The sequence below is a fragment of the Hemitrygon akajei genome, chromosome 3 (assembly GCF_048418815.1).
Source record: "Hemitrygon akajei chromosome 3, sHemAka1.3, whole genome shotgun sequence".
Lineage (NCBI taxonomy): Eukaryota > Metazoa > Chordata > Chondrichthyes > Myliobatiformes > Dasyatidae > Hemitrygon > Hemitrygon akajei.
Window position 1 is genome coordinate 93,020,913 of NC_133126.1, and position 288,358 is coordinate 93,309,270.

General features: G+C 42.1%; 5 protein-coding genes across 8 annotated transcripts; 3 read left to right on the top strand and 2 right to left on the bottom strand.

Moving 5' to 3' along the window:
• Positions 1 to 1,363: 1,363 nt before the first annotated feature.
• gchfr (GTP cyclohydrolase I feedback regulator) lies at positions 1,364 to 20,325 on the top strand. Its single transcript, XM_073040350.1, has 3 exons — positions 1,364 to 1,727; positions 9,117 to 9,211; positions 19,170 to 20,325. Exons 1-3 carry the CDS (start codon positions 1,692 to 1,694, stop codon positions 19,303 to 19,305), a joined length of 267 nt encoding a protein of 88 aa, XP_072896451.1. The 5' UTR covers positions 1,364 to 1,691; the 3' UTR covers positions 19,306 to 20,325.
• A 1,786-nt stretch (positions 20,326 to 22,111) lies between these two features.
• dnajc17 (DnaJ (Hsp40) homolog, subfamily C, member 17) lies at positions 22,112 to 179,803 on the bottom strand. Its single transcript, XM_073040346.1, has 11 exons — positions 179,630 to 179,803; positions 137,222 to 137,291; positions 111,556 to 111,614; positions 106,912 to 106,999; positions 104,674 to 104,750; positions 91,984 to 92,080; positions 89,040 to 89,089; positions 88,136 to 88,213; positions 86,080 to 86,160; positions 83,339 to 83,485; positions 22,112 to 22,290 (listed from the first exon to the last, which is right to left on the bottom strand). The coding sequence occupies exons 1-11, from the start codon at positions 179,702 to 179,704 to the stop codon at positions 22,183 to 22,185; spliced, it is 930 nt and encodes a 309-aa protein (XP_072896447.1). The 5' UTR covers positions 179,705 to 179,803; the 3' UTR covers positions 22,112 to 22,182.
• LOC140725207 (cdc42 effector protein 2-like) lies at positions 36,910 to 67,182 on the top strand. 3 transcript variants are annotated; one of them, XM_073040347.1, is made up of 2 exons: positions 36,910 to 37,142; positions 64,738 to 67,182. In XM_073040347.1, exon 2 carries the CDS (start codon positions 64,837 to 64,839, stop codon positions 65,434 to 65,436), a length of 600 nt encoding a protein of 199 aa, XP_072896448.1. In that variant the 5' UTR covers positions 36,910 to 37,142; positions 64,738 to 64,836; the 3' UTR covers positions 65,437 to 67,182. The 3 variants fall into 3 exon arrangements, with proteins under 3 accessions (XP_072896448.1, XP_072896450.1, XP_072896449.1); XM_073040349.1 differs by lacking the exon at positions 36,910 to 37,142 and adding an exon at positions 51,251 to 51,348; XM_073040348.1 differs by lacking the exon at positions 36,910 to 37,142 and adding an exon at positions 54,900 to 55,017.
• Positions 179,804 to 180,065: 262 nt separating the features above from the next.
• On the top strand, positions 180,066 to 219,020 carry zfyve19 (zinc finger, FYVE domain containing 19). Of its 2 annotated transcripts, XM_073040351.1 has the most exons (11): positions 180,066 to 180,256; positions 189,020 to 189,141; positions 191,159 to 191,212; positions 193,931 to 194,094; positions 197,395 to 197,540; positions 198,405 to 198,513; positions 203,470 to 203,673; positions 211,776 to 211,858; positions 212,901 to 212,993; positions 213,471 to 213,613; positions 218,035 to 219,020. In XM_073040351.1, the coding sequence occupies exons 1-11, from the start codon at positions 180,203 to 180,205 to the stop codon at positions 218,105 to 218,107; spliced, it is 1,245 nt and encodes a 414-aa protein (XP_072896452.1). In that variant the 5' UTR covers positions 180,066 to 180,202; the 3' UTR covers positions 218,108 to 219,020. The 2 variants fall into 2 exon arrangements, with proteins under 2 accessions (XP_072896452.1, XP_072896454.1); XM_073040353.1 differs by lacking the exon at positions 191,159 to 191,212.
• A 42,396-nt stretch (positions 219,021 to 261,416) lies between these two features.
• Positions 261,417 to 275,269, bottom strand: LOC140723515 (uncharacterized). Its single transcript, XM_073038084.1, has 5 exons — positions 275,243 to 275,269; positions 268,169 to 268,279; positions 266,937 to 267,041; positions 265,141 to 265,260; positions 261,417 to 261,681 (listed from the first exon to the last, which is right to left on the bottom strand). The coding sequence occupies exons 1-5, from the start codon at positions 275,266 to 275,268 to the stop codon at positions 261,417 to 261,419; spliced, it is 627 nt and encodes a 208-aa protein (XP_072894185.1). The 5' UTR covers position 275,269.
• Between the last annotated feature and the right edge of the window lie 13,089 nt (positions 275,270 to 288,358).

Here is a 288,358-nt window from a genome sequence, read left to right on the forward strand (position 1 = left end):
TGTGCATAAATCCTCAATGTTGCTGTGCAAGTTGATAGGCTGTCTAAGAAGGTGTAAGGTGTGTTGGCCTTCACTAAACAGGAGATTGAGTTTGAGAACCACGAGGTAATGTTGCTGCTCTTAGAGCACAGCATGCTGTGTTCAATTCTCATTGCCTCCATTAAAGAAAGCATGTGGAAACTTTAGAGAGAATGCAGTTTATCTACCAGAATGCTGTCTGGATTGAAGAATGTGTCTTATAGGAGAGATTAAATGAGCTAAGGAGGATGAGAGGTGACTTGATAGATTTGTATAAGATTGTAAAAGGCATAGAGTGCCAGGGTGGCAATGGCTACGGCCAGAGGATGTTATTTTAAGCTCAGTGGAAGAAAATTTAGGACAGATGTCAGAGGTACGTTTTTTACACAGAGAGTGGTGAGTGTCTGGAATGCACTGTCATGGGTCATGGTTGAGGTAGATATATTAGGGACATTTAAGAGACTTCTAGACAGACATATGAAAAATGAAGGGTTATGGGCTGTGTCAGAGGGAGGGGTGAGATTGATTGTGGAGTAGGTTGGTGCAACATTATGAGTCTGTACTGCTGCATATTCTATGTAATTCCCTTAAATTCATGTCTTTGCTGCTGGGTTTTGGTCTAAACGTTCACAATTCACTTCACTCTTTCCCCTCCTCCCTCCCCAGATGAGGCTTGACCCATTGGGCTCCTCCAGCAGGAGGTTCTAGCATCTATAGTCTCATACACAGTGTCTTCTTCCTCCCCTCTGAAAATGGATGTGGAATAATTTTCAAGAGACAAGAAATGAAGCTTCCTTATTCTGTTTTGTAATCTTTACAATTATCTGCCAGAAGAGAGTTGTGGAAGCAATATTATTGGAAATAGGTAAAGACGAAGTGAAAGATAGGGGAATTGAGTGCTATGTGGTACTGGCACAGAAGAAACATTGAGGTCTGCGGCAGATCATCTGTGACCATACCGAATAATAGGGCAGACTTGATGGGCCAGCTAACTTGCTCCTTCTCCAATATCTGGTGTTTATCCCGGGTTTAGTTAGAGGAAACATCCTCACAGCATTTGTCTGTCATGCATTCTCATAATATTCTGCTTCAATACCATCAATTGCTGTTCTTTTAAACTCCAGAGAACATTGGCCCTACCTAGTCAAACTCTCCTCACAACACATCATCTTTAATCCCATGAATCAATCTTGTGAAATTTCTTTGAATTATTCTCGAGGCAAGCATTTACACCCCCTGTACGTAGTCCTCGGAGTGTTACAGTCCGGCATTCGGTTTTGCCAACCTCGCTTCCGTTTGGATAGATCGTTTATAGGCAGGTGCCGAGCGCCTACACCTGAATGACGCCAGAGATTAAGGAATGAAGCACAAACTTGTCGATCCTTTGGTGCAAGACAAACTCTTTCACCACAAGATTAAATATTAAGTTCTTTTTAAAGAAAACGCACGATGCTCTGACACAAAGTTACTGTAAGGTGGACAAATTCCCGCAGAGAACCACTGCGCGAATATTCCCGAGGAGGCAGCTGGCTCTTTAAGAGCCATTACGTGAGCTCCGGCAGGGAATGATTGGCTGCAAAGAGGTTTAGGGAGGAAATTACACCGTCAGTCCTGAGCTGTTGCGATAGTGGCTGGTCGAAACAGGGTGAAATACTGGAGGAAGAGCTGTGAAAATGCCTTACGTTCTCATTAGTACCCAGATCCGGCTGGTGAGTAAACATCCACCAAAGCGTTTGTGCCTAGAAGCAGGGTCATGCACGAATCCCACTCGTGCCTCTTTAACAACCTACAGAATATAATCTGTTCGCCGCCTCCATCGCCATTTAACTACTGAGATTACCGTGACTCCTTGTCCAAAGTAAACGTCCTTTATTCACTGAACAGCGGGGGAATCCGATGTAAGCGTCTCCTTGAGTTGCAGCAGTTCAGTTATATCGAAAGAGAAAGTATCTTCTTGACCACTGGTTGGATACGCGAAGTTGACCTGATCGGAGAAATTTTGTTATGGTTCATTCACGTTGTGATGACTTGTCGGGAGGAGTGATTACTACCACCTGCTAATGACTCCACAAGGTGGATGGATACCAGGAGACAGGCTGCACCTCCGTCCCTCCTACTACCGTTTTTTGTCTTAACCAGCATTCCTTGCTGTGAAATTGTAAGTGAAAAGCCGGGTACCAATAGGGCTCAGTATAGGGAAGCACATGGCCAAGGGTGAACGAGGAGATGGTTTATACACTGAAACCTTCCCGTACGTCACCATGCTCCATAAAGGGTTTCAATTGTCTTTTGGAAAAGACCTGGTGTGAGGGGCACCATTATACAAATGGCAGGTAACATCTGGTGGTGACTATGACAATAGTCATAACTTCAGGGTGAAGGTGGGAGGGTGGATAGAAGCTTGCTCAATATTTAAAATGATGTACTCTGAATGAACTAATCCCTGAGGCTTAAGAAGGCATCGTTTGGACCATGCTTGGAGTATTGTGAGCAGTATTGGGCCCCATATCTAAGAAAAGACTTTCTGGCTTTGGAGAGGGTTCATAAAGTTGTTCACGGGAATGAAATGGTTAAGGTGCGAGAAGCGTTTGATGGCTCTGGGGCTGCACTCACTGGAGTTTAGAAGAATGGGGGTGTTTCTTAATGAAATCTATCCAATATTGGAAGGCATCAGAATAGAGGGATGTCTATTTAGAACAGAGATGAAAAGGAAATTCTTTAGCCAGAGGGTGGTGAATCTGTAGAAGAATTTGCCACAGACCGTTGTAGAGGCCAAGTCATTGGATACATTTAAAGTTGAGGTCGATTAGCAAGCGTATCAAAAGTTATGGGGAGAAGACAGGAGAGTGGAGTGTCTAGTAGCTATGCATGTGCGCATGACTGACCCTAGTTAGAAACTGTTCAGCAACGGTCTCTTGTCCCAATTAAGTGGAATAGGGTCCCGAATAAACTAAGGGCATCACAGCTATTTTCTCAACTGTTTTTTTTGTTCTTTAAGAGTTGTCCCTAATAAGCAGCTGTCCCGATTAACTGATGGCCCAATTAACTGGAATCCGCTGTATAAAAGCTGGACTTACCTTCGATTGCATAAAATACAGATCCTTCCTCCTCTTCTTTTTTTGGGTCCTCCACATTTTGATATACTGACACATCAAGTGCTATCCAGCAGTTGTTGGTGTATTAATATATCAAAATGTGGAGGACCCACCTATGTCTGGATGCATTCACAGTCTGCGGTCTAGAGCTGTTCTAGCAGAATTTGACTTTCACAGTTTGGCTTGAATTCCATGTACTTAGTGGATCCCAATCAAGTTCTTCAGACCCACTTCACATGCAACCACTTCAAACATATTACTTACCTGGCTTTTCCCTCTGCCCTTCCCCTGCCAACTGCCTTTCTGGTAATGACCATCCCCAAGCCCTACATTGCAGAAAAATTATCCTTCAGCTGATGATTTCTCTGCCATTTACTTTTGTATCCTTCATCCCTGATATATTTGCCCTGTGTGATCGTCCCTCAAAAAACTAACACATTTGTAGGCCTGTTAGGGCAACATGAAAATTTGTGGTAAGTGTGGTGTGGTATAAAAGGCAATCTGAAAATTTTCAGTTTGCGAAGATTCAGCATGTCATCTAAAACCCGGACAAATTTCTGTATGTCTATGGTGGAGGGTATATTGACTGGTTGTATCATGGCCTACTTCGGAAACTCCAATGTCCTTGTATGGAATATCCTACAAAAAGAAGTGGTTACAGCCCAGTCCATCATGGGTAAAACCTTCCCCATATCACTGAGTACATCTACATAGAGTGCTGTTGCAGGAAAGCAGCATCCATCATCAAGGACTCCCACCATCCAAGCCATGCTCTCTGTTCATTGCTGCCTTCAGAAAGAAGGTACAGGAGCTGCACCACCAGGTTCAGGAACAGTTATTACCCCTCGACCATTAGGCTCCAGAATCAGAGGAGATAACTTCACTTGCCTGTCACTGAATTGTCCCCACTGAATTGGACTCACTTCCAAGGATTCATCATCTCTTTGTCTCTATTTATCGCTTTTCTATTTATTATTATTATTTTATCATTATTTTTGTATTTGCACAGTTTATTGTTTTCATTTGCACATTGGTTATTGTCCACCCTTTTGGGTGCAGTGTTTTCATTGAATCTATTGTGTTTTTGTTTGTATTTACTGTGAATGCCCACAAGAAAATGGATCTCAGGGTTGTACATGGTGACATATATGTACTTCGATAATAAATTTACTTTAAACTTTGAAAATTAGTTGAACGGGGGCAACAGTATCTAAAAAAAAAAGACTGAAATTAGAAGATAATTTAAACAAAAATGGAGCAGAAATGCAAATGCTGTAATTCTAAAACATCAATAGGTTTCAATAGATACATATGTCAGAGAAATGTATACAATATACATCCTGAAATTTTTTTCACAAACATCCATGAAAACTGAGAAGTGCCCCAAAGAATGAATGACAGTTAAAACATTAGAACCCCAAAGCCACCCCCCCATGCACAAGCGGCAGCAAGGCAATGACCCCCGTCCCACCCCCACCAGCAAAAAAGCTTTGGCACCCTCCACCGGCACACAAGCGTGCAGCAAAACATCAATAAAGACACAAACTTACAGTACCCCATTCACCCGGTATTCAAAATACCACAGGTTCTCTCTCTCTCTCTCTCTAATAAGGGAAAAAGAGGTGACCCCATTTCACAGTGAGAGGGGAGACATAACTAACAACTCGCTGATTTACGATGTTAAAAGTTTGTTGTGTTGCTTTTTCCGAGATCTGCGCCCAAAGAGTCGCACCAGAAAGGTGCACATCTCCAGGCACAGAACCCCCAGCAGCTAACCCACTGCTCCTGATGTTCCATGTTCTCCTGCGACACTTCAGTCAGGGACACTGGCCTAGAATCAGCACGTCCCCAGAGCTACGAAATCCCAGAACCCTGAAGGCACGCTCATCTTCCGGGCTGTGTCCTTGGGATACCCAAGAGCGGGTCCCATTCCCGCAAAGACCCAAAGTCAGAGTGTAACTCCAGATCAGGGTCTTCAAAAGAAACCCCACACCCTGAAAAGGAAAAAAGAAATAGCAAAGATAGAAATAAAGATGTTTCCAAAGATGCAAGCAAAGTAGTTGCCGTTTAGCTCCATCTAGACTTTGCTCCGTCCCTCTATGACAAAAGTATTGAAAGTATTCCAGACAAGTCTCTGGAAAAAGATCACAGCATCGGCAGTGAAAGAAACTGAGTTGCTGTTCCTTCATTATAACACATGCTTGCTGAGAGAGTGGAATGACAGTGGAATGGCAGCAATTGGATAACAAAATTGTCTTGGCATCACTGGAGGATTAGGGGTGGGCAGAGGCAGCTGGCAACAAACAATGAAGTTGAATGGGAAAGAAGTAGCCAGATCCCAGGGGTGGGATGTGGGGGGCAGCAGTGTAGGGTTTACCTGAAACATCAAGTTTAACCAAATAAGCCACAATAGCTGTACTATACCCAAAAAGAGGAAGGGCTGTTATTCCTTTAGTTCAGGGGTGTCAAACTCATTTTAGGTCACGGGCCGGATTGAGCAAAATGCAGCTTCATGCGGGCCGGATCAGTCGGACGCGTGTGAACGCAGCTTTCGTTGCCTCCGTTTTTTCAGCCTGCTCTCATGTGTCTCAGTCTCTGCTATAACTACAAAGTGTTTCACTTTACAAATTCCGTTTCTTATGAAGAAGACTGCCGAGCAAGACTGCTGACTAAACACTAAAAACCCTGAAAACCTGGTACCTGATTAAACTCAGCATTAGCCATATCATACGCCATAGGCGCTTCGATTACTGGGGCCAGCTTTAATAGTAATTAGATATTATCTCGCGGGCCAAAGATAATTCCACCACGGGCCGGGTTTGGCCCGCGGGCCTTGAGTTTGACATATATGCAAAGTTTAGCTAATACCGGGTATCACTGGAAGACTGTAGGAGGCTGAAGAGAGGTCAAAGTGAGAAGGAGGTGGAAATTTGAGGCGACAGGACTGTAGAAATTCAGGGTATCCCTTGCAAACTGTATGGAGCTGTTTGATAAAACAGCTGTATCATTTATATTTGGTTTGTCCAACGTAGAAAGCAAATGTAAAATACAAACACCATTATTGACTGATGCAAAGCACTAAAGTGGAAGCACACAAGTCGTTGCTATAACTGGAAGAACTATTTGGATCCTGGGATGCTGTGTGGGAAGAGATGATAGTGCAGGTGTTGTATCTATGGATGCACGGGAAGATGTGTGAGAAGGGGACTGGTTGGTTGAGGAAGAAGTTTGCTTTGAGCACATTTTCCACTCAATCAGCTTCCACGTCCAATAGAATCATCCCTTTAGAATGCTGGAAGGAGTGTGAGAAGCTGAAGAATTATCTGCTGATGGAATCCCATAAGGCAGGTAGCAATTATGGAGGATAATCCACTGAACATGGAGGCTGGTGGAGTGGAAACTGAGGTCAAGGCAAATGCTTTCCTAGTACTGACTGGCAAGAGAGGTGATGAGAACAGAAGTATGAGAAATAAAGGAGACATAGCTGAAAGCCCTGTTACCTATAGTAGAGGAGAAGTTTCAATGAAGGGAAAAAGAAGATATTTTAAAGGCACTCGTATATGAAGTCATATCAACACGATAGATATAGTGGAGAAATTGGGAGTATGGTATGGAATGAAATTCTTGCTGGATGGGAGGACATGTTGCTGAGATGGTTGTGGGAGTTGGTAGATACTGGCAAACAGAGGTGAAGAAAGTCAGATATGGACTCTGTGAATGTGAGAGCAGGATGGAAACTGGCAGCAAAGGTAAAGAAATTTGAGTCCACTATGAGTATTGGAAGTAGCTGCATCACTGTAGTGAAGAAAGGGCTGTGTGTGGGTGTGTTACAGCCATTGGAAATTAATATTTAATTTAACATGTTTCTCTCTGTACAGATGTGGCTGTGTCTTTGGTTTTACCTCCATTTCAATTTTTTTTGTCTCAAGAACTGCTTTTTAATTAACTGTTACATGGATAACTTTTGCCTGCATCATGTCACAGATATCCCCTCTAATCTTTCCATGCTGCCACATCTCTTCAACTTAAAACATGCTTGTCTTCTCTCCTTTTTTGTTCTGAATGGTCCAAAGCAAGCATCTTCATTTATCTTCTCCACTGATACTTTGAGTGCTTCTAGCATGCTTTGAATTTCAGAAATCTAATTTTTTAGAGTATAAAAGCATGTAGATCATAGTGGAACTTTAAAATTTAATTTAGTTCTCAGATGAAGTGTTACAGTCCTGGAAAACATATTTCAAGAAAAAGTACACACGAATTTAGCAGGGAATTAGCAGTTCAATGGATAATTATTGCCTTTCTCCTTGTAACAAACAATATCAAGGTATTACCTACCAAGCTTTCAAAATAATTCTACGTTAGGAGATATGGATGCTTGAATCTAGAGCAAAAAGACTACTGCTTGCATGTTCAACCATCAAAGAAATGGTTGATGTTTCAGATCAAGTCCCTGCTTCAGAATTTGAGAGTAAAGAGATAGACATAAAGCTCATCATCCCACCTTTATCCAGTTTTCCAGCCTCTATCTGTACCTTAACTTTCCCCCATTTGGCTCCATCAGCCCATCATCCCCCACCTCACATATTTCCACCTACCAGCCTCCAACTCACCTCATTATACTGACCACTTTCCCAGTACATTCTTAGTCCTGATGCAGGGTCTTGGTCCAAAATGTCAGCTGTATCTTTGTCTCCATAGATGTTTATTGATGTGCTGATTTCCTCCTGCAGCTTGTTTCTTCTGGAAATTATAGGCATGACAGTGCAGGAAGAGAAAACTGTGTTAGTGAGTAGACAACTAGTGCTCATATGTTCAAAATGATTAACTAAAGACCTATAGAGGAGATGAGAAGAGATGTTTTTACTTTGGGAGTTGTCAATGGAAGAAATGATTGTGATTCTGAAGTTGCATGCTTTTGTAGAAAAGGAACTTCAGGATTATTGAACTGTTGAGGAATAGACAAAGCCAGACTGCTCCCTGAAGGAGGCAGCACACCCTCAATACTGACTAACGTGTCACCCTGCTATCTGGTGGGTGAAAGTTTATTTTGTTGTAAGTCAAAATGAAACAGCACATTTACAGCCAGATCATGCCAGACCTGCTGGCACTTGTGATCTAGGGTGATACATAAATAATGTGGATTTGAATTAAAGTGGCAGAACGATTTGTATCCATAAATATTGGGTAATGAATGAATGATTTTTGGTCATATCTTAAGGGGCCTTTGTAAAACTCTGAAGTCTATACAAGATCCCAGTTTACCATTCTAGTTGTGATGTATTGAAGTCCAATTCTAAGCTAAAATAACATGATATGTGTCAGCCTTTGCTTGTTGGTTGCCTACCATCTCTTTTAAGTTCAGAGATTGGTAACAAGTGTGCAGCTTGCTAAAAATAAAACCCAAGTTGGTACCAAAAATCCAATGGAATACAGGTCCAGCAAGAGTTACACATGCTCAACATATAGACAGCCATATGGATCATGAGTCTGGGAGTGTGGCAGGATGGATGTGGGGGTAGTGGTGGATTTGTGGAAATGGGGCATTTCTGCATGCCTTCCCTTCCCCCACCCATGTGCTGGAACAGTTATGGGCTGGGTTGAGCTGAGCAGACTCTCTCACTTAACTCTGAGAAGCCGGCTGACGACCACTCTCCCTTTGCCAGCTTGTTCTCCCTTCACAGCTGTTTTTGTGATCCTCTTGCATCATTTCAAAACAACTTGCCTTCCGTCTGGGCAGGTTACTGCGTGTGGACTCTGTATCAAATTCTCCAACTTCAGATAACTTACGTTATCTCTGAGTTATTGGAACTGGACACCTCTGCTTTAAGTCATCCATCCAAGATATTGGTTCAGTTTTCCCTCACTCCATTAGTTTTGCCTGACCATCTGGACATGTGCAACAGGCCTGCTATTAGCAACACACCAGGGGTTTTGGGCAGGACAGGAGAATGAATAAAGCATAAGACATATCAATTGTCATAACGGGAAATTTTACTTTTTCAGGAAACTGGACCCACGATTGTTGGCGATGAGAACTCAGATGTGAATCTTATGAACTACCTTGGAGCTGAGAAAACCACTGTATTAGGAAATAATTTGTGAGTAATACACGTCAAAATACTTCAAAGTACGGCATCTGACGTCTTGAGATTTTTAACAATTCATTGTCTATCTACTTGACTCTATTCTGTAGCCTGGAATTGGCTCTTACCAGATTTATACCAGCTGCTCAGCTTAGTGCTGAATGGGTCAGAGAGAGATTTTAGCAGGAATGACTGAACTTGACAATTAGTACCTTTCCTATTTAAATCTGGATGAGTTTCTGATTTTCAAAGTGTAAAGGACCAGGGTAAGTATAAACTGGGAGAGCAGGTAAAAGTGAAAAAAATAGGGGTTTTATTTACCCAAAATGTTTACAAACTCAACAGAACTGTTCTAGAGTCCAAACTTGAATCAGCTAAACAGAACTTGGTTACAACAACATAGTAAATACTCCCCCACTCATCTCCTGACTGCGGGTTTATATTCAATGCTGGCCAGTCCATAGTAAACTGCAGGGGAGAGAAAACATTCCTCTCCTTAAAAAGATATGACATAAATGAAGCAGCTCCAGAGAACACACCTTTGGCTGTAGCAGAATGGCACAGTCCAATTATCCAGCCCCATCTACTTAGGCTGGTGTAATTCAACAGCTCAGTCGTTTGCCAGATTATCAGGAGAATGGTTGGCTACAGGACACTTTAATATGCCCGGTTGATGGCGTGGCTGGTAATTGCAGCCATCACACAAAGTAAATTACATTATCTCTGATACAGATTGCTTCAGAATTTAGTCCATTAGCAATCCCCTGCCACCCTCTGCAGTTCCTGAGGCGCTGCTTTCCATTCTTTTTATATTTCAGAGATGTGCCTTTGTCCCTTGCAAATGGCCAGCAGCATAGTGGTATTTGGAGTTAGAGATTAATTTCTTATTATCTGGTATCAATTGTAGATTAATTCCTTATTATCTGGCTCTCAGGTTATTCCCCCAATCTAATTTCCTGCACTTATTTCCATGTAACCCATTTTCTCAAATGCTAATCAGTCCATCCTGATTCTCTTACTATCTACCTGCACTGAGAGACTCTTGACACACAGTTCTCTCTGTGCGGCAGGAGAGCACACATCATGGTACAATAACTTATGCTTTATTATTTCATACATTGTTATTGTGTATATTATTATTCTGTGTTTTATTGTTAGTTAAGTCTGCACACTGCTGAGTGTGTTTTTAAACATTGCTGCTGTAATGAAAGAATTTTCCATTTGGGATCAATGAAGTGCTTATTATTATTATTAAAGAAAATCCCAATGAAAATCCTAATGCTATGATCTATTCGTTCCTGCTGAGAAATTGAACATAAGTGGTGAGGAGCCCTGGCTGAGCTAAACCATTAAGCTGTCTTTTCTGCACAAATGGCTCCTTCCACTCCCAATGTAATTCGGCTCACTTACGCATAAATTACACCTGCTGAATCTGAGAGACTACACAGTACTGTTCAGAAGTTTTAGGCACATGTATATAGCCAGAGCATTCTAGACTTTGGCGCAGTACTCTATTCGTCAACACGGAGTGGAGATCAAGTTTGTAAATCTGCCTGGAGCAAAGGGTGTTGGAAATGGTGAGGGTGGAGTGCCATGGGAGGGGTGGGGGCTAGTACAAGTGCAGATACACCCAGCCCTGAGACACCAGTCAAGGTGATTTGATTCCAATCAATTGGTTTATTGATCATTACAGAATGTATCTCTGGTGCTTCCCATCCCCTCCCTTCTCCCTTCCCCCTTTCCCAACCATGATTCCCCTCTCCCAGTCCTGGTCCCACTCTCACTCCACAATAGAGACCCATATCAGAATCAGGTTTATCATCACTCATATGTAATTTGTTTTTTTTTAATGGCAGCAGTATAGTGCAATACATAAAATTACTACAGTACCATGCAAAAGTACTACATATATGTGGCTAAGACTTTTGCACAGTACTGTATAACAGAAGGTTCTGGCATCAAAACAGATATAATGGCAAAAATAATTAAAGAAAATATTTAGTTAAGAGAAATATTCACAACTGAAGAGCAAATGAAAGATACTTAGGACATGACTAGGCCACTTAATTTCTTCATTACTGTTGGTTGATCTGTAACCTAACCCTGTTTGCCCACTTTTACCCCACATCATTCAACAGCTTTGGCTGACAAAAATCCATCTTTCTCATGCATAAAATAAATATTATAGGCAATCAATTCCATTTCAATTAAATCATCCCTTCATCTTCCATCTTCCAGAAACTATAACTATAGTTTGCATTACCTCTCCTCAAACTTTATATCTGAGGGTTATCATACTGATAAATCTGCACTAGAATCCCTTCAAGCCTATTGTGTTCGTTAAGGTGCAGTAAATAACAAAGGGGAAGGCTGAGTTAGAAATAAATACATTGGAAGAGCATTAGGCCATTCAGCCCATCGAGTCTGCTCCGCCGTTCACTCATGGCTGATTTACCGTATTTCCCCTCTTAACCTCATTCTCTGGTTTGTCTCCATAACCGTTGACACCTTTATTACTCAAGAACCCACCAACCTTAACCTTAAATGTACCCAATGACTTGGTCTCACAGTTGCCTGTGGCAATGAATTCCACCCTCTGACGAAAGAGATTCCCCTCATCTGTTTTAAAGGGACATCATTTAATTCTGTGGCTGTGCCCTTTGGTCCTAGACTCTCCAACTGTACGACACATTCTCTCCATGTCCACTCTAGCCAAGATCTTCAGTATTTGGTAGGTTTAAATGAGATAGCCCCTCATTATTCTAAATTCCAGTGGGCACAGGCCCAGAGCCTTCCTGAGACACTTTTTGGTTTCAGAGATGCTTTTACCTGACTCTCCCTGGAACTTAACAGGCTTCTTTTATCTCTGTGCAATTCTGATAAAGGGTTTTTGATTTGGAATGTTAAGTTTCTCTTCTCACAAATGTAGCCTGACCTGTTCAGTATATCCAACACCATGCATGATGTATTGCTATAGGTCTGTTGTTTGTTATTTTTTTCACACTAATTATTTTTGGAACATAATTTTGTCACATTGTACTGCTGTATTAAAACAACAAATTTCACGACATAAGTCAATGATAATAAATCTGATTCTGATTAATTATGTCTTTTTCAAAACAATCTTTTGCATTCCTTTAGTAACTTATTAACAGAGCACTTTTCATACAAACAATGTAGTTCAAAGTGCTTTACAATGGGATGAAGTGAAAACTGAAAATAAAAGACAAAAATGTTAATTACAAGCAAAGTTAAATAAATAGGTTTTGAGTTGGCTTTTAAAAGTCTCAAGTGAGTCTGCATCCCCTTATAGTTTTAGGTTTTTAATTCCATAGTTCAGGAGTGCAGTTCAGAAAAGCTGATCTGCCAACTATCTTTTGAGGGAAATTTGTTGAATTGGTGGGAGAAGATCTGAGAACTTGAGCAGGATTACAACATGAAATTAATTCTCTGATACTCTGGTCCCAGACCTTTGAGAGCTTTAAACACAAGTAAGAGAACTTTAAAATGAATTCTAAAAGATACAGCAAGCTAATGCACAGTAGTAATAGAGAGAGTAATGGGAGTGATATGTTTCCTCATCCAGGTTTCAGTTTAAAGATTAGCAGTGGTGTTCTGAATGAGTTAAAGCTTGCCAATAGAAGGTCAGTAAAAAGTGCTCTGGTAATCTGATCTATTCCACATAAAGGTGTGAATTCGTTTTACATCCTCATTACGTGACAGAAACTGACATAGCTTTGCGATATTTCTTAAGTGTAGAAATGCTTCTCTGGTCACTTTCTTTATGTGGGATTTAGAATTCACATCTGGATCAGGGATAACACCCAGGCTTGTTACTTCTGATTTTACAAGGGGAGCCAGGTTTATCCAGAAGTTTAAGAATGTTACTTATCCTTGCATTTCTCTGTTAGCTGATCAATTATAATTTACAAAAATCAGGCTATCATGCACTCTTGTATGTTCTAATAGTTTACCAAGGATGGGTGTTAGGCCCACTGGTTCTTGGTTTCCCCTCTTACCTTACTTCAGACCATAAGATACAGGAGCAGAATTAGGCCATTTGGAGGCACATGACAAGATAAGCTGAAGCCAGCATGGTTTTTTGAAAGGAAAATCCTTCTTGACAAACCTACTGCAATTCTTTGAGGAAATTACAAGCAGGGTAGACAAAGGAGATGCAGTGGATGTGGTTCACTTAGATTTTCAGAAGGACTTCGACAAGGTGCCGTTGCTTAGCAAGATAAGAGCCCATGGAATTACAGGGAAGTTACTAGTATGGGTGGAGCATTGGCTGGTGGGCAGAAAACAGAGATAAAGGGATCCTATTTTGTCTGGCTGCTGGTTACCAGTGGAGTTCCACAGGGGTTGGTGTTGGGACTGCTGCTTTTTACGATGTATGTCAATGATTTGGACTAAGGTATTAATGGATTTGTGGCTAAATTTGTCAATTATATAAAGATAGGTGGAGGAGAGGGTAGTGTTGAGGAAACAGAGAGCCTGCAGAGAGACTTAGATAGTTTAGGGGAATGGGCAAAGAAGTAGCAAATGAAATATAATGTTGGAAAGTGTACAGTCATGCACTTTGGTGGAAGAAATAAACGGGCAGACTATTATTTATCTGGGGAGAGAATTCAAAATGCAGAGATGCAAAGGGACTTGGGAGTCCTTTTGCAGGTTGAGTTGGTGGTGCCGAAGGTGAATGCAATGTTGGCATTCATTTCTAGAAGTATAGAATATATGAGCAGAGATGTGATGTTGAGGCTTTATAAGGTACTTGTGAGACCACACTTGGAGTATTGTGTGCAGGTTTGGGCTCCTTATTTTAGGATAAACTGACATTGGAGAGGGTTCAGAGAAGATTCACAAGAATGATTCCAAGAATGAAAGGGTTACTGTTTGAGGAACAACTGGCAGCTCTTGGGCTGTATTCCCTGGAGTTCAGGAGAATGAGGGGGGATCTCACAGAGACGTTCTGAATGTTAAAAGGCCTGAACAGATTAGATATGGCAAAGTTATTTCCCACGGTAGGGGATTCTAGGACAAGACGGCATGACTTCAGGATTGAAGAACGTCCTTTTTGAACTGAGATGCAGAGAAATTACTTTAGTCAGAAGGTGGTAAATCTGTGGAATTTGTTGCCATGAGCAGCTATGGAAGCCAAGTCATTGGGTGTATTTAAGGCAGAGATAGAGAGGTTCTTGATTAGCCAGGGCTTCAAAGGGTATGGGGTTAAAACAGAATAGTGGGGATGACTGGAAGAATTAGATCAGCCCATGATTGAATGGCGGAGCAGGCTCAATGGGCTGAATGGCCTACTTCTGCTCCTATATCTTATGGTCTTAACCAGAAGGATTTTGAGCATATAGTGCTAGAATAAATATAAATCTGAGAGGATATGTTTTACCCCATGTCTCTGAAAGGTTTGTTTAGAAACATGTTTAAACTAAGTAGTGGGGGGGGGGGGGGGGAGAGGGGATGAACTGGAAATATAAGGATGGAGTTAAAGGGAAAGCGAGAATAAGAAAAGTTAAGAAGGACAACAGAATTAACAGGGCAGAAAGCTTAGGAAGGGATCGGAGAGTATGGCCAAGTGCAATAGGAATCGATGTGAAAGGTGAGGGATTAAAAGTATTATATATGAATGCATGATGTATAAGAAATGAAGTGGATGAGCTTGAGGCTCAGTTGGAAATTGGCAAATGTGATGTCATAGGAATAACAGAGACATGGCTGCAAGAGGACCAGGGCTGGGAAATGAATATTCAAGGGTATACATCCTATCAAAAGGACAGACAGGTAGGCAGAGAGGGTGGGGTGGCTCTGTTGGTGAGGAATGAAATTCAGTCCCTTGCAAGGGACATAGAATCAGGAGATGTAGAGTCAGTATGGATAGAACTGAAATTGTAAGGGCAAAAAGACCCTATGGGAGTTATCTACAGGCCCCCAAACAGAAGCCTGGATATAGGGTGCAAGTTGAATCAAGAGTTAAAATTGGCATGTTGCAAAGGTAATGCTACGGTTGTTATGGGGGATTTCAACATGCAGGTGGACTGGGAAAATCAGGTTGGTACTGGACCCCAAGAAAGGGAGTTTGTGGAGTGCCTCCGAGATGGATTCTTAGAGCAGCTTGTACTGGAACCTACCAGGGAGAAGGCAATGCTGGATTTAGTGTTGTGTAATGAACCAGATTTGATAAGGGAACTTGAGGTAAAGGAGCCATTAGGAGGTAGTGACCATAATATGAGAAGTTTTAATCTACAAATTGAGAGGGAGAAGGGACAATCGGAAGTGTCAGTATTACAAATGAACAAAGGGGACTATGGAGCCATGAGGGAGGAGCTGGCCAAAGTTAACTGGAAAGATACCCTAGCAGGGATGACAGTGGAACAACAATGGCAGGTATTTCTAGGAATAATACAGAAGGTGCAGGATCAGTTCATTCTAAAGAGGAAAAAAGATTCTAAGGGGAGTAAGGGGCGACCATGACTGACAAGGGAAGTCAAGAACAGTATAAAAATAAAAGAGAAGTATAACATAGCAAAAATGAGCAGAAAGCCAGAGGATTGGGAAACTTTTAAAGAGCAATAGAAGATAACTAAAAAGGCAGTACAGGGAGAAAAGATGAGGTACGAAGGTAAGCGAGCCAAGAATATAAAGGAGGGTAGTAAAAGCTTCTTTAGGTATATGAAGAGGAAAAAATTAGTTAAGACCAAAGTTGGGCCCTTGAAGACAGAAACAGGTGAATTTATTATGGGGAACAAGGAAATGGCAGATGAGTTGAACAGGTATTTTGGATCTGTCTTCACTAGGGAAGACACAAACAATCTCCCAGATGTAATAGTGGCCAGAGGACCTAGGGTAACGGAAGAACCGAAGGAAATTCACATTAGGCAGAAAATGGTGTCGGGTAGACTGATGGGACTGAAGGTTGATAAATCCCCAGGGCCTGATGGTCCGCATCCCAGGGTACTTAAGGAGGTGGCTCTAGAAATCGTGGACACATTGATAATCATTTTCCAATGTTTTATAGATTCAGGATCAGTTCCTGTGGGTTGGAGGGTAGGTAATGTTATTCCACTTTTTAAAAAAGGAGGGAGAGAGAAAACAGGGAATTATAGACCAGTTAGCCTTACATCAGTGGTAGGGAAGATGCTGGAGTCAATTATAAAAGATGAAATAGTGGCACATTTGGATAGCAGTAACAAGAGTCAGCATGGATTTATGAAGGGGAAATCATGCTTGACTAATCTTCTGGAATTTTTTGAGGATGTAACTATGAAAATGGACAAGGGAGAGCCAGTGGATGTAGTGTACCTGGACTTTCAGAAAGCCTTTGATAAGGTCCCACATAGGAGGTTAGTTGGCAAAATTAGAGCACATGGTATTGGGGGTAGGGTACTGACATGAATAAAAAATTGGTAGGCAGACAGGAAACAAAGAATAGGGATTAACGGGTCCCTTTCAGAATGGCAGGCAGTGACTAGTGGGGTACTGCAAGGCTCGGTGCTGGGACCGCAGCTATTTACAATATACATTAATGATTTAGATGAAAGGATTAAAAGTAACATCAGCAAATTTGCAGATGACACAAAGCTGGGTAGCAGTGTGAAATGTGAGGAGGATGTTATAAGAATGCAGGGTGACTTGGACAGATTGGGTGAGTGGGCAGATGCAGTTTAATGTGGATAAATGTGAGGTTATCCACTTCGGAGCAAGAACAGGAAGGCAGATTGCTATCTGAATGGTGTCAAGTTAGGAAAAGGGGAAGTACAATGAGATCTAGGTGTCCTTGTTCATCAGTCACTGAAAGTAAGCATGCAGGTACAGCAGGCAGTGAAAAAAGCTAATGGCATGTTGGCCTTCATAACAAGGGGAGTTGAGTATAGGAGCAAAGAGGTCCTTCTGCAGTTGTACAGGGCCCTGGTGAGACCACACCTGGAGTATTGTGTGCAGCTTTGGTCTCCAAATTTGAGGAAGAACATTCTTGCTATTGAGGGAGTGCAGTGTAGGTTCATGAGGTTAATTCCCGGGATGGCAGGATTGTCATATGTTGAAAGATTGGAGCAACTGGGCTTGTATACACTGGAATTTAGAAGGATGAGAGGGGATCTGATTGAAACATGTAAGATTATTAAGGGATTGGACACGCTAGAGGCAGGAAACATGTTCCTGATGTTGGGGGAGTCCAGAACCAGAGGCCACAGTTTAAGAATAAGGGGTAGGCCATTTAGAACGGAGTTGAGGGAAAAATTTTTCACCCAGAGAGTTGTGGATCTGTGGAATGCTCTGCCTCAGAAGGCAGTGGAGGCCAATTCTCTGGATGCTTTCAAGAAAGAGTTAGATAGAGCTGTTTCATTTATGTTCCTACAGAATGCTTCGTCAACCATATCATGTCATCCATGTTTGAAATAATCCCAGAATTGGGTCCTCTCATTTGCATTGTTTGGAAGCATTTTTAGATATTCAGTTCCAGCTTCTTACACTGTTCTACTTGAATCTGAGGGAAATAAGCCAATTCTAAATACGTAACCTGACATTGGAATGGCAGGAGGATACTGTAGCATAGAATGGGAAAGAGCTGAATTCCATGTCTTTCCCTAGACAGAAGACGTTGCAGAATTCCTTCATGTTAAAAACTATCACATAGTCATAAACTGGTCAAATGCCAAAATGAGCTGTTTTTAACCTGAAGCATCAATCCTATTTCATTCCCCAAGTGCTACCTGCCTTGCTGAATGTTTCCAGTATTTACACAGTTCAAGGTGTAGTTTTAAGAAAAATTTCAAGCACACACTTTCCCTGGCTGAAGACTCCTCACCAAGGATAGAGTGAAAGTAGAAGAGATGCACAGAAGGCCAAAAGTTGGGAGGTGGACACCTCAAGTTTGCAGGTTACAGCATTGCAGGTTTAGAGATGAGATTGGCTGAGGGAAGGCGTGTGATATTTAAGAGGTATCCATGGGGACTAGTGCCAATGTCGGCCAGCAGGGACAAATAATTTGTGAATGGGATGAGATACAAGAAGAAGTAAACTTGTGCTTTCTGTGTTCGCTGAGGTTTCTGAAGATTGAAGCTGGGAGGCTTGCAGGAGAGTACTGTAATAGTTGATGCTAGAAATGACTAAAGAATTATGAAATTAAATCAAAACATAAAGAAACTGACCAGAGAAGCATTTCTACACCTAAGAAATATTGCAAAGGTATGTCAGTTTCTGTCATGTAATGATGCTGTAAACTAATTCACACCTTTATGTAGAATAGACCAGATTACCAGTGCACTTTTAACTGGCCTTCCAAAGCAATCTAGACGAAGTGCAGCTCATTCAGAATGCTGCCACTAAACTTTTAACTAAAACCAGGACAAGGGAGCATATCACTCTTGTCCTAGCAACTCTGCTTTGACTTTCTGTATCTTTTAGATTTGATTTTAAAATTCTCCTACTTGTTTTTTAAGCTCTCAAAGGTCTGGGACCAGGATAAATCACAGCATTGTTTTGTTCTATAATCCTCAAGCTCTCAGGTCTTCTTGCGTTGGCTGCTTAAATCTAAACAATCTTCCACAAAAGATGATTGGCAGATCAGCCTTTTTGAACTACACTCCTAAACTGGAATTCAATACCTTAAACTGTGAGGGATGCACTCAGTTGACACCTTTAAACGCCAGCCCAAAACCTATTTATTTAACCTCGCTTTTAACTAAAACCTTCTCATTTATGTTCATGTTTGCACTTTATCCCCTTGAAAAGCACTCATGTAAGCACTCTATAAATAAGTTGTATTATTATTATTAGCTTGGGCTTCCAGGGACAAATTTGCTGTTGGAGCAGTCTGCCACTTTTCAATGGGCCTTTAAGGAATTAAATAAGATGCTGAGCAGTCAGCCAAGAAAAGACTATTCACATATCAGCCAAAGTATATTTCATATTTTGATAAGGTTGATTAATTTGAGAGATTAATTTGTGTTTGTATCCACAGCTCAGAATACCGGGTTAAATACCCCGCACGAGTGGTGCTGGATAAACTGGAAGTTCTTGGCTACCATGTAATCAGCATGACAGGCGTGGGACAGACCCTAGTCTGGTGTCTACACAAAGCTCAACATGACCCTTAAACAAATAGAACTGAATCCTTTGCCTATTATCAGAGATGGTTTGTCTGCCTATAAAGGAGAGAAGCTGAACTCTCACTTTTGCTGTTCAGCGCATTCAGAAACATTTGTTAGAAATATTCAGACTCTAGATCAGGGTTCCCAACCTTTTTTATGCCTCTAGTGTTAACCGAGGTTGGAAACCCCTGCTCTAAATCCATTGGTTTTTATTTCTCACCCCCCCCCTTACTGTTAGTTGTTCTCTCCTATTGGGTGGGGGAGCAATCTTACCCTTCACCCAAACCTCAGCAGTGACTCGATGACGTATTGATCACCATTGCCCCCTCATCCTCCAACACACCTGCATAAGGAACACTGGTTTGTGAGTGGGAGCAGAGTTTGGGATTGATTCCCTTCCCTGCACCCTCACCCTTCTGAACACTATCAATGGTAAATCAGCTAGCTCAGGACAGTCATGAATCACAAGGCATCTAATTAGTTCTTAATGCACTGAAAGGCGCAATTAACATACCTACACCACACCATTGTGCAGGGGACTATTTATTTTGAAAATTGTGGTACATTAATAATTGCAGCCTAACATTCAACCGTACTATTGGAATGTGATGTTTAGTTTATTAACAAAGCCTAGTCTCTGACCAGTCTTACATTGATTTCATTTGCCAGTGGTTCACTAGAGAGGAGGACAATTGGTACTGTAATTCAGTACCTTGCTCTCTGACTTTGTGACCTATGTCACGGACAGCAAAAAAAATACAAAAGTTTCCACACCTACTCACAAGCCACAGTGGGAATGCCGTAAATGATGGAGTGCGGGTGCGGGAGAGGAACAGATTACGCTGATGCCTTTAACTCCTTAAATACAATGTAAATAATAACCAATGCATTTCAAAATAATTACTTGTGAGACACTTTTCAAACGTTATGAGTTGTGTTTTCGCTTTTCTACTGACCTTCACTGTCCAATTTCACATTGGCATAATGGCACTTAAGTGATTGTCTAATAAATGATTTGATCACTTACCTACCTGTGTCATCCATCACTTTGTCATTTGATCTAAACATCTGCAAATCAGATTTACAAGTCCAATTCAAGTTTCATATAAAAGAGAGCTAATTAATGACATGCTTAAATAAAGCTCATACTAATTTCTGTAGAGGTGCAAAGATTAAATCAATAGTGATATGAAAACTTTGCCAAGGTCAGGTTTGTGTCATGTTTGATCTTAACTGGTACACCAGTTGGGAGTTACTGTAGAGGAGTGTCAGTAACAGTAGTTTCTCTTCATCACTCATGTTGGAAAATATGGATAGCTTTAAGTAGAGAAGAGTTTAGACAATGCTTGCTCCACCGATAACCAAGTCAATAACATCATGATTTGTCTACTTTCCTATCTGATCCCCATATCCAGCTATTTCCTTTGTGTCTTGATCCAGCCCTTGGAAATAGAATTCCTAGGTTTTACATTACAACTCATGTTTAAAGAACTTTCACCTCATCTCAGTCCTGTGGGGATTATACATATAGCTAGCAGCTTTTCTTCATTAGGAGATGGAGGAGATTTGGGACATTACCAAAGACTCTTGCACATTTCTACAGATATATGGTGGAAAGCATTCTGACTGGTTGCATCACAGCCTGGTATGGAGCCTCTGATGAACAGGATTGCAAGAGGCTGCAGAGGGTTGAAGACTCAGCCAGTTCCATCATGGGTACAATTCACCCTGGCATTGAAGACATTCAGGAGACCCTCACCATTTGAGACATGTCCCCTTCATATTACTCAATCAGGGAGGAGGTACGGGAGTCTGAAGACCAATGTTCAATGTTCTAAGAACAGCTTCTTCCTCGCTGTGATCAGATTCTTGAATGGGCCTCACACACCATCTCATTATTCATCTTTTGCACTATTTATTTTTACAAAATGTAGTAATTTTTGTACTGCTGCCACAAATCAACAATCTCACGACATGACAGTGATAATGAACCAGATTCTGATTCTGAAATAGTGAAAGCTTTATCCTGTCACCAGTTCTGGATACAATGACTTCTTGGTGTCTATTTTGTCAATTCCTCACAGAATTTTTTACATCCCAATGAGATCACTTCCCCTTCTTTCGTACTCCAGTCAATAACGGCCATCTTACTCAGTCTCTCCTTTGGCATCAGCCTCCTTATCTCTAGAATCAGCCCACACTGCACAGATTTCAAGTACATCTTCAGAAACAGAGACACAACTAATACTGCTCCATACAAGATCTCACTAAAACCCTGAAATCTCTCAAAACTTGTGCTCCAATCCCAAACCATAACCCTTCTTCACATTTCTTCAGAATGTGAAGAAATTAATATTGAAAATGTCATTTGAAATATATGATAATCTATAGCTGGTAGCCATAATACCATTCTGATGGTCAATATGTCCATACAAATCAATCTGTGGTGTCAGTGAATGTATTGAGCACATTGCTACTGAGATGAACATGACTTCCATAACACTAAATGTGCTTTTGTGGGAGTTGCTTTGGATTTCCAGCATCTGCAGACTTTCTCGTGTTTGTGCTTTTTCACTTATTGCCTTTTGAATATCATTTTGATACCTGATTTAACTGTTAAAATTTATTGGTTGGCTTGAAACCACATGGGTAGCAACCAGGGAGGTTAGACAAGGGCAATTTGCTGCAGAGGGCTTAGATCTGAGCACAATATTTGTTCATGGGAAATTAGAGGCCTACAATTTCCTTGGAACACTGTCTAGCTGCCCACATGATCTTTTCCCCCTGACATTAACACATGCTAAGTCAAGACCAAAGAAAAAAAAGAGCAGTTTATTCCAGCATGGCGAAAATAAAAAGTGCAAGTACAGTCCCACGACATGTTCAATCATCATCTTTCTGAAGCTCTTCAATGAGACGCTGCCTTTCTGCTGCCTGTCGCATCCGCATCATCACAAGACTCTCGTAATCCCGTTCTGTCCGTGCAGTGTTCTGGGTAAAAGAAAAATATTGTCAGTACCAAAAGTATAATCACTATTAGTATGGTGCTATACCACCAATTTACCGTAGATGTCGGATTATAAGCCGCTACTTTTTTCCCACATTTTGAACAGCTTTGAACACTGCGGCCTTTACTACGGTGCGGCTAATGCATGATTTTTTTTCATGCCGCCAAAAACATTTTGCCTCGTAACAGTAGACCAATAAAATTGATGAGTAGTTCACAGAGGTCCAATGAAATTGTACGATAAATCAAGCGCACTTTCACAATTAAATTATTGTAAATCAGTCATTTGTACTCACCCTCATCAACATGGAAAACACTCGAAGAAAAGCATTGTGCTGCCTTTATGGCAGTTATTTAGTTTATAATATTTTCGCTTAGTAATTGATTTGTAAGTATTTTCTAGTTAAAGTTAGAAGTGTTTTAACTATATTTGTTTTCTGTACTACATCCCGGGATGCTATGACGTCACACCCGGTTTCGCCGCGTCTTGTGGGAAAAATACCGGTTTGCGATAAACGGGAAGGCGGGGGGCGAGCGGCGGAGCCAAAACGCTGCTTTTAAGTTAAAGGCGATCAATAACTTTTCCTGGTAGGCTGCAGTATATATATTTTTTACCAGTCGTTAGGAGATATTGGAATGTTGTTCAGTAAAAAAGTATACGCAACGTATATTTAAAAGTAGCCGCGTTACAGGCACGGTTCGAAAAAAAGCATTTGCAATATGTATTTGTTTATGTTACCATATGGATTTAATTAAAAGTTAAAAAATCCTCACGTGTAATATCTTTCTGTGTAAATATCTCATATTACAACGTGGGACACCTGCGGCCGAAAATCTGGTGCGGCCTAAAATCCGGTGCGGCTTGTACAAGTACAAAATTGATTTTATTTCTAAAATTAGAGCCAGCGGCTTTTAATCAGGTGCGCTCTGTAGTGCGAAATCTACGGTAGTTTATTGCATTCAGTGCTAACAATATGGAGCTCTCTATTTTGGAGAAACCAAGAGATTAGGTGATTGCAGAGTGCCACTTTTAACTTGTAAGGATGAGTTTAAACTTCCAGTTGCTTCTCACATTAATACTCTGTTTTCGTCTTTTAAACAGTTTCAACAAACCTGTCATAAGGCTAAGGAACAATATTTTGTCTTCCAGCAAAGCATTTGCTTGCCTTCAAGACATAATACTGAATGCAACAATTTCAGATCAGACCTGGCCAGTTTAACACAAGGTTATCAACCTGTAACATTAACTCTATTTTTTTCTCTCTGCCCACTTTTGCCACATGACCTGCTGAGCAAGAAGTCCTACCTCAACACACACAAAATACAGGAGGAACTCAGCAGGTCAGGCAGCATCCATAGAGATAAATAAACAGTTGACATATCAGGCCGAGGCACTTCTTCGGGACTCCTGGCCCGAAATGTCGACTGTTCATTTGCTTGAATGGGCCTGACCTGCTGAATTCCTCCAGCATTTTGTGTGTGTTGCTTTGGTTTTCCAGTATCTGCATAATTTCTTGTATTTATAAAGTCCTACTTCAGTAAGTTAATCTTATATTTTTTTAGTTGCCAATTTAATCTTGTTATTGATCCTTAGTTGTAAACAGAGGATCAAAAAATAGAATTCTTTCTCACTTGATTCATTTCCTTTCATTTCTCTTTTCACTTTTCTCTTTTGTCCCTCCACTATCACCCCCGATCTCTCCCTCTACATTCAGTCCCCAGCTTCATTCCTCCGTGCCCTCATTTCAGTGAATTCCAAGCCCAACATGACAATGAACTCTTCTTCTGCCATCTTTGAGCTCCCACCCCATTCACTGCATGGGTTGCGGTCTCTGGCAAAACATTTTCCTCATCTCTGGAATTCCCAACTGGACCCCTCCTTCTGGTTGCCTACCCCCTCTGTACTTACATATGGCATCAAGAGTTATCTACACTAACCCACTTCCCGGTGAACTAACAGCGCTTTACTCAGTTAATCAATACGGTGATCAAAGCTGCTGATGGAGGTGACACCGTTGTTTAGTGAGGTGACTTCTATCTCAGCTCAGACACCTCCACTATCCCCTTCTGGACCATGATCACAACACAGAACATCAGTCTACCACATTCACTGATTTCATTTGGTGATGAGATCTGGCCTCCATAGTCCCCAACAACATACCACCCAATTCTACCTCTCTTCTGGTAAATACATTTTTTCACCTGTTGTTGTCCTATACAGCTTGATTATTCCCATCTTGACACTACCCATAGCCTCTTCCTCCATCACTGTGGCAGGTCTCTCAACAACTGCACCCCCTACCAACAACATTCCATAGTTCCAGCTTTTCATCATGGAGGTGTGAGCCTTCTGCAGAACAATCCCACACCAGGATGGCCTTAGAGTCATTTGCTTCTTCCTTGAGTAGAGGACCAAGAGCTGCCCATCACCACAACCCTCCTTTACCTGACTGAACCTGTTCCTACATTAAGTGGCAACTTCAACTACCAAAAAAAAAGCAACAAACTGCTGGAGGAAATCAGTGGGTCAGGAAGCATTTGTAGAGAGAAATGCACAGTTGATGTTTCTGGTTGAGACCCTTCAGCAGGACTGGATTCTGTGCTCTCTTGCCCTGTTGAATATCTACGTTCTTTGTAAAAGGTTAAAATATAGAAATCTGAAAAAAGCTCCATGCAGTAAATTGGGGATCAGTACAATTGCAATTTAGATCCTTCCTTTGGGCCAATTACAAAATAAACAACTATACTTAGATCCAAGCATGGCAGCTAAATGGACCGACTAGCGTTACACAGTGATGTATTTTCCAACTGGTATAAAACAAATTTCTAGATCCTTGCATATTTTCTAAACAGTGTTATTTCTAAGTTGCTCTAGTCAAACAGATGATAATAATCTTCACATTAAGCTGATTCATGAAGTGTCTTCATTAACAGCATTTTAATTAGGCAATACTGTTTATTTACAACCACACAAGTGTATTACATTTAACACCAGATGTGCTTGATATCTGTCCTGTCAGATACCTTTACCACTCTGAATAATGTTTTCTCTGATATACAACCATTAAAATAATAATAAACACCACTCTATCAAACCATACATGAGCTGAAGCTAATTTAAAAACCGGTTGTTAATTAGTAAAGTTATCATATTGTTTAGGAGCATTATTGTTCTTTCTAAGCTGTGCGGTTTCGCGGCCACATAGTAACTGAAAAGCTCCGCTGCAGGTGGCTTTTGTTGCTGTGCAGCTGGAATTTTCCTTTATATAATGTTAATATACTTCTCAAATTATGCCACTCTAAATTTGAAATCTACATTAATATAATTGTGAAGTAACCTGTAATTAAATAGGTGTTAGTGAATATAACTCATATTTTCCAAATGATAAATGTACCACAAACTTTTCTTTGAAAAATTTTAGAGCTTCATTGCATTAACATTGTTAATGTTTCAAGTTACAACATTGTTACAAAATTGCAACAATAAACACAGAATACACATCAGTGGCTCATTGTTAATAAATGCCAGCCCACTGAACGGATATCTAAGTTTAAAATTTGACCATTTTCCTTGTTGCACTGTATTTCATTATACACTTCATTAATAAATAAAATCAAAAGTATGTGTTTTAGCAATTTCCATTCTATATTCGTATTATATCTATCACAAAAGAGAACTTTTAAAATGCTGCGCAGTTTTTAGCCCGTGTAAAAATGTCCTGCTAAGAGCAATGGTTGGTCCGTGCAGTTGTAAAAAAAAATTAGAGGGAATGTTGAAGAGTATACAGCATCAAAAACATAGGCACTAAATTTCTTATGCAACTTTATATGCTTAGGCTAAACCATAGCTCCAGTCAGTGCTCAGAATGACTTGACAATGCAGTAAAACTATGCTAATAATATGTATTGATTTTAATCCATGCCTCCAACTGTCATGGTTCAGCTAATCGATTGTACCTTTAGAAATGAAAGCAAAGGGGAAGGCTTCAGTTGAAGAGACATGTTAAATACTGATAGTGGATTTTTTTTGAAGATGTAACTGGTAGACAAAATTAGAGAGAACCTGTTGGTGTGGAACTTGGATTTCAAATCTCCTTTCATAAAGTTTCACACAAGAAATCAGTATGCAAAATTAACGCACACAGCGGGGGTGGGGGTGTGGGGAAAGTTGATTAATAGCTAGGGAAAACAAAACAGAAATAAATGAGAAGATCTTAAGGCAACGTCCACACTAGACCGGATAATTATGAAAACGCTGGTTTCGCGTAAAAACAATAGGCGTCCACACTATGCATTTTAAAAAAATCTCTGTCCACATTAAAACGGATATTTCGGCGAATCTCCTTCTACTGCACATGCGCAGGACACATCTACCAAAAACAAGTGACATGTTTGGTGTCGAATCTCGCCGTGAAAGACTTGGTGCACGTTTGTCCAGTTACAACTAGAAAAACTTAAATGACAGACAGCTGTTGGCTCTCTGCGCAGGAGGACTTAAAAGTAAAAAAAAACAAATACTGAAGCGTATAGAGGCAACCGACAGGGAGTTCACGGACTGTATGACCCGGCTGATGACGATCATTGAAAAACTGATGAACTCTGTTGCATTAATAAACCACCTTGTTAATTGTATAAAACATGTCTGCATCAATATTATCCTGTATTTCCATACAATGTTACATTAGGCTGTTACACATCTATTGTCAGAGAAGTACTTGCATAAATAGGTTAACCACCGTCATACGAGCAAGGACAGAAAACAGGGCAAAGTGAGTGTACTTATTTATTCAGTAAGCTATGGGTCAAAGTATTTGGTGAGTACATTTCTAACTCTTCTGGCTTCAGTCTCGTTGCTGTCTGTTCTGAAATTGTTAGGTTGTGTTCAAGAAAACAATGAAATGCCGCGCTGCCGTCACCATCTATTCCGGCACGTCGTGACAGTGTTTTTAGATTTCTCCGGTTACCACGTCCACACTGATCTGCCCAAGCGGTGTTTTCAAAATTACACACCCGGGAGAGCGTTTCTGAAAAGCTCCAGTTATGGGGGAAGAAAATGCCATTTTAGTGTCTTACCAGTGTAGTGTGGACATAGCCTTAAGATGATCAGTGGGATATTAAAGAGATGAATGCTCACACCTAGCTATTTGAAAAATATGTATCAGGAATTTACTTCAGGAAACCAAATGTAATACTTCTAAGCTGCCAATGACTTGAAATTAGGTAAGATTGTGTGGAGAATGCAATGATATTTAGGTAATATGAATAACTGTGCATGTACATGGCAGATGCAGAATAACGGGTATAGATGTGAAGTTTTCCACTTTGCTATGAAAACAGATGTTTACTAAGGGTCTGGGTGTCACAGCACTCACCAAGTAGTTAAGGTAGTAAATGGGTATGTCGATCTTCACTGCAAGAGGTTTTGAGTACAGGAGCAAGGATGTCTTGCTTCAGTTGTATAGGACCTTGGGTACTGTGTGCCGTTTTGGCCTATCTACCCTACTATAGAGGGAGGGCAGCAAAGGTTCAATATACTGATTACTAGGATGCCAGAGCAGTTGTATGAGGAACAATTGGGTTCACTTGCATGCACTTAATAGAATTTAGAATACAGAGGAATCTTATTATGATGTACAAATTTCCACAAACAAGTTTGTGGATGGGGGAAGTACAGGATCACAATCTCAGGATATGGGGGTGAGAAACTGAGTGCTCAAATGAGATAAAATTTCTTCAGTCAGAGGGTAGTAGAAGTCTGTGGAGACCAAGATGATGAATATGTTTAACGTGGTAAGCAGATTTTTTTTGACACAAAAGACTTCAGGAAGCACGAGGAAACACTGGCAGCATAGATCTAAACAGAGGATCATCCATGATTGAATTGAAAGACAGACCAGCCTCAAAGGGCTGAATAGCCTGCTCTTGCTCCTATTTTCTATGTTTCTATGTAAACGTGAAAGTAGACTGAGATTTCCTGTGTCAGTGCATATGAATAAACATGCAGGAAAGAATGAGAGAGAATTTACAGTTGCAAGAAAATGTTTGGTGAACCAGAAAAAATCAAGGTGAAACTGTGATATTCGCAGTTCATATGTGGCTTGGTTAAGAGTTAAAAATCCTTTATTTCTACCAATCTTTCAACAGCCACCTGCCAATAGAAATGTCTGAAACCATGAAACATGAAATGCATTATTTCAAGGAACCTTACAGAGACTTTGTGTTGAATCTACTCTGGAATGTGCAAATATGAAACTGGCAAAGCTCTGCTGTACACAAATAGTTACCCACAAAGAAAAATCTATCATATCTCTCGAATCATAAGGTTATTTTATGAGGGAGATGAACTGCAGTATGCTTTGTTGTTTTAGGCACTCCCTTAATCCCTTCATTTCCTGATGTGCACCCAGAGTTTTAATTCCTGACAAAAAGTAATGCTTCTAATCTATAAATTTCAGCACCAAGTTTAAAAGTAACAAACTAACTTAGTCAGTGTCACTGTAGAAATTCCACTGGGTTATGGAGTTCTAGAAGAGCATGTGTATGTGCAAGAGAGAGCGAAAATGAATGAGGAAAGTGTGGGAAGTAAACGAGGAGGGAGGAGACAAAGCACGGTAGACAAATATTTAGTGTATGGTGCAAACACGAGGAATTCTGCAGATGCTGGAAATTCAAACAACAGGAGGCCCATGATCCTTTCCCTTCTCCAGCTCTGTATCACTTTTGCCAATCACCTTTCCAGCTCTTAGCTTCATCCCACCCCCTCCGGTCTTCTCCTATCATATCGCGTTTCCCCCTCCCCTCACTACTTTCAAATCTCTTACTATCTTTCCTTTCAGTTAGTCCTGACGAAGGGTCTCGGCCCGAAACGTCGACAGTGCTTCTCCCTATAGATGCTGCCTGGCCTGCTGTGTTCCACCAGCATTTTGTGTGTGTTATTTAGTGTATGGTGATGGAGCAAAGGAAAGGGTAGCTTATTCCACTGTCAAAGAAACTCTGCATAATTCAATAAAGTTGATATGAAACAGCTTCATTAACTATTCTCCAGCTAGACAGAACTGAGTCAAGAGTTTTAGTTGCTTTTAGAGAGCAGTAGCATTCTCGTTTGTGATATCATTGCCCCTCCCAAACACTGCCTTCAATGTTTCTCCCAGCCATGTTTATGGCTGAATTATGCCTGGGTGGCAATGTAATGGTAACCTTGGTCAGCAGAGCAGAGTGAGCTTGTCCATTCCCAACATGACCACTGTGCTCCAGCACTCAGCAGATGAAGACAGCGTGGCCACTATTAGGAAAGCACAAGTGGGTACAAATTCATGACCCATGGCTGTGGCTTGGCTACACTTTACAGTTCTCTTCTGATGACTGCAAGAGAAGCCTGAGAGAGTTTCAAACATCTAAGTGATTAAACCCTCTGCTGCACTGTTGCAAATGGACTATCACATTTGCTGGATGAGGAAATGAGACTCTATGTAGATTATATCTAGTAGTGACAGTGGAAAGAAAGCCAATATATTCATTACGCTTTTGAGTTAAAGTGACTGAAGAAGTTACCCATGTATAGAGTTCTTTCCCTTATCAGCATACCCTGTTATTAGTCATGAAGTAGAATGTATAGATTCATGTTAGTTAGAATTAAACAGAGACCATGATGAAAAACAGGCCATTCTGCGCACCTTGACCATGCAGTATTTATGCTGCATATGCTCTTCCCATCCTGCTACATAAGACTACAAGACCATAAGACATAGGAGCATAATTAGGCCATTCAGCCCATCAAGTCTGCTCTGCCATTTCATTATAGCTGATCCCAGATCCTATTCAACCCTGTACATCTACCCTCTCACCACATCCCTTGATGCCCTGATCGATCAGGAATCTATCAACTTCTGCTTCATATATACTCATGGACTTGGCCTCCACCGCAGTCTGTGGCACAGCATTCCACAGATTCACCACTCTGGCTGAAACAAAAATATTCCTCCTTACTTCTGTTCTAAAAGTCACCTCTCAGTTTCGAGGCTGCGCCCTCTTGTTCTGGATACCCCCACCAGAGGGGACATCCTCTCCACATCCACCCTATCTAGTCCTTTCATCATTCAGTAGATTTCAATGAGATCCCCACGCATTCTTCTAAATTCCAGTGTGTACAGGCCCAAAGCTGCCAAACGCTCCTCGTATGTTAACCCCTTAATTCCCAGAATCATCCTCATTTTAGAAATGTAGAAACATAGAAAAACTACAGCATAGTACAGGCCCTTCAGCCCACAATGCTGTGCCGAACGTGTACTTACTTTAGAAATTACCTAGGGTTACCCAAAGCCCTCTAGTTTTCTGAGCATAAGTTTTGTAGCATAAGTACATAACATACTATAAATTACAGAATAAATAGTGCAAAAGAAAATGGTTCATGAGATGGATGGGAAGAAGCAGTTTTTGAACCATCAATTGCTGATTTTGAGGCTCCTGTACATCCTCTCTGATGGTAGTAATGAGAAGAGAGGCATGTCTTGATGGTGAGGGTCATTAATGATGGAAGCCATTTTCTCGAGGCACCATCTCTTGAAGATGTCCTTGATGGTGGGAAGTTTGTACCAGTGATGTAGCAGGCCAAACCTACAACCCTCTGCAGCCAGTCAATGCAATCCTGTACATTGGAGCCTCCACAATGCAAACAATCAGAATGCTCTCCACTGTATATCTACAGTAATTTGCAAGAGTCTTGGTGACACAGCAAATCTCCGCAAACTCTTAATGAAGATAAGCTGCTGGTGTGCCTTCTTCACGATTGCATCAATGTGTTGGGCTCAGGATAGATCCTCTGAGATATTGACAGCTAAGAATGTGAAGCCACTCACCATTTCCATCACTGACCCTTAATGAGGACTGGTGCATATCCCCTGAGTTCCCCTTTCTCGAGCCCACAATTAATTCCTTGGGCTTGCTGATGTTGAGTGCGAGGTTGTTGATGTTGTTGACCCTACTCAACCAACCACTTTAACTCATTGCTGTACGCCTCCTCATTACGATCTGAAATTTGTCATTTGCAAATTTATAGATGGTGCTTGAGCTGTGCTGCTATCAGCGAGGAGGAAATATTCCTACTAGCTGTGGTCTCCTGATGAGGAAGCTGAGGACCTGGTTTCAGGAGGTGGTACAGTTGCCCAGGGTTGAAAGCTTAGTGACGATGGGACTGAAGACCAATCTATAAGCAATAAACAGTATCCTGACATATATCATGGTTCTTTGACTTATTGGGACGAAAATTTCACAATTATAGCAAGTAGTTGCAGGTTCAATCTGTGAGTATTTCCTCAGTCAGTTCAGCTTCATGCCTGGAACAAGTATTCTGCAACTCTAACAATGTATGAGATTCAGAATCAGGTTTATTATCACTGACATATGCATAACAAAAATATTTTAAGTTACAATAAAAAATATTAAATAGTGCAAAAAGAGAGCAAAAAGTGAGGTAGTTTTCATTGTCCATTCAGAGGAGGGGACGAAGCTGTTCCTAAAAAGTAGAGTGTGTCTTCAGGCTCCTATAACTCCGCCCCAAAACGTAACAATGAGAAAAGAGCATGTCCTGGAAGCAGAAGGTCCTCAATGGTGGACTCTACCTTCTTGAGGCACCACCTTTTCAAGATATCCTTGGTGATGGGGAGGCTTGTGCCCATGATGGAGCTGGCTAAGTTTACAATCCTCTACAAATGTTTCTGATCCTATACATTGCCATCTCCATGCCAGAAGATGATGCAACCATTCAAAGTGGTCTCCACGGAACATCAAAAGAAATTTGCTAGAGTCTTTGGTGACATATCAAATCTCCTCAAACTCCTAATGAAATATAGCCACTGGCATGCTTTCTTTATACTGCAGCAATATGATGAGCCCATAATAGATCTTCAGAAACTTAAAGTGGCTCGCTCTTTCCACTGCTGACCTCACAAGACTGGTCAGTGTTCTTCCAACTTCCCCTTCCTGATGTCCACAATCAGTTCCTTGGTACTAATAACATTGAGTCAAGGTTGTTGTGACACCATTGAACCAGCCTATCTATTTCACTCCTCTATGCCTCCTCATCACCATCTGAGATTTTGTCAATCGTTGTGTTACTGTCGAATTCATAGATGGTGTTTGCGCTGTGCCTAGCCACACAGTCATGAGTGCAGAGACCCAGCAGGCTAAGCATGCATCCTTGAGGTCCTCCTATATTGATCGTCAGTGAGGAGGGGATGTTATTTCTGATCCACACTTACTATGGTCTCCTGATGAGGAAAGTCAAAGATCCAGTTGCAGGGGGGAGGTACAGAGGCTCAGGTTTTGAAGCTTGTTGATTAACACTGATGGTGGATGATGATGGTGAAATCTGAGCTCTAATTAATAAACAGCCTGACATCAGTACTGCTAATGTCTAATTGGTCCAAGATCAAATGGAGAGCCAGTGAAAGCGCATCTCATATTTACCTATTGTGGTGGTAGGAAAATTGGAGCGGGTCCAGGTCCTTGATTATGCAGAAATGATGCCAGCCACAACTAATCTCTCAGAGAATTTCAGCACAGTAGATGTGAGTGCTACTAGGCTCCAGTCACTGAGGCAGTCCACTCTGTTCTTTTCGGGCTCTGATATCATTGATGCCCTTTTGAAGCAGGTGGGCACTTTGACTGCAGCACTGAGACTTTGAAGATGTCCCTGAATACTCCATCTAGTTGTTTGGCACAGATCTGCAGTATTCTGCCAGATATACCACTGGAACCTGATGCCTTGCGAGGATTCACCCTCTTGAAAGATGTTCTGGGGGCAGCCTCTGAGACTTGTGAACCTCCTCTGGACTGTCTCCTGTAACAATACATCCTTTCTGAGATAAGGGCCCCAAAACTATTGACAATACTCCAAGTGCAGCTTGACTAGTGTCTTATAAAGGCTCAGCATTATCTCCTTGTTTTTATATTCTATTCCCCTTGAAATAAATGGCAACATTACATTACATCGGTCCTGACGAAGGGTCTCGGCCTGAAACGTCGACAGTGCTTCTCCTTATAGATGCTGCCTGGCCTGCTGTGTTCCACCAGCATTTTGTGTGTGTTAAAAACATACAATGCTGGCAGAACTCAGCAGGCCAGACAGCATCTATGGGAGGAGGTAGTTCTGTGTGTGTTGTTTGAATTTCCAGCATCTGCAGATTTCCTTGTGTTTGCAACATTACATTTGCCTTCTTTACCACAGACTCAACCTGTAAATTAACCTTCTGGAAGTCTTGCATGTGGACTCCTAAGTCCCTTTGCAGTCTGATGTTTTGGATTTTCTCCCCATTTAGGTAATAGTCCTTTCACCAAAATGCATTATCATACATTTCCCAACACTGTATTCCATCTGCCACTCTTTTGCCCATTCTTCCAATTTGTCTAAGTCCTGTTGCAATTGCATTGCTTCCTCAGCACTACCTACCCCTCCATCTATCTTCATATCATCTGCAAACTTTGCCACAAAGCCATCAATTCCATTATCCAAATCATTGACAAACAATGTGAAAAGTAGTGGTCCCAATACTGACCTCCAAGGAACACCACTATTCACTGGCAGGCAACCAGAAAAGGCCTCTTTTATTGCCACTCACTACCTCTATCAGCCATTCCTCTATCCATGCCACTGTGTTTCCTTCATGTGAGGCACTTTATCAAATGTCTTCTGAAAATCCAAATAAATGACATCCACTACCTCTCCTTTGTCCACCTTGCTTGTTACTTCCTCGAAGAATTATAACAGATTTGTAAGGCAAGATTTCCCTTTACAGAAACCATGCTGACTTTGACTTATTTTAACACTGGTCTCCAAGTACCCTGAAACCTCGTCCTTAATAATGGACTCCAACACTTCCCCAACTACTGAGGTTAGGTTAATTGGCCTATAATTTCCTCTCTTTTGTCTTCCTCCCTTGTTAAAGAGTGGAGTGGCATTTTCAATCTTCCAGTCCTCCAGGACCATACCATAATGTACTGATCCTTGAAAGATCATGACCAGTGCATCTGTTATCTCTTCAGCAGCTTTTTCAGGACCCTGGGATGTAGTCCATCTGGTCCAGGTAACTTATCCACCTTTAGACCTTTGAGTTTTCTTACCACTTTTTCAGTTGTAATAGCAATGGCACTCACTCCTGCTCCCTGACACTCATGGACCTCTGGCACACTACCAGTGTCTTCCACAGTAAAGACTGAATCAAAGTACTTATTAAGTTCATCTGCCATTTCTTTGACCCCCACTACTATCTCACCAGCATCATTTTCCAGTGGTCCAATATCAACTCTCACCTCCCTTTTATTCTTTATATAACTGGAAAAAAAACATTTATATTATCAGCTGGCTTGCCTTCATATTTCATCTTTTCTCTTCTTATACCTTTTTTAGTTGTCTTTTGTTGGATTTTGAAAGCTTTCTAATCATCCAACTTCCCACCCACTTTTGTTACCTTATATGCCCTTTCCTTGGCTTTTATGCAGTCCTTAACTTCCTTTGTCAGCCACAGTTGCCTACCCCTGCCAATTGAGAATTTCTTCTGTAGTATCCTGCGTCTTGTGAATTAAACCCAGAAACTTTAGCCATCTCTGCCCTGCTGTCATCCCCATCAGTATCCCCCTCCAATTCACATGGGAAGCTCCTCTCTCATGTCTCTGTAATTCCCTTTATTCCACTGTGATACCGATACACATGACTTATGCTTCTCCCTCTCAAATTGTAGTATGAATTCAATCATATTATGATCACTATCCCCTAAGGATTCCTTTATGTCAAGCTGACTAATAAGATCTGGATTATTACTGAAAATCTAAGATGGCCTTTCCCTGAATAGGCTCAAGCACAAGCTGCTCTGAATAGCCATCTCATAGGCATTCAACAAATTCCCTCACTTGCAATCTGACGCCAACCTAATATGCCCAATCTCCTTTCATATTAAAGTCCCCAATTACAATTGTGACATTACCCCTATTACACGCCCTTCGCAGCTCCCTTTGCAATCTCAACCCCACATCTTGGCTACTATTTGGAGGCCTATATATGATTCCCATAACTTTTTAAAAAAATCCTTGCACTCCACCCGCAAAGATTCGACAATCTCTGACCCTATGTCACCTCTTTCTAAAGATATAATTCCATCTCTTACCACACCACTGCCTATGCCTGTCCTTTTGATTAAAAGTGCACCCTTTAACGTTAAACTCCCAACTATGCCCTTCTTTCAGCCACAGCTCAGTAATGCCCACAAAATCATACGGAACAATCTGTAATTATGCCATGAGTTTGTCCACCTTATTCCGAATGCTACACACATTTAAATACAGCACCTTCAGTCCTACATTGTTTGCCCATATGAATTTTGCCTTTGTGGTACGTCTTAACTCTTTGCTCTGTCTGCAGTTGTACCCAATCATTGTCCTTCCATACATTCATATTATATATGACATAATCTACCTGTAAACCTGTTGGCTCATCCTCAGCTCTACAATACTGGTTCCCATCCCCCTGCCATATTAGTTACAACCACTCCTAACCTCATCAGTCATTGCTTCTGTTGCTTTCTCTCACATACTTAATAGGATTCCTTTTAAATACTGGTGTGAGTTCAAGTGATTGCCTTTGTTTGTATTTGTGCCACTACGAGTGGTTCCCAACGTTTGCACTTATAGCAAGACCTATACTGGGATTTCAATATAACTGACTTTAGTGCATTAAACAATCATAATGTATATATTCTTAATGATTATTGGGAAGGGACCCAGACATCATACCCCTGCTGGTGCCATCTCATTCTTGCAGCCCCTTGAATACATCCTGATTATCTAGGGCTTGTGTCTAAAGCTCTCTGAAGACTGTCTGAGTTTGTACCTATACTGCTGCAAGCACTATTGTAGAAAGACATCCCCAAATTGCTTTGCCTTACTATAAAAACACAAAGGTCTGTAGGTGCTGGAGATCTTCTATAAAAGCAGAAAGCTTAATTTTACAGAGAACTATTTTTAGTAATTAGCAGGCCATGTTTTAGTAATTTATCTCACATCTTCTTTACGGAGTTGCACGTAGGCCAATCCATCATGAGTGGTGCAACACTGCTTTATTCAACTCTGGAGCTGAACATGCAGTCACCAAAATAGAAGAGTTGGTAAAAAATTTCCACTTGCTAATGCAAAACCATTAAAAATAAACACCATTTCTTGCAAACACGAGGAAATCTGCAGATGCTGGAAATTCAAACAACACACACAAAATGCTGGTGGAACACAGCAGGCCAGGCAGCATCTATAAGGAGAAGCTCTGTCGACATTTCGGGCCGGGACCCTTCGTCAGTTCCACCAGCATTTTGTGTGTGTTACCATTTCTTGCACTGACACTATTCTGGACAATTGTGGAAGAATGGGCCTCTTACCATACCATAGTTTCTTGACGATGTGTTCTCAGAGGATGCGTCTGGACTTTTGACATTATTGTCTGCATAATTCCAGTCAACTCTGGGTGGGTCACATATGATATTCACATGTCTGAGAAACTTCCTAATTTAGACACAGATTGGAGTACAAAACCTGTTCTCATCACGCTGGTTTACCTGCTTTGTGTTGCTTCAGACACGAAACAGCGATTGCCACAGATTTTGCGCAAGAGAAACACCTCCTTCAAAGCAAAACAACACCGCAGAGGGTTGGAGCTGAATATTTAGTCAGAGAGAAGCACAGGCAAGAAATGACAGAGGAACAGTGAGCAATTCACCAAAGCAGTGCGACGTGGAAACCCTGAAACACGAGTTTATTAAAGGCAAGATTCTGAACACCGTAACAACGCCAAAAACAGGTTTGTGATTTTGGAGCGTTCAATTCTTTTATATTAGCTTGGTATTGTTTTGCCATGTTGCTCAGTGAATATGTATTAACTTGAAGCAAAATGCTTCCAAGACGACAGACTTGCTCAACAACTTTCAGACCAGTTCAGGTCTTTGTTTGTACTGAATAGAATCGATTAGTTGCTCTTAAACATGTAGCTCCAAGTACCACTTAGGTAGAGAAGGACAAAAAAAAAGTCAAAAGCTCAATAATGAAACGACGATTTCAGTAAACACCAGATGAGTGAATTGCTCACCAAGCAGCAAGCAGTACAAATCTGTTCTTCGAAACTTGTGCCTGCATAAAATGAAGATGCAGTTGCTGTGGAGGTGCAAGTAGTTATAGTTTTAAGGGAATTTGAAGCAGCACACATTATTGTCTTTTCTTCATTATGCTGGAATAACTTCAACACTCCAGGTCAGATCTTCCTCACAAATGCACCATTTAATGATCCAAGAGAAACACAGGAAGAATAATCTGTAAGGCAAGTAACTGCTTGTACAGAAGGTAAATACAGCAGATGTTGGATGATGCCAATACAGCAAAAAAATCATTTCTGGTAGTACAATATATTTAATTTATGAAAACAACCCAAGGCACTTCTTTGGGGTGGAAATAGATAGTTTCCGACATTACAAGAGATTCTGCAACACTCTAAAATTCTGAAATCTTGAGCAAAGCTCACAAACCGCTGGAGAAACTCAGCAAGTACAGGCGGCATCTATGGATGGGAGTAAACAGCCGACAGTTCAGGGCGAGATCCTTCCTCAGGACTGGAAAGGAAGGAGTCAGAAGTCAGAATAAGGTGGGGGAGGGGAAGGAGTACAGTCTGACAGATAGTAGGTGAAACAGGTGAGGGGGAGCTGGGGGACTGGGGAGGAGACTGAAGTAAGTAATATAGGGAAGAGGTAAAGGGCTGAAGAAAAAATGAATTTCATAGGAGAAGACAGTAGGAAGAAAGGAAAGGAGGAGGGTCAACCAGAGAGAGCAGATGGACAGGTCATGAGAAAAGAAGGGAACCAGAATGGGGAATGGAAAATGACAGAAGGGGAAGGGAGGAGAAATTACTGTAAGTTAGAAGAAATCGACTCATGCTATCAGATGGAATGCTCCTCCAACCTGAGTATGTCCTTATTGTGGCAGTAGCGAAGGCCATGGACAGACTTGTTGGAATAACAAAGTGAAATTGAAATGGGTGGCCACTGGGACTTTCTGCCTTTTGTAGTAGACACAGAGAAGGTGCTCGAAGAAGCTATCCCCTAATCTATGTTGGGTCTTTGATGTAAAAGCAGCAGCAGCACCAGATACAGTAGATAGTCCTGACAGATTTGCAGGTGAAGCATTACCTCATCTGGCGGGACTGTTTGGGGCCCTGAATGATGGCGGGAGGTGTTGGGCCAGGTATTACACCTGTCCCTTTTGCAGGGATAGGTGCTACGAGGGAGATCAGTGGAGGGAGGGAGGGAGGGGAAGAACAAGTAGACACGGGACTTATGTAGAGAGCAATACCAATGGAAAGCGGAGAGTTAGAGGAGAGAAAGGTGTGTTTAGTATAGGATCCCATTGTAGATGGTGGAAGTTACGGAGAATGATATGCTAGATTTGGAAGCTTGTGGGTAGTAGGTATGGAAGAGGGGAACCCCATCTCTGTTATGGTGGTGGAGGATGGGTGAGGACAGACGTGCGGAAATGGAGATGTGGGTGAGGGCAGCATTGATGGTGTTGGAAGGGAAACCCCAGTCTTTGAAGGAGGAGGAGGTCCTCAGATATTCTAGAATGGAAACCCTCATCCTGGGAACAGATTCAGTAGAGATGGAAGAACTGAAAAAATGAGAATAGCATTTTTACGAGTGACGGAGTGCGAGGAGGCATAGTCAAGATAGCTGTGCGTGTCAGTAGGTTTATAAAATAACTTTGAGGGCAGGGTGGACGTTGAAGGCAAAGCTGTTGATTCGATGGTATCAGCATGTATGCAGGATGCAGAAAAGTTGGGGGGTGTTACCAGTGTAGGCTTTGAATGTAGTCAGCTATGAGGAACAGACAAAAAGGCAGGTATAGCTTGTGCCCAAGCTGGTGCTCATGACTACAGGTTGGGTTCGGAGAAAGTGGGAGGAGCCAAAAGAAGAATTGTTTTGAACGAGAACCAGTTCCACCATAAGGAGGGTGGTGGTGGTTAGGAACTGGTTAGGTCTCTTGTCCAGAAAGAAACAGAGCTTTAAGCCTTCCTGATAGGGGGACAGAAGTGTATAGGGACTGTATGTCCATAGTGAAAATGAGGTGATCAGAGCCAGGGAACTTAAACTGATGTGAAGTGTCATGGATGTCATGAATGTAGGTGGACAGGGACAGAATTAAGGGGGACAAAATGGAGTTGAGTATGCTGACACAAGTTTAATGGGGCAGGTGCAGGCAGAAACAATGGGCCTACTGGAAAAACACATACAAAATGCTGGCGGAACTCAGCTGGCCAGGCAACATCTATGGAAAAAAGTAGTCGATCCCTGCGGAGAGCAGAAAGTGGGGGGAGGGAAAGATGTGCTTGGTGGTGGGTTCCCTTTGGAGGTGGTGGAAGTTTTGGAGAATTATGTGCTGGACATGGAGACTGGAGAGGTGGTAGGTGAGGACGAGGAACCCTATCCCTGGTAGGGTGGTGGGAGGATGGGGTAAGAGCAGATGTGCATGAAATGGAAGAGAATCAGTGGGAGGGATGAATGGACAAGGGAGTCGTGTAGGGAGCGATCCCTGCGGAAAGCAGAAAGTGGAGGGGGGAAGGAAGATGATCAGTGGGGAGGGATGATTGGACAAGGGGTCGCTCCCTATGCGACTCCCTTGTCCATTCGTCCCTCCCCACTGATCTCCCTCCTGGCACTTATCCATCCTTGCAAGTAGAACTACCCCAACACCACCTCCCCCACTACCATCCAGGGCCCTAAACAATCCTTCCAGGTGAGACAACACTTCACCTGTAAGCCTGCTGAGGGTCATTTACTGTGTTTGTTGCTCCTGGTTTGGCCTCCTGTGCATCGGCGAGACCCGACGTATACTGGGAGATTTCTTTACCGAGCATCTATGCTCTGTCCGCCAGAACAAGCAGGATCTCCCAGTAGCCACCCATTTTAATTCCACTTCCCATTCCCATTCCAGTATGTCCATCCATGGCCTCCTCTACTTCGTGATGATGCCACACTGAGGTTGGAGAAACAACACCTTGTATTCCGTTTGGGTAGCCTCCAACCTGATGGCATGAATACCAATCTCTCAAACTTACGGTAATGCCCTCCAACCTGCACCCACCCCCACTTTTCATCCCTTTTTATCTCTCTCACCTCATTTCACCAATCGACTTCCCAGCTCTTTATTTTGTCCCTCCTTCTCCAGGTTTCACATATATCCAATTGGTTTTCTCTCCCCTCCCCCACCTTTTAAATCTACTCCTGAACTTCTTTTCTCCAGTCCTGCTGAAGGGTTGCAGCCCAAAACGTCGACTGTACTCTTTTCCTAGATGCTGCCTGGCCTGTTGAGATCCCCCAGCATTTTGTGTGTGTTGCTTGGACTTCCAGCATCTGCAGATTTTCTCTCGTTTGTGGCTTACCGGGTCAGATTTGTGAACATTGGGAAGGAGGTAGAAATCAGCTGTCAGGTACAGGATCTATGAGGTTAGTGGCAGTGAATGGGAGGTCTTTAGTTGGTGGTGCAGGAAACAATGGTTTGATGCTCCTTAGTGGAGACCTTTACAAGGGGTAAGTAAAAAGAGGTTGTCTGGCCTCAGCACAAGATTATTACAACACCCTTCTTGTCTGCAGGTTTGATGGTGAAGTTGGGATTGATGCAGAGAGTGTGGAAGGCAATGTGTTCTAAGAGGGTGTTCAAATTGGAGAGAGGAGTGCTGAACTGAGATGATAGATGTCTCATTGGCAGTGAGAGATAAAATGACCCAGAGCCGGCAGGAGACCAGATCAGGATGTCCAAGGGGAAGGTTGAAGCTGCAAGAAGAGATTATTGGTGGTGGGTGGGGAATCCTTGCCAAAAAATAGGTGCAGGGATCGAGGCATCAGAAGAGTTCAGTGTCATGATGGTCATCGAATTCACTGAGTGGGGGTGCAGGGGGGCAAAAGTAAGGCTGAGGAGAGAATATTTTGCCTTGGAGAGGGGTAGGTCAGAGGAGATGGGAGGGTTGGGCTATTCAGGTAAAATAGGGAAGATGGGGGCTCAGAGGAAGGGTGGATGAGGGGTAGATGGGAACCTGAGACACCTGAGGCTGGTGGGGAATAATGGTGGAAGGGGAGCCATAGGACCCAGCAATAAAGGTGTTAGCCTGGAGGTGGCCGGGGCTGAAGCTGGAGCCAGAGCTGGAGATGGCAGGTTTCGCAGCCGACTGGAAGCCAGAGCCGAAATGGTAGGGCGTATTACCAGTTATCAACATAAACATGGGATATGCCATCATGCCTCTGAATAAAGCTGTAGAGGAATGAGAGGACAAAGGTGAGATCCCTATGCCTTCAGGAAATGTTGGAATTCAGGGAATTTTCTGTGGCTCAAGCCTACAAAAGAATCACTCCTTTCAGATACAACGTTGTCCAGAGCCTTCACATTGACTGGATTATTATAACCCACTAACTGACCTGCAAAGGAAACTTAGGTGAGACATCAAGCTGAGGTATCTCACGTATGCCAACCAAAGTGAGCATTCTTGAGACAAGTACTTAATTCAGTCTCATTTTCAAGTCAAATATTCTGTCTTCATATTTAAAGTCTAAATCCAATGTAGATGCAAGCAACCTGGGTCAGGCTGAGAGAGTGAAGAGGAAGAGTAATAAAATTAGTGGTTATGAAATTAATTTCAGTGAAGATTCAGCACGTTACATTCAGTAAATAGACAGTATGTGGATCTATAAATAGACTGTGAATGGCACTCTAAAATACTCACAACATTTCATAAACCCAGTCAGTCCACTGAATGCATTATTGAGGAAACTGGGTTATGGAGTGAGTTACCCAGTGCCTTTCATCAGTGGGCTCAAGTAATTCCATCCCCGACTGTTGGGGTGCAAGTTTCACCAAGTCCCTGTGAGAATATTGCGTGATACCCAACCTGGGGTAGGTTGGTGGGTGGGGGTGGGTTACGTGTCCTAAGAGAACTTCGATAGAAGTCGTCGGGAGCTGTTCAAGACTCTTGGAGGGTGGGTGGTAAGTGGTAAGAGGCTCGATGTGTCAGCTCACTGCTGTCATCAACAGGCATTCCAAGTTTGAGTTTTTTTAAAATTTTAATTTAGCCCCATTAGCGATGGATAAATGTATGGTGCAATCTTTATGAATCTGAAGGTAGTGAAGCCTTGAATTCTAATCCTGCTAAGTAACAGAAACTGGGAGTTCTCCCAGCCTCCCGGACAGCCATATCTGCAACTGATGTGTCGAGCTGCATCTCCTAAGGGATCGCATTAGGGAACTGGAGATGAAGCTCGATGACCTTCGCCTGGTCAGGGAGAGTGAGGAGGTGATAGAGAGGAGTTATAGGCAGGTGGTGGTCTCACCAGGGCCACGGGAGACAGACAAGTGGGTAACAGTCAGCAGAGGGAAGGGGAAGAGTCAGGTACTAGAGAGTACCCCTGTGGCTGTACCGCTTGACGATAAGTACTCCTGTTTGAGTACTGTTGGGGGCGGGGGGGGAACAGCCTACCTGGGGGAAGCAACAGTGGCCATGCCTCTGGCACCGAGTCTGGCTCTGTGGCTCAGAAGGGTAGGGAAAGGAAGAGGAAGGCAGTAGTGATAGGGGACTCTATAGTTAGGGGGTCAGACAGGCGATTCTGTGGACGCAGGAAAGAAACTTGGATGTTAGTTTGCCTCGCAGGTGCCAGGGTCTGGGCTGTTTCAGATCGCGTCCAAGGTATCCTGCAGTGGGAGGGAGAACAGCCAGAGGTCGTGGTACATATTGGTACCAATGACATACGTAAGAAAAGGGAAGAGGTCTTGAGAAAAGACCACAGGGAGTTAGGAAGAAAGTTGAGAAGCAGGACCGCAAAGGTAGTCATCTCGGGATTACTGCCTGTGTCACGCAACAGTGAGTATAGGAAACAATGAGGTGGAGGATAATTGCTTGGCTGAGGGATTGGAGCAGGGGGCAGGGATTCTGATTTCTGGGTCATTGGGACCTCTTTCGGGGCGGGTGTGACCTGTATAAAAATGATGGGTTGCACTTGAATCCCAGGGGGACCAATATCCTGGCGGGGAGGTTTGCTATAATGCTACTGGGGAGAGTTTAAACTAGAATTATTGGGGGATGGGAACCGAACTGAAGAGACTGGGGAGAAGGTGGTTGGCTCACAAATAGAGAAAGCTTGGAGACAATGTGTGAAGGAGGATAGGCAGGTGATAGAGAAGGGATGCGCTCAGATGGATGGTTTGAGATGTGTCTATTTTAACACAAGGAGTGTTTTGAACAAAGTGGATAAGCTTAGAGTGTGGATCAATACTTGGAGCTATGAAGTGGTGGTCATTGACTTGGATGGCTCAGGGACAGGAATGGTTACTTCAAGTGCCGGGTTTTAGATGTTTCAGAAAGGACAGGGAGGGAGGCAAAAGAGGTGGGGGTGTGGCACTGTTGATCAGAGATAGTGTCACAGCTGCAGAAAAGGTGGATGTAATGGAGGGATTGTCTACAGAGTCTCTGTGGGTGGAGGTTAGGAACAGGGGTCAATAACTTTACTGGGTGTTTTTTATGGGCTGCCCAATAGTAACAGGGATATTGAGGAGCAGACAGGGAAACAGATCCTGGAAAGGTGTAATAATAACAGAGTTGTTGTGATGGGAGATTTTAATTTCCCAAATATCGATTGGCATCTCCCTAGAGCAAGGGGTTTAGATGGGGTGAAGTTTGTTAGGTGTGTTCAGGAAGGTTTCTTGCCACAATATGTAGATAAGCTTACAAGAGGAGAGACCGTACTTGATTTGGTATTGGGAAATGAACCTGGTCAGGTGTCAGATCTCTCAGTGGGAGAGCAGTTTTGAGATAGTGATCATAATTCTATCTCCTTTACAATAGCATTGGAGAGAGATAGGAACAGACAAGTTAGAAAAGTGTTTAATTGGAGTAAGAGGAATTATGAGGCTTTCAGGCAGGAAATTGGAAGCATAAATTGGGAATAGATGTTCTCAGGGAAGAGTACCGAAGAAATGTGGCTAATATTCAGGGGATATTTGTGTGGAGTTCTGCATAGGCATGTTCCAATGAGACAGGGAAGTTATGGTAGTGTTCAGGAATTGTGGTGTGCAAAGGCTGTAATAAATCTAGTCAAGAAGAAAAGAAAACCGTACAAAAGGTTCAGAGAGTTAGGTAATGTTAGGGATCTAGAGATAATAAGGCTAACAGGAAGGAGCTTGAAAAGGAAATTAGGAGAACCAGAAGGGGCCATGAGAAGGCCTTGGCAGGCAGGATTAAGGAAAACCCCAAGGCATTCTACAAGTATGTGAAGAGCAAGAGGATGAGACGTGAAAGAATAGGACCTATCAAGTGTGACAGTGGGAAAGTGTGTATGGAACAGGAGGAAATAGCACGGCTATTTAATGAATACTTTACTTCAGTATTCACTACGGGAAAGGATCTTGGTGATTGTAGTGCTGACTTGCAGCAGACTGAAAAACTTGAGCATGTAGATATTAAGAAAGAGGATGTGCTGGAACTTTTGGAAAGCATCAAGTTGGATAAGTTGCTGGGACAGTTTGAGATGTACCCCAGGCTACTGTGGGAGACGAGGGAGGAGATTGCTGAGCCTCTGGCAATGATCTTTGAATCGTCAATGGGGATGGGAGAGTTTCCGGAAGATTGGAGGGTTGCGGATGCTGTTCCTTTATTCAAGAAAGGGAGTAAAGATAGCTCAGGAAATTATAGACCAGTGAGTCTTACTTCAGTGGTTGGTAAGTTGATGGAGAAGATCCTGAGAGACAGGATTTATCAACATTTGGAGAGGTATAATATGATTAGGAATAGTCAGCATGGCTTTGTCAAGGCAGGTTGTTCCTTACGAGCCTGATTGAATGTTTTGAGGATGTCATTAAACATATTGATGAAGGAAGAGCAGTAGATGTAGTGTATATGGATTTCAGCAAGGCATTTGATAAGGCACCCCATACAAGGCTTATTGAGAAAGTAAGGAGGGATGGGATCCAAGGGGACATTGCTTTGTGGATCCAGAACGGGCTTCCCCACAGAAGGCGAAGAGTGGTTGTAGACGGGTCATATTCTGCATGGAGGTCAGTGACCAGTGGTGTGCCTCAGGGATATGTTCTGGGACCCTTACTCTTGGTGATTTTTATAAATGACCTGGATGAGGAAGTGGAGGGATGGTTTAGTAAGTTTGCTGATGACACAAAGGTTGGTGGTGTTGTGGACAGTGTGGAGGGCTGTCAGAGGTTACAGCGGGACATTGATAGGATGCAAAACTGGGCTGAGAAGTGGCAGATGGAGTTCAACCCAGATAAATGTGAAGTGGTTCAATTTGGTAGGTCAAATATGATGGCAGAATATAGAATTAATGGTAAGACTCTTGGCAGTGTGGAGGATCAGAGGGATCTTGGGGTCTGAGTCCATAGGACACTCAAAGCAGCTGTGCAGGCTGACGCTGTGGTTAGGAAGGCATATGGTGCATTGGCCTTCATTAATTGTGGAATTGAATTTAGGAGCTGAGAGGTAATGTTGCAGCTATATAGGACCCTGGTCAGACCCCACTTGGAGTACTGTGCTCAGTTCTGGTCATTTCACTACAGGAAGGATGTGGAACCATAGAAAGGGTGCAGAGGAGATTTACAAGGATGTTGCCTGGATTGGGGAGTATGCCTTATGAAAACAGGTTGAGTGAACTCGGCCTTTTCTCCTTCGAGCGACGGAGGATGAGAGGTGACCTGATACAGGTGTACAAGATGATGAGAGACATTGATCGTGCAGATAGTCAGAGGTTTTTTCCCAGGGCTGAAATGGTTGCCACAAGAGGACACAGGTTTAATGAGCTGGGGAATAGGTACAGAAGTGATGTCAGGGTTAAGTTTTTTTACTCAGAGAGTGGTGAGTGCGTGGAATGGGTTGCCGGCCAAGGTGGTGGAGGCGGATATGATAGGGTCTTTTAAGAGACTTTTGGATAGGTACATGGAGCTTAGAAAAATAGACGGCTATGGGGAAGTCTAGTAATTTCTAAGGTAGGGACATGTTCGGCACAACTTAGTGGGCCGAAGGTCCTGTATTGTGCTGTAGGTTTTCTATGTTTCTATAGAAAGTGCATTAACACAATGCAACATAATTTGAGTATAGCTGTATTCTGCCCCGTCAGATCAGCAATGCCCCAGGTATCTTAAGATGAAAGAAGCAGTTGAAAAGTGTTGCACACTCGAGTCATTTGCTAAGAAAGCTTAAAAATCACCTTGATGGTGGTCTCATTGCTTCTGATAACATTCCTAAAATGATAGCAAAGTGTGGAAAATCTCTTACAATTGGTGAAATAATAATAATGCCTGCTGTATCACCATTGTTCTCGAAATGGATACCAGTACTTTATAATCAATTCCTCCAAATAACTACTTAGCTTATCGTACTGACGAAATGAGTGAAGACACTGAGTATCAACTCTGCAAAGTTAGATAAAATAGATCTTGGGATACAACTGGATGAATCAACCGTGTGAGACAATGAGGCATTGCTAATGTAAGGTTTATCAAAAATGGAAAAGTTCATGAAGAGATCCTCTTTGTAAAAAGTTGAAAACAAATATCAATGAAATATCAATCTGCAAACTCAAAATGTATATTAAGAATGGAGCACCGTTTGATTGGTTGCCATGTTAGTTTAGCGGCACTTATGAAAAAAGAAATTCCAAATCTGTTTACAATCCATTGTGTAGTGTAATTAACCATCAACGCCTCACAGCCAAAAACCTCAGGCAGCTGTAATATCTGCTATTACCAAAATTAAAGCTCATCCATTAAATAGCAGGATATTTCGCCAGTTATGCTAAGATAATGATGGAGAACCTGGCTGTCAAAAGGCTGCTGCTTAAAATGTTTCTCTGATCTTTTTGACATTGCGGTTGAATTTTTGCTGAAAGTCGACAACAGCTTGGGAAACAAGATTGAACTTCTCTGTGGAGATGTGGCATACCCAGCCAATCTGTATGACAAAATGAACACACTAAATATGAAACTGCAGGGTGAAAATTGCAACTTACTCCAGGCAAAAAGTGCAGCGTCCACTTTAATAGAAAACTGGAAATATATAAGCAAAACATTGGGAGAAGAATGTTCTCACAGTTTCCCTGCATGGAAAGTATGACACTCTCTTTCACAGACGGTGGTTTCCAAGAATACTGCTTATACCTGCAGTCACTGAAGAAGGATTTTCAAATCGATTCAAGGGTTTGAACAATCTGGAAATTCCGGACTGGGTAATTAACCTACATCTCTGTAAGGTGAAAGAACAGGAAGAGGGCTTGCAAGAAGAAATTATTGAAATTCAGAATGATGAAGAAGCAAAAATGCTTTTCAAAAATGTTTGCTTCTATGGCATGTGGCTACACTGTTATACAAAGTTTCTTGGACTTGGGAGAAGAGCTGAACTGCTCCTCGTTGCTCTTACCTTGTTGAAAGAGGCTTCAGTGCAGTGAACCACATACGCAAAAAACTAAAACTGCTTGTACATTGTTATGTCCTGAAATTCAGCTACAGTTTGGCAAATAAGAAGTTGTGGCCAACTCTGAAACTTGGCTAAAGGATGGGTGCTATTGGGAGCTGAATGTGCAAGGATATACGGTATATCGGAAAGATAGGTTAGTAGGCAGAGGAGGTGGAGTGGCTCTGTGTATAAAAAAAAGTATTAAATCATTGTAAAGAGATGACATAGGAATGGAAGGTGTAGAGTTTCTATGGGTTGAGTTAAGAAATAGCAAGAGTAAAAGGACCATATTGGTAGTTGTATACAGGCCTCCAAACAGCAGCCGGGATGTGGATTACAAATTACAGCAGGAGATAGAAAAGGTGTGTCAGAAAGGAAATGTCATGATAATCGTTGGGAATTTTAACATGAAAGTGGATTGGGAAAACCAGGTCGGTACTGGACCTCAAGAGAGAGAATACATAGAATGTCTAAGGGATGGCTTTTTAGAACAGCTTATTGTTGAGCCCACCAGGGGATCAGCTGTGCTGGATTGGGTGTTGGGCAATGATCCGGAGGTGATAACAGAGCTTAACGTCAAGGATCCTTAGGGAACAGTGATCACAATATGATTGAGTTCACATTGAAATTTCAGAGGGAAAAAATTAAATCCAATGTGTCAGTATTTCAATAGAATAAAGGAAATTACAGTGGCATGAGAGGGGAACTGGCCGAAGTTGACTGGAAAGGGACATTTGCAGGAAAGACGGCAGAGCAGCAATGTCTGGAATTTCTGTGAAAAATGAGGGAAGTGCAAGACAGATATATTCCAAGAAAGAAGAAATTTTCGAAGAGAAGAAAGACACTACCGTGGCTGACAAGTGTAGTCAGAGCCAAAGTAAAAGCAAAAGAGAGGGCATACAAGGAAGCCGGAGCTAGTGGGAAGATAGAGGATTGGGGAGCTTTAAAAAATTTGCAGAAGGAATCTAAGAAGGTTATTTGGAAGGAAAAGATGAATTATGAGAGGCAGCTGGCGACTAACATCAAAGAAGATACCAAAAGCTTTTTTAAGTATATTAAGGGTAAATGAGAGTTGAGGGTAGATACAAGACCAATACAACATGAAGCCAGAGATATCGTAATGAGAGATACAGAGATGGCAGAGGAACTGATTGCATATTTTGCATCAGTCTTCACAGTAGAAAACGTCTGCAGTATACCGGACATTCAAGAGTGTCAGGGAAGTGAAGTTTGTGCAGGTATAACTACGACTGAGAAGGTGCTCAGGAAGCTTAATGGTCTGAGGGTGGATAAATCTCCTGGACCTGATGGAATGCACCCTTGGGTTCTGAAGGAAGTAGCTGGAGAGATTGCAGAGGCATTAACGATGATCTTTCAAGAATTGATAGATTCTGGCATTGTGATTGGAAAATTGCAAATGTTACTCTGCTATTTAAGAAGGGTGGGAGGCAGCAGAAAGGAAACTATAGACCTGTTAGCCTGACACCCGTGGTTGGGAAGTTGTTGGAATCCATCGTTAGGGATGAGATTACGGAGTACCTGGATGCACATGACAAGATAAGGCCAAAGCCAGCATGGTTTCCTGAAAGGAAAATCCTGCCTGAAAAACCTACTGCAATTCTTTGAGGAAATTACAAGCAGGGTAGACATGGTGTACTTGGATTTTCAGAAGGCCTTTGGCAAGTTACCGCTCATGAGGCTGCTTAACAAGATAAGAGCCCATGGATTTACAGAGAAGTTACTAGCGTGGGTGAAGCATTGGCTGGTTGGCAGAAAACAGAGAGTGGGAATAAAGGGATCCTATTTTGGCTGGTTACTAGTTACCAATGGAGTTCCACAGGGGTTGGTGTTGGAACTGCTGCTTTTTACAATGTATGTCAATGATTTGGACTATGGGATTAATGGATTTGTGGCCAAATTTGCTGATGATACAAAGGTAGGTGGAGGAACGGGTAGTGTTGAGGAAACAGAGAGCCTGCAGAGAGACTTAGGACAGTTTAGGGGAATGGGCAAAGAAGTGGCAAATGAAATACAATGTTGGAAAGTGTATCCTCGTGCACTTTGGTGGAATAAACGGGCAGACTATTATTTAGATGGGGAGAGAATTCAAAATGCAGAGATGCAAAGGGACTTGGGAGTCCTTGTGCAAGATATCCTAAAGGTTAACTCCAGATTGAGTCGGTTGTGAAGAAGGCGAATGCTATGTTTGATTCATTTCTAGAGGTATAGAATATAAGAGCAGGGATGTGATGTGGAAGCTCTATAGGCACTTGTGAGACCAAACTTGGAGTATTGTGTGCAGTTTTGGGCTCCTTATTTTAGAAAGGATATACTGACATTGGAGAGGGTTCAGAGAAGATTCACGAGAATGATTTGAGGAATGAAAGGGTTACCATATGAGGAACGTCTGGCAGCCTTTGGGCTGTATTCCCTGGAGTTCAGGAGAATGAGAGGGATCTCATAGAAACATTCCGAATGTTAAAAGGCCTGAACAGATTAGATATGGCAAAGTTATTTCCCATGTAAGGGGATTCTAGGACAAGAGGACCCAACTTCAAGATTGAAGGATGTCCCTTTAGAACTGAGATGCGAAGAAATTACTTTAGTCACAGGGTGGTAACTTTGTGGAATTTGTTGCCACGAGCAGCTGAAAAGGCCAAATCATTGGGTGTATTTAAGGCAGAGATAGATAGGTTCTTGATTAGCCAGGGCATCAGAGTGTATGGGGTGAAAGTGGGGAAGTGGGGATGACTGGAAGAATTGGATCAGCCCATGATCAAATGGTGGAGCAGACTCGATAGGCCGAATAGTCTACTTCTGCTCCTATATCTTATGGTCTTATGTATGGGGATTCAAGACCATAAGATTTAGGAGCAGAATGAGGCCATTTGGCCCATCACATCTGCTCCACTATTTCATCATAGCTGATCCAATCTTCCTCCCAGCCCCAATCTCCTGCTTTCTCCCCTTAACCCTTCATAACCTAACCAATCAAGAATCTATAAACCTCTGCATTAAATATACATAAAGACTTGGCCTCCACGGCTCCCTGTGACAAAAAATTCCAAAGATTCACTACTCTCTGGTGAAAGGAACTGCTCCTCATCTCCATTCTAAAAGGACGCCCCTCTATTCTGAGGCTGTGTCCACTGGTCTTAGATTCTCCCACCATACGAAACATCTTCTCCACATACACTCTATCAAGGCCTTTCAACATTCAATCAATCAACTTCCCAGCTCTTTGCTTCACCTCCTCCCCTCCCGGTTTCACCTATCATTTTGTGTTTCTCCCTCCAGTTTATTTGACAATAAACTGGACTGGTCAAAGAACACTGAGGCTGTCTACAAGAAGGGTCAGAACCGTCTTTACTTCTTGAGGAGACCGAGGTCCTTTAACATCTGCCGGACGATGCTGAAGATGTCCTACGAGTCTGTGGTGGCCAGTGCTATCATGTTTGCTGTTGTGTGCTGGGGCAGCAGGCTGAGGGTAGCAGACACCAGCAGAATCAACAAACTCATTCGTAAGGTCAGTGATGTTGTGGGGGTGGAACTGGACTCTCTGACGGTGGTGTCTGAAAAGAGGATGCTGTCCAAGTTGCATGCCAACTTGGACAATGTCTCCCACCCACTCCATAATGTACTGGTTAGGCACAGGAGTACGTTCAGCCAGAGACTCATTCATTGGCTCATTCACCGAGATGTAACACTGAGCGGCATAGGAAGTCATTCCTACCTGTGGCCATCAAACTTTACAACTCCTCCCTCGGAGTGTCAGACACCCTGAGCCAATAGGCTGGTCCTGGACTTATTTCCACTTGGCATGATTAACATTATTATTTAATCATTTATGGTTTTATATTGCTATATTTCTACATATTCTTGCTATTCTTGGTTGGTGCGACTGTAACAAAACCCAATTTCCCTCAGGATCAATAAAGTATGTCTGTCTGTCTGTCCCTCCCCCTAACTTTTAACTCTGCTCCTCATCCTTTCTTCTCCAGTCCTGCTGAAATGTCTCGGCCCGAAACATTGACTATACTCTTTTCCATAGACGCTGCCTGGCCTGCTGAGTTCCTCCAGCATTTTGTGTGTTTTCCTTTCAACACTTGATAGGTTTCAATGAGGTCACCCCTCCTTCTTCTGAATTCTAGTGAATACAGGCCCACAGCCATCAAACACTCTTCATATGACAAGCCATTCAGTCCTGCAATAATTTTCTTGAACCTCCTTTGAACCCTCTCTAGTTTCAGCACATCCTTTCCAAGCTAAGGGGCCCAAAACTGCTGACGGTACTCTAAGTGAAGCCTCAGCAGTGCTTTATAAAGTCTCAACATTACATCCTTGCTTTTATATTCTAGACCTCTTGAAATGAATGCTAACATTACATTTGCCTTCCTCGCCACTGACTCAATCTGCAAATCAACATTTAGGGAATCCTGCTCAAAGACTCCCAAGCCCTTTTGCACCTCAGTTGTTTGTATTTTCTCTCCATTTAGAAGACAGTCAACCCTTTCATTCCTTCTACCAAAGTGCATGACCGTACACTTCCTGACACTGTCTTCCATCTGCTTTTGCTGTCATAACTTGAATCAGATATTTCAGCTTTTGCTGTAGACCATCAAGCTGAAGGATCACATTGATATTGAATCTGCTGTACAGTACACAGGCACTGTGTGAACTAGGATTAAAGACAAATAAAAATTTAAAGCAGAATCATTTTTCTTATGTTAGCATTTGGTAGACATGTTTTAATGCTGTGGGGGTTTTGGAAAGTATATTGTGCCTAAGAGGGGTGTTGACATGTATGAAGGTGCTTTGGGGATATGTGGGCAAGTATGAAATTGCTTTAGGGGGGCACTGGGCTATAAAAGGTTGGGAAACACTGAGGTAGAACATACAGTATAACCCAGCAACTGGCCCATGCTGTAGCTCCCCAGTCATTTCCATTAATAATGTTAAGAAGCTTTCACTTTGGCTTGGCATTTCCTCTAAATGCAGCCTGGTTATTAAATCCAAAATTGTGTCCAAAGTTGCCCCCGCTTTAATGATACTTCATGATTAATCCCTGCAGGTACCTTAATCCCAAAGTACCCGAAGACTTGAGGAACTTCTAGGCCTATGGATAAGTAGCTCTCATGGTATTCTCATTTCATACTTGTACCCCAACAGCCTGGGTTGGAATAACCTAGTGAAAAGCTCATAGTTAATTCTCTTCAAACACACACAGCTTCCTCAATAACACATCTTGTCAAAATACACTGGCACAGATTGAACATGAGCTAAAGGTAAGGTTAAAAAAAAGGTCTTGTTAAAGATGTGTATTTACTCTTCCAGTATTAATTTTCCAATGAACATTTAACCACCATTAAAGCACAACAGACACAAAAGCAAGGGCAACTTCCCAAAATTTAAATGTCATTCAAATGAATCAAAACAAAAGACAATCAAAGCATAACTCTAAGAATGAATATAAAAATATAGCATTCAAAGTAATTCAGTGAGTACAGCGGTGCAGCTGTCAGATCCGTTACTGCACAGCTCCAGCGACTGTTTTGATCCTAACCTTGAATGCCCTCTGTGTAGAGTTTGCATGATGCCATTGAAAGAATGTGAGTTTCTTCCATGTCCCAAATATATGCGGGTCAATAGTAGATGAATTGTCCAGTGCAAATGTTCTTAGTGTGTGGATGAGTGGAAGAAATTGTGGGGTGGAAATAAGAGGTTGACTATGGGTAAAATCAAAGGGGAGTGGAATTGCCTGTGATCTGGCATTGACTCCTTCTGTGTCTAAGGATACATAGAAAACTAGAAAGACAACTTTGATTTCTGCTGTATTTGAAAATCTAGTCCAAGTCTCAAGACCACGAACAAGTGCAATTGGAGAATATTCACATTTGCAAGCTGGGATATGACCAACTCTACAGAAGGAGCGATTTTTGGTTAGCTGGAAAATATAGGTTTGAAATGTTATAATTAGCCATGTAACCATTCCCAAAATTCATAATTCTTTTGAGCTATGAGATTGTTCAGCATCATTTTATGGATATTTCTAACTAGAAATGTGGAGCAAACATAGATTTCCATCTAACCTGCAATATACCTGCTATGATAGTGTTTTTAGATCAGCTCTATCATTCCACTATTGTAGAGCTAGTCCTGCACTGGAGAATGATAAGACAGGGTCTGATATTTCATTCCTGGAGCGGTAATAACCTGCTCTTTCATGGTAAATGGGAACAGCTAAAGCACATTTTGCCCACATCACAATAGATACCTTCTATATTAACACAAGCAGCCAACTTATGCTGTTTAAAAGCAGAAAATCTCAAATCGGTTAAGGTAGAAAGGGAGGGAATGAGAAACAAAGCAAACCAAAGAATGAAAAACATAGCTCCTTCACTCGTATATTGGGCCTCAAGTGATGGGGACAGAAGCCCAGCACTGAGTTTGTGTAGAGAGTGAAGGGACAACCTGCAGGGCAACAGTGAAAAGACAAGGGTAAGTATCATATAACCATATAACAATTACAGCATGGAAACAGGTCATCTCGGCCCTTCTAGTCCGTGCCGAACACTTACTCTCACCTAGTCCCACTGACCCGCATTCAACCCATAACCCTCCATACCTTTCCTGTCCATATACCTATCCAATTTTACTTTAAATGACAATACTGAACCTGCCTCTACCACTTCTACTGGAAGCTCGTTCCACATAGCTACCACTCTCTGAGTAAAGAAATTCCCCCTCGTGTTACCCTTAAACTTTTGCCCCTTAACTCTCAACTCATGTCCTCGTTTGAATCTCCCCTACTCTCAATGGAAAAAGCCTATCCACGTCAACTCTATCTATAATTTTAAATACCTCTATCAAGTCCCCCCTCAAATCCTATCCTATTAAATACTCAGCTATCGGAATATTCACCAACTCGCGGCTCTCCTCTGACATCACATTCTAGAAAGGGACGCTGAGAGAGTCTGGGTTTTGTGTGGCAGCTCGCCTCTGACCTCATGACTGTTCTGATGACAATGCTCAATAAATTTGAGTGGTGATAACATGCACTCGACATCACCAGCGCTACAGAGCTTTAGTTTGAGGAGTCAGCACCAGTTCCAGGGTACACACTGCATCTGTTCCTGTGCAAGTTGGCTGCGTTTCCGTGGTGTGCGGCTCTGGATCTTCTGAGTTTTGTGCCGTGGTTAGTGTGGCTATTTTCTTTTTAGAATTGTTAGAACATTCTGCACTACCTAGAAAAATGCTGGCGCAGCTTGCTCTGTGTGATCTGGATGTTTGTATTTTTTAAAATCACATTTGATTTGTGTGAGTTGACATATTGTAGTGCTTGTGATTGCAATGGGGGAGGGAGGTAGCACTTTGTTCTTTATGCGAACCACATCACTTTAGTTTTGGTGTGTTGGGTTTTGCAAGGAAAGAGGCTAATTAAAGGAGCTCATGTTGTTCAATCCATTTTTATCATTCTTGTGGGAAAGCCAAAGAAATGTTTAATGACATAGCAATGAGACACCTGGGTATAAGATTGAACAATAATCAACAGGATAAATATTAATATTTAAAATACACAGCCTATCCCCAAGTGATTTCCACTGAGTAACAGCTCTGGATGGAAATTCTGGATGGGAGACGCCTGTGAAGAGGGACAGAGCCTGAATATCCTGTCAGTGCACACTACACTACTCTGGAATGTTTGCCCAGTAAACACAAAAAACATGCAATTGCAGTCTGTGTTCTACTCATATCTGTTATAAAATATAGGAGCTTCAGACAAAGAGTGTTTATTTAATTCCACATCGATAGCCAAGAACTTGCGTCAAATGCTGTCTATAAAATATACATACACACCTGATGATGTCTTATGACGGGCACATTCAGATATCAGAATCAAGTTTATTACCATTGTCTTATATAAGACAAAATTTGTTTGTGAAACATAGAAAAACTGCAGCACAATACAGGCCCTTCGGCCTACAACGCTATGTCGAACATGTACTTACTTTAGAAATTACCTAGGGTTAACCCATAGCCCTCTAGTTTTCTAAGCATATGCTTTGTAGCATAAGTACATAATATTACTATAAATTACAGAATAAATAGTGCAAAAGAAAAGGGTTCATGAGATGGACGTGAAGAAGCAGTTTTTGAATCATTGATTGCTGGTCTTGAGGCTCCTGTACATCCTCTCTGATGGTAGTAATGAGAAGAGAGGCATGTCTTGATGGTGAGGGTCATTAATGATAGAAGCCATTTTCTCGAGGCACCATCTCTTGAAGATGTCCTTGATGGTGGGGAAGTTTGTACCAGTGATGTAGCAGGCCAAACCTACAACCCTCTGCAGCCAGTCAATGCAATCCTGTACATTGGTGCCTCCACAACGCAAACAATCAGAATGCTCTCCACTGTATATCTACAGTAATTTGCAAGAGTCTTTGGTGACACAGCAAATCTCCGCAAACTCTTAATGAAGATAAGCTGCTAGCGTGCCTTCTTCACGATTGCATCAATATGTTGGGCTCAGGATAGATCCTCTGAGATATTGACAGCTAAGAACGTGAAGCCACTCACCATTTCCATCACTGACCCTTAATGAGGACTGGTGCATATCCCCTGAGTTCCCCTTTCTCGAGCCCACAATTAATTCCTTGGGCTTGCTGATGTTGAGTGCGAGGTTGTTGATGTTGTTGACCCTACTCAACCAACCACTTTAACTCATTGCTGTACGCCTCCTCATTATGATCTGAAATTTTACAGATACCAGTAGTGTCATTTGCAAATTTATAGATGGTGCTTGAGCTGTGCTTAACCATAAAGTCATGAGTGTAGAGTGTAGAGCTGTGGCTTAAGCACACGTCCTTGAGTTGCATCTGTGTTGCTATCAGCGAGGAGGAAATATTCCTACTAGCTGTGGTCTCCTGATGAGGAAGCTGAGGACCTGGTTTCAGGAGGTGGTACAGTTGCCCAGGGTTGAAAGCTTAGTGACGATGGGACTGAAGACCAATCTATAAGCAATAAACAGTATCCTGACATATATCATACTACTTACTTCATGGGAAGAAAATCTGTAAACATTTCACAATTATAGTAAGTAGTTGCAGGTTCAGTCTGTGAGTATTTCCTCAGTCAGTTCAGCTTCCTTAACCATGGTTCCCATGCCTGGAACAAATATTCTACAACTCTAACAATGGATAACTCTGTATGAGATTCAGAATCAGGTTTATTATCACTGACATATGCATAACAAAAATATTCTAAGTTACAGTAAAATATATTAAATAGTGCAAAACGAGAGCATTAAGTGAGGTAGTTTTCATTGTCTATTCAGAAATCTGATGGCAGAGGGGATGAAGCTGTTCCTCAAAAGTAGAGTGTGTCTTCGGGCTCCTATAACTCTGCCCTGAAGGTAACAGTGAGAAAAGAGCATGTCCTGGATGCAGAAGGTCCTTAATAATGGACCTTCTTCAGGCACCCTCTTTTGAAGATGTCCTCGATGATGAGGAAGCTTGTGCCCATGATGGAGATGGCTAAGTTTATAATCCTCTACAAATTTTTCTGATCCTATACATTGCCATCTCCATGCCAGAAGATGATGCAACCATTCAAAATGGTCTCTATGGCTCATCTATAGAAATTTGTTAGTCTTTGGTGACATATCAAATCTCCTCAAACTCCTAATGAAATATAGCCACTGGCATGCTTTCTTTATACTGCAGCAATATGATGAGCCCATAATAGATCTTCAGAAACTTAAAGTGGCTCGCTCTTTCCACTGCTGACCTCACAATGAAGACTGGTCAGTGTTCTTCCAACTTCCCCTTCCTGATGTCCACAATCAGTTCCTTGGTACTAATAACATTGAGTCAAGGTTGTTGTTGTGACACCACTGAACCAGCCTATCTATTTCACTCCTCTATGCCTCCTCATCACCATCAGAGATTTTGTCAATAGTTGTGTTACTGCCGAATTCATAGATAGTGTTTGTGCTGTGCCTAGCCACACAGTCATGAGTGCAAAGAGAGCAGAACAGTAGGCTAAGTATACATCCTTGAGGTCCTCCTACATTGATCATCAGTGAGGAGGGGATGTTATTTCTGATCCACACTTACTATGGTCTCCTGATGAGGAAAGTCAAGGATCCAGTTGCAGGGGGAGCTACAGAGGCCCAGGTTTTGAAGCTTGTTGATTAACACTGATGGTGGATGATGGTGGTGAAATCTGAGCTCTAATTAATAAACAGCCTGACATTGGTAGCAAGGATCCACCTCCACATTTCATTCTGATTCCTATGTATGTCTTCATTCAGTCCATTCCTAGCAGGCAGCAAGCACAAGGAGACAATCAAAAGCTGACAGGGATTCATTTGAATGGCTCAATTGGCTCAGGCTTGGTACTTGGAATCGATTCCAAAAGAGCGCGGTATCTACTATTTATAGATCAGAGTCCAAATTGTTTTATTATTTTAGGAAAATTCAGTTTAGACTGTTATTTGTGGCTGTGAATCACTGGAAATCATTTCTCAGTCCACTGAAGGGTCTCAAACCAAAATGTCAACTGTCCATTTCACTCTACAGGTGCTGCTCGACCCACTGAATTTCCTTAAACATTATTGCCCCAATTCAAAAACCTTTATGAAATTATCTCAGTCATTTCATCAGTCCACTTATTATTTTGGAATACTAATTCTTTCAAGAGAATCCAACATAATCCTTTTAATTTCTAGACAATTCCATCTAACATATATCAATCTCTACATCAAAAGAAATGAAGTGGTTAATTTTTGACAGTGTTTGTATACCACTTTGACCTGCTCAGTGTGAACTGTGGAGTTACAGCACATTTAACAAATACTTTTTACAATCACATGGTCATGGGTTGTTTCTGCTCCCTCCCCCAGTACCTTCTCGGCAACCCTGACTCATTTTAAAGAAATTAAAACTGAAGGTAGAAGCAGTGAGAAGCTGATGCCTAGATAGTAATTACTTAATACAGGATATAGTGTGAAGCCAAGTAATGAGAATTCAGTACTAAGGAAGGCAAACGCAATGTTAGCACTCATTTCAAAAGGACAAGAACATGAAGCATGAATGTACTGTGAGGCTTTATAAGTTGTTGTTCAGACCACATCTGGAAACATACTGAGTAATTTTGGGCTTAAACTATGAGCAGTGGTTGAGGTCTGTGGACCTATACTTCAATGTAGGTCAGAGGATGAGAGGAAATCTCTTTGATACCTGCACGCTGGGATAGAATTGACATGGACAAGATGTTCCTATTAATAGGAGAGTCCTGGATTTGAGAGCATAGCCTTACAATAAAGAGACATCCATTTTAAGCACAGAAGAGGAATTTCTTCAGCCAAAGGGTGGTGAATCTGTGGACTTTATTTCCATACAGGCTGTGAAGGTCAAGTCATTGGGTGTATTTAAGGCAGAGGTTGATTGGTAAGTGAGATAAGGGTTAGAGATGGGAGAATGGAGTTGATTTTAAAAAAAAATCAGCAACGGCCATGATTGAATAGCAGAGAACAACCAATGGGCTAAGTGACTTAAATCTGCTCCAATATTTTATGGTCTTTAGTAGGAACCACCTCTTATGTTACCTGCACTCTCCCAGCAAATTGTGGACAGTCAGGCCTGATCAGGTTCTAGAGTACCGAGCTATGTGCATTTATTTGTAAAGTACCCACCTGGCTTAATCCAATCCAAGTCCATGGACAAACAAGAGTAAAAGGGTAAAACATTAAGTAAAATCTGCAGATGCTGGAAATCCAAGCAAAACACACAAAATGCTATAAGAACTCAGCAGGTCAGGCAGCATCTATAGAAATGAATGAACAATCGACATTTCCGGCCAAGAGCCTTCTTCAGGACCCACAACACTGAGTTCAAGAACAGTCATAAGGCAATACATTTTGACAAGTCAAACAGGGGTAGAGTATAGACAATAAATAGTAGGATGGTAAGGAATAGAAGGTCCTTTGGATTCCAGTTCATTGTCACTTCAAGTGTCAATGCAAGTCAATAGGGTAGTGAAGGAGGCATAGGCATGCTCTCCTTCATAGGCTGGAGCACAGAATATACTGAGATGTTTTGTTGCAACTTGTCAAAACACCAGTTAGACTCACTTGTAGTGTTGTGCATAGTTCTGCTCACCACACTACAGGAAAATGTGATTATGCTGAAGAAAGTGCAGAGGAAATTCACCACAATATTGCCTGAATTGAAGGACTTTAGTTCTGAGGAGAAATGGATATGTCTGAAGCAAAGGAAGACTTCTATATAAAATTATCAGAGGAGGATAGGGTGGATGGTTAGACATGTTTTTCTCCCTCCCATGGCTGGAGTATTAAAGACAAGTGGGCAGAGGCTTAAAGTAAGGGGAAAGTATTTGAAAGAGGATTAGAGGAAAAGGTTTTTGTATTTAAAGAAACAAATCAGAGTGATTGCTATCCAGAAGTCACTGCCAGCGGAGGCTGCTATAATCACCATGTACCTACAGATAAGCTGAGTTGGTACTTAATTACTCAAGGCATAGAAGGTTATGGATACTAGAGATGTGCAAAAAGGTCACTTTGGATAAGGTCCTGTTTGTTCACTGTACAGCACTGTGATTCAGTTTCAGAAGTAGCTGCCTGTAGTTCTCCCCATTTCCATCCACAAAAATTGACTTACTGAGCCTGCACTTGGGAGATTCAATGTTGGGTCTTTCCTCCAACACATGTTGCAGTTACAGATCTTTCAAAATCCTTGAGGTAAAAACACCCCAGGCTGATATTTTTAACCCATTTTTGCCATGCCAATTCCACTTTGATAAGAGGTGAGGTGGTCAATTGCAATGTACTCAAAGATGATGTTGGGTTACTGCTGTAGGTAACTCACAATATTAAAGGGCACAAGAGTTTCAAACAAGGCTCTTGCTACATTATCAAACTTATATGCCTTTCATATAGAGAACAAAAGGTGTATAGAATCATAGAGAGATACAGAAAAACAGAACAGAAATAAATCTCTCAGCCCACCATCCCCCCCCACACAATTTATACTTTTGTTGGCAGGGCAGGTTAAGAAAACAGTTCAAGATTCTGGGCTTTATCAATAAGAGTATAGAACATAATAGCAAGCAATTTTGATAAGATCAAGGGCCTTTGATAAAATACCGGCTCAATCACCATGAGAGTAGTGAGCCTGATCATCTGACTGAACAATTGCCCCCCACTTATTACTTTGTTGTGGCTACAACAGGCATTCTGCTGAGCTTGCAGCTATTTCTACAGTGCTAAGCCATTATCAGGCTGTGTACAGGTTACATCACCAACTGCTGACTGCCCAAGCTAAGAATGTGAATTGCTTTTGGAGCCCGGTGTTTAGCCGAAATTCAGTGTGCAAAGCAGGCCTTGGTTACCAGTTCCTGCATCCACCTCAAGTCTCATTTCTTGCCAAAATACCCAACAACCTAGCTGGGGAAAAGGATGTTAGCTGATTGTTACCCCTTCTTAGTATCACAAGCCTTTAGAGTTTTTGAAGGTGATTTTATTAATTATATAGTCCACTCTGAATGGATTAACCAGATTCCCACTTCCAACTAACTGGCACTTCATCTACCATTCTAAATACAAATGCTTTCCATTGCCCATTTGATATGGCTGCCATAGGTATTATCATGAAACTGAACGTCACCAAGGTTGTTAAGAGAGCACTGCCCAAAAGCTGAAATCTCTACCATGGGCAAAGGATGCAAAGACATCACCATCTGCAAATATGCTAGAAACTGTACACTATCCTGATGGAAATTAATTGCTAATGCTTCACCATCATTTTCTCCATATCCTGGCTTGAAATTAGGTCTCAAGTGACTGAAATTCAAGGATAGTGGTTTGGGCAGTAGATGCTGGACTTGTCAACAATGCCCACATTCCATTCATAAAGAAAAATACTATAGGTCAGAAAGATATTAGGGTTTTACAGTGAGTGGAGAAAAGAATTAATGAATGAGGAATTGCGAGAAACAGGATTTAGGATTGTGAACAAAAAGTTGGGGTTTTTCTTCTTAAAGCAGTAATGGAACACAAAAGAAATATTTAAAATCATAACACATTTAAGAATAAGGAACAAAGTCAATATCTAGTGGTCATAGATTGAAGGAAATTGGCAAAATACAAAAGCAAGATGAGATTATTTTTAAGTAATGAGCTGTTGTATCTGAAAGGCCTGGCCGGATAGGTGGTGGAAGCATTTTAAAAATAATTTACAAAGAGAATTTGGATAAACACACCTGAAGGATTTGGAGTTTGATAGGGTGAGATAAACGGAATAATTCTCTGGAAGAACTAGAAATGAGACAGACTGCCTGAAGCAATCATTTAATACTTAGAAGCCACTGGCTGATAAGGTTCAGTGTACTGACCTCCAGAAGTCAGCTACCATGGGGATAAGATACTGTTCAAACATGATGAAAGCAGTACACATAATGACATACAGACACTAGGGAGCGATTACAACACTAAACTATTAAGTAATCAGCAAACAATTCAAGACAGCTTCTTCCACTCTGCCATCTGATTTCTGAATGAACATTGAATCCATGAATATTACCTCACTACTTTTTTAATTTCTATTTTTGGCACTAATTATTTAACTATTTGAGATGTACATATACTGTAATCCAGTTTTTTGCTCTATTATTATGTATTGCATTGTACTGCTGCCACAAAGTTAACGAAGTTAATAAAGTTAACAATGTATGCCAGTGATATTAAACTTGATTTTGAAAGGAAACCCACCCTGATGAATTGCAGAGTACAAATCTAGTGCCCCTTGTTACAAACTATGAATGGATTGTGATTGTTCTCCTAAAAGCAAAGGAATTAAATTTAATTGAGATGTTCAAAAATCAGCAAAAGATTTGATAAGAGAGCACATAGGGTGAAACTATGCATTGTCAGAAGAAAAGTTAGTTTATTGTAGGAAGACTTTGAAAAAAATTTGGGATTTAGTGCTTGGAAAGGATGGTGGAAGTAGATTCAATAAATGAGAGATTTGGGTGATACATGGAAGCAAAAATATACAGGATTATGGAAAAAGATGTGGCTAGTAGGATTTATTTGATAATGCTAATAAAACTGCAGTGATATATCATTAATTGGATTGGGGATTGCAAAACGTTATGTGGATTTTCTGGTGTAGTCTATTTTGTCATATGCTTTTGTGATATCTTTCTGGAGGAACGTTATCTCATTTTTTAACTGCATTGCATTTGTGGTTTCTAAGTGACAATAAACTGAATCTGAATTAATGTGAACCACAGGCAGGAAAATATTAACTTTCAATTGAATCACTTGGGCCTGGGCTTCTACTTTTTTGATCAGTCTGTTATGTTAAATTTTGTGAAATGCTTAGCTAATTTTTCATCCATCTATCTCATCACTTGCTTGAAAATTTCAGTCATGCAGTCTTCAAATTAAATTGGCAAGCTGGATTGAAAATTCAGTCTGTGGGTAGGGATTTTAGTTTGTGGTGGGCTTTAGTGGAGTTTTGTATCAGTAACCCTCTTTTATGGTATGCATCTAGTTGTGATATGGGGAGGAAATCTTGTTGCTGATTAGTTGCATGACAAACTTTGTGCACTGTCATCTGGAATTATGCCTGCATTGGCTCATAAATAGAAGCCAAATCGACATGTTTGCTTACAGAATTGTTTGTGGAAAACCAGGCTTCTAGGAATTCTCTTGCAATCTGCACATTTACTTGCGCCATGACTTTAACTGATACCTGGTTGAATTTGTACCCCTCTCATCTTCACATCACAACTGAGTTTCCGAAAAGACGACCAATCAGCCAAACGACAAGTATATTATGGCCAAGCATGTGGAGGACACACAATTAACAGCACACTGATGATGTCTCCCTTCCTTTCCAGTTCTGAAGAAGACTCTTGGCCCAAAACATCGAATGTTTATTCAGTTCCATAGATGCTACCTGACCTGCTGAATTCCTCTGGGACCTATTTCTTCAGCATGGTGTCAAGTGGGCAGATATTTAAAGTGATTCCAGCACTTTCTTTCCTACCCACCTGGTTTTATCTATCATCTACCTATCCTCCTTCACTTCCCCCCCACTTTTTTATTCTGGCATTTTTCCCCCTTCCTTTCCAGTTCTGAAGAACAGTCTTGGCCCAAAACTTCGACTTTTTATTCAGTTCCATAGATGCTATCTGACCTGCTGAATTTCTCTGGGATTTTCTGTGTTGCTTTGGGTTTCTAGCATCTGCAGAATTTTTCATGTTCATGCTTTCAAGTGATGATAGAGTAATATCTCAATGCCTCTCCTGAAAGCTGAATTGACAAACTCGTAGCTTGATATGTGACTGATACATTCAGATCGTAAAAGCCTTGGGTGGTGACCTTTGTGTTTTTGGCACAGGGCTCTTCATTCTAACCCTGAAGCAGCACTATACTTGGCTATAACTTCTTAACAGTTTAAGAAACTGTTGATACTCACGGTTCATGCCAACACATCGGGGCGGCTGCTTGGAGTAGAAGGTGAACCAGAACCCAATGAACTGAACATTGTTCAGAGGGAGGACAGATAGGATAGATGTCTGCCAACCGATCGAGATAGAAGGGATTTTGGATACAAGAATTTGAAGCAACTAACTCCAAAATGCTGGAAGAACTCATCAGGCCAGGCAGACTCCATAGAGGTAAAGGGATAGTCAGTGTTTCTGGTCAAGGTTCTGATTCAGAACTGGTGGAAGACATCAACTATCATCCCTTTAGCTGCATGACCTACTAAGGTCTTCCAGCAGCTTGGTTTATTTGCCCCCACCTGATACTGAATATACTTTTACTTATTAATCAGCAAGCTTTATCACCACCAATTCACTTACTGTAAAATTTCTACTTCCATAGGATTGGGCTACCAGAAGACGACTTCTCCAGGATATTCATTACCTTTTTCAAGACCCTTCATAATAATTAAACTTTTGAGACCTACTGGTTGGTTATAAAATGTCTGTCAAATCACCCATCTATCTGAAAACTGGGTTGACTAAAAAGGGCAAGAAGCCAAAATTGCGTGAAGTCCTATCAGCCGACATGATCAGCCCACCTCTGGGAGATTTTCACCACAAGTCACACATTGGCAGGAGAGGAGAGGGTGACACCTTTGGGGATATGTCCTTCCTACAAGGCCAGGGTGACCTTCTGTCCTCCTTGAGTACATCGAAAGATCCAAGGGATGGGGCACCCCCTAAACCCCCTCGACTACACCTAGGAGAGCCCAATGACACAGCCGATGTCAATTCTACACAGGCAACCCCCGAGTCTCCAGATAACCAACCACCAGCTCCTTACTCACCCTCTGTACTATACCACCTGCAGGAGGCCTCTGAGGAAGCCCTACCAGATGACAAGCAGATAAGTGACAAAGACCAGCAACAAACTGAAGATGAAGAAGGATGGGAGTGCTCAGCTCAGAGAGAAGTGGATGACTCTCATTCAAGCCCTTCTGAATATATGTTTCAATTTGAACTGGATTTGGGGCCTTCGATACTGGAAGATGTTCTCAAAATAATGGATAATCACAAATCCATAACATCGCAGCAGTAATGCTACACTGACTGCTTGACTTTAAGGCGGTGAATTAAAAGTCTTCTGATATTGAACACAATAGTAACAACTTGCCCTAGGCAACCAAACTATCCAAGGAGAACAAAGTAATAAATAGTGCTTGAAATTCTGATTAAATATATAGATATGATAGACTCCTTAGATTCATCTGCAATGAGATTTGCAAAGTGGGATTACAGCATTGTATACTGAGTACACTTTGATTCTTCCTCCAGTTATTGTCTTCATTAAAGTAGCTGGAAGTATGGTAGCAACAGAGACACAGAAGTAAAACACTTCAATAGAATATTTTTTCATCTTCTAAATAAAGTCTAACCAACAGAAAGACTTAAATCCCCAGTTTCATTCAAAGATAAAATAGAGTACGGAAAAAGACATGCCAAATTGGAATTGCATACAAAGCACTTCAAAAAATTAGGTTCAGCCATGGAGTTAGCAGTGCAGAGAAAATTTTACCTTCTACGTTTGAAATGTATTGCTTACTGATGTCATCACACCGGGCATAATTAAATAGTGATCAAATTCCTCCTTTCTCCTTCATATTACTTAATATTATTCACATAACATTATTTCAGTCCTGTTCTAACAGAAATGATTTGAAAGGCCTCCAGTTCCTATATTCCCTGGCCTGAGAACCCACAGCCAATTATAGCCCCCCTCAAAGTTGTGTAAATAACAACTTGGCTTATACCATACTTCCCTTTAAAAAAATTACTATTCCATTGCTCCAATGGCAAAAGGGAAAACAACAGGAACGCCAGGATTCAGAAAATAATGATACTCAATTCAGAAAAGGCACACAAAAAGATGTACTTAAGTACTAATGATAAGAGTTGCATCAATAACAAAAGGGTGCCAATGAGTTGATGGGCTGCTGTAAATTACCTATTAACACAGGCAGTAGCAGAATAAAAACACTTAATGAGCAGGTGAGAGGGATAAATTGCAGTGTTACAAGGAAATGAGGCAATGGGAATGAGATTGATAGAATTGTTCTATTGGTAGCTGGCATGGATCTGTGACATAATAAATAAATAATTACTCAAATATTGCAATGTTTACTGCTGAAATATTGCAGAACTGATGGTGAAATTAAAACCAGTCCACACCTTGTTCCACATGTCCAGTCATAGATTTAGACACACTGCCTACCAAAGCACCTGCCTAGTACCCTGGGGACCCTGATCCTTTCTATAGCGCACAGAGGACCTCTAGTGGTAGAAGAGCTGTCAAGGTAACAGATAGCTCAATCCTGCATTGTTTCTCATTCCAACTCTGTCCTCAAAACATGCACAAACTGTCTTCTCTTCCCACATTATTTATTATTACATTTTTCAGAGGTTAACTTAAAGATTTGACTCTGTATTAAATATCACTATAATACTATGTAAAAATGATGATTCAAATAAATGTATAAATTTCAAGCTTTTATTGTGCAAAGTCAATTATTTTTCCACACTGAAGTCGACAGTGGCAAGGGAGATGCAGGTGATGATATGGTGGTGACAAAGTTGAGGTTAATAGTCCAGAAATACAGGATACCATCTGTTCTTTGAATTAACAATGCTTAATCAAAATGTTGGATCCAAAGCTCCCCTAACAATGCTACACCTTCCTAGCCCTGTTCAATTGCAGAAGTCCTGAAACTTTGAGTCCACAACCTTCAGACCTGTCAACATTGAATCTGTGGTCCCCTTGACCTGAAGCATAAATCTTCCTTCTTCACAAAGCTCAGGTATACTGTATACAGTACATCCAATTTCAATGTGACTCATGCATATAGTATGAACCAACAATACTACCAGAGATGCAACCTTTATCATATTGATAAGGAATTCTACTAATTGTGAAATTTTCTGATCCTCTTAATCCACTGAGCTTGCTGTGATACCAGGCACCAAGTCTATGTTACTAAAGCACTTCTCAAATATTCAGGTGCATGTAGATCCTTACAATGTTTTCCTCCTTTTTATAGGCCAGAAGTAAATGAGAAGCATTCTGAGAGTTTCCAACTCAGAATCTAATTGTACAACAGCCCGAAATATCCATCAGTTATTTTATTCACAACTTTGTGGCTCAGGATGTTTGCTCTGGTGTTGGTGAATTGGTGTATTCCAGACCTTAAATGCTCACTAAACTCCACATACCAACACCACACGTTCTGCCGAAGGGTCTTGGCCCGAAACGTTGACTGTACTCTTTTTTATCGATGCCGCCTGGCCTGCTGAGTTCTTACAGTGTTTTGTGTGTGTTGACCACATACCAAAAATCAGTGCTTCAGCTAACAACTTACAGCTCCCGTAGCAATAACAAGAGTACAAGCTCACTAGGTGAACAACCTTGGCTCAACTGTAAAGACATCAAAATGCATACATCAGAATGCTCTTATCCACTACAGCTCAGCATTCAGTAACATCATTCCCTCAACACTAATCAACAAGCTTGAAGACCTTGGTCTCAATACCCAATTGTGCAATTGGATCCTCTCTTTCCTCACTTGCAGATCCCAGTCAGTTTGGACTGGCAATAACAGCTCCTCCATGACCTCCATCAGCACAGGTGTACCACAAACCTATGAGCTTAATCCCTGCTCTATGCACTTTACACTCAAGACTGTGTGGCTAAATGCAACTCCAATGCCATATTCAAGTTTGCTGATGACATCACTTTTGTGGGCCAAATCAAAGGTGGCGATGAATCAGCACATAGGAGAGAGAATGATATTATAACAACAACCTCTCACTCAATGTCAGCAAGACAAAGGAACTGATTATAAACTTCAGGAGAGGGAAACCAGAGTTCCATGAATCAGTTCTTATCTGAGGATCAGAGGTGGAGAGGATTAGCAACTTTAAATTCCTAGATGTTATTATTTTGGAGGATCTGTCCTGGACCAAGCACGCAAGTTCAATTATGAAGAAAGCACAGCAGCTTTCTTTGGAGTTTGCAGAGATTCAGCATGTTATCTAAAACTTTGACAAACTTCTATAGATGTATAGTGGAGAAAATATTGACTGGTTACATCACAGCCTGCTTTGGAAACACTGGGGCACTTGAATGGAAAATCCTACAAAATGCAGTGGATTTGGCTCAGTTCATCATGGGTAAAACCCTCCCAACCATCGAGCACATCTACATGAATTGCTGTTGCACCAAAGCAGCATCCATCATCAGGGACCCTCACCACTATAGACATGCTCTCTTCTAGCTGTTGCCGTCAGGAAGAAGGTATACGAGCCTCTGGACTCACAACACTAGGCCCTTGAACCAAAGGTGATAACTTCATTCAACTTCCCTTGCCCCATCATTGAAATGTTCCCACAACTAATGGACTCACTTTCAAGGACTCTTGGTTTCATGTTTGCGATTTTTATTGCTTATTTATTTATATTATTGCTTCTTCATTTGCATTTGAACAGTTTGTCGTCTTCAGCACTTTGGTTGAATGTCCTAGCTGGGTGGTCTTTCATTGTTTCTTTTATAATTATTATTCTATAGATTTGTTGAGAATGCCCACAAGAAAATGATATATAGTGACACATGTACTTCGATAATAAAGTTTACTAAGAACTTTTCATTTCAGAATATTGCAACATCTTATGGTGATCAAGCACTAGATTCTACCAGAGCAGATTGCATGCTCCTCCATACATTCCGTCACTGGTTCTGGAGTAATGCACCTAAGGTGAATAGGCAAGGTAAGAGAAGGGCAATAACATTTCAGGAAGCATCATCCCATGCTGGCCTCAGTGAAGATGGATGATGCAAGCTAAAGTCTGGGTTCTGGAGATTCACAATAGTTGCAGTCAAAGCTCCAAGTGATATTGATTCAAGTATGTGCTTCACTGTAATGTTGGCACACTGATTAACTGCTGAATGCTTCACAGATGAATCTCACGCTACTTCCTATCTGCAGAATTCTAATAGATGTCAGCAGAGAAGCATCAGCAGTACGAATATTTACTGATTTTTTTTCATTCCCAAACTCAGGACATTGTGAAATATTGTTGTAGGTTGGAACTCTAACCTGGAATCACCTTCTTTACGTCCCATGCGAACCCACTGGAAAAACTCAGCTGCCATCAGGAAGTATGAGAGATGCAAAGTATATAACTCAAAGTTCAGTAGTTGCATAGTTGGTAGGACATGAGTCTGGGTCAAAGGCTGTCCTAGTTCCAGTCTTACTCCAAAACACATCATTTAGGCGACATTGCAGTTCAGTATTGAGAAATTACCATATCTTGTCTGGTTTACTTCAGTGTTACTTTTCCAGATCTCCCAATATCTAAAAATAAGTTGATCTGTGTTTTGGATATACAGAGAACTGAGCCTCCAGGGTAGAGAATTGCAAGGATTTGGTCCTCTCCAAGTCCTACCACTTACTCTGAATCTGAGATCCTTATTTATAGACATTCCAGTCAGGGGAAACATCAACTCCACATCTACTTTATCAAGCTCTAAGAACTTAGTCTGTTTTAATGAGATCCCCTCTCATTTTGCTAATATAAATTCTGACGAGTTAATCTCTCCTCATATGAAAAACCTGTCTGCCCAGGAATCAATCTGGTGAAACTTTGCAACAATCCTATTTCAAACACGTATAAGTAGAACAGACTAGTGTACAGTTTGAGATGTACTCTCACCTTTGCCTTGTATACTCAAATCCTGTCAGAGCAAAAGCCATATCCCATTTTCCAAACTGTCAAGCACTCCTGAAGTAATCCTACCTGGTACCCTGAACAACTGTTATTCCTCAACTATTGAATCATATGGTCACTTTTTGTAAGGCCCTGCTGGAAGCAAATGGATACTCAAGTTCCATGTACAGTAACACTGACTAATCTTCAGAATGATTTAGCACAGACATTCTGAGATCACGAAAGACACTGTCAAGCTTTTGTTTTGAGAAGCAATTTTATAACAATACAGGTAAACGGGCCTCTGCTGAAATTGTTTGAAAGAATAAATGGCAAGATATTTTGACCAGCAGGATGTTATTTAAGGAGATATTTGGAAAGATGTAGCCAATGAAATGATGAACTGAAGTGAATAGGAAGTGATCTGGTTCACTGGTTATATGAGCTGATCATTATAGGTGCACACTTCTCACTTGGCCTGCATAGTCTATACTTTAAAGCAAGACTGACAGATACTGTTTTATTTCTTGGCCAAGTATCCTTGAACTGCACCATGGAAAAAATTATTTTGGAAATTGCTTCCATGTCACAGTGTACCCCTTACATCAACCAAGCAGCTTTGTGAAGATTCTGTAATGATTGGGCTGAGAAATTCTTTAAAAAAAACACGATGGAATAAGTTTAACCACTTACAGAAACAAATTCCTGAAATAATGCTGGCTTGTCAATATAAGATGAGCTGATTGCTCAGTCTGGCAGCCTGATAGATCAACTTCAGCTGGCAGGCATGTTCTCTGAAACAAGCTATTTCAAATCCCAAGTAAGAAAGCCAATCTAATCTCATTCTGCATCCTGCATCTTGCTGTCTTCTGAACCATCAGTCCCACACACTGCATGCTTAATTACTGGAATATTTCCTTCCCAAACCAAAGATCGTTGCTGTCAGAACAAACCCCAGGGAATGCTGTAGGTTTGATGTGTGTTAGTCAGTGACCATAAGGAGTAAACCAGTTTAACTCCTTGCGTCCCTCCTCAATCATTGGATTTAATTTTGCCTTGAGCGGCTGACTCAATTGTATTTGTATTTGCAATTGTATTGGCACCAAGCATTATACCCATCCTTTTTGTGTAAACATGGCAACATCATGGGGGTTGAGGATTTAAAAACAGCAACGCTGACTTAAAAACAAAATCGAGATTATCGTGCTTATACCATATACTTCAAGTTGCTTACCACCATTGATCAACTGCAGGAACACACTACTGGAAGGCATGCCAGTAAATAACTCCCAGGCAGTTCATAAGCATAATGAAAAATGATTGATGGTTAAGTGTAACGGCATAACTGTAAGCTCACAGAGAGATTAGCATTGACAGCTGTACAGCAACTTGAGTTTCTCCCTTGCAGTTCACAATGTAACCAGAAACTCCAGGCGAGATGACTGCCCTGTAATCACTTCCAGCTTCCAATTACTCTCTAAAGGCTTTATAACAGCATATGGGAAATACAAAGTCTGCTTTGAGTAATGGATTTGTAGGCCTCACTGAAAACTTAAGTAACTCCAAATGCAATCGCACAGTACGAGTGGAACAAAGACAGGATGAGAAGCATTTACCTCAACTCTTCTGGTTGCTTATATTTTCGTTGGTGACATTGTGTCACTTACTCGAAAGGCATTACATTTTCAGAACCTACCTCAACCTGCAGAACACAGCAATTCCACCCCCACCTTGGCTAACGACTGGGAGGCAGACAATAATAACTTGGCAACACCACTACCTCCATTATGAGTTTTCCTGTCTCACTTGTAGGGGTATGGCCTATCCTTCTCCTGGCCTGTCTTTACTTATTGCTAATCAGATTAGGGGATGGAAGAGAAAGAAATGAGATTGCTTCTGGGCACAAAGATTAGACAGCCAAAATCCAACACCATCAAATCTGATTGGCAGATTATCTTTGTAGTCAAGGCTTAACTCTCAGCTAACGCTCCATTATCTTCACTCTCTGGCGTTCTTGTTTAACATGTTAATGAGCGCTTTTATTAATCATTTACTGCTGCTATGTCCTGTGATGGTTTTCTCTTTCGCTTGCTTCTCTGAGCTAAATATTATTTCTCAACAACGCTTAAATTCCCTACAACAAAAGCATCGCTTCTTCAGCTTGGTTCAAGTCATAGCCTCCAGACAGCAAGGCCTCAGCCTGCTATCCAATGTAATATTGAAGAATTTCTGGAGATACTGCCTTATGGATAAAACATGAACTTATGATCAGATATTTGCCTCAAACATCCCAAGAACAGTAGTGAGCTCTGCAGGATTGAACTAAGCTGCAGAGCATTGCAAAATTAGTCAGCTCCATCATGGGCACTAGCCTCCGTGGTATCCAGGACAGCTTCAAGGAACGGTGCCTCAAAAAGGCAGCATCCATCATTAAGAACCCCAATCATCCAGGACATGCTCTCTTCTCATTGCTACCATCAGGAAGGATGCACAGAAGCCTGAAGGCACACACTGAACGATTCAGGAACAGCTTTTTCCCCTCTGCCATCCAATTTCTGAATGGTCACTGAACCCATGACCACTACCTCATTACTTCCTTATTTCTGCATTGTACTGCTGCCACAAAGTTAACGAATTTCACAACATATGCCAGTGATATTAAAACTGATTCTGATTCTTCCAAAGTCTCAATCAAACCTCCTTCGTTAACAACCCACATACAAACAGCAGGCACAGTAATTCTTACCTTAGTTGGATCATATGTGTAAATTGACCACTATTTTGCCCTGCCCAAGACATTACTGCATTCTATGTTTTTGTACACAGTGACCAGGTCCTATTACATTACGGCCCTTTCTTTCTAACTGACAACATCTCTCATAGGAACTGATTTCAGCAACTCTAGATTAAGATGTTTTATATCGCTGATCAGCATCAGGTTTCATCCTTCTTCAGAAAACACATTTCATTCATAGATTATTAAAAGAACAAGACTACTATTTGTGCACAAGTCAGCTGAATTCTTTGTGTGAGGGAAGGCCTTCCCTCAGCTGGTTTCTCCTATTCTCATCTCTCTCCGAGGGCAAAGAATCTCTGGAATTCTCCCTCCCAACAGTGGTGGAGACAAGATCATTGGATATGTTTAATACTGAAGATTTGACAGCTATAGGGAGCTATTCAGTGTGCAATAAATTTACATCATCCTATGTGCTGATTCATCACCATCTTTGATTCAGCAGTGTCACCAGCAAACTTAAATACGGCATTGGAGCTATACTTAGCCACACAGTCATATCTATAAAACAAGCAGAGCAGGGAGTTAAGCGCACAGCCTTACGGTTCACCTGGGCTGATGGTGATTGTGGAGGAGATGTTGCTACCAATCTGAACTGACTAAGGTTTGCAAGTGAGAAAATCAAGGATCCAATTGCACAAGGAGATATAAGGAATTATGCATGTTCTTGTGGGTTCAGATGTGGTAGAAGCTTTGGGGAAATTGGACCAAACATTTTTACCATTAGCAGCTAAAGTGGGTCGTGACAGAAAGTCACATTAAAAAAAGCTAATTATTATGAGATGCAAATGGTCTACTTTGGGGTTCAGTTGTTGCACAGTTGGAAGTGATCTTGACCCTAAGTCATAAATTGTGGGTTCTAATTTCAGTCTTACTCTAGAACACATAATTTAGCCTAACATTCAGTATTGAGGAATCACCACATGATGGCTGATTGATCTTCATGCCACTTTGCTGCACAAAACCCACGTCTCCCAATATCTAAAATCTGTTGATCTGTGACCTGAATGAGGCTCTAGGCAAAATAGTACAAGAATTGTATCATCTAGGTATAGGGGAACAATTTTTTTCTCATTTCTACCCTCAAAGTCTAAACTGTTATTTTGAGACAGTTGCCTCTACTTCTAGATATTCCCATCGAGGAAGTATCAACTCCACATTTACCCTATCAAACTCTGTTTCAGTGAAATCGCCTCTCTGGATTTATATTTCAGAATTGCTAAACTCTGGAGTACAAATCTAGACTACTTAATCTCTCTGAACATGACAAACCTGTTAACCGTATCAGTAATTAATAATAAAAAATAATTTAAATGATCAAAAATTAATAGATTAAGAGATATTTTAAGATCTCAGAATAAATATTTTTGGAAAAAATTAGGTTGTGTAAGAAATTGAACAGGGTGTTGTCTTGATTGGAACATTTCAGTCATAAGAAGAGATTTGTTGAGTGTTGAAGAGAAAGAAACTGATGGCGATGTGGTAGAGGGATACAGGTTTATGTGAGGAATAGATGGGCTACAAAGAATCTTTTTCTTACACTGAAAGTGTTAAAGACAGCATATGCTTAAGATAAGCAGTAGAGGTTTAGAGGGGATATGAGGAAGAATTATCGTCACACAGAGGTTGGAATCTGGAATGCACTGCATAATGATGTAATGGAAACAGATCTCTCAACATTTAAGAAACACATAGATAAGCACACTAATTGCCAAAGCACAGATGGCTATGAATCTAATGTGGGGAAATACAATATAGTATAATAAAGCAATAGGGTGGTGGGGAGTACATTTTTGGGTCAAAACCTTGCTATCAGGACTCCCCTCACCCACTCGAAATGTATAGCACTCCATTCACTTTGCACCGATCTCAATACCATCTCTTTTCATAACAGAAGTTGGTTGTGATGTGATTGATGGATTAGGGAACACTATTTGTATTAAGCAGGCTGAATTGGTTATAGCGTGAACACAAATGGACCAACTTGTGCTCTGAAGGCATCTACAACCTTTGTGTTATAATACATCTTTCTATTAAATTTCTTAGGAACAGGATTAGTTTTATTTATCCATTGTACATTGAAACATACAGTAAAATGCGCCATTTGTGTCAACGACCAATAAAGTCCAAATACATGCTAGCGGCAGCCAGTACATGTTGTCATGCTTCTGGTGCTACCTAGCATGCCCACAGCCTACTAGCCCTTTCCACGCGTTTTTGGAATGTGGGAGGAAACTGGAGCACTTGGAGGAAAACTACAGAGTCACAGGGAGAACATATAAGCTCCTTATAGACAGCAATGGGAATTGCACACTGGTCACTGATAGCTGGGGCTATAATCATGTTAAGTTAACCACTACACTACCAAGCTGCCCTGACTATATTCCTTTAGCAGAAATATTTATAAGATATAATAGCAATTAATATAGATGGGTGCATAGTTCAACTTGGGCATGGAGGCAACCTGTTCCTATGCTGTTTAACTCTAAGAGCTAACATAAAGGAGACAGATTTATGAAGTTTCCTGAATTTTATGCAAGGTGAAAAGATTCCAAACCGAACTAGCCTATACAGTGCTTCATATATACATTATTTAGGGAAAATTAATCCAGTTAGGTCTCACAATGAGAGAACTCAGCAGCTAAGTTATTTTTGTGGTTCCAACTGAGATGTTTCGGAACTCTTCAACGCTTTGGAATTGTTCACTTTAATAGTTGGTACGTTGACATTTCTGTTAATGCAGCACACCTATGCTTCAACTATTGACCAAGATGTGGTTTTAAAATGAGAACTGGTAACATGTGGGCTTCATTATCCTCATTATTTCTCTGCCTCTAATCACACATCACCTGAAGAATAGAACCACTCTGTGCAAGGTTTAGGCCATTAATTAGCTTTACATATTTAACTAGTGAACATATCTGTGTTCTGGATATGCCTTTGTGCTGGGTCAAATCTTGACAGTAATTCATCCCCTTGAACCAGCCTTAACCCAGAGATGCTGAAAACAATGGTCTGATCCTTTGCTGATATCACCTCATTTGGCACTAAATTGAGATTGAGCGTGTACTGTAGAGTCAACGTTTCAGTGAACGTCACTTTAAACGCCTGGACAGGGTGGGTGGATGACATCAGTATAACGAAATGTGGACAGATTGCTGGGACATTCGAGAGAGAGAGAGAGAGAGAGAGAGATAAGACTTCAGACCACGAGCAGGAGCTCACTACAGTAATGGGTGAAGTTTGATACTTTCCCATGCCCAAAGGATTGGGTTGATTAGCAGCACACAGTGCATATTGGATACGTGACTGTCACTTTGTACGATCCATATGTGGATTCCTGGAGTACTTTGTGGCGACCACTCCATGGATTTGGGTGTGTTATGTGGTGACCATTCATGCTAAGGAGTATTTCATGACTGTCACCTTGTGATAGCTCTATGTGGATTTTAGAACACTACTCATCGGCTGAGATCTTCTGTGACTGTTACCTTGTTTTCCCAGCGTGGAACCTTTGGAATTCTTCGTGGACGCCTCCTTGTTACATTTTAATGTGGATTTACAAATTTGTCCTCTCACCTATTCCGTGGATTACCGGAACTTTCTAGCTTGCCATCTAAGACTTTAAGAACTGTCCCTTAGCCTGACAATTTGGGAGCCACAAACTCATAACACTGTTAACTTCTGTTTAGGAGAGTAGTTTGTCTAATCTTCTGTATTTTGGGTAGATACTAATAAAAAATAGTCGTTTAACATTGAAACTTGACTCAGGTTGTGGTCTACTGCTGCTGGTGTGTATCAAGAGGTTTAGTTGAAAAGGAACAGAAACATTCGGAGACCAGCTGTAAAATTCAATGAAAGCCTCTGTGTCTTTTGCCCTAGTTCAGGAAGCATTTTTTAATAAATCAAAAGGCTGCTGAATAGATAAGATACCCTGCACAGAGGATACTTGCAAAAGAAAAACACACTAAGATCTGAATTTCCAGTTCCCACTGTGAATCTGCCTCATTCCCACAATTCATCAACTTCAAAAATAATAACCAAAAAAAGAAAAATCAATATTTATTGTTGAACTAATTTCTTCAGACCTTTTTTTTTAAAAAAAGGATGGACAAGTAACTCACAGGGGAGCAATTCTATCATATTCTGCCAGCTCAGCTCAAGTTTTTGTTGCTTTCTGTCCAGTTCTGGTTGCTGTGAAATTTTCCCTTTATTTTTCCAGTAATCATCTTTCCTTCATTATTTTGCAATGGCTGTGTGTGAACTCCTGTGTGTGAGCCTAAGCGTTCTCAGCAATGCCTTCCAAATAACCTGGACCAGTCAAGTTACTGATGTGCGCACATCTTTTCCCTGGTCCGCACTCCAGCAGAGGGTGGCCTCAATCCTATGGGAAATGGGAGTTGCTCTACCTTTGGTTCAACGATGCACCCCATGTGCAATTTGGCACTGGAAGAACCCAACAATTACCCATCAGTAGCATGTTAACAGCATCCAACACTAGCTCCTACCAACCCCCAGAAACGCTACTGGCATGTAGGGGGTCATGCACAAGCAAACCAAAAAATAATTACACCTTGCCGAAGGGAGGCAAAGTCAACTGCAGCATTTCAGAAGCTAGTAGGATTGATGATATTGGTTAACCCATTTATCACAATGAACACAGGATCATCTCACTGAGCTTCTATCTATGAGATCACGATGGACACAGTTACTTCCTCTTAAGAGATACTCTTTTATTGACGTTTGTTGAGTAATTGTTGGCAGGATCTGGACTTCAAGCAAAAATTGAATTCCACAGCAAAGACGCTGTAAAGGACATACAATTGGTTTGGGGAAATGGCAGGTTTATCAGGCAACCTCTCTGTCATTGTTTCTGACCGCAAGGTATTTGAGTGTGGTGCTGAGGGCTACAAACAAGGGATGTTAATAAGCAAAGGATACCTTTCTTCAAACGCTGCTTCCATTTTAATTGATTTTAGGGGTGGGTAGCAAGGAGGGCAGGGAGTTAAGAGAGAGAAAGGAAGAGGAGGCATTCTCTCTGGATGATAAAGAATATATTGCCTTCAGATTAAGCCCTCTCTACAAGTGACTGAAGGATTCCACACTCTCCTGTGGTCTCCATGTTCCATTATGGAAAGGTAAAGAGACCACGTTTGCAACAGACCATGGCACATCTTGATGAAAGGCAAAACAGTTATTTGCTAATATGTTAACTACAGATTCAGCTGGAGCAATCTTCTAACTTGGCTGCATTTTAGATTTCTGGCAGAAATGTTACTTCTTTGCCATGAAAAATACACCAGATTTTATTTCTTGAAATAAATGCACAGGAAGAAAAGAAAGCTCCCCTTGTACAAGTGGCACTAAAAAGAGCCATGCACATCATGTGCCTATCAGGATGCCTTTGACTTTCCCTATACTTTACAGGAGTGTATTTAGGATTTTAAAATGAAGATTGAATTAAGATACAGCTCTTCCCACATTTAACTGAATTTTTGACCTCCACTATGAGTGATTTATTCTCCAAAAATCCACCAGTGACAACTTTTATTTTGGTGTAAGCTTCAGTTATCATTCAATGTATGTATAAACAAAATCACCAGTACAAATCTACACTCGTAGACTAGCATGAGAAATATTTAAAAGTGGCTAGCGATAATGTTGCTTTGAGAAGGCAGCATGTTACTGATGGCCACTGCATTTTATCCCCATTGGTATGCAAACCTACAGCTGGAAACGTTTAGTAAATTTGTCAGTAACACTTTGGCAGCAATGGCTGGAGTTTCTAGTATTAAGAACAAATCAAACCCCAGAGATTAAATTTCTGGCAGCAACACTTCATACTGCACTCAGCATTTGGTCTCAGCTGAGGGTACAGGAACTTTCAGAAAATGACATGGATGAGTTGCAGCAGTGTTTGCAGTTACCATTAACATAAGACAATAATGGTACTTAATCACAAGAGGGTCTTTAATCTAATAAATTAGAATAAGAGTAGTCATATTTCAGGGTTTTGAGAATTTCTTTTACCTCACACAAAGGATTGAAATAAAGAGTTACTTTCAATATTATGCTGCAGGAAAATTAGTACATACTCAGAATCAGGTTTAGTATCACCCACATATGTCGTGGAAATTTGTTAACTTTGCAGCTGCAGTACAATGCAATAGATGATAATAAAAGAAAAAATCAATTGAAGAAGTGTATATTTCAATTGAAGTGTATAAGTGTATCAATTGAATATGCATATTAAATAGTTGAATTAAAATCGTGCAAAAACAGAAATAACAAAAAAGTAGTCAGGTAGTGTTCATGGGCTCTGGTAAAAAGTATTTTATCCTAGAGATTAAGTAATAAACTATTTACCAGGTTAGCAACACATACAAAGAGCATCTTAGGAGTTAAAAAGCACATCATAACCACTAAGTCAGAAAGTAATTTCACCCACATAGCAGTAAAGGGCAAAATAAATATAAACAGAAAGTTAAAAAGGATTCAGAGATGCTGGAAATCTGAAATACATACAGAACATGCTGCAAGTACTCAATATACTGTAGAAAGAGAAACAGACCCTTCAGTCAAAGGGCCTTCGACCAGAAACGTTAACCCTGTTACACTTTCCACAGAGGTTATCTTAGCTGCTGAGTGTTTTCAGCATGTTTGGTTTTTATTAAAACTTAAAAGTGTTTAAAAAAAATGTTTGAGCTAAGAGGCAGGCAGTAGGGGAAAAATAGCAAGGACTGTGGCTGAGGAGAGAGATGCTGGAGAACATTTGATGCAAGACAACAGACCAAGTGTGGGAGTGTGATGTAAAGTAAAGCAACTCAATTAAGGCCAACTTGGCAGATTTTTAAAAATTATTGAGATACAGCGCGGAATAGGTCCTTCCAGCCCTTCGAGCTGCGCTACCCAGCAACCTTAGGTTAATGACGGGATAATTTACAATGACCAGTTAACCCACCAACCAGTATGCCTTTTAGATTGTGGGAGGAAACTGGAGCACCTGTAGGAAACTCACCCGGTCATGGGAAAATGTACAAACTCCTTTATGCTCCGGTGGGTCAGAGTATAATGACGTGTAAAATATATAAGCACATGAGGGAGGGATATCATATTGGATTCTAGGATTCTGCTTATTACAAGTAAGTAAAGGGTAGACTGAGTCAAATCCTATAAATGATCCTCAGGTTCACTTACAGGACTAACTGACATCAGTGAAATAAGCAGGTTACCTAAAGAAAACCAGAATCTGAAAGAGATTCACTGAAGCGAACACTATTACTATATACAGAATAAGATAACTGCGTGCTCGCTTCGGCAGCACATATACTAAAATTAGAATAAGGTAACTGGAACTTCGAGTCCATGCCAGACTATGGCATATTATTCCAAGTAATTAGTAATTAAGGATTACAATTTTTCAAAATACCGTGCACTCTGGTGAATTGGGGCAAACTGGGACCAGCATGCTTTGGCCTAATCAAGTGGCTGCCCCAATTAGCCGAAGTTTCATGGAAATAGTTAGAAAGTATAAAAAAGACAAACTACCATTTAACTGAGTTACAAATTATCTATTTAAATGGAATACAGAATAAATTAGAACATTACCAATACTACTACAGTACTATAAAACTGTGTACAAGTTCCTAATAGATATTGACAGAAGCATTCATCCAGTGTATGCTGTTGTGTTCTTTAGACCGACTGTAAATGAACAAAATTAGCGCAGACACCTCATGTAGGTCATACTGGACAACAAAGATTTGGCTTTCTCTGTACTTTTGGGTTATCTTATGGATTTTGGGTTGCTGATAATGAAAATTACCATGAAATTTCCCTACCATGCACCATTTTTTTTAAAAATCACCTAAATTTATTATTTCAGTTTGCAATTCAAGTCAGAATAACTGATGCCAAGATTAAGGAAGGCATTCTTGCTGGTCCACAAATCAAACAGGTCATCAATGGCAGGCAATTGGAAAAATCTCTAGTAGGACCTGAGAAAAATTGCATGTTGTTGAAAATTTTCTTGGCAATTACAGAGCACTAAACTATTTGCAGCTGGTTGACAACATGCTTCAAGAATACAAAACCATGAGGTGCAACATGCCACTAAAGATTCATTTTCTGCATTTCCATTTAGATTTCTTCCCTGTAAATTCTGGCACTGTCAGTGACGAGCATGGTGAAAGGTTTCACTAGAACATTGAGATCATGGGGAAATGGTATCAGGGCAACTGGAATCCATTAATGTTGGCAGATCAACACACACAAAATGCTGGAGGAACTCAGCAGACACAAAACGTGTGTGTTGCTTGCATATCCAGCATCTGTAGACTTTCTTTGGTTAATGCTGGCTGATTATTGTTGCCACTTAAGTGAGAAGCCTTAGACACTGAGTACAAGTGAAAATCATTAACAAAACATGTTTAGCTTAGCTGAACTATTGGAAATTGTCAGCATAATTATGCAATTAAACACATTATATTCAACAAAAGTTAACTTCTCGTTTCTCCAAATTTCTACATGATACAAGTAGTCTGAAATTATATTTGTGTTCAGCTTCAAGCAGTCTATCAGAAGCATAACAAAATTACTGATTGAAGCGACACTTTCGAAAAAAATCGTTGTCCAGTGTAATGGACTGCCTTCATACAATTTTTAATGATTGCATCCTCCAAATCTTCAGATACATTGTATTTAAGATGATTGTCAATATCTTCAAATTCCTCATAGTTCCTAACTTGTTGAAGTAGGGAACTTATTTCATTTTCACTTACAGCTGTTTCTGGCATTTCCAAGTCTCAATACTTGAAACCGCAGAGAGCAAAACAGTTCTGAATTGTCTTACTGCGTATTTCCCACCAATTATCAGTGACAAAAGTCACTGGTTTTTGAACATCAGCACATGCAACAATTTAAAAACTATTTGCTCTAAGCATGGTGTAGCGTCTAATGGGCACACAAGTGCACACATCTGACACTAATTAGAAACTTCGTCAACAGTCTATTGTCACAATTAAGTGGCATAATGTCCCAAATAAACAAAGGAAATCCAGACTATTTTCTAGATTAATTAACCGGAATCCACTGTACATCCATTTCTCAATAACTCTCCATGCCAAATTAACTTTGATAATGAATTCAAAATATTTTCCACAAATTAATTAGAATCAACTTATCAGAAGAATTGCCCATCCTTTATTAATCACTCTCAGTTTTTCTGTTCCAGATGTTTTAAACCTTGTATTTAAAAAAGGCAAGCTGAATTTCTTCCAGATAAATTGTGGTCTGCAATACGGCTGACATAGCTCACAGCTACTTTGCTTTACTCTTTAAAAGTTCTTCTCATTCTGCTAGCACATTGTGCGAACAGGACAGAAGATAAATCAGAGACAAATGGCATTTTGTTGAGGAAACATTGAAGTTTTTAATTTATCATCTTTATTAAATTAAGAACACCATGTTATATAGGTTGCACTTGGCTACCTTTGACAGACTATGAAACTTTACTATTGTAAAGTTATGACCAGGTGATCTTCCAGAAGTGGGTTCTTGCTCTACTATAAATAAAGTATGCAGATATGAATTATGAGATTGTAGGTAAAATTACTACTAGATGCACCACATTGATACATAGACCAGTTGAATAGGGCTTGTATGCATATACATTCAGGGGTATACTATTATGAGTACAAAAACATTGCTTTTCAAAGATGGAAAGAAGACCTGGGTTTAACATCTTATCTAACTTGTCAGATAGTTATATTCTAAACACTGGAGTGAAGTAAAGAGAAAACCTGCTGACTAGACAGTCCTAAAGGAATTTTACTGGAGTATTGTTAGTTTATTAAAGGACTATGATTAGAATGGCCATGGGCTGCATTTTCAGACAATATCATTAATCTAAGAATAGGCTTATGACCAGAACATAATATTGCCTTTGTGTAGGGAGGAGAAAAAGTTCACATTCTTGTTACGTCTTGCAAACATTCCGATGAATGAGGTGTAGTTTTGCAACCTCTCTTAAATATCAGACCAAAACACCTCATCAAACCCATCACCAGACAGGTGTGGCCAAATCCAGTACCTACAATATTCTCCTGTCAGAGTGACTATATGGCAATTAGGACCAGATCCTGTGACTGATACCTCAGATCAAACAACAGAAGTAAATGTCAAAATAACCAAGATCAATTAATTGAACAGAAAGTATATCCAAGTCTGAGCTCCAGTTGGTTAAATAGAACACTCCTGGGTGAAGAGTTCAGTCATTAGAATATCTAAAAGCCTGATTGCCACCATTTAGACAAATGTTCTTGCTTTGCTGTCTGATGTGAGAAATACCAGTATGAAATACATATTTGACACCACAGATGTCTGTGTCCAAGTTGAACTGGAGTGTTGCAATGACACTATAAAACCCAAAGATGTATTCAAAGCATCCTACCTGTAACAAACTGTGTGAGCTCGTCTCCACAGAAGCTGATGAGACATTTGCAGTGTTGTTCTTGGTGTTTACAGGGGGTTGTCCTTCCAGCCAGGAAATCTTCAAGGGGTTACCTATTAAGCCAGTCTCATTCTTGAGGGCCAGTTCCTAGTCAAAATGAAGAGCAAGTCAAAGTTCAAAGTAAATTTCTTATCAAATTATGTATACCATATACAACCTTAAAATCCATCTTCTTGCAGGAATCCACAAAACAAAGAAACACAATAGAAACAACGAAAACCACATACAGCAAACTTCTAACATGCAAAAGAGGACATATTGTGAAAATAATTAAAAATATCAAGTAATACACAGAGTATGAGTTGCAGAGTCCCCAAGTGGAGTCAGTTCAGTGCTGAAGCAAGTGAAGCTGGTCCAGGAGTCATTTGGCACTGTTAATCATAATGAGTATCCTTATCATATTTAATAAGAATCAAGTGTCTCCAACTTATACAGTGTTACGTTTTGATTGCCAGTTCCTACTTTGTATCACAAATCAACTGAGCAAGTGAACCACTGTCAGGTCTTCATTGTTCCATCTCCACTTTCCTCAGCAAGATGTCTTGCACAAAATTAGCAAATCACTGTGACTAATACCATAAACCAGGTAGACACATAACCCATTAAAATGACACATCCCAACGTGTTTTTAGAGAACAATATATTCATTCATTTTACATAAAGTCATCTATATTATGTAATACGACCAATATTGTCAATAGATTTTAAATGACATAAGGGCTTTGTCCCAATGCTGTTAGAGCGACGAGTCATACTGCCATGGCACCGGTATCTGGCGACTCTGTGCATGCTCTCCTGAGCAAACTGCCCTCCACACTATCCTATACCCGAGAAACCCTTCTAAACCTCCGATCTACTACATCTAGCAAGATCAACAACACCCTGGTAAAGCTACTGACCCAGCTGGAGATCACCGACACGCCAGAATTGCTTCTTCAACTCCAGACTGCACCTGGACCCGATCAGCTAGGCCTGGTCCAAGGCCCACCACGTTCCCAGAGACCTGCGGCCTGCTACCGTGCTGGAGCGCTTGGAGATGCGGCCCATTTCGACCAGCACCTCTCCAGAGTAGACGACCACACAGAAGTGACATCGGAGACCTCAAGGTGCCCCAGACGCTTCTCCGGAGCGACCACCGTAGAGCCCCATTGGCTTCTTTCCAACTGTGATAAGACTGCTGAACAGATCCTGACCCGGATCTGGGCCGTACCTTCCAAATATCCGGACCCGTCTCTCGGTTTCTTTGCATTACCTTACTTTCTCTTTTCTATTAATGATTTATAATTTAAATTTTTATTATATTTACTATTGATTTGTACTCCAGGGAGCGCGAAACGCAGAATCAAATATCGCTGTGATGATTGTATGCTCTAGTATCAATTGTTTGGTGACAATAAAGTAAAGTATGTGCTTATCAATCTAACCAGTTGTAGCTGAAGCTTTTAACTGACAGCAATTCATAGACGCAGCCAAGGTGAACATGGACCATACTATTTTCAACAGTCAACAGATAGCTCACACATTACACTTGCGATGAGTTTGAAAAGCATTCCACAAATCTCATAGCACTTAGGAGGAGGCTGGGTGTAACACAGGGATGGCAAGAAATGTTCAGCTATTTTTTGGTTCTTTAATAATCATTGTCAATGTCAAAATGAGTCAGACCTTAAAAGGACCTTTTATGACATTTAGAGCACAGCAGCTACAAGGTGCCATGAATGTGAGTGAAAACAGATGGCTGGGGATGAGAGTGGAAATGGTCTACCTCACTGGTCAGATACCAGAGAAACAGTGAGGTGGAAGATCTCCAAGGGGCCAGTTACTATGGTATATTGTTACATTAGAGGTGTTATTACCTTTATTAATGTTGCTGATGAAGAAAAATGGCAAAGGTCAAGGACAAAACATCGATGGCTCTGTGTGAATCCTTAGTCTGTACTTCATTCTGGACTTGCTGAAGGGTCGCCCCTTGCTTTACTGTGTGAAAATGCAGATGGTCTGTAAACAGCCACTTTCTATTGGTTAATGCAGGAATGGCAATGAACTCCTGCTGGTGTCATAATAGCAGCATCTGATGCCAGGCAAAAGGTGACATGCGAAGGTGAAAGATGACTAGAAGCGTTAGGGTCAATTTCACAATGGATTCCAATCAGCCTTAAAACAATTGCTGGTGAAATCTAACACAAGCAAAACTGTTTTTATGAACATATCCAACTGCTAGAGAAAAACACATACAAATGCATCGAATTTCAAGGTAAGAATATCCTCATTATTTGGTGGAGTGTGTTTAAAACACAGCCATGCAGGGCATGAAAACTCTGAAATGGGGCAACTTGAACCCAAAAAATTCAGCCTCCTGTGTGTTTTTACATTATGCGTGGCTTTATCCAGCTTGAAAACTTCTGTGGTCTGGAGATCTGGAGTTACTTGTGCTGGTAGGCGAAGTGTGGATCAGAACACCCTGACCTATTAGTATGAGAAGCTTGGGATACACAGGAATTGGTAGGAAAGGGGATGGGGTTTTCATCTTTTCTTCCAAACAGCTCTGCTGAAGCCTCTGGCAAGTGTTCAGGAGTGACAAGATTACAGAAAATCCACAAAAGTTACAACTCTTACAGGAAAGATTAGAAAAGCAACTGTCCATCACTTTCAAATGGAAAAATTAAGTGTGCAATACTCACAGCGGTCCTGGTTGAGGAAAATTCCACTATAGCACTACCTTTCTTTTTACTGGATATGAGCAGGTTCAAAACTTCGCCGTACTGTAAGAAGAAGCAGCTTCAGTATCTGTTAACAAGGTTAACATGAGCATAGAACATCAGCTTCTGCCACTTCAGGGCTTTACAGCTTTTAATCTTTGTTACAAACTGCCTAGTCACTGGAGAAAGGATGCATGCTAACCAGTTGAGCATCTTTATACAGCAGTTTCAATGCCCAACAGTATGATGGATTTGAATTGATTTTTTTTTAACTAAAGCATGCATGCTATCATGTTAAATTTGTGTTGATCTACATTTCTCTCCAGTTTCTGCTGTCATTTATTTACCTTTCTCTGCACAACAGTTTTTCTTACAAGCAAAAAAACAGAACTTTAGGTGTTACATTAGTTGTTCCATGACAATGTAATCAGAAAGAATCTGTTTATCCAGAGAAAACAATACATGCGCTAAAATGGTCTTTGACACTGATGCAGGAAGGGAAGGTCATCCCTGATGTGGGGTTGGGAGAAGGGCAGTGTTGGGTAGTGTGAATTGTGTTGGTCAATTAGTTGATCAGTTTTTGATCTGTTAAATTACTATCCTCATGCTCAGTATCTCTCTCTTTCATTCTCATCCTGAGTATGCAACCATTTCTTGGCTGAGACCGATAAATACACCAAAAATATTTACATCTTTTACAGAAACAAATGGTGGAAGAACTATGATTTGCTAACAGGAAAATGATAAACTTGGGTATATGAAATGATTATCAACATTTTTAACTTACAAGCAACTTCCGGAGGAGAAGAGTCAAGCTACTTTGGGTTAGAATTATATAGTTTGCATCTTACTCCCAATCTCCCCCTACTTCCCCTGCCTGCTATTCAGTTTGTTGCCATCTTCCTCTCATCCATGACAGTTCCTTAAGACAAGTAACATCTATTATCTTATTTGACACGAGCAACTATAAATCTAAAGGAACATACTGTTCATTTCAAAGACATGAATTGGCCTTCTACTTGTGAGTAACTCCTACAATGTGATTTTACTCTGGTGTGCTCTTGTTTGAAATGATCTTTGTCAGCAGGAAGCTGTACATTTATTGTCAAAGATTGTATGAAGTATGTATATTTATACAACATTGAGATTCATCTCCTTACTGTCAGCCACAAAACAAAGTAACTCAATAGAACACATTAAAAAAAGCCAAGAACCATCATACCCCCAATGTGCAGAAAAAGAACAAATTGTGTAAATAATAAAAGCAAGCAAATAACATTCAGAACTGAAGTCACAAAAGTGAGTTTACAGCCAAGAAGCCAGTCATCACTGCAGCCAATCCAGGAGCCCACTAGTTCAACACAGAGACAAGTAAACCTCACAGAGTAGCAAGATGAATTAGTCCATCTGTCACCTCCACCCTGACCTTTACGATCCAGTGTGGTGCTTAAAGACAATGAATCTGACAACTGCTGGACTATGTCAATACAAGATTAAAAGAGTCTTAATTTTCCCCTTAAATCTGTTTCAAAACCTGCTTTGCTTAGTCAACAGGAATAATGCTGTCCTATAATGGTAGGAGAATGGTCACCGATGTGGATGTGGAATCCAGAAATTATGATCTCAAATCTGGGTAAGTTGCAATATCCAATTGAATTAACTAATTGTCCATGATTTGGCATCAGGAAAAATGGCACTTAGCATGCCACGTTATTCAAAAAGAAAAAAATGATGATTGGTATTTTTTAATGCAGAAAAAACACCAGATAAATCTACATCACAGCATCATTTAGAAAGGTAGGTTGATGGGGCTGAATGATGAGAATTTGTATGAGCAAGATGGGGGGGGGGGGGTGGAATGGAACACAAGGGCTTAATAGTCTGTAGGTGTTTTGTAACTGCAGATGAGTAATGTCATTTCAAAATAATCTCACTTCCCTAAGTATTTCCCATCATAACTGACACACTTGGATAGATACCAGATGGTAGAAGCATAGGAAGTGTTCTTCATTTGATGGCTCACTGCAGAAGAACTTACCTTTCGCAAGATTGATAGGAGAAATTCATGAGAATAACCACCATTTGATTCATCATCCTTGTTACATTTCCATTTCAGCTGCATATCGTGGGAAAGGGTGGGGGGGGGGGTTGGACGGGGGGAAGGGGGGAAAAGGGTGGGGGGGTTGGACAGAGGGGAAGGGGGGAAAGAGGTGTGGGCAAAGATAAAATATTTTCATGATTTCCAAGGAATTAAGGAAAAATGCTGAAATTTAAAAGGCAAATTAAAAGAAATTATGAAAATAGTTAAAAACCAGAAATCAAAGGGAAAGCACTTAGTGAAATAAGTATATTTGGTATCTTCTAAGGTATAGGAGCCATGTATCTATTTTCTGCTTGTCTGTATTTTGCATTGAGTGTTTATTTTGGGTAACTTGTCATGTAGATTGGTGCATGGTAGTAGTGAAGAGTATAGTTACGAATTCATGCTTTGTTTTTAGGTTAGATTTTAGTCTGACTACTGTTAACGGCACCCAGGAATGATATTTTTATTGTCCACCACTTTGCTTAGTTACACTTCATTAATTGTTTAACTAAGTTTAAGAATGCTTAGCTTAAGTACATTTGAATACACTTAGACTGTTTATTTCATTATATTGTTAGTTTTATCATTACAAGATAGTTTGTCTTTGCTGGTTTCTCAATAAAGATCGAACGTATTTTTTTCGACTTTAGAACTTTATTATTGATGGAAAGCATGTCATACAGAGTCAACACCCCCGTGCTTAGTCTCTGAGAGGTTTTGGGTCATTTTAAAGTAACCGCTACATTGGGGATTGCATTACCAGTTTCCCAAACCTTCGATAACTCACAGTAACTCTGAACCTCACAGGAAATCTATTTCACAAGACATTAACAAAAGCCAGCATGAGAACTAGACTTACTTTCAGCTTGGGGGTTGATTTGTTTTTGGAGTCTGTTTGGTCAGCAAAACCTAGAAGGAACGGAAACCATATTACCAAATTTTCATTGACATAGGAAGCAGATGCATTAATACAGAATTCCACCATATCAAAGAAAAATTTAAATAAGTTCAAATAGCCGCTGCAATTGTTATGTACAATGCCAAGTGAATATTGCTGCTACTTTCCCCTTACATTTATCTGTAACTTGCTCTTCTGTTCTCCCCTGAAATTTATTCACCTTCCACCCCAGAATGCTCTCTTTGGCTCTCCCATTAACCCCTCATTGCCTTTGTTTCCATTTTGCTCTTCCCTGAAGTCCACTTGCCTTTGCCATTCCTCCTCACCAATATTACATTCCACAACTATAATTTAGTGCCAAGCATACATACATACATATTCTCCTGTCCTTTATTCACTTCCTAATAATTTACAGTTCTTTTGACACTGTTTTCATTCCCTGGCCTGAAAATAAAGTCTCCAGAACTGGACGACATGCTAACATTTGGCCTTTCCAGTACCTATTTGCAAGACTAGCCTTCCCCATTGAATGCGATTTATAAAATAAAGCACCAGTCAACCCGTCACAACACTTGTAAATGTTCAACAATTCCTCCATAAAGTTGCTATTTACTCTGCATTTCCTCGTGAAACGTTAAATTTCACATGCCCACGAGCTTCCAATGAATCCAAGCATACCACTGAATAAATTGGTAAATCGTCATGTCAGATGTACAGTGAAAAACTTCGCTATGCATGCCATTCATACTGATCATCTCATCTTATCAGTACACGGAGATAGTGCAAGGTAAAATAATAGCAGAACGCAGAAACATGTGTTACAGAGAAATTGCAATGTAGGCAGATAGACAATAAGGTGCAACACTATATAACATGGTAGATTATGAGATTCCATCATATTGTACTAGGGAACTGAGCAGTAGCTTTATGACAGTGGGATAGAAGCTGTCCTGCAGCCTGATGGTACGTGCTTTCCGCCTTTTGTGTCTTCCGCCTGTTAGGAGGAGGGAGAAGAGAGAATGCCTTGTGTGGGGAGGGTCTTTGATTTATGTTGGCTGCTTTACAGAGGCAGCGAGAAGTGTAGAGAGCGTCTACACGCTGGTAGATGCTGTCTAGATGCTGGTTTCTGATGCGTATAGAGATGTATCCACAACTCTGCAGTTTCTTGTGGTCTCAGGCAGAGCACTTGCCATATCGAGCCACGATGCATCCAGAAAGAATGCTTTCTATGCTGCACTGATAAAAACTGGTGAGTCAAAGGGCACATGTCAATTTCTTTAGCCTGTGAAGGCTATCCCCATTCATATTGAATAGCTCTTTTGTTTCAATGACATTGAGGGAAAGATTGTTGTCAAGACGCCATGTCACTGGGCTCTCTATCTCCTTTCTGTATTCTGTCATTGTTATTTAAGATATAATGAAACTCACCTGAAAACTCATGGATAAAGTTAAAGTAGAATATGGCTGCACAGGCACGAGTGCATTGGGAGTAAAGTAGTGGGCTGAAGTCGCAGGCTTGTGAGGCACCAGTGCTGAGGATAACCCTGGCAGAGGTTTTGCTGCCTACCATTACTGATTGCTGTCTATTAGTCAGGAAGTCAAGGATCCAGTTGCAAAGAAAGAGGTTGAGTTCCAGGAGTTTGGAGATGAACTTTCTTGGAATTACACCCTATCCTCGTTATATGCGGGGGATACGTTCCTCATAGTTGACGCATAATGTGAATAATTATTTAAATGGAGAAAATAGGGATGCGTTCCAGAGGGCTTCCTAAATATGTATTATCTGTAATTTATTCACATTTTCATACCAATATGACACAAAAGCAGTACCACAAGGCAACATTCATATTATATTTCATCAATTTAAGGTAATATTCAATGTAATAAATCATAGAAAGTTAACATACTAGGGTGTACAGTACTCACCAACAGTGGCAGGTGAGTTTGCTCCGGGAGATGAGTGGTTGTTGTGGTGTCAGGATCATATCAAGCACAGCAAGGGGTGAAGGAAGACTCACAGAACGGCAGCAGGAGATGACACCAGTTTGAAGAAAGTGGTAAGGGTTGTTTGCTTGGCAGCATTTTGTTTTCAAGCATAAATTTGCTTGTAGGGAAGAAGGGTTGACGGCAGGAAATGACTGAAATGCTGACTCCGTTCTAAACTTGGGTCCATGTCCATCGCCATTTGTGCCAAGTGTTCCAACTTCCACCATTCCCTCACCGTTGGTAAACTCCTGGGATTTTCAAAATCGTCTGTTGCTTGCAGCATCTGAGAGATAGTTCACCGTAAAAAAAAAGCCTTGAATGTGGATCACACCTTGGTCGAGTGATTGAATCAGCGATGTTGTGTTAGGCGGCAGGAAACGCACTGTTATGTTAGGATGAATGCTGTCCAAATGTTTAGAATGGGCTGGCATGTTGTCAAGCAACAAAAGAACTTTAAAGGCAAGATTCTGTTCCCGGCAATAGCGTCCCAGAGCTGTGTTACCTTCACCTGATGCCGCGTTGTTTATAATTTCCAACTTTTTTTCAAGTGTTAAAGTGGTTCTCTGCCGTTCGGCTAGTGGCCCAGGACATGACATCGGATGCTTAGGAGGCACAGTTAAATATTTCAAGCACAAAATCACTGCACCGAAGGTAAAACCAACAAAAGTTTAAGAGCGCAAGATTGTACATCCACACCTTGCCAAAACCAATGCAAGACTGGCGGGAGTGAGATTGTGAGGTGTGCGCACCTGACTTGTACTGGCAGGAAAGCAGTGTTCCTCGCATAACTGTGAATCCGCATTGTCTGAAGACGCATATAACGAGGGTAGGATGTATAGAATTGAAGCTGGAGTTGTAATCAGTAAACATTCATCCATGGCAGGTGTTTTTACCTACAATATTACAGGTGCAAACTTACCTGGCAACCTCTGCCCCCTTTCCAGTATTATCTGTTCTTTGATGAGCCTCTGCTGCTCCAGTAAATTTCTGGAGCCCTCCTCCCTCAGCTTGGCAATCTGTAGGAAGACAAGAGGCAAGCAAGAGTTACATCTGAGGAATTAATCAATACTATGAATGACAGTGAACAAGACTGAAGCAAAATTATAGCTAGCATGACAACCCAACAAAAACTATCATGATTCTTGCTTATATTAAGCCATACGATTTAGCTGTTCGTGTTTCCAATTATCTACCTTTCTTCCTCTCCTGGCATCAATTTCTATGCAGAGCAGAGGTTACTTTGTCTGCTGGCTCCTGATCAAAACACCGTTCCTTGTACATAAACATCAGCAGATATTTCAAACAAAGAAATATAATTCAGCGTTGACACACTCCTTTCTGGTAGGGGCTGCCAGGGAGTCCATGGCAGCAGAAGCTGTGGCTGCTTCTAATTCTTCCAAGATCACACATTCTTTCAGAACTTGTGAATGAATGGAGGGGCTTCAGAGGGGGAAGAAATGTTGTGAAGGATGAGGCATTAATCTTCTTCACTCAACTCTTTACAAAATTCAGTTAAAATCCACCCGGAGTTTTTCTTAATATTGCTTGGCCATCTGACCTGACCTGGCAAGAATGAACTTGCAAACCTTTGCTTTGAGCAAAGGAACAACCTCTCTAAATTGGGATCAGTAGTAACAGCACATCATGTAAAAATTCAATAGTGCTTGAGCTCAAGGGTGATAAGGCAGATCATTGCTTCAAACCAAGGACAGCAAAAATAAAACTGTGCGAAAACAAGAAACATTCTGCAGATACTGGAAATCTCAAGCAATACATACAAAGTGCTGGAGGACTACAGCAGGTCAGGTAGTACCCATGGAGGGGAATAGTGGATGTTTCAGGCTGAGACCCTTCATCATGGTTGGAGAGGAAGGGGGCAGAAGTGAGAATAAGTAGTTTGTGGCAGTGGAAGAGTGCAAGCTGGCCGGAGATAAGGTGAGGGGGGGGTGGAAAGCAGATGAAATGGAATGATAGGAGAAGCTGAGAGGTGATAGGTGGAAGAGGTGAAGAATTGAAGATGGTGCAATCTGATAGGACCGTGGACCATGGGGAAAAGGGTAGAAGGTGCAGAACGAGAGGGAGGTGATGGGCAGGTCATGAGGGTGGAGGACTGAAAGGAAAGGGGTGAGAGAGCCACCAAAGGTTGGGGGGGTGGGGAGGGAAGAACAGAAAATAGAGAAATCGATGTTCATGCCATTAGGTTGGAGGACACTACCTAGACAGAATATGAGGAAGCAGAGGAATTGCAGACAGGTATGTTGGTGCAGAAATATGAAGTGAATTGAAATGGGAGATCTTGGTTATTGTGGCAGACAGCATGAAAGTGCTTGATGAAATGGTCCCCAAATTTGTGTCAGGTCTCACTGATGTAGAGCAGGCTGCACCGGGAGCACCAGATACAAGAAATGACCCTAAGAGACTCATAGGTGAAGTGTTGCCTCACCTGTAAAGACTGCTTAGGGCCCTGAATGGTGGTAAGGGAGGTGGAGTTGGTGCGTGGCCAAGTGGTTAAGGCGATTATCTAGTGATCTGAAGGTCGCTAGTTCGAGCCTTGGCTGAGGCTGCGTGTGTGTCATTGAGCAAGGCACTTAACCACACATTGCTCTGCGACAACACCGGTGCCAAGCTGTATGGGTCCTAATGCCCTTCCCTTGGACAACATTGGTGGCGTGGAGAAGGGAGACTTGGGCAACTGCCGGTCTTCCATAGAAAAAAACCTTGCCCAGGCTTGCAACCTTGCCCAGTTTTCGTCCTGGAAACTTTCTAAGGTGCAAATTCATGGTCTATCGAGACTAACGGAGGCCTACACAAGGGAGGTGGTGTAGGGGCAGTTGTAGCACCTGCCATACTTGCAGTAATGTGCCAGTCAGGAGGTCAGAATGACCAAGGATGACTAGGTTACAGAGAAAGCAATCCCTTGTGATGGGCTCCCAATGGAGATGGCAGGAGTTGTGGACAATAATGTTTTGGAAGTAGAGGCTGGTGGGGAGGTAGATGAGGATAAAGGGAGCCTGAACCTTGTTATGTTGGTGGCGGGGGGAGAGTATGGGAAATACAGATGAAGGCAGCATCAACAGTGGAGGAAGGGAATGCAGACTTCTGAAATAATGGACATCTCAGTACTTGGCCTATCTCTGACACCTTTCACCCCTTGATCCCTCTCGGTCTTCAACTCTGGAGGCATAATACCTGACGACATTTTTTTGACAAACCCACTGAGTCTCACAGTTATCTTGATAATAGCTCTTCCCACTCTGTCACTTGTAAAAATGCTATTCCTTTTTCTCAGGTCCTCTCCCTCTGCTGTATCTGTTCTCAGAATGAGAATTTCTATCCCATGATATCCAGATGTCCTTTTTTTCCCAAAATGGATTTTCCTTTCAGTCTTGATAAAAGATCATGGCCTGAAACTTTTCCTGTTTCCCCTCCAAAGATACTGCCTGATATGTTGAGCTCCTCCAACACTTTTGAGTGTGTTGTGTGAAAACAAGCATGGACAGCCCCACGGTCTATCCATGAGACAGAGTTAGCAGCCTGAGGAGGAGTGAGTATTCTATCATGTACCCTTCTGGCACATCTTTCCTCTTTGCCCCTACATCTTTATTAGTTCCAGAGCAACTATCTTTTGCTATCTAATTTTTAGCTTTACCATTTCTGACTTTAAGTTACTTGAAGGGATAAAAGCCTGGATTGAGTTAGTTAGTTTCAAAACATGAACTAAGGGCTGTTCCACTGAAAAACAATGGGCTGCATTTTGTCCATGGCTGTCAGTTCTGAAGGGTGGCGTCATTTGGACAGAAGTCAGTCAGGGATTTAATGATCGACAGATCTACTGCGTCTGTTACCACACTCTGTCATTGGACTTTATGCTGTCTCTGTTCCAAATGTCAGAAACATTAAAAGATTATAATGAAGCCAGCAACAAAACATAGCCCCTAAGTGTCAACATTCTCTCCTTGCACCACACCTCTGCCTGTGTGAAAGACTCAAGGGAAACCACAATCGCTGCTCTTGCTTCTACATAAAGTGGCAAGGGTGAAATCAATAGATTGAGTACTCAAATCTATACACATTACCTTCAAGGGATCCTGGCAGGGACAGAGAGACTGTCCTTCAAACAATTCAGTAAACCAAAACCTCATTAAAATGGATGAAAATAATCCCATATCACTATCTGAAGACACCATCATTCACAGAATGCTTAAAATTTACCATTTGCCACCAATATCAGGTTTGCAAAACAGTCATTTTCTCCCTGTTGGGCTCCTTTGTGGAATGTTAATGTGTCTAAACTACGTGCCAAACTTCCAACAGCAGACTTCAAAAGCACTTCATGACTGTACTCTAGGACCTTTAAGTGCTGTTTCTTGTAAATGGACCCACACAGGGTCATTTTCAAGCTGTGACTTACGAGATGATTTCTGGCTGTTCACAACCTCCTCGATGCTTTGGATCGAGGAACTAAGTATGATATATCCAAGATCACAATGATACAAAGCTGGGTGGCAATGTTGGCTGTGAGGATGTAGCGCGGCTTCATTCATTTAGGCCTTTCCAGCTGATTTAAAATTTTGTGATCTTCCAAATTGGGCGCTTCACTGCCCATTCGTGATATCACTAGAGAAGTAAGGCACACCTGAGCAAACTTTGTTAACCTTTCCATTTTGTTTTAACCAGTCATACAATGATCCCTGCCCTCCTGCACACTTCTTAGACCAGGGGTTCCCAGCCTGAGATCCACAGACCCCTTGGTTACTGGTAACGCTCAATGGTATAAAACAGGTTGTGAACTCCTGTTTTAGACAGTCTACCTAGAGCGCGTGGCCTAGTGGGCAAGGCATCAGACTAGTAACCTGAAGGTCACTGGTTCGAGCCTCAGCTGAGGCAGCGTGTTTGTGTCCTTGAGCAAGGCACTTAACAACACATTGCTCTGCGACGTCACCGGTGCCAAGCTGCATGGGTCCTAGTGCCCTTCCCTTGGACAACATCGGTGGCGTGGAGAGGGGAAGGCCTGCAGCTTGGGCAACTGCCAGTCTCCCATACAACCCTGCCCAGGCCTGCGTCCTGGAAACTCCAGGCGCAGATCCATGGTCTCTCGAGACCGACAGATGCCACCTCCACCTAGAGCAGGTACCTCAATACACTAGAGAAGTACAACCAATACAGATCCTCTAAATCCACTGTTCAGCAAAGTGAACCTATGTCACTGTCTTCTCCCAGGATAACCTCCCCAGCTGGACTCATTCAGCTCTGATGGACTGGTCACTTTGTTTGCAAGCCCGATAATAAACTCCCATTTCCTATCCTGAGCGCTATTAAGGGAAGAGATTACCAGACAGATGAAAAAAAAGATTCAAGACAGTTCTCAAAGGTTCCTTGAAGTGTGACAATCTCTGAGGTCTGTGACCACTCAAAACAGAGCAGCATTAGGGTAACAATGAAAACTGAATCCATGCATCAGAAGCAAGTAAGCCAGTTGCCAGTTCACATAGATTTAGAAAATTCAAAGTCTGTGCATCTATTTCTATCCTCAAGCCAATGGGATGTCTCTTGGATCAGATTTGTGTGAAGCTGGTCACTGAGGGAAAGGAAATCAGTGATACAGTTTCCTTCATCCTTACATACCATCCCAAGAGCCTCTGCACCCAGCACACCTTTCTCTGTAACCTGCAATTTTCAACAGGATCCTACCACAAAACACATCTTTCTGTTCCCTATCCCCTACTCTCTCCAGGGATCACTCTCTGCATGACTCCCTTATTCACTTATCCTTCCTGGTACTTATCCCTGCAAGCAGGAAAAGTGCTGCACTCACTCCACACCTCCTCTTTCACCACCAGAACAATTTTAGCAGGAGAGGCGACACTTCACCTGCAAGTCTGTTGGGGTCATCTATTGTATCTGATGCACCCAGTGTAGAAAGGCGGACCACTTCATCGAGCACTTCTGCTCCACCCATGACAACAAAGTGAGATTTCCCAGTGGCACTTTAAAAAATTCTACTACACATTCTTATTCCAGCACGTCAGCCCATGGCCTCCTCTGCAATCACAACGATGCACGAAGAGCGATACCTCATATTCCATCTGGGTAGCCTTCAATCTCATAGCATGAACAATGATTTCTCTAACTTCTAGTAATTTCTCCCTCCTCTCTTTTTCCATTTCCCATTATGGCTCCTCCAAAACCTTCTCTTCACTTGTCTCCAGAGACCCCCTTCCCTTTCTCCCATGGACCACTGTCCTCTCTCATCAGATTCCTTCTTAAGCCCTTTACCTCTTTTACCCATCATCTCCCAGCTTCTTGCCTCATTCTTCCTTTCCCTCACGTGGTTTCACCTAACACCTGCCAGTTTACACACCTTCCCCTCCCTCACTTTCTTATTCTAGCTTTCTCCCCTTCCCCAGTCCTGATGAAGGGTCTCAGACTTAAATGTCAACTGTTTATTCCCCTCCTCATGGAGTGAGCATTGTTTCAGATTCGCTCCATAACCTTTACTTTTTTTAACCTATGATCACCCTTATTTAACTTACTTTTACCTACACCAAAAGATTCTTGCTACTTTTCTGGATTTATCTTTAAGAGTTTATTGTGAATTTTGAAGAAATGAATACAGAAATGGCTCTTAGATCTAAAGGGCGAGAACCTGGGAAAGATCCTAACGGGAACAGGAAGAAGAAAAAGACCGATCCTAAGCGCACTGAATTGACTTATGAAATATTATTGGAGGTTTTAAGTGAAAAATTTGAAGAACAACGACAAATTTTCAAACAAGATATAAAGGCTTTTCAAGATTATATGGATAAGACGGATTCAGTAGTTAACCAGCAGCAAGTTCTAATCGCAACTTTGCAAGAGGACGCTCGGAAGCGAGACTTGATAATTGAAAAACTGGAGCAGAAATTACTTTCGACGATTAAACAGGTGGAAACACTTAAAGCCAAGAGTGTCGACTTTGAGAATCGGTCCAGAAGACAGAACTTACGCATACTTGGTCTCCCGGAAGGTATTGAACAAGGGGACCCCTCGAAGTACTTTGCTCAACTTTTAAAGGATGCGTTCCCTTCTGTATTCCCAGACAGTCCTCTGTTACTCGATCGCGCTCACAGAATTATGCGTCGATCACCAAGTGCTTCAGCTAAACCACCGGTTGTAATTGTCCAATTTCACTATGTGCATGTTAAAGAGCAACTTATTTGTGTGGCTCGGCGTGTAGGGATGGTCAAATTTCAAGAATTCAATTTTCAATTAGTGGAAGATTTTAGTCCAGAAGTAATGAAGGCAAGGCTTCTTTTTAAACCTCTGATGTCCGAATGTTATGAGAAAAATCTAAAACCTGCGCTCTTATACCCTGCGAAGCTCAGGATATCGCCTCCCAATGCACCACGTCGTGTTTTCCTTTCTACATCTGAAGCGAGAAGCTTTCTGAATGAGAACTTCCCTACTGCTACGGATTCTCGTCTCTAATAAATGAGTGATTTTGATCGTTGCAAGACGGTTTTTGTTTCCAAAACCAGATTTTGTTTCTGGCTATTGGTGTAGGTTTACTCTATATTTTATACTCTAGTTGAAGTTTTTTTTTGATGTACTAATCTTTTTATTTTACTTACTTCAATCACTGTACTTTAGCTTTGGTCATTTTTATTAATCCTTCGAAGGTGAAATTTTTTTTACTAAGATGGCGGTTTCTTCTCTAAAATATTTTTGGCTTTTTTTTTGATTTCGCCTTTTTTTTTCTCTCGTCTTCTTCCTATAATGCATTTCTTATCACAGTTTAAATTTTTTTTGGTTTGTTTGGGTTTTAACCCTATTTATAATTTACTAGTGATTATATTCTTTTTGTTTTTTTTTAACTACCAATTATATTAAGAAGTTTGGTTTTAATATAGTGATTATTATTTCTTTAGAGTTTGGGTGGATCTTTTTTATCCTTTATATACGGAGTTGTCTTCTGCTGATATGGGGGTAGATTTAGTTTCATTTCTCCTTTTTCCCAGCCTTTTCCTGGCTGGGGAGATCTTTTCTCCTCTTGGGTGGGGGATGGGGGGGGTCTTTTTCTAAATCTTATGTTCTTTACACCAGTTTTTTTTAGTTTCTTCATTTGGGCTGATTTTAAACTACTAAAATGTCCGCGATGTCGTCACTTCTGGGTCCGCCCCTTATTTTTGTTCCTCTTCCGGGTGCATGAGTTCATAATTTCGTTAACCCTTTATATACCAAAGGGTTGGTTTCAGAAATATGGCTCAGACCATTAATTTTTTCTCTTGGAATACTAATGGCTTAAACCATCCGATTAAACGGAAAAAGATTTTCAAAGTATTCCAAAGACTCAATGCACATATTATTTTTGTACAAGAAACTCATGTGAGGAAAGAGGATAATTATCGCTTTTTAAGGTCAACAGTACCATTCGAATTCAAATGCTAAAGTAAAGGGAGTTTCAATTTTTATTGACTCCTCTATTGCATTTGTCCAACACGATATCTTTTCGGATCCGAATGGTAGATTTTTGTTAATTACTGGCTTACTTTTTAACAAAAAGGTTGCTATGGTTAATGTTTATGCTCCAAATGTGGATTGTCCTGATTTTTTTAAGTCCTTATTAACTTCTCTCCCTAATCTAAATGAATATAAGTTAATAATGGGTGGTGACTTTAATTGTTGTTTAAATCCTCTGTTGGACAAATCTATATCTACTCAGACTTTACCTAATAAGTCGGCCACTTATATTAACTCTTTTTTGACTGATAATGGAATTTTTGATATTTGGAGATTTCGGTATTCTAAGGACAAAGAGTTTTCATTTTTCTCACATGTTTATCATTCCTACTCGAGAATTGATTATTTTTTTATTGACTCTTGTTTTATTCCATCGGTAATTGGTTGTAATTATGATATTATAGCCATCTCTGACCATGCTCCATTAAAACTTTCTATTAAATTTACGGATACAGCTTCTAGTGCTAGACAATGGCGATTTGATTCTACCTTACTGCAAGATCCGGATTTTATTAAATTTATGAGGTAACAGATTGATTTCTTCTTTTCAACTAATTCCATGGATGATATTTCTTGCGGAACACTTTGGGACACTTTTAAAGCATATATATGTGGACAGATTATCTCCTACTCTGTTGGTCTGAGAAAATGCATTAGGAAGGAAACTCTTTTATTGGTTGATAAAATTAAAGAGATTGACAAGAAATATTCGACTACTCCTAGTAAGGAGCTTTACAAACAAAGGGTTGAACTTCAAATGGAACATAGTTTATTACTTACATCTTCGATTGAAAATCAATTAATGAAAACCAGATCTGATTTTTATATACATAGTGATAAATCGGGTAAACTGTTAGCTAGTCAATTGAAGAATGCTTTGGTTAAACATCAAATTACTAAGATTCGTCAGCCGAATGGGGATCTGACAGTTAACCATGATGAGATAAACAAATCATTTCAAGATTTTTATACCTCCCTGTATCATTCTGAATTCCCTCATGATTATAATACCATGTGTGATTTTCTTGGGAAATTGAATTTTCCAAAATTATCATCAGATGATCTTTCAATATTAGAAACTCCTATTACGGATGCAGAAATTAAAGGGGTTATTTCCTCTATGAATTCTGGGAAAGCACCAGGTCCAGATGGGTATACAGTAGAATTTTAAAAATGTTTTTCCGCTACTCTTTCTCCTTGGTTATGCAGGGTTTTTGAAGAAGCAATTAGATTGGGTAATCTGCCACAATCTTTTTATACAGCTTCCATTTCTTTAATATTGAAGAAAGATAAAGACCCTACTGACTGTGCATCCTATAGACCAATATCTTTATTGAATGTAGATTCCAAGATCTTTTCCAAGTTACTGGCATCCAGGCTGGAGAAGGTATTACCCCAAATTATTTCGGAAGATCAAACTGGTTTTATTAAAAATCGCTACTCTTTTTTCAATGTTAGGAGATTATTGAATATTGTTTATACTCCTTCACATAGCACTTCAGAATGTGTCATTTCACTAGATGTGGAGAAAGCATTTGATAGAGTTGAATGGCCATACTTATTTACTGTGCTTGAGAAGTTTAATTTTAGTCTGACATTCATTTCTTGGATTAAACTGATATATCATACTCCAGTAGCCTCGGTGCTTACTAACAATCAAAGATCTCCCTTTTTTCGTTTATTTCGGGGTACTAGACAAGGCTGTCCTCTTAGTCCATTATTATTTGATATTGCTTTAGAACCCTTGGCAATCGCTATCAGAGAATCACAGAACATTTTTGGCATTAATCGTGGGACGGATATACATAAGCTATCATTATATGCAGATGATTCATTATTATTTATTTCTGATCCTGAGAAATCCATTCCTGCAGTTATATCATTGTTGGCTCAATTTAGTAATTTTTCCGGGTATAAATTAAATCTTAATAAGAGTGAATTGTTTCCTTTAAATAGACAGGTTCCAATTTATGGAAATTTACCTTTTAAATTAGTTAATGACTCTTTTATTTACTTAGGGATTAAAATCACAAAAAACTATAAGGACTTATTTAAAGTTAATTTTTTTTTACCCCTAATCGATCAGATTAAATGTTTGTTTACTAAATTGTCACCAGTATCTTTATCTCTGATAGGTCAGATTAATGCTATTAAGATGGTTATTTTACCCAAGTTTTTATATATATTTCAAGCGGTACCAATTTTTATTCCGAAATCTTTTTTTGCTAATGTTTATTCAAAAATTTCCTCATATATATGGCAGAATAAAAATCCTAGATTAGGGAAAAAATATTTACAGAAGGCAAAGAAGGAAGTTGGATTGGCATTGCCTAATTTTAGATTTTATTATTGGGCAGTTAATATCCGATATTTGATATGTTGGTTAAAGGATTGGGATTTATCTTTTAGCCCTCATTGGGTGAACCTGGAAATTAAATCTGTACAAGGATTTTCATTGGGTTCTATTTTAGGGTCTTCTCTTCCCTTTGCTCTTTCTAAATTGCCGAAACAAATTGACAATCCGATAGTTAAACATACTTTACGTATATGGTTTCAATTTCGGAAATTTTTTGGGTTGACTCAGTTTGTTTCAAATATTCCTATTGTATCCAATTGCTTTTTTTTATCCTATTATAGACCAAGCTTATTCAGCTTGGAAGACTAAAGGATTACTACGATTTTCCGATTTATTTTTGGATAATTGTTTTATGTCTTTTGAACAATTATCTAATAAATATAATTTGCCTAGATTTCATTTTTTTTTAGATATTTACAGATTAGGAATTTCTTAAATACTGTACTTCCTACTTTTCCAAATTTTGTGTCTTCAGGTATTTTGGAGAATCTGTTTGAACTAAATCCTTCTCAGAAAGGGCTAATATCAAAACTTTACAATATAATTATGAAGATACGTTCAGAGCCCTTCTATAAGATTAAAAATGATTGGGAAAGAGGACTTAACCTTACTATCCCTATTGAGAATTGGGATAAAATTCTTCAATTAGATAATACATCATCTATATGTGCTAAACATTCATTAATACAGTTTACGGTTGTGCATAGGGCTCATATGTCCAAGGATAAATTGGCCCATTTTTATTCCTATATAAATCCTATTTGTGACAGATGTCATTCTGAGATAGCGTCTTTAACTCATATGTTCTGGTCATGTCCGCTTTTGAAAAAACATTGGAAAGACATTTTTGATATTATTTCTACGGTATTGAACATTGATTTACAACCTCATCCTATTACTGCAATTTTTGGTTTACTAATGATGGACTCACTCCATTTATCCTCTTCTGCTTGTCAAATGATTGCATTTCTTACATTAATGGCTAGAAGATCTATTTTGTTGAATTGGAAAGAAATTAATCCTCCTACCGTATTTCATTGGTTTTCTCAAACTATGTTATGTCTAAATTTAGAAAAAAATAGAAGTGTTGTATTTGATACTTCTATTAAATTTGAAAAGATATGGAGACCATTTATTCAATATTTTCATATGATGTAATATGACCCTGTCCCAAGCCTATTTGTTTTTCCAGTTTCGATTTTATATATGTTGAGAGGATCGGAGTTGACGACACTGATGATTTTGTATTTTTGTGAGATATTATAAACAGCCCTTTTTTTCCCCCATTTTTTCTTTTTCTCTTTTTTCTTTTTTCATTTTTTCCCTTATTAGTTATTAGATTATTAGATTAGTTTCTTTTTGCATAAATTTTTTTTCTTTTTCTTTTTTCTGTTTTTTTTAATATATATTATGATATACCTAGGTTTGCCTTGTTTATTTGTTACTTGTATCGTCCATGATTTGGGAATACTCATTTATACTGTAACTATTGCTTATGTATTCTTTCATGTTCAGTTGAAATGTGTATGTTTGTAATCCCATTATGTATGTATCAATTTTATTTTGTTGATATTAATAATAATAATAAAAAGATTGAAAAAGATGCTAGCTGCAGCATTTTATGTGTGTTGTTCTGGATTTCCAGCATCTGCAGAATCTTGTGTCCAGACTTGAGCTAAGATGCAAGATGTTAACATACTCAACTACCGCCGTTTAAAGATACTGTTCTCTGAGCTGTCTATCTCTGGATAGCTTCAATTCATGGACCACCACATACTTCAAAATGCAAGGATATGATTATAAAATGAATGGGGAGACCAAACTTTTGCCTGAGAATTAAGTCAAATTATGCATGTCAAGGAGGTGAATGCTGAAGTCTCTTACTATACAAAGCAAAGGTAAGGAAATGCCTCAAAAGTAAATTAAACACAGTTGGGTGCAGTTCAAAGTGCAGCAAATCTTTTTATAAGGGTACTTTCTACTCTCCTCTCTCACAGGTGCTGACAAGGTTGGCATAGGGGACCTTAATGACAGACAGATGTTAAAAGGCTGTTCATTTATGAAGCCAGTAACAATACAACCCAGACGGATCTTGTGTTTCCGTCTAACATTTGCATTTACTTTCTAGGAAGAATCATTTGCTGACTTTGCCCCTGTACTATCTATTCCTTGGTGCAGCAGTCCAAAGATCGGCCTGGCTCCACTTCAGGAATATTATTCATACAAGATATGTGGGCTTGGCAGCCTGAGCTAGTATTTAATTGTCCCACCCTCGAATGCCCTGATTATTACTGACTAAATAAATGCTCAAACATTGCTGCTCAGATTAACATTCAGAACATTACATTAAGAACATCATTGAGTTAACTGGATTTTATTTGTCTTTTTGAAATATCACCCAGTTTCACTTGAAATGTCAGCCTAAATGTACCTCAAAGTGACTAATTTCCTTACAAGATTGGTTCTTCAATCTTATGCCATTGCAGTAAAATTACATTCCCCATGATTCCCTCAAACTATTTTCCCCACATTTCCATCACCCACATGCATTTTAAAGTGCAATTTACCATGGGCAATTAACCTACCAACTCACTTCTTTGGGACGTGGAAGGAAACAAGAGCACCCAGGGGAAAACCACATGGTCACAGGAAAATGTAACAACTGCACTTACATGCAAATTCTAAATTTTAGGCAGGAAACCAAGTGATATGAATTTAATAACTTTCAGCAGTTTGACCTGCTTTTGCACTTACCACTTCATCTAAATTCTTTGTAATCTTAACTTCTTCATCTTCATTCAGCTGGGCTTCTCGCTCTCGGGCCTCTAAGTCTGTAATTAAACTACAATGTTATATGTAACAAAGCTTCCATGTGATACAGTAGTTACCCATTCTGACAACAGGCAAAAGGAGATAAAGATCAACTGTAGCACAACTTCTCTGATACTTAAAAGAGATACTTTGCTTACACAATTTAGCTGAAATTTTCTCATAAGGATGCTCAATTTTGAAAAAATTGATTGTATACAGGTACGTATAGCTGAATGTGAGCAAAGTTGGCTGCACTTTGGCTCATCAGAAGAGCACCTTCTACTCTTAAAAACTGATGTATTTCCTGTCTAAAATCATGATAAGATTTGCCACCATAGTTTCCCAACATTATTGAATTAGGAGATTGTGGTACTAACAAGCTGTCAAGATGTCAAAAATAATTTCCCTCGGTTTAACTGACAGCAGCCAAGCAAACTTTTCACTCCAGTCCAAATTCAAATATTGCAAGCAGATCTGGCTGCAAATCAGTTCCAAGGATTCCCCAGTGCCACTGCAACACCTTAAAGGAAGTACAAAGAATCTTCATATGATCAATCCAGCTACCTATCTGATATAAAATAAGTATTACTGGACAGGGCAAGAAGAAGAAAAGTGGTACTGATTCTCAGATGAGCCAACTACACACATCCAGAAAGGGCAATGAAAGAAGGACATGTCATCTGAGATGAAAGGAGAGCAGCTATTTGTCCATTCACAGATATACCGTGCTGCAAATGTCAGCACGTATTGTTTCTCTTCATTGTCCTTGAAGTGAAGTGACAATGGAATTATGAGAGTGTGGACTTTTAGTTTACGTTCCACAGGAGCACTTGCTTAATTTTATGTAGCTAGTACTATCAATTTCATGCTCCAAGGCAGATAGTTAAAGGAATACACACAAAAATGCTGGAGGGACCCAGCAGGCCAGGCAGCATCTATGGAAAAAAGTACAGGCAATGTTTCTGGCCGAGACTCTTCATCAGAACTGGAGAAAAAAAAATGAGTCAGAGTAAGAAAGTGGGGTGTGGGGGGGGGGGGGGGGAAGAGGAAGAAGCACAAGTTGATAGGTGAAACCGGGGTGGGGTGGGGGGAGTGAAGTAAAGAGCTGAGGAGTTAAATGGTGAAAGAGATACAGCGCTGGAGACAGGGCAATCTGATTGGAGAGGATAGAAGGCCATGGAAGAAAGAAAAGGGGGTGGCACCAGAGGGAGGTGATGGGTAGGTAAGGAGATAGGTGAGAGAGGAAAATGGAAATGGGGAATGAAGGACAGATCGATGCTTAAGCTAACAGGTTGGAGGCTACCCAGATGGAACAAAGGGTGTTGCTCCTCCAAACTGAGTGTGGCCTCGTTGCAACAGTAGAGGAGGCCATGGACTGACACGTCGGAATGGGGACGGTAAGTGGAATTAAAATGGGTGACCACTGGGAGACCCCACTTTTTCTGACATACAGAACGTAGGTGCCCGGCGAAATGGTCTCCCAATCTAAGTTTGGTCTCACTGATACACAGGAGGCCACACCGGGAGTAGTGGATACAGTAGATGACCCCAACAGACTCACAGGTGAAGTGTCGCCTCACCTGGAAGGACTGTTTGCGACCCTAAATGGTAGTGAGGGAGGAGATGCAAGGGCAGGTGTAGCACTTGTTCCGCTTGCGTGGGTAAGTGCCAGGAGGGAGATCAGTGGGGAGGGACACAGATTTTCTTCTGCCCTGTATCTCTTTCACTAATCAACTTCCCAGCTCTTTACTTCATCCCTCCCCCCTTCACCTGTGGTTCTACCTCCCCTCCACCCACTTTCTTATACTGACTCCTCCATTTTTTGTTCTCTAGTTCTGATGAAGGGTCTCAGTTCAAAATGTCGACTGTACTCGTTTCCATAGCTGCTGAGTTCCTCCAGCATTTTATGTGTGTTGTTTGGATTTCCAGTATCCGCAGATTTTGTCTTGTTCGTCCTGGTCAAAGGCTTCAAAGTTAGCCACAGAAAAGCTTCAACATAGATTTAATTGCTTTCACTCTCGTTAATCTTTTCTGATTTTAATCATGATCCAGTATCATACAACTTGCTCAGGGATATCCCAATATTTTTTCATGTTCAGTCCTCTGGTGCCTTATCTGTGATGAGGAATAAAATTTATATTTTCTTAAATTGCTTAAAATTCTTATTAGTATCTCACATACCAAGCTTAACCTTCTTCCTTTTGCTGTCGAGTTTCTGGTTCCTTTCTGCTGCCCTTTTTTTGGCTTTTCTAACTTGGTCATAGGCTGCCTTGAAGAGGAAGAAAATCAAGTTAGCATGCTTATCATACTTTCTCTATTCAAAATTTAAGCCGAACTGGTTTAACCAGAATAACCTGCAGTTGACATCCATATATAAAGTACATGCTTTGTTACTAGCAGCCAATAATACAAGGAGCAATTTCTATATATCTCTCTCCAAATATCCTGAATACAGTTTCTTTTATGGTTCCCAAGAAATTTCAGCAGTGGTCCTTAATAAACACTCCCATTGACATACCTTCCAAAAATGAACACTGAATAAAACGGCAATGAAAATGGCACTCGTAATGCTGCATCTTGACACCAAAGTTGTTCTCTCATTGCAGCATTGTCATATCTTTCTTTTGAAATGCAAATATCAACAGCAATGCTTTTTGTGAAGAGCTCTAATAGCTGAGGGAGAAAATCAGCACTCAAGGGACAAAGGGAAAAGTAGATTCATAACATAAATAAAAACAGTGTACGATGTTCGGGGGGGGGGGGGGTGATGCCTGTTAATTGTTTTCTAGTAAATTATGGGATGTAGACATTGCTGCAAGGTTAGCATTTAAATCCATCCTCATGTGCTTCGAGACCAAATGGCAAACTGCTACAGCACCACTTGTGAAGGTACTCCCTTAGTGGCATTGGGTAAGGATTCTAAAATTAAGGCATATTTACAAATGTTGATGCATTTCCCAAACCAACGGTGTATAACTTGGAAAACAAACGTTCATGGTGACTTTTCCATCATGTAGGAGGAGATTCAAAGAAGCCTTCCAAGTTAACTACAGTAGATTTTGTAAAAAGCTCACACTGCAGGAACAATATGGTTGTGTTGGAAGGAATAAATGCTTACAGGTTAGATTAATGGCTGTAATCTCAATACCCAGGAGACGGCTGGTTAAACGGAAATCTTCTACTCCTGTTGTGCTGCTAGACTTTGTTGAATGAGTAGCCTAATGCCCAGCAGATGAAAAAGGAGCTATGATAAATTCAGAGCTTACATGGAACATATTCTGCTAAGGTTCACTTTAAACAACCTTTGAGATGAACATAGAATACAAATACTTCTCAACTTCAGGAATTTCTTCCAAATGAGAGTTTAAGATGTCATTCTACAAAAACTATATTAAATGCAACAAATACCTAATGAAACTAATACTCTTTCGTTGAGTATGTTTGAACAAGAAAAGTTACCCCGTCTGAAAGGTCTGCAAGTTGTGAAGCACAACCTGCAATCATCAGATCCAGCCTCTATTCTGGAGCATCAATGAGCCTAGAAAACTCAGTGCCTGATTTTTCCATTGGGCAAACCATGATCTTCCTGTGCAGTTTTCAGATCAAAAATTATTTCTCTGTTTAATGCTTACTTCCGTTTCTACAAAGCCAATTGCAATCTTCTCATTCATGTCTTCTGCTATGGGTGAAACAGCTAATTCAGCACTGGCCAAGGATTGAACCTGGATCTTCTGGTCGACACAACTTGGCACTATAAGACATTGTGCTTTTATTCATCAAGTAGCCAGGGATTAAAGATCCAAACATTTCTAGCAAGTAGTCTGAAAGGCTGTTTCTGTTCTCTTGTTTGAATCTGATGACAGCAATCCCTTACCTTCAACATGAGCAAGTAAGAACTGAGCATTGTACAGATGGGGTTGTTTTGAGAAGAAACATAAATTAAGATAAAGTGAAAGCAGTCTTTTGGGAAAAAGCTTTAGTGAACCTGCAACTAATCATCTGTTGAAAACATTTTAAATCTCTTACACTAGGAGGGCTGGCAACCATTTGTAAACATCCTTGTAACCATCGTCTGGTATAAATTACAGTCCATTTTTACTGATGAATTGTGGTTCCTACAGCGGCAGAAGCTGCAAAGTAATGACTGAGAAACTCATGAAAAACAGAGAAAATCTCAATATCTACACTAATATATGTTGACATCATCTGCCTCAAGACTAGAATGAAAAAAGAAACAAAATTGGAACTCTCATCCAAAGACTAGCAGCTGTTCATTGTAGCAAATGGAAACAAGACATAGGAGAAAGCGCTTTGAGGATTGGGCAGGGCAGAGAGTTCTCTACCCTGACTGATGCAATCTAACATGGCTTACCAACAGTTTTACTTCATTAGGAGTTTGAGAAGATTTGGTTACAACAGTCTTTGTAATCAAAGACTTTTACAATTTCTATAGATGTATGGTGGAGAGCCATCCTAGAGGACTACGAGGGGTGATTGATAAGTTCGTGGCCTAGGGTAGAAGGAGTCAATTTTTAGAAAACTTAGCACATTTATTTTTCACCCTCCTCTAGTATTGCCACCATGTCCTCGTGGATCTCCTTGGGCGATAAGCCCTTGAGACCGAGGTAGCAGATGACTGCACGAAGGCCGATGTTGTTCACTTTCTCAGACAGTGCTTACTTGCAATTTTCAATTATCTGAAACAGAAATACCACAGAAGTTATTAACTTCAAACTTCCTGCATTTTCACTCAAAGAGTTGAACTGCATGTGCATGTAACAAGAGCTGTATAACTCATCTCCTATCTTAGGTCACAAACTTATCAATCATCCCTGTATGGACCACTTTCTGGAGGTCCAAGATGCCAACTTCTACAAAGAAGGAATCCGTATGCTCCATGACAGCTGGACTAAGTGAGTAAATGTAGGAGGGGACTATGTTGAAAAATAAATGTGCTAGGCTTTCTAAAATTGACGCCTTCCACCTTAGGCCATGAACTTATCAATCACCCCTTGCACAATCTCGTCATAGGGTTTGAAGGGTTACGTGCCGCAATTACCTGGAGAAGGGCCTTGTGCTTTGACTCATGCCAAACAGGAGAAAGACTAGAGGTCAAAATAAGAGTGGTCTACTAGTCCTCCAGGTTCGGGGGTTCAGCTCAGGGCTAACTACCAAAAATGTTGTGTCAACAGCAATGAAGAATCCTTCTATACCTATGTGCGATGTATTTCTGAGTCTCCACCTTGAACTTGCACGACTGACAGTAGTGAGAATCAAGAAGAGGAAGCTATTGACATGATGAAGGAAGCACTGAACACTGTCAGAGATCAAGACCAATTTGGTTTTGATAGCTAAGGACAGACAGGGATGGAGGACCTTTGTTGCAGCCCTGAACACCAGTGCCATAACAGGCAACCTCTCATAGTGGAGAGCATTTTGACTGGCTGCATCACAAGCTGTTATGGAGGCTCCAATGCATAGGATTGCAAGAGGCTGCAAAGGATTGTAGACTCAGCCAGCTCCATCACAGGCATGATACTCCCAACCATCAAGATCATCTTCAAAGCCGTGCTGGATGAAGGCAGCATTCATACCGAGGACCCTCAACATCCGGGACATGCCTTCTTCTTGTCACTACCACAGTGGAAGAGGTAAAAGAGTCTTGAGACTTACATTTAGTGATTCAGAAACAGCTTCTTCCCCTTCGCCGTTAGATTTATGAACAATCTAAGAACACTACCTTGCCATACCTTTTTTTAAACTATTAACTTATTTTTGTAATTTTGTATCTTTTCACTGTACTTTGCTACTGCAAGAAAAAAAACAAATTTAACATCATGTAAACCAGTGATAACAAATCTGATTCAGATTCTTTTCTCTGTAGTCAAACAATCTTAACCATACATGGCTGAGACTCATGGGGTACCACAAAGGAAACTTAATACTAACCAATACTGATTTAGTGAACAATATCTTCTGAATAAGTATAGAGAGAATTCAATATAGTTGGAACTTTAATACATCCAATCCATGTTGTACAAGGAGTTTTCAACAAGTTAAGTTCCTCAAGATTAGTAACTGACACTTGTCACTTCCATAACAAAATTCACAGAAAAAGTATCAGCTGCTGTAGCTGCTACCTTCAATTGCTGGAGATGTACACAGGCAGGATGGGAGAAGAGGGAACTACTGATAGATGGCTGTTTCTTTCAGAAAATGAGCAGCATTAGGGTTAAGTGAATCAACTCTCAAAATCTTGTTTTCAAAACTAGCTAAACTACAAATAGATCCTTGGTGGTGTCAACATAATATGCCCACCACAGCTCAGTTCATGGCACTTGGGCCTGAATTTGAAGGCAATGGTTTCAAGGAGGTTTCAGTATAAATATTGTCAGCCAAAATTCCAGTGCCATACTGAGGAAATACTATACTGGCAGGGGTTTTCAGGATGAGTAATTAAACTGAGATGACTTCTTTATCAAGTTGCCAAAAAACATCACAAGGTACTATTTCAAAGAGAGGAGAGTTATTCCAAATTCTTTATGCAACAGTATTTCGGAATCAAGATCACTGAGATACAGAATCTAGTCATTACTCTGGGAGCAGACTGAGTTTGAGTTGACTACCGTACTCCATATTTAAAGCAGAGACTTCTTTGGTAATAAAGTAATATATGATGCATGCAACACGGACAAAATGCTGGAGGAACACAGCAGGTCAGGCAGCATCCATGGAGAGTTGACTCTTCATCAGGACAGTATATATTGAGACCATGAAAAGTACTATACAAATTCAAGGTTTAATTTCTTTCTTTCAGGATCTTACCTTTGCTGCTGCATTTGTGAGAACTTCCAGAGCCTGTGATAACTGATGGAACAATTCCGCTGCAAATTAAAAAGAAATACTGAATAAAAGGGTAATCTTTTGTAGATATGTAAAAGATTGAATCCAGGGAGAATTGGAACTTCTAAGATTAACAAAATTGCATAGAATATTGAGAGATAACAAACTAGGATTGTTAATATTAACATAATATTAACTAAAAAGACAATACGGGGAGAAAAAATGAGGTACGAACGCAAGCTAGCCAGAAATATAAAGGAAGATAGCAAAAGCTTTTTTAGGTATGTGAAGAGAAAGAAGATAGTTAAGAACAATGTTGGGCCCTTGAAGAATGAATTGGGTGAAATTATTATGGGAAACAGAGAAATGGCAGAAGAATTTAATGAGTACTTTAGATCTGTTTTCACTAAGGAAGACACAAGCAATCTCCCAGATGTATGGATGGGCCAAGGACATAGGGTAACAGAGGAAATGAAACAGATTGACATTCGGAAGGAAACGGTGATGAGAAGACTGATGGGACTGAAGGCTGACAAATCCCCAGGTCCAGATGGTCTGCACCCTAGGGTACTAAAGGAGGTGGCCCTGGAAATTGCAGATGCATTGGTAATCATTTTCCAATGTTCCTTAGATTCAGGATCAGTTCCTGAGGATTGGAGAATGGCTAATGTTATCCCACTTTTTATAAAAGGAGGGAGGGGTCACGACTTCCGGTAAGATGGCGATTGTTTAGTTGCTCCGAACTTTTGCTCCGTTATTCTTCTTACCTTTGCACTATGTGTCTCCCTTTTTAAACCTTAGTTAGGTATTTTATTAGTTCTCTTCTACCTGCCTGCGAACACATCTATCTTATAATGGCTACCAAAAGTACTAAAACCGGGAAAAAGGAAACTTCTACGGCTTTGCTGGCTGACATTCTCGCTGTTCTGGAACAACATCGACAAGATACTTTAATGGATTTTAGAACTGAATTTAGAACTTCTTTCAACCAGCTGAATGTCAAACTGGATCAGATTAATGCTAGAGTGGATGATCATGCTGAACATTTATCTCGCATTGACGTAACTTCTGAAGATTTAAAACGCCGTGTTCAATATCTTGAAACTCTCTGCTCCAACCTAGAGGAGAAGAATAGAAAACTTTTTTCCAAAATGGTGGATCTTGAAAATCGGAGCAGACGTTGCAATCTACGAATTCTTGGTTTGCCAGAGGCCACCGAAAAGGGTTCTCCCGTTGAATTTTTTTCCAAGTTTCTCTGTGAGATTTTCGGGAAAGAATTTTTTCCGACTCCACCTGAGCTTGAAAGGGCACACAGGATCTATGTTCCTCGAGCAATTCTGGGTTCCCGCCCACGGCCGATTATTTTATGCTTTCATCAATAACAGGTGAAAAACCGTTTGATGATGGAGGCACGCCGCAGAGGTACTTTTGCCTTTCAAAATACGGTCATTCGTTTTGTGGACGATTTTGCCCCCCAGGTTCTGAAGATGCGTGCTGAGTTTAAAGGTGTAATGAAAGTGCTTTATGATCGCGGTTTCAGACCCTCCCTCCGAAATCCAGCCGATCTTCGAATTATGCTTACTACTGGAGATTATAAGTGGTTTAAATCAGTGAAGGAGGCTGAGGCGTTTGTTGGAAGTCTTCTGGCCACCTCGTCTTCTTCGAAACCAGCCTGACCTTCTAAAATGGTTGATAAGTACTTCTCGAAGTAAAACTATTTTTTCCGAACTCAGACTTTACTTGAATAACTCAGTCATTATCTATTGAAACTCTAAGGGCTGTAGTCAATCTCTCCCTGGACTTGGTGCGTTTTTTTCTAAATAGATAAATTAAGTTTAATGTTTCCCTGCGAACTTTTAGATTTTACCTGTGTAATCTATTTTATTTTTGTATAACCTTATCTATAGAGAACTACAATTGTCTTTAACTTGTTTTGGAGGTTTGGAGTTTTTATTGAAGGCCTCCCTGTTGGTTGATTCATAGTTTAAGTTTTGCTTTTTTTTCCCTGTAAATGGTTGATAAGGACTCTCTTTGAATTTTATAATTTCCCCCTTTTCTCCCTCCTTTTTTTTCTTTTCTTTTAATCTTTTATAATTTTTCACGGGTAGGTTAGTTTTAGTTTTCTTCTGATTTTCTTTGTATTAAGTTTTATACTTCTGTTGAAGTTGTTCCTATTTATAATTCTGTTTTCTAGTGCATAAATTAGTTATTATTTGCTATATTATTTATACGGAACTTTTGTTAACGACACAGAACTGGAAGTCATACTTGGGTTAATTTTTTTGGTAGAGCTTGCTGCTTTTTTAGGTAGCCGTCTAATTTTGGGTTGCGAGGGGGGGTGGGTTCTCCAGTTCCAACACTACTCACTGTTTCTTTTGTTTTCCTTTGTTATTCAGGACATGTCTCTGTTTTGATTCTACGGATCTATGTTTACATTTTTGCTCCCAGACTGTTATTGTACTGTTTGATTTTTTATATGCCTGCTACCTTCTATGCACTAACAATTGATAATGGTTAATTCACTTAAATTTGTGAGCTGGAATGTAAAGGGATTGAATCATCCTGTTAAAAGAAGGAAGGTCTTCTCGCATATTAAACAACTCAAAGCTGACATTGCTTTCCTTCAAGAAACTCATATTCATAGTTTTGATCATTCTCGGCTTCTGTCAAAGTGGGCGGGTCAGCATTTTCATTCATCCTTCGCTGCCAAAGCTTGGGGGGGTCTCCATTCTTATTAATTCAAATATTCCTTTTGAACTCCATAATAAGATATCTGATACAAATAGCCATTTTATTATTGTTTCTGGTAAATTATACAATACTAAAGTTGTACTGATGACACGGCCATAGTGGGGTGTGTCAGGAATGGACAGGAGGAGGAGTATAGGAAACTGATACAGGACTTTGTGATATGGTGCAACTCAAACTACCTGCGTCTCAATATCACCAAGACCAAGGAGATGGTGGTGGACTTTAGGAGATCTAGGCCTCATATGGAGCCAGTGATCATTAATGGAGAATGTGTGGAGCAGGTTAAGACCTACAAGTATCTGGGAGTACAGTTAGACGAGAAGCTAGACTGGACTGCCAACACAGATGCCTTGTGCAGGAAGGCACAGAGTCAACTGTACTTCCTTAGAAGGTTGGCGTCATTCAATGTCTGTAGTGAGATGCTGAAGATGTTCTATAGGTCAGTTGTGGAGAGCGCCCTCTTCTTTGTGGTGGCGTGTTGGGGAGGAAGCATTAAGAAGAGGGACGCCTCACGTCTTAATAAGCTGGTAAGGAAGGCGGGCTCTGTCGTGGGCAAAGTACTGGAGAGTTTAACATCGGTAGCTGAGCGAAGGGCGCTGAGTAGGCTACGGTCAATTATGGATAACTCTGAACATCCTCTACATAGCACCATCCAGAGACAGAGAAGCAGTTTCAGCGACAGGTTACTATCGATGCAATGCTCCTCAGACAGGATGAAGAGGTCAATACTCCCCAATGCCATTAGGCTTTACAATTCAACCGCCAGGACTTAAGAACTTTTTAAAAGCTATTATTAATGCTTTTTGAGATAGTGATTTAGATGCATATCATATTTTTTTACTGAGTTAAGTATTGTATGTAATTAGTTTTGCTACAAGAAGTGTATGGGACATTGGAAAAAAAGTTGAATTTCCGCTTGGGGATGAATAAAGTATCTATCTATCTATCTACTAGCAAACCTGTATGCTCCCAATTTTGATGATGTTAATTTTTTTGAACGTTTTTTCTCCTCGCTACCAGATTTAAACTCATACTCTCTTATACTGGGTGGCAATTTCAATTGTTGGTTAGATCCTAATTTGGATCGATCGTCCTCTGTTACTAGACTACTTACTAAATCTGCCTTAGCTATTCACTCTTTTCTCTCTAATTATGGTATCTCTGATATATGGCGTTTCCTTCATCCCACTGAGAGAGACTATTCTTTTTTTTCACATGTTCACCATACTTTTACTAGAATTGACTACTTTTTACTCGATAATCAACTTTTTCCATTTGTCTATTCTTGTGACTATCAGCGTATACTGATTTCTGACCATGCCCCAATTACCTTGTCTTTAAATTTTCCTGGTCTCCCTCAGAGGAATAAACACTGGCGTTTTGACTCGACTTTATTATCGGATGATGATTTTCTAAAATTTATTAAGGATCAGATAACCTTTTATTTTAACACCAATACATCATCTGAAATGTCATCCCAGATTGTCTGGGATGCCATGAAAGCATATTTGAGGGGTCAAATAATCTCCTATACAACAAATCTTAATAGAAAGTTCTGTGCAGATCGATTAGACCTCATTAATCAGATTAAAGAATTGGATCAACTGTATGCTCAAACTAAGAATCCTGAATTATACAAGAAGCGTGTAGAACTTCAAACTAAATTTAATCTTCTGTCTACTCAACCTGTCAAACGCCAACTTCTTGAAAGCAAGAGTTGCTTCTATATTCATGGTGACAAATCTGGTAAATTTCTAGCCAATCAGCTGAGGCGTTCCAAAGCCAAACAACATATTACAAAGATCCGGAAGGAGAATGGAGACTTTACATCGGATCACTTAGAAATCAATGACGCATTTAAAAATTTCTATTCTCGACTTTATTCCTCTGAATCTTTGAATGACAATATCTCTGTTGATCACTTTTTAAATAATCTGAATATTGCTTCGCTTTCATCTGATTTTAAAGCCAAACTTAATGCGCCTATTTCATCAGAAGAAATATCTTTTGCAATTTCTGCGTTATTTTCAGGGAAATCTCCTGTACCTGATGGGTTCCCCGTAGAATTTTATAAATCATTTTCTTCACTTCTTTCCCCTCAGTTATTCTCAGTATTATCTGACTCGTTTAATTACAGTAAATTGCCACCCTCTTTTAATGAGGCATCTATTATTCTTCTATTAAAAAAGGGTAAAGACCCAACAGAGTGTTCCTCGTATAGGCCGATTTCTTTGCTCAATGTTGATGTTAAAATCTTGGCCAAAGTTTTGGCCTATAGATTAGAAACTGTTATTCCCTCTATTATTTCTGATGATCAAACTGGTTTTATTAAAAACCATCTTCCTTTTTTTAACATTTGGCATTTATTCAACATTTTATATTCACCTCCAACTGGGAATCCTGAATGTGTTATTTCCCTCGATGCGGAGAAAGCATTTGATTGTATAGAGTGGAACTACCTTTTTGCAGTTTTAGAAAAATTTGACTTCGGTCAAAGTTTTATCTCTTGGATCAAATTGCTGTATTTGTGTCCTACTGCCTCTGTTTTGACTAATTTTCAGAAATCCCAGTTATTTAACCTCAAATGTGGCACCCGCCAGGAATGCCCTTTAAGTCCCTTTCTCTTTGATTTGGCTATAGAACCTTTGGCGATAGCATTTCGAAATTGTCCTGAATTGACCGGGATTTGGAGAGGGGGTGTTGAGCATAGAGTTTCTCTTTATGCTGATGACTTATTACTTTTTCTTTCAAATCCGTCTACATCCTTACCGCCAATGTTTTCACTTCTTGATCAGTTTAGCCAGTTCTCTGGCTATAAACTTAATTTACATAAGAGCGAACTTCTCCCAATTAATCAAGAAGCACAAAAATTAACATTTCGTGATCTCCCTTTTAAAGTAGTTCATAATCAATTTACTTATCTTGGGATTACAGTCACAAGGAAGTTTAAAGATCTCTTTCGTGAAAATTTTGCCAATCTTTCATATACTATAAAACAGAGTCTGTTACAATGGTCACCTCTATCTATGTCTTTGGTAGGTCATATCAATGTTGTTAAAATGTATGTCCTCCCTAAACTTTTATATTTATTTCAATCAATCCCAATTTTTATTCCTAAATCTTTTTTTGATTCCTTAGACTCTATTATTTTGTCATATCTGTGGAAGAATAAGCGCTCTAGAATTAATAAAGTTTATCTCCAAAAATCTAAAAAAGAGGGTGGCATGGCTTTACCTAACTTTCGTTTATATTATTGGGCAGCCAATATATGTTGTGTTACCTTTTGGTCTTTTTTCCATGGCCAACCCGAGTGCCCTAATTGGGTGGCAATGGAGTTGAGTTCCACTAAAGATTTATCTATCTCTGCACTTCTTGGCTCTGTACTCCCTAGTAGTTTGTCCAGATTAATTGTTAATCTTCTTGTTAGACACACTTTGCGTATATGGGCTAAGTTTAGGAAGTTTTATGGTTTCCATGGTTTTTCCTTTTCTAGCCCTATCTTACATAATCACCTTTTTTTACCTACTACGTATGATTCAGCATTCCATGATTGGTACAGGAAGGGCATTAGACATTTTGAAGATCTTTTTATTGATAATCGCTTCGCATCTTTTCAACAGCTCTCTGCTAAGTTCAATCTGCCCAATGCTCATTTTTTTAGATATCTCCAAATTAGACACTTTATTAATCCTTTGATTCCTAACTTCCCTGAAATGCCTGAGAAAAATGTTATGGATTTCTTTCTTTCTATTAATCCACTAGGTAAAGGTTTAATATCATTTATTCGTGATAAATTAGCATCCTTACAGCATGCCCCTGTGGATAGAATTAGAATGGGAGCATGATTTAAATATCTCCTTATCTGATGAGACTTGGGATTCGATTCTCAAATCGGTTAATTCAACCTCTCTTTGTGCTCGCCATTGCCTTTTACAGTTTAAGATTGTTCATAGAACCCATATGTCTAAATCTAAACTATCTCGATTTTACCCTAACATTAGTCCTCTCTGTGATAAATGCAAAAGGGGTGAGGCCTCTCTCATTCATATGTACTGGTTTTGTCCTAGCTTGGAGAAATTTTGGAAAGACTTCTTCATAACGTTATCTTGTATTCTGAATCACCACCTAGAACCTAACCCTTTAATTGCTTTGTTCGGTTTTCTGGGTGAGACAGATTTACGTCTGAGTTCGACTAAGTGTCGAATATTATCTTTTGCTTCTCTCCTGGCTAGACGTTTAATCCTCCTTAGATGGAGGGATGTTGCCCCGCCCACGCATGCTCAATGGCTTAATGATATTATGTCCTGCTTAGACCTTGAAAAAATTCACTATTCAGTTCTTAATTCGGATACAAAGTTCCATAAGGTCTGGGGACCTTTTATTGAGTATTTTCATAACCTTCCTCTTAACTAAGGTTTTTTTTTCGGTCCCTTGCTTTCAGCTCCTTTTTTGTTGGTAGTAGGCATTAATATCTTCTGTTGCTAAGTGTATTTACAGTTTTGGGGGTTTGAATGTCCTGATGTATACTCTCTAGATTGTGTTGTGGTTGGTCTGGAGTTCTTTTTTGTTGCGGGGCTTGGGGAGGATACTAATCTTACATATCTTCAATTTGGGTGCTTTCTCAATTATCTTCTTTTGTATTATATTATTATTGTATGTTTATTTTTGCACTGTATTAATGTTCTTCATTTTGATCTGGTTTTTTTTATCTGTAGCGATGTAGAAAATGTATAAAAAAACTAATTAAAAAATTTTTTTTAAAAAAGGAGGGAGGGAGAAAACAGAGAACTATCGACCTGTCAGCCTGACATTGGTGGTGGGAAAGATGCTAGAGTCCATTATTAAGGATGAAATAGTGGCATATCTAGATAGCAGTGATAGGATTGGGCCGAGCCAGCATGGATTTACCAAGGGTAAATCATGCTTGACTAATCTGTTGGAGCTTTTCAAGGATGTAACCAGGAAGTTAGACGGGGGAGATCCAGTGGATGTAGTGTACCTCGATTTTCAGAAGGCATTTGATAAGGTCCCACATAGAAGATTGGTGGGTAAAATCAAAGCTCAGGGCATTGGGGGGAAGACATTGACATGGATAGAAAACTGGTTGGCAGACAGAAAGCAAAGGGTAGCGGTGAATGTGTGTTTCTCGGAATGGCAGGTGGTGACTAGTGGGGTACCACAGGGCTCGGTATTGGGACCACAGCTGTTTACCATTTACGTTAACGATTTGGATGAAGGCATAGAAAATAACATCAGCAAATTTGCTGATGATACTAAGCTGGGTGGCAGTGTGACATGTGATGAGGATGTTAGGAGAATTCAGGGTGACTTGGATAGGCTGGCTGAGTGGGCAGATACTTGGCAGATGGCGTTTAATGTGAATAAGTGTGAGGTTATCCACTTTGGGAGTAAGAACAGGAAGGCAGATTATTATCTGAACGGTATAGAGTTGGGTAAGGGAGTAATACAAAGAGATCTCGGAGTCCTTGTTCATCAGTCACTGAAGGTGAATGAGCAAGTGCAGCAGGCAGTGAAGAAGGCTAATGGAATGTTGGCCTTTATTACAAAGGGAATTGAGTACAAGAGCAAGGAAATCCTCTTGCATTTGTACAGAGCCCTGGTGAGACCACACCTGGAGTATTGTGTACAGTTTTGGTCTCCAGGGTTAAGGAAGGACATCCTGGCTGAAGAGGAAGTACAGCGTAGATTCACGAAGTTAATTCCTGGGATGTCTGGACTGTCCTACGCAGAGAGGTTAGAGAGACTGGGCTTGTACACGCTGGAATTAAGGAGATTGAGAGGGGATCTGATTGAAACATATAAGATTATTAAGGGATTGGACAAGATAGAGGCAGGAAATATGTTCCAGATGCTGGGAGAGTCCAGTACCAGACGGCATGGTTTGAGAATAAGGGGTAGGTCATTTAGGACAGAGTTAAGGAAAATCTTCTTCTCCCAGAGAGTTGTGGGGGTCTGGAATGCACTGCCTCGGAAGGTAGTGGAGGACAATTCTCCGGATGCTTTCAAGAAGGAGCTAGATAGGTATCTTATGGATAGGGGAATCAAGGGATATGGGGACAAGGCAGGAACCGGGTATTGATAGTAATTGATCAGCCATGATCTCAAAATGGCGGTGCAGGCTCGAAGGGCCGAATGGTCTACTTCTGCACCTATTGTCTATATGAATCAGGAGCCCTTAGTTCATCAAACTGGTTTTGTCATTTAGTAAGACTATCACACTATAATTTCAACACCACACTCCTGTCAGCCCTTTGTACTCCTTTACCCCCTTGCTTACTAAGAATTCATTCAAAGATCACTCTTTGAGGAAGATAGTTTCAAAGGCTCATGACTCAAAGAGAGAAAAAAATTGTCTAAATTGGGTCACTTATTGCTCTCCTGATGAAGGGTTTTGGCCCGATATGTCATCACTATCTCCTCCCATAGATGCTGTCTGGCCTGCTGAGTTCTGCCAGCATTTTGTGTTTTTCACTTATTACTAAAGATAGGTCCTAGTTCTAATTTTCCTTGGAGGACTTTCCACTTCCATTCTGTCACGAACCCTTTTGATCTTGTGTTTCAATCAGGCCACCTCTACACTTCTAAACTCTAGTGCATATGCAGTCTCAGGACACTTCGCCCATTCTCTGTTTGGGAATTAGAGTCAAATAGCCCAGAAACCGACCATCTGGTCTACCCTTTGCACACCCGCAAACAAGGTCCTATTTATGCTAATCCCATCTTCCAACACTGAGCCCATAGCCTTCTCTGCCACAGCATTTCAAGAGCACATCTAAATAGTTCCTAAATTTCCTCTAGACTTCATCGAATGCACAGAAGACTTTTTTAAAATAGACCATTACTGCATTCAATATGACAGACGTGGTCTCACGTATGCAAAGTGCAACCAAAGCTTCACCTTCCTTCTTTTGTATTTATTAGAACTGAGATATTAACCACTCAAAACAGAATCAAGTGGCAGAATAGGTTTAACGGCCCATGCTGTTCATAACACAGATGTCATGTCACGATGACAGGATGCAGACTGGACTCTGCACATGTTACAGTAAAGGAGAATAGTAACTTAGACTTAATTGCAATCCATTTATTGAGCTCAGATCCATTGTTAGCAAATTGAATCAGAACCAGGTTTAATATCACCGGCATATGTCATGAAATTAGTTGTCTTTCATCAGCAGAACATTGCAATATATAGTAATAAAAACTATACATTACAATAAGTACATATAAAAATAAATTAAACTAGTGCAAACAGAGAGGGAAAAAAGTACTGAGAAAGTCTTCATGGGTTCACTGTCCATTGAGAAATCTGATGGTGGAGGGGAAGAAGCTGTTCCTGAAACATTGAGTGTCTCTCTTCAGGCTCGTGGACCACCTCAAGGGTAGCAATAAAAAAAATGGCATGCCCTGGGTGACGGAGCTCCTTAATGATAGATGCCACCTTTCAGCATCTTTTTCCCATCTTACACAGTGGTTCCTCCACACCAGGCGGCAATGCAATAGTGATGCTAATGGTGATGCACTAGTTGGAACGCTCTCCATGGTACATCTGTAGGTGGCATACCAATACTCCTCAAACTCCTAATGAAATATAGTCACTGTCATGCCTTCTTTGTAATTGCATAAGTAAGTTCAGCCCAGGGTAGATCCTTAGAGATGTTGACAGCTAGGAACTTGAAACTGCTCTTTCTTTCCACTTCTGATCCGTCTATAAAGACTGGTGCGTTCCTTTGACTTACCTTTTTCCTAAAGTCCACAGTGTTACTGAGGTTGAGTGCAAAGTTGTTGCTGCAACACCATTCATCAGTCCTGTATACCTTTTGTCACATCTGAAATTCCGCCAGTAGTTGTGTCGTCAGCAAACTTATAGATGCCGTTTGAACTGTACCTAGCCACATAGTCATGGGCATAGAAGAGTTTAGCAGTGGGCTAAGCTTGCATCCTTGAGGTGCACCAGTGTTGATTGCCAGCAAGGAGGAGATGTTATTTCTGAACCACACAGACTCTGGTGAGGAAGTCAAGGATCCAGTTGCAGAGGGAGGTAAAGAGGCCTAGGTATTGGAGCTTGTTGATTATAACTGAGGGTATGATTATGTTGAATGGCGGAGCTGTAATCAATAAACAGTTGTCTGACATAAATATTACTATTGTCCAGGTGATCCAAGGCTTAGTGGAGAGCCAGTGAGGTTACAACTGCTGTACACTTACTATGATGATAGGCAAATTGCAGCAAGACCAGGTCCTTGCTTAGGCAGGAGTTGATTCCAGCCATGACCAACCTCTCAAAATACTTCATCACAATGGATGTGAGCAGCATTGGGCGACAGTAATCGAGGCAGCTCACCCAGCTCTTCTTGAGCACTGGCATGATTGTCACTCTTTTGAAGCAGGTGGGAACCTATGACTGCCCTTCGACTCTCCTGCCAGTTGGTTAGCACAGGTTTTCAGAGCCCTACCAGGTACACTAACAGGGCCTGACGCAATGCAACAGTTCACCCTCTTAAAAGATGAGGTTTCTAACATCGGCCTTTGAGGCAGAGATCACAGAGTCATCAGATGCTGCAGGGATTTGCACAGGTGTAGTTTTGTTCTCCCTTTCAAAAAGTGTGCAAATGAAGCATTGAGCTCATCTGGGCATGAAGCATCACAGACATTCATGTTAGGTTTCACTTTGTAGGAAGTAATGGCCAGCAAACCCTGCCAGAGCTGGCATGTATCCAATTCCATCTCTGGTCTTAACTGGAATTGTTTTTTCACTCTTAAAAACCTTCCATAAATCATACCTGGACTTCTTGTATAGTACTGGATCACTGGTCTGGAATGCCACAGACCTAGCCCTCAGCAGATGACAAATCTCCTGTTTCATACACATCTTTTGATTTGGGTATGTCCAGTACATTATTGAAGGAACACACTCATCCACAAAGGTTTTGATGAAGTCGGTGACAACTGTGGCATATTTATACAGACTCGCATACTGTCCAGTCCACTGACTCAAAGCAGCTCTGTCAGCACTCCTTTGCCTCTCTTGCTATGCCTTCTTGGTCCTCACTGCTGGGGCTGTGGTTTTTAGCATCTGCCTACACACTAGGAGTAGGATCACAGCCAGATGGAAGAAAAAGAAAGGAAATTGCAAAAATGGACTCAATAACCATATAACAATTACAGCACGGAAACAGGCCATCTCGGCCCTTCTAGTCTGTGCCGAACGCTTACTCTCACCTAGTCCCACTGACCTGCACTCAGCCCATAACCCCACATTCCTTTCCTGTCCATATACCTATCCAATTTTGTTTTAAATGACAATACTGAACCTGCCTCTACCACTTCTACTGGAAGCTCATACCACACAGCTACTACCCTCTGAGAAAAGAAATTCCTCCTCATGTTACCCTTAAACTTTTGCCCTCTAAGTCTCAACTCATGTCCTCTTGTTTGAATCTCCCCTACTCTCAATGTAAAAAGCCTATCCACATCAACTCTATCTATCCCCCTCATAATTTTAAATACCTCTATCAAGTCCCCCCCTCAACCTTCTACGCCCCAAAGAATAAAGACCTAACTTGTTCAATCTTTCCCTGTAACTTAGGTACCAAAACCCAGGTAACGTTCTAGTAAATCTTCTCTGTACTCTCTCTATTTTGTTGACATCTTTCCTATAATTCGGTGACCAGAACTGTACACAATACTCCAAATTCCTTGTACAATGCCTTGTACAATTTTAACATTACATCCCAACTCCTATACTCAATACTCTGATTTATAAAGGCCAACATACCAAAAGCTTTCTTCACTACCCTATCCACATGAGATTCCACCTTCAGGGAACTATGCACCATTATTCCTAGATCACTCTGTTCTACTACATTCTTCAATGCCCTACCATTTACCATGTATGTCCTATTTGGATTATTCCTACCAAAGTGTAGCACCTCACACTTATCAGCATTAAACTCCATCTGCCATCGCTCAGCCCACTCTTCTAACTGGCCTAAATCTCTCTGCAAGCTTTGAAAACCTACTTCATTATTCACAACGCCACCTACCTTAGTATCATCTGCATACTTACTAATCCAATTTACCACGCCATCATCCAGATCATTAATGTATATGACAAACAACATTGGACCCAGTACAGATCCCTGAGGCACACCACTAGTCACCGGCCTCCAACCTGACAAACAGTTATCCACCATTACTCTCTGGCATCTCCCATCCAGCCACTGTTGAATCCATTTTACTACTTCAATATTAATACCCAACGATTGAACCTTCCTAACTAACCTTCCGTACGGAACCTTGTCAAAGGCCTTACTGAAGTCCATATAGACAACATCCACTGCTTTACGCTCGTCAACTGTCCTTGTAACCTCTTCAAAAAATTCAATAAGATTTGTCAAACATGACCTTCCACGCACAAATCCATGTTGACTGTTTCTAATCAGACCCTGTCTATCCAGATAATTATATATACCATCTCTAAGAATACTTTCCATTAATTTACTAACCACTGACGTCAAACTGACAGGCCTATAATTGCTAGGTTTACTCTTAGAACCCTTTTTAAACAATGGAACAACATGAGCAATACACCAATCCTCCGGCACCATCCCCGTTTCTAATGACATTTGAAATATTTCTGTCAGAGCCCCTGTTATTTCTACACTAACCTTCCTCAAGGTCCTAGGGAATAACCTGTCAGGACCCAGAGATTTATCCACTTTTATATTCCTTAAAAGCGCCAGTACTTCCTCCTCTTTAATCATCATAGTTTCCTTAACTTCCCTACTTGCTTCCCTTACCTTATATAATTCAATATCCTTCTCCTTAGTGAATACCAAAGAAAAGAAATTGTTCAAAATCTCCCCATCTCTTTCTGCTCCACACATAGCTGTCCACTCTGATTCTCTAAGAGACCAATTTTATCCATCACTATCCTTTCTCTATTAATATAACTGTAGAAACCCTTTTGATTTATTTTCACCTTACTTGCCAAAGCAACCTTGTATCTTCTTTTAGCTTTTCTAATTTCTTTCTTAAGATTCTTTTTATATTCTTTATATTCCTGGAGCACCTCATTTACTCCATGCTGCCTATATTTATTGTAGATATCTCTCTTTTTCCTAACCAAGTTTCCAATATCCCTTGAAAACAATGGCTCTCTCAAACTTTTAACCTTTCCTTTCCTTAACAGGAACATAAAGATTCTGTACCCTCAAAATTTCATCTTTAAATGACCACCATTTCTCTATTACATCCTTCCCATAAAACAAATTGTCCCAATCCACTCCTTCTAAATCTTTTCGCATCTCCTCAAAGTTAGCCTTTCTCCAATCAAAAATCTCAACCCTGGGTCCAGTCCTATCCTTCTCCATAATTATATTGAAACAAATGGCATTGTGATCACTGGATCAGAAGTGCTCCCCAACACATACCTCTGTCACCTGACCTATTTCATTCCCTAACAGAAGATCCAACACTGCCCCTTCTCCAGTTGGTACCTCTATGTATTGCTGCAAAAAACTATCATGCACACATTTTATAAACTCCAAACCATCCATCCCTTTTACAGAATGGGCTTCCCAGTCTATGTGTGGAAAATTAAAATCTCCCACAATCACAACCCTGTGCTTACTACAAATATCTGCTATCTCCTTGCAAATTTGCTCCTCCAATTCTCGCTCCCCATTAGGTGGTCTATAATACACCCCTATAAGTGTTACTACATCTTTCCCATTCCTCAGTTCCACCCAAATAGTCTCCCTAGATGAGCCCTCTAATCTATCCTGCCAGAGCACCGCTGTAATATTTTCTCTGACAAGCAACACAACACCTCCCCCTCTTGTCCCTCCGATTCTATCACACCTGAAGCAACGAAATCCAGGAATATTTAGTTGCCAATCACACCCCTCCTGCAACTGTGTTTCACTAATAGCTACAACATCATATTTCCAGGTATCAATCCATGCTCTAAGCTCATCCACCTTTCTTACAATTCTCCTAGCATTAAAATAAATGCATTTAAGAAATTCTCTACCTCTTCCTCTCTGTTTATCTCTAACAGTACAAAGAACTTTACTGTCTTCTTTTTCTTCCTTCTCCCATACATCTGTTCCTACACTCTGGTTTCCCTCCCTCCTCATATCTAGTTTAAATCCACTGGAGCCTCTCTAGCAAACCTACCTGCAAGAATATTTGTCCCCCTCCAGTTCAGATGTAAACCGTCCCGCCGGAACAGGTCTCACCCTCCCTGGAAAACTGCCCAATTATCTATAAATCTGAAGCCCTCCCTCCTGCACCATGTCCTCAGCCACATGTTGATCTGCACTATCTTACTATTTCTAAACCCACCTGCACATGGCACTGATAGCAATCCTGAGATTGCTATCCTGGAGATCCTGTCCTTGAACTTGGCACCTAGCTCCCTAAACTCACCTTTCAGGACCTCCTCACTCTTCCTACCCACGTCATTGGTCCCTACATGGACCACGATATCCAGCTGCTCACCCTCCTTCTTGAGAATACTGGGAACTCGATCCAAGATATCGTGGACCCTGGGACCAGAGGGGCAACAGACCATCCGGGATTCTCAATCTCTTCCACAGAACCTCCTATCTGAGCCCCTAACTATTGAATCCACCATCACTACTGCTCTCCTCTTTTCCCTCCTTCCCTTCTGAGCTGAGGGTCCAGTCTCGGTGCAAGAGACTGCAACTTGTCCCTGGTAGGTCGTCCCCACCAACAGTATCCAAAACGGTATACTTATTGTTGATGGAAACAGCCACAGGGGTGCTCTGCTCTTCCTGTCTATTCCCCTTCCCTCTCCTGACAGTCACTCAACTACCTGTCTCCTGACTCCTAGGGGTGACTATCTCCCTGAAACTCCTGTCTATTTCTGCCTCTGCCTCCTGAATGATCTGAAAATGAAGTTCATCCAGCTCCAGCTCCCTAACACAGTTTGTCAGGAGCTGCAGCTGGAGGCACCTTTTACAGGTGTAGTCATCAGGGACAGCTGTGCTCGCCCTGACTTCCCACATACTACAAACGGAGCACACAACTGTCCTAACTGCTGCCTCCATTACCTACTCCTAATCTAATTAGATTAATTAAAGGAGCTTACCCAGCCTTACCTCACCTGGAGTGAAGCTCGTACTCAGCCTCTACTCACTATTTAAATTCTCCTGCTGCCTCACGGGCCGACTTTCACGTGCTTGTGCAGTTGTGCCCTGTTCAAACCTCGCCTCTGCCTGTTCTCGCCGATGCCTGATTGAGCCAAAGCTGTCCCACTCCGACGATGGCCGCTGTATATGGCGGTCTTTCTTTTTAAACCTTTGGCGCGCTATGTCACGCGCCTGCGCAGTCTAGCCTCTTTGCCGCGATCTGTTAAAAAAAAAACAGCTTCTCTCTGAGCTTCTTTTACCTCTTCCCTCTCAATAGATCAAGCACTCTGTAGTGTAATACCGGAAAAGACAGTCAAACCTCTGGGATTAGGTGTATGGAAACCTATAATGTCCAGAAAGGGAACATGCCATCCTTACCTGTCCCACAGTAGGGAACAGACATTACACTTATAGCCCAACTGAGCAGCAGAGAGTTCACACCTTTGATTGAAAAACAGCACGAAAACTGACAGAATAAGAAAATTGAAATTTGGGAAAACTTTATATTAAAATATTCATTCTGCTACAATTTTAAAGTTACTAAACTGGAATTTTGTTTCAATATTATAATGAACGACTTAGATGCACCAAGGGTTATAATCCTTATGGATTGGTTCTTCAGCCATCTCCAATAAACTCACTGAAAACAGAATGAGATTAAGAATAATTTAATAGCAGTTTCTACACAGGTAAAAAGTGCAGGGCATTTCATAAGAGTACTATTAGACAAAATCTTCAAACACCAGCACAGGAGGTATGCCCTGTTTTAAGGAGGTTCACAAAGGAAAGGGTAGAGGTGCAAAGCTAGAGTAACTCCCTGGGAAGTTCAAAATGGTGCGGTGAGAAAAGAGAAGGAACAAGAGGCCAAGTTTAGAGGAAGGGTGATTTATGAGTTGGAGTAAAGTGCAGAGATAGGCATGGATAAGACCAAAACTAAAGCATGAATGAGGATTTTAGCAGCAAGATAGGTTGAGACATGGATGAAATCAGGTGACAGAGGTGGAAGCAGAAGGTCTTTATGATGCACAGGTTATGGGTTCCGCTGCCACTGTTCCTTTGATTGAAAACCAGCATGAGAATTATCGGGATAAGAAAACAGAAATTTGGAAAATCTTTAAATTATACCAGAATAAATAAATCGCTGTTCCTCTGTTCGTTTACAGTTTGCTTCATCATGGACTGGAATGAACAAGGAAACAGAGCTTGAGAAAGAAACTGGAGAAACTCACCTTCTCACTCTTTGATTAGAAGAAAGTATGATTCATCTAGGAGTGAGACTAGCAGGATGTCAATACACAGATCTTGGAGAAGTCAAGAGAGGTCATGGGAAAGTGGAGCAGAGTAACCATCTTCACATGAATTAATTACATGGTAATATTTTAAACCCTTTTGTAATTCTATAGGTGAGTTTACAGTTCTGAAACAGTAAATGTTACCAAGCCAGCAACTGAAGCCTGGATCAAAAAAATAGAAGGTGGAAATGCAAGACAGCTGTAGAATTTAATTTTAATTAACAATCTGGAATATAAAAATACTATGATTGTTACAAAAAACATATCTAGTTCATTAATGCCTTTCATGGGAGGGAGTGCGCTGTCCTTGTTCTCTTGGGCCTGTGTGTGAACCGAAGCCTACAGTCATGTGGTCAACTCTTAACCAATTTTGAAGAAGCCTAGCAAATCTCTCAACCTTATCACAACCACTACAATGAAACAACTGGACTGCAGCAGTTCTCCAGCACATTCAGGGACAACAAAAGCTGCCCTTGCTGGCATCCAATGAATTAATAAATAAAATAAATTAAATAAACAGTATTCCCCCAATCACATCCTTGGCAGACCAGTATAATCCATTCTGTAAAGCATTTGATTCTTAGAGGGAATAACACCTCCTCACCCACAATCATCCTGACTATCCCAAACTAAAGTTCAGAAATTAATGGAGAGATAACCAAGCTCAAAGTTGAAGTAGTTATAAGCAATGTGGAATATTTTTTTAAATCACACAAGCCCGCAGTTCCCTTAAAACCTTCCATTCCTTTCCTAATTAGGTCTCCAACTCTTTTTCAAACAGTTAATCGAGGCAACATGGTCTGTTCCATATAACCACTACCCTGTGGGGTGGGGGTGAGGTAAAAATTCCAGTTCTGCTTGAGGCTTGCTAATTTTGAACCTTATGCGCTGGCTTTGTCTTTATAGTCCAAGCCAAACAAATACCCTGTATCTACATAATCTCTGTCCTTAGCATTTTAAATACCTGGATCGAGTCACCCTCTCAATCATCTTTCCTCCAAAGAAAACACAGTTTTAATATTGTGTATCTCCCCTTCCAATTCTTGAATTCCACAATCAGCACCGCTGCACTTAGTCAAAACTTCACCAATGTCTTTCAAAAGGCAAGATAACCTTTTAGGAAGGCAAAGTGAGAAATGGCTTTTATTATAAGGAAATAAATTCATTCATTTGCTATTGTGTAGGTTGCTTACCAAAACACCCCATAATATTGTACTGATTACAATCTAATATATCTATAGCGTCTGATGTTATTTGGGGTGAAAGGTAAGGATATCAAACTTGCACTTACAGAATTTACTTTAATTTGACATGGTGGATGAGTCAGATCCATGAAGAAAAATAATAGTCTGAACTCTAAAGACATTTATTTTCCCATTTTAACATAAAGTAGCTTCCTTTGGCTCTGAATTTCCAGTCTGCAATGAGTATCTTTTGCTTGCAACATATCTGCATGCCTGAGGCAAATGACCTTTCACAGATTCCTGCTGTCAATTTCCTTGTTGAAGCTGATTTACAATGGCAAGGTAATGAATGTGTAAAACTGCTCATGATACTCCAAATGTGGACTGACCAATGCATTATAGAGCCTCAGCATTACATCCTTGATTTATATTCTAGTCCTGTGCAGCTTGGAATAGCTTAATCAGCATCTATAAATTTGCTTTAGATGGTGATGAAAGGGCATACAAGAGCAAGATAAACCAGCTAGTTGAATGGTGTCACAAAGAGCTGATTGTGGACTTCAGGAAGGGTAAGAGGAGGGAACACAAACCAATCCTCACTGAGGGATCAGAAGTGGAGAGAGTGAGCAACTTCAAGTTCCTGGGTGTCAATATTTCCAGGGACCGAACCTGGACAGAACATATTGATGCAACTATAAAGAAGGCAAGACTGTGATGAAATTTCATCAGAAGTTTGAGGAGATTAGGTTTGTCAACTGTTATGACCTCAGCCCCCTCCTTTGTGAGAATCACGAGAGAGAGAGAGAGAGAGAGAGAGAGAGAGAGAGCCTTATGGTTTGGAATGTGGGCTGGTCACTCAACAAGACAAAAGCCTTGGACATAGCCATTGTCTTGGGAGACACCTTTGTGGAATAAGGAACTGGCCTACGTGCAGACCCTCAGGGTAAGGTGAGATGAGTGATGGGGGAAAGATTGCCTCGCCCCCCCCCCCCGACCCTGATGGACATCGACAACCCTGCCAGTCCAGATAAAAGGTGGGCTGCCGAGGCGGGGCCTCAGACGCACCAAGGAGACACACGAAGAAGACACGATAGTGCTTCCCGTCGGAGTGGGAAGCCATTTTGAAGGAAGCCACGTGCGTTAGATTCCGGATCGGGAGTCTGTGGCTGGAACCAAAGGAAAAACCGCTTGAACTAACAGCAGGGAGTTGCCTCGCAAGGACGACGGGCAAGTGTTCCTTTTCTTTCTCTCTTTCTAACAAAAGTGCACCAACGCGACACCACAACAGACGGCAGCTGGTGGAACAGCAGTGGCCGCAAGAGACTTTCAGATATACAGCGAACAATATATACATTACCCCTAGACAATGATAGAGCTTATTTCTGATTATTACTATACCTGTGCTTTAGATTGAGTTGTGACAACGTATATGATCTGAATGTTTTGTATTAACCATACGTTTGTGCCCCTTTATAAATAAAAACGTTTGAAAATAGTAGCACCAGGCTTCAGCAGACCTATCTATCTTTGCTGGTAAGTCACCCGGTTACTGGGGAACGTAACAAGTGGGGCCTCGTCCCGGATTTGAAACCAAAGGGGAGGGTCAGTGAATCGGGCTGTAAGTCCAAACTTAAATCTGGTTACGCAGGTAGCCAGACAGGAAACCAGCAAAGATGGATGTGGGTGAATTTATGAGAAACCCGACTGTAGAGGCGCTAGGCACGGCTACCAAATCAGACTTGGTAAATCTGGCAAAGGGGTTAGACCTCGCAGAGGTGAGGTCTTCAATGAAAAAGCAGGAAGTGCGAAGGGCCATAAATCAGTATTATATTGGGAAGAAGGTGTTTGCAGCTGAGGATGTGGAAAATATCCCCGAAAAGAGATTAGCGAGTGGGGCAGATCAGTTAGAGTTGGAGAAAGTAAGGTTGGAACATGATCTTCAAGTAAAGCAGCTAGAAGCAGCTGCAAAGGAAAAGGCTGAGGAACGAGCTGCAAAGGAAAAGGAAAAGGAAAGGGAACAGGTGTTCAAACTAAAGGAATTAGAGATGAAACGGGGTCATGAGCTCCAGCTAAAGCAGCTAGAAGCAGAAGCAGAAGAGAAAGAGAAACAAAGGAGCCATGAATTGGAGCTGGATGGGCGAAAGCAAGAGTGAAGAGCTCAAGGGCAAGAGAGAGAGGAGGGGTTTGATGTTAGTCGGGCGTTGAGGTTGGTCCCCCCCTTCGAGGAGATGGATGTTGATATTTATTTCTTGCTTTTTGAAAAGGTGGCAGTGAATCAGAAGTGGCCCAGAGAGTAACTGGGAGGATCAGGGGAATTTAGAATTTAAAAAGGGTACGGGTATTGAAAGCCTGGAAGAGGCCAATGCCCCGTTTGAGTGTGTCCAAGATGGGGATGCACGTGGTCCTGAACCTAGTCACGGAGCTCAGAAAAAGTCTGAGGTATTTGACTCAGCTGGACGAGACGGCCGTCCTTTTGGATCAGATAGACTTGGTTCGGGGAAGAAAGGGTTAACCTTGGGAAGTGTGAGTTCCCAGATGGTTGTGCTGAATGGGGTGTTCAGAGTTAAGGTGGAGTTTATGAATGGGGAGATAACTGTTGTTGTGGAGGAGAACGGTAAATCTGTAGTTCCCAAATCGAAGGAAAAAAAGTTAAAGTCTAGATTGATGCCTGCGCATCGATTACAGGTTGATTTGGAATGTAAAGGGGCCTCACACGCTATTGTTATTCAAGAAAGCGCTGTGAGGAAGCCGAAATTTAAATGCGGCCGGAGAAAAAGGTTCGAACTAAAACACATCAGCCTGTATGGTCTTGACAAAAGGGTTAACTACCTGTGTAGCATTAAAGAATTGGGCGGAAATTCCCATGATGGACTAGGTTGGGGACACGGAGTTAAGAGAATAACCCTTGTGGAAAGGCGGGAGAGTACCTCGCCAAATTACTCAAGTTTCCCAAGGGGGGACTCCCCGGGAAAGAGGCGATGGTCAATAGAAGTTGTCATTTTTAAACAGCGACGCCGGTTGTACGGGTTTGCGTCCAAAGCCTGTGAATAATAAAGACAACCCCTTTGGAGACCTGCCGGTGAAATAACACGACCGAAACGATTAGTATTTGTATAAACTTTTGTAGATGCACCTAAGCTAAGATCACACCTCCTTAGTTGTGTTGCTGAAGAAAATGAATAAAAATAGGTGGTTATTGAGCTGAAGTTTGATGCTACCAGACTTTAGTACGGTACGTGAGGTTAAGATATTAAAGAAAGGGGCACTGTAATTGTTACCTGTTTAGATACTGACTGGAATGTATAACGGTAGTACTCTGTGAAGAGAAAAGCTTGTGTAGTATGTTAGAGTCCAGAAAAAAAATCCTGTACCAACTTGTTTTTAACTGCTGGTAAAAAACTTTTAAGAGGGGAGGTGTTATGACCTCAGCCCCTCCTTTGTGAGAATCGCGAGAGAGAGAGAGAGAGAGAGAGAGAGAGAGAGAGAGAGCCTTACGGTTTGGAATGTGGGCTGGTCGCTCAACAAGACAAAACCCTTGGACATAGCCATTGTCTTGGGAGACACCTTTGTGGAATAAGGAACTGGCCTACGTGCAGACCCTCAGGGCAAGGTGAGATGAGTGATGGGGGAAAGATTGCCTCGCCCCCCGACCCTGATGGACATCGACAACCCTGCCAGTCCAGATAAAAGGAGGGCTGCCGAGGCGGGGCCTCAGACGCACCAAGGAGACACACGAAGAAGACACGATAGTGCTTCCCGTCGGAGCGGGAAGCCATTTTGAAGGAAGCCACATGCGTTAGATTCCGGATCGGGAGTCTGTGGCTGGAACCAAAGGAAAAACCGCTTGAACTAACAGCAGGGAGTTGCCTCGCAAGGACGACGGGCAAGTGTTCCTTTTCTTTCTCTCTTTCTAACAAAAGTGCACCAACGCGACACCACAACAGACGGCAGCTGGTGGAACTGCAGTGGCCGCAAGAGACTTTCAGATATACAGCGAACAATATATACATTACCCCTAGACAATGATAGAGCTTATTTCTGATTGAATATTACTATACCTGTGCTTTAGATTGAGTTGTGACGACGTATATGATCTGAATGTTTTGTATTAACCATACGTTTGTGCCCCTTTATAAATAAAAATGTTTGAAAATAGTAGCACCAGGCTTCAGCGGACCTATCTATCTTTGCTGGTAAGTCACCCGGTTACTGGGGAACGTAACACAACTAAAACACTTGAAAATTTCTACAAATGTACCACGGAGAGCATTCTGACAAGCTGCATCACCGTCTGGTATGGGGGTGGGGTGGTGGGCGGTGGGGGAAGCTACTGCACAAGATCGAAATAAGTTGCAGAACCTTGTAAGCTCTATTATGGGTATCAGCCTTTGTAGCATCCAAGACATCTTCACAGAGAGGTGCCTTGGTAAGGCTACTCCCATCATTAGGGACCACCCAGGACATGCCCTCTTCACACTGTCACGATCGGGAAAGAGGTACAGAAGCCTGAAGGCACACACTCAGTAATTCAAGCACAACTTCTTCCCCTCTGCCATCTGATTTCTAAATGGATATGGAACCTGTGAACACCACTTCACTACTTTTTAAAACATCTTCTTTTCTTTGCACTACTTAACTATTTTAAATCTTCTTCTTCGATTGTCCATAGGAATCCGATGACGACATCCACTCCTTTAACAGTGAGATCCTGTGATGACTATACAGTCCTATCCTGGACCCACAAGTTCTATTGCAGATGGGACATGTATATGCGGTAGTGGTGGTAGTGATGGCAACCATGGCTGCATTTCTCCTCTGCTGTCTTCTGGTTGTTCTTTCCATCTCCAGAATACGAACCCCATCCCTACACAGCTGTCGCCAAGTGTTACGGTCAGCAGCAACATCCTCCAGGTCCTCAGGTCTGATCTTGCATTTCCTTGAAGCATTCTTCATCTGATCCTTATAGCGCTTCTTCGGCCCTCCAACTGAGCGTCCACCATGATGTAGTTGGCTGTATAACACTCTGTGGGATAGCCGACATGGGGGCATCCTTATTACGTGTCCCAGCCACTGCAGCTGAAGCTGGGTGATCATGGCTCAATACTTCTGCAGTTGGTCTTTACAAGTATTTCAGTGTGAGGCACCCGCTCACGCCAGGTAATTCCCAGGATGCGCTGAAGGCAGCTTATGTGGAAGCGCTCCAAGGACTTGATGTGACAGCTGTAGGTTACCCAAGCTTCACAGCTATAAAGGAGGGTGGTGACACAGACCGCTTGGTATACAGAGACCTTTGTGGAGGGACGAAGGCTCCTGTTCTGAAAGACTCTATGCTGAAGTCTCCCAAAGGCAGCTGATGCCTGTTTAATGCGGCTCTGGATGTCGTTGTCAATGCCGCTATCCTCAGAGAGAATGCTCCCCAGATATTTGAAAGATGGCACTACTGACAGCTTTTCATCACCAACAGTGAAGGCAGGTAGGGTGGGTGGGTGGGACACTGGTACTCCATTGGCAAACTACTTCTGTCTTGGTGGTATTGACAGTCAGCCCCATCCTGCTGTACGCTCTCACCACCACAGCAAGGACAGTCTGAAGATCCTCCGGAGTATGGGCTACAAGAGCACAGTCATCTGCATACTGCAGCTCCAAGACCTGCTCTCTATGGAGTTCGGTGGTTGCGTGGAGCCTCCTGATGTTAAAGAGGTTGCCATCTAATCTGATGTCCACTGCCACACCGCTGCTATCCTCAATCTCGTTGTGGAGAAGCTTGGTAACACACAGGAGGAAGATGTTAAAGGCACTGGCGCTAGCACACTCCCCTGTGCGTACAAGGAAGGGCTCGGACTCGTCTTCCTATGGTCACCCGAGCAGTCATCCCATCATGGAACAGGCAGAGGATGTTAACAAATTTATTGAGACAACACACACACACATACTTACTTGATGTAACTCAGTTTTTTTCTTCTATATTTACTTATATCATTGTACTGCTGCCACTAAGTTAACAAATTTCATATTTTGGTGATATTAAATCTGATTCTGATTCCTCTTGAAACGGAAGCTAACATTGCATTTGCCTTCCTTATAACTGACTCAATCTGAAAACTAACCTTTAAGGAATCCTGCACAAGGACTCTCAAATTCCTTTGCACCTGATTTGTGAATTTGGTCCGTTTAGAAAATAGTCCACGCCTTTATTGCTTCTACCAAAGTGCATAACCGTATACTACCCTACACTGTATTCCATCCGCCACTTTTTTGTCCATTCTAATTTACCCAAGTCCTTCTGCAGAGTACCCATTTCCTCAACATTACCTGCCCCTTCACCTATTTTTATATCATCTGCAAACTTGGCCACAAGGCCATCAAAATTATCGACACATAACGTGAACTATGTATACCCTTGCAGCATACTTTTCCTATCATTTTCTCAGCAGCAAACTCGGATACATTAGGTAATGCACTGTGTGATGATTTGATCTGTATGAACAGTATGCAAGACAAGCCTTTCACTCCGTCTTAGTACCTGTGACAATAATAAAATAATTCCAATGTTACCTCATTCCAAGAGCACTTATTTTGTGCAGTAACCTTTTGAGCCACACCTTATCAAATTCCTTTTGCATGTCTGCACCTGCTAAGTTTTATCTGCCCTGTTCCCTACCTGTACATGTACTGTAAAAATACCCTTTTCCTTTATCCACCCAGGTGTGAGGAATAGAAAAATGTCATGGACTGTACTCTAAGTTAGAGTCATGGTAAACTTTTGGTGATATATTTAATATATTGATTCATCTGCAGCATCAAAAATATTATCTTGATTCATACTAATCATTCCAGTCATTTTTCAAAACAGGATTCTACATTTTTGTCATTTTTTAGAGAGGCACCAAATCTGGATGCATCATTACTTGGTATGGCAACTGCTGTGCCCAAGAACGCAAGAAACTGAGGCGAACGCAGCCCAATCCATCACGCAAACCTCCAGTGAGGCTGTTTACATTTCCAGTTACTTCGGGTGAGCAGCTGACGTAATCATGACCCCTCCCACCCTAGTCATTCTGCTCGTTGTCCCCTTTCATTGGGTAGAAGACACAAAAGCTTTCAGAACGTGTACCATCAGTCTCAAGGATAGCTTCAACCTGACTGCAATAAGGCCGTTGAATAGATTTCTTATTTGACAAAGACTATTCTCTCAATCTTCGTTATCGTGGCTGCAACCCAAACTTCTCTCTTGACTAACCTGCTTTGGGGTTATCTGGGTTCTTGTCAGGATGACATTTCAGAGCCTTCTGTCTGTATGCTTTCTTTATCTGTGAAAACATGGGGAAAAATACAAAATTAATCAGGAACAAAATCAACAAACTGAGTTAATTTACAACAATGAATTTGGGAAGCATCAGCTGAACAAAGCAACAAAGTTGAGTTGTGAATAACAAAAGTAAACCTGAATCAAAAAGCAACAGAGTTTAGGCAGTAAACTTACCTTCCAGTAAGATAGTGGCACGTTCGATCACAAGAGGCTTCTATGGAGTCAACCAAGGGTGTTATTGTTTTTTTTTTAAAAATGTGTTTGTTATGATCACAAGGCCCTGCTGAACATTAAGAACTTAAGGTACTGCAGGTCAACCCCATCAGTGAGTTGCTCATTGGCAGAAAAACTGAAGGAGCAGATTGTGCTGCTGCATGCGTCAGAGGTGTTGGTACGCGAAGACAATGTGTAGTCTAACAACAAGACTCAGTCACTTTTCCTGTGATCTCAAGACCCTGTTGGACACGGCTAATGTGGAATGCCACAAGTCCAATTCACTGATTTGTTGGTGGACGATGGGGGATCTGCGTGGCTCAGTCGTAGTGAGGACTAAGCCTCAAGCTGTGGTGTTGCCTGCTTACAGCTGCCCAGGAAAGAGGCGGAGTTGGTGTGTTCCACCAGAGGCCGTGTGGCATGGCATCCAAGCTTGAAGTGGTGCTCTCCCCAGTATTCGCTCAGCAGAAGACAACTGTATTGTGTTCAATTTCAGACTGCTGCAACCTTCATGGAATCAGGGTCTTGGACTACACTTTTTTGTGTGGCTGTATATTACTGAAATCATATAGTACGTATATAGCAAGCACATATATGTGCCTTATGCTGTGAGTGACTGATGGTACTGAGCTTTGCTGTACCTTGGCCCCAGAGTAATGCTGATCTTTGGCTGTATTCATGGGTATTCATATATGGTTGAATGACGATTAAATGAATACTAAGGCAATGGTAATATTCCACACCAAAATGCGAAAAAAACAATTGAATCTGGTTAACATGTTTTATACTGTCACTATTGAGTCAGAAAACACTGAGTAAGCACGGGAGTGAACCTATTGCTGACAACATAGTGCCATACATAGGAAGTCACCATACTCTAGCTCCACGGACGCAGAGGCTAGATCATTGGGCTATTCATGTTCAAGATAGAATCTTAATTTTACCATATTATGCATAGCACAAAGGACAACTGTGCTACTGGGGCTATTAATGCCAGGAGTTCCTCAGGCAGGGTTGCAGGCCCTCTCACCTTCAGCTAATTCTTTAGTGATCTTCAACTACAAATTTGGATTGGAATATTCACTATTGATTACACAGTATTCAGTTGTATTTGCAAATTCTTAGATAATGAAGATAAGAAATAGGAGCAGGAGTAGGCCATCTGGCCCATCGAGCCTACCCCACCATTCAATAAGATCATGGCTGATCTGTCTGTAAACTCAGCTCCATCTACCTGCCTTTTCCCCATAACCCTTAATTCCCTTACTGTGTAAAAACCTATCTTAAATATATTTAGTGAAGAAGCCTCAACTGCTTCCCTGGGCAGAGAATTCCACAGATTCACCGCTCTCTGGGAAAAACAGTTTCTCCTCATCTCCATCCTAAATCTTCTCCCCTGAATCTTGAGGCAATGTCCCCTAGTTCTAGTCTCACCTACCAATGGAAACAATTTTCCTACTTCTATCTTACCTATCCCTTTCAAAATTTCGTATGTTCAGCACATCATCTATCAGCTTAAGTACTTCCTCCTTCCACTAATTCCCTGTGACTGCAGTGTACGCTATTAATAAAACACATTGCAGGAAGGATACTCAGTAACATTTCCCAAACCTCTGAAGGTCAAAAGGAGCTGTTCTCTTAGACTCACAATACGTAAAAGTGAAGAGATCATGTAATAACACACACAAAATGCTGGTGGAACACAGCAGGCCAGGCAGCATCTATAGGGAGAAGCAATGTCGACGTTTCAGGCCGAGACCCTTCGTCAGGACTAACTGAAAGGAAAGATAGTAAGAGATTTGAAAGTAGGAGGGGGAAGGGGGAAATGCGAAAGGATAGGAGAAGACCGGAGGGGGTGGGATGAAGCTAAGAGCTGGAAAGGTGATTGGCGAAAGTGATACAGAGCTGGAGAAGGGAAAGGATCATGGGATGGGAGGCCGAGGGAGAAAGAAAGGGGGAGGGGAGCAGCAGAGGGAGTTGGAGAACAGGCAGAGTGATGGGCCGAGAGAGAGAAAAAAACAAACAACTAAAAATGTCAGGGTTGGGGTAAGAAGGGGAGGAGGGGCATTAACGGAAGTTAGAGAAGTCAATGTTCATGCCATCAGGTTGAAGGTTACCCAGCCAGTATATAAGGTGTTGTTCCTCCAACCTGACTGTAGCTTCAGCTTGACAGTAGAGGAGGCCATGGATAGACATATCAGAATAGGAATGGGACGTGGAATTAAAATGTGTGGCCACTGGGAGATCCTGCTTTCTCTGGCAGACAGAGTGTAGGTGTTCAGCGAAACAATCTCCCAGTCTGCGTCAGGTCTCACCAATATATATATATATATATATATATATATATATACACACACACACACACACACACACATATATATATATATAAAAAAAAGGCCACACCGGGAGCACCAGACGCAGTATACCACACCAGCCGACTCACAGGTGAGGTGTCGCCTCACCTGGAAGGACTGTCTGGGGCCCTGAATGGTGGTGAGGGTGGAAGTGTAAGGGCAGGTGTAGCACTTGTTATGCTTACAAGGCTAAGTGCCAGGAGGGAGATCGGTGAGAAGGGATGGGGGGGGGACGAGTGGACAAGGGAGTCGTGTAGGGAGTGATCCCTGTGGAAAGCAGAAAGCGGGGGAGGGAAAGATGTGCTTAGTAGTGGGATCCCGTTAGAGGTGGCGGAAGTTACGGAGAATTATACTTTGTACGTATATCATGTAATAAACCTCTGGATTCATTCATTATTTCGTTCTTTATCTGAATGCATATAACATGTGTAAGACGACAGATGAATTGACAACATGAGTAGCAACATATGACTAGAATCTGTAGCTGTTAGGGAGACTGGGTCTGGGTGCACAACATAGACCAAAAAAGGGAAAGGAGGTGGGGTAGGGTTGTTAATCAAAGAAGGTATCGGAGCAGTGCTGAGTCATGATATAGATGCAGTAGATGGTGAGGAATTATTGTGGTAGAAATCATGAAGAACAGTGGAAAGACACACGTGCGCATAGCTTTTAGATCACCAAGGTATGGCGAATTTGCACCTACTCTGGCCTGAAGGTTATGAAAACGTAACTTATGCAAGTTTGCCAATGATGCATAAGAACATAGGAAATAGGAGCAGGAGTCGGCCATCTGGCCCGTCAAGCCTGCTCCACCATTCAATAAGATCATGGCTGATCTCACCATGGACTCATCTCCACTTCCCTGTCTTTTCCCCATAACCCTTAATTCTCCTTCTATGCAAAAATCTATCCAACCTTGTCTTAAATATATTTACTAAGGTAGCCTTCACTGCTTCATTGGGCAGAGAATTCCACAGGTTCACTACTTTTTGGGAAAAAGCAGTTCCTCCTCATCTCCGTCCTAAACTCCGTGTGTACTAACCTGGCTAGTAAGTAGTTAAATCCACTTAATAACATTTACAGTAATGTTGCTCTGAGAAGTTTGGGGTCTGACCTTCAGAAAGTTAAGAGTGACTGTACCTATTCCACGAATAATTAAAATGTGTACTTTAAAAAGGAAATGACAGCAATCCAGTAACAAGGCCAATCCTATTTGTGTATTATCTTTGCTCATTTTGAACCGCACAGGAACTGCTCTCTGGGCCATGTGGCAGATGGGACCGGCTGGTCCCTGTATACCTCACTCTTGAATAGAGAAAGAAAATAATCCTGTTTCACAATAAGGCCAAAGAGGAACTGGAGAGGCTGGATAGCTTTCAATATCCAGTTGTTTCCATATTCTCAGCCATTAGCCAACCACTGCTAGAAAAAGAAACAAAATCAAAATCCAAGCTTTAGTCTCAAGCACACCATGGGATGCAGTTCAAATGTTCTCACGCCAATCTTCAATCAGGGGAGCAGGCCAGGAATGAGAGAACCTGAAGATTGAAAAATGCTGGAATTATAAATCTCCATGAACTGTTCTTGCATGACTCTTAACTGGCCCAAAGGCAAGACTGCTGGAAGTCTGTCAGCACTTGATCACACTTAACAGTGTCTTGGGAATGATGGGTCCGGTGAATAAACACAAGTGAAAATGGACAAAAAATGGTATATTATAAAAGGAAACACAAAGAATTTATAGAAGAGCATTTAGTTCCACTGGTCTTTGTTCAATAATGCCCACCTGACACCCCACCACAGTATTCTTTAATGCTGTGGCGACCCACTTTCTGCGCAGGCGAACCAGCTCACAAATAGCCAGTGTGTGGGGAGAAACTTTGGTAATGCACCTCTGACGTCATTTCCGCCCGGATAGGGCGGGCGCTAGGGATTAAAAGCCAGTGCCACGAAGTTTGAATAAACTAGTCTTGAAACGACTTACCAACTGTGTGTCGTTGTCTCTAACTCTGTATGTAATACATCGCTACATGGGTGACCCAGACGGTACAAACGGGATTTGGACCAAAGATGACCGACTCTTCATCTGTTCACACAGTTTCGCTAAAACTGCTGACTTTCTGGATGCTGTGACCACGCGTGTGGTTTAGCCAAGCAGAAGCCCAGTTCCAGATTCAGCAGATAGCTTCTGATTCCATGCGTTACTATCGCGTGGTGAGCGCCCTTGACCAGGAGACGGCCGCCCAGGTTGCGGATTTCATACAGTCGTCCCCGGAAGAAGGCAAATATGAAACATTCAAAGCGCTGCTCATTGGGACCTTTGGCCTCTCACGGCATGAGCGGGGTGCCTGCCTGCTTCACCTGGACGGTTTGGGAGACAGACTGCCGTCAGCATTGATGAACGAGATGCTGGCCCTGGCTGACGGACACAAGCCCTGCCCCATGTTCGAGCAAGCGTTCCTAGAGCAACTGCCCGAGGACATACATCTGCTGCTAGCCGACGCAGATTTCAGCGACCCCTGGAAGTTGGCAGCCCGGGCAGATGTGCTGTGAAAAGCCAAGAGGGAGAGCGTGGCATCCCTCGGTTAGATTACCAGGCCATGTGCCCAACAGCAGACCAGACCAGCCCTGGCAGGGGGGCGCACACAACGCAGAGGCAGGAGTGAGGAGGACAGTGAACAGTGGTGTTTCTACCACCAGCAATGGGGCACAAAAGCCCGCCGTTGTCGCCCGCCCTGGAAGGGCCAGGACCAGGGCCAGCTGCCGCTAATGACTATGACAGCTGGCCACCAAGGACAGCCTCTTGTACATCTGGGACAAACAGTTGGGACGCCGCTTCTTGGTCGACACCGGAGCGGAAATCAGCGTCTTGCCCCCGATGGGATACGACACCCGCAACAGGAAGCCAGGACCCACCCTGAGGGCCGCAAACGGCAGCATGATACGGACCTTCGGCACCCGCACAGTGCAGCTGTAGTTTGGCGCCAGCCAGTTCACATGGGACTTCACACTGGCCATGGTGGCCCGACCACTACTGGGGGCGGATTTCTTGCGAGCTCACAGCCTGATTGTTGACTTGCAAGGGAAAAGACTGGTACATGCCGAGACTTTCCAGATGTTCTCCCTGGGTGAAGCCAAGTTGCCGGCCCCACACCTGGACTCCATCACGCTGTCGGACAACGAATTCACCAGAATCCTGGCGGACTTTCCATCAATTCTGGCACCGCAGTTCACGGCAGCCGTGCCCAGACACGGGGTACAGCACCACATCCAGACCCAGGGACCACCCCTCCACGCCCTCGCACGAAGGCTCCCCCCGGAAAAGCTCCGCCTGGCGAAGGAGGAGTTCAAGAGGATGGAGGAATTGGGGATTGTATGGAGGTCCGACAGCCCACAGGCCTCCCCCCTGCACATGGTGCCCAAAGCAGCCGGGGGTTGGAGACCATGTGGCGACTACCGCAGACTGAATGAGGCTACAACTCCAGACCGCTACCCCATGCCGCACATACAGGACTTTGCAGCAAACCTACACGGGGCAAGAATCTTTTCCAAAGTAGACCTCGTCCGGGGATACCATCAAATCCCGGTACACCCTGAAGACATCCCCAAAACAGCACTCATTACCCCATTCGAGTTCCTCCGAATGCTGTTCAGCCTGAAGAATGCCGCACAGATGTTCCAACGGCTAATGGATGCGGTGGGACGTGACCTGGACTTTGCGTTCATCTATTTGGACGACATCCTTATAGCCAGCAGTAGTCGTCAGGAGCATCTGTCCCACCTCCACCAGCTCTACTCCTGCCTGAGTGATTTCGGCCTCACAATCAACCCGGCCAAATGCCAGTTCGGTCTCGACACCATTGACTTCCTGGGCCACAGGATCACCAAAGATGGGGCAACACCTCTGCCCGCCAAGGTAGATGCAATCCGCCACTTTGTCCGGCCCAACAAGGTCAAAGGGCCTGCAGGAGTTCATTGGTATGGTGAACTTCTACCACCGTTTCCTCCCCTCAGCAGCCTGTATCATGCGCCCTTTGTACACCCTGATGTCGGGTAAAGGCAAGGACATTACTTGGGACGAGGAGGCCGCGTCCGCTTTCGTTGAAGCCAAGGAAGCCTTGGCAGATGTCGCGATGCTGATGCACCCCAGAACGGACATTCCGACTGCCCTCACGGTGAACGCATCCGACACAGCAGTTGGTGGGGTGCTGAAGCAACTCATCGAGGGGCGCTGGCAACTCCTGGCGTCCTTCAGCAAGCATCTACGACCACCCGAACTCAAGTACAGTGCTTTCGACCGGGAGCTGTTGGCACTGTATCTGGCAATCCGGCATTTCAGGTACTTCTTAGAAGTTCACCGCGTTCACGGACCACAAACCGTTGACCTTCACATTCACGAAGGTGTCCAATCCCTGGTCGGCTTGCCAGTAGCGACATCTGTCCTATATCTCTGAGTACACGATGGACATCCAGCATGTCTCGGGGAAGGACAACGTTGTGGTGGACGCACTCTCCAGACCAGCTATTCGGGCCCTGTCCCTGGGGGTGGACTATGCAGCACTGGTGGAGGCGCAGCAGGCGGATGACGAGATGCCCAGCTACAGGACCGCAGTCTTGGGTTTGCAGCTGCAAGACTTTCTCGTAGGCCCGGGTGAGAGGACCCTCCTGTGCAACGTGGCTACCGGCCAACCTCGCTCCATCGTCCCGGCAGCCTGGAAGTGGCGAATTTTTGACTCCATACACGGTTTGGCGCACCCATCTATCAGGACAACCATCCGGCTGGTCTCCAGCAAGTTCGCGTGGCACGGACTTCACAAGCAGGTCAGTGAATGGGCCAGAATGTGCGCGCAGTGCCAAACAGCCAAGGTGCAGCGGCACACTAAAGCCCCACTGCAGCAGCTCGAACCCACCCACCGGAGGTTCGACCACATTCATGTGGATATCGTGGGCCCCCTACCAGTGTCCCGAGGAGCACGGTACCTCCTAACTATGATAGACCGGTTCACGAGGTGGCCAGAGGCGGTCCCACTCACTGACACATCTGCCGATTCCTGTGCCCGAGCATTGATTGCAACCTGGGTAGCACACTTCGGGGTACCGGCCCAGATTACCTCCAACAGAGGCCTGTTAGAGCTCACCTCCAGCCTGTGGTCAGCTGTGGCCAGCCTGTTGGGAACGCAGCTACACTACACTACTGCCTACCACCCACAGTCGAACAGACTAGTGGAACGCTTCCACCGTCACTTGAAGTCGACTCTTCATGGCCCACCTGAGAGGACCTAACTGGGTGGACGAGCTTCCCTGGGTCCTCTTCGGAATTCGCTCAGCGCCCAAAGAGGATCTGCACGCCTTGTTGGCCGAGTTGGTGTACGGCGCGCCCCTGGCCGTCCCGGGAGAGTTCATACCAGCCCCAAGGGGGCAGGAGGAAGAACCAGCAGCAATCCTGGACAGACCACGTGAAAGGCTCGGCAACCTGGCCCCCGTACTGACTTCACAGCACAGACAGACCCCGACCCATGTACCCAAAGACCTGCAGAACTGTAAGTTTGTGTTTGTACGAATGGGCGGACACTGGGCACCACTACAGCGGTCGTACGAGGGGCCGTTCAAGGTGATCAACAACAACGGGTCCACGTACGTTCTGGACATTGGGGGGAAAGAGAAGGTTTTCACGGTGGACTGACTTAAACCAGCCCATGTGGACTTGGTGCAGCCGGTCGAGGTTCAGGCACCGCGGCGCAGAGGCAGACCTCCCAAACAGAGGCTGATCCAGACTGTGGACATTGGGGGATGTATCGCCAGTTCTGGGGGGGGTGGGGATATGTGGTGACCCACTTACTGCGCAGGCGAACCAGCTCACAAATAGCCAGCACGTGGGGAGAGACTTTGGTAATGCACCTCTGACGTCATTTCCGCCCGGAGAGGGCGGACGCTAGGGATTAAATGCCAGCGCCGCAAAGTTTGAATAAACTAGTCTTGAAACGACTTACCGACTGCGTGTCGTTGTCTCTAGCTCTGTATGTAGTACATAGTTACAATGCCTTCATTCCTCATGTACTTGTTTCCTCTTAAATGGATCTATCCTATGGTCAGATGCTGTGGTAGTGAGTTTCTAATTCTGATTGTTCTCTCTGTGTCAACTCTTTGCTAAAATAATGATCGATTCTTAAATGTTCTCTAGCTCAAGGGGAAACGTGAGCTTCGTCTATAGTTTAAAAGACCTTTATCAATATACTCTTCATCCTCACTTTTCCGGGCAAAAGAACCTCATTGTCAACTTCCTGACAAGTAGAACCTTTAACTGGATTCTGCCTTATAAACCTCTTTTCAGACCACAATCTTCAGCCCCAGTTTGAGTCTCACTTGGGACCTGTGCTCCATTAAATTTGTATATATTTCATTAATGACTACGGTAAATTAATGGTTGCAAACTGAGTTTGAATAAAATGTTCAGAGACTGCTTGGTTTTTAAACATTTATATTTGGTGTATCAGCTGGCATAGTGCATTACACTGACTGATATGCTATCATTTCTTCAAGGCATGAAGAAAAGATGCCACTCCGACTGCAGTCTAATCAAGATACCATATCAGTCAGTGTAACACACTATGCCAGCTGATACACCAAATATAAATGTTTAAAAACCAAGCAATCTCTGAACATTTTATTCAAACTCAGTTTGCAACCGTTAATTTAGTCATTAATGAAATATATACAAATTTAATGAAGCACAGGTCCCAAGTGAGATTTCAAACAGATAAAATAACTTCAAATTAATAATAATCTTCATGCCATTCAATTCAAAGTCAAGCATAAATTGGGCAAAAAGTTACACAATATTGCCAACAACTAGGCTTTCCCTTCAGCTTATCAGCTACCTTTAGTAGGCCTGTATATAACTCCTATTTGTGTTCTTTTTACCTTTGCAATTTCTTAACTCTACCCTCAAGGATTCTACATTTTGTGATCCTACGTCACTTCTTTCTGAGGATTTGAATTTATTTTTTACCACCAGAGCCAACCCAACCCCCTCTGCCCACCTGCCTGTCCTGTCAATATGTCCTTGGATGTTACACTCCCAGCTGTAATCTTCTTTCAACCAAGACTCTGTAATGCCACAACGGCATACCTGCCAATTTTTAACTATGTTACAAGATCACCTACATTATTTTGTACACCACATGCATTCAAATGCAATACCTTCTGTCCTGTATTCACCACCCTTCAATTGTTTCCATGTTGCCTGAAGTTAAATTCTTAACCATTTCTAAAGTTTTTGTCTGTATTTTGGGGGCTTCAGTGACCTATCTGCACTGCCCTTCCCTTTTACTTTACCCATACTTTTCTAAGATGTTGAAAGCACCCCCCCATACTATTTAGTTTAAAGCCCTATCCACAGCCCCAATTATCTGATTCCCTACTTTTTCATACATTATAATGAAGTGATTTTATAAAACCACAGTTTATAACTATTTCTTAGAAATACCCATCACATAAGGACAGTAGTGTAGTGACTAGTGTAACTCCAATGATCGAGGTTCAATTCCCACCGCTATCTGTTAGGAGTTTGTTTATTTTCCCTATGATTGTGTGGGTTTCCTCTGGGTGCTCCACTTTCATCCCACATGCCAAAGAGTTAGTATGTTGTGGACATACTACATTAGTGTCGGAAGCATGGTGGGATGTCCCCAGTGTAACCTCAGATTCTGTTGGCTGTTGATGAAAACGATCATTTTCACTGTGTGCTTTGAGGTATGTGACAAATAAAGCTAATCTTTAAACTTCTCCTTCCTGCAGTCATCACTGGAGTCTTCCCCAAATTGCCAATTCAGTGCTAAACACAGTGCAATTCCAGATGGAGCTTATTAACCTCAGGTAGGGTCTTAATAACTACTGGATTAAACAAAAAATAACCCTTCAATACTTAAACCAAAGAGCAAAGCATTACAGTCCACTTAAATCGTATATTTCAAAATGGCAATAAATACTCTTACAGAAATAGTGCCAAGCCATCTTTTCAAGGAAGTTAAAACCAGAAAGTTATTTCATAGGAGCCAAGTGTCTGCTTGAGCAATTTTACAAGATGATGCCAACTTACAAAACACAGAGCAGAATGTAAACACAAGAGATTTGGCAGGTGCTGGAAATCCAGAGTAACTCACACTGTACAAAATTCAGGAGGACCTCAGCAGGTCAGGCCTGACAGTTGATGGTTCAGGTCAAGATCCTTCATCAGGACTCAGTAGAATTTAAAACCTCCTTAACAAGGTACCTCTCAACAGCTGTAGATATACACAAGCTTTGTCTGTAATAGCTAACGCAAGGTGGGATCCTTGTCAAATCAGCTAGTCAAAGTCCCAATAATAATCAGGTTGAAGTGTATGGGTGTGTGTGCACATGGCTGTGTAGGAACTTGGGTTCCATTCTTCAAATAGCCAGGAGGAAAGAGTTAATACCTGTACATTTGCACCCTGCCTCCTACCTATCCAGCAGTATCAGCTGTGTCATCAACAAGAGAGCAAAGGTTTATCCCTTCCCATAGATTTAACCTGAATCTCCTAAATAAACCAGGTGACCAAATATGACATGCATATGACAAGGGATTGATAGGGTTAAATGTGTTAGTGCTCCTATTATGAGAGCAATAAGTTCATGTCCCAGATAAATATACAGAAATACAGAGTACAGCACATAACACTGCAGTATGCCACTCAGACACTTCCTGTATTAAGGCTCACACGCACAGCTCTGGCACCTGGCCAGAGAGTTAGAACAGAGGCTATTTGAAAAGTATACTGTATACTTGAAATGCTGAAATATAGTGCATTTTATGTCTGGTTAATTCTGTGTTATTGTAAATGATGGATTGAAATGAGAAAATCAATTTTTATATTTGCACATATCCTGCATTGGCAACAAACACTGGTGGATTGAGTTTTTAGATGCCCATATCAGTAAAAGTGACCGTGAAACCACTGGATTGTACTGAAGTAAAATACTACCTAATTAACGTCTTTTCAGGAAGGGAACTGGTAAAGATGACGATCTCCAATAACTCTGATAACATGATGGTGGGCTTTCCTGAACCAATTTATGTGATGTTAGTGCTCCACAATATTATTAAGCAGGTGGTTCTAGGATTTTGACCACACAACAATGAAATATCAGATATTGGCTTGTGTTAGTCCTGAAGAACTTAAAAGTAATTGGTATCCTTATGGATCATTTTGTTTTTATTCCTAAATCTCCTGCTAGTCAGTTTCATTAAAGAATCTATCACAAGTTCAAAGTATATGTATAATCAACATATGTATATATTATACAATCTTGAGATTTGTCTCCTTACAAAACAAGAAATCCAAAAGAACCCATTAAAAAAAAGTGCAGAGAGAGAAAATAAAACACATTGTGCAAACGATAAAAGTAAGCAAATAGCATTTAGAACGAAGGTCAGTCCTCAGGCCCACAGCCTCAGCTTCATTTCAGCACACAATGGGGTAAATGTCACTGAGCCTACAGCAGCCAGAGGAGGCCCACAGCCTTAGCGCAGCGCAGTGTAACTGTCATGGAGCAGTGAGCAGAACTGGTCCAACCATCACCTCTGGTCCTGAGACGGTGCCTTTTCAGTCCATCTGGCCCCTCTGGTCCTGAGACGGTGCCTTTTCAGTCCATCTGGCCCCTCTGGTCCTGAGACGGTGCCTTTTCAGTCCATCTGGCCCCTCTGGTCCTGAGACGGTGCCTTTTCAGTCCATCTGGCCCCTCTGGTCCTGAGACGGTGCCTTTTCAGTCCATCTGGCCCCTCTGGTCCTGAGACGGTGCCTTTTCAGTCCATCTGGCCCCTCTGGTCCTGAGACGGTGCCTTTTCAGTCCATCTGGCCCCTCTGGTCCTGAGACGGTGCCTTTTCAATCCATCTGGCCCCTCTGGTCCTGAGACGGTGCCTTTTCAACCCATCTGGCCCCTCTGGTCCTGAGACGGTGCCTTTTCAACCCATCTGACCCCTCTGGTCCTGAGACGGTGCCTTTTCAACCCATCTGGCCCCTCTGGTTCTGAGACGGTGCCTTTTCAGTCCATCTGGCCCCTCTGGTCCTGAGACAGTGCCTTTTCAGTCCATCTGGCCCCTCTGGTCCTGAGACGGTGCCTTTTCAATCCATCTGGCCCCTCTGGTCCTGAGACGGTGCCTTTTCAATCCATCTGGCCCCTCTGGTCCTGAGACGGTGTCTTTTCAATCCATCTGGCCCCTCTGGTCCTGAGACGGTGCCTTTTCAGTCCATCTGGCCCAGTGTTTAAAGTGTCACATCGATATACTCTGGGCCTAGACCCTGCCGCCACTATTTCGGCCCATGGCCGACGTTTCCAAATTAGCCTAGTGCTTACATTGATCAAACTTCGCTCTTGGCTTCAGTGGATGGGCCCCCAATTTACCTCTCCTATGCTCCAACTTTTCTCTGCTCGCCCCGACTCCATCTTTCAAATATGCCTCAACCTCATTCTGACTTGTCCTTGAATATGCCTTGACCTTGGTCCAAATGCGTCTCAAACGTGCCTCATCCTCACTCCAACTTCACTTCGCACCCGCACGCTTTGACCCTCGACTCAGCCCCGGCTTCACTCACTTCCTCACTGTTGTTGTTGCTGCTGTGTGAGACATCTCAGATAGCAATCCTATACACACCTGGTAATTTTGTCTTGGTGTTGAACCTGAGTTTCTTTCTTGTACCTTGCAGTCAATGGGAAGAGTTTAGGTAAGCAGGCGTTAGCCACTTGAGTGGGCTGCCATCATCCTCAGTATATCCGGGCTCTGACCTTGTAGGACCATACAAAGTGAATTGCAGCCATGTTGGTGCAGGACACGTAGGCTAGAAAGCAGATAGAAGAGTAATCAAGTGAAGAGAAAGGTTCCTTTAGAATTCAGTGAGAAGGGAGGGGAAAATTACCTGATGGTCGAATCTTGTTCCAAGAGGCACAAATTGCAAAGAATGATCCAATAAACTGAGAGGGTGTTAGTGTAAAGGCTGTGGAAATCCAATTATTTCTTTAGTGAAGAGGATAGGTAAGAGCAAGGGTGCAGAAAAAAAAGCTCTGTCCATTATAGTGGAGAGGAAGACACTGTAAAGAAGTCCTTGCAGTGGAAGACAAAAATTACAGCATACTCAAGTTTGCCTTGCACCAAATTGATAAACTCCTAGCATCAGCTAGGATACGTCTTAGTGCACATCCCTGCAAGCAGCCAGTGCTGCACGGTTAAGTGTTAAGCAGGTGTCTAAAATGAACTTGGGCAAAGATTAACAAATTCCCTTCCAGAACTTCTTGGCAAACATGCTTCAATACAGAGATAAATGAAGATCCATTCATTCATTCATTGCCTTCTGTACAACCTTCTGAGCAGACCACTGTCTGATTGGTATTGTTACTGATTTGTTACTGCTGCATGTACCTTGTCTTGCCTTTTGTTCATACACAGTGTAACGAGAGTGTACAAGGTAAAGCAATAATAATGCAGAGTAATATGTAACAGCTACAGAGAAAGTGCAGTGCAGGTCAACAATAAATTACAAGATCAGAATGAGGTAGATTGAGAGGACAGGAATCCATTTTATCATACAAGTGGTCCACTCAATAGTATGTTAAATGTCACCCTTAAGTCTGGTGGTATGTGCTTTCCACCTTTGTTTTCTTCTTCCCAATGGGAGGGGGAGAGTGAGGATGTCTGGGGTGGTGAGATCTTTGATTACGCTAGCTGCTTTACCGAGCCAGCCAGAAGTATAGACGGTGTCCAAAGAGGCCAGGCTGGTTTCTGTGATGTGCTGATTGACTTGTTTCATCCCATACAAACCTTCCTGCAAGGGATCGGTGATGCAATGTAGCCCACCTGAAAGGAACATTCTTCCAGTAGTATGGCCAGACCAATGTTGCACAACACGATGGCTCACATGACGGTCTTGCCCAGGTAGTGCTGCTGCCTCACAGATCCAGCAACCTTGAAGAACTTGCAGGATTTATGTGATCTTTTGGTTTCCTCTCACAAGAGTAAATGGGTGTTGGTTGGGATAGTTAATGGGGTAAAGCAAGAGAGAACAATGGAATTGCTCTGAGAGCTAGCATAGACTCAAAGGGCTGAGCAGCCTCCTCTGTTGTAGGAAAAATATAGAAGCTAACGCAAGTGACCATAGGTGGGCCATTCCTGCAGTACAGAGTATATAGCAACACAAGAGTATCTTGCACATAATGACAGTTATTTTCCACAGTTCAGAGACTGGTGCTCCCATACCAGTGTCTGCTTAATCCCGTTCTTCGTGCATTGGCCAGTGCCTTCTAACCACATCCCCAAGCTGTATCAAGTAATGGGACATGAGGGTGGAGGAAGGTCCAGCTGTATTAGCACTTGGGTATTGTTTTCTTGCAATTAAGTTTGGATAGTTGCAATTGGTCACAGATGCTTATTCAACTGTGAACTAACAGTGGATCCAAGCAGAAGATGGTGACATTGTTCATATTAATGTAGGCTTTGATTTGAGCACCTGCACCTAATGGGGGTGTCAACCCCTTTTATACTAATAGTCTCCCTCAAGACATGAGCAGGAGGCTTTCAGTTTGCCTCCTACTGACGGATTTGTGTTACTGTGTTACTAGCAATTCAAGATTCGCTCCCTAAATTATGAACATGTGTGACATGCATCAAAGGTGTTCCTGTGCAAGTATATGCCCTTCCCCCGTCCTGCTCCCTGAACAGGGAACTGTTATCAGAGATCATTTGCCGGGTATTGCACAGGTCTGCTCCTGTCAAGTCAACAGTGCCAGAGTAGACAACTCAAGGAAAATGAATTTACAGCATTTGTTAATCACAATAAAGCAACAAAAATGATTGCCAATTTCTTCTCATTTATATACAAGGTTGATAGTAACTCTCTTCCATACCAATGGCTTACAGACACAGTGTTCCACAGTTCCAGCAGGTCCAGGCCAATCCAAAGACACAAACCCAAGTAAACTTGATCCACAAGCATCTGTAAATCTGTTTCCAAAGGAATGGACAGTCATTGTGACCTCATCCAGAGTTGATAGCTAAGTCAAAATCTTGCATTTGCTGTCATCTTAAAATACGAGGGGTGATTGATAAGTTTGTGGCCTAAGGTAGAAGGAGTCAATTTTAGAAAACCTAGCATATTTATTTTTCAATATAGTTCCCTCCTACATTTACACACTAAGTCCAGCGATCGTGGAGCATACGGATCTTGGGCTTCCAGAAAGTGTCCACAGCGGGGGGGGGGGGGGGGGGGTGATTGATAAGTTTGTGGCCTAAGGTAGAAGGAGATGAGTTATACAGCTCTCGTTACATGCATGTGCAGTTCAACTCTCTGAGTGATTATGCAGAAAGTTTGAAGTTAATAACTCATCAGGGGTGATTGATAACTTTGTGGCCTAAGGTAGAAGGAGATGAGTTATTAACTTCAAACTTTCTGCATTTTCACTGTGGTGAGGAAACAGTTTCAAATCGTTTTACTGCTTATTTTTCATCAACAATCTGAAACAAAAATCACTGCTTTTTGACTACAAATATACACAACTGATGCTATTTAAAAACTGATCACTCTAAGCATGGAGTAGTGTCTAATGACCAAGCAAGTGCACATGACTAACACAAGTTAGAAAGTCTCCTGCCTCAATTAGGCAGCATAGAGTCCCAAATAAACAAAGGGAATCGCAGCTATTTTCTTGATTTAGTTTTTGTTCTTTATGGCTGCCCCAATTAACCAATGGCCCAATTAACCTGAATGCACTGTAATAATAAATAATCAATAAATATCGACAACATGAGATGAAAAGTCCTTGAAAGAGTCCATAGGTTGTGGGAACAGTTCTGTGATGGAGCAAGTGAAGTTATCCTCTCTGGTTCAAGAGCCTGATGGTTAAAACTGTTCCTGAAGCTGGTGGCGTGGTCCTGAGGCTCCTGTACCTCCTTCCTGATGGTAGCAGTGAGGAGAGAGCATGCCCTGAATGGTGGGATTCCTTATTGACAGATACTGCTTTCCTGCGGAAGTGTTCCATGCAGATGTGCTCAACGGCAGGGAAAGCTTTACTCCTGATGGACTGGGTAGTATCCACTACTTTATGTAGGATTTTGCATTCATGACATTTGTGTTTTCATATCAGGTCATGATGCAACCAATTCAACATACCCTCCACCACACATCTATAGAAGTTTGTCAAAGTTTCAGACGACAAGCTGAATCTTCAAAAAGTTTAAGTAGAGCTACTGCTGGCCTTCATAATGGCAGTTACGCGCCGGACCCAGGGCAGATCCTCTGAAATGACAATGCCTTTCCATCTCTGATCCTCCCCGATGAGGACTGGCTCATGGATCTCTGTTTCCTCCTCCTTGTCAATAATCATCTCTTTGGTCTTGCTGAGGTTGAGTGAGAGGTTGAACAGCCACTTGAACAAGATATTGTGGGTATTTACACAATCAGAAATGAAAGGTCAAAGGGAGGTAAAAAAAAACCATTGGGAAAATTTATATTTCGTGACAGAGGTGGCTAAACTTGTTTTGACTTTAACTACTTGGTTCTAACACGTGACAAGAGCAGGTTGCACAAATACTCAAAATCAAGCTGTAATTCACCCGATAATAAAAACCTAATCAGCTGTCATCACACATGGCAGATTGCTTAGGTTAACTGAAGTGCAGGCATATGAAACCGATTACTGTGGCTGCACACAGTACCTACATCTGGAACTCCGATCGCAGATCACTCAGGGTTGGCTACAAATTGGCCTGAGATACAGAGCCTGCATTGTTTACTACTTCCTCAAGAAGCAAATGAGCTCCCTCAGTGAAGTAAATTCATTGTACAACTCCCAAAGGTAGCATTAAAGACAAGGGTGACTGGAGATCAGGCACAGGCAGAGAAGAGAAGAGGCAGTATGTGAGGAAGGGAATGTATTTTATGGGGCAAGGACAAAAGGTGAAAATGTCCAATGAAAAAGTGTTAATATTAAAAGAACAACCTTGATTGCTGGTAATTTAAACTCTAGGACATGGTTGTATAAGATTCCTGTACATGGGGGCCACAAGAGACAGCCGATGCTGGGTGCTGGAGCATTAAAAAAAACAAACAGCTGGAGGAACTTCAGCAACACAGATCAAATGCTGGAGCAACTGAGCAGGTCAGGCAGTATCTATGGAAGGAATAAACAGTCAACGTTTTAGGCCAAGACCTAGCATCAGATCTGGAAAGGAAGGGGCCAAGAAGCCAGAATAAGGTGATGGAGTGGTGGTGGTGGTGGGGAAAGAGTATAAGCTGGCAGGTGATGTGAGAGGACGTCCTTTTAGAACTGAGATGCGGAGAAATTACCTTAGTCAGAGGGTGGTAAACCTGTGGAATTTGTTGCCACGAGCGGCTGTGGAGGCCAACTCATTGGGTGCATTTAAGGCAGAGATAGATAGGTTCTTGATAAGCCGGGGCATCAAAGGGTATGGGGAGAAGGCAGGGGAATGAGGATGACTGGAAGAATTGGATCAGCTCATGATTGAATGGTGGAGCTGACTTGATGGGCCAAATGGCCTACTTCTGCCCCTATATCTTATGGTCTAAGTGACAGGAGATAATCTAAGAAGCTGGGAGGTGACAGGTGGAAGGAGGAAAGGGCTGAAGAGGAAGGAATCTAACAGGAGACACTGGACCAAGGAATAAAGGGAAGGGGGGGGGGGGGAGAACAGGAGGGAGGTGATAAGAGTAGGGGTGAGAAAGTAACCAGAATATGGAATGGAAGAAGAGAAAGGGGAAGGGAAAAAAAAAAATGGGGCAGGGGGAAGAGAGGAAATTACCTAATGTTAGAGAAACTAATGCTACCTAAACAGAGTATGAGGTGTTGCACATTCAACCTATGTTTGGCCTCATTGTGGCAGTACAGTAGGCCATGGACAAAAAATGTCAATATGGGAATGGGAAGTCAAATTGGAATGCCCGGCCACTTGGAGAGCCTTTCTTCTGCAGCAGACAGAGTGAAGACACTCGACAAAGCCCTTGCAGATGCTACTCAACCCAGGGATTCCCCAGCAGGTTTTTCTTTGCTTAGTATAAATGGGTGGCTGATGGTCAATCCAGACTTGGTGGGCAGAAAGGCTGCGTCCATTTTCCATAAACATCAGAGCAACAGTATGTGCAAGATCAGATACATCACATATACATTGAAACAGAGTCAAATGAGCACATGTAACAAAACTAAGCTTTTGTACAGCACATCATTAAACCTAACCAACCGAATGTGAAGTTATTTCAGAACATTTTTTAAAACAATTTCCAAAAAGGGAATTGGAAAGAATTGCTTTAAACGTTAGATAGAAATGAGGTCTATTAACTATCCCCAAATTTCTAAGGAAGTGAATTGGAAATAGAAATTAATTAGCCTTGATGTTGTTTGCTCAAAGAGCACTTAAGCAGCAATTCCCTGATACCCTTCATAATTGATTAAAACACTCATATACCCACTTTATTCAAACCTTCTGGATCTCTTTCTAATTCTAAACAGTTGGAGTTAAAACCAAATGTTAAGCCTATAAACATTTTGGCTTTTTCAGGAGAAGTTGTAGATACTGTAATTAAGGGGGGAAAACAAAAAGGCAGAATGCACATTTAAAAGAAGCAAAATGACTGAATAAAGTGGAGTAGGATGTCATGCATATTGTTTTCATATTACCAGGAGTAAGCTTATATTGATGAATCTATTAAACTTCTACTGAGTATTGTGCAGCATGATAATTTAAACCAAGTGCTGCATCATTTAATGTTCAGTCAAATCTTAATAAAAATTAAGTAGACATAAGCCAAAGACAATATGTCAGATTCATGGCACAAGGGAATTTATTCTGTTTTTAAAGCCCTGGGTCACATTATGTTACAGGAAAACACAAGCCAACATGGCTCATTAAAGGCAAGATGTCAAGACCCCCCATACCTGCAATGGAGTCCAATGAAATACACAAGTGTACCTTGATCCATAATTCATAATAGGAACAAGTATTTTAGTGATGGTTTTTACGTATATAGCATTCCCCAATGTGCTGTGGATACTGTTAGAGGGAGAATCAGTTTGGTGTAAGAGAATGGCTTATTTTAGTGGCTTTAACTTCACAGAAAACTCCTAGAACGACCCCAAGCTGAAGCTCACGCACACCATGGGCTTGCTTCTTCTCTACCAAATACCAGGTTATTTGCGGGAGGTGGGAATGCGTGTGTAGAGAGCACAGGAGGCAGATCTTGGTCAAAATTCACCAGACATTTCCCAAATCAAAGGCATTAACGACAGGTTGTCAAAAAATTGACAAGGTCAATCCATTGATCAGCATTGTATATTACCAAGATGAGTAGCCCATTTACAAACTGGACCCATGGGAAAAGTGAAAAAGGAGGATTGGGGGGTGGGGGGAAGTTGTGTATGAGAACTAATGAACCTTTGCCACTTGACTCACTTTATTTTATAGAAAGGAGTGCAGTTATCTTGATGAGCTGTAACATTGCTGCCGTTAATTTATAATAAATGGAAGTTAATCTATGTTTGAATTTCCTGAAGCCCTGTTACAACCTTTGAAGGAGTTTGCATTTAAGTGAAACTTCCCGCCCACGTAGCTGAGAGGAAAAGTGGGTTGTAGAGTTACAGTGCCACCTGCTGGATATGGAACTTATCTGCTTTCTATGTGACCGGACTTAAAGCAGCGAGATCGTCCTTCCTTTAACTTGCAATCCACAATCTTAAAGATTTTGGTTTTAATCTTCGAATTTATACTGTTCATTAGAAATGCAACACAAATATAGACTATTGTGGTGTCTGCAGGAGATAAATTGAACTCTCAGCTTCACTAAGACATGCCAATAATCGACCTTTGACAACGCTAGTTTTGTATAGGACTGTACCTGAGTACTGCAGCAAGATTAGGGAAGTCAGTACATTGCAGAATGTGTATTAGAACATGCATTGATCCTGGTCCAGACGTGGCAAAATGGTGTCAGAGTGCTTGTTTCCAAGGTATCTTAAATCAGCCAGGGCATACGAAGTCACAAATCATTTGTTGGTAAATGGGATTACTGGATGGTTGGTATGGATGTGGTGTTCTGCTGGACCCATTTCTGTGGCAAATGACTCTCTACCTGCCCTTTAGCTGAATCGGTGAGTAAATATCAATAATTTCCATATTGTCTGGACTATTCCACATTTGTACAAAGGAATATTATGTATTCCCAAGCAAACAGGTTGGTTGCATAAGTTTCCAGCCAGGCAAGGGTTAACGATTATCCACTCATGTCATGACAGATCAAAACCAGGCTGAAGTTTTGCACAGTTGTCAATGAGAGGGTTGGGCATAGATTGACTAGCTTCAACCCTTATGATTTTGAGTCTGCAACGATATCTGTGTAGAGCCAAAGGAATCAAAGGAGGGTGGCATTTTAGCATACCGGTTAGTGTAATTACTTTACATCGCTAGCGATCACCCACTGGGTTTGATTCCCACTGCTGTCTGTAAGGACTTAGCACTTTCTCCCTGTGACCACATGGGTTTCCTCTAGATGCTCTGATTTCTTCCCATATTCCATGGGAAACGAGAAAATCTGCAGATGCAGGAGTTCTGCCGAAGGGTCTCAGCCCAAAATGTCGACTGTACTCTTTTCTCACAGATGCTGCCTCACCTGCTGAGTTCTTCCAGCGTCGTGTACGTATTCTTTGATCCACAGCATCTGCAGTTGTATTTCTGTGGATTGACTAGCTTCAACTTTTATGATTTTGAGTCTGCAACGATATCTGTGTAGAGCCAAAGGAATCAAAGGAGGGTGGCATTTTAGCATACTGGTTAGTGTAATTGCTTTACATCGCCAGCGATCACCCACTGGGTTTGATTCCCACTGCTGTCTGTAAGGACTTAGCACTTTCTCCCTGTGACCACATGGGTTTCCTCTAGATGCTCCGATTTCTTCCCATATTCCACGAGAAACGAGACAATCTGCAGATGCAGGAGTTCTGCCGAAGGGTGTCAGCCCAAAATGTCGACTGTACTCTTTTCTATAGATGCTGCCTGGTTTGCTGAATTTCTCCAGCATTCTGTGTGTGATGCTCACATTCCGTTAGAGTTTGGGTTAGTAAGTCGTGGGCGTATAACTTTGGCGCCGGAAGCATAGTGAAATTTGCAGTTTGATCACAGCACAATCCTCAGATTTTGTCAGTTGTTGATGCAAAATGACACATTTCACTGTATGCTTCAATGTACATGTGAAAACAAAGCTAAGCTTTGTTTTAAAAAAATGTGATGGTGTAGCGGTGTGTTACATGCAGCGCTGAAATAACGACATGGAGTCGGTAAACTGCAGTTAAAAAAGATTTTATTTGAACTTCGCGGCCTCACTTTAAAGCCTCCCTGATCCCGCCCTCCCCAGGCGCGGATGCTGTAGGGGGCACATATTCACAGTCCTGTCCCGCGCGCGGGTGCTGTAGGGGGCACGTATTCACAGTTCCGCGCAGGCTTTTCCCTTTGTTGGTGAAGCAGACCTGGTGCCCTTTTGGGACTGGCCTTTATGCCGGCGCGCTGGCTATTTGTGAGCCGGTTCGAGTGCGCTAGGAAGTGGGTCGCCACATAACCCCCCCGCAGAACTGGCGGTACACCCCCCACTGTCCACAGTCTGGGCCGGACCCTGTTTGGGAGGTCGGCCTCTGCGCCGTGGTGCCGGAAACTCGACCGGTTGCGCCACATCCACATGGGCCGGTTTGAGTCGGTCCACCGTGAAAACCTCCTCTCTCCCCCCAACGTCCAGCACGAACGTGGACCCATTGTTCCTGATTACCGTAAACGGCCCCTTGTAGGGCCGCTGTAGCGGTGGCCGATGCCCGCCCCTTCGTACAAACACAAATTTACAGTTCTGCAGGTCTTTGGGTACGCAGGTCGGGTTCTGCCCATGCTGCGAAGTGGGTATGGGGGCCAGGTTGCCGAGCCTCTCGCGTAGTCTGCCCAGGACTGCTGCGGGTTCTTCCTCGTGACCCCTTGGGGCTGGTATGAACTCCCCGGGGACGACCAGGGGTGCGCCGTACACCAACTCGGCCGACGAGGTGTGCAGATCGTCTTTGGGCGCCATGCGGATGCCGAGTAGGACCCAGGGAAGCTTGTCCACCCAGTTAGCTCCTCTCAGGCGGGCCATGAGAGCCGACTTTAGGTGACGGTGAAAACGCTCCACCAGTCCGTTTGACTGTGGGTGGTAAGCAGTTGTGTGGTGCAGCTGAGTCCCCAAAAGGCTGGCCATAGCTGACCACAGGCCGGAGGTTAACTGGGCGCCTCTGTCGGAGGTAATGTGGGCCGGTACACCAAAGTGGGACACCCAGGTGGCGATCAGTGCCCAGGCACAAGATTCAGAGGTGGTGTCGGTGAGTGGGATCGCCTCTGGCCATCTGGTGAACCGGTCCACGATAGTGAGGAGGTGCCGCGCTCCGCGCGACACTGGCAGGGGGCCCACGATATCCACATGAATGTGGTCGAAACGCCGGTGGGTGGGGTGGAACTGTTGCAGCAGAGCTCTGGTGTGCCGCTGCACCTTGGCGGTCTGGCAGTGCATGCACGTTTTGGCCCATTCACTGACTTGCTTGCGGAGTCCGTGCCAAACGAACCTGCTGGAGACCATCCGGACGGTAGTGTGGATGGAGGGGTGCGCTAAGTTATGAATGGAGTCGAAAACGCGTCGCCGCCAGGGTGCCGGGACGACGGGATGGGGTTGGTCGGTGGTGACGTCACAGAGTAGGGTCCTCTCACTTGGGCCTACGGGGAGGTCCTGGAGCTGCAAACCGGAGACTGCGGTTCTGTAACTAGGGATCTCCTCGTCTGCCTGCTGCGCCTCTGCCAGCGCCTCAAAGTCTACCCCTTGGGAAAGGGCATGAATGTTAGGGCGAGAGAGCGCATCCGCCACAACATTGTCCTTTCCCGAGACATGCCTGACATCTGTCGTGTATTCAGAGATGTAGGACAGATGGCGCTGCTGGCGGGACGACCAGGGATCGGACACCTTCGTGAACGTAAAGGTAAGCGGCTTGTGGTCCGTGAACGCGGTGAAGGGCCTACCTTCTAAGAAGTACCTGAAATGCCGGATTGTCAGGTATAGCGCCAACAGTTCCCGGTCAAAAGCACTGTATTTGAGCTCGGGTGGTCACAGGTGTTTGCTGAAAAAAGCCAGGGGTTGCCAGCGGCCTGCGATGAGCTGCTCCAGTACCCCACCGACTGCCGTGTTAGATGCGTCCACTGTGAGGGGGGTAGGGACATCCGTTCTAGGGTGCACTAGCATCGCGGCGTTGGCCAAGGCTTCTTTCGTTTTAATGAAAGCGGCGGCGGACTCCTCGTCCCAGGTAATGTCAATGCCCGGACCCGACATCAGGGCGAACAGGGGGCGCATGATTCGGGCAGCTGAAGGGAGGAAGCGGTGGTAGAAATTTACCATACCCACGAATTCCTGAAGGCCTTTGATTGTGGTGGGTCGGGGAAAATGGCGGACTGCGTCTATCTTAGCTGGCAGAGGGGTTGCCCCGTTTGTAGTGATCCTGTGGCCCAGGAAGTCGATGGAGTCGAGCCCGAACTGGCATTTGGCCGGGTTGATTGTCAGGCCGTATTCACTCAGTCGGGCGTAGAGTTGACGGAGGTGGGACAAGTGCTCCTGACAACTGCTGCTGGCTATGAGGATGTCGTCCAAATAGATGAAAGCGAAGTCCAGGTCGCATCCCACCACGTCCATTAACCGCTGAAATGTCTGTGCAGCATTCTTTAGGCTGAACGGCATGCGGAGGAACTCGAAAAGGCCGAACGAGGTGATGAGTGCCGTTTTAGGGACGTCGTCCGGATGCATTGGGATTTGATGGTATCCGCGGATGAGGTCTACCTTGGAGAAGATCCATGCGCCGTGCAGGTTTGCTGCAAAGTCCTGAATGTGTGGCACAGGGTAGCGGTCCGGTGTCGTAGCTTCGTTCAGCCTGCGGTAGTCGCCGCATGGTCTCCAGCCCCCTGTCGCCGGGCACCATGTGCAGGGGGGAGGCCCATGGGCTGTCGGACCGCCGTATGATCCCCAATTCCTCCATCCTCTTGAACTCCCCCTTCGCCAGTCAGAGCTTATCCGGGAGAAGCCTTCGAGCACGGGCATGGAGGGGTGGTCCTTGTGTCGGGATGTGGTGCTGTACGCCGTGTCTGGGCATGGCTGCCGTGAACTGCAGTGCCAGAACCGATGGGAAATCCGCCAGGACTCTGGTGAGGTCGTTGTCGGACAGCATGATGGAGTCTTGGTGTGGGGCTGGCAACTGGGCTTCACCCAGGGAAAACGTCTGAAAGGTCTCAGCGTGGACCAGTCTCTGCCTCGGCAGGTCGACCAGTAGGCTGTGAGACCGCAAAAAATCCACACCCAGAAGCGGTTGGGCTACGGCAGCCAGAGTGAAGTCCCACGTGAACCGGCTGGAGCCGAACTGTAGCTGCACCGTACGGGTGCCGTAGGTCCTTACTGTGCTGCCATTCGCGGCCCTCAGGGTGGGACCCGGTGCCCTGTTGCGGGTGTCGTAACTCGTCATAGGTAAGACGCTGATCTCGGCTCCGGTGTCGACCAAAAAACGGCGTCCCGACCTCTTGTCCCACACATACAGGAGGCTATCCCAATGGCCAGCCGCCGTAGCCATCAGCGGCGGCTGGCCCTGGCGTTTCCCGGGAACTTGCAGGGCGGGCGACAGCGGCGGGCTTCTGCGCCCCACCGCTGGTGGTAGAAGCACCATTGTCCGTTGGTCTCCTCACCCCAGCCTCTGGGGTTAGCGGGCTCTGTGGCCGGGCCTGGTCTGGTTTGCTGCTGGGAGCGTGGCCGGGTGATCAGTGAGATGGACGCCCCACTCTCCTTCTTGGTGTTCCACAGCAAGTCCGCCCGGGCTGCCGCCTTCCGGGGGTCGCTGAAATCCGCGTTGGACAGCAGCAGGCGTATGTCCTCGGGCAGCTCAAACATGAGGCAGGGCTTGTGTCCTCCGGCCAGAGACAACATCTCATTCATTAAAGCTGACGGAGGTCAGTCTCCCAAACCATCCAGGTGCAGTAAACGGGCAGCCAGCTCGCGCCGTGAGAGTCTGAAAGTCCTTATGAGCAGGGCTTTGAATTCCACGTATTTGCCGTCCGCTGGGGGAGACTGTATGAACTCCTCAACCTGGGCCGCTGTGTCCTGGTCGAGGGAGCTCACCACGTAGTAGTAACGTGTGTCCTCCGAGGTTATCTGCCGAACGTGGAATTGGACTTCTGCTTGCTGGAACCACAGGTGAGGTCGCAGCGTCCAGAAGCTTGGCAGTTTCAACGAAACTGCATGAACAGATGCAGTGTCGGTCATCTTCGGCCCAAATATCGTTTGGGCTGTCGGGGTCACCAATTGTAGCGGTGTGATACACGCAGCGCTGAAATAACGACATGGAGTCCGTAAACTGCAGTTAAAAAAGATTTTATACGATCTTCGCGGCCTTGCTTTAAAGCCTCCCGATCACGTCCTCCCCAGGTGCGGATGCTGTAGGGGGCACGTATTCACAGTCCTGTCCCCCGCGCGGATGTTGTAGGGGGCACGTATTCACAGTCCTGTCCCCCGCGCGGATGCTGTAGGGGGCACGTATTCACAGTCCTGCGCGGGCTTTTCCCTTTGTTGGTGAAGCAGACCTGGCGCCCTTTTGGGACTGGCCTTTGTGCCGGCGTGCTGGCTATTTGTGAGCCGGTTCGAGTGCGCTAGGAAGTGGGTCGCCACAATGGGATATTATCTGGACCGGAGCAGAATGAAAAATGTCTGGGTGAGGTTGTAGAACTGAGCTTTTGTACACTCTGACCACAAGATCTGTAGAAAAACCATGTCGGACTGCAGTTGGAAGTGAAGTTTTAGACAGAAGCTTTATGGTTTTTCATTGAGGTAGGCAATATTGTATGAAATGACCGGTAAGTTGGGCATCAAGAGAAGCCAGGGATTTGCACTCAAGTCACTTTCCCAGGCTCAATCCCCAAAATGGTGCCTCATCTCTGTACATTAAGTTTCTTTTCCTGAGAACTTAAGAATAAAAAGAACTCAACAAAAATACCCAAAACAATAGGGGCTATGGTAGCATAGTACAGTACAGTACAATGCTTTCAGTACAGGCGGCCCAGGATCAATTCCCACTGCTACCTGTGAGGAGTTTGTACACCGTGACTGCGTGGGTTTCCTTCGGGTGCTCTGGTTTCCTCCTACAGTCCAAATCTGGTCATTGTAAATTATCCTGTGATTAGACTAGAGTTAAGCTGAGGAATTGGGGGTAGTGTGATAATTGCCAGAGTTGAAACTGTCAAAATATGTTGATTTAACTTGGATAGGTGTCACTGACAAGGCCAGTGTTTACCACCTAGACTACATTAAGAACTTAAGAAATAGTATCAGGTGCAGACCACATGGCTCCCCAAACCCTGGTCTGTTGTTCATTAAATTCTAGCTGACCTGATCTTGAACTCTACTCCACATTCCCACAGTTTCCCATAACCCCTGTACAACAACGACCTGTCTGTTTTAGCCTCAAATATAGTTAATGATTCAGCTGAACGGCTCTGTGGGGGAGGTAGAATTCCAAACATTTGCAAGCCTGTGAAAAATTCCTCATTTCCATCTGAAAGAGTCAACCCCTTATTTTGAATCTATGCTCTCGACTCCCCATGGAGGGAAAACATCCTCCCAGCATCTACCCTGTTGAGTTTCCTCAGTCTTATGGTTCATTAAGGTTAGCTCTCAGTCATTTAAAATTTAGGATAGTCTCAACCTACGAAACGTTTTCTTCTCAAAATAAACTCCTCACCCCAGGAGTCAATCAGTTGAATACTCCAACACAAATATAACTCCTTCTTAAATGAAGAGATCAAAACTTTACCCAGTACTCCCAAGTGCACTCTCAACAATACTTCTTTAGTTGTAGTGGCTTTATGCTCTATTCCTCTTGTAATCAAACCTAATATTCCATTTGCTTTCTTAATTACTTGCTGTACTGGATAATAACATTACTGTTTCATTCTGGAATCTCTCTCCATTTCAATGGCCTTTTGCTCTTCTATTCTTCCTAATTCCCAACTTGTTTTTGAACACTCACTGAATGTACCTACGTATATCCCTTTGGCAGACCCCATACACTTCAGTTTGTATCCCCTGCCTTTTGTTTTGAAGCATTCTGCAAATTGGCTACACAACATTGATCCTTTCCTCTACTTTAGTGACACAGATTGCACCTAGCTGAGGCCCTGGCACTGATCCCACAGGCAATCCACTAACTTCAGCTTGCCAAACTGAAAATGGCCCACTTATCCCAATGTGCTATTTTCTGTTGATATATAACCCCCAAAATCATTTTCTACAGTAACTTTATGTAGTCCCTTATCAAATGCCTACTGAAAATCTAAATACGCTACATCTATTGGCACTCCTTTATTCTCCTCTTTTGTTAAATCGCAAAAGAATATGATAAATTTGTAAAACACAATTTTCACATTAACTCTGCTCAATTGTATTATGATTTCCTAGATGTCCTGCTATGATTTTTAAAATAATGTATTCCAGCATTTCTTAATGACCGACACTAGGCTAAACTGACTATAGTCAGTCTGCCTTCTGTCTCTCATTTCTTCAGTAGGCATAAGTATTTTTATAGTTTTACAATAATCTAGGATGCTTTCAGAATCTCGGGAACATTGTAAGATCACATCTCTCTCTTAGTTATTTTAAAATGGGGCAGATATCAGATATATAGTCTATAGTCTCCAATTTGTTGGGACCCGATTCCTTATTTTTTAGGATGCTTCTAGTGCTCTTTCCAATGAAGTCAGATAAAAGAAAATTTGATCAATAGTCTCTGCCATTTTCAGTATTAATTCCCCACCCTCAAGTCCAAAGGAATTTAGCTGCTTTCTTAAACATTAACTGCTAGTTTTTAATACTTCTTAATAACTTAATTCATTTTGTTGCTTGTTTAAGCACCTTTCTAAAAGTTTCATGATGATGTAGCCTACATCTTGCTGTTAGGCATATTTCAGCCTTTCAGAGTGTTGAATTCAACAAATTCTGATAACCAGACTAGTACTTTCAGATTTCATTAATCTTTTCCCATTTACAGCCACACCCCTCTACACAGCCCCCGTGTCGTTCACGGGCCTTCACTTCCTTCTTTAAGCCAACATCACCATCATTTCTGTCATTCATTGGAAGCAGGAGCAGGAGCTCACTAAGCAACACCTTAAGCCTGAGCTGCTTTTGAATAAGATTATGACTTTTCTTTGGCAATGAGGAAATTTGGTATATCACCAAAAACACTAGTAGATTTCTATAGATGTACTATGGAGAGTATTCTACATGGCTACATCACTGTCTGGTATAGTGGGGGGCAACTACACAGGATCAAAGTAAGCTACAGAGAGTTGTAAAATTAGTCAGCTGCATCGTGGTAGTATCCAGGTCATCTCCGAGGAGTCAGAAAGGTGGTGTTTATCATTAAGGACCTGCACCACTCAGCACGTGCCCTCTTCTCACTGTTACCATCAGGAAAGAGGTTCATAAACCTGAAGGCACACACTCAACAATTTGGGAACAACTTCTTCCCCAGTCATCTGATTTCTGAATGGACACTGAATCCATGAACACTACCTCATTTTAAAAAAAAATCCTGTATTTTTGCACTATAGGAAAAACAAACGTGCACACGCACACATACACACACACCCATATACATATATATTTACTGTAATTCACATTTTTTCTCTCTATTATCACATACTGCATTGTACTGCTGCCACAAAGTTACTATGCTGGTGATAGTAAACCTGATTCTGATTCAGTTTTCCTATTCTCTCCCCAAACCTCTTGTAGCTCAAATGTCTGCCAGCATTCAACTTGAATGTAATCAATAACTGCAGCTCTCTGGTATAGAGAATTCCAAAAATTCAGTGCTGAGAGAAGAAATTCCTCTTCACTTCTATCAGAACAGAGCAGCCCTTATTTTGAGCCTTTGCCCCAAGTTCTAGACATCTATGCAAGGGCAAGAATTCTCTCAGCATCCACCCTCTCAAAGCCCTTTAGAATCTTGTGTCTTAATAAGACCAATCTCACTTTTCTAGTAATTAACCAGCAAAGCTTCTCTGTATTGCTTCCAACACAAGTGCATCCTTCCTTAAATATGGAGACCAAAATTACACCCCATAATGTTGCAAAGTATTTTTTTATTCTCATTTCAATAAAAAATAACATTCCATTTATTTTCATAATTACTTGCTATAAGTTAATCATCACCATTGCCATGATGTGCTATGTCGTATGACATGGGCGATCATGGTCTTTGACCATGATTCTTCTTGGCAAATTTTTCTACAGAAGTAGTTTACCACTGCTTTCATCTGGGCAGTGTCTTTACATTGCCCAGCCATAACTAATGCTCTTGCCTGCTGTCAGTGGCCACATAACCAGGACTTGTGATGTGCACTGCTCATACACTCACCTGCCATCTGCTCCCATGGCTTCACATGATCCTGATTGGGGGGACGAAGGAGGTGCTACACCAAGGTGATCTGAAGTCTAGCAGAGGGAAGAGGTGCCTTACACCTCCTTTAGTAGAGACACATCTCCACCCTGCCACCCCAAAGGCCATCTGAAAATCTAAGTAAACACCATCCACTGACTGTCTACCCTGCTATTTCTTTAGAGAATTCCAACAGATTTGTCAGGCAAGATTTCACCTTAAGGAAACCATGCTGACTTTGGCCTACTTTATCATTTGCCTCCAAATACCCTGAATGCTTATCCTTAACAATAGACTTCAACATATTTCCAACCTCTGATGTCAGGCTAACTGGCTCATAATTTTCTTTATTCTGCTTCCCTCCCTTCTTCAAGAGTGAAGTGACATTTGCGATTTTCCAGTCCTCCGGAACCATTCCAGAATCTACTGATTCTTGAAAGACCATGACCAATGCCTCCACAATCTCTTTCAGAACCCTGGGTCCAGGTGACTTATGTACTTTCAGACCTTGCGGTGTCCCAAGTACCTTCCCCTTAGTATTTGCAATTACGCTGCCTTACGGCACTCGAATTTCTAGCATATTGCTAGAGCCTGACACTTTGAAGACCAATGCAAAATATTTTAAGTTCTTTCATCATTTCTTTGTCCCCCATTACTGTCTCTCGTGCATCATTTTCCAGCAGTTCAATATCTACTCTTGCCTCTCTTTCACACTTTATGCATCTGAAAAAACATTTGGTATCCTCATTTATATTATCGGCTAGCTTGCCTTCATATTTAATTACCATATAACCATTACAGCACGGAAACAGGTCATCTCGGCCCTTCTAGTCCGTGCCGAATGCTTACTCTCACCTCGTCCCACTGGTCCGTACTCAGCCCATAACCCTCCATTCCTTTCCTGTCCATATACCTATCCAATTTTACTTTAAATGACAATACTGAACCTGCCTCTACCACTTATACTGGAAGCTCATTCCACACAGCTGCCACTCTCTGAGTAAAGAAATTCCCCCTTGTGTTACCCTTAAACTTTTGTCCTCTAAGTCTCAACTCATGTCCTCGTGTTTGAATCTCCCCTACTCTCAATGGAAAAAGCCTATCCACGTCATCTCTATCTATCCCCCTCATAATTGTAAATACCTCTATCAAGTCCCCCCTCAACGTTCTACGCTCCAAAGAATAAAGACCTAACTAGTTCAACCTTTCCCTGTAACTTAGGTGCTGAAACCCAGGTAACATTCTAGTAAATTTTTTCTGTACTCTCTCTATTTTGTTGATACCTTTCCTATAATCTTTACTCTACTTATGGTTTTTTAAGTTGTCTTTATAAAAGTTGTCTTTATAGGTTTCCCAATCCTCTAACTTACCACTAATTTTTGTTCTCTTTTTCACTTCCCTTGTCAGCCACGGTTGCCTCATTCTCCCTTTAAAATTCTTCATCTTTAAGATGCATCTATCCTGCACTTATGAATTGCTCTCAGAAACTAAAGCAATTGCTACTCTGCTATCATCCCTGCTAGTGTCCCTTGCAATCAACTTTGGCCATCTCCTCTCTCATGCCTCAGTTATTCCCTAATTTTTTTGATCCTCCCGCACCTCACTAGTGCTGTTTCTTTAGCGTTTGCCTGTTTTACAAGGCCAAGTTGCTAACTCAACACTCAAGCCAGCATGATTGAAAAGCATGGAAGAGCCAGCCAGATCTCTATACAGGTCTCTATACAGTACCACTGGGCGGCTTTGGAATTCCCTATACTCCACTGTAATGATGATACATCTGACTTCATCTTCCTCTCAAACTGCAGGGTGAATTCTATCACATTACCTCCTAAAGGTTCCTTTACTTTAAGCTCCCTAATCAAATCTGGTTCATGACATAATACCCAATCCAGAATTGCCTTTCCCCTAGTGGGCTCAACCACAAGTCATTTTAAAAAGCCATCTCATAGGCATTCTACAAATACCATCTCTTGGGATCCAGCACTAACCTGATTTTCCCCAATCTACCTGCATATTAAAATCCCCCACGCTTCTCATTACATTGCCCATTTTACATGCCTTTTCTACCTCCTGTTGTAATTTGTACCCGTTCGGGCTGCTGTTCAGAGGCCTCTATATAACTCTTACCAGGATCTTTTTACCCTTGCGGTGTCTTAATTCTACCCAGAAGGATCTACATCTACATCTACAGAAGGAGCCAGTGATCATTAATGGAGAATGTGTGGAGCAGGTTAAGACCTACAAGTATCTGGGAGTACAGTTAGACGAGAAGCTAGACTGGACTGCCAACACAGATGCCTTGTGCAGGAAGGCACAGAGTCGACTGTACTTCCTAAGAAGGTTGGCGTCATTCAATGTCTGTAGTGAGATGCTGAAGATGTTCTACAGGTCAGTTGTGGAGAGCGCCCTCTTCTTTGTGGTGGCGTGTTGGGGAGGAAGCATTAAGAAGAGGGACGCCTCACGTCTTAATAAGCTGGTAAGGAAGGCGGGCTCTGTCGTGGGCAAAGTACTGGAGAGTTTAACATCGGTAGCTGAGCGAAGGGCGCTGAGTAGGCTACGGTCAATTATGGATAACTCTGAACATCCTCTACATAGCACCATCCAGAGACAGAGAAGCAGTTTCAGCGACAGGTTACTATCGATGCAATGCTCCTCAGACAGGATGAAGAGGTCAATACTCCCCAATGCCATTAGGCTTTACAATTCTACCGCCAGGACTTAAGAACTTTTTAAAAGCTATTATTAATGCTTTTTGAGATAGTGATTTAGATGCATATCATATTTTTTACTGAGTTAAGTATTGTATGTAATTAGTTTTGCTACAACAAGTGTATGGGACATTGGAAAAAAAGTTGAATTTCCCCATGGGGATGAATAAAGTATCTATCTATCTATGTCACCTCTCTTTTAAAGATTTAATTTCATTTTTCAACCAACAGAGCTACTCACCTCCTCTGCCTACCTGCCCGTCCTTTCAATACAATGTGTATCTTTGAATGTTATGCTCCCATCTATGTTCTTCTTTTAGCCATGACTCAGTGATGTCCACGTCATACTTAACAATTTCTAACTGCATGATTAAGATCAACTGATTTATTTGTATACTCTGTGCATTTACATATAACACCTTCAGTCCTGTATTCATCACCCATTTCAATTTTGCCCCCATGTTACACTTCAATTCATCCCACTGACTGAAATTTTGTCTTATATTTCTTCCTGCCCTTCCTCAGTCTCACTACAACTGCATCTGTTTGTACACCAACAGCACCATCCTCAGCTCATTCCCATCCCCTTGCCAAATTAGTTTTAACCTTTCCCAACAACTCTAGCAAACCTGCCCATAAGTATATTGGTCCTCCTCAGGTTCAGTTGTAACCCGACCTTTTTACACTGGTCATCCCTTCTCCAGAAAAGGTCCCAACGATCCTGAAATCGGAAACCTTGCCCCTGCACTCATTGCTCTGCTACACATTCATCTGCCAAATGATTGTATTCTAATCTTCACCGGCGTGAGGCACAGGCAGCAGTCCAGAGATTACCACCCTGGAAGTTCTGCTTTTCAGCTTTCTATCCAACTTCCTACTGTATTTTCTCTCTTCATGACCTCCTCCCTTTTCCTACCTATGTCATTGGAATTAATTATGTACCACGATTTCTGGCATCTCATTCTCCCCTTTCATAAGCTGAGACGATCTGAGGCAACCCTAACCCTGGCACCTGGGAGACAACATACTATCCAAGTGTCTTTCAGATCCACAGAATTCCCTTTGACTACTACACTCCTCTTCTCCCCACTCCCCTTTAGAACCACAGAGCCAGAGGTCTGACCACTGTGCCTCTCCTCTCCTGGGTCGTCCACCCCCCACCCCCCATGTAGTTTTCTAAGCAGTGTACCTTTTGTTGAGGGGAACGGCTACAGGGGTACTCTGCACTGGTTGCCTATCCACTTTACCCTTCCTAATAGTCACCCAATTACTTATGTTGGAACCTACTGGTTTTTTTGTGTATACTTTTTATAATATATTAGTTGAATTAACTCAAGATTAAAATTGTAGTTTTAATCGTGCCCGTAAAAAGAAACCATAATTTGTAATTTTAACAAACTCATGTATTTTTCACTACATTGTGATGGTTCGTCTCCACTTACTGGCAGAAGGTGAAATAGCAGTTACATATAATTTTTCATTTTTAATTGGCTACGTATTAGCACATTATACACGTGTTATAATCATATAAACTTGTGATTAGATTCTGTTATCTGAAGAATTTTCTGTTATTTTGCGTATAAAGGTAATGAATATTTTCCAAAGGTGCCATCTTCTTTTCATCAAATCTATTGTATCTCTTAAATCTCTGATTTGCTTCTCAGCTCCTCACTTAATTTCAAAACCTCTGTGCCTGTGTTTAAACTTTAAAATAAACAATTACAAATAATCAATGATTCTTGCTCATTCCCTGAACTCCTAAAAGAACCCAGGGATCAAAGATTCCAGAGATCTGATATCAGTGTCCTGCACCTGAGGTGTAACTACCTCCCTGTATGTTTAAGAGATGTTTAGATGGGCACATGAATGTTAAGGAAATGGAAGGGTGGGCATTATGTAGGCAGCACACAGCTCAAACCATATCATCAAGTTCACCACCACTGTGGTGGGTCTCATCAGCAAGAACGACGAGTCAGCTTACAGAGAGGAGGTGCAGCGGCTAACGGACTGGTGCAGAGCCAACAACCTGTCTCTTAATGTGAACAAAGCAGAAGAGATGGTTGTTGACTTCAGGAGGGCACGGAGCGACCACTCCCCGCTGAACAGCGACGGCTCCTCGGTAGAGATTGTAAAGAGCACCAAACTTCTTGGTCCATAGCAAAGAAAGCCCAGCAGCGTCTCTACTTTTTGAGAAGGCTGAGGAAAGTCCATCTCCCACCCCCCATCCTCATCACATTCTACAGGGGTTGTATTGAGAGCGTCCTGAGCAACTGTATCACTGCCTGGTTCGGAAATTGCACCATCTCGGATCGCAAGACCCTGCAGCGGATAATGAGGTCAGCTGAGAAGATCATCGGGGTCTCTCTTCCGCCATCACTGACATTTACACTACACGCTGCATCCGCAAAGGAAACAGCATTATGAAGGACCCCATGCACCCCTCATACAATCTCTTCTCCCTCTTGCCGTCTGGGAAGAGGCTCCGAAGCATTCGGGCTCTTACAACCAGACTATGTAACAGTTTCTTCCCCTAAGCTATCAGACTCCTCAATACCCGAAGCCTGGACTGACACCTTGCCCTACTGTCCTGTTTATTATTTATTGTAATGCCTGCACTGTTTTTGTGCACTTTATGCAGTCCAGTGTAGGTCTGTAGACTAGTGTAGCTTTCTCTGTGTTTTTTTTTATTACGTAGTTCAGTCTACTTTTTTGTACTGTGTCATGTAAACCATGGTCCTGAAAAACGTTGTCTCATTTTTACTATTCACTGTACTAGCAGTTATGGTCAAAATGACAATAAAAGTTGACTTGACTTGAGGAGGGATTAGTTTAGTTGGCCATTTGATTACTAATTTAATGGGGTTGTCTCAACATTGTGAGCTGAAGGGCCTGTTCTATGTTCTCGATGATGGAGCAGTTGGTGTAAAGGGAGATACAATGTGGAGAGAGACTGTGAGGAATGGTAGGCAGTGGATAGGGCATAAATGCAGTCAGCTGGATAGGTTGAAATGTGTTTACATTAATGCAAGAAGTATTAAGAATAAGGAGGAGAGCATGCTCCGTACATTGGATTACGAAGTTGTGTCCATTACAAAGAAAAGACTGCTACAAGGTCAGGGTTGGATGCTTCAATGGCCTGGGGCTTAGCTGTTTCAAATGAGACAGGGGAAGAGCTTTGGGAGGGGTGAGTGGCATTGCTAATCAAGGATAATATCACAACTGCAGTAAGGAGCAACTCATGGAGGGATTGCCTACTGAGTTACTGAAGGTGGAAATCAGAACCAGGAAGGGAGCAATCACTCTATTTGGAATACTCTATAGACCCCCAATAGCAACTGGGGCATTGAGAAGCTGACAAGTAGCACATTTTGAAAAGGCGCAGAAAATTAACAGGGTTGTTGTCATGAGTGACTTCAACTTCCCTAATACTGATTGACACCGCCTTAGAGCAAGAGGTTTAGATGGTCAGAAATTGTTAAAAGGAGTCCTGATCAGGCCAACTAGTGGAGAGGCAATACTGGATCAGGCAATGAACCTAGTCAGGTGACAGATTTCTTAGTGGGTGAGCATTTTGTATATAGTGATAACTCCCTGACCTTTAACATACCTGCGAACAAGGATAGAAGCAGGCAACATAGCAAAGTATTTAACTGGGGGAGAGCTAATTACAGTGGTATTAGGCAGGAATTTGGGAGTGTAAACTGGGAACAGGTGTTCTCATGGAAATGCACAGCAGAAATGTGGAGGTTGTTTAGGGTGCACTTGCATGGGGTTTTGGGTAGGTTTGCCCCATTAAGGCAGGAAAAGAAAGGTACTGCGAAGGAACCATGGTTGACAAGAAGTGAAACATTCAGTCAAGAAGAAGGAAGTATACATCATGTTGAGGAGGCAAAAGCAAACAGTACTCTCTAAAGTTATAAGGTACCCAGGAAGGGGCTCAAGAAGGGATGTGAGAAGGCCTTGGTGAGCAGGATTAAGGAAAAGCTCAAAGCATGCAACACATACATAAAAAAAGAGGATGACTGGAGTGAGGGTAGGACCACCCAGGTAAAGAAGGAAACATGCCTTAGAGAGGGAAAAGGTAGGGGAGGCCCTTAATGAATGAATACCTTGCTTCAATGTTCACGAAGCTGAGGGACATTGATGAATGTGACATCAGCACAGAACAGACTAATTGCTTGAAGAGTTTGAAGGTTTGAAGTTAAGAGGCAATGTTGAAGCTTCTGAAGAACATTTGGATAGGTAAATCCCTGGGGCCAAACAGGATATGTCCTCCCTTGTAATAGGAATGCTATCAGAGGATTGGAGGATGACAGATATTGTTATTTGTCCAAGAAAGGCAAGAGAGATATTCCTGGGAATTACAGACCAATGAGTCTTATGTCAATGGTGGGCAAACTATTGAACAGGATTCTTAAGGACAGAATTTATGTGCAATTGGAAATGTATAATTCTATTAGCAACTAGACAACGGGGTGACCCATTGGGGTACCCTTTGAGAGAAGGGTAGTGCTGTCTGATGTGACCAGAATGAACATTAAATTTTCCTGAATGCTATTGGTATCGCTTTGCTTTGGAAATTGAAGAAGAAAAACTCAGTTTATTAAAGAAGAACGACGCGTAACAAGACAAATATAGTTCCTCCTCGTTTAACGAAGGACACTTTTGATGGCATCATTTCTGGTTGATCTGCCACCCTTCTGCCTCTCGTTGTCATTCTGGAGACATGCAGTCCTTTCATCCCCCGTCTCTTCATCTCTTCTGCTGCTTGTTCTTTGTCTCTGATCCTGGAGATGTGCATTTCTCAGCTCCTTTGTCTCTTCCTCTCTCCTCCTTCTATGCCAGGTGTTGTCATTCTGGAGACGTGCACGCCTCTCCTCTGTCTCTTCTCTCATCTTTTTTTGTCCTGACTCTTTGATCCTGGAGTCGTGCGGCCTTGGCTTCATCTGATTCTTGCTCTCTCCCTCTCCTTGCCAATTTCCAACGATGTTTGACATCATCTCTTGACTATAATGTCCCCCTTCTCTTTCCACGCGGCTTAATTAGGCTGACCATTTTTTTTTACCCTAATGCTGGATAGAAGATACAAAGCAGTAATACCAAAGCCTCCAGGATGCTGATTATTCTTGATTATGTGGTTGGCGCTCTCCTAAATGGACGTGATATAGTCACCACTGTCCTTTGACTGATGAGTGTCTCGAAGTACGTCATTACGATAAGATTTAATTATCTCTTATTGACGGGTGGCAGTTAGATCTCTCCCAATCCTGCACCTGCTGATGGTGATCAGCAGAATGTGACCGCTCGAAATAGAGCTGCCCTGCCCTTTTGCTCTGGTTGGTGTCGCTGCTGAGGCTGGCCGTGCACATGCGTCGTGGTGTCGCGTCGCAGTTTCCATCATGGCTGACATCGGCTATTGGGTGAAAGCGGGGCTGTTGATTTTGGGGAATGAACAATTTTATACGAATATATAACCCTGAACTTTGCCTGCATTCTGTAAGTTAACGCATTTTAAGTTGATTTAGCCAAAAATAGTGCCGCTGTAATGCACCGTTTGCACTAATTGGAGGTCACAAACAGAGCATGAAAGGTCTGGTAGTGTATATATAGTCAGCATAGCTTTGTAAGGCGTAGGTCATGCCTCATGAGCCTCATTGAATTTTTTGAGACGGTGACAAAAATTGATGAAGGTAGAGTGGTGGATGTCATGGTTGGATTTTAGTGAAATGATTGACAATGTGTCCCATGATAGACTCATCCAGAATATCAAGAGGATCCATGGAAATTTGGATGTGTGGATTTGAAATGGGCTTGCCCATTTCAGGCAATGGGTGATAACAGATGAACTATATTCTGCCTGGTGACCAGTAGTATTCTTAAGGGAATCTGTTTTGGGACAACTATTCTTGGATGAGAATGTGGAAGGGTAGGTCAGTAAGTCTGCAGATAACATGAAGTTTGGTAACATTGCAGATAGTGCAAGGTTGTCATGAGTTACGACAGGATGCAGACAGAGTGCAGAGCTGGGCTGTGAAGTGCCTGATCTAGATACACTTTGGAAGACTGAACTTGAAGTTGGAATACTAGGCTAATGGCATGATTCTTAGCAGTGTGGAGGAACAGTGTCTTAGGGTCCAAGTCCATAAATCCCTCAATGGTTAAGAAGGCATATGATGTCTGCAGACAGAGTGCAAGGGCCATGAGGTAACGTTACAGCTCTATAAATCTCTGGAGTATTGTGTTTAACTTGTTTGCTTCATTATAGGAAGGATGTGGAAGCTTTGGAGATGGTGGAAAGATTTACTAGGATTAGAGAACATGTCTTATGAGGAAAGGCTGAGCAAGGTAGTGCTTTTTTTCTTTGGCACAAAGGAGGATGAGAGGTGAGTCGATCGGTGTATAATACGAGAAGTACATATACAACGGACAAACAACACCTTTTTCTCCAGGGCACCAATGGCCAATACTGGAGGATGCCCGTTTAAGGTGAGTGGAGGAGAATCTAGGGGAGAAATCAGAGGCAGGTTCTCCCCTCTCATACAGATAGTACTGGAATGCACTGCAGTGGTGTCAGTTGAGGTTGATACAATAGGGACATTATAAAAAGATCCTTAGCTAGGCACATTGGTGTAAGAAAATATAAGGTTAGGGGTTCTGTAGGAGGGAAGAATTAGATTGATAGTGGATTACATTTATATCGGTCAGTCCAACATTATGGGCCAGGTTATGCTGTATTGTTCTGTGTTGTGTCATGGTAACAGATTAAAAATCTACAGGAAAAAAATAAATAACAAGTAACTGAGACACCTCTTAGGGCTTTTCCCTTTGGCACAAAAGAGGATGCACCTCTCATCCTCCTTTGCACCAAAGGAAAAAGCCTTACCATGCCACGTGGAACCGGGATCGTTTGAAGAGCAGCAAGTCTCTGAAGCATTACAGAGGCTGTTTTGTTCATTACAGGCGGTGGCCACTCTAAATCCATTTCCTGTAATAGGCAACATAGCCTCAGTAACGTTCCACAAAGGTATGGTCAAAGGAAGCAGTTTACAGGACTGCTTGAAATCGGTAGTATAGACCACTTCAGGGCTTCATCTTCGGATCTGAATGAATACGCTGCAGCTGTGTGGATGAGAGTGTGCCTTCGAGAACATATCTAATCTTCCCAAATCAAAAGTTCGAGATGAACTACGAGGTTCATATTCTGCTGAGGGATACTTCCAGGGTATTTCAAGACTAGCAATTCAGAATTTAACAAGACATCCAGGTACGACTTATGGAAGGCCTTTGTGAGAGCAAAAAGGAAATTCCGTGTAAAGCTAAAGACATAAAGACATCATCACTTCCCATATAGCATAAATCTATCAGCGTAAATGGAATTGATTGTTCACTCCCTGATGAGCACAGCACCTTTTATGCATAATTTGAAAAAGGGAATAGCAACGCCTGGGAGAATCCCCATAACATCCAGCAATCCTGTGATCTCTGTCTTGGAGGCCAATGTCAGAACATCCTTCAAGAGAGTGAACTCTTACAGGAATTAGGCCCCAAAGGTGTACCTGGCCAAGTATTGAGAAATAATGTGCTGACCCACTGGGTGGAGTGAGAGACTGAAGACGTGCTTGAACACTGGCTGTGGTATGAGGTTACCCAAGGGGTTAAAAAAGTATAAATGAAAGACAGCAGTCAGGCTGGTTAGGATCAAGGGTCGATAAGAAGAGTTATAGAAAGATGGGGTGAACTAGAGTCCATTCCTCTGCTTTTGATTTCTGTGACAGATGACTTGTTCATCTGAAAATCATTAGTATATCTTTCTAGCTTATAGGAATTATAACTGTGTTTTCGAAATCTTTTGTGTTTTAGAAATCCTTTCTAATACGGAATTTTTTTTAAAAGATAGAAAACTTGTGTGTCTTAAATGTGTTTTAAGAATTTTACCTAAATTTAGACCCATATCACTAAAAATAAATAAACCCCGTTTTAAACTACTTTGTTAGCTGGAAATCTCTCTCCTTGGTAGAACGGGGAGGGGGGAGCACCACTCATATAGTGGGTATAGGTAGCTAAACACATTGTGGAGTACACAGTGAAGTGATCTAGCCTTTATTGAGTAGGGAGCTGCAGTATAATTTCACTTTAATGAAGATATTCATACCTATTTATATCCGATAGATCTTCATTTGAATTTAGAACTTTGTGGATAGCAAATCCAATATCATCACAGCCCTTTCTCCTCTTTTCTACAGACGTTGTTTGCTGAGGAATCCGTTTGGGGAAGTTTAGGGTTGTTGGTGGATGGAACAGGAGAGGGAGGAAAATGATTGATGATGGGGCCAAAGGGGAGAGCTGAAGGGAAAGGGGACAAAAAAAAATGGGATGACTAGAAGAGGAGAGAGGGTGAAAATACACAGGAGGGAGGGAGGATCTGAAATGGAAAATACAACACTCTAATCATAAGGTTGCAGGCTTCACAGGCAGAATATTTGGTGGTGTTGCTCTAGTTTGTATTGGGCTTCACCATGGCAATGGAGGTCAAGGATGTGGAAAAGGGAAGGGAATTTGAAATGTCATGTATCTGAGAGCTCAGGATTTTCAATGTATACAGAGCGCTGATGTATTGCAAATTAGTGACCTGGCCTGTGCTTGGTCTTACAATATAAAGGAGGCAGCACTAGAAAGATCAAATACAGTAGGTGAGGTTGGAGGAAGTAAATATGAATCTTTGCCTCACCCAGAAGGGTAGTTTAGGACCCAGGATGGTGATGAGGAAGAAATTACAGGAACAAGTGTGACCTCTTGCAGTTGCCAGCAAAAATGGGGAGGGAGGAATTAATGGACCAGGAAGTGGTCCCTGAGGAAGGTGAAAAGAGATGTGGAGCGGAGATGTGGCTTGCAGTGGGATCTTGTTGCAGATGGAGTAAATGACAAAGGACGGTGGAGGTCAGAGGGATGAAAAGTAGGAGGGAGGTGGGTCGATAGGAGTCCGTGAAATCAAAAGATGTTTGTTAAATTAAAACCAATACACCAACTATCTTACCCGCCATTTCTTTTAAGAACCTCGGTTGAAATCAAACAGGAATTCCTCAGCCCGCAGTTCCAACTATTTGCTTTTTACTAACGTGAAGTTCTTTTACAGGAGTTACGAATGTGTATAGTTCTACTTGATAATTAATTCGTCATGACAGTATTCCATTTGGTGTATGTGTGTGTGTTCTGCGCCTTGTTTTGTTTGACAATATACGTGTGTATGGTTGAATGATAATAAACTGAACCTGATAAATTCACCCACCACCATCGGAGTAAGTTATCCCGATAACTGTTTTAAAGGAAAAGCTCAATACTGTATTGAAACAGCCCCATAACTAATACCATACACAAAGTTTAGATGAAATGAGAGGTTCATTCAGGTTTATGAGCTCCAGTGCCCCATGTTGCCCTCCCTCCTACTAAATAAGCAGTTTAAACCCCAGCGTCGCGCCCACTGACACAGCTGACGAAGATTTTAAACCCGCGACCAGTATTTGCTCACCTCTTTGTCTGTAGCGTCCTCCCTAACATTTAGAAGCGAATACAGATCTAACTGCAGGATTTCTTTGGCTGCCATTTCACCAGTCTTACCAAGGAGTAACGCAAATTCCGACCACCAGATTGTAAACCGGACTACGACAACCGGTCTTTCAACCTGACCCGCAAAATACTCAAGTCTCCCGCCATGACTCTTGGGATTGTAGTTCCAAATGCAGGAACCCTCGCTTCTTTCTTCGCATCTCATTAGAGATAGACTACAATTCCCAGCAGGCATCAGAATGCATGCTGGGACTATCGTCAAACCCACAATCAAGAGAGCGCGGCGATTGATGATGATGCTGCAATGGTTTGTAGTCTAAATGTTATTTCTGTTCGGGTTACAGCGCCCGCTCTGAGAGAATAAGAACTACATCGCCCAGGGTGCTTCAGGTGTCGAGCAGTCTATCGACGTTTCCTGGCGCGAGGTTAATTAGTGTAAACTGACGAAGGGTTGTTGTGGATGGAAATTCATCCAAAATTTACCAGATTATTTTCCTTTTACAGTCTAGGACGTGTGTGTCACCACTGATTGGAGATGACTGGACGTTGCTTCGGCTGCGCGGCTAAATTCACTCTGCTGAAAAAAGAGGTAATTCAAGCAAATAAATCCTAGGCCTCTTTCTGTTTGTCTGAATCTTCATTATCAAACTTCAATATTTTTAGACGTGACAGATTGGGAGAGATTAAAGGAGGAGGGGTGGTATTTCTAATCAGGGAAAATGTCACGGCAGTGCTCCATCAAGACAGACTTGGAGGAGCGTTATGGGTGCAACTGAGAAATAAAAAAAGTATGACCATGTTAAAGGGGCTATATTACAGACCACCCAACAGGCCTAGGGATTTAGAGGAACACATTTGAAGAGGGATTGCAGACTGTTGCAAGAAACAAGGTAATTTTAACTTTCCACATATTGACTTGAAATTGCATACTGTACATAATGTCCTAGTTAAGATTTCTACTGCTATGCTGTAGGTATTTCATTTTAGCAGTTTTCTGCAAAAGCAGTGTGTCCTGCTGATAGAATGTTTTGGTTTTGGCAAAAGATAAGCAATGTTGTTTAACTTGGGAATGTTGTGTCAGTCAATCAGGATGGTGGGATAGGGAGCGGGCCGGAGAGAGATTTGTGACAGACAGCGGACTGGCTTGGGATCTTTTTGGTGGGAGCTGCAGAGCAGGACGGGGGGAAGATGCCGCAGAATGTCATGGGAAGGAGAGTCCCCATTGCAAGAAGTGCTTTGTGCAGATGAATGACTCCAAGGAAGAAGGGTCAATACTCCTGAGAGGGAGCCAGTTTGTTCGAGATGGGCTTCAAAGGAAGCTCAGATTGCAGTGTGTGCTTTCACACAGACTGTGGGTTTGGCACCGTGAGTGAGTAACAGTTATACCCAGCTTTGGAAGAGACGATCTCCAACAGTCACGTGCACATGTAGACTTGTTTAACTGTAATGGGCCTTTTTATATCTTTCTGATTTTCTTTCTTGTAATAACTGTTTGATAAAGCTGAAATTGCTAAATATACTTTCTTTATAATGTTATGTGGTGTACGATCTGTTATTTCTTGCTGACTGATAATAGCTTATGGGCAGTATTTCCACAGCATTCACTTGAATTGAGGTTTCTTTAATCGGAACATCACGTTGTTCCTGTTGGGTTGAATCCCAAATCATACATACCAAACCTAGACAAATATTGTTTATGAAAGACGGCTGCTTCACGTGGCTGTTAGCAGAGCTAACTAACGAGTTGAGTTTGCATATGAGCTCTGGTGAGAAGGTTACATGTGAAAGGTCTAGATGGGATAGAGCTTGTCAAATATGTTCAGGGAAGTTTCTTACATTTCTACGTAATAGTCCCATCAAGAGTGCCTGTGATACTGGATCTGGTAGGGGATGAGACAGGGCAGGTGACAGAAGTTTGTGTTGGGGAACACTTTGCATCTAGTGACCACAATGCCATGAGTTTCAAAGTAAATATGCAAAATGATAGAGCAAACACGAGGAAATCTGCAGATGCTGGAAATTCAAACAACAACACACACAAAATGCTGGTGGAACACAGCAGGCCAGGCAGCGTCTATAGGGAGAAGCGCTGTCGACGTTTCGGGCCGAGACCCGACAGTGCTTCTCCCTATAGATGCCGCCTGGCCTGCTGTGTTCCACCAGCATTTTGTGTGTGTTGATGCAAAATGATAGGTCTGGTTCACGGTTTGAGGTTCTAAATTGGGGGAAGCCCAATTTTGATCATATCAGAAATGATCTGGCAAGTGTAGACTGGGACAATCTGCTTTCTGGCAGAGGTGTAACTTGGTAAGTGGGGGGCATTCAAAAGTTAAGTTTTGAGAGTACAGAGCTTGTATGTGCCGGAAGAATAAAAGGTAAAGATAACAAGGGACCTTTGCTTTTTCAAGAGAGCCCTGGTTATGAGGAAAAAAAGGAGGTACATAGCAGGTATAGGCAGGTAGGAAAAAATGAGGTGCTTAAGGAGTATAGAAATGCGAGCGAACACTTAAGTAAGAAATCAGGAGGACTAAAATAAGACATGAAGTTGTTCTGGCAGACAAGGTGAAGGAGAATCCCAAGAGATTCTACAGATATGTTAAGAGCAAAAAGATTGCAAGGGTCAAAATTGGTCTTCTGGAAGATCAGAATGGTAGTCCATCTGCGGAACCAAACCTGATGGGGGAGATCCTAAATACATTTTTCTTGCATCTGTATTTACTCGGGGATGGACACAGAGTCTATAGAAGTGAGGCAAAGTGGCTTCAACTTCATGGGCCCTATACAGATTACAGAGGAGGAGGTGTTTGTAATCCTGAGGCAAATCAGGTGGATAAATCCCCAGAGCCTGACAAGGTGTTCCCTTGGACCCTACAGGAGGCAAGAGCAGAAATTGCTGGAACCCTAGCAGAGATATTTAAAACATCCTTAGTGACAGGGGTGGTACCAGAGGATTGGAGGATAGCTAATGTTGTTCCGCTGTTTAAAAAAGGCTTTAAGCATAATCCAGTAAATTATAGACTGGTGAGTCTGACATCAGTTTTGTGGGGAAAATATTGGAAGGTATTCTAAGGGACTGGATATATAACTTTGGATAGCCATGGACTGATTAAGGATTGTCAGCATGGCTTTGTGCCTAGTAGATTATGTTTAACCAAACTTGGGGAGTTTTTTTTGAGGAAGTTACCAGGAAAGTGGATGAAGACAAGGCTGTGGATGTTGCTTATCTGGACTTTAACAAGGAATTTGAAAAGGTCCCTCATGGGAGGTTGATCAAGAAGGTTCAGTCGCTCAGCATTCGGGGTGAGGTAATAAATTGGATTAGACATTGTCTTTGTGGGAGAAGCCAGAGACTGGTAGTAGATAGTTGCTTTTCTGACTGGTGCCTGTGACTAATGGTGTGCTGCAAGGATTGGTGCTGGGTCCTTTGTTGCTTGTCATCTGTATCAACGACCTGGATGATGATGTGGTTAACTGGATCAGCAAATTTGCTGGATGACACCAAGATTAGAGGGTGTTGTAGTTGGTGATGAAGGCTATCATTGGCTTGCAGAGGGATCTGGACCAGTTGGGGAAAAAATGGGCTGAAAAACAGCAGGTGGAATTTAATGCAGAGAAGTGTGAGGTATTGCAATTCAGTAGGACCAACCAGGGTAGGTCTTACACAGTGAACGGTAGGGCACTGAGGAGTGTGTTAGGACAGAGGGATCTGGGAATACAGGCCCATAATTCATTGATAATGGTGTCACAGGTAGATAGGGTCGTAAAGAAAACTTTTGGCACATTGGCCTTCATAAATCAATGTATTGAGTACAGGAGATGGGATATTATTTTGAAGTTGTATAAGACATTGGTGAAACCTAATTTGGAGTATTGTGTGCAGTTTTTGTCACCTACCTACACAAAAGATGTAAGTTGGCTGAAGGAGTACAGAGAAAATTTTTAAGGATGTTGCTGGGTCTGCAGGACCTGAGTTATAGGTTTTAATAGGTTAGAACTATATTCCTTGGAACATTGAAGATTGAGAGGAGATATACTAGAGGTATGCAAAATGATGAGGTTATAGATAGGGTAAATGCAAGCAGGCTTTTTCCACTGAGGTTGAGTGGGACTAAAACCAGAGGTCATGGGTTAAGGGTGATAGGTGGAAAATTGAAGGGAATATGAGGGGAAACTTCTTCACTGAGAGGGTCATGAGAATGTGAAACACAAGTGGTGGATGAGAGCTCAATTCCAAAATTGAAGAGAAGTTCGGATAGGTACATGGAATAGTAGGGGTATGGAGTGCTATGGTCCTGGTACAGGCCACTTAAATGGATTAAATGAGACAAATGGCCTGTTTCTGTGCTGTACTCCTCTGACATGTACCTATCTAAACATCTCTTAAAGGTCTCGAGTGTTTCTGCTTTCATTGCCTGAAGGGGTCGGTGTTATGTCCACTTATTTTTCACATTATATGTTTAATGATTTGGATGATCAAATTAATGGCTTTGTGGCCAAGTTTGTGGAAGGTGTGAAGATAGATGGAGGGACAGGTAATGTTGAGGAAGCGGGACGCCTGCAGAATGACTAAGACAGATTGGGGGAATGGGCAAAGAAATGTCACATGGAATATAGTGTAGGGAAGTACATGGTCATTTACTTTGGTAGAAGGAATAAAGATGTTGACTATTTTCTAAATGGGGAGAAAATGCAAAAATCTGAGGTGCAAAGGGACTTGGGAATCCTCATACAGAATTCCCTAAAGGTTAACTTGCAGGTTGAGTTGGTGGTAAGGAAAGCAAATGCAATGTTAACATTCATTTCAAGAGGACTAGAATATAAAAACAAGGATGTAATGCTGAGGTTTTAAAAGACATTGGTCAGACTGCACTTAAGAGTATTGTGAGCAGTTTTGGGCCTCTTGTCTAAAAAAAGGTTCGTTGGCATTGGAGAGTCCAGAAGAGGTTCAGACGAATGATGCTGAGAATGAAAAGGTTAACATTTGAGAAGTGTTTGATGGCTCTGGCCTGTGCTTACTGGAGTTTAGAAAAATGAGGTGGGGGGAATCTCATTGAAACCTGTTGAATATTGAAAGATCTGGAAAGAATGTATTTGGGGAGGATGTTTCCTATAGTGGGTGAGCTTAGGACCAAAGGACACAGCCTCAGAATAAAGGGTCATCCATTTAGAACAGAGGCAAAGAGGAATTTCTTTTGCTCAACAGTAGTGAATCTGTGGAATTCATTGTCACAGGTGACTGTGGAGGCCAAGTCATTGAGTATATTTAAAGTGGAGGTTAATAGGTTTTTGATTAGTCACAGCATCCAAGGTTAAGGGGAAAGGGTAGGAGAATGGGGTTGAGAGTAATAATAAATTAGCAATGATGGATGAGCTGAATGGATTGTCTCTCCCATCACCTAGGCAGCGCATGCCAGTACCCGTTGCTCTGTGTATAAAAGAAAAAAAACTTGTCCCTCTCATCTCCTTAGAACTTACCCACTCTCGTCTTAAATACATGCCCTCTAGTATTAGACATTTCAACCCTTGGAGAAAAATATAGTCTGTCTACTCTTTCTATGCCTTTCATAATTTTATAAACCTCTGTCAGATCTTCACTCAGCCTCTGCTGCTTCAGAGAAAACAACCCAAGTTTGTCCAACTTCTCATTATAGCACATTCCCTCTAATCCAGGTAACATCCTGGTAAACTTCTTCTACATACTCCCCAGCACCTCGTCATCCTTCCTATTATGGGGCAACTAGAACTCCATGCAATACTCCAGATGCGGCCTAGCTAGAGTTTTATAAAGCTGCAGCATAACTTCCTGACTTTCGAACTCAATGCCTCAACATATACCATATGTCGTCTTAATCACCCCATCAACCTGTGTAGCCACATTCAAGGAGCAGTGAACTTGGACTTGAAGATCCCTCTGCTCATCAATATTGTTAAGAATCTTGCCTTGTACTTTCTCTTACATTTGACCTACCAAGCTGCAACACTTCACACTTGGCCAGATTAAACCCCATCTGCCATTTCTCCTCCCTTATCTGCAACTGATCTATATCCACACTGTATTCTTTGTCAGTAATCTACATTATCCACACCACCACCAATCTTCGTCTCATCTGCAAGCTTACTAACCCACCCATACAGTTTCCTCCAGATCATTATATACATCACAAACAGTAGAAATCCCAGTACAGATCCCTGCAGAACACCTACAGATGACAGACCTCCAGCTAAAATCCCTTTGACCACTATCCTCTGTCTTCTATGGCAACCCAGTTCTGAATCCAACTGGCTAATTCACCATGGATCCCATGCATCTTAATCTTCTGAATGATTCTCCCATGAGGCCTTACTAAAATACACGTGGACAACATCCACAACTCTACCTTCATCAGTCACGCTTCTTTTTATAATTAAATATTCAGAATGCTATGAAGCTTTGCATATACCCCAGTTAATAGATTATAATGTTCTATCTATTGCAAACAGATTGTCTTTACTCAAAAGAAATTTCAACTTGCATTTATATCATTTTTAATTTGGGGGGAAGTTGTAATACAGTGCTTTATGGACATGAGAATATACAGGAGTTTATTTTTTGTTTGAACAAACTAGCTTTTAAAGTTGCTGAATTTTATTTAGAAATTCTGTGAATCTAAAATGCAGAGAATTGTGCCATCATGGTAGTACAAAGACAGTAAAAGATTCAACAAAGCCAGCGAAGAATATAGGACAAAATCTAGATGAAAGACAAATAAGTTGTAATTGTGTCTTGTAAATCCTTATTGGTGACAGTATGCAGTGATTTTAAAATTAAATGCATAATGGTACAAAGATTGAGAATTTGTTTTGGTTTCCTTAAGATCAAGAATACCATACATCTATGGTTATCAGCTCTTGGTCTCCTTGTTAGTTTATCAAATCATTGATTGCTCACAGAGGAGCCAATATCTGAATATTGGCTAACAGAATCCCAATGGGACATTAAGTAATCTTGCTTGAAAGCATCAGTTTAGAGTTGAAACAGACTTAAAGCCAACTCATCTGACAATAATATTTGGAGAAATCTGTCGTAATCAACATTCTGTCTTGTCATAGAGGAAAGTATAAGGCCTCGTGGTATCTCCCTTGATCCAAGCGTTAGGCACCTACTAGGGAACAAAAGGCCATCTGGATCACTGACGGAATGCCAGCTGCTTACTGCCTCCAGTCGTGGCTGTAAAACTGGCCTCAAAATGTTGATTGTGACAGAAACACTGATGCAGGAAAATCAATATCAAAGGGCTCAAAAGACCCTGCAAAGAAAGTTCTAGCGTGTTAATGCCTCACAAATGACTTCTAATCAACAGGAGCCACAGAGACTGGAATGTCCTGGAGTCCACTATAATTAACATTTGTGAAGACACTCATGACTTCTCTACCAGAAAACACTGAGACTGTTCTTTTTTGTGAGATTGACTGGGAGTTTAAAAATCGAATGCAAAATTATTTTCGTGGCAGCTGAAGACTATAAGGTCCAACGAAAAAAGATTGGAGGCCCTAACAGTGGATCATCAGTGGAAGGAGCACAGGAGATCCAACTACTTTAATTTGTCAGTGCTGTCGAGACTATTTATGGCCAAGTACCCAAGCACCATCTTGAGAAGAGGTAATGACATAGAAAAGGATGTATCAGGGATACCACCTACTGGAAGAGGACATCCAGGACCCTCTTCAACCAGCACTCACTCTTTGATGCGCCTACCCTGAGTGATATCCTTTAGTCCACTAAGCATTAGATTTTCTATGCTGCTCCCATCATGGCAACAGCATGAAAAAGTCACTAACAAAGCTTCTAGAATGGACAAAATCCTCACTGAAGTACTGGAACATGACAGAGAAGTGCTCGTGCAAATTTATGACAGCTCTGAGAAGAACAAAACACATTAGGGACTGCAGAGGCTAGGTCTGCTTTCCTAAGAGTAGGAGAGGCTGAGGGAAAATCTGTTAGATGTACACAAAATAATGAGGGGCATGGATAAGGTGAATAGTGAGAAACGTTGCTCATAGCAAAGGACATTGGTTTAGAGTAATGGATAGGATGTTTCAAGGGCATGTGAAGAAGGGCTTTTTCATCCAGAGAGTGGTTGGAATCTGGAAAGCACTGGGTGGTAGAGACAATCTCTCACAACTTTTAAGAAATATCTAGACAATCACTTGAATGGTCAAGTCACAGAGACTATGGACCAAGTGAGTTGAAATGAGATTGCTACAGATTGGTGCTTGATGGTCAACATGAACATGGTGGGCTCTATGACTCTCTTTGTGGCTGACCAGAAATCTGACCATTTTAAAGAAGGAAGCCATGTCCATTTGTAGTAAATGTAGAAGGGTCTGCCGGTATCATCTCAAAGGTACTTTTCAACCACTCTCTTTGAATGGGCAGTGTTTTCCACCCCTTTCCTCTGCTCTACCTGGTGCAACCTTCCCATCGTTTTTCATCCCTCCTCACCAAACACTTTGTCTTTGTCTCTCACCTCTCCCACTTTCCCTTTATACTGCCCTTCTCTCTCCATTCTCTGTCTTGATGCTGTGTTTCAACTTGGGACTTCCGACAGTTCTTTCATCTCCACACAGATGCTTGATTAACCTGATGAGTTTCTGCAGCAGATTGTTTGTTGGTCTGGATTCCAGCATCCGCAGTCTCATGTGTCTTGAGTTTCCTAGAGTCACAATACAGATTTTGTCATTCAAGGGATACAGTGGGCGTGCTCTTCACTACACAGAGCATATCGGAGGACAGCAGTATTCACTATACATGGCATGTTATCAACTGCACAAAAACATTAGCTCTCTATTAATAGGGATTTGTGGAGCTCCTCTTCAAATTGTGCTGTCCTCAAAACGCTCATCTTTCTACATCTGCTAAATGATGGTATGAACATCTAAGAAATTATGTTAACTGGTTTACCATAGACCCATTGCAAACTGAGGTGAAGTGAGAATCTGCTATTGAACTCCCCTTCTCAGCCTTCATTACAATATTCCATGCTGTCACCATCAAGGTTCCCCTAGAATGGAAGAAGCATGCATGATGTATGGGAAACCATTCAACCTTGGCCAGTGCACACCCCAATCTCAGACATCAATTTGCAGTACACAACCAATATTTGCATTTTTCTAATTTCCTGACAGGTTCCAGAACAGGGTTTTGATATTCTGTCCTTACTTAACCATTGTTTTAGATATGTATTATCTGTTTTGTCCTGCTTTTATCAGTTCTACACAGTGCAACTCTCAATGGGTGGGGGAGGGGAAATATCTGGTTGTTGTAAGTTAATTGACATTTTTTAACTCACGATTGTTTCAAAACTTTTTGCAGCTTGCATGCAAGAACTGTGGCTATGCGTATTGTTCATCTTGCCTCAGTTACAGTGCCTTTGTCCCCTGTGGTGGGCATACACAGCAAAAGGTCTGCAGGCAATGCCATGGAGCACTTACAAGGTAACTAATGATACGAAAGTAGCATAACCAAGAAAACTAGTGAATTATCTCTTGTTCATAATAAACATCATTAAAGTGCAGATGTTAGAAATCGCAAATAAAAATAGAATTTGTTGGAAACATTCAGCTGGTCATGCAGCATTTGTCTGGGTGTTTTCTACCTGTTACAGTAACTCTTTCTCTTTTCATAGATGTTGTATTACTACAGAATGTTTCCTGCGTTTTCTGTTTTATCAGAGACATGAGAGACTAAAGATGCTGGAATCTGGAGTAAAGCAAACAAGTTGCTCAAGGAACTCAGCGGGTCAGGCAACAACTTTGGAGGCAAAGGGATGATCAGCTTTCTCAGTTGAGACCTTGCATCAGCATTGAGGGTGTGAAAGGGAGAATCAGATTTGTGTTTATTATCACTGACTTGTTGTGAAACTTGTTGTTTTGCAGCAACCGTTTGGTGCTAGATGAAGAGGTGCATGTGGAGGAGTGGGGCAGGTGGAGCCGAGTGAGGAGGAAGTGATGGGCAGATGGAGAAGGGAGGGGTGGAATTAGCAACAGACACTGGGAGGTGACCTGTGGAGGGCTGTAGATTGTGGAATCTGAAAAGAAAGGAAGGTGATGAGTACAATTAGATAAAGGAGGGATGGTAGGCAGATGAGAATGGTGGGAGTAGTGCATTGAGGACCCAGTGTTGTTAGGCAGATGGAACCAGGTGGTGCAGGAGAAAGTTGCCCAGTTTTTTACCCCTCCCCTACCTGACTCCATCTACCTAGATAGGTAGATGGAGTCAGGTAGGGGAGGGGTAAAAACCTTACCTGATTTCACCTATCATTGCCCCCCCCCCACCCACTTTACCTCTTTATTCCAGTTATCTTTGTCTTTACACTCTCCGTCTTGATGTGATGTCTTAACCTGAGTTATCAACCACCCTCTTTCCTACACAGGTGCTGCCTAACTTGCTGAGTTCCTCCAGCTGCCTCTATTTCTTCTTGTTATTTTTATGCATATTGTCACTAAATCAGAGCTTATGGTGTTACATAGGAAGAATAATTGAAATAATGTAAATATTTACATATTACTTTTTTTTAAAAAAAAAGCATCTATGTAACATAGCACAACTGACCACAACATAATTGGGGTTACTTGTATAGGAGTTCTGCTATTAGTAGTTTATTTGTCACTGTTAATAAATAAATAAATAAATAAATGGGGGGGGGGGGGGGGGGGACCTTTTTTATATAGCAACTTATTGTCTCAAGGTACTACCAAACAAAATTTAATGGTAAGCCTCATAAAGTATTAAAGTGGGTTTGTGTAAAAGTGGGGTCCGCAGGAAGGAAAGTCAGGAATGAAGGGCCTCAGCAGCTGAAGGCAAGGCCACCAGAAGAGGAACGATCAAAATGGAAGTTGTAGAAGAAATTACAAGGGATGATATCTTGATGGATTATTAGGTTGTAAGGGACAATGCTATGGAATAATTTGAATGCGAAAATGAGAATTTTAAAAAGCATTTTTTAACCATTGCAAATGTAGGTTAGTGAGGACTGGATGAATGAAATGACGTCTATTGAGACTCCAAGCAGACTTGGATAGTGTTTATGGAGAATGGGAAATGTGATTTTTGGTTAGGGGCATTGAAAGAGTCAAAATTAAAGTTTATAAAAGCTTGGTGAACAATTTGAAGTGAGGAAGAGCTGGGCAGGAAAGAGGACAACTAATGGATTAATATAATGACATTTATAATCTTTGAACCAATAACTGGATCAAACATTGAATCAAAAATATGATATTACCCCCACCCTATATATGGCCCAGACAGTTCATAATCTCTGCTATGACCACACATTTTTTTCATTTGTGTATTAAATATCCATAATTGCCATTTTTAAAGGTCTGATATTTGCTTAAGGATGCAAAAACAATTCACACTCTGGGAGAAAGGTCAAGGCTAACAGTATAGTATGTGAATGTAGAGCAAGAGGGAGAGAAAATAATTTTAATGAATATTTTTGTTCTTTAACAGCAACAAAAAGCAGGGCAATACTGCAAGATGGTCTCCACCAGAAAACTACAAAAAGTAAGGGTTGCTTCCAGATTGGTGGATTGTATTTATAACATACATTAGTAAGTGCAAGTGTAATATAGAACTGCAACCTCTTTGGATTACTTTATGGCTTTAAAATAAAGGTAGCTGCATCAGAATGGTATCGGTGGAAAACTAGCAAAGATGTGGGAAATTAAGTAGACGAGTTAATCTCCATTCAGTATAAATGACTCATTGGATCAGTAGTTGGTGTTCCAGCAACTGGGTTCATTTCTGACCTGTATGTGCTGAGTTGCTTGTCCTCCCTGTAACTACGTAGTTTTTTCCCTGGGTGCCTTGTTTCCTCCCACATTGCTCTCACTTGCTGGTGTGTTAAGTTGCCTGTATGGTAGGCGGGGTGGCAGATAAATTAGGGGAGTTGATGAGCTACGAGAGAGAATAGTTTACAGGGAAGTAGTGAATAAAGAGACAGATTAATATGGGAATGCTTTGAGGGTTGACATAGAGTCAGTAGGCTAAATGTTTTCCCTTGTGTTACTATGAAATATGAATTCAGTAAATGAGGATGTGTAGATTAGTGATTGGTGGTTAGAACAGGTGTAGTGGGCTTAAGGTCCTCTTTGTTTGTTGCATGACTGAATGACTTTAATGACATGGACACTGACCATCTCCTAACTGCCTTTGAGCTATATCCTTGTTAAAGTTCAAGTGGAGATGATATTGAACTTTGAGTACATTTTCAACGCAGTAATTACCATTTACCAGCTATTTTTTTTTTCTGGATGACAAATATCTTTACAAATTGAAATTGGACTTGGACCATAAGACATAGGAGCGGAATTATGCTGTTCAGCCCATTGATTCTCCTCCACCATTCAATCATAGCTGATCCCGGATCCCACTCAACCCCATACACCTGTCTTTTTGTCATATCCTGTGAAGCCCAGACGATCAGGAAACTATCAACTTCCACCTTAAATATACGCACGGACTTGGCCTCCACTGCAGACTATGGCAGACCATTCCATAGATTCACTACTCTCTGGCTAAGAAAATTCCTCCTTACCTCTGTTCTAAAAGGTTGCCGCTCAGTTTTGAGGTTATGCCCTCTAGTTCTGGATACCTCCACCATTGGAAACCTCCTATCCACATCCACCCTATCTAGTCCTTTAAACATTCTGTTATAAATTAGAAAGTCTTGTTGATAGTAAAGCAAAGAATGATAGAGATCTTTGTCAGTTAACAAATGGGCTGTGGAATGAAAAATGGCTTTCAACTTCAGTAAGTGTGAGGAGTTGCATTTTGGACCGTAAACCAGAGTAGGACATATACAATGAATGGCAGAGCACTGTCGAGTGTTGTGGAACAGATGGACCTGGGAGTACTAGTGCAGAGTTCGTTGAAAGCAGCAGCACAAGTAGTTTCTTTTAGCGTGTGAGGTAATTTTAAATTCCTCTCAAACATCTAACCAATTATTATAATCACTGATCTTTTATTATTTTCTAGGTCACTTTTAAACAGTTTTTGCCAGTTTTCCTTTAGCGTCAGAAGGGTCTCCCGTGTGTCCATTTCCAAAGCGATCTTTTGAAAAGTACTGTGTTTTGTGCAACTGCTCTTAATCATCTGCTTTCTTGATACACTGTTCTTTGGGGTTCTACTTGCACTTCTTTCACTTCCCCTGAAGGATACAAAAAAAGCAAGAAAGGGAATTGGACACCTACTTAAACAGGGAGAAATTGAAGGGTGATTGAGAAATATTGGGAAAGTGAGAGTGAGCCAGCCAGAGTCCAGCTACCATTTTGTTCTCTCTTTTCCTAATTGTAATTTCCTGAATCTTCTACAATGAAATCTGCAAACTCATAACATTTTGTGTTCTCTCAATTCAACTTTAATCTTGGTCGTCTTCCGATTAGTACTTCTAGCACCGAGGTTGGATAGGTGCTGTCATTCAGCTCTGAAAGTGACATCAAGACAGCTTTACAGTGTCTAAATTTGACATCAATAATTACTCCCTTTTTTTTCTGTTGGAATGCACGTGATTTTCCCTTGGTGTGCCTTCGGTAACATTGTAGAAACTCAGTAATGTGTTAGATATGGATGAAAATATCTGTTAGAGAGCGGATAACTCTGCATGCAATTATTGGGCCAAACTGAAGTAATATTTAGTTTTGCCCCTCTGATTGCTCTGCTGCTTCCTTACTATTTTCCATTAACCCTTCAAATTTACTTTTTGTTTTCGTACATATCCAATCCCCTTTGAAGTTTGGAGACACAAGAGACTGCAGATGCTAGAATCTGGAGAAACAAACAATCTGCATGTCCTGATGCAGGGTTTTGACCCAAAATATCTACAATTCCTTTCTACTCAAAGATGCCACTCGCCCTGTTCCTGGACTCCCTAGTGATGCTGTGAGACCCTAGTTCTGATGCTCCCTTTAAACATACAAGGTTTGCTGGAACATTTATCACTTCTCCTGTGTAACCCCTTTTTTAAGTTATGTTACAACATAATCCTTATCCTTATGTAACATAATCCTTATGTTACAACATAAAGATTAACAACATCCAGTGATCTGGAGAAACTGCCAGTCCAGCATCACTGAAGTTCTGCACATGCTTGATTAATGGAGTTCTACTGCAGTAAGGTTTTTCTGAGATGACAAAACATGGTTTATGTGATCCAACATAAAAAAAACTTTCTCTAATTCCTCTAATGATCCCTGTCCAATAAAACTGTCTTCTGGTTTGTAGGCGAGTAGCTGCTTTGGAAGCCAAACAGCAAGGTCAAACGGCAGTCCAGAAAGCAGGGTGTCAGGCGTCCAGCGTTGGCATGAAGTTTAAGCACTGGGGTCTTTCAAAAGAGGATCAAGCCATTGCTGAACGACTGGAGAAGCTGAAGGAAGAAACCAAACCAAGTTAGTTCCATTGTTAATTATTGGATTACATTGTTAATAATGTTAATTATTGCTTACCGACACAACCAATTGACAGACAACACAATAGCCACTGCTCTACATACTGTCCTTACACATCTGGAGAAGAAGGATGCTTAAGTGAGAATGCTGTTCTTGGACTATAGTTCAACATTCAACGCCATAACTCCCTTCAGGCTCGACAGGAAGCTCAGAACCTCGGCCTTCACCCTGCCTTGTATAGCTGGATCCTGGACTTCCTGTCAGATCGCCAGCAGGTGGAAAGAGTGGGCGCCCCCACCTCCACCCCTCTGACTCTCAACACAGGAGCCCCTCAGGGCTGTGTACTAAGTCCCCTCCTTTACTCTCTGTATACCCATGACTGTGTTGCCACGCACAGCTCTAATCTGCTAATTAAATTTGCCGACGACATTGCATTGATTGGCCTAATCTCAAACAATAATGAGATGGCCTACAGGGAAGAAGTCATCCCTCTGACACAGTGGTGTCAAGATAAAAGCCTCTCCCTCAATGTCGCAAAAGCAAAAAAACTGGTTGTGGATTACTGGAGGAATGGAGACGGGCTAAGCCTTATTAACATCAATGGATCTGGGGTTGAGAAGGTATACAGCTTTAAGTTCCTCAGCATCCACATCATCGAGGACCTCACGTGGTCTGTACACACCAGCTGCGTGGTGAAAAAGGCACAACAGCACCTCTTTCACCTCAGACAGTTGAGAAAGTTTGGGATGGGCCCCCACATCCTAAGAACTTTCTACAGGGGCACAATTGAGAGTATCCTGACTGGGTGCATTACTGCCTGGTATGGGGACTGTACTTCCCTTAATCGCAGGAATCTGCAGAGAGTGGGTGCGGATGGCCCAGCACATCTGTAGTTGTGAACTTCCCATGATTCAGGACATTTACAAAGACAGGAGTGAGAAAAGGGCCCGAGTCACCCCAACTACAGCCTATTCCAGCTGCTACCATCCGGGAAACGGTACTACACCATTAAAGCCACAACCAACAGGCTTCCAACAGGATCGACAGCTTTCTCCACCAGGCCAATAAACTGATGAATTCATGCTGATTTGAGTGTATTTCTGTGTTACATTGACTGTTCTATTTATTATAAATTACTGTGATTGCACATTTAAGCAGAGACGTAATGTAAAGATTTTTACTCATGTATGTGAAGGATGTAAGAAATATAATTCAATTCAAATATTTGTGACCACTTGCAACAGCAGCAACAACAGCCCATTCCTGTATGCACTTAAAGTTAGTTGTAAGATGTCACCTTGAACCACAGTTGTCCCTGTGATGAAAGAAATCCTACAGTGAGGTAAGTGTTCCAGGATTTTGACCGAACAATAAAAAGAAGGGAAAATGTGTTCATTTGGGTAACAATTGTTACGAACCCCGTAACTGGGTCACTTACCAGCAAAGATAGAGAGGTCCGTTGAAGTCTGATGGTACTATTTTTAACAGTATTTATTAGTAAAAATACACAAAAATAATATCAATGCAAACATACAGATAATATACATCTTCAATACTAAATCTAAAAGTGCGGGTATAATAATAATCAATAAGAAATAGCTCTATTGTTGTCTAGGGGATAATGTATTGTCCGATGGAAATATAAAAGTCACTCAATTCATGCAGGCTGCAGCTTCTTGATTGGAGAGAGACAGATTTTAGAAACTTGCCGGCTTTTCCTTTTATCCGATCTTGATCCGTATTCGTCCTTTAGCGAGGCCGTTCCGTGGAGGACTTGTCATCCGGGCAAGGATGGACACACACACAAGCCTCCACTGGTCTCATACGTTTCTCCTGGTGTGTCTCTTCTTTAGCTAAACCGTTCTTCCGTGGCGATCCCGCCAATTCCCCAGGCAAGGGAAAAGGACACACGCGAGCCCCACCGGCTGTCACTATTAAACGCTGTCACGGGATTTCTAGCGTTTCTCCTGGTGCGTCTGAAGGGGTTGTTCCCCAGACCCTCTTTTATCCTTACTCACGGGGTCTCAGATGTCAGTCAGGTTGGGATGATGCAATCCCTCAACCAGCCCACTCTGGTCATTCCCTGAGGGCTTCAGTGAATAGTACAGTACTCAATACACAATTCCGTCTCCAAGAGACAATTGGTTCCGTCTTGCGGAGGCCAGGACACATTCCAAACCCTGTGTATTCTGGACGTCTCTCTCTCATTTCCTGGGTCCCAGACCCGAATTAATAGCGATCTTGCGATTCTCAAAAAGGAGGGGGCTACTTTGTACCCTTCGGCCCCTCAGAGTTGTGGCACATTTGTAACACAATAACAAAAGGTTTTGGCTGATCTTCGCAGAAATTTCATTGGCCAACAGGATTTTAGCTTGATTCCTGCAAGCACTGTAACGATCCTTGTTATAAATGGGTTTGTAAATGTTCACACAAAGGCATTCTTATCCTATTGATGTTCTGAGCCATTGTTTTTAACCCTTTTCAGATATTACCTCAATATGTTCTTTCTATTCTTATGTTACTTAAGCTATGACTTTACTCAAAACTGGAGTTGTGATCAAAAGGTACAATTTGTGGGTACACCAATTAATCCAATCTGATGCTTCCAAGCCATTCAATAATTCCAAGGTTATCTGTTGCACAGTACTGTAGCGATTAGTGTAGTTGCTTCACAGTACTAGTGATTACCGTGAGGGGTTCGATGCCAGCGTTCTCATGGATGTGTGGATTTTCTCTGTGTGCTCTAGTTTCCTCCCGCATTCCAAAGCTGTGTAGCTAGGGTTAGTGAGTTGTGGGCTTGTTATGTTGGCACAAGAAATTCAACCCCAGCACATTTGATTCATGTGTGAGAAATAAACTGATCTTTAATCTTTATTCTGTAATTAAAACAGTGTCTATTCCCTCATCCATGTACAAGATATATCACCTTTTATTCATCTGAATACAGCAAAATACTTATGAATACAAAGAGTGTGACTGGAAGTCCATTTCAATGTAGAAAGATTCATCCTGATACTATCAAATATCTCTGATATAATTCTGAAGCCGGGACAGTTTAATATCGATCCTGTCCAGAAAAAGTTTTGTTTCTTTTCCTGACCTCAATTAGTACAAGATTCAACAATACCAACCCAGACAAGCAAAAACAGGCAAAACTTGGACCAAGTAGATTTTTTTTGGCTCAATCCTCAGCAGAAATGTAAAAACGAATCTGCAAGTTTTAATTGAATAACCTGGATCAATCTAAGTGAGGCATTTCCTCCATACTGCATTGTATCAATATGTTATTGTATGTTGCAGAACATGTAGCCTCTCAGAAAGAGATTGAGTGTCGGCTAGCTGCACTGAAGAAGGAACCTCAGCGACCCGTACCCTCCACCAGGGAAATGGAGGACAGGCTAGCCCTATTAAAGGGCCAGACCCCACCGTCACAGATCCCTAAACCTGTAAGAAAGTCTAACATCTTGGTACCGTGCTGAAAGTATACTTAACACACTTTTATATGACCAAAAAAAATCGGAGCCTACAATTTGCTGCAAAAATATGAAAAGTAGCTTAGAAATTTGATAGATTTGGCTTAATGTGCACTTTTATATATTTCTGCCTATGATCACAACATGTGGATTTGGCACTACACAGTATATTATTTCTTGTTGGTGCCTCAGTTCTTCACTAAATGGCCAGATTTAAAACTGGTGCTTGGCTCATTGTGTACAAGGACCAAACCCAGCCCCTGCTCACTGCTGTCCCGACTGACATTAGCTGAGTTTAGTGTACACTAGCAATTAACTTTGCAACCACCTGCTATTGGAGTCATACTGCAAAGAAATGGGCCCTTCGGCACAACTGGTCCACATAAGCTAAGATTCCATAAGACATAGGAGCAGAATTAGCCATTCGGTCCATCAGTCTGCTCCACCATTCCAATGAAAGATGCCCCTTGTGGCTCAGCCCTCGAATCCTGGCAATATGCTCATAAATCTCCTCTGCACTCTTTCCACTGTAACGGCATTTTTCCTTTACTGTGCTGAATGATCAGTGTTCTTGGGTGCTTGGTCATTCAAATTAATATTTTTGTTATTAGATAATACATAAGAAATAGGGGCAGGAGTAGGCCTTCTGACTTGTTGAGCCTGCTGTGCCATTCTCTAAGATCATGGCTGATACAACTAAATGTTTTTCCTAAAATGACCCTTCCTCAGCCTATTAAATAACCAGCAATGAAAATAAAGCCCAAGTAATCATGAATTTGTCTGCAAAATCACTTGCGTTCAAGAAAGCTCAGTTGAATTCTCTTCCTTTTGTTCTAGAATCACCCAGCTCCCGATAACAGGGCGCAAGCAGAACAAGTCAGTGACCTTCTCGAGCAGATGTCAGAAGAGGCAGCTATAGATGCGAAATATAGCTCTGGTGTTAAAAGTAAGGTGTTTTATTATTTATTGAATTATTATTTTTATTAAATATCTAAGATTCACCATGATTGTTCGCTGCTTCTTTCCCACAAGGGGGGGTAGAAAGAACATACCTGATATTAACTTGTGCTCACTTTTTCAATGGCGGGCATTGAATAGCTTTTACTGTTAGGAAGCTTAGCTGTTTTATTTTTTATCTATGTTAGGGCATGTCCTGTTGACATTCATTTATGCTATCTAAAATGTCACCTTGGCAGAAGCAAGTGAGCAAAGCCTGAAATAAAACTTGAAAACATTTGTTTTTTTTGTGGTCTGGTATTTAATTGAACAGGACGTTTGCACACTAAGGGACATTAAGTACCCTGAGATACTGTATTTGACTTTTGGTGAAAATGTGACTGTAATAATGTCACTAATAACTGGTTAAGAATTCAGAAGACACTTTTCATTAGTCAGGCCATGGCTGGAATGTGGAGCATGCTTCTATACATGAGTCATTAAAATGAATAGCTTGGGTGTGCTTCAAAATAAATGAGAGGGAGAGAATGCTGATGCCGTTGGGTGTAGTAGACTGGGAGAAGGCTTGTTCATTACCTGTCTCTGTGCTGAAAGCTCACAGTAATCTCCACATTCGTCAAATCTTTATCTGAGCTTGTGCAGCATGATGTACACTCTCCTCAGCCCGGGAGCTAGAAGCCTGTGGGAGTTAGTACTCTCTTTTTGGACTCTGAGGAGTGCAATGATTCAGCACAACAGCAGGGTCCATGCCAGTGTCAGAATCTGGAACTTCTGGCAGAAACACAGTAGCTCCAGGCATTAGGATTGACATTATCAGAACATTCAGCTCAGTATCTCCATGGTTGGCTGTTGCAGAAAAAGCCTGAAGAATGCAATAACAATAGGGTTGTTGTGATGGGAGATTTTAACTTTGCTAATATCGATTGGCATTTCCTTAACGCAAGGGGTTTTGATGGGGTGTTCAGGAAGGTTTCCTGACGCAATATGTAGATAAGCCAACTAGAGGAGAGGCTGTACTTGATCTGGTATTGGGAAATGAACCTGGCCAGGTGTCAGATCTCTCAGTAGGAGAGCATTTTGGAAGTAGTGATCACAACTCTATCTCCTTCATCATAGTGCTGGAGAGGGATAGGAGCAGACAATTTGGGAAAATATTTAATTGGGGCAGGGGGAAATGTGATGCTATTAGGCAGGAACTTCAGAGCATAAACTGGAAGCGGATGTTCTCAGGGATATGCAAGGCATAAATGTGGCAAATGTTCGGGGAATATTTGCATGGAGTTATGCATAGGTTTGTTCCACTGAGGCAGGGAAAGAATGGTAGGGTTAAAGAACCATGGTGTGCAAAAGATGTAGAATATCTAGTTAAGAAGAAGAGAAAAGCTTACAAAAGTTTCCAGAAACTAGGTACTGTTAGAGCTCTAGAAAATTACAAGGTCGTTAGGAAGGAACGTAAGAATGGAATTTGGAGAGCTAGAAGTGGCCATGAGAATGCTTTGGTGAGCAGGATTTAGAAAAACCCCAAGTTATTCTACAAGTATGTGAAGGGCAAGAGGATGAGCCATGTGAGATTAGGACCAATCAGGTGTGATAGAGGAAACGTGTGCATGGAGTTGGAGGAGGTAGCGGAGGTACTTAATGAATACTTTGCTTCGGTAATCACCAGGAAAACAGACCTTGGGAATTGTGGGGATGGCTTACAGTGGACTGAAATGCTTGAGCATATAGACATTCAGAAAGAAGATGTGCTGGAGCTTTTGAAAAGCATTAAGTTAGATAAGTCACTGGGACAGAATGAGGTATACCTCAGGCTACTGTAGAAGCAAGGGAGGAGATTGCTGAGCCTCTGGTGATTATCTTTGCATCATCAATGGGGATGGGAGAAATACCAGAGGATTGGAGGGTTGCAAATGTTGTTCCTTGTTCAAGAAAGGGAGTAGAGATAATCCAGGAAATTATAGACCAGTGAGTCTGACTTCAATGGTGGGTAAGCTGTTGGAGAAGATCCTAAGAGGCAGGATTTATGAGTATTTGGGGAGACATATTCTGATTAGGGATAGTCAGCATGGCTTTGTCAAGGACAGGTCATGCCTTACGAGCCTGACTGTAACTTCCTCAAAGAATTCAAAACACATTGAAAGTGGAGCAGCGGATATAGTGTATATGGATTTCATTAAGGCATTTGTTAAGGTTCCCCATGCAAGGCTCCTTCAGAAAGTAAGGAGGCATGAGATCCAAGGAGACCTTGCTTTGTAGATCTAGAACTGGCTTGCCCACAGAAGGCAAAGGGTGGTTGTAGATGGTTCGTATTCTGCCTGGAGGTCAGTATCCAGTGGTGTTCCGCAGGGATCTGTTCTGGGACCCCCTCCTCTTTGTGATTTTTATAAATGACCTGGATGAAGAAGTAGAAGGGTGGTTTAGTAAGTTTGCTGATGACACAAAGGTAGGAGGTGTTGTGGATAGTCTGGAGGGTTGCCAGAGGTTACAGCGGGACATTGATAGGATGCAAAACAGGGCTGAGAAGTGGCAGATAAGTGTGAAGTGATTAATTTTGGTAGGTCAAATTTGAAGACAGAATATAATATTAATGGTAAGATTCTTGACAGTGTGGAAGATCAGCGAGATCTTGGGATCCGAGCTCATAGGACACTCAAAGCTGCTGCGCAGGTTGACAGCATTGTTAAGAAGGCGTATGATGTGTTGGCATTCATCAACTGTTGGACTGAGTTCAAGAGCCATGGGATAATGTTACAGCTATATAAGAATTTGGTCAGACCCCACTTGGAGTAGTGTGTTCAGTCCTGGTCACCTCACTACAGGAAGGATGTGGATACTATAGAGAGAGTGCAGAGGAGATTTACAAAGATGTTGCCTGGATTGAAGGGCATACCTTGTGAGAATAGATTGAGTGAACTTGGCCTTTTCTCTTTGGAGCTAAGGAGGATGAGAGGTGACCTGATAGAGGTGTATAAGATAATGAGGGGCATTGATCATGTGGATAGCCAGAGGCTTTTATTTTCCAGGGCTGAAATGGCTAACACCAGGGATCACAGTTTAAGGGTGCCTGGAAACAGGTACCGAGGGGATGTGAGAGATAATTTTTTCACACAAAGAGTGGTGGGTATGTGGAATGCACTGCTGGCGGCAGTAGTGGAAGTGGATATATTCGGGACTTTTAAGAGCCTCTTACATGGAGCTTAGAAAAATAGATGGCTATGCACTAGGGAAATTCTAGGTAGTTTCTAGAGTAGGTTACATAGTCAGCACAGCATTGTGGGCCGAAGGGCCTGTAATGTGCTGTTGATTTCTATGTCGTTTTGCCCAGTAGCTGTAATTAATAATTTTACAGTTAACCTGTAAGATTTTTGATACTGATTTTAATGGGTGTTTAGGAATAATGCATTCTATTTGATTTATTTAGGTGTGCAAGGTTAATCAAGGTGCATTTGGGATAGTGGATTTTGGACATAGTTTCTTATAAGAAAATTACATGGCTACAATTATCCCCAGCTCCTCTAAGTATTCACAGTGTACTGGAGGAGGTCAGCAAGCCAGACACCATCAATGGATGGGAATAAACAATCAACGTTTTGGGCCAAGGTACTTCATCAGGACTGGAAAGGAAGGAAGAAGAAGTCAGAATAAGAGGTAGGGGCAGGGGAGGAAGAAGTACATGTGGCAGGTGATGGGTGAAACTGGGAGCGGGGAGGAGGTGAAGCAAAGAGCTGGGAAGTGTCGTCTCACCTGGCAGGACTGTTGGGGGCCCTAGTGAAGGGCAGATGCGACACTTAACCACTTGCGAGGGTAAATGGAAGGTGTAGCACTTGTTCAGATTGCGAGGGTAAGTGGCAGGTGAGACATTTGTGCTTGTGAGGGTAAGTGGCAGGTGTGGCATTTGTGCTTGTGAGGGTAAGTGGTAGGTGTGGCATCTGTGCTTGTGAGGTTAAGTGGCAGGTGTGGTACTTGTTCAGATTGCGAGGGTAAATGGCAGGTGTGGCACTTGTTCAGATTGCGAGGGTAAGTGGAAGGTGTGGCACTTGTTCAGATTGCGAGGGTAAGTGGCAAGTGTGGCAGTTATTCTTGCAAGAGGATCAAGTGCTACAGCTGTCCCTACTTCTCCCTCACCCTCAGTACCCTTCAGGGCCCTAAACAGTCCTTCCAGGTGAGGCGACACTTCACCCGCAAATCTGTTGGAGTCATCTACTGTATCCAGTGCTTCTGTAATGGCCTCCTGTATATCGCGGATACCCAACATAGGTTGGGAGACCACTTCATCGAGCTGCTTCACTCCATCCGCCACAAAAACCAGAATTAACTGGTGAGCACCCATTTCAATTCTCATTCCCATTCTGACATGCCAGTCTACAGCCTATTCTACTGCCATGATGAGGCACACTTATCCTGGAGGAGCACCACCTTGGGTATCCTCCATCCTGATGACATAAACTTTGATTTCTCGAACTTCTGGTAATTGCCCCCCTCACCTCCTTTCCTTCACCATTCCCCATTCTTGTTTGCCTCTCACACCTTCTCTTCTTTCCTGCCATTCACTTCGCTCCAGTGCTTCTTCCCCCTTCCTTTCTTCTGTGGTCTCTTGTCCTCCCCTATTAGATTCTCCTTTCTCCAGCCCTTTATCTCTTTCACCAGTCAACTTTCCAGCTTTTTTTTCACCCCCCTCCCCCCTCGCAGTTTTGCCTCTCACCTTCCACCTTGTACTTCCTCGGCCTCTCCCCCGTTTTCTTACTCTGACTTCTCCCTTTATTCCTAGTCCTGATGAAGGGTCTTGGCCCGAAACGTCAGCTGTTTATTCCCATCCATGTATGCTGCCTGACCTGCTGAGCTCCTCCAGCACATTGTGTATATTGCTATTGACTTCCTGCATCTGCAGTACCTCTTGTGTCCTCAATATTATTTAACAGAGGGCGATGTCTTGTGTTGGACACAGATAATGAAATGAATGACCTGAATAAAGGAATCGATCCACAGAATTTCTACTGTCCTGCCAACAAAAACATCAATCTTGAGGAGGAGAAGGATTATCTTCTGAACCAAGCAACAGCTGAACTGAAACAGGACAACTTGCATCAGGAGCATTTCTTAAAGATTACTAGGAGACTTGCCGTGCTCAAAGGAGAGGATCCAAATTCGGGTGAGTGCAGGTGATTTTGGAAAGTTTCAATGTGTGCTTTTAGAATTTTTTAGAAGTTTGTTCTTATGGTATAGGTAATCCTTGATATTGCCCTCCTTCAATGCTGCATGCTGTCTTCCCACTCTTGAGATTCGTAAGGCAATGGTGTGCCCAGTGTAGGACTGGAAAGGAAGGGGGCAGAAACCAGAATAAGATGGTGGGGGAGGGGAAGCTGGTGGTGTTGGGTGAGACCAGGTGAGGGGGAGGGGAAGAAGTAAGGTGCTGAGAACGAGAGGATAGGTGGAAGTGGTAAAAGGCTGAAGAAGAAGGAATCTCATAGGAGAGGACAGTGGACCGTGGAAGAAAGGGAAGGAGGAGGGGCACCAGAGAGGTGATGGACAGATGAGAAGAAGTGGGTGAGAGGGTAACCAGAATGGGGAATGGTAAAAGAGAGGAAGGAGCAGGGAGAAATTTCTGAATGATAGAGGAATCAATGTTCATACCATCATGTTGGAGGCTACTCAGATGGAATAGAAGGTGTGGCTGCCCTCATCATGGCAGTAGAGGCGGCTATGGACAGACATGTCAGAATGGGAATAGGAAGTCGAATTGAAATAGGTGGCCACCCGGAAATCTTGCCTTTTGTGGCAGATAAAACAAAAGTGCTCAATGAAGCGGTCCCCCGATATACAGTAGGACACACCAGGAGCACTGGATACAGTAGATAACCCCCGACAGGCTCACAGATGAAGTGTTGCCTCACCTGGAAGGACTGGTTGGGCACTGAATGGTGGTGAGGGTGAAGGTGAAAGTGCAGGAGTAGCACTTGTCCCACTTGCAGGAGTAAATGCTAGGAGGGACAGTGGATAAGGGAGTCACATATAGCGGTCCCTGCAGAAAGCAGAGAGGGGAGGAGAGAAAATGTCTTTAATGTTAAGATCCATTTGAAGATAGTGGACGTTACAGAGAATAAATGCTGGATGAGGTGGTAAATAAGAACAAGGAGAACTCAATCCCTGTTATGATAGTGGGAGGAAGGAGTGAGGGCAGACGTGCAGGAAATGGAGGAGAAGTGGGTGAGGGCAGCATCAATGGTGGTGGAAGGGAAATCCTGTTCGTTGGAAAAAGAGGATATCTCTGATGTTTTGGAATGGAAAGCCTCATCCTAAGAACAGATAGAGTGGTGATTGAGGAACTGAGAAAAGGGAGTGGTATTTTCCAAGTGACAGAGTGGGAAGAGGTATATTCAAGATAACTGTGAGAGTCATTAGGTTTGTTAAAGAAACCAGTGGATTTTCTGTATCCAGAGAAGTTGAGAAATGTCAGAGATGGGCCAACTAAATTTGAGGGAAGGGTGGAAGTGGAAGCAAAGTTGACGATATTGTGGAGCTCAGCAGTGGTGCAGGAAGCAGTCACCGATGTAGCGGAGGAGCGTTACCAGTGTAAGCTTGGACAATAGATGATTCCATGTCACTAATGAAAAGGCAGGCTTAACTGGGCCATTGTGAGTGCCCATGGCTACACGTTTAGTGTGGAGAAAGTAGGAGGAGCCAAAAAAGTAGCCTAACAAACTCTTGTACCAGGCCCTCAAAATTGTGAGAATGTCATGGGCCTTCCTTTTACAAAGACTGTTATCAGGCAACTTTTCACTGTCTTGTACAGGCAACAATTAACTCGGAGCCATTATTGTAATACCAGTAGTCATACCATAATACAGAATAGTTGCCACCATCCATCTGAGTGTAATAATTGTGATATTGATCCCTTACCTTCTTAATCTCTTTGGAAGCTTCTCAGATGTGATTTTGCCAGCTAGCTTATATTTTCTGATTTGCCAGGTACAGCAGCCCAAGTGCCTCTTCTGACAATAAAATCCAAAGCCTTTCTGTCTGTAATGCTACTGTACGAACAGACACCAGTTCTGCCGACAACTTGGTAGATGCTTGTTGGGTTTGATTCAAAGGCATATGTGGTTTCATTTGTTATTTTCTCCAAAGCCAATGCCATATTAATCAGTTCCCAGGACAACCTTGCAATCCCATATCCCAGAAGGGCAATCATCCAGAATCTCTCGACCTTTGTTATAGGCTTCTGTGCCACTGGACCAGAGGGTGATGAAGTTGTGACACCAATTGTTGCATGTGAGCCATCAGTATATAGAATTAAATCTTTGGGAGAGTAATACCAGGATCCTCTTCAGTTTGCATATAAGGAGAAGGTGGGAGTGGAGGATGCTATCACGTATTTGCTGCACAAATCCCTCTCTCACCTGGATGGGGTCAGTGGTGCTGTGAGGATTACATTCCTGGACTTCTCTAGTGCCTTTAACACCATCCAGCCCAAGATCTTAAGGCACAAACTAACGGAGATGGGAGTAGACTCTCACATGGTGGATTGGATAGTGGACTACTTGACAGATAGACCTCAGTATGTGCGGTTGGGAGACTGTAGGTCTGACACGGTGGTCAGCAGCACAGGAGCGCCACAGGGGACCGTGCTCTCTCCGGTCCTGTTCACCCTGTACACATCAGACTTCCAATATAACTCGGAGTCCTGCCATGTGCAGAAGTTTGCTGATGACACGGCCATAGTGGGGTGTGTCAGGAATGGACAGGAGGAAGAGTATAGGAAACTGATACAGGACTTTGTGATATGGTGCAACTCAAACTACCTGCATCTCAATATCACCAAGACCAAGGAGATGGTGGTGGACTTTAGGAGATCTAGGCCTCATATGGAACCAGTGATCATTAATGGAGAATGTGTGGAGCAGGTTAAGACCTACAAGTATCTGGGAGTACAGTTAGACGAGAAGCTAGACTGGACTGCCAACACAGATGCCTTGTGCAGGAAGGCACAGAGTCGACTGTACTTCCTTAGAAGGTTGGTGTCATTCAATGTTTGTAGTGAGATGCTGAAGATGTTCTATAGGTCAGTTGTGGAGAGCGCCCTCTTCTTTGTGGTGGCGTGTTGGGGAGGCAGCATTAAGAAGAGGGATGCCTCACGTCTTAATAAGCTGGTAAGGAAGGCGGGCTCTGTTGTGGGCAAAGTACTGGAGAGTATAACATCGGTAGCAGAGCGAAGGGCGCTGAGTAGGCTACGGTCAATTATGGAAAACCCTGAACATCCTCTACATAGCACCATCCAGAGACAGAGAAGCAGTTTCAGCAACAGGTTGCTATCGATGCAATGCTCCTCAGACAGGATGAAGAGATCAATACTCCCCAATGCCATTCGGCTTTACAATTCAACCGCCAGGAGTAAGATATGTTAAAGTGCCGGGGTTAGGACTCAATGTATTTAAGTAAACTACTTAAGAACTTTTTAAAGCTATTATTAATGCTTTTTGAGAGGGTGATTTTAGATGCATATCATATTTTTACTGAGTTTTGTATTGTATGTAATTAGTTTTGCTACAACAAGTGTATGGGACATTGGAAAAAATGTTGAATTTCCCCATGGGGATGAATAAAGTATCTATCTATCTATCTACCAGCAGAATACTGTTGGTCTTCATGTTCTTGAATTAAGATTGCTATCATGTGTTTCTTGTTAACATGTGTGTTCTTCATGCCGGATGTTGGCGTCCTTGGAGACCCAGAGTCTCCCAGGGAACTACATCTGTGTGAAGTGCATCTGGCTGCAGCTCCTTGAAGACCGTGTCAGGGATCTGGAGCAGTAGTTGGATGACGTTCGGTTTGTACAGGAGAATGAGGAGGTAATTGATCAGAGTTACAGCTAAGTAGTCACCCCAGAATTGCAGGAGGTGAGTAGCTGGGTGACTGTCAGGAGAAATGGAAATGTGAATAGGCAGTTTGCGCAGATCACCCCTGTGGCCATTCCCCTCAATACTAGGTATATAGTTTTGGATACTGATGTTGGGGATGACTTCCCAGGGGAATGCCACGGAGACCAGGTTACTGGCACTGAGCATTGATCTGTGGTACAGAGGGGAAAAAGGGAGAAGAGGGGACTGGTAGTGCTAGGGGACTCAATAGTCAGGGGAACAGACAGGAGATTCCGTGTACATGAACGGGAAACCCGGATGGTATATTGCCTCCCAGGTGCTCGGGTCAGGGACGTCTCAGATTGCGTCTACAACATTTTGGAGGGGAAGGAGGTGGACAACAGCCAGTTGTCTTGGTACATATTGGTATCAATGACATAGGAAAGAAAAGCAGAGGTCCTGAAAAGAGAATTTCAAGAGCTAGGTAGAAAGCTGAAAAGCAGGGCCTCCAGAGTAGTAATTTCTGGATTGTTGCCTGTGACACACACCAGTGACAATAGAAACAAGATGATTGCCAATTTAATACATGGCTGAGAAGCCAGTGCAGGGGGCAGGGCTTCAGGTTCTTGAATAATTAGGATCTCTTCTGGGGGAGGTATGACCTATTCAAAAGTGATGGGTTGCACCTGAACCTGAAGGGGACCAATATTCTCGTGGGCAGGTTTGTTAGAGCTTTTGGGGAGGGTTTAAACTAACTTGGCTGGGGGATGGGAACTGGAGTGAAGGGACTCAGGACAGGACAGGTGGTAAAAAAGCAAAGATGCCGTGCAGTCAGACTGTCAGGAAGGGCAGGCAGATGATAGAACAAAATTGCAACCAGCAGGATGAGTATCAGTGCATTAGGGATGCAGAATCAAAAAGGGTATCAAACACAGCACGCAAAGTGTTATATCTCAGTGCACGGAGTATAAGAAATACGGTGGATGATCTTGTTGCAATTTACAGATTGTCAGGTATGATGTTGGGGCCATCACTGAATGGTGGCTGAGAGATGGCTGTAGTTAGGAGCTGAATGTTCAAGGTTACACGTTGTATCGGAGGGATAGGAAGAAAGGCAGAGGGTTGGTGTGGCTCTGCTGGTAAAAAAATGGCATTAAAATGGTAGAATGCTGTGACATAGGACTGGAAGATGTTGAATCCTTGTGGGTTTAGTTATGAAACTGCAATGGTAAAAGGACCCTGATGGTAGTTATATACAGGCCTCCCAACAGTAGCTGGGAGGTGGACCACAGATTACAACAAGAAATGGTAAAAGCGAATCAAAAGGGCAATGCTATGATAGTCATGGGAGATTTCAACATGCAGGTTGGTTGGGAAAATCAGGTTGGACGTGGATCTCATGAAAGATGAATGCCTACGTGATGGCTTTTTAGAGTAGTTTGTCATTGAGCCTACTAGGGGATCAGCTGTACTGGATTGGGTGTTATGTAATGAACCTGAGATGATTAGGGAGCTTAAAGTAAAAGAACCGTTAGGAGACGGTGATCACAATGTGATTGAGTTCAACTTGAAATTTGATAGGGTAAAAGTGAGTCTAATGTAGTGGTATTTCAGTGGAGTAAAGGAAATTACAGTGGTATGAGAGAGGAGTTGGCTAAAGTGAATTGGAAGGAGATGCTGGCAGGGATGACAGCAGAGCAGCAACGGCGTGAGTTTCTGGGAAAGATGAGGAAGGTGCAGGATAGATGTATTCCAAAAACAAAGTAATACTCAAGTGACAAAATAGTACAACTGTGACTGACAAGGGAGGTCAAAGCTAATGCAAAAGCAAAAGAGAGGGCAGACAACAAAGCAAAAATTAGTGCAAAGACCGAGGATTGGGAAATTTTTAAAACCCTACAGAGAGCAACTAGAATCATTAGGAGGAAAAAGATGAAATATAAAAGCAAGCTAGCAAACAATATCAAAGTAGATAGTAAAAGCTTTTTCAAATATGTAAGAGGTGAGAGTGGGTATAGGACTATTAAAAAATGTGGCCTGAGAAGAAATAATGAGGGCCAAAGAGATGGCAGATGAACTAAATGAGTATTTACATCAGTCTTCACTGTGGAAGACACTAGCTATGTGCCAGATGTTGAAGGGTGTGAGGGAAGAGAAGTGGGTGCAGTTACTATTACAAGGAAGAAGGTGCTGAAAGACCTGAGGGTACATAAGTCATCTGGACCAGATGAACTTCACCTTAGGATTCTGAAAGAGGTAGATTGTGGAAGCATTACTAATGATCTCTCAGAAATCATTGGACTCTGGCATGGTGCCAAAAGACTGGAAATTTGCAAATGTCACTCCACTCTTTAAGAAAGGAGGAAAGTAGCAGAAAGGAAATTGTAGACCTGTTAGCCTGACCTCAGAGGTTGGGAAGATGTTGGAGTACTTCGTGACACAGGACAAGATAAGACAAAATCAGCATGGTTTCCTTAAGGGAAAAACTTGCCTGATGACCCTTTTGGATTTCTTTGAGATTACTCATAGGTTAGATAAAAGGGATGCAGTGGATGTTGTATATTTGGAGTTTCAGAAGGCCTTTGACAAGGTGCCACACATGAGGCTGCTTACCAGTTTAAGGACCTGTGGCATTACAGGAAAGTTACTGGCATGGTTAGAGCATTGTCTGATTGGTAGGAGGCAGTGAGTGGGAATAAAGGATCCTTTTCTGGTTGGTTGCCAGTGACTAGATGTGTTCCGCAGGGGTTGGTGTTAGGGCCACTTCTTTTTATGCTGTATATCAATGATATAGAGGATGGAATAGATGGCTTTGTTGCTAAGTTTGCTGATGATATGAACATTGGTGGAGGGGCAGGTAGTATTGAGGAAACAGGTAGACCTTACTTGCCCATTAACTTCCAATTGCTCACACATTTTATGAAGCTTATTTTTAATCGTTCCATTCATCCTTTCTACTCAGCATGTAGAGTACAATGAGGGTGGCAGCTACAATGGAAATGTTGGTCAATCTGTAAGGCCTTACTTGTTTCTTTTGTTAACCTTCCCAGTAAAGTGGGTACAGTTGTCGCTAGACAATTTCCAAGGGATCCCGAAACATATAGCTACTGTAACTGTATCACTCTTTTTACAAGGAAATACTTCAACTCATCATGGAAGAAAAAAAATCAATAATGACCAATAAACATTAATATCCTTCACATGAAGGTAATACTATAAAATCCATGTGTAAATGCATGCACGATTTATCAGAGGATGGTGTTTGAGATCCTTCCACCTTTACTTATTTTCCTGGATTTTGTAGAATACATATCATACATTGTTCAGAAGTTTGTGATGAACCGGGAGGCAGTATATTGGTGTGGCAATACTATTTTCTTGACTGCTTTACCAGCAGTTCCTTTGGGAAAGAAAGATGATGTGGATATGTCTCCTGTCTACATTCAGTTTTTATATTTTCTCTGTGAATGGACGGGATTCCTCCAGTTGCTCTAGTTTCCTCCCACAACCTAAAAATTTTCAAACACAAGAAAATCTGAAGAGCTGGGAAATTAATTGATGACAGAGAAGGCTAGAGAAGGGAGAATCTGATATCAGAGGACAGAAGGCTGTGGAAGAAAGGAAAAGGGGAGGTGATGGACAGGAAAGGAGATATGGTGAAGGAGGCAAACAGGAGTGGTGAATGGTGGGGACAATTACTGGAAGTTCAAGAAATTGAAGATTTGCGGGTTATGTTAATTGGATTCTGTAAATTACCTCATGTATGTAGATAGAATATGGTGGGGAGGGGGGAAGTTTGCAGGGAACATGGGGAGAAGAGAATGGAATTCGTATATAATTAGCATAAAATTATGCTTGATAGTTGCTGTGGGCTAACATGTCTGTTTCTGTGTTGTATGACTCTAGCAATTACAGATTTTAGGGATGTTAATTTTTGACATAAGCAAATGCCAGAGTAGATCAGATCCATTGCAAGGATCAAATTGAGCTTGTCCATCAGTTAATCTAATAAACACTGACTCTTACAGCATGAGCAATAGTATTACCTCCTACTGCAGCACTACCTCCAGAAGCTGTGGCACAGTTTGCCAATGTCAGGGTTTCAGATATCCTTTACATAGAATATGAATAGTGAGGAGTGAATTTCAGACTGAAATCCAACTATAATGGGTTACATTAGAATGGTTTAATTGCTTGTCAGAAGCCATGATAAAATGTGTATCACAAGAACTTGTCAGTCATGAATTGGGTGACCTGTATTCTGATCCAAAAGGTTAGTGACTGTACTGCCCATCAATGTGAATATTCACAATTGCATGAGGTTATTGCTGAGAGTAACGAACTAATAGGTTGAACTGTTGAAGCAATATAAACTTTCCATTTTTGGCGCTTGCAGTACCAGTGGATGACTGGAAGTATACTGGGGTGGAAAGCGATGAAGAAAATGAAGAAATGTTAACCCAGCGAATTTTGAAACAGGTCTGATTGTTAACTATTTTTTAGCACAAGGTAGGCATAATTTTTTATATAAATTCAAGGTAATTAGACTGGAGGACGATGGAATACAAAGTTGCTTTTTTTTTAATCCTCTGTTTTACTCTTTTTTTATTCTACGTAATTGATGACCCATTCTTCTCAATTCTCATTAGCTCCTGGAAAATAAGGGAGTAATTTCCTGATATATCCTATCACAAAATAACTTATTTCTGAAGAAGTCTTCCTATGTAAACACTCTTAAAATATCACGAAAGTTACTAAAGACCTAAGAAAGAAAACCAACCCTTGTTTTGTGTTGACAAGTATTGAGATGTTCACATTTGGGCTTGATTTAAGAACAACTGACGGGCCAATTTGTAATATGTAGTAATTTCAGAGTCTTGGTACTTGTAATGTTCACCCAGATTTGCGAGGGTTCAAACCCTACTCCAATATGAGAACACATAATATAATTCAGAAATAAGAGGGCATTTGGATTCATTCAGATATGTTAATAAACTGGAGCTCTGCAGACATGAAAGCATCCACGGCACAATGTGAAGAGCAGAGAAGTTCTTCTGGACTCTGTGGTTAACATTTGTCCTTCATTCAATTCCCAAAAAAAAACAGATCTTCTGGTCATTTACCTTATTAATTCTTTGGGGGATTTTGCTGTTTACAAATTTAAGTGAAATGTTTCTTAACTTACAATGGTGATGTTCCAACAGTATTTGTGCAGTTTTTTCAACTGGAGAAGTGTAAATATATTGGTATAAATTTTGAAAAGGTTCTAGTTTCCTAATCCCTTGGAAACCTGTGTCCCACCTCCAGCCCCTCACCTTTTGTGCAGCACTGATTTGGATTAAATTAACATCAGCAAATTTGTAATTGCTTCTGCTCAGTTTCTGCTTGAAACCTTTGAACAGCAAAACCACAACTAGTTCAGAAATGTAATTAATATGAGGATAGGAACAATAGTTTAAATGTTGGTAAACTCTCAACTGTGGTAAAATATATATTCTCATTTCATTATCTATACATGCAGGTAAATGAAGAAATTGCCCTAGATCAAAGAAGTGGTTACAACATTCCTGTAGAGCAACCTAAGACAGTGCAGCCAATTCCTGTTGGGAGAAAGGTACTGTCTGCAATTGGAAATCAAACTATACATTTTGTGCCAGGATTCACAATGCTCATCTGGTTCTAGCTTTAGTTATGTACTGCAACGGTATTTGACTCTGTATCTCCCTTTATTGATCTTTCCTGGCAATTCTTTCTCAACTCTTCCGCTATTTTCTTTAGAGACAAATTAATCCAACAACTATCTTATTTTTTAAAAGGGAGCCTTGACTCTGTAGGAGCATACTTATTTATTTATATCAGAAGGTTATTGGTTTATAAACCCACTCAAGATACATTGAGGTAAAGGTGGTATTGAAGGAAGATTATACTGTCAGAAAGGCATGTGTCTCTACCTTTCTCCTCTCTTCCTTGAAAGTGCACCTTGCAACCCACTGTAAGCTTTGATAATCTTTCCTTGGGGTAGTTTTAATGTACAACTTTAACTGTTTTTTCAAACGATTGACTGAAAGCAAATTTCTAATTATATCTCCAGCAACGACATATTTCTCCCAGTCCAGCTATGACTGAGACACCAGACAGTGATGATGAGCTGCCTTGGTGTTCCATCTGCAATAATGATGCTGTCCTCCGTTGCCATGACTGTGATGGAGACCTCTACTGTCACAGATGCTTTAGGTAAGTGCAGCTGGTAACTGTGTGCTTTGAGGTCCAGCTGCTGAAAGCAGCTCAGAAGAATAAATGATTTGCGGCACTTAGTCACATAGCTATTATTTTTGAAATACAAAATGATAACTTTTACTCAAACTCTTTGTAACTGCTAATATTTTATAGTAATAAATAGTAAATAAATAGTTCATTTAAGAATTTAAAAAATTTTCATTCATCAAATATGATGGCAGAATATAGTATTAACAGTAAGGCTCTTGGCAGTGTGGAGGATCAGAGGGATCTTGGTGTCTGAGTCCATAGGACACTCAAAGCTGCTACACAGGTTGACTCTGTGGTTAAGAAGGCATATGGTACACTGGCCTTCATCAATCGTGGGATTGAGTTCAAGAACTGAGATGTAATGTTACAGCTATATAGAACCTTGGTCAGACCCCCCCTTGGAGTACTGTGCTCAGTTCTGGTCGCCTCACTACAGGAAGTATGTGGAAACTATAGAAAGGGTGCAAAGGAGATTTACAAGGATGTTGCCTGGATTGTGGAGCATGCCTTATAAAAACAGGTTGAATGAGCTCGGCCTTTTCTCCTTGGAGCGACAGAGGATGAGAGGTGACCTGATAGAGGTGTACAAGATGATGAGACACATTGATCTTGTGAATATTCAGAGGCTTTTTCCCAGGGCTGAAATAGCTAACACAAGAGGACACAGTTTTAAGGTGCTTGGAAGTAGGTACAGAGGAGATGTCAGGGGTAAGTTGTTTACGCAGAGAGTGGTGAGTGCATGGAATGGGCTGCCGGCGACGGTGGTGGAGGCAGATACGATAGGGTCTTTTAAGAGACTCCTGGACAGATGCATGGAGCTCAGAAAAATAGAGGGGTATGGGTAACCCTAGGTAATTTCTACAGTAAGTACACATTCAGCACAGCATTGTGGGCTGAAGGGCCTGTGCTGTGCTGTAGGTTTTCTATGTTCTAAGTGCTTGCTGGAAAAGCCAAAGATGTAACTTGCCTGATTTTTCAGAAAACACTAGATCTGAAGTTTAGAGCAAAATTTACCAAAGTTGGCCTAGAATGGGGTGGGGCAAGTATAGAACTCATTCTCAGTGAATTGCTTTTTGTTTGGAGTGACTGGCTTAATGAGTATCCAGCCATCAGGCAATTTGTGCATGATGCAGCTTGTGCATGGGAGGGGGGGAGCTTTGGGGGCCTGATGTTTGGGGTTTTGTGGATGTCTGTGGAAAGTAGGAATTTCAGGTTGTATTTTGTATACATTCTCCGATATTAAATAGAACCATCTGAATCAACCATTTCTAGTTAGTTCAAAATGAGCTTAGTTCAGAATTGCAGATGAGGCTTAATTATGGAATGGTCAGGTCTGATGGAATAACTATGGAATAACCTGAATACATTTTAAGGTGTTAAGAACTTCAAAGCTGAAATTGAGTGCATAACATTAATGACTGTGTGTAAGAGGTGAATTGGGGAACAGGCCGATGAATATTAAAAGCAAAGGAATACCAGGGATGGTGAAAACAACATTATGGGGTAGTAGATCGACACAGTTATTAGAGCACCTGCCTCACAGTACCAGACGCCTAGGTTCATTGCTGATTTTCGATGCTATACTTTTTGGAGTTTGCATATTCTTCCTGTGACTGCATGGATCTCTACCAGGGAGTGCCACTTTCCTCCCACATCTCAAGGTATGGGGGGTTAGTAGCTCAATTGGCAGCTATAAACTGATCCTACTGTGCAGGTGAGTGGTAAAGTTGATGAGAGAGTGGAGAGAATAAATGAAAAAAGATTACCGTAGATGTCGGATTATAAGCCGCTACTTTTTTCCCACATTTTGAACAGCTTTGAACACTGCGGCCTTTACTACGGTGCGGCTAATGCATGATTTTTTTTCATGCCGCCAAAAACATTTTGCCTCGTAACAGTAGACCAATAAAATTGATGAGTAGTTCACAGAGGTCCAATGAAATTGTACGATAAATCAAGCGCACTTTCACAATTAAATTATTGTAAATCAGTCATTTGTACTCACCCTCATCAACATGGAAAACACTCGAAGAAAAGCATTGTGCTGCCTTTATGGCAGTTATTTAGTTTATAATATTTTCGCTTAGTAATTCATTTGTTAGTATTTTCTAGTTAAAGTTAGAAGTGTTTTAACTATATTTGTTTTCTGTACTACATCCCGGGATGCTATGACGTCACATCCGGTTTCGCCGCGTCTTGTGGGAAATACCGGTTTGCGATAAACGGGAAGGTGGGGGGGAGCACATTAGCCGAGCGAAAACGCTGCTTTTAAGTTAAAGGCGATCAATAACTTTTCCTGGTAGGCTGCAGTATATATATTTTTTACCAGTCGTTAGGAGATATTGGAATGTTGTTCAGTAAAAAAGTATACGCAACGTAATTTGTGTGTTACTGATACGTATGTATATTTAAAAGTAGCCGCGTTACAGGCACGGTTCGAAAAAAAGCATTTGCAATATGTATTTGTTTATGTTACCATATGGATTTAATTAAAAGTTTAAAAAATCCTCACGTGTAATATCTTTCTGTGTAAATATCTCATATTACAACGTGGGACACCTGCAGCCTAAAATCCGGTGCGGCTTGTACAAGTACAAAATTGATTTTCTTTCTAAAATTAGAGCCAGCGGCTTTTAATCAGGTGCGCTCTGTAGTGCGAAATCTACGGTAATATGGAATTTGTGGAAATACATGGTTGACGGTTGGCATGGACCGAAATCAAGATGCTGAGATGTATCTCACTGTCACTGACTATGTGATAGAGTGATAACCCTTTTGTCACAATTTCACCCAAAATTACCCTTAACATGAAGACTATTTTGAATCATGTTGTCCTTATGTTACTTGAATAATTACATATGCCTTGCAATTGTGACTTATTATTGTTTTTGTTTATATATTCAAGGGAGTTTAACGGTACAGGAAATTTAGTAAAAGGAATTCAAATTATCAAGAGAGACAATAGAATGGATCAAAACAAACTGGTGTCATTTAATGAAGGGTATAGAATGAAATGGCAAATGCTGTTGATTAATAGTTTTAGAGTAGAAAGAAGAAAATCCTTCTCCATAGCATTGTATTGAGCCGGCTGCTGGTGTAATGGCATCTGCACTGGAATTTGAGGCGAGTAGTCCTGGGTTCGAATCCGGCTGGCTCCTTACATGCTCTCTATCTGTGCTGTGTTGAGCATCAAACAAGTAATGTGACCTCATAAAAAGCATTCGAAAATGCTAAAGAAATGGCAAGATTGCTGCCCGATGCGCCACAAAGCATAGAAAGGAATAACAATAGCATTGTAAGGTTGCAGCAGGTATTAGGATGCTACCTTCATAAGACAGGTTGGGTAGATGATGGAGAGGGGCATAAAATGATATGGGATGAGCACTACTCATCATTTGGAGGCTGAACAGACTGGTTTCATGTTGTAATTTGCATCCCATTCTTTACAGCTTCACTGGTATTTTAACTGCTGTTTTGAAATTTAAGTGCTATACTCCACAAGCTTTGAAAGATAACTGGGCTGTGCATTTTGAATAGTCTTTAGTATGTTAATACAGAGGATTCCGGTTAATTGGGCCATTGGTTGATCAGGGCAGCTGTTTATTTGGGACCATATGCCACTTAATTGGGTCGGGAGACTATTGCCGAACACTTTCTCACTTGTGTCAGTCGCGTGCACTTGCATGGATGTTAGACACCACAGTGTGCTTAAAGCAATCAGTTGGAGCCAGTTGCATGTGTGTGTGTTTTTTAAAAAAACAGTGATTTTTGTCTCTGAAGGTTGGTGAGAAATAAGAAGAAAGACAATTCGGAACTGGTTTGCTCAATACGGTTCAAGCATTTACATTTAGAAATGCCAGAAGTAGCTGGGAGTAAAAATGAATAGATTTCACTACTTCAGCAAGTTGCGAAGAACTTGAAGGCATCTTTTTGAATGTTAAAATGAAAAGAAAGATTTGCAATTGGCTGAAGGATTGTCCGTTATCTGTACTCGGTGTTTGTCCTGATTTTGTTCATTTACAGCCAATCAAAAGAACATGGCAGATGAATTCCTCCATTGATAACTATTAGGAACTAATACAGAATTTTGTAGTACTGTAGTGGTATTGGGAATGCTTTAATTTGTTCTGTAATTCACTTAAATATATTATTTGTTACTCAGTTAAACAATAGTTTGTTTTTTTGTGCCTTTTAACTATTTCCATGAAACTTTGGCTAATTGGGGCAGCCACTTAATTGGGCCAAAATTTACTGGTCTCAGTGTGTCCGATTTAAAGGGAATCCTCTGCATAAGGCACCCTATTATCGAAAACAGTTTTGTTGATCTTGCCTCGGCTTTAAAAACAATAAATGTCTAAAGAATTCTTTTTTTAAATTTACCCCTATAGGGAAGGACATGACAAGTTTGAGCGGAAAGAACACAGAACATCCAAGTACAGTCAACCAATGAAGAAGAAATAATAAGAAGGGATCCACACACAGCAGAGCCTGTCACAATCTGACACTAAGGAAATTGGTCATGACATCAGCAATTCCACAGATCCCTTATCTAATTAACAAGTGCTATAGGAAAAGCTATTTTGATTCTCATTCATGCAAAGTTATTACAAGGCTGTTCAGTGTTGTAACAGCAGCTCCTATGCATTATAAAGTGTCGTCACTACATTATCCACTGCAGGGAGCACCTGCTTTTAAAAGCTTTGCATATTAAGGGATTAGAGAAGTTGCATTTTCAAACACTGTAAGTTAACTTTGAATTTGTCCAACATAGTAATAAAAGGTCTATAAGATGGGATGTAAATTATTATTTCCTCTAATTCCTTATTTAATTGGGTGTTTATTTTGAATTATAATTTATCTCACTTGTGTTAAGATTTTTACTGCTATGCTGTCGGTATTTCATTTCAGCAGTTCAGTAGGAGCAGTTTGTTCTGCTTTCAGACTTTTGGTTTGAGCTGAGATAAGGGGCTCTGTTGTTCATCTTCAGAATGTGGTGTCAGCCAGTCGTGGTGGAATTGGGAGAATGCTGTAGAGAACGCTGAGCAGAAGTTTTTGTGAGGGACACTGGTGTGGGTTGAAGTCTTTGTTGACAGGAGCTGGGAGAAGACAGGAGGAAGGATGGCTGAAGAATCCATCCATGTTGCACAAGATGATTTGTGCAGATGAATGGCTTCAAGGAGGAAGGACCAATACTCCTGTGGGAAAGCCTTTCGAGTGACATTCGGAAGATGCCTTGTGTACATTGAAAACAACGGCTTCTGGAAGATTTGAGCTCCACTGTGCACATGTGATGGGCCCCTTTTGTGTTTTTTTTTAATTTCCTTTAATAACTGGTTGCTTAAGTTAACATTCTTAAATATACTTTATAAATGTATGCAGTGTAAGATCTGTTATTTCTTGCCGATGGACGATTGCCAGGGCAGTAAATTACACAACATTCACACAAGCCGGGGTATATGGTCGTATACTGTATACCCTCGACAAGTCCAAGGAAGGTGGGTTTCTCACCGCAGAGTCTAGTGGCTGTTAACGAGGGGCTAACGAGCCGCACTTCCAGAGATGCCCAGTAAAAAGGGATTTCACTTGTATCATCCGCTGAAACAGATTATATTGTATTTCTGGACAAACTGTAACAATATCCTGATATTGATAGAAGGTGATTAGGGTGTTTTTTCCTGAAGCTATGATCCTTTTTATAAATCATCATAGCATCCTAGGGATTTCTGTGTCCATCAGTTCTCAACTTCTGTCAGCATTAATGTCATCATCAACTATCAAGGTAAGCAAGAAGATGCCTCTCTGATTTCCTTGATGCCTGGCTCGTGAGGTTGTGTTTGAGTCCCAGGCGATGTCTCCTTCCCACAGTTGTAGCGAAAGTCAGCAGTGTGATCACCCCAGTCTTGATCCTATCGCCTGGTTGAACTTCTGTCCTCTCATTGAATATTTTGTGAAACTGGAGATGTTCTTTGGATGCTGATTGTTCAGGTCCAAACCCATGACATGTTTTGTCATGGCTCATGGCAAACTTATGACACTGTTGAGTAAAGAATGTTCCCAGTAAAACCACATATTAAAGAAAAACACCCCTAACCACTATTTCAAAACATTTCTAAATTGAATGTAGCTCTTCTATTAAATTTGATGCTTTCAAACTTCCTTAATGTAGTTGGAACAGCTCCTATCCAGATGGATTGAGAGTATTCCATCACAATCTGCTTTGTGCCTTATAGTTATTGGAAAGGCTTTGATCTGCTCCTGTTTTCAAAGTCTATGTGATTAGTCCTAGTAAGTTTCCAGTTAATGATGTTCCTGGGGTATTGACACTGAGTCGGGGTAATGGTAATACCATTAAAACTGGAGGTTTAAGGGACAAGCCTCTCTGCCAGCACACCATTTTTGTGCAATAAGAGTCTCTAACTTGAAACTCTCATGCACAAAAATAGTGTGTTTCTTTTCGTGTCCCCAATCTACCACCTTTCTCCATTGTCCTGTAGATTTTTCAATTTCATGGTTGAATGGTCTAGAGTTATGCTGTTGCATAAAACTACAAGATTTGATTACTTACTAGTGAGTTATTTGATTAAGTTCTGTCCAACCTATTTTACAAGAGCAACTGGTTCCTCCACATGTAGTCACTACTAGTACCTCAGATGCATCATTTAACTAGTCGCGGAACAGCTCAACTGAACCTTCTGGGGCTATTGGTCTTCCCAAAAACAGAAAAATGTGTCTGTAGCTTGTATACTTTTCTGTTCCTTGGCATTGGTGTTTCCATAACAGGCCATGATGCAACCAGTTAGGATATGTTCCACTGTGCATCTATAAAGTTTGTCAAAGTTTAAGATAATGTGCCACATCTGTGTAAAGTTCTAAGAAATCAGAGGCGCTATCATGCCTTCTGTTTGATGGCACTTAAGTGCCATCTTCTGATATGATAATGCCAAGGAAATATAAGTTAATGACCCTCTCTGTAAGATTCAAAATTAAGATGTGCGTTTCTGACAGGTCCGGGTTAAAGTCTAGGGACAAGTATGATTTAATTATGTTTAGGGACAACTGTGATTTAATTATGTCTGGGTTAAAGTCTGTAAACAAGTGTGATCTAATTATGAATTGACAAAATTAACTGTTTGTGGAATCATTGAAGTCCTGAGATATGGACTATTGTTTTACAGAAATGTGTAAAAAAACAACTCCAAATATGGAATGGGAAAACAGTGTGTACCTCCTGAGTCAGGGAGGGGAGGGGTAAGGAAGAAGGATAAAACCTGCTGCCCTGTAAGGTTCAGGGTTCCCTTCTCTGAAGGGGCCCAGCTCTGCAGAACTGTTAATAAACTTTGTTTCCTTGAATTTGTCTTGAAGCCATTATTCGGGAGCGTGGCTCGTTTCTGACAACTTGGGGCGCTCGTCCGGGATCCACACTCCAGCCGTGAGGGGGGCAAGGAAGGACATCGGAGAAGGTGCACCCTGCCGAGTTCGGCAGTCCCTGATTCCTTGCTCGTCGCCCCGCGCGGCTTGAGCGAGTGATATCCGGCGGACTCAAGGAAACAAAGAGGGGTTGTCGAGGCAGTCGAGACAGTGAGCGATCGAGTAATTTCTGTGCACAGGACCCAGGTAAGAAATTAAATTCCTGTAGAGACGTAGTGCATGAGAATCGTGGAACTGCGGGGTTCCTGCAGGTGATTTCTCCTGTAGAGACGTAGTGCACGAGAATCGTGGAACTGCGGGGTTCCTGCAAGTGATTTCTCCTGTAGAGACGTAGTGCACGAGAATCGTGGAACTGCGGGGTTCCTGCAGGTGATTTCTCCTGTAGAGACGTAGTACACGAGAATCGTGGAACTGCGGGGTGCCTGCAGGTGAATTCCTGGGCGAACGCGGTAATACAGGTTCCGGAATTGGACAGGAGTGACCGAGCTAGGTGGGTCACATTCAAATTAAATTCCTGCAGAGACGTAGTGCACGAGAATTGTGGAATTACGGGGTGCCTGCGGGTGGATTGGAACCGGGCAAGTCCTCGAGATGGGGAATAAGGGGTCTAAGAGAGAAAAGGGTAAAGAAAATCCAGGCGCCAATGATGAAAAATACCCCGGGGTACCCCCTGATAGTCCGTTGGGACGGATGTTAGAAAATTGGGATTATGGGAGGCGAAAAGGGAAGTCAAAGAAAAAAATGATACAGTACTGTGAATTCTGGTCCCGCCAGCCGATCCAAGGGTCGGCTGTGTGATGGCCTAAGTTCGGGTCTAGCGAGGATTGGGTACAACAAGCCCTTAATCTGTACGTGAATTCAAAACCTAACGTTAAACCCGAAGAAAGTGATTATGCCCTATGCTGATTACCAACGACAAATAGTTATAAATTGAAAACGATAAATGAAGGGGGACAGAAAAAGAATACATGGGAGGTGCTCGACCACCTGCCGCCCCATATGTGCCCCCTACCGCTCCGCAAATCGAAGACCCTGAGACGGAGGTTGGCCAACAGCTGATTCGTGTTGAATTTGTATCGAAAGCATGGCCAGAAAAAAAAAACTGGAAAAACTAGAAGATTGGAATACTAAACCCTTAAGTGAACTACTTAGGGAGGCACAGAAAGTGTTTGTAAGAAGGGATGAAGAGAAGCAGAAGACGGCAAGGATAATGGTCCAGACAGTGCGACAAGTAACCGCAGATAGTAGAGAGAGAGACGGGGACCATGGTTGGATCGAGGTAGTAGCCAGGAGCAAGGAGGAGGGCTAAGGAAGGCTTTAAGATGTTTTCACTGCAACGAAGAAGGACACTTCAGGCGCGAGTGCCCTAGATACTGACGGGAAGTGCGCTCGTACGCTATGATGGAAGATGAAGACTAGGGAGGTCGGGGGTTCCACCCCTTGGGGATGAATTATCGGCAGGAACCCCTGGTAAATTTAAAAGTAGGTCCCCAAGGGTCAGATACAACCTTTGTGGTAGATTCGGGTGCCGAAAGATCTAGCGTAATCCAGATACCTCCCGGCACCCGAACCGGAACAAAGGTAATGGGAGTATCCGGTATTGGAGGCAAAATAATACAAGTACCTGTTATAGAAAACGTGAAAATTGAACATGAGGATAGGGTATCGGGACAGGACCTACTTTTGTTACCCTCTGCGAGATTCAACCTGCTCGGGTGGGATCTGCAAGTCAGGCTAGGCATCGGGACTGTGCCCAGGAACGGGAAGATAATGGTACAGCTGTTTGCCCTCAGGGAAGAAGACGATAGGAAAATAAGCCCGGAGGTATGGTACCAGGAAGGGAACCGGGGGGGTTTGAACGTCCCCCCTTGCAAATCTCACTATTACCTAACAGTTCGCCAGTACGGAGAAAACAGTACCCTATTTCAATGGAAGGAAGAAAAGGGCTGCAGCCGGTGATTGAAGGACTGATCGCTGACGGACTACTGGAGGAATGTATGTCACCGTATAATACCCCAATACTCCCGGTGCGAAAGCCAGATGGGACTTATCGGATGGTACAAGACCTGCGGGGTCTAAATGCAGTAGTCCAAACCCGATACCCGGTAGTGCCCAACCCTTACACACTGATGAGTAAGATCTCCCCTGACCATGAATGGTTCAGTGTAATAGATCTAAAAGATGCCTTCTGGAGTTGCCCGCTAGAAGAGAGCAGTCATGACATGTTTGCGTTCGAATGGGAAAATCCTATGATGGGGCGGAAAAGACAACTCCGGTGGATGGTCCTGCCACAGGGGTTCACCGAATCACCTAACCTATTTGGGCAGGTCTTGGAGCAAGTACTAGCAGAATTCCAATGTGCTCCAGAGAGCCAACTGCTACAGTATGTGGACGATCTATTACTATCCGGGCCAACACAGGAAGGGGTGCAGGAAGACACCATCAGACTACTGAACTTCCTGGGGAAGCAGGGGCTACAGGTCTCAAAGAAAAAGTTACAATTTGTAGAAAAGGAAGTAAGGTATCTGGGACACCGGGTCAGTAAAGGACAGCGATGCATTACCCTAGAAAGGATAGCTGGAATAACGGGAATGTCACTACCACGTACCAAGAAGGAGATACGCACCAGTTAATTTGCAATGCACTTGATATCGAATGGAAGTACCATACCCCGTGGCATCCCCAGAGTTCGGGAAGAGTAGAACGAATGAACAGCACCCTAAAGGCACAACTGACCAAGTTGATGTTAGAAACCAAACTACCATGGACTAAGTGTCTCCCTATTGCCCTTTTAAGAATACGAACAGCGCCCCGCAAGGACATAGGAATATCCCCATATGAGATGTTGTTCGGACTCCCGTATTGGAATAAGGTGGAAGGGTACCCCACGCTACAAGGGGGTGATATCTTTGTAAGGGACTATTTACTGGCACTGTCCCGTTCCTTTGCAGAACTGCGGAAAAAGGATCTCTTGGCCCAGACTCCGCCGCTCGACTTTGCTTTATATCAGATCGTGCCTGGAGATTGGGTTCTGGTAAGGACCTGGAAGCCGGAGAAGTTACAGCCACAGTGGGAAGGCCCTTTCCAGGTCCTGCTAACAACAGAGGCGGCTGTACGGACAAAAGAAAAAGGGTGGACACACGCATCCAGGGTAAAAGGACCGGTGAAGCCCGAAAGCCACACTGAGTGGACCTGTGTTCCCGGTGAAGAACCGATGGTGGTGAGGCTAAAAAGGCAGCAAAAATGAACTCTATGTGGACTGTAACATTATTGACTGTAATATATTTGATTCTATATGTCGGGGAAATTAAAGGGAAATGTGACAAGTGCAGAACCGTGGTACGAGTGGGGCAGAGGGTGTTCCCAGGATCATTTGTGTCCCACTCGCATGTGAATGATCGATGCTATGATCTAAGCAAGAGAGAAACATGTTGGGAGAATAGTAAACCTTATTACCAAGTCTATAATAAAGGATACATGGGACAGGGGGGGACCATGAGAAGTCTCAGCTGTCCCAGGAAAGACCGGTGGTTGTGTATAAACAAGGGAGGGCAGTGGGACATCCCATCTACACTGGTTAAGGAACATGCAGATAAGGTAAAGGAGATTATAATACAGGATGAGAAGAAAAAGGAGGCGGAAGAGCGCGAGCAAAGGAAGGCGGCAGTGGTCTCCACGGACCCATCTATATATCAGTAGATAGAGAGAGATATAGTCCTCCCCGATGTTAAAGAGAACCTCTTTATAGACTTAGCGACTCGGATTGCCACGAGCCTAAATGTGAGTGGTTGTTGGGTCTGTGGAGGACCGCACATGAGTGAACAGTGGCCGTGGAGGGGTGAGAGCTTGAGTGTGTGGGAATTGCTTGCGCACAATTGGACAAATGTCCCAGACCGGAAGAAGCAAAGGTGGAAATTGACCAATTACCCGGAGGGACAAGTATGTGTTGAAAGGAAAGGGAAAGTAAAGGTGGGAGAAAGTCCCTGCCGAAGCATTAAATTAGCAAAGAGGGAAGGTAATGTTACCTGGTGGCCAGAGGAGCCAGCATGGTACATAACCAGAGAACCGAATGGCAGTGGCGAGGCCTTAGGAAACGGCTCTAAATTCTGGAAGTGCAGCGGAACGAATCCGTACGAAGGGGTCCCCAGGGTCAGGGAAGTATGGAAGGAAGCAAAGAAAGGAGAATTTGCCCCGGAGGGGTTATTCTGGATCTGCGGTAATCAGGCGTATACCAGACTACCGTGGGACTGGGCGGGTGTTTGCTTCCTGGGTCTCATAAGACCGGAGTTCTTCCTCCTGCCTCAGGAGGGTGACCGGAAGCTGGGAATTAAGCTGTTTGATTCATTAAGGAGAGAAACACGGGAGATAAAGGTGGGCGAGTGGGGTGATGAGTGGCCACCGGCTCGCATCATTGAATACTATGGGCCAGTGACCTGGGCCCAGGATGGGTCGTGGGGGTATCGCACTCCTGTCTACATGTTAAACCGAATTATTAGACTGCAGGCGGTGGTGGAAGTGATAACCAATCAAACGGCACTGGCATTGGAGCTGTTGGCAAAACAGCAGAGTCAGATGCGAACAGCAATATACCAGAACAGGCTGGCTGTGGATTACCTATTGGCCTCTGAAGGCGGGGTATGTGGGAAGTTCAATCTTACAAACTGTTGCCTTAAGATAGACGACAGTGGAAAGGCCGTGTTAAAAATATCTGACAAAATTCGGAAACTGGCCCACGTGCCAGTACAAACCTGGAGATCCCTGGGGAACATGAGTTGGCTAGACGGGCTACTGGGAGGTAGTTGGTGGTGCACCGCTCTCCTAGTAGCAGGCGGGGGTCTAATGATTCTCTTACTTTTGCCGTGTTTGATTCCTTGTATACGAACACTGATCAGGCGCAGTATATTCCAGCTCCAGGCAGTAGCGATATCCCATCATGGGACAAACGAGCTAAAACTTATGCTATTAAAGAAGAAAGTGGGCCCCCTGGGAGTGAGAGAAATGCTAGCTGAAACGCACATCTTAAAAAGAAAAAGGGTGGTATTTATTGTAAGATTCAAAATTAAGATGTGTGTTTCTGACAGGTCCGGGTTAAAGTCTAGGGACAAGTATGATTTAATTATGTTTAGGGACAACTGTGATTTAATTATGTCTGGGTTAAAGTCTGTAAACAAGTGTGATCTAATTATGAATGCAGAAGCCTTGACAAAATTAACTGTTTGTGGAATCATTGAAGTCCTGAGATATGGACTATTGTTTTACAGAAATGTGTAAAAAAACAACTCCAAATATGGAATGGGAAAACAGTGTGTACCTCCTGAGTCAGGGAGGGGAGGGGTAAGGAAGAAGGATAAAACCTGCTGCCCTGTAAGGTTCAGGGTTCCCTTCTCTGAAGGGGCCCAGCTCTGCAGAACTGTTAATAAACTTTGTTTCCTTGAATTTGTCATGAAGCCATTATTCGGGAGCATGGCTCGTTTCTGACACTCTCCATCTCTAATCCCCTGATATGAACTGACTTGTAGACCTCCAGCTTCCTCCGGTGGTCAATTATCAGCTTTTTGGTTTTACAGATGTTGAGCGAGAGGTTGTTGTTTTGGCACCATTCAACCAGACTTTCTATCCTCCTCCTACATGGTGATTCATCTCTACCTTTGATTTGGCCAACAACAGTGGTGCAGTCTCAGGACTAGCTTTACTACGGACCAAAACGAAGTTGGTGGTCCAGTGGGAAAGAGTTTAGCATGCTTTATTTCAGTGAACATGTTAGTATGTTTTTGAAATGCATGGCAGTTACTGGTGCTCTTAGCGATTGCCTAAAAATGACATAAACAGTGTGTATATATATATATATATATATATATATATATAGTTATGATAACCAGCCCCCTCCTTCCTGAGAATCGCAAGATCGCTATTAATTCGGGTCTTGGACCCAGGAAATGAGAGAGAATCCTCAGAGAGACAATGCAACGGATTTTGACCATTGTTTCTTGGAGACACCCTTGTGGATTGCGACTCTATACTACGTGCCAGCTATCAGGGCCACATGGACACCCTCGGGCAATGTGGGGTGGGGATTGTATCACCCCACCTTGATTGACATCTACAACTCTGCAAGTCAAGATAAAAAGGGGACTGCAGGAGGCAGTACCCCAGCGACGCACCAGAAGGAGACACCATCGCTCATCGCTCCCGTGATGACGGGAAGCTATTCGGGAGCCACGTGTGGTTCGTTTCCCCTAGCCTGGGGAACGAGTGGCTGATAACACCGAAAAGGACTTCGAACTGACAACGGGGAACCCACGTTCCCGATTCAACGATTTGAGTCCAAAAGGCTGGCAAGTTTATTTTTCTCACCCAAAAACCTCTCTCTCTCCAACATGTGAAACCCAGCAGTCCCCAAAAGGCTAAAAGCCTGCATGAACTCCAGAGACTTTGATATTTCCATCGGACAATATTTTTACCCCTAGACAAACGATAGAGCTACTTATTGTTGATTATTACTATACCCACGTTTTAGATTGAGTATTGACGACGTATATTATCTGAATGTTTGTATTAACCTTACTTTTGTGCCCCTTTATAAAATAAAAATGTTTAAAAATAGTACCATCAGACTTCAATGGACCTCTCTATCTTTGCTGGTAAGTGACCCAGTTATGGGGTTCATAACAATATAGTCCTGCATTTAAACTGGTCTTCTCTCAGTTTGTCACCCACCACCTCCAAATTATGGTCCAGAATGTAATTATAAAATAGAAATTCTGCTCAAATATAAAACTAAAACTGAATCCAACCACAGTTAACCCAAACCAAGCCTGAGCCTGGGGCATTATGAAATGTTCCCACATGCTGAATCAACCTTATGCACCCACTGCTCTGATGCTATTGGCCGTAGAATCACATCTGTGTACACACACAAAATATACTGACTGTACCCAGGATTGCTGTCATGGGAAAAAAAGTGCTTAAATGTGCCTTCAGCATTTCAAAGCTCTGAAGTACTGTACTACTTTGTCCTGACGAAGGGTCTTGGCCCGAAACGTCGACAGTGCTTCTCCTTATAGATGCTGCCTGACGAAGGGTCTCGGCCCGAAATGTCGACAGTGCTTCTCCTTATAGATGCTGCCTGGCCTGCTGTGTTCCACCAGCATTTGGTGTGTGTTGTTTGAATTTCCAGCATCTGCAGATTTCCTCATGTTTGCTCTATGAGGAATAATTTTCTTTCTGTGGAAAGCGGCTAGTGAGTGAGCGGGCCAGTGAAGCAGTGGAGCTTTGAGGCTTTGACTCAATAAGCTTTGACGAGAAGAGGCGGAGGACGAGCTTGTTCCCAGTTAGTCTTTACAATGCCTCCTGAGATGGCGATGTGCCTCTTCTCTGAGATGTGTCAGTCTTGGGGAATTCCCCTTTCCCGCAGAGTCACATCTGCCAAAAGTGCATGCGGCTGGGCGATCTGGAAGACCGTGTGAGGAATCTTGAGCAGCAGCTGGATGACATATGACTCATAAGGGAGAATGAGGCAGTCATAGATGAGAGCTACAGGGAGGTAGCAACACCTACTACTGGAAGCAGGTCGTTGAGTGACAGAGGGGGGAAAGTGAAGGTGAGTAGACAGGTATTTTAAAGCACCCCTGTAGACATTCCCCTGAATAACAAGTTTACTGTCCTGGATACTGTTGGCGGGGATGACTGACCAGGTGTGAGCCATGGTGGCAGGGCCTCTGGCACTGAGTCTGACCCTGTGGTACAGAAGGGTGGGGCGGGGAAAAGGAGAGCTGTCATCATTGGAGACTCTATAGTCAAGGGAGCAGACAGGAGATTTTGTGGACGTGAGAAGGAAATCCGCATGGTTTGTTGCCTCCTGGGTGCCAGGGTCTGGGATGTCTCTGACCAGGTGCATGACATCCTGGTACAAGAGGGAAAGCAACCAAAAGTCATGATACATGTTGGTACCAACAACATAGGCAGGAAGAGGGATGAGGTCCTGAAGTGTGAGTTTCAGGAACTAGGCAGAAGGCAGAAGAACAGAACCTCAAGGGTGGCGTTCTCAGGATAGCTGCCAGTACTACGTGATAGTGATGGTAAGAATTGGAGGAGATGGCATTTGAATGCGTGGCTGAGGAGTTGGTGCAAGGGGCAGGGTTTTAGATTTTTGGGTCATTGGGAACTCTTCTGGGGAAGGTGGGACCTGTACAGATTGGATGGGTTGCACCTGAACTCGAGGGGGAGCAATATCCTTGCAGGTAGGTTTGCTAGCATGGTTCGGGAGGGTTTAAACTAATTTGCAAGGGGGATGGGACCCAGAGTGATAGAGCAGTGAAAGAAGTGCATGGAGTAAAGCCAGATCTAACATATAGAGAGGCTTTGAGGAAAGAGCAGCAGAATAAAGGGTATAAAGGTAGTAAGGTAGAAGGGCTAAAGTGTGTGTACTTCAATGCAAGCAGCATCAGGAAGAAAGGTGATGAACTGAGAGCTTGGATACATACATGGAATTACGATGTAGTGGCCATTATGGAGACTTGGCTGGCATCAGGGCAGGAATGGATTCTCAATATTCCTGGATTTCAGTGCTTTAAAAGGGATTGGGGGAGGGGGAGGGGAGGAGGGGTGGCATTACTGGTCAGGGATACTATTACAGCTACAGAAAGGGTGGGTAATGTAGCAGGATCCTCTTTTTAGTCAGTATGGGTGGAAGTCAGGAACAGGAAGGGAGCAATTATTCTATTGGGGGTATTCTATAGGCCCCCTGATAGCAGCAGAGATACCGAGGAGCAGATTGCGAAGCAAATTTTGGAAAGGTGCAAACATAACAGGATTGTTATCATGGGTGACTTTAACTTCCCTAATATTGATTGGCACCTGATTAGTTCCAAGGGTTTGGATGGGGCCGAGTTCGTTAAGTGTGTCCAGGATGGATTCCTGTCACAGTATGTTGACAGGCCGACTGGGGGGAATGCCATACTAAATCTAGTATTAGGTAATGAACCAGGTCAGGTCACAGATCTCTCAGTGGGTGAGCATCTGGGGGACAGTGACCACTGCTCCCTGGCCTTTAGCATTATCATGGAAAAGGATAGAATCAGAGAGGACAGGAAATATTTTAATTGGGGAAGGGCAGATTATGAGGCTATAAGGCTAGAACTTGCGGGTGTGAATTGGGATGATGTTTTTGCAGGGAAATGTACTATGGACATGTGGTCGATGTTTAAGGATCTCTTGCAGGATGTTAGGGATAAATTTGTCCCAGTGAGGAAGATAAAGAATGGTAGGGTGAAGGAACCATGGCTGACAAGTGAAGTGGAAAAGTCAAGTGGAAGAAGGCAGCATACATGAGGTTTAGGAAGCAAGGATCAGATGGGTCTATTGAGGAATATAGGGTAGCAAGAAAGGAGCTTAAGAAAGGGCTGAGAAGAGCAAGAAGGGGGCATGAGAAGGCCTTGGCGAGTAGGGTAAAGGAAAACCCCAAGGCATTCTTCAATTATGTGAAGAACAAAAGGATGACAGGAGTGAAGGTAGGACCGATTAGAGGTAAAGGTGGGAAGATGTGCCTGGAGGCTGTGTAAGTGAGTGAGGTCCTCAATGAATACTTCTCTTCGGTATTCACTAATGAGAGGGAACATGATGACGGTGAGGACAATATGAGTGAGGTTGATGTTCTGGAGCATGTTGATATTAAGGGAGAGGAGGTGTTGGAGTTGTTAAAATACATTAGAATGGATAAGTCTCCGGGGCCTGACAAAATATTCCCCAGGCTGCTCCACGAGGTGAGGGAAGAGATTGCTGAGCCTCTGGCTAGGATCTTTATGTCCTCATTGTCCACGGGAATGGTACTGGAGGATTGGAGGGAGGTGAGTGTTGTCCCCTTGTTCAAAAAAGGTAGTAGGGATAGTCCAGGTAATTAAAGACCAGTGAGCCTTATGTCTTTGGTGGAGAAGCTTTTGGAAAAGGTTCTTAGAGATAGGATCTATGGGCATTTAGAGAATCTTGGTCTGATCAGGGACAGTCAGCATGGCTTTGTGAAGGGCAGATCGTGTCTAACAAGCCTGACAGAGTTCTCTGAGGAGGTGACCAGGCATATAGATGAGGGTAGTGCAGTGGATGTGATCTACATGGATTTTAGTAAGGCATTTGACAAGGTTCCACACGGTAGGCTTATTCAGAAAGTCAGAAGGCATGGGATCCAGGGAAGTTTGGCCAGGTGGATTCAGAATTGGATTGCCTGCAGAAGGCAGAGGGTCGTGGTGGAGGGAGTACATTCAGATTGGAGGGTTGTGACTAGTGGTGTCCACAAGGATCTGTTCTGGGACCTCTACTTTTCGTGATTTTTATCAACGACCTGAATGTGGGGGTAGAAGGGTGGGTTGGCAAGTTTGCAGATGACACAAAGGTTGGTGGTGTTGTAGATAGTGTAGATAATTGTCAAAGATTGCAGAGAGACATTGATAGGATGCAGAAGTGGGCTGAGAAGTGGCAGATGGAGTTCAACCCGGAGTAGTGTGAGGTGGTACACTTTGGAAGGACAAACTCCAAGGCAGATTACAAAGTAAATGGCAGGATACTTGGTAGTGTGGAGGAACAGAGGGATCTGGGGGTACATATCCACAGATCCCTGAAAGTTGCCTCACAGGTAGATAAGGTAGTTAAGAAAGCTTATGGGGTGTTAGCTTTCATAAGTCGAGGGATAGAGTTTAAGAGTCGTGATATCATGATGCAGCAGCTCTATAAAACTCTGGTTAGACCACGCTTGGAGTACTGTGTCCAGTTTTGGTCGCCTCAATATAGGAAGGATGTGGAAGCATTGGAAAGGGTACAGAGGAGATTTACCAGGATGCTGCCTGGTTTAGAGAGTATGGATTATGATCAGAGATTAAGGGAGCTGGGGCTTTACTCTTTGGAGAAAAGGAGGATGAGAGGAGACATGATAGAGGTGTACAAGATATTAAGAGGAATAGACAGAGTGGACAGCCAGCGCCTCTTCCCCAGGGCACCACTGCTCAGTACAAGAGGACATGGCTTTAAGGTAATGGGAGGGAAGTTCAAGGGGGATATTAGAGGAAGGTTTTTTTACTCAGAGAGTGGTTGGTGTGTGGAATGCACTGCCTGAGTCAATGGTGGAGGCAGATACACTAGTGAAGTTTAAGAGACTTCTAGACAGGTATATGGAGGAATTTAAGGTGGGGGGTTATAAGGGAGGCAGGGTTTGAGGGTTGGCACAACATTGTGGGCCGAAGGGCCTGTAATGTGCTGTACTATTCTATGTTCTAATCAGCTCATAGAATCATACAGTTATTTGGCCAATGCTCATGGCATTCATCCATATTATTGCCATCTTCCAGCACTTAGCCCATTATCCTGCCATACTCAGCTAAAGACTTACAAAATGTTATCACTGACCCTGCTTCCACCACTCTTTCAGGCAGTGCATACCAGTGTACTCACCACCCACCACATGGAAAAGGATCCTCCTCATATGCCCATCACCTCCCCCCCCACCGTGTATCTCTTATCCTTCACTCTAAATCTATGCATTCTAGTTTTATCTATCTCTAATATGGGCAAATGTTTCCTCAAGTCTATGCTATCTATGTCCCACATATTTTCCCTCTTACCTGGATTATGTACCCCTAATCTCCACTGTTCCTGAGAAAACAGACCCGGTTTCACTTCATAAATGAAATGCACAGCACGCTGGTGAATCTTTCAGCATCCTCTCCAGTGCTAATCAGCTCTAATCAAATATTTCTGCACACATTCCCAGAAATGGTGCTTTTTTGGTGAATTTCAGTTTAGGCTTGTTTATGAGCCTACAAATAATTTTATAATGCCGCCAACTATTTCAACATCTTCGATTTTTCATTAGTTTGCAAAATTTGTGGGAGGTACAGCTGCATGGTTTTTGGGAAGAGGGACTAATTTTAAGGTTGTTATTTAAATTGACTTCCCTCCTCCCCCACCCCCACCCTCACCCAAATAACTGAATTTTGGTTTGGGTGACCCAGTTGAAAATTTTACTCGAAACTGAAGTAGTTATCCCAAGTTTTTAACTATTGCTGCTCACTGAACTACAGTGAACCAGGATAGACAGGCTGCAAACTCGATGGATGAATATGTAATGGGCGAACAAGAACAAACAAAGCGCCTAGTCATCTTCCTGTGAACATCTCTCTGTTGGTATGTTATGGAAAAAGCTATTGAAAAATCAATAGAGCAACACTGCTCCAACTAGACGAAATGACCCTTCTTGGGATGCAGTGACTAATTTTAAGTTGTTCCTATTCTGGCAAAACTGCACATTATTGTACAAAATCTGAAACATGAACTGATTCTGATGAAGGAAGAGTTCCGAATGTCATTACAAAATAGGAGGAGGCATTAAAACAAGATGAGACAAAGCCAAATTATTCAAACAGTTCTGCCTTAACAGGTTTTTGCCTACATGTTTAAACTGTCATTTTTGAATGATTGAACGTTGAGGAATTAAAACATACAAGTTGAAACTTATCCTGATCTCAATTCTGAAAGATAACTGGTGGTGTGTTGTAATTTCTTATTGCTCAAGATTTTAATGAACCAATTGCAGAAACGCTTTTCACAAAAGGCATGCCATGTTTGTGTTATACATTTCCAGACTACAACATAATAGCTATTAAGGTGTATTTAAATCACATCTGAAGTACAACAAAGGTGAATTCTGAAAACAGAAATTGAAGGCTGGTGGGATTGATGAAAGTTGTCAAAGGGTCCCTGATTGAGAAAATACGTTGGAGAGTAACAAAGAGCCATTTGCTTATTTCTGTGCCTGATGACTGAGTGGGGAGAATCATGCCATCTTTGCTTTTTCTCAAGTGGATTATAAGCTGAGATTTATTGACAAAACACAGTTTTGGAATGGTAAGTGTACTTTTTAAGGAGGTTGATAATCATTTAGCATGAAGATGTAGGAATTTTCCTGTTGGGAAACTATTAGTATGTTGTTTAAATACAAGAGATGCTATTCTACTTTATATTGCTTTCCATTTGAATTAAAGGCTATTTGATTATTTTTTTAAAAACTTTCTCAAGACCATTTAATATTTAGGCTTTTTCAGGCTTTTCTCTACCAGTCGTGACTAATTCAAAATTTCATTGATGTATTTACTATTAATTAGACTGATAGTGTGATTGTAGCCGATTTATTATCCCTCTCAACCCTATTTTCCTGCCTTCTCACCATAACCTTTGATACCCTGATTAATCAAGAATGTTTCAGCCTCTGCTTTAAATATACTTAATGACTTTGACTCCACATCCATCATGAATTCCACAAATTCACCACCCTGTGGCTGAAGAAATTACTTCTCATCTCTGTTCTGAGTGGAAATCCCTCCATTCTGAGGTTGTGCCCTTTGGTCCTAGACTCTCCCACTATAGGAAACATCCTTTCCACATCCACTCTCTCTAGACCTTTCAAGATTCGGTAGGTTTCAAGATCTCCCCCGCCCTTCCCTCCCCCCCCCCCCCACCATTCTTCTAAGCTCCAGTCAGTACAGGCCCAGAGCCATCAAACACTCCTCAACTGTTAACCTTACACTCCTGGGATCATTCTCATGAACCTCCTCTGGACTCCCTCCAGTGTCTGCACATCCTTTCCTAGATAAGGGGCCAAAACTGCTCTCAGTACTCTGTACAGTTTGACTAATTCCTTATAAAGCCTCAGCATTACAGCCACGCTTTTATATTCTAGTCTTCACAGAACGAATGATAACATTGCCTTTGCCTTCCTTACTTTTGCAACCTCATGTCTTCTTTTAGTCCACCTGATTTCCTTAGTGTTCCTTTGTATTTCTTATAATCCTCAAGTATCTCATTTGTCCCTTCCTGCCTATACCTGTTATACACCTCATCCTTCCTAACTAGGGTCTCAAGAACCTAAACCTGTTATCCTTGCCTTCTATTCTGCCAGGAACATACAAGCTCTGTACTCTCAAATTTCCCTCTTGAAGGCCTCCCACTTACCAAGTACATCTTTGCCAGAAAAAAAACGTGTCCCGATTCTCACTTTCCAAATCCTTCTGATGCCATCAAAGTTGGTCTCGCTCTGATTTTGAATCTCAACACGACCAGATCTATCCTTCTGAATTATCTTGAAACTAATGGCATTTTGATCTATAGATGCAAAGTGTTCCCCTACACACATGTCTGTCACCTGCCCTGTTTCATTCCCTAACTGGGGTTCTAGTATAACACTCTCTCTATTTGGGATCTCTTACATATTGATTAAGGAAACTTTTCTGAACACATTGACAAACTCTATCCCATCCAGCCCTTTAACGGTATGGGAGTTCCAGTTGATATGTGGAAAGTTTTAAAAACAACCTTATGTTTCTTGCAAAACACACAAAATGCTGGGGTGCTGGGGGAACTCAGCATGCCGGGAACTCAGAAGCCCGAATTGTTGAGTGCACTCTTTTCCGTAGATGCTGCCCTGCCTGCTGAGTTCCTCCAGCATTTTGTGTGTGTTGCTTGGATTTCCAGCATCTGCAGATTTTCTCTTGTTTGTGTTTCTTGCAACTGTCTGCAGTCTCTACGAATTTGATCCTTTAATTACTGCTGACTTTAATTACGAGATCTAGGTGTTCTTGTACATCAGTCAATGAAAGCAAGCATGCAGGTACAGCAGGCAGTGAAGAAGGTTAATGGCATGCTGGCCTTTATAACAAGAGGAATTGAGTATAGGATTAAAGAGGTCCTTCTGCAGCTGTACAGGGCCCTGGTGAGACCCAACCTGGAGTATTGTGTGTAGTTTTGGTCTCCAAATTTGAGGAAGGACATTCTTGCTATTGTGGGAGTGCAGCGTAGGTTCACGAGATTAATTCCCGGAATGGCGGGACTGTCATATGTTGAAAGATTGGAGCGACTGGGCTTGTATACACTGGAATTTAGAAGGATGAGAGGGGATCTGATTGAAACATATAAGATTATTAAGGGATTGGACACGCTGGAGGCAGGAAGCATGTTCCTGCTGATGGGTGAGTCCAGAACTAGAGGCCACAGTTTAAGAATAAGGGGTAGGCCATTTAGAACAGAGATACGGAAAAACTTTTTCACCCAGAGAGTGGTGGATATGTGGAATGCTCTGCCCCAGAAGGCAGTGGAGGCCAAGTCTCTGGATGCATTCAAGAGAGAGTTAGATAGAGCTCTTATAGATAGCAGGGTCAAGGGATATGGGGAGAGGGCAGGAACGGGGTACTGATTGTGTATGATCAGCCATGATCACAGTGAATGGCGGTGCTGGCTAGAAGGGCCGAATGGCCTACTCCTGCACCTACTGTCTATTGTCTATTGACTATTGGATGGTATGTAATATATTTTCATTAATATCCTCATCCCTTTCTTATTCCTCAGTTCCACCCATAGAATCAGTAGATGAGCTCTCCAGTCTGTTCTGGCTGAGCACCGCCATGAAATTTTTTCCTGACTAGTAATGTCATCCCTCCCTCCATCTTTAATTTCTCCCACTTTATCACGTCTAAAACAACAGAACCCCGGAACATTGAATTGCTAGTCCTGCCCCTAAAGATGTGCTGAGCAATGCCCTAAGCTCGTCCACCTTTCCTAAAATACTCTTCGCGTTGAAATATGCATAACTCAGAACAATAGTCTCACCATGCTCAGCCTTTCAATTCCTGACTTTGTATGTAGGCTAACAACATCTTTCCCCACAATTACTCCACTATCTGTCCTAGCGCTCTGGTTCCCATTCCCCTACAACTCTAGTTTAAATCCCCTCTTGAAGCATATGAACTTTGATTTCTTGAATGTCTGGTGATTGCCTCCACACCTCTCCTTCACCATTCCCCATTCCCATTTTTTTTCTCAACTTATCTCATTATCTGCCCATCACCTCCCCCTGGTGCTCCTTCCCCCTTCCCTTTCTGCCATGGTCTTCTACCCTCTCCTATTAGACTTGCCCTTCTCTAGCCCTCTATTTCTTTCACCAATCAAGAAACACCGACTCTTTTCTCTTTTCCATAGATGTTGATTGGCCTGCTGAGTCCCTCCAGTATTACTGATTCACTCACAATGGCTGCTCCCAGAATGACCACTCCGCTTAAACCTAACGTATTATTTGTCTTTGCCAAGTGTCTAATTATGTATAATCCAACGCCTCCTAGCGATGTGTGGCGTGCAGAATGTCCCGACTCTCTGCACTCGCTTCTTTCCCTGGCAAAGAATACAGCACAATAAAGATCAGTTGCAGATATGGGCAGACAAATGGCAGATGGAGTTTAACACAGATAAATGTGAGGTGTTATACCTTGGTAGGGCAAATACAAAGAGACAGTACACTGTTCAGGGCAAGATCGTTGTGTTGCTGAGCAGAGAGATCTTGGGATCCAAGTTCATAGCTCTTTGAAAGTGGCTGCACAGGTCGATAGGGTAGTTAAGAAGGCTTATGGCAAGGGTTGGCAACCTTTTTGCCTCTGTGGGCCAGATTGCATATTAATGAGTGGATGGTGGGCCAGATAAATGCCATAAAAAACTTGAAATATGGGAAATATCCATTTAAATACATCTAGTTAAGTTTTGCCTCAAATTAATGAACAACACATGTTAGAAAATCATTTGTGCTTAACCAAGGATGCCAATTAGTAATCAAAGAACTCAGTTTGGTTGCAATTTATTTCAATCAAGGCATCTTTTGAATCTATTAAAAGGACACAAAGAAACTTTAAACATAAAATGCAATGAATTTTAACTAGTTTCTGTACAATGCTGCCTTTTTTCTGTCCCACCATTGCTGGTGCCCCATCAGTTGTGATGCCAATTAGCTTAGAGACATTAAGTTTCATTTCTGACATCATTTTTAACAAAGCTTCAAAAATGTCTGCTCCGGTAACCGTGAACTTCATAGGAATTAATTGAATAAACTCTTCAAAAATTTGAAAAGTTGAGGTTACTCCTCACACAAACACTGCAAGTTGAGCAGTATCTCTCAAGTCTGTTCTCTCATCAAGCGCAATTGAAAAAATTGCAATTCGTTGCAGGCATCCCTTAAACAACTTTTAACATCTGACATTTCTTCAACTCACTGTGTGATCATTCTTGCTGACAGGCTGATAGAGCAAATAAAGATTTCTTTTCAGGACAAACAATATCCACCACTGCCAGTAAACATTCTTTGACAAACTCTCCATCTGGAAAAGGCTTCATCTTTTCTGCAATTCGTTTTGAGACTTTGTAGCTGGCACGGCTATTTCCTTCATTTTCTCTGCTTTTCTTGGCAAAAGATGATGTTTGTTTTCCAAAACTAGCCTTCATTCGGTCAGCTTCATCTTTCCTTGCTTGCCCAGTAAACTTGTTAAAATTTCCACTATGGCGGGTCTCATAATGTCACATGATATTTGCCACCTTCTTCACAGCAACATTTTCTAGGCAAATGAGACAAACTGGTTTCCCAGCTTGCTCGGTGAAGAAGTAATCTAGTGTCCAAGTGTCTTGGAAATTTCGGCACTCAGTGTCTACCTTCCTGCGTTTTGCATTCATTGCCATTGGAATTTGTTTCTTCGATTTTATTTTGAACTGCAAGTTATTCAATAAGTATCATAGCACATGTAAATATCTGGATATTTACCATGGATTTCTTGTTAAAACACAGTGACGCTGTTTCTGTTTACAAATTTGAACGATCCCATCTGAAAACCTGTGTGTGCACAGAGTATCTAATACATATTAATAAGGTAGTCTGCCTTTCCATTATTCGTATGTACCAGTGTTTGGTTTGGAACAAAACGGAACCTGGGGCCAGTGTAACAAGATGTCTTGCCTGTCCATCAGTGTGGTCGCGTGAAACTCTCAGAAAAAGGAAAAATCTTTCATGGACCGGATAAGCACAGTATCCCAATATTTGCTCAGGGGCCAGATGTGGCCCACGGGTCATAGGTTTCCTACCTCTAGCTTATGGAACGCTTGCTTTCATTAGTCAAGGTACTGCATTGAGTTCAAAAGTCAGAAGGTTATGTTGCAATTTTATTAAAGTCTGGTTAGGCCACATCTGGAGTATTGCATACAGTTCTGGTCACCCCACTATAGAAAAGATGTTGAGGCACTGGAGAGAGTTCAGAAGAGGTTTACCGGGATGCTGCCTGGTTTACGGGGGCATGTGCTGTTGTGAGAGGCTGGGTGAACTTGTTTTGTTTTCTCTGGAGCACTAGAGGCTGAGGGGAGATCTGATCAAGGTTTATAAGATTATGGCAGGCATTGATAGAGTGGAGAGAGAGTATCTGTTTCCCAGAGTCAAAGTGTCCAATACCAGAGGCCATACTTTGAAGGTGAGAGAGGGTAGGTTCAAGAGGGTATGAGGGGTAAGGCTTTTACTTAGAGTTGTGGATGCCTGGAATGTGCTGCCTGTTTGATGGTAGAAGCAAATACATTAGAGGCTTTTAAGAGACGTTTGGATTGGTACATGGATGTAAGGAAGCTGGAGGAATATGGACATGCTGTAGGTAGGAGGGTTTAGTGTTTGGGTGTTTTGCATTGGATTTGTTCATTGGCAGAACATTGTGGGCCAAATGGCCTGTTCCTGTGCTGTACTCTTCTATGTTCTATGAAACCATGCTGAGTTTGGCCTATTTTATCATGTGCCTCCACATACCCCAAACCACATCCTTAACAATCAACTCCAACATCTTCCCAACCTCTAAGTTCAGAATAACTGGCTTATAATTTCCTTCTTTCTGTCTTTCTCCCATCTTGAAGAGTGGAGTGACATTTGCAATTTTTCAGTCCCCCGGAACCTATTGATTATTGAAAAATCATTAATAATGCCTCCACAATCTCTTCAGCCACCTCTTTTAGAACCCTGCCTTGTAGACTACCTGGCCCAGACTTATCTAACTTCAGACCAGTGAGTTTCCCAAGCACCTTCTCCCTAGTAATGGCAACTTGATACAGTTCTGCCCCCTGATGCTTCTGACCTTTGGCACACTGCCAGTGTCTTCCACAGTGAAAACTGATGCAAAATACTTATTCATGTCATCCACCATTTCCTTGTCCACCATTACTACCTCCCCTGCATCATATTCCAGCAGTCCGATATCTATTCTCTTTTACACTTTATATATCTGAAGAACCTTTTTGTATCATCTTTAATATTATTGGCTACATTAACTTCACATTCTATTTTTCCTTCCTTATGACTTTTTAAAATTGTCTTCTGTTGCTTTTAAAAACATTCCAATCCTCTAACTTCCCTCTAATTTTTGCTCTATTATATGCCTCTCTCTGGCTTTTACATTGGCTTTGACTTCTCTTCTTTTTTGGGATGTATCTGCCGTCATCCCTGCTAGTGTTATCATCTAATCAAATTTGGCCAGCTCCTCTCTCAAGCCTCTGTGATTCCCTTTACTCCACTGCAGTACTGATACATCTGATTTCAGTTTCTCCTTCTCAAATTGCAGAGTGAATTCTGTCATATTATGATCACTGGCCCCTAAATGCCCTTTACCTTAAGCTCGCTAGTCAATTCCAGTTCATTGCTCAACACCCAATCCAGAATAGCTAATCCCCTAGTGGGCTCAACAATGAGCTGCTCTAAAAAGCCATTCCGAAGGTACTCTACAAATTGCCCCATTTGGGATCCAGCACCAACCCGATGTTCCCAATCTACCTGCATACTGAAATCCTATTGTAACAATGTCCTTTTGGCATGCATTTTCTATCTCCTGTTGTCATTTGTAGACCACATCTTTACTACTGTTTGGAGGTCTGTATCTAACTCCCATCAGGGCCTTTTTATTATTCCAGATCCTTAGCTCTACCGCAATTCTTCACCTTCCAATCCTATTTCACCCCTTTCTAACGATTTGATTTCATTTTTTACCAACAGAGCCACACCACCCCCTTTGCCTTCCTGCCTGTCCTTTTGATACAATATGTATTCTTGGATGTTAAGCTCCCAGCTATAATCTTCTTTCAACCATGATTCAGTAATGCCCACAACATCATACATGCCAATCTGTAACTGTGCTACAAGTTCATCTACCTTATCCTGTATACTGCACACAATCAAATATAGCACCTTTAGACCTTTCCAGATTTTGCAACTCATCACGTTGACTGCAAATTTACCCTATCATCAGTCTCTTCTTGTTGGCAGTCTCACTACACATTGCCTCTATTTGTAAACCAACTGCCCCATCCTTAGCCCTATCACTCCAGTTTCCATCCCCCTGCCAAATTAGTTTAAACCCTCCCGAACAGCTCTAGCAAACCTGCCCACAAGGATATTGGTGTAACCCATCTCTTTTGTACAGGTCGTACCTTCACTAGAAGAGATCCCAATGATCCTGACATCTGAAGTCCTGCCTCTTTCACCATTTTCTCAGCCAATTATTCATTTATCATATCACCCTATTCTTACCCTCACTGGTACACAGTACAGGCAGGCTATCCAGGGATTACAGCTCTGAAGGTCCTGCTTTTCAGCTTTCCACCTAGCTCACTAAAATCTCTCTTCAGGAACTCCACACCCTTCCAACCTATGTCAACATGTACCAAGACTTCTGGCTGTTAACCTCCCCCTTTAGAATGCCGTGGACCCGATCCGAGACGTCCCTGACCCTGGCTCCTGAGAGGCAACATACCATCCAGATGTCTCCATCGCATCCACAGAATCTATCTCTATTCCTCTAACAGTGGAATCTCCTATCGCCACTGTAGTCCTCTTTAGCTCTCTTCTTATCTGAACCACAGTGCCAGAGATCTGGTCTCTGTGGCACAGCCCTGGTAGATTGCTCCCCCCTCCCCCTACAGGATCCAAAGTGGTATACTTATTATTGAGGGGAGTGGCCACAGGGTACCCTGTACTGGCTGCCCATTTCCCTTCCTTCTCCTGACAGTTACTTACTTCCCTGTCTCCTACCTCCTTGTAACTCCTTTCTATCATGTCCTCATTCTCCCATATGAGCTGAAGGTCATCGAGCTGCAGCTCCCATTCCTTAAAACTTTCTCTGAGGAGCTACAGCTCAGTGCACCTGGTGCAGATGTGGTTACCTGGGAAGCTTGGGGTCTCCCAGAATTCCCACATCCCACACACAGGACAAAACACAGCTCTTAGTGACAGTCCCTCTGCATTAACTGTGCCCTAACAGAAGAGGAATGACAAATAAAGAGGAAGAAGCAACTTACCCGATACTTGTCTCACCCAAGCCTGATCTTGCCAAAGATCAACCTTGCTTTAGTTTTCTAATCCCCTCGAAATGAATGCTAACATTGTAATTGCGTTTCTTACCACGACTCAACCTGAAAGTTAGCCTTTGGGGAAACTTGCACTAGGACTTTCAAGTTTCTTTGAATCTCTGTTTTCTGAATTTTCTCCCCATTTCAAAAACAGGCTATGCCTTTATTATTACTGCTAAAGTGCATGACCATACACTTCCCAGCACTATATTCCTTCTGCCACTTCGCCCGTTCTCTGAATATGTCTAAGCTTTTCTGCAGGCTCCCTGCTTCCTCAACACTACTTGCCCTTCAACCTTTCTTTGTATCGACCACAAACAAGGCTTCAAATCCATCAATTCTGTCATCCACATTATTGATGTGTAATGTGAAAAGAAGGGGTCCAAACACCAATGCCTGTGGAACACCTCTAGTTACTGACAGCCAACTAGAAAAAGCCCCTTTATTCCCACTCTTTGCCACTGTCCTGTCTGTTATTTTGTCAAAGCATTCCAACAGATTTGTCAGATAAGATTTTCCCTTCAGGAAACCATGCTGACCATGCTAGTATCTTTCCTGTAATACCATGGGTTCTTATCTTGTTAAGCAGCCTCATGTGTGGCACCTTGTCAAGGGGCTACTGAACATCCAAGTTTACAACATCCACTGAGTCTCTTTTTGTCTGTCCTGTCTGTTATTTTGTCAAAGCATTCCAACAGATTTGTCAGATAAGATTTTCCCTTCAGGAAACCATGCTGACTTTGGCATACTTTATCATGTGCCTCCAAGTACCCTGAATCATCATCCTTAGTAATGGATTGTGACATCTTCCCTACCACTACAGTCAGGCTAACTGGCCTATAATTTCCTGCCTTTTGCTTCCCTCCCTTCGTAAAGAGTGGAGTGACATTTTCAATTTTCTAGTCCTCCAGAACCATTCCAGAATCTATTGATTCTTCGAAGTTCATTACTATTGCCTCCACAATCTCTTCAGTTACCTCTTTCAGTACCCTAGGGTGTAGTCCATCTGGTCCTGGTGACTTGCCTACCTTCAGACCTTTCTGCTTTCCAAGCACCTTTTCCTTAGTAATAGCAACTAGACTTGCCCTGCTTCCTGACAATCTTGAATTTCTGCATGAGGTTGTTGTCTTCCACGGTGAAGCCTGGTGCAAAATACTTAGGTTTGTCCTCCATTATCACCTTTCCAACGTAATTTCAAGTGTTCTGATATCCACTCTCACCTCTCTTTTACTCTTCATATATCTTGGAAAAGCTCTCAGAAGGGGGAAAAAAAGTTTATACTATTGGCTAGCTTTCCTACATATTTCATCTTTTCTCTCCTTTTTGCATTTTAGTTACCTTCTGTTGGTTTTTAAAAGCTTCCCAATCATCTAACTTCCCTCTAATTTTTGTTATATTATTTGTTCTGTCTTTTGCTTTTATGTTGTCTTTGATTTCCTGTGTCAGCCCTGGTGCCATGGTTGCCTCATCTTCCCTTTAGAACACTTCTTCAGTTTTGGGAAATATCTATCCTGCAACTTCAAATATTTCCTAGAAACTTTATTTATTGCTGTTCTGCTAACATCCCTCCTAGTGTCTCCTTTCAATCAACTTTGGCCAGCTCCTCTCTCACATCCCTATATGTCCCTTTACTCTGCTGTAGTATTGATACATCTGATTTTAGCTTCTCCCATTAAGCTGTGGAGTGAATTCTATCATATTGTAATCACTGTCTCCTAGGGGTTACTTTACCTTAAGCTCTCTAATCAAATCTGGTACATTGCACTACACCCAAACCAGAATTGCCCTATTCATAGTGAACTTAACCACAAGTGGCTCTAAAAAGCCATCTCATGGCATGCTACAAATTTCCTCCCTTGGGATCCATTACCAAACTGATTTTCCCAATCTACCTGCATATTGAATCCCTCCACAACTGCTCTAGCAAATCTGCCCACACAGATGTTGGTGCCTCTCAAGTTCAGGTGTAACCCATCCTTTTTGTACAGGTCTTGCCTTCCCCAGAAGAGATCCCAATGATCTAGAAATCTGAAACCCTAATCCCTGCACAAATTCCTTTGCCATACAATTATTTGCCAAAATCATCCCATTCTCACCCTCACTGGCACGTGACACAGGCAGAAATCCAGACATTACTACTCTTGAGGTCCTGCTTTTCAAATTTCTACTTAACTCCCTACATGTTCTCTTCAGGACCTCATCCCTTTTCCTACCCATGTCATTGATACGAATATATACCACAGCTTGGGATTGTTCACCCTTTACCTATAGAATGCTTTTCGACCTAATTCAAGACATCTCTGACCCTTGCATCTGGATATTTCTTTCACGTCCACAGAGTCTCCTGTCTGCCCCTCTAATTATGGAATCCCCTATCACTACTGCACTCTCCTCCCCACTTCTCTTCTGAGCCATGGAGCCAGACGCAATGCCAGCAACTTGGTCACTGTGGCTTCTCTCTGGTAAGTCATTCCCCTACCCCAAACAGTATTCAAAGTGGTATACTTAATATTGAGGGGAACAGCCACAAGGATACTCTGCACTGGCTGCCTATTCCCTTTCCCTCTCCTGGCGGGTTACCCAGCTACCTGTCTCCTGCAACTTAGGGGTCCCAACGGCTCCTATCTATCACCTCCTCATTCTTCTGTATGAGCTGAAGGTCATTGATCTGCAGATCCACTTCCTTAACACTAAGGAGCCTCAGCTTGATTCACCTTGCACTGATGTAGTTATCAGGGAGACTGTACGTCTCCAAGGGTTCTCACATCTCACACAAAGAACATACCACAAACCCTGGACTCATTCTCACTACACTAGCTATATACTAACTCAGAAACTTTCCATGGCCTTCGAGGCTTCTCGCCAAAGTCTGTTGAGCCAAAGCTTGACCAGTCCCACGATGGCTGCTCCGCTTGCACCTCGCTTCTTTTTATTGGCTCTTTTTAAACCTTGCACCTTCTCAGCCATGCAAGTGAGTCTTTATGATGATTATCGCCTGGCTTCGGACTTCTTCATAATCCTCAAGGGCAGTGTTTGATTCGAGCTTCGTAAGCTTTACATGCTTTTCCTTTTTCTTCTTGACTGAATTCAACACCTCTCTCAACATAAAAGGTTCTCTTTCCTTGCCATTTTTGTCCTTCTTTCTGACTGGAAGAGACCTATCCTGTAACTTTGTGCAGTTGGTCTTTAAATAACCTCCACATGTCAGATGTGGACTTGCCCCAAAACAGTTGTTCCCAATTGACTCTCCCCAGTTCCTGCCTATTGTTCTCATAATTTGCCCCACAAGGTCCATACTTATCTACATTTATATTGAAACATAAGGAGTTTTGTGATCATTATTCCCTAACTGCTCATCATTTGAAAGGTTGGTCACCTGGTCAGGCTCATTATGCAACACCAGATCCCGTACAGCCCTCCTCTTGTGTGAACTATCTGCATGTTGATTTAAGAAACCCTCCTGGATGCACCTAACATACTCCGACCCATCTAAATCACTAGCACTCAGAAGGCACAGTATATATTAGGGAACTTGAAGTGCTCTGTGACAACAATCCTATTGTTTTTACACCTTTCTTCAATCTGACTGCATATCTATTGCTCAATGTCCCTGTGGCTATTGAGGGGGTGGGGTGGTACAATCCCATCAGAGTAATTGCACCCTTTCTATTTTTGAGTTCAACCCATACCCAGTAGGCTCAGTAGACGAGCCCTCCATTTTGTCCTCTCTAAATGCAGCTGGTATTATTCTTGACTGTAAAGCAACTCTCCCCCACCCTTTATCTCCTTCTCTATCTTTTCTAAAACATTGAAACCCTGCGACAGTAAGCATCAATTCTTGTCCCTCTCTAAATCAAGTCTCTGTAATGGCCACCACATTATAGTTCCATGTACTGATCCATGCTCCAAGCTTGTCACCTTCACCCAGAAAATCTTCTAGCCTTAAAATACACACTTCAAACTCACACTGTCTGTCCCATCACATATATTACTTTAGTCCTGCCTGTCTTACTGGCCCTGACGTCTCTTCTCCATCCCTCCACTTTTTAATTTCCCAAACTCACTTTCTGTAGCTCAATTACAGAAAAAAAAAGTTTTTTCAAAACTTAGAAATTTATATTGTTTTGGTATTTCTGGATAGCTTAGTCTCAAACTCTCCCTTTTCCTTTCATATTAATCCTCAGTCAATTATTGCTGTGCTTTCTATTCTATCCAGTTTATGCAATAATGTGCATTTTTATTAAGCGTGATACTATTTCTTAATTCTTGTAGGTCACAAGAATGTAATTTTCTTCTCTCATTCAACCTTTTTTCTTCTGTGAATTCTGAAAAATCCCTTTTGACAACTGCCATCACATTACAACTGAGGCACCCATAATCTTACGTCAATCGACTTTGGCCAGCTATACCTCATGACTCATAGTAACTCATTTAAATTTCAACTACTAGACTTATTCTTCTCTTCCTTAGACTGTGTGTAAAATTCAATCATATCATGGTTGCTGCTACTTCGTATGGAAAGAAAGAGAGATTGAAAAAAAATTACAGGCCTTTCACCCCTTCTGAGCCTACTGTAAAGTACCCATTTCCACACCGTATTCTCATCAATTACTGTCCAGATTCCACCCTCATCTCCACACGAAGGGTCATGCATGGCAGCCGGTTAACCTCCCACCCTCCAACGGAAACAGGAGCACCTGAAGGAAACATACTTGTTCACAGGGAGAATGTGCAAATTTCATTCAGACAGCACTGGAGGTCAGGATTAAACCCAGCTCACTGGAGCTGCCGGGAGGCAATTGTACTGACTGTGCCACTGTGCTGCCTTCTTTAAGTTGAAGGAGCATTAAGAGCAAAGAAAAAGCATTTCAGCTGGTATATTGTATATATTTTTCTGACTGTTACGTACCCGTGACACGTGACAGTGGTGCCCTTGTCACGTGACTGGGGTTGAAGCTATACTGGACTTGAGGTAATGGTCTTGTGATGGTGGAGTGACGTCATTTTCCCGCCAGTAGAGGTCATGTGACAGGTTTTTTTTTACAGGTTATAAAAGGAAGACCCACCCTGTCAGGTGGGGCAGTTCGTGGCTGGATTTGCCAAGCTGACTTCATGTCACTGTGTGATTTAATGTGATGACGCAGTTTAGTTGAAAAATGAAGTTTTATGTAATGCCTAAAGTTTAAAAGGTCATTGCCAGCAGTTTCTTTGCTGGTGGAGAGTGAAGATAAGAACTTGGAAGATAAAGATCGAGGAGAATCGATTTTCGACAGTGGATTGGTTTCGACCTTATTTGATCCTCATTCGGAAGGATTTCGTTGACCGTTCTCATGTTAATCTCCGCTGGGATAGCGGGAGATTGAGGACAGAGTGTGGAAGAAGAGGTTAGTGCCATTAAACCATTATGTTTCATAAAAATTCAACGTGGGAAGAGTTCGACGCCGGGAATCGAAGGACAACGACGTGGAAGAGAATTTGAATCGCCTTAAAACAGTCTCTCCTTTTAAATGGACTGTGAGCTTTTGAACTTTCGGCATACCGCTTTAAAGAACTGGTTTTTTTCAATACCGCTTTAAGAACTGTTTGAACTGCAACGCTATTAAGAACTGTGAATCTGCCGCACAGCAGCTGGTTTCCGGTTACGCTAGTGTTTGTTTACTTTTGGGGGGTTTGTTTTCAGTGTTTAATAAATGTGTTATTTGTTATAAAAACCCTTGCCTAACTCATTTATATTTATTGTTGCCTGAATACATAACATAAATATGGGGGCTGCGTCTGGATTGGATCGTTTGAGTTTAAATGCTTGTTGAATTTTGAGTCGGTGTTTTGGAAACGGGGAATACTAGATTCTTTTGTTTGATTGGCTTGTGAGTGGTATTCGGCAACAATGAATATTGATGAGTTTCTGGATTCGCCCGACGCGGATTTGTTAGCGAAGGAAAAAAAAACTGAAGTATCTGAGATTGCTAATAGATTGCAACTTAAAGGTATTTTGAAGACTACATCAAAGGCTGTAATACAGAGAAAAATCGCATCACACTTTGTGGCTTCGGGTGATTTTGATGAATCAATTTTAGAATCGTTTCCAATAAGTAATATGGAGATACAGTTGCAAATTGAACAAATGAAGTTGGATCAAAGTAAAGCAGAATTGGAGCGTTATAAATTGGAAGCTGACCAGAAAAAAAGAGAGTTTGAATATGCAATGGTGGAATTAAGGGCTGGGAATCAGTCTTCTGGTTCTAAAAAACCGTTTGTTGCTAGCCAAGAAATTAAATTGGTCCCTCCATTTAGTGAAACAGAAGTGGAAAGATATTTTCAACATTTTGAAACTATTGCTCGGATGTCAGACTGGCCGAAAGATAAATGGTCATTGTTGTTACAGAGTGTAATTAAAGGCAAAGCACGACAAATTTACACAACTTTAACTGCTGCGCAAGCATTAGATTATGATATTGTGAAAACGAATATTCTCAAAGCATACGAATTAGTCCCAGAAGCATATAGGGAAAGATTCAGAAGTTTGAAAAAGTCTGTGGAAAAGACTTGTGTGGAATTTGCCTATGATAAAGCTATGTGTTTTGAGAGATGGGTTTCTTCTAAAAATGTAAATGAGGACTATGATACATTGAGAGAGCTGATTTTAATGGAGGAATTTAAACGAAGCATTCCTGTTGAAGTAAGGACCTACTTAAATGAGAGGGATACTGATAAATTGCAGGACTGTGCTAGATTAGCTGATGAGTATGTTTTAATCCATAAGAATAAATTTCCTCAGGGTAGAATTTTTAAGAGGAAAAATAATATGGAGACTCAAGGTAAATCAGAAATTAAATCAGAGGTTAATGAGAAAGGTAAGGAGGAAGGTAAACCTGTGAAGGAAAGACAGTTTGGTCTTATTTGTAACTATTGTAAGAAGCCTGGCCATGTAATATCTAACTGTTTCAAATTGAAAAAGAAAGAGAAGGAAGCAGTTCCAGATGCTTGTGTGCAACATACTGAAGCACCTGTAAAGTTACAGGGTTTGGTAAACACAAATGAGGATTTGTTAGAGTCTGACCAAGTTAGAAAGGAATATGATCATTTTATAACTGAAGGGTTTGTATCCTTGAAAGAAGGATCTACTCTGCTGCCAATAAAAATCCTTAGGGATACTGGAGCTTCTCAATCACTGATGTTAGATAGTGTGTTGAAGTTTAATGAAGAGAGTGATACTGGTGAGGTAAATTACATAGAGAAGGTGTTGGAAGTGATTTTATGCCTGTACATTTACATAAAGTAAATTTAAAATCAGGGTTAGTTACGGGATTTGTTAAAGTAGGATTACAGCATAGCTTATCTGTGAAGGGTATTTCTTTATTGTTAGGTAATGACTTGGCAGGTGGACAAGTTTTTCCTGAAGTGCATTTGACAATGGAGTCAGAGGAGCCAGAGATGAATTCTAACACAGATTCTTCCTGTGTTGTGACTAGAGCTATGGCTAAAAAAATTGATGTGCAGAATGAGGTTGTTACTCATGACTGTTCAACTCAGGATTTGAGTTTTGAGGATGTGTCAGAGACTTTCTTACCTTCGTTGTTTGAACAAGATTCTGGGAGTAAGTCTGACTATGAAGATTTATCTCTGTCTCGGAAGGAGATGATAGCAGAGCAGAATAGAGATCCTGAGATTATAAAATTAAGGGAACAAGCTTTACTAGGTAGTGAAATTGAGAAGGTGTCAGTAGGATATTGCTTGGAAAAAGGAGTGTTGATGAGGAAGTGGAGGTCGCCTACAATTTCTGCAAGTGAGGAATGGAATGTTGTTTACCAGGTAGTTGTTCCTAAAGTTTATCGAAATGAGATTTTGACTTTAGCTCATAGTGTGCCTTTAGGTGGACATCAAGGGGTAGGGAAAACTGTGGACAAGATTTTAAAACATTTTTACTGGCCTGGTCTAAGAAAAGATGTGGCGATGTTTTGTAAAACGTGCCATACTTGTCAAATTGTGGGTAAACCAAATCAGGTTACACCAGTAGCTCCATTACAACCTATTCCAGCATTTGGTAAACCATATTTTGGGAAACAATCTGATACTGTGACTGTTGTGGTTAGTGAGAATGAGTTTGATTTAACTGGGAACATGATAGATGATTCATCTGACTTTCATTCTAAATCTAACATTGTTTATGTTAGGTTACCTAATTCGACCATTCTGGAAAATATGGATGAGAAATTAGCACATTTACAGCTAGAGCAGAAACAACAGATGAAGGAATTGATTTTTAAATATAAGGATTTGTTTCCAGATGTTCCGAGAAGGACTACTATAGCTTCACATGATGTAGATGTTGGAGATGCCAAACCTATTAAACAACATCCATATAGGATGAACATGGAAAAATGTGAACTTGCTGAGAAAGAAATTGAATACATGTTAGAGAATGATATTATTAGACATTCTAACTTGAATTGGAGTTCGCCATGTGTTATGGTGCCAAAACCTGATGGTAGTATTAGGTTTTGTACGGACTATAGGAAGGTGAATGCTGTAACGAAAACAGATGCATATCCAATTCCTAGAGTAGATGATTGTGTAGATAAGGTTGGAAAAGCAAAGTTCCTTACAAAGATTGATTTATTGAAAGGGTATTGGTGTGTTCCATTAACGGACAGAGGTAGAGAGATTTCTGCATTTGTAACTCCATCTGGGTTATATGAGTATAATGTTCTTCCATTTGGGATGAAGAATGCCCCAGGTACTTTCCAGAGGATGATTAACTCTGTGATTCAGGGATTGAAAGATACTGATGCTTATATTGATGATTTAGTGACAGGAAATGATACTTGGGAAGCACACATAATTGCAGTGGAGAAATTGTTTGAAAGGCTTTCAAAAGCTAACTTGACTATTAATTTAGCTAAGAGTGAATTTGGACATGCCACTGTGACTTACCTTGGTTATGTTGTAGGTCAAGGTAAGGTAGCTCCTGTTCAGGCAAAAGTTCAGGCAATTTTAGAGATTCCCACTCCGACAGGGAAAAATACTCTCAGAAGATTTTTGGGAATGGTAGGATATTATCAAAAATTTTGTAAGAATTTTGCTAATGTTGCCCTTCCATTAACTAACCTTCTGCAGAAGAATGTGAAGTTTGTGTGGACAGTGCCTTGTCAGGAAGCATTTGAAAAATTGAAAACAATGATATGTCAACAACCTGTGCTTAAGGCACCTGACTTTGAAAAACCTTTTCATTAGCTGTAGATGCTAGTGATGAAGCTGCGGGAGCAGTATTGATGCAAAGGAATGAGGGTGATGAGGTTGATCATCCAGTAGCTTACTTTTCTAAGAAATTTAATAAGCATCAAAGAAACTATTCAACAATAGAGAAAGAATTATTATCTCTTGTTTTAGCTTTGGAATATTTTGAGGTATATGTTGGTACAACTCAAAAACCACTTATTGTTTACACTGATCATAATCCGTTAGTTTTTCTGAGTAAGATGAAAAACAAAAACAGAAGGTTATTAAATTGGAGTTTGATGTTACAAGAGTACAATATTGTGATAACTCATATTAAAGGTAAAAATAATGTGGTTGCTGATTGTCTATCTCGATGTTGAATGTACAATGTAATTTTTTTTTTGGAGTGGTTTTTTTTTATTGTAACACTCCTACTGTATTGTATATTGTGTATGTTATATAATTTATACATTTGTTTTTCTTGTAAGTAATTGTTAAAATTTTTGTTCTTGTAAGACCAAAAATGTTTTTTTTTTTGGAGGGAGGTGTTACGTACCCGTGACATGTGACAGTGGTACCCTTGTCACATGACTGGGGTTGAAGCTATACTGGACTTGAGGTAATGGTCTTGTGATGGTGGAGTGACGTCATTTTCCCGTCAGTAGAGGTCATGTGACAGGTTTTTTTTACAGGTTATAAAAGGAAGACCCACCCTGTCAGGTGGGGCAGTTCGTGGCTGGATTTGCCAAGCTGACTTCATGTCACTGTGTGATTTAATGTGATGACGCAGTTTAGTTGAAAAATGAAGTTTTATGTAATGCCTAAAGTTTAAAAGGTCATTGCCAGCAGTTTCTTTGCTGGTGGAGAGTGAAGATAAGAACTTGGAAGATAAAGATCGAGGAGAATCGATTTTCGACAGTGGATTGGTTTCGACCTTATTTGATCCTCATTCGGAAGGATTTCGTTGACTGTTCTCATGTTAATCTCCGCTGGGATAGCGGGAGATTGAGGACAGAGTGTGGAAGAAGAGGTTAGTGCCATTAAACCATTACGTTTCATAAAAATTCGACATGGGAAGAGTTCGACGCCGGGGATCGAAGGACAACGACGTGGAAGAGAATTTGAATCGCCTTTAAAAAAGTCTCTCCTTTTAAATGGACTGTGAGCTTTTGAACTTTCGGCATACCGCTTTAAAGAACTGGTTTTTTTCAATACCGCTTTAAGAACTGTTTTGATCTGCAACGCTATTAAGAACTGTGAATCTGCCGCACAGCAGCTGATTTCCGGTTACGCTAGTATTTGTTTACTTTTGGGGGGGTTTGTTTTCAGTGTTTAATAAACGTGTTATTGTTATAAAAACCCTTGCCTAACTCATATATATTTATTGTTGCCTGAATACGTAACATGACATTAAATATACCTTTTGAAACCTTTGAATTAATCCTGCCTCATTACACAATATCAGATCTGTTTTCCATTTGGTTTCAATTCAACAAATCTATCTCAAAAATCGTTCCATAAAATCCTCATCCAGGACCTTTTCTGTTAAATATATGAAGATGAAAGACTCTCATGGTTATCATATGATCATTCCACTTGATGCCTGTTACAACGGTTTGATTTTTTAAATAAAATATCTTCCGCACACCGCTGTTGTTACACGCCCTTAACTGAGTTACTGTTACCTTCCTGTCAACTGGAACCAGTCTGGCCATTCTCTTCTGACCTCTCTCATTAACAGGCTATTTTCAACCGCAAAACTGCAGCTCAATGGAATTTTTTGTGTTTTTCACCATTCTCTGTAAACTGTAGAGATTATTGTGTGTGAAAATCCCAGGAGGTCAGCAGGTGTCTGTACTAGAATCTGACAAGTAAGGAAGGTGAAATGGGAATCAGTAGCAAAGAGGCGACCACTTGAGGCAGGAGGATCAGTGGATGGAATGAGAGGGGAGTGGGATGAAAATGGGTGATGGGGGGCCAGAGAGGGACCCGATCAGAAGGGGGAGATGGTGGGGAGGAAACACAGGAGATAAGGGGAGGATGGTAGATGGATCAGAAAAAGAGAGAGGGTGTGCAAGTTGGGAAAAGTTCATGGTTGTCGATTACCTAGGCAGAATATGAGGTGTTGCTTTTCTCGATTGTGCTGGCCTCACTCTGGCAGTGGAGAAGACTGGAGTTGTGTGGGAATGGGAAGGAGGGCTGGGATAGAATGCATCTGTGAGCTGAGGATGGGCACTGAAAACAGAGCACAGATGCTCAGCAAAATCGGTCAGCCAGCATGCAGTTAGTCCTGTCGACTAATCTGGTCATCTTCCACCAAACTACCGATAACAGAAAATTCAATTGAAATCCCAGTGATAACATTAACTAATAAAATAGCACAATTCAAGTAATGTGACACCCACCACTGAAACCAAGAAGTTTCCAGAACGATACAGAGGCAACTGTAACCATTGAGAAACTCTCTGAACAATTACACGTACACAGGTGATACTATGAAAATACCAGCAAGCATAACTGTTATGTTTTGTAATTGCAAAACCATTAAACTAATTCAAAGGAAGACATAGGAGTCTAAAATGCTTATCTAGCTTTGAGTTTCCTTTAAGGGAGGCACTGCACAAATCACGTGGTAATGTGAAGATGTATGCGTTTCACGTAGTTGTACATATACCCTCATTATGAATTATTTAAACAAACAAGAATGCTTAATCAACCAATATATAAGAATACTTAAATATTATTGAAATATTAAATGCACAGCATTCCTCCTTGATTAGCAATGTAGTTGAACTCAATAGAGAATGCACCTCATTTATAAGGACTGTATACTATATAATGCAACTGCTATATACAGACATCCACAGCATAGTAAATTTTAAATTGTCCCATTCCAGTATAAACATTTTCATACTCTTTTGAGCAACATCTTTCCTGACAAGGGGGATCACTCTGCTTGGTGGGAGTGACTTGTGGCTGTGAAACAATCTGTTTCTGGGGCTTCCTCCATGGAGGCTGTAGGAGTTGACTCTGAGACTGTAGGAGGTGGTTCTGACAGCACTGGACACTTTTCTCCTCTGTAATGTGTGATGAGTAAACCAGGCTGAGATGGGGTCCAGAGTTGACCCCCCTGTGAACTATGCTGCTAACGAGAGAGAGAAGAAGAGGGGGGAGGCATCCTGCTGCAGATGCTGATAATGAGAAAGAGAGAGTGATTTAGTATTATGGCTTCTTTGATAATTGTTTACTTTACTCCAAGGACACTTTGCCTGCTTCTGTAAATTCCTGCTGAGACAGCAAGGCAGTACCAGGTGATGGACAGCTGATGGATGGCTGGTACCCCATCAGGGGAGATAAAAAGCAAGTCTGCTGAGACACAAGCAGACACACCATGGGACACTGAAAGAGCGTTGTGCACCCACAGGAAGGTTGGGGTTTGGAGGATCGATTCGGAGGAATCGATCAGAGGCTCACAGTGTGTGAAGGCAGACTGGTGGGGGCTTGTGTGTGTGTCCACCCTTGCCTGGGTGACAAGCTCATCACTGAAGAATGGTCTGGCCTGGTATGGAGGGGTCACAGTTGGTGACCCCAACAGGACAAGAAGACAACGGAAGTCTCTCTCTCTCTCTCTCTCTCTCTCTCTCTCTCTCTCTCTCTCTCTCTCTCTCTCTCTCTCTCTCTCTCTCTCTCTCTCTCTCTCTCTCTCCTCTCTCTCTCTCTCTCTCTCTCTCTCTCTCTCTCTCTCTCTCTTCTCTCTCTCTCTCTCTCTCCTCTCTCTCTCTCACTCTCTCTCTCTCTCTCTCTCTCTCTCTCTCTCTCTCTCTCTCTCTCTCTCTCTCTCTCACTAAACTCTGCACCATCGTAAAATGACTTTGAAAGAGCTTGGTTTTTGATTCCTATTTCCACACTTCTGTATATATCATCACTAACCTGTTTATCTGTATTTGCCTTTTTATAGTACTGTATTACTTAGTTTACTAATAAACACCATTAGTTAAAAGTGATACCAGACTCCAATGTATTATTCCATTTCTGCTGGTTTGGTAACCTGGTCACGGGGTACGTGACACCTCCTTTACTCTCTCCAGACCTACTTCAATCCCTTTTTTTCTTTCTCCCATTCCTTCTCGGTTTCCCATTCACATTCTTTCTCTTCATCTTGCCCCCCACATTTTTTTTCTTCTTCGTGATCTTGGGAAGGAGCATTTAGTTCAGTGGCGTATTCTCATGAAACCTTCTATTGCTCCTTTTATGATCTGATCTCTCCTCCTGCTTTCCTCATCCACAACATCATCTGATGAATCCTCTGTTTTTGTATCTCCATTGACTCCTTTCTTTGGCCTCCCATTCATCCAACTGGGTTTTTGTCTTTGCATCAACTTTTACAAGCAGCTTTGTGTCTCCCACTTGAACTTCATGCAATAACCTTAAAGCAAAATACTTTAGTATTCAATCTTTACCTTCTTAATGACTTTTTAGTTGCTTTCTGGTGGTTTTTAAAAGCTTCCAATTCTCTAAATTCCCACTAATTTTTGCTCTATTTTATGCCCTCTCTTGGGTTTTTTATGTTGGCTTTGACTTCTCTTGTAGCCACGGTTGTGTTTATCTTCCCTTTAGAATACTTCTTCCTCTTTGGGATGTATATATCCTGTGCCTTCTGCATTGCTTCCAGAAATTCCAGCCATTGCTGATCTGCCATCTTCCCTGTCAGTGTTTTTTTTTTCAGTCAATTTCGGTCAGCTCCTCTCTCATGCCTCTGTAATTCATTTTATTCACTATAATACTGATACTGACTTTAGCTTCTCCTTCTCAAATTTCAGGAGAGATTTCTGTCATATTATGATCACTTGTCCCAAAGGGTTCTTTTACCTTAAGCTCTCTAATGAATTCTTTTTCAGAGCACAACACCCAATCCAGAATTGCTGATCCTCTAGTGGGCTCAGCCATGAGCTGCTCTGAAAGCCATCTTGTAGGCTCTCTATAAACTCCCCCTCCTGGAATCCAGCACCAACCTGAAGTTCCCAATCAACCTGCATATTGACTATTGTAACACTGCCCTTTTGGCATGCATTTTCTCTTTCCTGTCGTAGCTTGAAGAGCACATCCCTACTACTGTTTGGGGGTCTGTATACAACTCCTATCATGGTCGTTTTATCTTTGCAGTTGCTTAGCTCTATCCACAATGATTCAACACCTTCTCACCCCATGTCACCTCTTTCTAATAATTTGATTCATGTTTTACCAACAGAGCAATGCCACCCCTACCTTTCTGCCTGCCCTTTTGATACAATTCTATACAATAGCTGAGCAGATGTAAAGAAAGGAAAAAAAAACTTGAGCTTTTCTTTTCTTTTGCTTTCTCTGACTAAAGTCACAAAGAGCTAAAACCTCAAGATCACCACTCTGACTCTGTCCACTGAGACAATGTCTGCTGCGATGATGGCTACTGTTCTCGCCCTGCCTTCCTTTAATTTGCTCTTGCTAATCAATCCCAAACACCGATTTCCCACTAGATAAAACACTTTTTCGCTGTAGCGAACCACTGCTGCCTTTTGTACTTGGGCAGTGGACCTGATTGAATTCCCCTTGTAATGTATGGATCTATTTCTTTTGGAGCACTGACTCCCCATAGCACTGTGAATGAAACGTTGTTTACACAGGTGTATTGATCGATTGTCTATGCGCGCGTGTTGATCTGTTGTCTACAAATGTGCCTACTTCAATGCCTGAATGTCACAAAAACAAAGGAGCTGTTGTGGACTACAGGAGGAATGGAGACAGGCTAACCCCTTTTGACATCAATGGATCTAGGTTTGAGAGGGCGGACAGCTTGAAGTTCCTTGGCATACTCATTATTGCGGATCTCACTTGATCTGTACATGCCAGCTATGTAGTGAAAAAAGTACAACAGTGCCTCTTTCACCTCAGATGGATGAAGAAGTTTGGCATGAGTCCCCAAATCCTAAGGACTTTCTACAGGGGTAAAATGAGAGCATCTTGACTGGCTGCATCACTGCCTGGTATGGGAACTGTACTTCTCTCAATCACAGGACTCTGCAGAGAGTGGTGCAGACAGCCCAGCGCATCTGTAGATGTGAACTTCCCACTATTCAGGACATTTACAGAGACAGGTGTGTAAAAAGGGCCCAAAGGGTCATTGGAGACCCGAGTCACCCCAACCACAAACTGTTCCAGCAGCTGGAAATGGCAGAGCAGACTTGATGGGCCAAATGGCTTAATTCTGCCCCTGTATCTTATGGTCTTATTTTGGAGAACAGTATCAATGTTAAAGTACAAGAAAAATATCAATTGTGCAGCCCATTGTGAACAAAGTCTTTTTCAAGTGATTACAATTTCAAGTTTGTCGAACACCCAATCTGCAATGAAAAAAAGTCATGCAAATTAGTAACTGCAAGTGTTTCTGAACTGAAGTCTGTGGGAGAGTCTCGTAGTTCAGCACAGAGCCGAGTAAATGTATGGAGCAGTGATCTGAACCGGCCCCCACCTTGCCTCGGGCCTCAACACCCTGCCCTTTTCAATCTGGCCCAACACTTAACTCTCCCTCTGAACATCATGCTCTGCTGCTTCTAGCAGCGATCTGAACCGGCCCGTACCTTAACCTACCTCTGGCAGCAGTGGAAACTGAGCCCAGCTCACCTGTGCTACAAAGCATTGTGTTGACCACTATGCTACCGTTGCCATCCTAAGATCAGAAGGTGACTCCATCTGAACTTGATGACTACAGACCAATTGCCCTCATGTCTCATGTGATGGAGGTGCTGGAGAGGCTGGTTTTGACTGACCCTGGATCACAGGTGAGATCTTCATTGGACCCTCTACAGTTTGCCTACCAACCTCATGTGGGAGTGGATGATGCCATCATCTACCTGTTGCAGAGAGCTCTCTCCCACCTGGATGATGCTGGTGGCATTGTGAGAATCACATTGTTTGATTTCTCTAGTGCCTTCAAAACAATCCAGCCACTTCTTCTGAACAAGAAGCTGCAAAGGATGGGCAAAGACAAATCCACTATCATCTGGATTACTGACTACCTGACAGATAGACCCCAGTCTGAGATAGTGGTGAGTGGCACTGGAGCACCACGAGGGACTGTCCTGTCTCCGTTTCTGTTCACACTGGACACCTCAGACTTTCAGAACAAATCTGAGTCCTGTCACTTGCAGAACTTCACAATGACTCTGCGATGGTTGGGTGTATCACAGATGGGCAGGAGTTGGAGTACAGAGGACTGCTAGACAAGTTTGTGGAGTAATATGGGAGGAACCACCTGCTCCTGAATGTGGCCAAAACCAGGGAGATGGTGATTGATTTTAGGAGGAAGAGTCCTGTGACAAGTGCTGTATACATTCTGGGAGAAGTTGTGTGGTGGTGGAGGAGTACAAATACTTGGGTGTTCACCTCAGTAACAGACTTGACTGGAAAACCAACACCAAGGCTGTTTCCAAGAAGGGGATAAGCAGACTCTATTTTCTAAGGAAGCTGAAATGTGTGCAGTAGGATGTGGGAGATCTTGTACAAGTCTGTTGTAGCGAGTGCTGTCTTCTTGTGGTGGGAGCAGCATCGGTGCTGGTGCTGCAAAAAGACTGAATAAACTCATCAGAAAGGCTGGATCCTTCCTTGGCTACAACCCGGACTCTTTTCTTTCTTTATCACTCTTTTTATCAATTAAATAAAAGAGTACATAATTACAAGCAGTCCCCGGGTTACGTACGAGTTCTGTTCCTGAGTCTGTCTTTAAGTCAGATTTGTACGTAAGTCGGAACAAGTACATCCGGTATTGTTTAGCGTCAGTTAGCCAAACGTTTGTCTTAGTAGATAGTATATATTTTACCTTTCTATGCATATAAAACACTTAAGAAATATATGTATTCCAATAATTAAACCACTGCATTTAGTCAGTAATAATTATAGCTTTGTCACATGGTGCGAGTAGAATCATCTGCAGCTTAATGTGAAAAAGACTAAGGAGCTGGTGGTGGACCTGAGGAGGGCTAAGGCACCAGTGACCTCTGTTTCCATCCAAGGGGTCAGTGTGGACATGGTGGAGGATTACAAATACCTGGGGATACGAAATGACAATAAACTGGACTGGCCAAAGAACACAGAGGCTGTCTACAAGAAGGGTCAGAGCCATCTCTATTTCCTGAGGAGACTGAGGTCCTTTAACATCTGCCGGATGATGCTGAGGATGTTCTACGAGTCTGTGGTGGCCAGTGCTATCATGTTTGCTGTTGTGTGCTGGGGCAGCAGGCTGAGGGTAGCAGACACCAGCAGAATCAACAAACTCATTCGTAAGGCCAGTGATGTTGTTGGGGTGGAACTGGACTCTCTGACGGTGGTGTCTGAAAAGAGGATGTTGTCCAAGTTGCATGCCATCTTCGACAATGACTCCCATCCACTCCATAATGTACTGGTTAGGCACATTCAGCCAGAGATTTATTCCACCGAGATGTAACACTGAGCGTCATAGGAAGTCATTCCTGCCTGTGGCCATCAAACTTTACAACTCCTCCCTCGGAGTGTCAGACACCCTGAGCCAATAGGCTGGTCCTGGACTTATTTCCACTGGGCATGATTAACTTATTATTATTTAATTATTTATGGTTTTATATTGCTATATTTCTACACTGTTCTTGGTTGGTGCGGCTGTAATGAAACCCAATTTCCCTCGGGATCAATAAAGTATGTCTGTCTTTCATCGGGGCAGGGCATTTCACATGCTCCATTATTCTCACTTTATCCGTTATCCTTTAAAATTGTTCCGATCGTTGACCAACTATAGCCTAACGCTTTTCCAATAACCAATGGCGTTTCACCTCTTTCCAAACGCTTTATTATTTCCACTTTATTTTCAATCACGATCGCTTCCTGTCAATGGAACAGAAACACTGCGGGTGGCGGGTCCCGACCTCTGCCGGCTCCCAAGGTCCGCTGGGTCCTAAGGACCACCACGCTAAGACAGGCTAAATGGGACAAGTGGGGGCTGTGCTGGGTTTGGGTATTTGATCCTCCACAATATTCCCCGTGGGTATTTAAACAGGAGGTGGTAGTGTTTTTTTTTTAACGAGGTCGAGTTGCGAGCTTGACATCAACCTGGCACAGATGGTACAGGTGTTACTGGATCACGTCAACCCGGCACGGGAGCGGACTGTCACTGGATTGAACTTCCGTTCTCCGGCGTGCCGCTGATCTCACTGCGCCACCAGCCCACCGGAACGGCGGGGGGGGGGGGGGGGGGTTGGTCAGGGTGAATCTTACTAAGAAAAGTTTAAGCCAAATATAAAGTTAAACACTCAACACAGTGTCAACGGCAACGACTTAAAATGGCGGATGGCGTCGCAATCCGACTTCAAATGGCAGACACTCGTAAGTACGAATTGTCCATAAGTCGGACATTCGTAACTCGGAGACTGCCTGTATCTATAAAAAAGAGGAGAATTATCTCAAATATCTATATCAATAATAATTCATATAAAAGTTAAAATAAACATTATCAAGATCATACATAGTATTAATCTAATAGTATGTAATAAAGAAGATAATTGATTCTCCTCTTATCCAAGAAAAGAAGAAAAACTATAAAGAAACTTATAATTTTAATATACGTAAAAACTGGGCAGCTCAATCTGAGAGTGAAAGCAAGAAAAAAGAAAAATTTTCTGATCAAATCCAACCCGGACTCTCTTGAATTAGTGGTGGAGAGGAAGTCACTAAACAAACTGTTATGTTTTGAGAAATCAGGCACATCCTCTCCATGGCCTGCACATTTTATTTTTTATTAGTTTAATACAGTAATTTTTCATGAAACCAATAATCTACTTATTATTAGTAGAATTATTATCCTTAATATTTTCATTATTGATATTATTTTTATTATTACCATGTCTTATATCCTGTTCTCTTGAATCGCCTGCCATATTGATAGTGAATTATTTTGCTGCGCGGTATCAACTGATGGAACCAGCCTGTAGACTACCTTGGGGATTGAATTATATTTCAGTTGAGCAGCTGATATTACGCGATCTATCAGAATTCTTCCATCTCCATCACATAGATGGAAACCTTCATCAGTTTTCACCAAATGGGTCATATGCACGAGAACCTGGGGATCTTGCCAGTCATGTTCCAACTGAACAAACTCCAACTCATATCTGTAAAAAACATAAAAGATACAAAGTTCAGTTGAAAGTGCTAAAATGACAGAAACAGTATTACCAGATACTGAATTATGAACTAAAATAAACCAAATACATACTTCACTGAGTGAACATATTCTGGACAGGATAGAAACCATTACTTTATCTTATCTATTCTTTGGAAACTTCCATCTAATTCCACAGTGAAAACCTGTAGCATGTCCATAAAATAGATTTAATCTGTTCTTTCTAATAAAAATCATGAAAAGATCCTTTGCTAAAAGCCATAAATGCACATTTCTTAAAAACTGGTTTCCTTAATTAGGACTGTAAAGGATTTCTGAATGAATATTGGGATCTTTGTGTTATTTTCATCAGAAATTCAGGGGTGTTGGGGCAGATGCTGTTACTAAGGGAAATTGAATTGAAAATACACGTGGACTAAGATGGTAATTGTCCTGTGCTATCATCAGAGCGATCATCGGTTGATCTGCCACCTGTCTTCAGGAGTTTCGGCCAGCTCAAGAGCTCTACATTTTTCTGAAAAAGGTAGCTGAAGCGATTGTGGATTAGTTAGTAATGATCTTTCAAGAAGCATTAAATTCTGGAATGATTCTGGAGGACTGGAAAATTGTAAATGTCACTCTACACTTTAAGAAGGGAGGGAGGCAGAAGAGAGGAAATTATAGGCCAGTTAGCCTGACTGCAGTGGTTGGGAAGATATTGGAGTTCATTATTAAGAATGTGGTTTTGGGACACATGGAGGCATATGATTAAAGTTGGCTGAAGTCAGCATGGTTTCTTTAAGAGGAAATCTTGCCCTGACAAATCTGTTGGAATTATTTGAGGAAATAACAAGCAGGATAGATAAAGGAGAGTTAGTGGATGCAGTTTACTTGGATTTTCAGAAGGGCTTTGACATCGCAGCAGTCGAGGAGACAGCACCTATGGAAAAGAGTAAACTGTTGACATTTACTGTTATTGCTGTGATGAGGCCACATACCAATTTGCTGGAGCAACACCTTATATTCCATTTAGGTAGCCTTCAAGCTGATGGCATAAACATTGATTTCTTGAACTTCTGGTTATTTCCCCCCACAACCTCTACTTCACCATTTCCCATTCCCATTTCCCTCTCTCACCTTATATCCTTAGCTACCCATCACATCCCTCTGGAGCTCCTCGTCTTTTCCTTTAATCCATGGTCTTCTGTCCTCTCCTATCAGATTCTCCCCTTCTCTAGCACTATCTCTTTCACCAAACAACTTCCCAGCTCTTTACTTCAGCCATCCCCCTCCCAGTTTCATCTATCACTCCCCCCCACCATCTTACTCTGACTTCTCCTCTTCCTTTCCAATCCTGATGTATGCGGAGCAACAATATGTGCCTAACCTTTGGAATGTGGAATGGGACGGTGAGCAGGGAGATGATCAACATGATTCCGATCCCGGGAGTGTGTGATCGAACGGTATGGAGGAAGTTACACCTTCTGTCTGACACCAGGAGTGAGCAATGGGATGCTGGGGATGGATCTTCACCATTTGTCTGACACAAGGCAGATTGTGATGGGACGGTTTCTTGGCCTGAAACTTTGACTGGTCACTCTTTCCATAGATGCTGCCTGGGGCCTGCTGAGTTCCTCCAGCATTTTGTGTGTGTTGCTTTGGGTTTCCAGCATCTGCAGATTTTCTCAAGTTTGTGATGGATAGAAGATTGGATGACTGACAGGTGGCAAAGAGTGGGAATGTAAGGGGCCTTCTCTGGTTGACTGCTGGTGATTAGTGGTGTTTCACAGGAGTCGATGTTAGGAATGCCTATTTTCATGTTATATGTCAATGATTTGGGTGACAGAATTGTTGGCTTTTTGGCCAAGTTTTCAGACAATATGCAGATGGGTAGAGGGACAGATAGTGTTGTGGAAGCAGGGGGTCTGCAGAAGGACAGACAGATTGGGAGAATGGGCAAAGAAGAGGCAGGTGGAATATATTGCAGGGAAGTGTATAATCATGTACTTTGGTAGAAGGGATAAAAGGGTAGACAATTTTCTAAAGATGGAGAAAATTCAAAATCAGAGGGGCAAGGAGACAAGGGATCCTTGTGCAGGATTCACTAAAGATTAACTTGTATATTGAGTCAGTGGTAAGGAAGGCAGATGCAATGTTAGCATTAATTTTGAGAGGATATAGAAGCAAGGATGTGATGCTGAGGCTTTATAAGGCACTGGCCAGACCACACTTAGAGTATTGTGAGCAGTTTTGGGCACTTCACGCAGGTATTAGAGAGGGTCCATTGAATGTTAGTAAGAGTGATTCTGGGAATGGAAGAGTTAACCTATGAGGGTCATTTGATGGCTCTGGGCCTGTACTTGCTGGAGTTTAGAAGAAGGATCGGCATCTTATTGAAGCCTATCAAATATTGAAAGGCTTAGATAGAGTGTATGTGGAGTGGACATTTCCAATAGTAGGAAAGTCTAGGACCAGAGGGCACAACCTCAGAATAGAAGGGCACCCATTCAGAACAGGGATGAGGAGGAATTTCTTTATCCAGAGGGTAGTGAATCTGTGGAACTCATTGCAACAAATGCCTGTACAGGCCAAGTCATTGTGTATATTTGAAGTGGATGTCGGGGTGCCAAAGGTTACAGGAAGGGAGGAGAATGGGTTTGAAAAGAGAAATAGAACAGCTCTGATGGGATGGCAGAGCAGACACAATGGGCAGGATGGTCTAATTCTACTCCTATGTCTTATGGCCTTTAAGTTCAAGCTTAATTCTCATTCAACCATACATGGATTTAACTGAAAAACACAAAGTTCCTCTGTGACCAAGATGAAAAACATACACAGCACAGTCAAAATAACAAGCAAATATACAAGCACATAAAATAAATACTGTGTGTGTGTACATATTGATAATATATAGTTTTATGGTCTTATTGAACTTATTGGTGGTCAGAAGAATGGAGAAGCAGAAGATTTTGAGGGGCTTAACAGAATGGCGAGCAAGAGGTTTCCTCTCATTGGAGCATCTACAACAGAGAAGCACATCTGGGTAAAGAATTGCCAATTTAAAAATGAAGTGACAAGCATTTTGTTTTCCTTTCTGAAACTCAGGAGTCCCCTAAGATCTGTATTGACACTGGCTGTATTCAACAACAAAGCAGATTTTTGACCAGTTGAGGTGTTGAGTGTTGTGGGGGTCAGGCATGAAAGGAAGATTTCATTAGCTGTGACACATTAGGCATAAGAGGCCGAGTAGCTGACTCATGAAACAACATCTGAAAATGCCAAGGATATCCAGCAGATTGGACTGTGTAGACGGAGAGATAAATAGAGTTACAGGGTTTAGATCCAGTGACAGGAATGAACAATAACACATTTCCACCAGGCTGGTGTGTGCAGGAGGCACTGTTCCCTTATTTTTGCTGCCCTGGTGCGCGGTAAATGCAATGTAGAATCTTTTACATGTATTCCTTACCTTAGATCATATATATGCAGCATCATTTGTATACTATCGATGTTCCTAAGGCATGCTTTATTTTCCAGTAATATAAACAATCTATTAGGTACCCCTCTTGTAATATTTGGAGGTGAACATCTGTTGAAGTGAAAAGAATGATAGATAAAGAAACAGTGATTTAACAATCATTTAAAAGAGAAGGTAATGAACTAAGTGTCCAGTCTTGTCCTGAACATGTATTTTGTTTGGAAGGGGCAGAAACCTTCATTGGATGAAGCTGTTCAAAACAAGATATCTGGGGAGACTAATTCAAATAGTAATGATCTAATACTGACTCAGACTAAATTGGTTATCCTCATCTCAATGAACAGCATTAAAGAATCTGGCCATCACTTGCCTGTTCAATTATGCTGCATCGTTCAGAACTTGGAGGGGATGGGCAGAGTGAGGCTCTGCAAAAGTCTGGTTGATGGGAAGGTATTAATGTGGAGTGGGTAATTGAATGGGGACTAAACACAAAGCAGTCGTGCCTTGTGATTTCATCAGTTCTCTCAATTAAATTTCATGATAATGCGAGTTTTGGAATTCCCACCAGCTGAGTCAAAGCAAGAGATACTTTTTTATTTTACATTCACAACATCTGAATATTACTGGCAAGACTATTAAAAGCCCTGTGGCAAAGAATACCATAGGTTCACCTCCATCTGAGTTAAGAAGTTTCATCACGTCAGTCCAATTGTCTAACTAAATACTTCAAGACTGTGGCTTCTGATTCCAGACAAACCCTGGTGCCCTCATTTTCAGGGAAGCATCTTTCTTGCACCAGTCTGTTGAGTCCTATCTGAATGGTTCCATAAAATACCCTCATTCTTCTAAACTTTGGTGAATACAGACACAGTTGACCAAACTCTCCTCTTAAAACTGTCCTGCCAGGAATCTGATTGGTAAAACTTTGTCTCTTCACTCTTTGGCAAGTACAGGCTGAAACTCTTAAGAATAGCATTCCGTGGACTGAGAAGTGGCATAGTCCTGCATGTTTTGAAACTGGTGCCATTAGTCTGCAGAACAGCATTACAGGGTCGCTGTATTAGCATGTTGAATTGGCAAAACTTTTGTCTGTTGGCAACGCTTGAGAAATGAAATAGAAATCTACACTTATGAATTGATGTTTCAAAACAAAACACAAAATATACACAGTGGACTGAATTAATTTACTGAGGACAGTGTTTGCAGGTTGCTGGTTCACAGCAGAAGGGCACTTAAGTGATTTGTTTTGGAAACTGACCAGGCAATCTCTTCTCTTCATACTGATTCACAGTGAAAAGCCACTGTGCAGGATGTGCACTATGAGCTGGCAAGCCTAGGTGTTAGGCATTTATTCATGACAGGGTGTCCTTGGGGTATTTGATCCAGTCCAGATGGTCTGGTTTGAAGGGTGTGAGACTCATTCTATATGTCCTTTCTTAGATAAGGAAATCATCAGTGCACCCAGTGTCAGATATGTCTGACAATACACTGAGTATTTGTAGCAAGTTATCCTTGTTCCTGTCTCTTTCAGATGAGAACAACCAATCATTTGGATCCTTTACTTCCTGCTGCACCTGTACGTTTGATTCAGATTTCCAGCATCTGTAGATTTAAAAAATTTTTTGTTTTGTCTTAATGACTGGTCTACAGTGACACCCAAACTCCTCAGCGCATCCGTCTTTCCCAATCTCTTCCAACGTGAAAGTTAAACCTTTTATTTACTCAACACTTTCACACAAGTCAGTTTCATTGCTTTTTTAAAAAAATATCAGATAAGATGACTGTACCTTCCATTGCAGTTTGATGCTTGTTGTTTAAAGAACAATTCCTCTGGAAAAAGATTATCTATCAATTCTTGCAATTGAGGTAATTCAATAGAATTATGATTTAGACTGTAAAGAAATAAAGAAAAGAAATAATTAATAAATGTGTATTAAGATACTGAAATCTTGGGAGCACTGATGTGTGTTATTGCAATCTGGGAAGGATGTAAACTTTGAAGGACACTTGGATAAGGGGTCAGTGAAGTTAATAGACTGTGGAAACACAGGGTTTTCACCATGAGGGGCAGAAGACTGAACACTTTTTTCAAATGACCTTACAAAGTCATGAAGGGTGTGTTGATTGGTAATAAATGGAAGTTATTCCATTGGCACAAGGATTGTAACTTTAATGTTTTTTTTTATAATAAAGTAATTTTAAAGCCTCCAGGATGGTGTGTTGCTTCCCAAGTGCCAGAATTAAGGATGTCTCTGAACATTTACAGCCTGTTTTTAAGGAGGATGGTGAGCAGCTAGATGTCACTGTATACATGGTTAGTAAGTTTGAGGATGACAGCAAATTTGGTGATACACTGGACAGTGAAGAGGATTACCTAAGCTTAACAGGATTGAGATCAACTGGGATCGTTGGACAAGGTACAGTAGATGGAACTGAAGTTAGGTAAGTGTGAGATGCAGCAATTTGGAAAGTTCAACCAAGGCAGAACATGCACAGGTTGTGGCAGATCCCTGGAGAATGGTATACACAGTAACAGATATGTCAGAGCACAGTACGTTGTTCCCTGAGAGTGGCATCACAGCTAGACAGGTTGGTAAAGGAGGTGTTTGGTGTACTGGCCTTCAATAGTCAGAGTAAGGGAGCTCTCAATAACGTATTATAGTCATTGTTGGATGACTATTGAATGGTGCACACCTGGGTGATGCAACACTGCCCTCTGGAGAACACCATTTGTGTCCTGAATAAGTTCCCACACTGATTGGATTATTATTGTCACATGTAGCAAGTTGGAGAGAAAGGCTTCTGTTTGCAAGCCGTCCAGACAGTTCCTTCTATCGATCAGCAGATTGGACTGAGTAGATGGAGAGATAAATAGAGTTACAGGGTTTAGATCCAGTGACAGGAATGAACAATAACACATTTCCATCAGGCTGGTGTGTGCAGGAGGCACTGTCCCCCTATTTTTGCTGTCCTGGTGTGTGGTAGATACAGTGTAGAGTAATTTACATGTTATCCTTACCGTATATCATGTATACACAGAATCATTTGTCTATCATCGATGTTTATAAGGGATGCTTTCTTCTCCATTGATATCATGATTGGCCCACTTATAAAATTTGGAGGTGAACATCTGTTGAAGTGAAAAGAATGATAGATAAACAACCAGTGATTTAACAATCATTTAAAAGAGAAGGTGATGGACTAATTCTCCAGTCTTTGCCCTGGACATGGAATTGTTTTGGAAGGGGCAGAAACCTTTATTGGACGAGCTGTTTAAAATGCGATACCTGGGGAATCTAATTCAAATACTAATGATCTACTACTGACTCAGACTAAATTGGTTATTGTCACGCAGGTGAGAAACTGCTAGAAAATTCAGCAGTCTAATGAACAAGGAAGCAATTAAAAGAGAGAGAGAGGACTCTGACTTGGTTTTGATAACACTTTTAATTGTGATCTTGATAGAGAGAGTACGGTGCCAGCTGAGACACGAGCTGGGAAGTCACCATGGTAAAGAGCTCAGAATGGTTGAGCTAACGGATGGCTGGAATTTCGAATGGATTATAAAAAGTTGAGGCTTTTGGTCTGATAACGGCAGAGGAGACACAACACGGGAGAAGTGCGGAAGCTACCTGAGAAACCACTGGTGGACGTTAAGACCACCACGAGGGTGGAGGCCACGGACCAATTAATTTCGACCCATGATTACCAGTGCGGGTAAGAGCTTGTCTGTAGGGGTCTGTTGGTGGTGAACCCATGCCGTGGGTTAGTAGACAGTTCCCTAGAAGGGGCTCTATACGTCTGTCTCTGTGTGGGGTTCACACAAAGTGACACTAAAGATTTCAGAAGCAAGAGGGAGTTTGAGAGGGAGATGCGGCGTCAAGAGGGTCAAGTGTCAGGCCGTGGTGACGAGAGGGGTGTATCAATTAATGTCAGTCAGGAAATTAAGTTGGTACCTCCATTTGCCGATGGAGACATTGATAGGTACTTCCTACATTTTGAGAAAGTGGCTCAGAACAGGAAGTGGCTGAGGGAGAACTGGGCAGTATTGCTGCAAAGTGTGTTAAAAGGGAAGGCACAGCAAGCATATTCTGCTTTGTCTGTGACTGTCGACTAATTATGATGCTGTGAAGGAGGCTGTGCTTAGGTCTATGAAATGGTGCCAGAAGCATACCGACCGAAGTTTCAGGGTTTGAGGAAGTCTGGGAACCAGACATATACAGAGTTTGCCTGTGAAAAGGAGAGGTACTTTGATCAGTGGTGTGCCTTGAAAGAGGTAGACGAGGACTACCACAAAGTGAGACAGCTGATGCTGATCGAGGAATTTAAAGAGTGTGTCCCCAGTGAGATATGGACATACTTAGAAGAGAAAGAGGTTGAGACTCTTTCCGCAGCTGCTAGGTTAGTGGATGAGTTTGCCCTGACTCACAAAATTAAGTTTTTCCCGAGCAAGGGTTATCAGAAAAGTTACCAGGATAATCCGCTGAGTACCACAGGAAACAAAGCAAGAGCTAGTGACAGAGGTAAAGAGGAGGGGAAACCGACCAAAGATAAGTTATCCAGTTTTAACTGTTACTACTGCAGGAAGCCTGGCCATGTTTTGTCTAACTGTCTTATTCAAAAGAAAGAAATGGGAAAGGAGAAGGGGAAAACCCCCGATGCATGTGCGCCGGCAGCTGAGACCACACCAAGATGGGGTCTGGCCGAGTTCAGGAAGGGATTGAGTGGTTTATTATCAAGGGTTTTGTGTCTGTGAAGGAGGGGTCACCCCTAGCTCCAGTAAGAATTTGGTGCGAAACTGATATTAAGTGATGTCTTAGAATTTGGTGATGAGACAAAAACGGACCAAGTGAATATTCTGGAAGGTATTGGCAAGGGAACAGAGGTCGTGCCTTTGCACAAAATAATTTTGAAATGTGACTTAGTGTCTGGACCAGTTGAGATAGGGATATGACCTAAATTACCGATAGCTAATGTGGAAGTCTTGTTGGGAAATGACCTGGCAGGAAAAGATGTATACCCGGGTTACAGCTAACAAGCCGGCCTGCTGTTAGTGAGACAAGCGCAGACAGTGAACTTTATCCCGCATGCGTGGTCACAAGAAGCTTGACAATGAAGGCTGCAGAAGTGAAGCGATCTGGACGGGAGGGGTCAGGTGCCCGCGATAGCAAAGACAGGGGTACGGATCCTATTGACTTATCTGAAACTTTTCTACAATCCGTGGTCGACTAGGACTCAGGTAGTGAGGTGGATAAGAGGGGTTTGTCATTGTCCAGGTGGAAGCTTATGGAACAGCAGGATAGGGATCCTGAGATTGCAGTTTTAAAAGAGACAGCTCTTCCTGAGGATGAAATTCAGAGGGAGTCAATGGGTTACTATCTGAAGGACAGGGTATTAATGAGGAAGTGGAGACCATTGACAGTACCTGCTGATGAGGATTGGGCTGTGGTGCACCAAGTGATGGTTCTGAAGGGTTATCGTACAGAAGTTTTAAGGATGGCTCATACAATGCCTTTAGGGGGACATCTTGGAGTTAGAAAGACAGGGCACAAGATTATGAAAGAATTTCATTGGCCAGGTATAAGAAAGGATGTCAAGTGGTAGGGAAACCGAATCAGACTATCCCAAAGGCGCCACTTCACCCCATACCAGGGTCATTGTGCATTGTGTTGGCCCACTGCCAAAGACTGCAGGTGGCCACCAATACTAGTTAACCATTATGTGCACTGCCTCTAGGTTCCCAGAAGCAATACCCCTCAGGAACCTAAAGGCTAAAACAGTGGTGAAGGCACTTATTAAGTTCTTCACATTAGTGAAGGAGATACAATCGGATCAGGGCAGTAATTTTACATCCGGTGTATTTCAACAGATAGTTACGGAACTGGGAGTAAAACAAATTTTGTCCACGGCATACCATCCCCAATCCCAGGGAGTGATAGAGAGGTTTCACTCTACCCTCAAAACCATGATTAAAATGTGCTGTATGGAAAACAAAAAATATTGGGATGAGAGTATATCTTTACTCCTATTTGCAATAAGAGATTAGATCCAGGAATTGTTGGGGTTCAGTCTGTTTGAGCTCATGTTTGGTCATAGGCCTCGAGAACCCTTGACCTTACTGAGAGAGCAATGGTCTCAGAAGGAAGTGCGAATTGGGGTATTGGATTATGTCTTAGAGTTTCGAGACAGGCCGAGCAGGGCTTGTGACCTTGCGAAACAAAATCTCCACAACTCCCAGGCTGATATGAAGCACTGGGATGACAGACAGGCGAGGGAACGAAGCTATGAGGTTGGAGATAAGGTTTTGGTTTTGTTTCCCTTGGAGAATAACCCTCTCCAGGCTCAATTTAGTGGACCTTATGAAATAATGAGGAAAATTGATGAGCTGAACTATGTTATCAGGACACCTGGTAGAATCAATTAGTGCATGTGAACCTAATCAAACCTTATTTTGACTCTAAATCTGTATCAGTTGGGGTCACGACCAAACAAGACCCAGCTGCAAAGACTAGCCCAGAGATAACAGGGGAGTGTAATGAGCAGTGTCTGGTTTCAGCTCAACTCAAGAATGCTAGTGTTTTGGAGAACATAGACAGTAAAATTAACCACCTGGAACCGAAGCAAAAACAACAGATAAAGGAGCTAATTGGCAAACATTCCGATCTATTCCCAGATACACCGAGGCAGTGTAGTATAGCTACACATGATGTCATTGTGGGGCAGGCTGATCCAGTGAAACAGCACCCCTACAGGATGAACTTACAATGTAGTAAAGTAGTGGAACAGGAAATCAAATATATGTTGGCCAATGGTATTATCAGCCCATACACCGCTGCTTGGGCTTCCCCGTGCGTGATAATTCCCAAACCCGATGGGACAATGAGATTTTGCACAGGTTATAGAAAGGTCAACGCAATAACCAAAACAGATGCTTACCCTATTCCCAGAATAGATGACTGCATCGATAGGGTGGGGAAGGTTAAGTACCTAACAAAAATTGACCTGCTAAAAGGGTACTGGTGCGTTCCCTTAACCGATAGGGCTCGAGAGATATCAGCATTCATCAACCCCTCGGGGTTGTACGAGTATAATGTGATGCCTTTCGGGATGAAAAGTGCCCCTGGGACATTGCAATGTATGATAAACACTGTGATTCAAGTCTTGAAGAATACTGGGGCAAATATTGACGATTTAGTAGTATGGAATGACACGTGGGAGGAACACATTGTAACAGTACAGAAATTATGTGACTGGCTCTCTAAAGCTAATCTGACAGTGAACCTTGCCAAGAGTGAGTTTAGTCATGCCAGGGTCACATATCTTGGTTACGTGGTGGGCCAGGGTCAACTGGGTCCTGTGAAAGGGAAAGTTCAGGCTATCGCTGATGTACCCATTCCAATGGGTAAGAGAGCTTTGAGAAGCTTTTTAGGTATGCTGGGGTATTAGCGAAAATTTTGCAAGAACTTTGTGGATATTGCCCTTCCACTGACAAAACTGTTGAGAAAGAGTGAACAATTTATGTGGGATGAGCGTTGCCAAAAGGTGTTCGAATGGTTAAAAGGGTATCTTGTGTCACCATCCAGTGCTAAAGGCACCGGACTTCACTAAGCCGTTCTCCCTAGTGACGGAGGCTAGCGATGAAGCTGCAGAGGCGGTGCTATTACAGAGGGGAGATGATGGTTTTGAACATCCGGTGGCATACTTTTCCAAAAAGTTTAATGTGCACCAGAAAAAGTACTCAACAATAGAAAAAGAATTGCTGTCCCTCATTTTTGCATTACAACATTTCAAGGTTTACGTCAGTGCTGTACAAAAGCCGTTAGTGGTGTACACTGATCACAACCCTTTGGTGTTTTTAGGTAAGATTAAAGATCGAAATCGGTGTTTATTAAACTGGAGCATGTGTTTACAGCAGTTTGATGTCGAGATAAGACACTTAAGGGGTACGGACAATGTCATTGCGGATTGCCTATCCCGCTGTTAAAACAAAATGCTGATGAACTGTGTAAATGCTAAATGTACACTTTGTGAAGTAGAATATAGTGCTTGGCGTGTAGAATCTGTGAGTGAGCAAAATTTTGCTCAAAGATCAAAATTTTCCCAAAAGGAGGAAGGTGTGAAACAGATGAAAAAGGAGCAGGTGAGAAACTGCTAGAAAATTCAGCAGTCTAATGAACAAGGAGACAATTAAAAGAGAGAGAGGACTCTGACTTGGTTTTGATAACACTTTTAATTGTGATCTTGAGAGAGAGAGTACGGTGCCAGCTGAGACACGAGCTGGGAAGTCACCATGGTAAAGAGCTCAGAGTGGTTGAGCTAACGGATGGCTGGAATTTCGAATGGATTATAAAAAGTTGAGGCTTTTGGTCTGATAACGGCAGAGGAGACACGACACGGGAGAAGTGCGGAAGCTACCTGAAAAACCACTGGTGGAGTTTAAGACCACCACGAGGGTGGAGGCCACGGACCGATTAATTTCGACCCGTGATTACCAGTGCGGGTAAGAGCTTGCCTGTGGGGGTCTGCTGGTGGTGAACCTGTGCAGTGGGTCAGTAGACTGTTCCCTAGAAGGGGCTCTGTCCATCTGTGTCTGTGTGAGGTTCACATGAAGTGACACTAAAGACTTCGGAAGCAAGAATAACTAAAGCTGTCAATGTAAACATCAACTCAATTAACTCTCTCTCTCTCTCCATCAATTCAACTCGACGCAACACAAAGTGAACTGAACTGCTTAAACTTACCTGACACCGTAAGACTGATATTTGCTCAATAAAATTTCACGTTAAGGTGAGTTTTGGAATTCCCTACAGCTGAATCAGAGCAAGAGATACTTTTTTATTTTACATTCACATGAGATGAACATTACCGGTAAGACCATCAAAAGCCCTGTGTGGCAAAGAATTCCATAGGTTCACTTTCGTCTGAGTGAAGAAATTTCATCACCCCAGTCCAATTGTCTAACTAAATATTTCAAGACTATGGCTTCTGATTCCAGACAAACCCTGGTGCCCTCATTTTCAAGGCAGCATCTTCCTTGCACCAGTCTGTTGAGTCCTATCCTATATATCCTATATTTTATATTATATTTTATCCTATAAAATACCCTCATTCCCCCAGACTTTGGTTGACCAAACTCTCCTCTTAAAACTGTCCTGCCAGGAATCTGATTGGTAAAACTTTGTCTCTTCACTCTTTGGCAAGTACAGGTCGAAACTCTTAAGAATAGCATTCCGTGGACCGAGAACTCTCGTAGTCCTGTGTGCTTTGAAACTGGTGAAATTAGTCTGCAGAACAGCCTTACAGGGTCGCTGTATTAGTAATGTAAATTAGCAAAGGTTTTCTGTGTTGGCAACATTTGCGAAATGAAATAGAAATCTGCTCCTATGGAATTGATGTTTCAAAACAAAACACAAAATATATACAGTGGACTGAATTAATTTACTGAGGACAGTGTTTGCAGGTTGCTGGTTCACAGCAGAAGGGCACTTAAGTGATTTGTTTTGGAAACTGACCAGGCAATCTCTTCTCTTCATACTGATTCACAGTGAAAAGCCACTGTGCAGGATGTGCACTATGAGCTGGCAGGCCTAGGTGTTAGGCATTTATTTATGACAGGGTATCCTTGGGGCATTTGGTCCAGTCCAGCATCAGTCTGGTTTGAAGGGTGTGAGACTCAGTCTGTATGTCCTCTCTTAGATAAGGAGACCATCAGGAGCCCCAGTGCTCAGATATATGTCTGACAATACACTGAGTATTTGTAGCAAGATATCCTTGTTCCCAGCTCTTTCAGATGAGAACAAACAATCATTTGGATCCTTTACTTCCTGCTGCACCTGTACGTTTGATTCAGATTTCCAGCATCTGTAGGTTTTTAAAAAATTTTTGTTTTGTCTTAATGACTGGTCTACAGTGACACCCAAACTCCTCAGCGCATCCGTCTTTCCCAATCTCTTGGAGTCTGTCAATCTCGTGTCAGGAATGAACAATAACACATTTCCATCAGGCTGGTGTGTGCAGGAGGCACTGTCCCCTTATTTTTGCTGCCCCAGTGTGTGGTAGATGCAGTGTAGAGTAATTTACATGTTATCCTTACCTTATATCACGTATATACTGCAGCATTTGTCTACCATCGATATTTACAAAGCATGCTTTATTCTCCAGTGATATAATCAATGTATTAGGTGCCGCACGTGTAAAATTTGGAGGGAAACATCTGTTGAAGTGAAAAGAATGATAGATAAAGAACCAGTGATTTAATAATAGTTTAAAAGCGAAGGTGATGGACTGTGTCCAGTCTTGGTCCTGGACATGCATTTTGTTTTACTTCCTGCTGCACCTGTACGTTTGATTCAGATTTCCATCAGATTAGCATCTGTAGATTTTTAAAAATTTTTGTTTTGTCTTAATGACTGGTCTACAGTGACACCCAAACTCCTCAGTGCATCCGTCTTTCCCAATCTCTTGGAGTCTGTCAATCTCGTGTCAGGAGTGAACAATAACACATTTCCATCAGGCTGGTGTGTGCAGGAGGCACTGTCCCCTTATTTTTGCTGCCCCAGTGTGTGGTAGATGCAGTGTAGAGTAATTTACATGTTATCCTTACCTTATATCACGTATGTGCAGCATCATTTGCATACCATCAATGCTTATAAGGCATGTATTATTCGCCAATGATATGATGATTTCCGCACGTGTAAAATTTGGAGGGAAACAACTGTTGAAGTGAAAAGAATGATAGATAAAGAACCAGTGATTTAACAGTCATTTAGAAGAGAAGGTGATGGATTAATTGTTCAGTCTTGGTCCTGGACATCGACTTCATTTGGAAGGGGCAGAAAACTTTATTCGATGAAGCTGTTCATAACGAGATACCTGAGGAATCTAATTCAAATACTAATGATCTACTACTGACTCAGACTAAATTGGTTATCCTCATCTCAATGAACAGCATTAAAGACTCTGGGCATTGCTTGCTAGTTAATTTTTGGTGCATCGTTCAGAACTCGGAGGGGACCGGGCAGTGAGAGGCTCTGCAAAAGTCTGGTTGATGGGAAGGTATCAATGTGGAGTGGGGAATTGAATGGGGTCTAAACACAAAGCAGTCGTGCCTTGTGATTTCATCAGTTCTCTCAATTAAATTTCATGATAACGTGAGTTTTGGAATTCCCACCAGTTGAGTCAAAGCAAGAGATACTTTTTTATTTTACATTCACAGCATCTGAATATTACTGGCAAGACTATTAAAAGCCCTGTGTGGCAAAGAATACCATAGGTTCACCTCCCTCTGAGTGAAGAAATTTCATCACCCCAGTCCAATTGTCTAACTAAATACTTCAAGACTGTGGCTTCTGATTCCAGACAAACCCTGGTGCCCTCATTTTCAAGGCAGCATCTTCCTTGCACCAGTCTGTTGAGTCCTATCCTATATATCCTATATTTTATATTATATTTTATCCTATAAAATACCCTCATTCCCCCAGACTTTGGTTGACCAAACTCTCCTCTTAAAACTGTCCTGCCAGGAATCTGATTGGTAAAACTTTGTCTCTTCACTCTTTGGCAAGTACAGGTCGAAACTCTTAAGAATAGCATTCCGTGGACCGAGAACTCTCGTAGTCCTGTGTGCTTTGAAACTGGTGAAATTAGTCTGCAGAACAGCCTTACAGGGTCGCTGTATTAGTAATGTAAATTAGCAAAGGTTTTCTGTGTTGGCAACATTTGCGAAATGAAATAGAAATCTGCTCCTATGGAATTGATGTTTCAAAACAAAACACAAAATATATACAGTGGACTGAATTAATTTACTGAGGACAGTGTTTGCAGGTTGCTGGTTCACAGCAGAAGGGCACTTAAGTGATTTGTTTTGGAAACTGACCAGGCAATCTCTTCTCTTCATACTGATTCACAGTGAAAAGCCACTGTGCAGGATGTGCACTATGAGCTGGCAGGCCTAGGTGTTAGGCATTTATTTATGACAGGGTATCCTTGGGGTGTTTGGTCCAGTCCAGCATCAGTCTGGTTTGAAGGGTGTGAGACTCAGTCTGTATGTCCTCCCTTAGATAAGGAGACCATCACTGCACCCAGTGCTCAGATATATGTCTGACAATACACTGAGTATTTGTAGCAAGATATCCTTGTTCCTAGCTCTTTCAGATGAGAACAAACAATCATTTGGATCCTTTACTTCCTGCTGCACCTGTACGTTTGATTCAGATTTCCAGCATCTGTAGATTTTTAAAAATTTTTGTTTTGTCTTAATGACTGGTCTACAGTGACACCCAAACTCCTCAGTGCATCCGTCTTTCCCATTCTCTTGGAGTCTGTCAATCTCGTGTCAGGAATGAACAATAACACATTTCCATCAGGCTGGTGTGTGCAGGAGGCACTGTCCCCTTATTTTTGCTGCCCCAGTGTGTGGTAGATGCAGTGTAGAGTAATTTACATGTTATCCTTACCTTATATCACGTATGTGCAGCATCATTTGCATACCATCGATGCTTATAAGGCATGTATTATTCGCCAATGATATGATGATTTCCGCACGTGTAAAATTTGGAGGGAAACAACTGTTGAAGTGAAAAGAATGATAGATAAAGAACCAGTGATTTAACAGTCATTTAGAAGAGAAGGTGATGGATTAATTGTTCAGTCTTGGTCCTGGACATCGACTTCATTTGGAAGGGGCAGAAAACTTTATTCGATGAAGCTGTTCATAACGAGATACCTGAGGAATCTACTTCAAATACTAATGATCTACTACTGACTCAGACTAAATTGGTTATCCTCATCTCAATGAACAGCATTAAAGACCCTGGGCATTGCTTGCTAGTTAATTTTTGGTGCATCGTTCAGAACTCAGAGGGGACCGGGCAGTGAGAGGCTCTGCAAAAGTCTGGTTGATGGGAAGGTATCAATGTGGAGTGGGGAATTGAATGGGGTCTAAACACAAAGCAGTCGTGCCTTGTGATTTCATCAGTTCTCTCAATTAAATTTCATGATAACGTGAGTTTTGGAATTCCCACCAGTTGAGTCAAAGCAAGAGATACTTTTTTATTTTACATTCACAGCATCTGAATATTACTGGCAAGACTATTAAAAGCCCTGTGTGGCAAAGAATACCATAGGTTCACCTCCCTCTGAGTGAAGAAATTTCATCACCCCAGTCCAATTGTCTAACTAAATACTTCAAGACTGTGGCTTCTGATTCCAGACAAACCCTGGTGCCCTCATTTTCAAGGCAGCATCTTCCTTGCACCAGTCTGTTGAGTCCTATCCTATATTTTATAATATATTTTATCCTATAAAATACCCTCATTCCCCCAGACTTTGGTTGACCAAACTCTCCTCTTAAAACTGTCCTGCCAGGAATCTGATTGGTAAAACTTTGTCTCTTCACTCTTTGGCAAGTACAGGTCGAAACTCTTAAGAATAGCATTCCGTGGACCGAGAACTCTCGTAGTCCTGTGTGCTTTGAAACTGGTGAAATTAGTCTGCAGAACAGCCTTACAGGGTCGCTGTATTAGTAATGTAAATTAGCAAAGGTTTTCTGTGTTGGCAACATTTGCGAAATGAAATAGAAATCTGCTCCTATGGAATTGATGTTTCAAAACAAAACACAAAATATATACAGTGGACTGAATTAATTTACTGAGGACAGTGTTTGCAGGTTGCTGGTTCACAGCAGAAGGGCACTTAAGTGATTTGTTTTGGAAACTGACCAGGCAATCTCTTCTCTTCATACTGATTCACAGTGAAAAGCCACTGTGCAGGATGTGCACTATGAGCTGGCAAGCCTAGGTGTTAGGCATTTATTTATGACAGGGTATCCTTGGGGCATTTGGTCCAGTCCAGCATCAGTCTGGTTTGAAGGGTGTGAGACTCAGTCTGTATGTCCTCTCTTAGATAAGGAGACCATCAGGGCACCCAGTGCTCAGATATATGTCTGACAATACACTGAGTATTTGTAGCAAGATATCCTTGTTCCTAGCTCTTTCAGATGAGAACAAACAATCATTTGGATCCTTTACTTCCTGCTGCACCTGTACGTTTGATTCAGATTTCCAGCATCTGTAGGTTTTTAAAAATTTTTTGTTTTGTCTTAATGACTGGTCTACAGTGACACCCAAACTCCTCAGCGCATCCGTCTTTCCCAATCTCTTGGAGTCTGTCAATCTCGTGTCAGGAATGAACAATAACACATTTCCATCAGGCTGGTGTGTGCAGGAGGCACTGTCCCCTTATTTTTGCTGCCCCAGTGTGTGGTAGATGCAGTGTAGAGTAATTTACATGTTATCCTTACCTTACATCACGTATGTGCAACATCATTTGCATACCATCGATGCTTATAAGGCATGTATTATTCGCCAATGATATGATGATTTCCGCACGTGTAAAATTTGGAGGGAAACAACTGTTGAAGTGAAAAGAATGATAGATAAAGAACCAGTGATTTAACAGTCATTTAGAAGAGAAGGTGATGGATTAATTGTTCAGTCTTGGTCCTGGACATCGACTTCATTTGGAAGGGGCAGAAAACTTTATTCGATGAAGCTGTTCATAACGAGATACCTGAGGAATCTAATTCAAATACTAATGATCTACTACTGACTCAGACTAAATTGGTTATCCTCATCTCAATGAACAGCATTAAAGACTCTGGGCATTGCTTGCTAGTTAATTTTTGGTGCATCGTTCAGAACTCGGAGGGGACCGGGCAGTGAGAGGCTCTGCAAAAGTCTGGTTGATGGGAAGGTATCAATGTGGAGTGGGGAATTGAATGGGGTCTAAACACAAAGCAGTCGTGCCTTGTGATTTCATCAGTTCTCTCAATTAAATTTCATGATAACGTGAGTTTTGGAATTCCCACCAGTTGAGTCAAAGCAAGAGATACTTTTTTATTTTACATTCACAGCATCTGAATATTACTGGCAAGACTATTAAAAGCCCTGTGTGGCAAAGAATACCATAGGTTCACCTCCCTCTGAGTGAAGAAATTTCATCACCCCAGTCCAATTGTCTAACTAAATACTTCAAGACTGTGGCTTCTGATTCCAGACAAACCCTGGTGCCCTCATTTTCAAGGCAGCATCTTCCTTGCACCAGTCTGTTGAGTCCTATCCTATACATCCTATATTTTATAATATATTTTATCCTATAAAATACCCTCATTCCCCCAGACTTTGGTTGACCAAACTCTCCTCTTAAAACTGTCCTGCCAGGAATCTGATTGGTAAAACTTTGTCTCTTCACTCTTTGGCAAGTACAGGTCGAAACTCTTAAGAATAGCATTCCGTGGACCGAGAACTCTCGTAGTCCTGTGTGCTTTGAAACTGGTGAAATTAGTCTGCAGAACAGCCTTACAGGGTCGCTGTATTAGTAATGTAAATTAGCAAAGGTTTTCTGTGTTGGCAACATTTGCGAAATGAAATAGAAATCTGCTCCTATGGAATTGATGTTTCAATACAAAACACAAAATATATACAGTGGACTGAATTAATTTACTGAGGACAGTGTTTGCATGTTGCTGGTTCACAGCAGAAGGGCACTTAAGTGATTTGTTTTGGAAACTGACCAGGCAATCTCTTCTCTTCATACTGATTCACAGTGAAAAGCCACTGTGCAGGATGTGCACTATGAGCTGGCAAGCCTAGGTGTTAGGCATTTATTTATGACAGGGTATCCTTGGGGCATTTGGTCCAGTCCAGCATCAGTCTGGTTTGAAGGGTGTGAGACTCAGTCTGTATGTCCTCTCTTAGATAAGGAGACCATCAGGAGCCCCAGTGCTCAGATATATGTCTGACAATACACTGAGTATTTGTAGCAAGATATCCTTGTTCCCAGCTCTTTCAGATGAGAACAAACAATCATTTGGATCCTTTACTTCCTGCTGCACCTGTACGTTTGATTCAGATTTCCAGCATCTGTAGGTTTTTAAAAAATTTTTGTTTTGTCTTAATGACTGGTCTACAGTGACACCCAAACTCCTCAGCGCATCCGTCTTTCCCAATCTCTTGGAGTCTGTCAATCTCGTGTCAGGAATGAACAATAACACATTTCCATCAGGCTGGTGTGTGCAGGAGGCACTGTCCCCTTATTTTTGCTGCCCCAGTGTGTGGTAGATGCAGTGTAGAGTAATTTACATGTTATCCTTACCTTATATCACGTATATACTGCAGCATTTGTCTACCATCGATATTTACAAAGCATGCTTTATTCTCCAGTGATATAATCAATGTATTAGGTGCCGCACGTGTAAAATTTGGAGGGAAACATCTGTTGAAGTGAAAAGAATGATAGATAAAGAACCAGTGATTTAATAATAGTTTAAAAGCGAAGGTGATGGACTGTGTCCAGTCTTGGTCCTGGACATGCATTTTGTTTTACTTCCTGCTGCACCTGTACGTTTGATTCAGATTTCCATCAGATTAGCATCTGTAGATTTTTAAAAATTTTTGTTTTGTCTTAATGACTGGTCTACAGTGACACCCAAACTCCTCAGTGCATCCGTCTTTCCCAATCTCTTGGAGTCTGTCAATCTCGTGTCAGGAGTGAACAATAACACATTTCCATCAGGCTGGTGTGTGCAGGAGGCACTGTCCCCTTATTTTTGCTGCCCCAGTGTGTGGTAGATGCAGTGTAGAGTAATTTACATGTTATCCTTACCTTACATCACGTATGTGCAGCATCATTTGCATACCATCAATGCTTATAAGGCATGTATTATTCGCCAATGATATGATGATTTCCGCACGTGTAAAATTTGGAGGGAAACAACTGTTGAAGTGAAAAGAATGATAGATAAAGAACCAGTGATTTAACAGTCATTTAGAAGAGAAGGTGATGGATTAATTGTTCAGTCTTGGTCCTGGACATCGACTTCATTTGGAAGGGGCAGAAAACTTTATTCGATGAAGCTGTTCATAACGAGATACCTGAGGAATCTAATTCAAATACTAATGATCTACTACTGACTCAGACTAAATTGGTTATCCTCATCTCAATGAACAGCATTAAAGACTCTGGGCATTGCTTGCTAGTTAATTTTTGGTGCATCGTTCAGAACTCGGAGGGGACCGGGCAGTGAGAGGCTCTGCAAAAGTCTGGTTGATGGGAAGGTATCAATGTGGAGTGGGGAATTGAATGGGGTCTAAACACAAAGCAGTCGTGCCTTGTGATTTCATCAGTTCTCTCAATTAAATTTCATGATAACGTGAGTTTTGGAATTCCCACCAGTTGAGTCAAAGCAAGAGATACTTTTTTATTTTACATTCACAGCATCTGAATATTACTGGCAAGACTATTAAAAGCCCTGTGTGGCAAAGAATACCATAGGTTCACCTCCCTCTGAGTGAAGAAATTTCATCACCCCAGTCCAATTGTCTAACTAAATACTTCAAGACTGTGGCTTCTGATTCCAGACAAACCCTGGTGCCCTCATTTTCAAGGCAGCATCTTCCTTGCACCAGTCTGTTGAGTCCTATCCTATATTTTATAATATATTTTATCCTATAAAATACCCTCATTCCCCCAGACTTTGGTTGACCAAACTCTCCTCTTAAAACTGTCCTGCCAGGAATCTGATTGGTAAAACTTTGTCTCTTCACTCTTTGGCAAGTACAGGTCGAAACTCTTAAGAATAGCATTCCGTGGACCGAGAACTCTCGTAGTCCTGTGTGCTTTGAAACTGGTGAAATTAGTCTGCAGAACAGCCTTACAGGGTCGCTGTATTAGTAATGTAAATTAGCAAAGGTTTTCTGTGTTGGCAACATTTGCGAAATGAAATAGAAATCTGCTCCTATGGAATTGATGTTTCAAAACAAAACACAAAATATATACAGTGGACTGAATTAATTTACTGAGGACAGTGTTTGCAGGTTGCTGGTTCACAGCAGAAGGGCACTTAAGTGATTTGTTTTGGAAACTGACCAGGCAATCTCTTCTCTTCATACTGATTCACAGTGAAAAGCCACTGTGCAGGATGTGCACTATGAGCTGGCAAGCCTAGGTGTTAGGCATTTATTTATGACAGGGTATCCTTGGGGCATTTGGTCCAGTCCAGCATCAGTCTGGTTTGAAGGGTGTGAGACTCAGTCTGTATGTCCTCTCTTAGATAAGGAGACCATCAGGGCACCCAGTGCTCAGATATATGTCTGACAATACACTGAGTATTTGTAGCAAGATATCCTTGTTCCTAGCTCTTTCAGATGAGAACAAACAATCATTTGGATCCTTTACTTCCTGCTGCACCTGTACGTTTGATTCAGATTTCCAGCATCTGTAGGTTTTTAAAAATTTTTTGTTTTGTCTTAATGACTGGTCTACAGTGACACCCAAACTCCTCAGCGCATCCGTCTTTCCCAATCTCTTGGAGTCTGTCAATCTCGTGTCAGGAATGAACAATAACACATTTCCATCAGGCTGGTGTGTGCAGGAGGCACTGTCCCCTTATTTTTGCTGCCCCAGTGTGTGGTAGATGCAGTGTAGAGTAATTTACATGTTATCCTTACCTTACATCACGTATGTGCAACATCATTTGCATACCATCGATGCTTATAAGGCATGTATTATTCGCCAATGATATGATGATTTCCGCACATGTAAAATTTGGAGGGAAACAACTGTTGAAGTGAAAAGAATGATAGATAAAGAACCAGTGATTTAACAGTCATTTAGAAGAGAAGGTGATGGATTAATTGTTCAGTCTTGGTCCTGGACATCGACTTCATTTGGAAGGGGCAGAAAACTTTATTCGATGAAGCTGTTCATAACGAGATACCTGAGGAATCTAATTCAAATACTAATGATCTACTACTGACTCAGACTAAATTGGTTATCCTCATCTCAATGAACAGCATTAAAGACTCTGGGCATTGCTTGCTAGTTAATTTTTGGTGCATCGTTCAGAACTCGGAGGGGACCGGGCAGTGAGAGGCTCTGCAAAAGTCTGGTTGATGGGAAGGTATCAATGTGGAGTGGGGAATTGAATGGGGTCTAAACACAAAGCAGTCGTGCCTTGTGATTTCATCAGTTCTCTCAATTAAATTTCATGATAACGTGAGTTTTGGAATTCCCACCAGTTGAGTCAAAGCAAGAGATACTTTTTTATTTTACATTCACAGCATCTGAATATTACTGGCAAGACTATTAAAAGCCCTGTGTGGCAAAGAATACCATAGGTTCACCTCCCTCTGAGTGAAGAAATTTCATCACCCCAGTCCAATTGTCTAACTAAATACTTCAAGACTGTGGCTTCTGATTCCAGACAAACCCTGGTGCCCTCATTTTCAAGGCAGCATCTTCCTTGCACCAGTCTGTTGAGTCCTATCCTATACATCCTATATTTTATAATATATTTTATCCTATAAAATACCCTCATTCCCCCAGACTTTGGTTGACCAAACTCTCCTCTTAAAACTGTCCTGCCAGGAATCTGATTGGTAAAACTTTGTCTCTTCACTCTTTGGCAAGTACAGGTCGAAACTCTTAAGAATAGCATTCCGTGGACCGAGATCTCTCGTAGTCCTGTGTGCTTTGAAACTGGTGAAATTAGTCTGCAGAACAGCCTTACAGGGTCGCTGTATTAGTAATGTAAATTAGCAAAGGTTTTCTGTGTTGGCAACATTTGCGAAATGAAATAGAAATCTGCTCCTATGGAATTGATGTTTCAATACAAAACACAAAATATATACAGTGGACTGAATTAATTTACTGAGGACAGTGTTTGCAGGTTGCTGGTTCACAGCAGAAGGGCACTTAAGTGATTTGTTTTGGAAACTGACCAGGCAATCTCTTCTCTTCATACTGATTCACAGTGAAAAGCCACTGTGCAGGATGTGCACTATGAGCTGGCAAGCCTAGGTGTTAGGCATTTATTTATGACAGGGTATCCTTGGGGCATTTGGTCCAGTCCAGCATCAGTCTGGTTTGAAGGGTGTGAGACTCAGTCTGTATGTCCTCTCTTAGATAAGGAGACCATCAGGGCACCCAGTGCTCAGATATATGTCTGACAATACACTGAGTATTTGTAGCAAGATATCCTTGTTCCTAGCTCTTTCAGATGAGAACAAACAATCATTTGGATCCTTTACTTCCTGCTGCACCTGTACGTTTGATTCAGATTTCCAGCATCTGTAGGTTTTTAAAAAATTTTTGTTTTGTCTTAATGACTGGTCTACAGTGACACCCAAACTCCTCAGCGCATCCGTCTTTCCCAATCTCTTGGAGTCTGTCAATCTCGTGTCAGGAATGAACAATAACACATTTCCATCAGGCTGGTGTGTGCAGGAGGCACTGTCCCCTTATTTTTGCTGCCCCAGTGTGTGGTAGATGCAGTGTAGAGTAATTTACATGTTATCCTTACCTTACATCACGTATGTGCAACATCATTTGCATACCATCGATGCTTATAAGGCATGTATTATTCGCCAATGATATGATGATTTCCGCACGTGTAAAATTTGGAGGGAAACAACTGTTGAAGTGAAAAGAATGATAGATAAAGAACCAGTGATTTAACAGTCATTTAGAAGAGAAGGTGATGGATTAATTGTTCAGTCTTGGTCCTGGACATCGACTTCATTTGGAAGGGGCAGAAAACTTTATTCGATGAAGCTGTTCATAACGAGATACCTGAGGAATCTAATTCAAATACTAATGATCTACTACTGACTCAGACTAAATTGGTTATCCTCATCTCAATGAACAGCATTAAAGACTCTGGGCATTGCTTGCTAGTTAATTTTTGGTGCATCGTTCAGAACTCGGAGGGGACCGGGCAGTGAGAGGCTCTGCAAAAGTCTGGTTGATGGGAAGGTATCAATGTGGAGTGGGGAATTGAATGGGGTCTAAACACAAAGCAGTCGTGCCTTGTGATTTCATCAGTTCTCTCAATTAAATTTCATGATAACGTGAGTTTTGGAATTCCCACCAGTTGAGTCAAAGCAAGAGATACTTTTTTATTTTACATTCACAGCATCTGAATATTACTGGCAAGACTATTAAAAGCCCTGTGTGGCAAAGAATACCATAGGTTCACCTCCCTCTGAGTGAAGAAATTTCATCACCCCAGTCCAATTGTCTAACTAAATACTTCAAGACTGTGGCTTCTGATTCCAGACAAACCCTGGTGCCCTCATTTTCAAGGCAGCATCTTCCTTGCACCAGTCTGTTGAGTCCTATCCTATATATCCTATATTTTATAATATATTTTATCCTATAAAATACCCTCATTCCCCCAGACTTTGGTTGACCAAACTCTCCTCTTAAAACTGTCCTGCCAGGAATCTGATTGGTAAAACTTTGTCTCTTCACTCTTTGGCAAGTACAGGTCGAAACTCTTAAGAATAGCATAAGGACTCTCGTAGTCCTGTGTGCTTTGAAACTGGTGAAATTAGTCTGCAGAACAGCCTTACAGGGTCGCTGTATTAGTAATGTAAATTAGCAAAGGTTTTCTGTGTTGGCAACATTTGCGAAATGAAATAGAAATCTGCTCCTATGGAATTGATGTTTCAATACAAAACACAAAATATATACAGTGGACTGAATTAATTTACTGAGGACAGTGTTTGCAGGTTGCTGGTTCACAGCAGAAGGGCACTTAAGTGATTTGTTTTGGAAACTGACCAGGCAATCTCTTCTCTTCATACTGATTCACAGTGAAAAGCCACTGTGCAGGATGTGCACTATGAGCTGGCAAGCCTAGGTGTTAGGCATTTATTTATGACAGGGTATCCTTGGGGCATTTGGTCCAGTCCAGCATCAGTCTGGTTTGAAGGGTGTGAGACTCAGTCTGTATGTCCTCTCTTAGATAAGGAGACCATCAGGGCACCCAGTGCTCAGATATATGTCTGACAATACACTGAGTATTTGTAGCAAGATATCCTTGTTCCTAGCTCTTTCAGATGAGAACAAACAATCATTTGGATCCTTTACTTCCTGCTGCACCTGTACGTTTGATTCAGATTTCCAGCATCTGTAGGTTTTTAAAAATTTTTTGTTTTGTCTTAATGACTGGTCTACAGTGACACCCAAACTCCTCAGCGCATCCGTCTTTCCCAATCTCTTGGAGTCTGTCAATCTCGTGTCAGGAATGAACAATAACACATTTCCATCAGGCTGGTGTGTGCAGGAGGCACTGTCCCCTTATTTTTGCTGCCCCAGTATGTGGTAGATGCAGTGTAGAGTAATTTACATGTCATCCTTACCTTATATCACGTATATACTGCATCATTTGTATACCATCGATATTTACAAAGCATGCTTTATTCTCCAGTGATATAATCAATGTATTAGGTGCTGCACTTGTAAAATTTGGAGGGAAACATCTGTTGAAGTGAAAAGAATGATAGATAAAGAACCAGTGATTTAATAATAGTTTAAAAGCGAAGGTGATGGACTGTGTCCAGTCTTGGTCCTGGACATGCATTTTGTTTTACTTCCTGCTGCACCTGTACGTTTGATTCAGATTTCCATCAGATTAGCATCTGTAGATTTAAAAAATTTTTGTTTTGTCTTAATGACTGGTCTACAGTGACACCCAAACTCCTCAGTGCATCCGTCTTTCCCAATCTCTTGCAATGTGAAAGTTTAGTTTTTTATTTACTTAACCCTTTCAACCAAGTCAGTTTCATTGTTTTTAAAAAACTATCAGATAAGATGACCTTACCTTCCATTGAAGTTTGATTGTCTAACTAAATGTAAAAGGATGTAAAACCTCAGAAATTAAATGGAATAGATATGCTAATGGATAGACCCAGGGATGAAGGGTCATCAATATCATCCAGAACAAATTGACTCTTGATTGGCAACCTATCCATTAACCTCATAGAAAATTGGGATTAATCTGCCGTGAGTTGATGGAAATTCGTGAAATTTGCTGTAAATACTGAAGAAAGAATCAAGAATAACAGAAGGATGGGTTAGATGCTGTAGTATTTTGCTCTTCTATTGCTTGAGCTCATTCAAATATTTTAAAGGTATATAAAATTCTTTCATTTTATAACTTTGGATAATTTGGTTTATTTTAAATATTTATATAACATTTATTTTTTAGGATGCAGGCATCAAAAATATCCAGCAGTTGATAAGTGGTCCATAAATTTTAATAATCTTTCAAACTGCCAAAGATTTGAAAATTTTACCTTTGGAAGTACTCAGATTGGTAGAAAAAGGGAACAGCATCTGAGTCTGATTCATGTGATAGGTCAGGAAA

Excerpts from the sequence above, each read along its gene's own strand:
- LOC140723515 (XM_073038084.1), bottom strand. The coding sequence starts at position 275,268 with ATGCTGCAGTATATACGTGATATAAG. Across the intron at positions 268,280-275,242 it reads CAGTATATACGTGATATAAG|ATGTTCACCTCCAAATTTTA; the intron begins GTAAGGATAACA and ends TCACTTCAACAG. Across the intron at positions 265,261-266,936 it reads GCATCAAACTGCAATGGAAG|ATGTTCACCTCCAAATATTA; the intron begins GTACAGTCATCT and ends TCACTTCAACAG.
- zfyve19 (XM_073040351.1), top strand. The coding sequence starts at position 180,203 with ATGACTGGACGTTGCTTCGGCTGCGCGGCTAAATTCACTCTGCTGAAA. Across the intron at positions 203,674-211,775 it reads AGGAGAGGATCCAAATTCGG|TACCAGTGGATGACTGGAAG; the intron begins GTGAGTGCAGGT and ends TGGCGCTTGCAG. Across the intron at positions 213,614-218,034 it reads TACTGTCACAGATGCTTTAG|GGAAGGACATGACAAGTTTG; the intron begins GTAAGTGCAGCT and ends TTACCCCTATAG.
- gchfr (XM_073040350.1), top strand. The coding sequence starts at position 1,692 with ATGCCTTACGTTCTCATTAGTACCCAGATCCGGCTG. Across the intron at positions 1,728-9,116 it reads TTAGTACCCAGATCCGGCTG|GAAACTGGACCCACGATTGT; the intron begins GTGAGTAAACAT and ends TTACTTTTTCAG. Across the intron at positions 9,212-19,169 it reads ACTGTATTAGGAAATAATTT|CTCAGAATACCGGGTTAAAT; the intron begins GTGAGTAATACA and ends TTGTATCCACAG.
- dnajc17 (XM_073040346.1), bottom strand. The coding sequence starts at position 179,704 with ATGGCAGCCAAAGAAATCCTGCAGTTAGATCTGTATTCGCTTCTAAAT. Across the intron at positions 111,615-137,221 it reads CCCAGATAACCCCAAAGCAG|CGGAATTGTTCCATCAGTTA; the intron begins GTTAGTCAAGAG and ends TTTAATTTGCAG. Across the intron at positions 92,081-104,673 it reads CAAAGAATTTAGATGAAGTG|ATTGCCAAGCTGAGGGAGGA; the intron begins GTAAGTGCAAAA and ends GTCTTCCTACAG.
- LOC140725207 (XM_073040347.1), top strand. The coding sequence starts at position 64,837 with ATGTCTGTCAAATCACCCATCTATCTGAAAACTGGGTTGACTAAAAAG.